This window comes from Melanotaenia boesemani, chromosome 8 (genome assembly GCF_017639745.1).
Source record: "Melanotaenia boesemani isolate fMelBoe1 chromosome 8, fMelBoe1.pri, whole genome shotgun sequence".
NCBI classification, from domain to species: domain Eukaryota; kingdom Metazoa; phylum Chordata; class Actinopteri; order Atheriniformes; family Melanotaeniidae; genus Melanotaenia; species Melanotaenia boesemani.
Window position 1 is genome coordinate 3,040,777 of NC_055689.1, and position 256,360 is coordinate 3,297,136.

General features: G+C 41.6%; 7 protein-coding genes, 4 long non-coding RNA genes and 1 pseudogene across 21 annotated transcripts in view; 5 read left to right on the forward strand and 7 right to left on the reverse strand.

The window, feature by feature from the left end:
- The window catches only part of LOC121643962, a 9,691-nt gene extending 4,365 nt beyond the window's left edge, over positions 1 to 5,326 (reverse strand). The window contains exons 1-15 of one of the 5 annotated variants that reach the window (XM_041991614.1): positions 5,116 to 5,326; positions 4,157 to 4,351; positions 3,984 to 4,063; positions 3,830 to 3,884; positions 3,537 to 3,619; positions 2,672 to 2,759; positions 2,463 to 2,597; positions 2,249 to 2,326; positions 1,972 to 2,117; positions 1,723 to 1,859; positions 1,546 to 1,639; positions 1,102 to 1,434; positions 844 to 1,024; positions 494 to 621; positions 1 to 399 (exon numbers count right to left, since the gene is read on the reverse strand). The exon at positions 1 to 399 is cut by the window's left edge and continues 2,600 nt beyond it. In XM_041991614.1, the coding sequence (XP_041847548.1) occupies positions 76 to 399; positions 494 to 621; positions 844 to 1,024; positions 1,102 to 1,434; positions 1,546 to 1,639; positions 1,723 to 1,859; positions 1,972 to 2,117; positions 2,249 to 2,326; positions 2,463 to 2,597; positions 2,672 to 2,753 (1,638 nt within the window). In that variant the 5' untranslated portion in view covers positions 2,754 to 2,759; positions 3,537 to 3,619; positions 3,830 to 3,884; ... (1 more) ...; positions 4,157 to 4,351; positions 5,116 to 5,326 and the 3' untranslated portion in view covers positions 1 to 75. Of the gene's footprint in view, positions 400 to 493; positions 622 to 843; positions 1,025 to 1,101; positions 1,435 to 1,545; positions 1,640 to 1,722; positions 1,860 to 1,971; positions 2,118 to 2,248; positions 2,327 to 2,462; positions 2,598 to 2,671; positions 2,760 to 3,012; positions 3,340 to 3,536; positions 3,620 to 3,829; positions 3,885 to 3,983; positions 4,064 to 4,156 lie in introns of those variants that run through there. The other 4 variants (XM_041991615.1, XM_041991617.1, XM_041991616.1 and 1 more) reach the window with 4 other exon arrangements.
- Positions 5,327 to 30,445: 25,119 nt separating this feature from the next.
- On the forward strand, positions 30,446 to 69,977 carry cntnap2b (contactin associated protein 2b). Its single transcript, XM_041991598.1, has 25 exons — positions 30,446 to 30,883; positions 34,389 to 34,499; positions 35,367 to 35,560; positions 41,732 to 41,879; positions 45,287 to 45,490; positions 45,587 to 45,771; positions 46,263 to 46,406; positions 47,079 to 47,337; positions 47,551 to 47,700; positions 47,859 to 48,021; positions 48,127 to 48,233; positions 48,858 to 48,977; positions 49,187 to 49,302; positions 49,509 to 49,593; positions 49,711 to 49,867; positions 50,036 to 50,163; positions 50,261 to 50,431; positions 50,739 to 50,957; positions 53,753 to 53,989; positions 54,072 to 54,305; positions 58,224 to 58,357; positions 62,014 to 62,107; positions 64,346 to 64,576; positions 64,663 to 64,737; positions 68,640 to 69,977. The coding sequence occupies exons 1-25, from the start codon at positions 30,802 to 30,804 to the stop codon at positions 68,837 to 68,839; spliced, it is 3,948 nt and encodes a 1,315-aa protein (XP_041847532.1). The 5' UTR covers positions 30,446 to 30,801; the 3' UTR covers positions 68,840 to 69,977.
- A 27,980-nt stretch (positions 69,978 to 97,957) lies between these two features.
- LOC121643966 (GATOR complex protein DEPDC5-like) lies at positions 97,958 to 114,099 on the forward strand. 2 transcript variants are annotated; one of them, XM_041991623.1, is made up of 7 exons: positions 97,958 to 98,078; positions 98,168 to 98,407; positions 109,418 to 109,581; positions 110,710 to 110,881; positions 110,961 to 111,021; positions 113,606 to 113,688; positions 113,772 to 114,099. In XM_041991623.1, exons 1-7 carry the CDS (start codon positions 97,982 to 97,984, stop codon positions 114,068 to 114,070), a joined length of 1,116 nt encoding a protein of 371 aa, XP_041847557.1. In that variant the 5' UTR covers positions 97,958 to 97,981; the 3' UTR covers positions 114,071 to 114,099. The 2 variants fall into 2 exon arrangements, with proteins under 2 accessions (XP_041847557.1, XP_041847558.1); XM_041991624.1 differs by having other exon boundaries at positions 98,168 to 98,347.
- On the reverse strand, positions 111,963 to 128,387 carry LOC121643973. Its single transcript, XR_006011203.1, has 4 exons — positions 128,376 to 128,387; positions 123,302 to 123,303; positions 113,502 to 113,510; positions 111,963 to 112,125 (listed from the first exon to the last, which is right to left on the reverse strand). It is a non-coding gene; the product is annotated as an uncharacterized LOC121643973 (long non-coding RNA).
- LOC121643963 (UPF0489 protein C5orf22 homolog) lies at positions 120,956 to 166,857 on the forward strand. Of its 2 annotated transcripts, XM_041991620.1 has the most exons (12): positions 120,956 to 121,022; positions 121,092 to 121,152; positions 121,563 to 121,810; positions 132,566 to 132,711; positions 139,742 to 139,891; positions 139,978 to 140,105; positions 141,535 to 141,827; positions 143,524 to 143,586; positions 146,247 to 146,368; positions 161,834 to 161,900; positions 166,184 to 166,323; positions 166,422 to 166,857. In XM_041991620.1, exons 4-12 carry the CDS (start codon positions 132,626 to 132,628, stop codon positions 166,570 to 166,572), a joined length of 1,200 nt encoding a protein of 399 aa, XP_041847554.1. In that variant the 5' UTR covers positions 120,956 to 121,022; positions 121,092 to 121,152; positions 121,563 to 121,810; positions 132,566 to 132,625; the 3' UTR covers positions 166,573 to 166,857. The 2 variants fall into 2 exon arrangements, with proteins under 2 accessions (XP_041847554.1, XP_041847553.1); XM_041991619.1 differs by lacking the exon at positions 120,956 to 121,022 and having other exon boundaries at positions 121,036 to 121,152.
- LOC121643974 lies at positions 155,591 to 171,310 on the reverse strand. The gene is made up of 3 exons (XR_006011204.1): positions 171,224 to 171,310; positions 164,282 to 164,285; positions 155,591 to 155,601 (listed from the first exon to the last, which is right to left on the reverse strand). It is a non-coding gene; the product is annotated as an uncharacterized LOC121643974 (long non-coding RNA).
- Positions 171,311 to 172,515: 1,205 nt separating this feature from the next.
- LOC121643968 lies at positions 172,516 to 185,564 on the forward strand. The gene is made up of 7 exons (XM_041991630.1): positions 172,516 to 172,696; positions 175,147 to 175,291; positions 175,372 to 175,467; positions 175,719 to 175,863; positions 175,934 to 176,079; positions 176,227 to 176,366; positions 185,170 to 185,564. Exons 1-7 carry the CDS (start codon positions 172,597 to 172,599, stop codon positions 185,316 to 185,318), a joined length of 921 nt encoding a protein of 306 aa, XP_041847564.1. The 5' UTR covers positions 172,516 to 172,596; the 3' UTR covers positions 185,319 to 185,564.
- Positions 185,565 to 192,983: 7,419 nt separating this feature from the next.
- Positions 192,984 to 193,991, reverse strand: LOC121643971. The gene is made up of 2 exons (XR_006011202.1): positions 193,670 to 193,991; positions 192,984 to 193,528 (listed from the first exon to the last, which is right to left on the reverse strand). It is a non-coding gene; the product is annotated as an uncharacterized LOC121643971 (long non-coding RNA).
- Positions 193,992 to 194,971: 980 nt separating this feature from the next.
- LOC121644306 lies at positions 194,972 to 202,026 on the reverse strand (annotated as a pseudogene).
- Positions 202,027 to 203,767: 1,741 nt separating this feature from the next.
- On the reverse strand, positions 203,768 to 205,006 carry LOC121643976. The gene is made up of 3 exons (XR_006011206.1): positions 204,870 to 205,006; positions 204,047 to 204,259; positions 203,768 to 203,897 (listed from the first exon to the last, which is right to left on the reverse strand). It is a non-coding gene; the product is annotated as an uncharacterized LOC121643976 (long non-coding RNA).
- Positions 205,007 to 221,164: 16,158 nt separating this feature from the next.
- Positions 221,165 to 237,280, reverse strand: tgs1 (trimethylguanosine synthase 1). Of its 2 annotated transcripts, none has more exons than XM_041991607.1 (16): positions 237,199 to 237,280; positions 235,264 to 235,461; positions 234,874 to 234,941; positions 234,565 to 234,683; positions 234,396 to 234,489; positions 233,095 to 233,181; positions 232,485 to 233,003; positions 231,283 to 231,409; positions 230,527 to 230,613; positions 227,897 to 228,053; positions 227,255 to 227,534; positions 227,023 to 227,169; positions 223,773 to 223,919; positions 222,293 to 222,509; positions 222,078 to 222,156; positions 221,165 to 221,757 (listed from the first exon to the last, which is right to left on the reverse strand). In XM_041991607.1, the coding sequence occupies exons 2-16, from the start codon at positions 235,425 to 235,427 to the stop codon at positions 221,641 to 221,643; spliced, it is 2,409 nt and encodes an 802-aa protein (XP_041847541.1). In that variant the 5' UTR covers positions 235,428 to 235,461; positions 237,199 to 237,280; the 3' UTR covers positions 221,165 to 221,640. The 2 variants fall into 2 exon arrangements, with proteins under 2 accessions (XP_041847541.1, XP_041847542.1); XM_041991608.1 differs by lacking the exon at positions 237,199 to 237,280 and adding an exon at positions 236,620 to 236,699.
- On the forward strand, positions 236,741 to 250,052 carry tmem68 (transmembrane protein 68). 4 transcript variants are annotated; one of them, XM_041991628.1, is made up of 9 exons: positions 236,741 to 236,798; positions 237,797 to 237,945; positions 239,041 to 239,214; positions 243,232 to 243,331; positions 243,422 to 243,589; positions 244,763 to 244,956; positions 245,213 to 245,273; positions 248,861 to 249,000; positions 249,546 to 250,052. In XM_041991628.1, exons 2-9 carry the CDS (start codon positions 237,886 to 237,888, stop codon positions 249,648 to 249,650), a joined length of 1,002 nt encoding a protein of 333 aa, XP_041847562.1. In that variant the 5' UTR covers positions 236,741 to 236,798; positions 237,797 to 237,885; the 3' UTR covers positions 249,651 to 250,052. The 4 variants fall into 4 exon arrangements, with proteins under 4 accessions (XP_041847562.1, XP_041847561.1, XP_041847560.1 ...); XM_041991627.1 differs by lacking the exon at positions 236,741 to 236,798 and adding an exon at positions 237,347 to 237,463 and having other exon boundaries at positions 237,775 to 237,945; XM_041991626.1 differs by lacking the exon at positions 236,741 to 236,798 and adding an exon at positions 237,347 to 237,463.
- The last annotated feature ends 6,308 nt before the right edge of the window (positions 250,053 to 256,360 follow it).

Consider the following 256,360-nt stretch of genomic DNA (forward strand, 5'->3'; position numbering starts at 1 on the left):
CCTGAACAGATGCACAGTTGTACCAAAGGATGAAGCACACAGAAAGCAACTTAGCATTGTGGCTGAGAAGGCCAACTAAAGCTTGTTCAACAACTTTGCTCTCAGCTCTTTGACTTTTGGAGTTTCTTCAGTTGTGCCTATGTCAATATTGTACACAGTTGTCTGCAAAAATGTGTACAGGCTGGACAGAGCATCATCATACTTCACACTGAAAACAAAATGAGACTTGAACAACTCATCAAAAGCACCTAAGGATGTACATGACTGACAAGGCAGAAGCTTCTTGTCCAAGACAATGTAGAAGGTGAAAACCTGTGCCTTTGAAGTCCCACTGGCAAGAACATATGGCTGACGGGTTTCTGCAGCAGTCAAGAGATGATCCTCAAGGCTATTGCATGACTGAAACACACACAAACAAATGTGCTTATAAACAATTTGTTTTTACAACTACAAAATATCTTTTTTGGACCAAGACTGTGTTGTGCAAGCAAACCTTGTGAAATTTCACTAGATGATCCATTGCCTCACCAACACTGATCTTCTTTGGCCGCTTTCTGCCAGCTGGTTGGGGAGTGAGAAGATGCAGCAACACAAGAATGGAAGCCATGTCGCTATCCCACTCTGGAGACAAAATGAATACAAATCATTTTAAAGGAAGATGCCTACAACAAAAATGGAGTAAAATTATGCAATGTACATGGATAAGTAAACATTGATATATTCAGGGTAGATGAATATATTGAAGTGCATCAGAAGCTTGCTCTTTGGAAGTTTTAAACACAATATAATCTGGATTATTTGACAACGATAAGAACTACAATGCTCTCTTGATGATGGCTGTACCTGGCTCATCAGTAGCATCAGACCTTTCATTCAGGGCAGCTTTTAACTGCTGTTTAAGGAGAACAGTCTCTTTCAGGGCCCTGGCCTCCTGGATGACTTTGTCTTTGAAACTGGTGTTCCATTTTTCAAGGAATCTTGAAGCGACATCAGCTCCAAACATCAGTGAGAAGTCTTGCAAAATCTAATTAAAAGGAAAGGACAACCACATCAAACATTTTGTTCATTTTAATGAAATAGAAGATTAGATTTAATACCTACCAGTCCTTTGACATCCAAAAAACGAGGAAACATTTGTAGGACATCAGCTGCGCGCTGTGGGTCATGAAGGATCTGCTGACGGTAGCAGAAGGTTTCTCTCATCTTCTGGAACACCAAGTCCCGATCAGTTGTGTAGTGAAGGAGAGACATGGCTTCCATACATTCGTCTCCTTTTCGCTGGTCATCCATGGTACCAAATGATCTTGATGATGTAGGACCTCCTGTGAGCACCATGTTATTCTGGGTTGTTGACACGGTTCTGGATTTACGCTGCACTGTTTTCATACGCCACTGTAGAAAGCCTTTGTTGCTCTGAATGTCATAGAAGTGTTCCTAGAAGGAGAGCAGTATAACATGTTTGAAATAAAGAGTTATTTAGTAACAGTACCTAGAGAGCATTAATTTTTGTAATGGTACTTATAACAAAGACGCAAAGGAACTTACATATCCCTTTTTGGAGTACGGGTCCTTCAGAGATGGGAACAGTGACACAATTCCAAGGGCATGGAATTCCTTTGTTGCTTTGCTAACAGCTCTCCTGCAAGAGTGAAAGTCTTGTTCATATAACAATTTCACCTAATTTAAAGCAAAACATAGTAATATTCTCTTAAAGCATCTTACCCTTCTTTTTCATGCATATGAGCCACAATAATGTTAACCATTAACCGCCGGGTAGAATCTTTTAAACTCCCAGTCTCCTCATACTCTTTTATCACAGTCATGCCAGCTGGTTTTGAGGAGAGAATTTGCTCTACATTCTAAAACAAAATAAAAAACAAAAAAAGTTCAGAACAATCTAAAACCATACCAATATCTTTTAAATTGAGTACAATATTGCATTACTGATCACTTAGGTTTTTATTAACATACATTTTTTGCAAGGATACTATTCAAAGGGGGAACAATCTGACATCCCTGATCACTTGTCTCACTGCTTAAACTGCTTGAAACAGAGACTGTATCTGTAAGGGATGGTGAAGAGGTCCTATCATCCTCTTGCTGCAGGACTGTCAAATCTGAAGATCACAAAACAGCCAGAGTATAAAAGATATTGGAACTACAATCAGCTAAAACAAGTGTAACACATGCCAGAATAGATATTTATTATTTCAAGTCAAAACCTGACATTTACATTAGCTCTACTTACCACAAGTAGTGAGGGTCACATACTCAGTCAGGTCTGAACACTCAGTAGAGATCATGGATGCTTCAGCAACTGGAAGGTCTGAAATTCACATACAACTGACTGTAGACAGACAGAATCTTATATTTTGATGTTATTATTTAATAACACTTATTTTATAAGTCACCGTCCAACCCTAAAAAAAAATTTCTGCAACAAAAGCTCTTTAATGTCCTACCTTGATCAGTGTAGATGAAAAAGCATATTTCTTTGGCTGTTGCAAGGTCTGGAAAAACATCCTCATCAACTTCCACACCCTGGTCATCTGTGACCCTCAGTGGTGTAGTCTCTGGTATCAGAAACTTCTGCTGGACTAGCCATGACAAAAACACGTCACAAAGTTATCTCCTATCCTGTTAATAGCTGAATGTTAAACATTTAGCTTACCTGCAGTGATAAACTCTGCGAAGCTAACTTCTTCCAGTTTCAGATATTTCTTTTTTCCTCCAAGTTGTGCTTTTATTAACATGTTGGCCTGACGTTAAGGGAGAAAACAGGCATTATTTTTTGGACGACTGTAATTGAATTATAAAAGTTTAGAATTAACATTATAAAAATAAAATCATTAAAAAATTAAATTACTAAAGTATTTTTAACTGAATTATCTAATGCGTCGCATCTAAAATAGATTTGATGATTTGTTGTGACTATTACAAGGTCTGAAAAGACATCCACGTAACACGGCTTAACTTTCTGACTTAGCTGTTAGCACGTTGGTCCGGACTTACTTTGACATCGAGTCCTCGCGTTTCCCCCACATTATCTCAAAAGAATTGCACGCAATTGCCTGAATAGAGTGTCTACCCAAAGAAACTAGGAAAAAGAAATTAAGAAAAAAGTAGGTGGCATGTTATCGCAACGCCATTAACGTTAGCATTCTCACAAATGTTAGCAAGAAAACTACATCAGCTTACCGAAGCTCACGAATACGCCTATACATTCAAGGAAAAATATACGGAAGAAAACGCCTCCTAGAAAGAAGTTAGCCACCGTCAAAACAACTGTAGGGACTACTTTTTACAGTCTATGGTTGGAACACATGCCGGGCTAACGGAGCACGCTTAGATGTGGTTTTAAAAAAAAAAAAAAAAAAAAAACTCGGTTAAGTTCAACTGTGCAACAGAACTCGTTTACCGAATAAAGTAACGACATGAACAAACTCATATTGTACTATCTGAAAGAACAAATATCTTCGTAAATAACAGAATATAATATTCTTAAATTAATAGAATTATGCTTTTTATCTACATACCTCACGATGAAATCTTTGATGCTGCTCACGCCATGCCACACTGAGTCTAACACTGTGGTAGAGTTAAGAGGACCCCTGAGCACCTGTGGAATAGACCCCTAAATAAAACACTTCCATGGAGTACTGTTTAACTCAAACGAAGGTCAAAGTTGGAAAATAAACTCCAAAAATCTAACACTTTAACAAATTTTTGCTTAACTCCAGATTTTTCCACTCCACAAATTTGCTGTGTATATCAATTTAAGTTGAGATAATGTCATACGTCCCTTGAAGTTTGATCCTGTTAGCCCTACCTGAAGGACAGAGAGATCAGGTAAATCCCCACTGAGGCCTTTGTAGAGTGTGCTCCTGTGTGAAGCATAATAGTTTACATAAGTGCCATACACATATTATCATTCAAACATTCATGCAGAATATTGTAATACATCTACAATATGCAGGTTTTACCTTACACCCTCTCTTGTTCCTCCACACTTTGGTTTTGCAGATAAAACAGCCATCTTATCCACGGGTCCTGGTTTTATACCCTATCAAATAAGGCAGTATATAGTTTAGAAAACATCACCAACATGTGTATAATGAGTGTGCAACAGATAGATATGTCCTTTTTTGGCACTTACCAAAGTTCTGGGCTTGTGCCACTGTTGTTCTCCCTCTGTACAGCTCAGCATAGGGGGGACCACAGGCACCTTCAGCTGAGAATAATGTGCTGACTGGAAAAGCAAGGCTACACAGTGGTTACATAAAGCTGCTCCAGCCACACATGTGCAGCTGTGATGCAGCAGCTCCACAGGACTGGAATCTCTTAGTACCACCTGTAAAAGTAAAATGTCACAGTTAGTACTTATTAATCTTGGCTTGTTTAACTGCTTAATCATTCTTTATGACACAGTCTGAGTTTTTTAATCAAGCCTACACCTTAAATAAATGACTGAGTTTAGGTAAAACACAGCTAATAACAACTGAGAGGCACAATAAGATGCATATAAAACTGATGAGAATCAGTAAGCAATAACCCAGTGGGGATCAGCTAAGTAAACTCACCTGCAGTAGGTAACGACTGTTTTCATTCTATCTATTAAAAGTTACATTAAACATGAATAACCTTAGCTGAATCCCCAGGAACATTAGGAACTCTGGGTTATAATAACATTATAACATTATAACTTCAACATGAACGCATGCAGTAACCCAGTGGGGACCAGCAAGGTAAACTTACCTGTTATTTAAACCGCTCTTTTCATTGTGAGCACATTAAAGAGTTACATTAAAATGTATGACCTTGCCCAGCCCCCAAGAACATCTGGAACACTGGGTTTCTCAAGCAACCGCTGCTGTCTTATCTATTCTAGCTTCACCATACACTCAAACTGTGAGGCTTCTCAGCTTTCTTCATGGACCTGTAACACAGCGCCCTGACGACAACTTCACCTGTGCCCTGATCTTTCTCTGAGACTGAGAGAGACGCAAAAGTAACACAGTTTTGACAACAATTAAACATACGAAACAAAAGTAAAGCTTTAATTAGCAGGTCGCCAACGTTAGCTAGCCGGCTAACATCACCACATAATATACTTACCCTCGTACTGGTGCACGTAACTGGATATATATAGACGAAAGCCTTTTTCTTGTTTGCTCTTGGAAGCAGGGGAGTGGGCATCCACGATGCGGTGTACATCGTTTATAGATATTTTTGGCAGGTTTTGGAGACATCTTGAGAAGTTCATGGTGATGCGGATGAAGCAGGAAATAAACCGGAAACTGATCTGCCGATCACTGGGAAAAACGGAAGTACGTCACGGGGCTTGTGCACAGAGCAAATAGTCTATATGTTTTTGATAATAGCTTTGGGGCATTGAGATTCATGAATTCTGCCACCCTAATAGGTAGCTGTAAGTTTAATTGATTAATGGTATATTTTTTACATATAATAGATTTAAAGTGGTGATATTCTAAAAATGTTTTGCTACTGATTCCATATTGTGAAGTGAGAATATTTTTTTTTTTTTTTGTTTTTACCCTGTCCTGTCCAGCATCCTAACATACAGAACGGTGGTCTGTGTGCCATATTTTGCTTGACAGATTTGCTCTACCAAGGAAGACGTGTTATATACATGGCTGCCCTTGATATTTTTATTATTTTTATTGTAATCTTATTTTCTTTAGTCTTATATGTCAGTGCCGAACCTGACAGGTAGATAGAGGAAGAGAGAGAGAGAAAAAAAAGGGAGAGAAGGACAGGATTAAAATGTGGAAATAACAGTTGTCTATGCTGCCCAGAACATATCACAAAAAAAACAACAACATAAACTACCACAGTACTACATGATACCGAAAGAAAGATAGAATGATGATGATATAAAAAATTACAATAGTCATCAAACGTACCTGCAGATGAACGTACCAACACACAAACATCAGCTACATCTAGTGAGAAGCGGATGGAGAGACGAGCACGTTTGTGAGCATGCACGTGTTAATATGCATGTGTGGCCATGCAACAGGGAGGAAATGTGTACCCGCAAGGGGGCCGCGATCACGCCGCACCCCGAAGCATCAGCAGGGGACGGGGGGAGCCCGAGGCCCCAAAGGCCAAGCAGATCCACAGAGTACCAAGCCCGGGACAGCCAAAGCAGACAGAGCAGCGGCCCACCCGGACCAGAGCAGAGGGGCCCCTCAGACCGGAACCCCCGGCGCGCCGGGGCAGGGGCACCGGGCAGCCCAGGGCGATGGCGAGCAGGCCCAGCGGGCGCCGGGCGCTGCAGCGCGGGCCGCACGGAGGGCAGGCGCCCCACAGGCCCAAGGGCCACCCTTCCCCCCCAGCAAAGCCCCACCCAGGAACCCGACGGGGCCCGACCGCCCCAGGCAAAACCACCATGGGCCACGCCAACCCAACACCAAGGCTCCCCAGGGACAAGAACATGTCTGCAGGCCCCCCCCCCCCCCCCCCCCCAAAAAAAAAACCCTCTTTACCCCAACCCTTACCCATTCATCCCCCCCCCTGCCCCCACCAGGGGCAGCCCAGGGAATCTAGGGCCTGGTGGGCCCCAGACCCGACCCTCTCCACATACACACACCCCGCACAGGACTCCAGGCAGGCACCGAACCTCCACCCCCCGCAGCCCCGAGTGCATCCCGGGACACGAGGGCGTAGGAAGACCCCCGCCCCCCTGCCCCCCAGCCTGAGTTGTGTGTGCATGAGTATGGGCTATTTATAATGCAATTAAAAACTGGAAGGAGCCATGAGATGGTGATGGGTCCCACTGCCGCTAAGCAGCAGGACCCCCTCAGGACTCCCTCAGTGTGTGTGAGTGTGTGTTATGTGTGTAGTGCAGTTCTGTTAAATGTGGTAGTGTCTAACATGTAAATAAAATCGGGGGGAGAGAGGTCCCAAAGGGAGGGGATGGAGGAAGGGCCACCTTGGTGGCTCCTGTCCGCATGAAGTGAGAATATTAAATGACAAGAAGTTTCCATTTTCTATTATTGTCATGGCCCATGCTCATTCTCACTCCTTGCTTCCTGATGACCATATTTGGACCACTGATTGTCACCGCTATTAGGACGGCGCAGCTGGAGGACATCAAGCCATCATCCCATCTCCATATAAACTCCACACGGACCTCTAGTCATCGCTGGATTATACTACTCATCGTGGTAACCAGTCGGGCACACTATCTTGACTCAGTCGTGTTTAAACCTTACTAATTTGTAACCATCTCTCTCCCAAGAACCTTACCTGGACCTCGTCTGCGTCACAGAGGATCCTGTCTGCCCGCTCCAGCCCGTCCTTCCAGCGAACCCTGCATATTCCACTGCACAATTCCAATAAAGTGTTCTTTGATCATTCTCCGTGCTCTTCTCTCCTTGGATCCATACACCCAGCCCCTGACAGAATAATCCAGCCAAAACATGGATCCCATGGAGCAAGCCGCATCAGCCGCCAGGAAAACTGAACCCGGAAGCGATCTACATCACGCAGTGTCTGCACAAGGACATCTCCTTGGTCAACACTCACAGGTACTCCGGTCTCTAGGAGAAGGACAACTCGCCTTACAAAAACAATTAGAAGACATCTCTAGATCTTTGTCAGCCTTGTTTAATCAGCCGTCTCAGCTCTCAATTCCCACAGCCCCTCAGCCTGTCCCTGTGCCGACTCCGACCACTCCAGTGCGGGACTTACACATTCCGGATCCCAGACCGTTCTCCGGCGAGTTGAGGAAGTGCAGAGGATTCCTTCTCCAGTGTGCTCTAATCTTCGACCAAAAACCACTCACTTACTCCTCCGACTGCTCGCAGATATCGTATATCATTGGACTGCTTACTTCCAGAGCACTTAAATGGGCGGAAGCATACCTGGAGACCACGCCCCTCCACACTCTATTTCATCAGGCTTTCACGTCCGAGTTATTAAAGGTTTTTGATGGTCCAGTTCAGGGCCGCGAGGCGGCCAAACGCCTGATGTCTCTACAGCAAGGGAACCAGAGCATGGCAGAATTTTCGGTGGAGTTCAGGACACTGGCTGCCGACTCTGGATGGAATTGTGCTGCATTAATGGACCACTTTTTGCATTGTCTAACAGATACCCTGAATGATGAACTGGCAACTCTGGACCTTCCGGCGACTCTGGACACCCTGATAGACCTGGCCACCCGTCTGGATAATCACCTCCAGGAAAGGTCCCGAAAACGCCGGAGTCCTCGCCCAGGCCTGTCTCCTATGTGGGTTCCGTCCTCTTCACCTGAACCATCTCCGGACTTCCTCTCTACATCGGCCGTCAAACCTATGCAGGTGGGTCGCACACACCTGACCCCCGACGTATTGTGGAGAAGAAGGGCATTTCCGAGCCTCCTGTCCCATTCAGCCAAAAGACCAGGCCCGTCAGTTCAGGTCGGGATTCTGACGGGCCAGACCCAGACAAAGACCCAGATCCCGGCAACGTTACCTTGTCGGATCAGTCCTTCACAGTGCAGGCCTTAATCGACTCAGGAGCAGAAGACAGTTTTCTGGACATCCGTCTGGCTGAGGAAGCCCAGATTCCTCAGATACCGCTGTCGCAGCCCATAACGGCCAAAGCCTTGGATGGTCGCACCCTCGCCCAGGTAACACACACCACTGGGGGCGGCGTGGCTCAGCAAGGTAGAGCGGTCGTCTTGTAACCCAAGGGTTGCCGGTTCGATCCTCGGCCAAGTCGAGTTCATGTCGAGGTGTCCTTGGGCAAGACGCCGAACCCCTAATTGTTCCTGATGAGTCGTGGTCGTGTGTGAATGGGTGAATGTGATGTATAATGTAAAGCGCTTTGGGTATCATCCCAGGTACAGAAAAGCACTATATAAATACAGACCATTTACCATTTCACTGCTCCCATAAAATTAAAACTCTCTGGAAACCACTCCGAATTAATCGAGTTCAAGTTAATTTCAGCCCCCGAATCCCCGCTGGTCCTCGATCACCCCTGGCTGTCTCTCCACAATCCACAAATCAAATGGACCTCCAGAACCATCGCGGGTTGGAGTGAGGAATGTCACCGGTCCTGCCTTCGATCAGCCGTACCCCCAGCCGACACAGACTCCAGCAAAGCAGAAGCCCCGGATCTGACTTCAGTCCCGACCAATTACCACGACCTGGCCGAAGTGTTTAGTAAGCTCAAAGCATCCTCTCTGCCTCCCCACAGTCCCTATGACTGCGCCATAGAGTTCCTGCCCAGTTCCCTCTTCCGAACAGTAGGCTGTACAACATCTCCAGGCCAGAGCGGGAAACCATGGAGAGATACATCCAGGAGTCCCTCGATGCCGGAATAATTTGACATTCCTCCTCCCCGTTAGCCGCTGGGGTCTTCTTCGTCACCAAGAAGGATAAATCCCTGCGTCCCTGCATTGATTACCGGGCCCTGAATAAAATCACCGTTTGCAATAAATACCCTCTCCCCCTGATCAACTCTGCTTTTGAGGCTTTACTGGATACTTACTTTACTTTACTTTACTGGACTCTACGGTCTTCACCAAACTGGACCTCCGTAATGCCTATTAACTGGTCCGTGTGAAGGAGGGCGATGAGTGGAAGACCGCCTTCAAGACCCCCCTGGGCCATTTCGAGTATCTCGTCATGGCGACGAAGGTTCAGGCGGTTTTGGCCTGGCCCACACCGGACTCCGTTAAGTCTCTGCAGCGTTTTCTGGGCTTCGCGAACTTCTACCGCCGCTTTATTAAAAACTTCAGTCTGGTGGCAGCCCCACTTACGAAATTGACTTCCCCCAAAACGCCTTTTCATTGGTCGGACAGCGCAGATTCCGCCTTTCAGGAGCTGAAGGTGCGTTTCGCCTCGGCTCCGGTCCTCACTCAGCCTGACCCTTCCCGGCAGTTCGTGGTCGAGGTGGACGCTTCTGATACTGGGGCGGGGGCGGTTCTGTCCCAGCGATCGGAACAAACGGGCGAATTACACCCATGCGCCTTCTTCTCATGGCGCCTCTCCCCGGCAGAACGCAACTACGATGTGGGGGAACGCGAGTTGCTGGCCGTGAAATTAGCGTTGGAGGAATGGCGCCACTGGCTGAAGGGAGCAGCTCAACCCTTCATCGTTTGGACAGATCACCGCAACCTAGAATACATCCAGTCAGCCAAACGGCTGAATTCCCGTCAGGCCAGGTGGGCATTATTCTTCGGACACTTTAATTTCTCTTTGACTTACAGGCCTGGGACCAGGAACGTGAAACCTGATGCTCTGTCACGCCAGTTTGGCTCCGGTGGCCCATCCCCAGATCCTGACACCATCCTGCCTGCGTCCGGTGTAGTGGCCGCCGTCACCTGGGAAGTGGAACAAAATGTCCGGGAGGCCAAGCGAGTGCATCCAGACCCAGGTACCAGCCCGCCTAACAGACTTTTTGTTCCTGACAACGTCCGCTCTCAGGTTCTTCAGTGGGGACATTCATCCCGAGTGGCCTGCCACTCTGGCCATGCACGCACAGCGGCCCTCATCAGGCGGAGGTTCTGGTGGCCGACCCTGGAAAAGGATGTCTGGGAGTTCGTGGTCGCCTGTCCAGTATGTGCCTGGGGAAAGACTTCCTCCCAGGCTCCCGCGGGACTCCTTCGGCCACTCCCCATCCTCGGGCGACCCTGTTCCCATATAGCGCTGGATTTTGTTACCGGACTCCCTCCATCCCGAGGTAACACGACCATTCTGACCATCATAGAACGGTTTTCCAAAGCAGCTCATTTTGTGGCACTGCCCAAGTTGCCCTCTGCTTTGCAAACCGCTGATATCATTTCCAATCATGTTTTCCATCTTCATGGCATTCCTGTGGACATCGTCTCTGACCGAGGGCCCCAGTTCGTGTTGAGGGTCTGGAAGGCGTTCTGCTCAGAGCTAGGGGCCTCCATCAGCCTGAGTTCGGGGTTCCACCCTCAGACCAACAGTCAGGCAGAACGCCTTAACCAGGAAGTGGAGTCCGCCCTGCGCTGCGTGGCTGCCGACAACCCCTCCGCCTGGAGTAGCCACCAGCACTGGGTGGAGTACGCTCTCAATTCTCATTTCTCCTCAGCCACGGGACTTTCCCCCTTCGAAGCCTCTCTAGGTTATCAGCCTCCTCTCTTCCCGGACCAGAAGGCTGAGCTCACTGTTCAATGTCACCTGGGTCGATGTCGCCGGCTGTGGCGGGCTACCAAGGCGGCCCTGGTGCGGACAGCGGCCAGGAACCGCTGGGGTGCAGATAGGTGCAGGGTCCCTGCGCCTTTGTACCGTCCTGGACAGCGGGTCTGGCTGTCCTCTAAAAACATCCCCCTGCGAACGGAGTCTCGCAAGCTGTCTCCCAGGTACCTCAGTCCCTTTGAGATCCTGGAGGTGCGGAGCCCTGTGGTCGTGAAGCTGCGGCTGCCCCGGTCCATGCGCATCCACCCGTGTTCCACGTCTCCCAGCTCAAGCCTGTCTCCTTCAGTCCGTTGATGGTTGAGCTGATGAATGGCAGGTCAGAGATAAACAGATCCTCACACAACGCTTGCTCTACATCTAACCATGATTCATCCAGACCGCTAGGTTTAAGCCATTTGGAGATATACTGCACCTTGTTAGCTAAGAAAACATGATTAAAGTTGGGTAGCTCCAATCCGCCTCTATCTTTAGTCTGTTGTAAAGTTTTTAGACTGATACATGATGGCTTATTTTTATGAGTGATATGGGTAAGTGCCTCCACCGTGAGAGATCATCCTCTATTGCTTTAAGTAGCTGGACATAATTTAGCTTTGTTAGTTCTGATAACCTGGGGGAAATGTTTATGCCTAGATATCTAATGTGTTGTAGTATTGGGTATGTTTTGTAGGTCACAGTTGATGGGCATAATAATAGTCTTAGACCAGTTAATAGAGTAGTCAGATATTGATGAGAATGTGTTAATAAGTGTGATTGTCTGGGGGAGAGATGTCGGTGAGTTCTGGAGGAAAAGTAATACGTCATCAGCATAAAGGCTTATCTTGTGTTCTATATTTTTGGCATGGATTCCTTTAATCTCTTTATTTTGTCTTATGGCAGCAGCTAGGGGTTCAATAAAAATAGCAAAGAGTGATGGAGAAAGGGGGCAGCCCTGTCTGGTGCCTCTCTGCAAACAGAAGCTTGGAGAGGTTTGATCATTGGTCTTCACACATGCATTTGGGTTGTTATATAATATTTTTATCCAATCTATGAAAGATGACCCAAACCCAAATTTGTTTAACGTTGCAAATAAAAATTTCCAGTTTACTCGGTCAAATGCTTTTTCTGCGTCTAAAGAAACGACTGTGGATTCCAGGTTATGTAGAGTAGAATAATCTATGATGTTAATTAATCTACGCATGTTAGTAGAGGAATGTTTACCTTTAATAAAGCCTGTTTGGTCAGGATGTATTATTGTTTTATAGAATTCTTTGAAAGTGTTATTTATCTTGTCAGGGTCGTGGCTGATGTTTCCTTCTGGATCTCTGACAGAGGAGATGGTTGATTTCTCCTTGTTTGTTTTTAACTGATTAGCCAGGAACCTTCCAGATTTGTGGCCATGCTCAAAATTCTCCAAGCGAAGTCTTTGCACCAAGAATTGCGTCTTTTTATCTATTATTTCATTAAGTTCAAGTTTAGCTTTCCTTATAGCATTTAGTGTGTGTTCTTCTGGGGAGATGTGGTAAGCGTCCTCTAAGGATTTAATTCTGAGTTCTAACTCTGAAATTCTCAAAGTTTCCTTCTTTTTCTTATAAGAAAAGGAAATTATTTTCCCTCTCATTACTGCTTTTCCTGCTTCCCAAAGAACACAGGATCTTTAAATAATGACGAATTAAATCTCCAGTTTCTAGTTGCTGGTTTATTGCTCTTACTTCTCAGAGTGAACGATACTGGTGCGTGATCACTAATGCTAATAGGATGGATTCTGATTTCTGACATGTCATTCATCAGCGAGCTGCTAGTTAAGAAATAATCTAATCTAGAATAGGAATGGTGAACTGAAGAGAAGAAGGTGTATTCTCTTAGCGTGGGATGGTGAGAGCGCCAAGCATCACAAAGACCAAAATCCTTCGTGTACTGTGTCACAGAGCGGAAAGCCCTGATATACCAGCTGTAGGTCCGACAGGGAGTACTCTATAGGAAAGAACATGCAACAGATATCCCACCAATAAATGTTTATTATAGTTCTTTATAAAAACAAGATAAAAGAGAAATAAAAAAAATGTAGAAGCCAGGCCTCAGTCAAGTCCAAGTAATGGGGTGGCCCTCTACTGGCAGCTCCTATATGTGACCGGGTCCCTCCAGTCCTGTACCAAGGGGGGGAAAGGAATCCGTGAGTCCAGTGAGTAATATTTTAACTGATCTTCTATCGTATGGCACGAGAGGCCACCAGAGGAAAACCGAAAGGAGCACTTAGCTGAGAGGAGGGAGGTTGTCGGACTCTCCCCCTCCACGGCTCCACCTGCGCGTCTCTCTCAGTCTCTCCACTGCTTCTCCGCTCTGGGGATGCAGAAAGCCAGAACACCTGTGTAGGGGACAGGCCGTGACTCAGAAGGCCGGCGGCAGGAATTACTCTGCAGGTTTTGCTGTCTGGTCAAAGTAGGGCTACTGCTGTCACGCAACAATTCACTTCAAGCCCAACAAAGAAGGGAAACATCTAATCCATGCAAAGCGGAGCCCACACAACCAAAATAAACACTTAGCTCAGAGGAGGGAGGTTGCCGCACATTCCTCCCTCCACAATTCCCACGGCGCGTCCTGTCGCACAGGCAATCCTCCGGCGTCTGTGCCCACGGCCGTCCCGTCACTCGCTCAGTCCTCACTATCCACGCTCTTGACCCCGCTGGATGTCTCCAATGCGTCCTCGACCTGGTACACGATTCCCCCTGGACCGTCGGACCCGCTGCTTCCCACACACTACTGGCGTCTGAAGCCCTGCCACACTCTTTTCTCTCTGCTCATCACACACACCTGTGACTAATTATCTCTAATGGCAGGGCTGCAGACACACACACAAGCAGTCTTATCACCCCTGGGACACCTGTTTTACAGTTTCTGAGGATTTCCAGACTCGATGAGCTCCTGTGGTACTTTTTTTTGTCCAGTATAATGTTAAAAATTACCTCCTATAATTAGTGTGTTATCTGAGTGACCATAGAGTGAGGGGAAGAGGGAGTGAAAGAAGGAGGATCATCTACATTTGGACCATATATATTTGCAATACATAACTTAACATTTTTAATAGATAATGTAACTATTATAAATCTGCCTTCTGGATCTATGATTGTATTATCTATGTCAAAATTTAACCTTCTATTAATAAGAGTTGCTACTCCTCTCTGCCTAGAATTATAACAAGCTGAATACACGTGTGGAAACTGGGTTGTTGAGAGAAGATCTATTGTTGAGTTTGATAAATGAGTCTCTTGGAGTAATATTATATCTGCTTTCATTTCTTGCAGGCGATTAAAATTTTTTAAACTCTTTTCCCTAGTGCCAGCCCCACGCACATTCCAAGTGACAAATGTGAGTTCGTTCATGAACCAACCACAGAAATGAGGCTATATGCATATTACTGAAGCGTGTGTGTGTGCATCCAACTGCATCTCCGCGTGCATGTGTATCTGCCAGCTGGTTGTGACAGGGATGTATGTGCGCTTGTGCTGTTCTGTGTGTGTTCCAGTGAATCATGAAAAGTGCTGATGTGTATATAAAATAATGACAAGTGTTACCGTTAACCGTTAAAGGGTCGGAGAGAAGAAGTGTAAAGAATGAAAAGAGCGACAGTGCCAAAGGAAAAAAGTAATTTAAAAAAACGCATCTGTGCTGAGAACAGTGTAGTGGAGACGGGCAGTGGATTTACCATCCATCCATCCATTATCTTGACCGCTTATTCCATTACGGGTCGCGAGTGAGCTGGAGCCTATCCCAGCATTTTAACAGGTGAGAGGCAGGGTACACCCTGGACAGGTCACCAGTCTGTCGCAGGGCCAACACAGATAGACAAACAACCATTCACACACACACTCACTCCTAGGGAGAATTAAGAATAACCAATTAACCTATCATGCATGTCTTTGGACGGTGGGAGGAAGCCGGAGAACCCAGAGGGAACCCACACATACACGGGGAGAACATGTAAACTCCACACAGAAAGGCCACCGGCCTCAAGGTTCGAACCCCCCCAGTCGAGATCTGAACTGGCGACCTTCTTGCTGTGAGGCTGCGGTGCTAACCACCAGTGGATTTACTGTTAACTAAATTATCTTTTATGGCAGTTTTATGGATATAACATGATCTAGTGAGAAAACAGGAAAATTAAAGCACATACCAAGTCAGTAGAGCCACAGAGTGATGTCCGGGTCGCGGTACAGCTGTCCATTAATAAATAATTTATCCACCGCGATGACAGCGCGAGCGCTTTCAGCGATAAATTTCCTCCTGATGGGAAACAGGACTCTCCGTCGGTCCAGAATCTCTCTTGGATATTGGTCGTTTACTCCGAAGTTCGTTCCCTTCAGTTCGCGGCCCTGGTTCTTCACCTGCTCCTTTTGTTTGAAGCTGACGAACTTGGCTACAATGGGTCTTGGTCTGCTGGACCCGGGTTTCCTCCCGCCGAGCCGATGGACTCTATGAAAGGAGATGTTTTTCACCGTTTCCTCCGGGAGCTTCAGGTGGGTTTTGATGAAGTTTTTCACCATGGTCTCGGGGTCCTCCTCCGTCTGCTCTGGAATCCCTGCAAATACCAGGTTCTCGCTCATGCTCCGCGCCTGCAGATCGATCACCGCTTCCTTCATCTTCTTATTTTCCTCCGAGAGACGGGTCAAGCCCTCGGTGAGGGATTTTACCGACTCTCTGAGACCGGCATTTTCTACAGCCAGAGTTTCCACCTGCTTCTGGCTGAATTCTAGTGATTCACGTAGCCCCTGGAACTCCTCGTGGAGAATTTATACCAGGCTCAAACGTGCATCAAAACTACTGAGTTTCTTATCTATAGAGATCAGAACATCCGTTGAGTCGTTCCCCGGTGACGAAATAGCTCCAGGTGAATCCTCATTTCGCTGTCTCTTGGATTTAGATGAGGTGGAGGGGGTGGAGGTGTTGTTTGGTTTCCCCATGACGATTCTGTCGTAACAACGATCTATAAAATCTGTCAGGCTGGCCAAATCCTCCCCGCTGTGCTCCAGAGTGTACCTTATAAAGACACTATATTCCTACTTTAAAGAATATTTTGATTAGGCTGGCACAAAATACAATTGAATGAAAGCATAAATGTTTGGGCTCGCCTAGTTTGAATCTGCCGTCTCCCCGGAACTACGTCACCTACAGCATTAGCGTCACTTACTTGCCACCAGCGTCACCTACCTGCAGCACCTCACCTACCTGCAGCACCTCCGTGTTATGTGGCTTTGTGAGGTGGCAGCTAGAAAAAAGATAAACAAAAAAAGAGTGCAAGGAGAGAGAAAAAGAAGAAAAAAATGAGAGGAAAATGAAAAAAAGGGGGAGTGGGTGAGAAAAAGAAACTGAACCCATAATAAATACTGTAAGTCCATTTTTGTGAACATTAGAGACTGGCAGTATTATTGTCAAACATTAAACTCTGTGACTTGAGCCCAGTGAGTCTGATTAGCATTTATATCACCTGTTAAAGTGCACAGTGTGGATACATATCTGAGGTCAGTAGAGCAGGGAGTAGTGTTATGGTCACGATGTAGCTGTCCATTGACGTAAAGTTTGTTCACCGAGATGACAGCGCAGGCTCCTCTGTCCAGGAATTTCCTCCTGATGGGGAACAAGATCTTGCGACGCTCCAGGATTTCTCTGGGAAACTGATCGCTCATGCTAAGGTCAGTCCCACGAAGCTGTCTGCCGCAACGCTTCACCTCCTCTTTGTGGAGAACGAATTTAGCAACTATCGGTCTGGGTCTGCCCTCCGGTTCCTTTTCCCATGCGGTGAACTTGATGAAAGGAGTGGTCGTCTCTGTGGACCGGTCGGGATCTGTAGCCTACGGGGGGGCTGGTGGCCTGGGTCTCGGGACCGCTGGCCTGACTCTGGCCTCTGTTCAAGTGAGGTGGCATCTGCATGATCACTCTGCATGGTCACTCCTCCCTGAACGTCTCCACACAGTCTTTGCGTCGCCGTGTGGCCGAGTTCTCCAGCATATCCACACAGGTTTCTCTGCGCGTGTTCTTGAATACAGCAGTTTCACTTATATCTATTATCATATTTTTTTTCTTTTTTTTATTATTTCTGTTCTTATTATTATTATTATTACTCTTACTCTTATTATTATTACTACTACTATTATTATTATTACTATTATTGTGATTATTATTATTGTTACTATTATCAACTAGTTGTGTAATGACCTACTGGCCAGGATGATCTTAGCTATATATGTTGCAAGTAGTATGGATTACATGGTTTTCTGTATAATGTTTTAAGTCCCCACCCGCACTCCCCACACCCTTTCTGTCCCTCTCTCTCCCCTCCCTCTTCTCTCTACTTTCTTTTCTATCTCTCTCTCTCTCTGTCCCCTCCGGTCGAGTCCAGCATTAAGAGTCTGATTTAATAAAGTTTTTCATGTCATCAAGAGGGACTTTATACATGTAGTATAAATCCCTGCTTGATAGAGTAAAATTGCCCAGCACCAGACAGCAGCCAGACAATCATTCTGTTTGCAACGATGCTGGACAAGACAGGTTAAAAAAAAAAAAAAAAAAAAAAAAAAAAGAACTTGATGAAAGGAGATGGCTTTTACCTTGTCCTCTGGAAGTTTCAAGTTGGTTCTGATAAATTTTTTAACAGCTGCCTCTGTATCTTCCACCATCTGCTCAGGGATCCCTGAAATAACTAAGTTATCTCTCATGCTACAAGCCTGAAGGTCTAAGACTAATTCTTAGTCGGCTTACTCCTTCAGTAAGGCTTTCCACCAAATCTCTGAGGGAGTTGTTCTCCGTAGCAAGAGCTTCCACCCGCTTTTGGCTATATTCCAAACTTTCTTTTGGAGATTTAAACTCACGATGAAGAACTTCCAGCAGGGAGAGCCGGGCATCGAGACAGGATAGCTTCCCGTCGATGGAGAATAAGATATCTGTCGTATCGCTGCCGGTTCACTTTAGGGGAATCTTCGGGGTGAACCCTTTTGGAGCTGGTTTTGGAACTCGTCGTCGCAGTGTTGGACATCCCCATCACGATCCGCTGGAAGCTTTCTTCAATGAAATCCGTTGGGCTCGTGAGATCTTCTTCACTGTGATCCAGAGTGACCGGGTTGGTGAGGTTTGGAATATAGACCCCCTTTTATATATATATATAAATATATATTATTGTTATTATTTTAATTCTTCTCTGTTGACTTGGGGCGTTTGTTTGTTTTCAGTAGTGCGCCATATTGATCCTGCCAAGTCTTGCGATACAGCATGCTGTGAGAGGAGCCTGCCTGATTGATGGATAAATTTTTCACACTTGATAAAGTGTGAAAGAACAGGACTTTTGCTGAAGAGTTGGGGCTTATTGATACACTGACCAATACTACACATTCAGTTTGCTACCTGACCCAGTCACCGTCTGTCTTCTTGCCGATCATCACAAGTGTGCACACTCCCCTGTCCGCTTCACGGGCGCAGTCATGTATGGTAAGCCAAAGTGGCCAAAAATTGCCACTTAAATAGCACGCTGAAAATGTGACGGAGGAAAAAACGCTGTTTTGTGCTGCATTCTATGCAGTCACTGTGAGTAAAAAGCGCCGTTTTATGGCACTTTACGCACATTAAAAACGGTGCTTTGTGCAACTAAAATGTGCATAAAAAAGCGCTGTTTTGTTGTATTATAATTATCCCAGCCCCCTTTTTGACCTGCCACTGAAACCACTGGTGCCCAATATCCATAATGATCTGTAAACATGTTTAATATTGAAGTGCAGCATGTCAGGATGAAGTCATAACTTTCTAACAGTTTTGATGCTCAGGAAATAATAAATACATTGCCCACCTAGTTGGCCTTGTTGAGGACACAGTCTGACCTCCTCTATCATGCTGTCTAAGCCATGAAGAAGCTGTTCTGCTCGCTCTGGCCCATCCGGTCGCACCTTGATCTGTTATCCACACTTCTTGTCCAGTAAGCTGGTTAAGATTTTGTGCTCGATGAAGCAGATTATACTGCTGTGTATCTCTCATGCTCTTCCCCTTTTCTTTTTGAGCAGTCAGGAAGAGCAGATTCAGCAGGGCCGCAAGAGTTGGCACTGTGGTGCGAAGCCTTCTTCCCATGAGAAGTTGGGCCGGGCTGTATCCGTTCTGTAGTGGTCCTATATGCAAGCAACAGGATCAGTAGCTTTTTTCAGGAGATCACTGTCTTTACTGCACGTTCAGCTTCACCATTACGCCATATGACTGTGCAAATGCAGCGAAGGCTGCCCCAGAAAACTGAGGTCACCAGCTGTTCAGGGATGCCATGGCGTGCAAAAATGGATTTGAAGTGGTGGATTACATCTGTTTATTTTGAGGGTGTGAGCAGAGCAATTTCCACAAATGCATAATCCACTACCAGCAGGTAGGTTTTGCTTATCAGCATAAACAAATCTGCTCTAACTTTTGCCATGGTTGGCCTGGGGGATGTCTCTCCTTACTTGTTCGTTCAGCTGCTGGCTCAGCCCAGGCCACCACACTGACTGTCGTGCACACTCCCTACATTTCACCACTCCTTGGTGACCTTCATGAAGTCTGGTGAGGACATCATTTCTCATGGTTGAAAGGATGATAAGTCCATCTCCTTTGAGCAGCAGTCCATCATGTACTGTGAGAGAAGCTCTTTCTGCCCAGTACAGTCTTATTGCTGGTTCATTATTGTAGTGTGTAGGTCATCCCTCCTTACATAGCTGCATCACACGAGCACACACACACTCTGACTGCAGCTCCTGCCTCAGGTGCTCCAGGTAGGACGTGCTTGCCGGCAGGTTTTCCAAAAGCATGTCCACGTATATATTTGTATCCTCCTGCAACTCCCTGTCGTCCAGTGATTCCTCCTTATTCACTGAAGCACGTGACCGCGTGTCTGCTGTCCACAGATACTTTCCAGAGAGAGATGGAGTAAGAACACTGCATGAAGCGCATCCTAAACCGTCGAATCCAAGGGGGAAGGGCATCCTGTTGTTGTGACCCCAGCAAGCTCAGGAGAGGTTTCTGGTCAGTCTCCATCTGGAAATGTTTTCCAATAAGAAAGTTGCGGAACCTCTCAGAGGCCCAGGTCAGGCCCAAGGCCTCTTTCTCCACTTGAGCGTATCTCTGCTCCGTCTGTGTGAGAGATCTTGATACATAGGCCACTGGACGCCACTCCTCACTCCATTTCTGGAGCAGCACACTTCCCAGGCTGTAAGAAGATGTGTCTGCTGAGACTTTGCGTCCACGGTTTGGGTCATACATGGCAAGAACTGGGGGTGATGTCAGTGCATCTTTCAGGTCCCGAAATGCTCGTGCCTGATTGACCCCCCACAGTCAATGATTCTTTTTTGAAAGAAGGTCTCTTAATGGTTTGTCTCTCTCTGCCAGCTGAGGGATGAACTTACTCAGCTGATTAACCATTCCCAGGAAGCTCCTCAGTTCTGTGACATTTGACGGCTCTTTCATTTTCCTCACTGCTTCCGTCTTGCTTGGGTCCGGGCTGATGCCATTTGCAGACACAACATGACCTAAAAAGGTCACTTCTTGCTTTGACAAATCACACTTGTCAGTGTTCAACGCGACATCCTCCTAAGCACAGCATGTAGGCGAGCGTCTGCTTGTGTTCTGCCCCAGACCAGCACGTCGTCCAGGTGGCAGACAACTCCTTCCAGGCCACCTGTAACCTCTGCTGCCACCCTGTTTTGGAAGTGTTCGGGGGCAGAGGCTATTCCAAAAGACAACCACTTGAAATACTATCTGCCAAAGGGTGTGATGAAAGTGTTATACTTAGCTGAATCTTCTGTCAGAGGTATCTGCCAAAACCCCATGTTAGCATCCAGCTTGCTGAAAGTTCTGGCTCCAGCTAGTTTGCCTAGTGTTTCCTCCACTGATGGCAGGATGTATTTTTCTCGACACACCAAAAGGTTGAGGTGCATGAGATCAACACATATGCGCACCCTATCTGTTTTCTTCTTTGGCACCACAACCATGCCTGAACACCAATCAGCTGGCTCCTCAGTTCTGCTGATCACTCCCAAGTTTTCCATGCGGGACAGTTCTTGTTTGACTTTGTCCATGAGTGGCAGTGGTATCCTTTGAGGTGTTTCGAGTGAGAATGGTTGAGCATCTGGTCTTAACTTGATTGTATATGGTTGTCACACTTTTCTGAGACCACTGCATAGCTTTGGGTAGCTTGTTTTGAGTGTCTCCAGGCTGATGCTGTCTATGCAAGCCACAAACTCCAGCTTGCAGAAAACAGGCCTCCCCAGGAGAACAGTGTGCAGGTGTCTCAGGATATATAAATCCTCCCTTGTTTCTTTATCTCCCTTCTTGAACGTTAATTCAGTAACACCCACAACCTTTCCCAGGAGAAGTTCATCAAGCGGGGCATTTGGGCAAAGAATAAGTGACATTCGGGATAGAATGAATTACAAATGAAGACCACGCTGGAGAAGGGACCTCATTTCTACATAGGTAAACAATTTTGCTAGTGTGTCTCTGGACAATATAACAACTTGGACATAAAACTTATACATATGCAAGTAGCACAAGTAGCTTGTTGCAGGTTCAAGATTCAAGATTTTAAGATTCTTTTACATTATACAAGTGCAGGACACAGGTACAACGAAATGACTTCCAGTACAACCCGTCCAAGAGTAGACACCAACAACATGTAAGCACAAACAGGATCAGGCAGACTGGGGCAGCAGCCACAGCGCGGCGCACCTATATTAGTATTAGATATAGATGGAAAAGATAACATGAGGGGAATGAGAAAAAAAGGCTAGAGAAAAAAAAGGCATCTCCATGCTGGGCCTAAGGGCCCAGTGTTGAGATACAAAAAAACACACCTCAGTACATAAAAGCACATAATTCAGACATTCACAACATAAGAAACACATGGCAGGGGGGGAGAGGGGGGAGGATGGGGGGGACTGAGCATCCATTAACATAACCTTCCAGGAGAACTTTGTAACCAGCCATCCAAGGCCAGTACAGGGAGCTGAATTAGTTAACAGCCTTTGTTTTAGTTTCAGGCCAGAGCTGTTTCGTCTGCCTTGAGTCTCTCAGTGTTCCCACTGGCGACTCTAAATTATCCAAATTTACGGGTCAATTTCCATCCAGCCGAGCCGACAACTTCTCCAAGTTGGTGTCCACCCCGCGTACGAGCTCCGGAATCGCAACCAGCTTGCCATTCTGAGCTACAATAGTCTCTAGTTTACAATTTAGCTCCTGCAACGCCAAAGTCTGATTGTTCATAGCTCGACACACACCGGCACAGAAATCCGGCAGCTTGCCAGTGGCCGCCGACAGTGTCCGAATTTTGCACTATGCCAGAAAACTGCCCGCTCCAAACAGCAGAAACCCAGTTATCATGAATCCGAATGTATAGATGTTCTCAGCATCCTCGACAGACAAAATTGACAGGCACATGACTTTCCACACTCCCCAGGAATCCATCACATATCCAGCTTGTATGTAATTGTATGGGTACCAGATGAGGCTGCTCTTTTTTTAACAGCAATGTAAGAAACTGGCTCTTTCTACTCTTCACAGTTCTCTTTCATAGCATTTGTTTTGTGTCTCACTGTGGGAACACTCTGGGCGTGACCTCATCAGAAGCTCCTATTCCACTACTCCAGCCAGGATTGGCTGGAGCATGTCTGTTAGTGCCAGGAAGGATGTATATAATGTGCTGGCACTTGACAAGCAGTTTACCTCTACCTCGGGACCTAGCTTAGCTGTCCACAGACGTGAGTGCAAGCTCGGTTGCCGGGCGATCTGTTCCGGGCTTACACAGTTTTCAAAGAGAAAATTCCTCTCACTAACCTGTTGCAAAACAGCGGTGTGAGTGGCTACCTGCTAAGGGTAGCAGTGCGCTTTGCTGTTAGCTGTCTCGAGTAGCCATACTCACAGTAGGAATACCACAACTGGCCCTACTTCTGGTAGTAATATCTTAAGTAGCAAGTGGCAACACTTTTATTTATTTTATTCATTTGTATTTGCGTGATGAAGGATTTGTACAATTTACATTTACAATTTACATAAAACTCTATTTTATTTATCTAGCTTATTGTTTTATCTATTCATGTTAACTTTTGTATTTAATAATAAATAATAATAATAAAAATTAAAGCCGCAAGCGGCATCCATCAGATCCGACCCTCCTCGGACCCGATGCCGAAGAACCCGCAAAAGAACTAAATCCTTTAAGTCCTCTCCCCAACATTGCTACAAGGAATACAAACACTTTCAACGGCAGGACAACAACATTCCCACAAACATTCCATACTTTGTATGGCTCGGACCCTAATAATAACAGTAATAACAATAATAATAATAATAATAATAATAAACATTTCAACAACAATAGGGTCCTTCCATACTTCGTATGGCTCGGACGGGGTTGGGGTCTGTTAGTTGTGGTTGGTTGGGTGTGGAGGGCGCTGATGGGTGGTTTGTCCCTAGCCAGGACCACCTCTGGGCAAACAACAGCACAGTGTGGCATGAAGAACAGGTCGGGAGGCCTCTCCATCATCAGCCCCATAGAATCATGGGCTGCAGATGGAGAGCCAACAGCTTTGGTCAGAAGAACAGTGTCGAGTCACATACAGAGCTTCCTCTGTTCCGTCACTCCTGACATGATTCAAACTACTTTACCTGGGGTGATGATGAGTGAAAGTCCAGAAACCGAAGCAGACTTTTGGACTTTCCTGTGGGGGATCTGGGTTTTTCTGGGGTCTCGAGTTGGTGTGCAATCCGTTGGGATGCTCCTCTCCGGAAGGTCGGCCTCGTGCCCGTGCTATTGCTCCGGAGTCGGATGCGACGCAGGTTGGAAACCACCTCGCCTGTGATTGGAGGACAGAGTGTGAGTGCTGAAGTTCCACTGACACTACAAGAAGAAGGGACAGGAGCTCCTGGCTTGACGAGCTTTACCTTCCTCCTCAGCGGAGATGGCGAAGCGAGGCATGATGTCCAGGCTCTGGGTGCTGTTCATCACCAGCGGGCTGGCACTGCGCTACGACTGCAAGGAACTGGAGGAAGCTCATGGCCGAAGACTGTGGAGGGCAAACAGAATGCGCCGTCTACAATAAAACAGCAAACTGAAGTTGAATGAATTCATATTATAATCAGTGATGCAGGAGTCACGGCGTTAAAATCCTGGCATTACTTTTTTCAGTAACGGTTCAGTTACTGACAGCGCGGTACTGTAAGATTAGATTCATTTTGTTGAGTGATAGGGCTGAAACTGGAGAATACCCTCAACATCAAGTAAAAAAAGGTGCGACCGGGTGGTCGAGAAGTGGGTCCCCACCTTTTATCATAGAGCGTTTGCTCCATTTATCCCGGGCCATCAGCCGGGTGACCTGCTCATATCTGACGGCTAGTTCGGTGAGAACGCTCCTTTTAACCACGAAACAAACCATCGGTTAGTTCTCTGAGAAACTTAGAAAATGTTCCAACCTGATAAATAATGTTGATGTTCACCTTTAATTGTTCAGTAGAAAACTTCACATTACCATGATTCCTCAAACAACTCCTGCAGATTTTCTCTAGGCAGAGAAGTTCTGATCCAGTCCAATTAATCGTCCCGTGTTAACTAAGAACTCCAATGGACACCGTTGCACTTTGCAGACTACAAGCTGATAGAAATATGTACAAAATTTTGGTTTTATTGTCAACTTTTATTATTTTTATGATCAATTTTGCACTGAAAGATCCATGCCTCTTTTATTTTGGTAAAGCCTCTTTCCACCCACACACGCTTTCCTCCTCACTGCTCGTCATCACTTCTCCCCGGTTAACTACCCGGCTAACAGTAAAGGAGCGGACCCACTTCTCCCTGAGAGTTTTGATCATTTTTCATTCAGAGATAAGAGACGAGAATGTTGTGAGAAATGTTCATCGTGACCAGAAACAAGGTTTTCTTCATGGTGGCTGGAAGCAGGTAGAATCAGGTGAAGCTCCTCCTGAGGAGGAGGCGGAGACGCAACCTGCAGCAGCCTGAGATCAGCGTCCATGATTTTTCTGTTAGCCATTTATTCCACCAGGTTTCCATTTCAGTCATCAGTCAGATCTAATATTCGGTTTTATTGTGAATAAAGGAACATGCGGATGGATTTGAAATCCTGTTAAAAGGAAATGTTTGAACATTTTTTAAAAAGTAATGATTATGATGATTAAAAAGTAATTATTTGTAATTATTACTTTTATAATGCTGTACCTCTGTTACTATCACAGTTATTTTTGTAATGTAAAAGTATCGTGCCCAAGAATGATTATAATTAATATAATCATCCAGGAAAGAGGGATGAACCCAGTTTAGGCTTCTACTCTGACTTACACAGTTTAATATAAGGACAAAAACAGCTGAAAGGTTAATGATGAGGTGCAGTGAGGGCTGGTTTTGGTTCTCATAATGAGGACATCAGTCTAGCTCTCACCCCTCTCTGTGTCCATCCGTCCTCTTGTCTCCACTGGCCAAGTGCTTGTGTCCATCACCAGGGGTAGGGAATCCTCTGCCCTCGCATCGCTGCCCTTCTCCTCTCTGTGGCTTCAATCCAATGACGACAAGTTCTGATTGGATGGCGTGGAGGTTGACAGGTGCTCAGTGCTGCTGTACACCTGGACACTGGGAAAAAGGAAAAGGGTCATTATTTATTTTCTTCAAAGGTGAGACACTACCACATCAAATTTAAAGCTAACAGCATGAAACTATCCAGGTTTATTCCTCACACCACCTTTACTTATTGTACTGCAAGTTGTCTGAAATTCTATCTTTAAATGAGGTATTATATTAGCAAAAATGTAGTACTTTGCATCCATTTCTGGGAAAAAGTCAGAATCCTGGAAAAATCCAGGTTCCAAGTTCTTGGAGTGTTTTGTCTCTTACAGAGGGGATTTTTCTGTATCTCCATTTATCACTGTAGAAGTTAGAAGGAGGTGAATGAGATATAAAAAATCCTGGAAACATACAGGCAGGAGCAGAACTGGAATCTCTGGAGGTGCTGCTGAAGTGGAGATTTCTGACCCACAGTAGGAGAAAAACTCTAAACTAAATGTTCTAAAACATGATTTACAGACATCAGATTCAATTAAAATGATAGAAACAACAACATCTATAAAACATGAAAGGTGTCGAGATGCAGAGATTTGTTTTCTCATACTGTCCCGTTTGTGCTTCTGGAAGGTTTGAGGTTAAGTGCAGGGATTCCCAAAACTTTTCCCTTTTTACAAGGGCTGCATCCCCAGTCCTAATTCACAGGACAGCAGAACCTTGTGACATTAGGTTGAATACTGATTCTGGTCAAGTATCAGTCCTGGTTCTGTTGGATCTCAGTGCTGCGTTTGATACTGTAAATCACAGAATCCTGTTGCACAGGCTGGAAAACTGTGTTGGACTTTCTGGAGCGGTCCTTAACTGGTTCAGGTCCTATTTAGAAGGCCGGAGTTATTTTATACGATCGGCAGCTATGAATCTGAGCGAGTGGCCATGACCTGTGGAGTCCCCCGGGGGTCAGTCCTTGGACCTCTTCTGTTCAACTTGTATATGCTCCCTTTGATAATTAATGCTATTTGACCCAAAGTTATGCAGATGATACCCAACTTTATGTGTCTCTGTCACCAGATGACTGCAGTCCAATAGACTTATTGTGTCAGTGTCTGGAGCAAATAAATTCTAAAATTAAATGAAGACAAAACTGAGATTATTCTGTTTGGTAGCAAAGAGAAGAGGGTCAGCATTGGTAAACACCTGGAGACTCGGGCTCTTAAAGTCACTGACCAAGTTCGTAACCTTGGAGTGTTGATAGACTCAGACCTGACTTTCAGCTGCCACATCAAAGCTTCACTAAGAAGCTTTTTACCAGCTCAGAAACATCAACAGAATTAAAAGTTTAGTCTCCCAGAAAGACCAAGAGAAACTCATCCATGCATTCATCTCCAGTAGGCTGGATTACTGTAATGGTCTTTTAACAGGACTTCCTAAAAAGAGCATTAAACATCTGCAGCTCATCCAGAACGCTGCTGCTAGAGTTTTAACCAGGACTAAGAGATCTGAACACATCACACCAGTTTTAAAATCTTTACACTGGTTTCCTGTCAGTCACAGAATAGATTTTAAAACCCTTCTGATCATTTACAAATCCCAGAATGGTTTAGGCCCAGAATACATCTGTGATATGTTCAGAGAATATAAACCTAGCAGAGCTCTTAGATCCAAAGACTCTGGTCAACTAGTCCAGACCAGAGTCCAGACTAAACATGGAGAAGCAGCATTTAGCTGTTATGCTGCAAACAAGTGGAACAAACTGCCAGTGGAGATTAAACTTTCCCCAAATGTAGACATTTTTAAATCCAGGTTAAAAACATTTCTTTTCTCATGCTCCTATACATGAAGGCTGCATGGAAACTTTTTTTTTTTTTAACTTATCTTGCATTTAATAATTGTAATGTAATTTATTATTTTATTGTGATTATGTGTTGATGCCTTTTACTATTTCTAAATATCTGTAATGCCTTTGTTTTATGTAAAGCACTTTGAATTGTCCTGTACATGAAATGTGCTGTACAAATAAACTGCCTTGCCTTGCCTATATCTTTTCATGGGACGACACTGTTGTCTTATGAAAAAATAAACTAAAATATTTGCAGAAATGTGAGGGTGTACTCACTTCAGTGAGATACTGTATGTAGCTGAGTAACAGGTGAACCCTAACCCTATGTCTCCAGACATCAAACAGGTCTGCCTCTTTCATCAGAAAGTCTTTTGTTTTTGTGTTTCCATGTTTGCTTCTGCTCGTTGTCTCCTGAACATACGAGGATGCCCTCACTCTTAGAAATATCAAATCAAATAATCTTTTGAAGAAAGATCCATTACTCTCTGGGGGAGTGTAGACGTTTTCAAGTGTGGCCAAAACATTATCCACCTTGCCTTGGATTATTATGTATCTACTTTAATCACCTCGAAATTTAATGAATCGGATATTATTGTTGCAACGCTTCTCTTTCTATCTTTACATGAACTGAAGAATAACTTTGAGTACCTGAACTTTGTTAGCTTTTCGTGCTCCTGTTTTTACATGTTCTTATAAGAATACCACTTGGATCTTATCCTTTCTCATTTTTGCCAGCACCCTGCTCCTCTTAACCAGGTTGCTTAGACATTTACATTTAATGAAGCTGTTTTCAAGTTAAATGACAATGTCGATCAGATATGGAAACATATGGGGTGTTTTACAATAGTGTTTCTCCACCAAAAAAACAACAATGCAGGCAACAACTGAACAAAATCAATTGTACATAGAAGAGAACAGTCCTCCGAATTCAGAGAAGAGAACTCCTCGCTGAGACCCGCTGGTGGGTTGAAGGTAGATCCTATCTAAAAGACAGGGCCCTATGTGCAAGGTAGTTAGTCTGGATAAACCAGCCCTACCATCCAAGCGTCCAACGTATTCTACTGAGAACGAAGTCGCTAGAACCAGACATCTATTAATGATACACACAAAACCTGACTCAGCCGTTGTATTTTAGTCTCTGTGACAGTTGCCTGAGATGTTTTCTAAATCTTCATAGGACCTTCATTCTGCTGGGGATATTTCACTATCCAGCATGGCTCTGTGAAAACGCTGAATCTGTTCCTAGCGCCCTGCATGACGTTGACTTCTGCCTTGCAACATCCCGTTACCTTCTGCCATGATCCCAACAGTCCTCCTAACGTGCTCCCTGGTCAGCATCACTTCTTCCGCTGTGATTCCCCGTCTCCTCAGCTCTTCTCTTGCCTCCTCAGCGCTGTTGTAGAATCCGGCTGCTGTTTCCCAGTAGATCCGCATGTTTCTATATGTGGTGTTTGAAACGGATTCCCTTCACTTTCAGGGCCTTTTAAATCCTCTTGTATTCTTTGCGTTTTTGACCACGTCTGACAAGTAATCATAATCAAAATAGTCTTGTTGGATCTTTTTCTTCCTGGTTTTTTCTCCATGCATCCTTCAAAATCAATTATTTGGTTACAAATTCCTGGAAATGAATAATGAAAGCTCTTTGGGGTTTATCTGGAGCAGGTCTCTGGGGATCAGATCTCCTCAGCTCAGTTTTTAGTCCATGTTGTCTGAGGTCAGCAGTTTGCCTCGACAACTTCTGGTACCGAATTTCCTTCCTCCTCCCCTCCTGCCACTGCAAAGATGTGGATATTGTTGGAGCGCGACTCTGTAGTTTATGTTGCAGGACTCTTTGTTGTTTCGGGCAGGAGCCCAAGGCCTCGGTCACTTCAGCCACCCACCTCTTGACTTTCTCCACCCTGGACTCGCTGCTTCCACTCGGCCCGGCAGGCTGTGTACTTCCGCCCCGCCAGTTTAAGTTTACCATTCATTTCTTGTCCAAGATGACTGAATTGTTATCTTCAAGTATAGCTGTAGGTTTTTATGTCGGTTCTGAGTTTGTTAATTGCCTTGATTATTTCTTCAGGGGCCATGTTGGACCGGGCTACTTTGGCACTGTTATCCATGGCTGTAATCATGTTTTTCCATCTCGAAGGTTTTCTTTAGTCAGTTCTGGTTTCTAGGTGTTCCTCCTCCGTCCATCTGTTAGCCTGTCTAAAACTGCTGAATTTTAAGTTAATTTCGGGGAATCTGTGCTTTAGCTGGGAGGTCGACTTCACCACGTGTCTGGTCACCTCATTAGTCAACCCGGAAGTCCGCCTTTTCTGTTTACATGTTTAGTTTATTTAATTTGGTGTGTTGTTGTGTTTCTATCTCAGCTAGAACATTGCTGGAAAAGATATTCAAATTTTTGGGATTTCTGAATAAAGATTTGATTAAATGAACAAATAGATTAAAAAAATAAAAATAATAATATTAATAGTAATAATTCTGAAAGTGACGCAGTTCAGTTAATAGTTTTCTGGCCTCAGTGTTTGTTTAAACACAGTTATTCTCAGTGACTTGTTTTAGATTGTTATTCTGCTTTTTATTTATTTATTTTTTATTTATTTCTGCTATTTATTTATCTTAACGTGTGTTGTTGAGGTCTTTAGCCCCTTAATACCTGAATCAATTTAGAGTTAGGCCTATATAAATAAAAAAAATAATAACAATAAATTAATAAAATTAAATAATAAATATTCTAAAAAATAAACTCAGGTAATAGTATATAAATTAAACAAGTAAAAAAAAACGTTTTACAAACGGAAGCGGTTTGTCGCCAGATGGAGGTGAAACTGAGCTGCGTCTTATTCTCTCCTTGTTGTATCTGAGCACCTCTCCTCCTCCTCCTCCTCCTCCTCGTGCATTGTTGTTTTAACGGACCGTACCATAACCATGAAGATGGGGGTGTATTGATTGGCGGGTTGGACCTCTCTTGTCTCCGTCCATCTGTCTTACCGGAACTTTACGCCCGGTGGTCTGGTCGCAGACTGCTGGTTACACAGGTTGGTAGTTAAACCCTTCCAGAGTGCCGTTGAGCCTGTGTTAGAACGGCGGTCCTCTCAGGGTGCAGCTGGGCGGGACAACCATCCTGTTTAGCTGCTAATAAAGAAAAGAGCGTCTCGGCTGAAGACCACCGAAACAACGGACCGATCAGCGGGGGCGACGTCTCGCGGACACCCACCTGGAGCCGCTTCCTCCCTCCGGAGTCTTTGTGTGGATTTTCTCTGAACATGTCTCGTCTCAGCGCGGTGTTATGGCTGCAGTTCGTCAGTAGCATCATCAATACCTCCAGTGCCGCATCCTCAGCATCCCGTAAGTAGGATAACACACACACACACACACACTTCCTCACTAGCAATCTGGCTAATTTGGAGGCTTTTTCTCTCGCTGGGGTCAGAGCATCTGTGTGAGCATGAGGCCAGATCAGCAGCAGTGATGGATCATGCTGTTTAGGGAGGTTTGGTTCCGTTTCTTATTACAGGATGCAGAACCTTCTGGATTTTATCAGTCCGTAGCTCTGTTGATGTTTCCTCTAATCATTATATAATACAGACAGATGACTTCATTCACACTTCCAGAAGAAAATCTGTAGGATTGTTTAAAGTCTAATTAGTCCAATTTATTATAACTGTTCATATAAACTCATTCATAAAGTAAGGAACTAGCTAAGGAAGCCAGCGGATTGGGTCAAATCTTCTGTTTCATTCAGTCCTCCATTCTGAGCTGTGGAGATGAAAACCCCCATCAGAACCAGAACAGAGAAAGAAGAACTCCATTAGAACCAGAACCAGGAAGAACGACCATCTTCCTGGACCGGTCGGGGTAGAGAGGACAGGAAAGATGGCTGACTTTAAGCCAGGGATACCTGGTGAGAAAGAAGAAGAGAAACACAAATGAATGACAACAACAACGTCAGATGTTTCTACATGGATAGTAAAGAGAGCAGAGAGGAGCCCAGTGCATCATGGGACGACCCCCAGCAGCCTTGACCTATAGCAGCAGGACTAAAGGATGAATCAGGGTCACCAAGTCAGATCTACTATAAGATTTATCAGGAAGGAAAGTTTGAAGATGATCTGAAGGTAGAGAGGAGGTCTGATATCTGAAACCAGACTGGGTGCTGGTTCCACAGAAAAGGGTCTGATAACTGAAGGTTCTGCTTGCCTTTTTTACTTTTAGAACCTCTAGGAACCACCAGTAAACCTGCAGTCTGAGAGTGAAGTGCTCTGACGGTAAAATCAGGAGCTTTGAGATCTTTAAGACCCAACAGAGCTTGGCCACTATATGTGCGGAGAAGAATTTAAACTTGTAATCTGGATTTATAAGGCAGCCAGCCTCAGTCAATGTGTGTAACATGAATGAATGTGTAAAAATGCATTATGTAGCATCATGATATGAAAATCTCCAGCCAACAGATTACCTAGTGATAGGTGAGGGTGTCAGGATTGGGTATAGAAGCATCATCCACCAAATGTTTAATGGTCATGGCTCACCACTTTGATCTAAACTTCATCAGATAACCATCAATAAGTACAGTGTATGCATGTCCTGTATTTGTTCTGGTGTCTGTTGAAATCTGTTTCTTTAGATAATTTAAGAAGGAAAAGATTGAAATTTTACTGTAGTTTTTCTGTATTGGCATTAATAAAAAGCAGCTTAGGGCTAATCTGGAGTTTTGTGCTGTACTAACATCAGGATGCTTACAGAAACAGTTGAAGGTTGATTTTCCTCAGAGATGAACCGTTGATGCTTCTTGTCCAGATTCCCTTCAGAGCAGCTAATCTGCTTCACGCTGCTTTAAAGCCCTCAGTGTGTTGTTTTGTAATGTATATGAGGAAGCTGATTGCCATGCACTGCACCTGTCACACACACAGTCTGTATGCCCAGAAGGGATTCCCCATTGACAACCCTAACTCTCACCCCTAAACCTACCCATAGCCAATAGATGCACAGTGGTTCTGTCTGAGGGGAATCATGCACATTTTTTCACTGAAGTTTATCTCCACTCCAGGAGGACGTTTATTCAAAGTTCATGGAAACCTTATTTGTACATGTAGGTAGATTTGTTCTGCAGTAACAGGAACATCCATCATACAAAAACAAAACAGTAAGCTGGACAGAAACAGACACAGAAAGAACAATATAACCAGCGCTAACAATCCTCTGGGACTTGGATGAAAAAGAATGCATAAAAAGCCATAAAAAAAATGAAAGGTCATGAACCCCCTCTTGCCTAGACCCACCCCGAGGGTCAGCATTAGATCCATGTAGTACAGAGAATGTTTGCAGACACCAGGAATCAGCAATCCTAACACGTAGCATAGTAACATGACCTGGAGAAACTCAGCTAAAAGACTCTACCAAGCCTTGATATCCAAACCAAACAGTTCAAACCCCAATAAATAATATGGGAATCTAACGGTGGATTTATACTCGTGTGGCGTCTGCGTCACCACTGTAGGCGCCACATAGCTCCGCAGAGGCTAGACGCGCACCTCTTCCAGACCTGACGAGCACCCCTGCTCTGCAGACGGTTACACGGAGGTACTCCCTTGTGATTGGTCAGTTTGGGATCACGTGTTGCCGGATATCTGGATCTTCTCGCTGAATTTGTGTGTTAAGCACCGTTTTAAAAAACAATAACCGGTGGATCAAGTTGATGAGAGGCTGATCGAATTATTTCTTCATTTTCTTCCACAACCTAATAAATACACTGAACCATACTGGACGCCATTGTTGTTTTAAAACAGAAAATACCACCGAACTGAAGTGAACCTTTAAAAGAACTCCGACCAGGTGAGTTTACCAGCCGATACCACCCCTGCTGCCACCTTCAGGTTAGGAGGAGAAACTGCAACACGACACCAAACCAAGGCCCACCCCCTACGCTCGAGTGCGCGAGCAAACTCACCAGCGTCAGCTACGCCGTAAACACAGATGCCGTGCAAGTATAAATCCACCTTAAGAAAAACTAAGATCACTTAGCTATTCCTAGGACTACTTTACTCACTTCTATGGCTACTTTACTAGTTCCTTGGACTACTTGTTCCTAGTGCTATTTTCCCATTACTAGGGCTACTTTACACATTCCTAGGACTACTTTACTCTTTCCTAGGACTAGTTCATTAATTCCTGGGACAACTTTACACATTCCTAGGACTACTTTACTCTTTCCTAGGACTAGTTCATTAATTCCTGGGACTACTTTACACATTCCTAGGACTACTTTACTCTTTCCTAGGACTAGTTCATTAATTCCTGGGACTACTTTACACATTCCTAGGGCTGATTTTCTATTACTGGGGCTACTTCGCTAGTTCTTAGGGTTTGGGTTATGGGGTCTTAGGCTACTTTGCTCATTAATAGGACTACTTTACTTATTCCAAGAACTACTCATTTCAAGGATAATAAACATTTTTCAACACTAAATTTTTCTCCAACAAGCAAGAGTTTGATCTTTTCCTGAAATTCATCCTCATGTTTTAGCTTGGAGGGTGGAAGAAGAGGGAGCTTCGGGTCAGCTGGGGTTCCAGCCTGGAGATAACACACATAATGGAAAGGTTATGAAAAGGAAACATACAGGTAGACCAGGAAAACCCTCCCTTTTCTCTTCCTTCATCCACATCAGGGATAATCAGTCATCTAATTCACAAATTACTAAATGATTTACTTGTTAACTGTCAGTTCAGCAGCATGTTACACTCCTGCTGTCAGGAAGGGAGAACCGGTCAGAACCTGATGCTCTGCTGTTGGTGTGTTTGGAGGGAAAATCAGCTGGATGACCAGAGTTAATCTGTGTTTGTGTCTCTTGGTCCAGGGAGGTGTGAGGACAGCTTAGCCACTCCTCTCCCCTACAGCTCCTTCACCAGTTCTTCCATCTTTGCTGGAGGATATGGAGCTGGTTATGCCAAACTCAACAGGAACCAAGGTATGCCTCCGTAATCCGAAGCACTGAGCAGTTCCCGCTGTTGTTTATGGATGTTTGGAAATAATCTCAGTCTCTTTCATTTCATACATTTATCAGCGTTTTCTAGTAGTTCTCTTAAGAACTGGTACTTTAGGTTAGTCGTATATTAACTAGGTGAGATCCTGCGCCTTCATCCTTTTTTTTTTTTTATAAAAGTCATCTACCACTAATTTCTTTTGTTTTTGGTAGTTTTTTTTCTCAGTTTTCTCTTTGAAGGTTTTATACCATGTAAATTGGGAGGCAAGCCTTAGTTTTAACTTGATTTACAAGCTTCTAGCATAATAAAGTTAAAACACATCATTGCACGACAGTTGTTTTTTCTGTGGCTCAATAACAAGGTTAGTTCTTATGAGGCTGATAATATTGACCTTGGTCATTTTTTATGAATTAGTTCTGCTATTGTGTGAAAATAGAAATAATTTATGCTTCTAAATAGACGACTAGTATGTTTAAAGTTTTATGCTGTGTGATGTTTCCAAACATACTGTAAATTGATATTTTTGCTTTTTTTACTGGAGTCTTTCTAAACATAACATTTGTCTTTAGGAAACATCAGTTCTTCCTGTTTCACACAATAAAAGAACTTATGTATAATAATTCCTAAGCACAAACACTGACAGTTCATTTGGAGAAGATTCATGTCTGTTTTTGGATTTAAGTTCATGAAAAATAAAACTGATCATTTGTCTTTGCTTGCGTTTGGTGATGAGAACTCTGGTTTTCCATGAATGCCACCTCACATGTTGGTTTTTCCTCCAGACATCTGCACATGGAAACTGCTGATCTGAGCTGAAAACAGCATCTTTACTCTGTTTGTGCTCTTCTTAGGTGCTGGAGGGTGGTCACCTCTTGATTCAGACCGTTACCAGTGGTTACAGGTAGACCTGGGTTCTAGGAAGCAGGTGGTTGCCATAGCGACACAGGGTCGCTACAGCAGCTCTGATTGGACCAAGCGATATCGGCTGCTGTACAGTGACACACAGAAGAACTGGAGGCCGTACTTTCAGGATGGGAACATCTGGGTAAGAAGACGTCATCAGATGCTGCAGATCTCGGGGTCTGGACTGGTTATAGGCTGGTCCTAACTTGTGGTTGGTCTCCTTTTTATTCTGGTGACTACAGTCATGACTAAGGTAACATACGTATCCCTACATCCAAACCAATGTGGTAAAATAAAAAACACTGAAAACATCGGAACTCCGAATAATGTGCTGTGAGTCCATTTAGGTGAAGGTCACATATACTTGTGTTAGGGTTTATTTTCAGCAATTTGGCTAAAACACTGCCAGGAAAACCCTGGATCGGAAACGTATGGACAGAACTTGGATTTATTTAGCTGTAGAAAGCATCTCAGACACCAAATAAAGATCTGTGTGTGTGCTCTGTTTCTGTGACTGCATGCACTGTGCACATGTATGGTGTTGAAAGTGGTCTGTAAAGGTTTCCCCGTGACCGTTTTGTTTTTTTTTTTTGCTTCAGCCATGGTGATGATCTTACATGGTCAGCAAGTACAAACTATGAGTGTCTACTTTAGACAAAGCTCCTTAGTGTTTATAAAGCAGGGATCTCCATCTCTGGTCCTCCAGGACCACCATCCTGCAGATTTTCCAGAGACATTTCCTGCTCCATCACACCTGATTCAAATGAAACTCCTCCAACAGCTTGTTGTAAAGTTCTGCACAATGACCCATTCATTTCAATCAGGTGTGTGATTTAGAGAGTAAACAGGTTAGTTCAGATACCGAGAGATGAAGAAAAGTCTCTGTCAGGAAAATGCATCATATTCAGAGATCAGCTATTAAAATGACTCTGATGATCAGTGTCAGATATCTGAAGCTGCAGGTGAACATAAAGCTGGATCTGGGCCTCCGATCACCAAGAGAAACATTTACAGTGGCTCAAAAATACATGAAGACTAATTTTCAACCAGTTTTCTTCAGTGATGAATGCTGTCATACACTTGCTGGTCCAAAAGGATGCAGATCTGGATGATCCAGATGGATGGAGGTCTGGATGATCCAGATGGATGGCGGTCTGGATGGTCCTAATGGATGGAGGTCTGGCTGATCCAGATGGATGGCCGTCTGGATGATCCAGATGGATGGTGGTCTGGATGATCCAGATGGGTGGAGGTCTGGATGGCCACCATGCGTCAACAAGGCTACCACATCAGCAAGGTGGTGGTTGACTGATGTACTGGGCTGGAATACTGGGGAGTGAGATGGTAGGACCCTTTAGAGGAGTGTCTGATAAATTTACTTTACCATTTAAAAATAATGATAAATTTTATTTGTAGAGCACTTTATTTAAACAAAGTCAGCCTACTATCACTTTAAGAACATATGAAGGGTAAAAGATCTGATGTCTCAGCAGGACCTGGAAAAACTAGTCCAGCTTCCATCTTTAGTCGGCTTGATTAATGTAACAGTGTTTTTACAGGTTCTACCTAAAACATCAGTCAGACACCTGCAGCTGATCCAGAACTCTGTTGCTCCAGTCCTCACTAAGACCAAGAAAGTGGACCACATCAGTCCAGCTCTGAGGTCTTTACACTGGCTGCCTGTTTGTCAGAGAATAGATTTTAAAGATCTGCTGCTGGTCTAGAAAGCTCTGAATGGTTTAGGACCAAAATACATCAGAGACCTCTTGACCCAGTATGAACCTACCAGAACCCTCAGGTCATCTGGTTCCAGTTTCTTATCAGTTCCAGAGTCAGAACCAGACATGGAGAAGCTGCATTCAGCTTCTATGTTCCACATGTCTGGAACAAACTCCCAGAAAGCCTCAGATCAGCTGAAACACTCAGTTTATTTACAGTAGATCCAGGTTAAAGACCCACCTGTTCTCTGCTGCATGGAACTAGTTTTTATTTAGAAATCCAGATCTGCATTTGGTTATTTTACGCTGAAATCTTAACTATATTTCGTTATCTGAGCTTTTTCCTGCTGTTTTTATGTAATCAATTTTATCTTTTTTAATCTTTGTTTTTCTTTCTTTTTTTTCTTTCCCTGCACCTTGCTGTAATGTTTGTATGTTTTATGTAAAGCACTTTGAATTGTCTTGGACATGAAATGTGCTATACAAATAAATTTGCCTTGCCTTGCCTTGCCTTATATTACAGGGAATGTCAAAGTGCTTACAGAAAAACAGGAATAAAAACGTCAATAAAATACTATTTAATAGAAGGCTTTTTTAGGGTTTTTAGGTTTTGCTTAAAAGCTTCTAAAAACTGTGGACTTCTCAGGTGGTCTGGTAGGGGTTCCACAGTCTTGGGGCAGCAGTTGAAAAGGCTCGATCACCCATGCTACGAAGCTTGGTTCTGGGAACTTGGAGGGTGTTTGTGGTTGTTGAACGGAGGGTTTGTGAGGAGGTGTAAAGGGGGGAGGAGTTCCTGTAGGTAAAGAGGGGCATGTCCATGAATGCACTGGTAGGTGAGGAGGGAGACCTTGTATTCTATCCTGAGTGGGATGGGGAGCCAGTGAAGAGTTTTCAGGATGGGGGTGATATGATCTTGCTTGCGCACCCTCATCAGGATCCTGGCTGTTCTGGATGTATTACAGCCTCTGAATGCTCTTGCCAGGGATCCCTGGATGAGACAAATGGAGGGACGAGCTTCTCTGCATCCGCCAGGGTGAGGGTTGGACAGAGTTTGGCGATGTTCTTGAGGTGGAAGAATGAGGTCTTACAGAGATGTTTGATGTAGGTGTCAAAAGTAAGGTGATGGTCCATTTTAACACCCAAGTTAGAGGCAGGTGTGGAAAGGGGGATGAAAGGGGGGAGAAGGTGATGGTGGCGGAGCAGAGCTGGTGTGCAGTGCCAAAAAGAATGGCTTCTGTTTTCGAACTGTTCAGCTGGAGGAAATTTAGCTTCATCCATGCCTCTATCTCCTCCAGGCAGGTGGTCAGTGTTGATGTTGACAGCGGAGCAGAGGAGGTGGGGTTGTTTTGAGATAGAGCTGTGTGTCATCAGCATAACATAAGAATATCCCATGTCTGCTGATGATATTGCCGAAGGGGAGCATGTAGATGGTGAAAAGGGTGGGGCCTAACAAAGAGCCCTGAGGTACACCACAGGTGACATTATGAGTATGAGATTTTTAATTTCCCAGGGCGACATGCTCAGTTCTGTTTGTGAGGTATGATATGAACCAGGATGTTGTGATCGACTGTATCAAACGCAGCTGTTGGGTCCAGAAGGATGAGTAGGGATGGGGAGCCATTATCTGCTGCCATCAAGAGGTCATTGGTGACCCTGACCAGTGCTGTTTCTGTGCTGTGGCCAGATGGAAACCAGACTGAAACTTTTCAAACAGGTTATTGTGTTTGGGGTGAGCAAGAAGCTGTGCTGCAACCATTTTTTCCAGAACTTTTGACAGAAATGGAAGATTAGAGATGGGCTGTATTTGGAGAGAACTTCTGGATCCAGGGTTGTTTTTTTCAGTAGTGGTCCAATGACCGCAGTTTTTAATTCAGAGGGGATATGGCCAGCCAAGAGGGAGTGGTTTATGATTTTGGTGATGAGTGGAGAAATGGCAGAGACGTTTGCCTTCAGCAAGGCTGAAGGAAACGGGTGGAGGGTGCAGGCAGATGGCTTCACTTTCCTGATCATGTCCTTCACCTCATCCTGTGTGGCAGCAGAGAATGAGGAAAAAGCCTGGCCAATGCCAGATGTTGGGTCAGCAGTATGGGGGGACAGGACAGCTGTGGTGGAGAGGTGTGAGCAGATGTTACTGACTTTCTGTTTGAAAAACTCTATGTGCATGTTGCACCTCTCCTCAGTGGCCTTAGAGTGAGAAGGAGGGGGTTTGACAAGGTCATTTATTGTTGAAAAAAGTTATTTAGAGTTATTGGGGCTGTTATTGATGATGGTGGAGTAAAACCTGGACTGTGCAATCCTCAAAGCTTCTGCATATGCCCGTTGGTGTTCCCTGTATACCTGTTTGTGCAGTCAGTCCAGAGGCTTTGAGCCGTCGTTCAAGGACACACCCAGCCATCTTCATTTTTCGCAGCTCACAAGTGTACCAGGGTGCTGAGCGCGTAAATGAGACGGATCTGGATGTTAGGGGGGCATGACATTCCAGAAGACTGCTCAGGGACCTGTTGTCAAAATCCACAGAGACAGCAACAGAGAGGGAGTCAGTAGGGCCAGAGGAGAGAAGTTGAAGATCCAGAGCCGGCGCATCTGAGTTAATGTTCTTCAGATTTCTGAAATGGATCTGTCGCTTTGATTTGATATGGGGAAGGAAAAGGCAGTTCCATCGCTGTGATCTGAAACACCAAGATCATAAACCTGTAGATTGCTGATGGGGGTAAGGTTAGAGATGACCAAATCGAGTGTGTGTCCTCTGGAATGTGTGGGGACATCAACATGTTGCTTTAGGTTGAGGGATTCAAGCAGCTGAAGGAAATCAACAAGAGGGGGTGTCAACGGGAATATTTAAATCTCCTAGGATTATGATATTGGCAGAGGTAGTACAGAGTGTTGTGAGGAGATCAGAAATTGGGTTTTGGGGTCGATAGATAAGGAGAACAGTCATGGGAAAAGGGGGCTTACTTTTAAATGCAAGGCACTCGCAGAAAGATGTTGCAGGCAAGGAGATGGGGGACAACCCCAGATCCTGTCGCTAGGTGAGAGCGAAGCCACCACCACGGCCGGTACTGCGAGCTGCCTCCAGGTAACTGTAGCCAGATGGATAGGCTTCATTGAGGGCAGTGTATACCTCTGGCTGGTGCCAGGTTTCTGTCAAGCACATGAAGTCCCTTCTCTTTGATGTGTTCTTCAATCAGTGTGGACTTATTGCTGATAGACTTAGTGTTAATTTCACCTGCAGCTTCTGGAGGATCCTGATGGAGAGGTTCACCTGCAGCTTCTGGAGTGTTTCCTGCCACATTACATAAAAGTTGTGTTTATGAAAGGGTTTAAAACTGTTGTGCCTCTCACTAGATTGAAGACTGATATTGAAGGAAAAAAACTTGGTTTTCAATAATCAAAATATGACATCTGCAAAAAAATTGATCTATCGCATTTGTTATTGTAAAACATGAAATATAAAATTCCCTCCATTTGGAAAAGACAGTGCATGTGTTGTGTTGGTTTAAGACAGGGCTCTCCAATGGCTTAAGTCATACCTGGCAAATAGGAGTTCTGTAATGATTGGTGATCTCTGCTCTTCACATGCATCCCTCTCAGGTGGGGTGCCACAGAGGTCTGTTCTCAGCCCTTTTCTCTTTTCATTGTATTCGCTACTTTTGGGATCAGTTATGCGAAAACATAAAGGCTGGCAAACATTACAGGATTCTTCAAACCTTCACAGATTTAGAGATCACACACTTGAAAAGAGATCACACAAGAGTTCTCTCTTCTGATCTTAGAGCATGTGGTGAGCACTACGGAGCACACCACACACTAACTGATTCTTCAGCAGAGTATCAGGTTCTTCACACTCAGGACTGAGGGGAATGGCAAAATGTTCATATCACATTTTTTTTTAATTTCATATCAGTTTTATGATGTTTGACAGTTTTCTTTTTCATACAAGTATTCTTACCAACATTATCTTCTAATAAGAAAAGAATTACTGCACTTGATTGGCTTTAAATAGCCCATTTTACTGTGATAAGGACTGCATCATGTTGTGTTTTTACATGTCCAGACAGGTAAATGCATAACCAGTTTAAAGGATGATTGCCAATAGGTTGGCAGTAATTAAGTTAAAGAATTAGAATGATAATGGTTGAACATTTTTATTGAACATAGTTTGCATCAGATATCGGGTATTTAAACTGGTAATACGCTAGGAACGAATAACACATATTTTCTGTCCTTTGTAAACCAACATACATTACACAAATTGTTAATATTGAAAAGTTACAAGTTTCCCCTCCATTCAAATAAGGCTACACATATCTTAAATGAGCAATCACTAGGGTCCAACTTCCAGAAATGACACAGCTTAAGATGGTGCATCATGCACACAAAGGGTTACACAAATAAAATTTGATTGATTGATTGAAGACACGCTTGTAGTTGAAATCTTAATTTTATCTTTTTCACTGTTATCGTACTGTTTTGTTAAATCCATCCATCCATCCATCCATCCATCCATCCATCCATCCATCCATCCATCCATCCATCCATCCATCCATCCATCCATCCATCCATCCAGTCTAAAGATTTGGACACTTGTCTTTCAGACCTTTGAGGGGAACGTAGACAGTGAGAATGTGGTACGACAGGATCTCAAACACCCCATCCTGGCCCGCTACATCCGTTTCATCCCTCTACACTGGAACAAGGAGGGACGCATCGGAGTCCGGCTGGAGGTCTACGGATGCTCATATTGTGAGTATGAATGAGGAGATTCTGGTGGAAGCAGCTGCTTCTGTTCTTTTCTGCTGAAACTGTTTGAGGTGGCGTTGCTGTCAGCCCATCTGCATCTCCACTGGCCTTTTAGGGCCAGTATGGGGTTTTGGTCTGGTTTTCACCTCCCTCCTTTTTGGTTTGAACTAAACTTTCAGCCTCTGTTCCACCTACGGGGTCATAACATGACTGGAACATTTGTCCTGGATGTTTTGAAAGAGTTTTTGGGGAGACTGGACCTGAAGGTTCCTGTAAGCTAAACCATCTCCACTGGCCTCAGGATTCGCTTTGGTGAGAGCTTTTAGTTGTGCAGAATATATGGTCACTGGAGGAAGCTAGACCGGATTCTTGCAGTCTGTTTGTTGTCATGGTGGTTCTGTCTGATGACGCTGTGCTGAAGTCAGAATTTTGTCAGGACAGAGGTTCATCTCTGATGCTTTCAAAGTGACTGGGGGTGAATTTCTAAAGATTCTTTGTCATAAACATCCTATTAGAAATCCTCACAGTGAAGAACAAGAAGTTCATAACTTGTGTTTGTTTTTATAAACGATCTGTTAATTTCCATAAAATGTAACTGTAATACAGCTAAGATTAAAAATGTGACTGTTTTAGATAAACCTGCTGACCTTTCTCTATGACTGTTACTGAAACTCTGATCAGGATGTGACCATGAAGATGGTGAAAGGCAGAACATCCCTCATGATGCCTGGCGTTTGTCATTTCTGGGTGGCTGACCAGTTTTTTAATGGTTGAGTAAGTTAACGAGACTTAGAGATGGTGGGTCGCCCACAGAGAGGAAGTTAATACATGACATAATTCTTTCTGCAGCATCTTCATCTTAAAAACTGCATGATTGATGTTAGAAGGTCTTTTTCCTTTTAATGTGATGTTCCTCATCCTGTCCTCATGTCAGTTCTTTTTACCGAAACTCCCGAAAGCTGCAGAGTAATCAGAGTATGTCTACAGATGACAGGACTCAGAGCTGTTTTGAAAGTCTGAGGTGTACTGTACAGTGTGAAGAGAAATGGTGAAAGTATAGTCCCTTGTTGTGCTCCAGTGCTGCTGACAGCACAGTGATTAACTCTCGTGCCTTAATAGTTGGCAACAAATTGGAAGTGTTTTGGGGTTTAATGTCTTGGAAATACAATGTGACCGGTAGATTGACCTTTTCACTATTTCAAAGTCCAAGAAATGTGCCCTCCCCCTTGCGGTGACCTCAGGTATTGAACGTTTTTGGTGCATCGAGCATCTGTCGTTTGCAGCAAGTAAGTACACAAACATAGCAGAATGTTGACATGTTTGTGTTCACAGCAAGTATATCCCAGCCCTGAAACTAGTTTAGAACCGCAATGTTACGAGACCTTTGGAAAAAAGACAACTTATAATTTTTGATAAATATACTTACTCTCTCTCTCTATATATATATATATATACATACTCAAAAATACTTTTGAAGAACCACATTTTTATTTCTATTTATAGGTTTTAAAATAAAGAAAAACATAAAACTTTTGCAAAAAGAGGATAGACAGACTTTCTTCTATGGGATGTAGATTTTTGTGGAAATGATGTAAAAAAAATAAATAAATAAATAAAAAAGGCCATAGTTTCCAACCTAATGACAAGAAAAATAGATAAAAACTTTTAGTGCCATTATGTTGTGGAAATTCAATGCAATTATTCCATGATAAACTGAAAAACCTGCATTTCTTCATACCCGCACGCCTGGAATTGGGAAAAGTAGCAAATAAATTAAGTTAAACCAAGCGACAGCCTCTGGCGGTGAAATGTGACGCCTATGCAGAAGTGAAAAAAATTGCAGTTCCCCCCTCATCCACTAGGGGCTCCAAAACAGAGCAAATCCCCATAGACTCCCATGTTAAAAAGACCAGCTTCACAGCAGAAATAAACATGTTTAAATCCTGGTACAAAAATCCATTTTAGGATTAATAGGTCAAGTTTACCTTCATGACAACTGTAAGGGGGGGTGAATTTTCTTCTAACACATCCCTTTAGATGTTATTTAATCTTGAAATTCGGCATAATTAGGGGCCTTTTTTGATTGACAGTTATCCAATATCCGCAAGAAGGGAGAGTGCAGCACAAACGTGGTTTTTAGCCGCTAACAGCGCGCCTTAGTTTTAGCCCGCCTACCTCGGTTAGCTGGTTAGCTACCGTTAGCTTGTTAGCTCTTAGCTACAGGCAGCTCGGCATTTGATGAGTGTCAGTTGTCCACCTCCACTCTAAATTCTAGCTGTGAGTGTGAGTTTGTCTTTCTGTTTTGGCCCTTTGATGGACTGCTCACCTGTCCAGGTGTACCTGCCTCTTGCCTGCTAGTTGCTGGGACAGGCTCCAGCTGCCCCGTGACCCTGAATTGAACAAAGCGGTGTAAAAAATGAATGAATCTATCATGAATTCCTGTTGCTGATCATCATCTCAATGTGGATTTATATGATTATCACCAGTTGATAACCATTAATTCCCTGTTAATTCACACATTAATCAGTATGTCAAGAAATTTGCCAGTTTAGACCAAAATGTATAATTTAGTTTCATGCTATTGATTTTTTTTTTTCTCTCTGTAAAACGCGCTCAAAGATGTTGGTATTGCTGTGAAAACTGAAGAGCATTGGTGGTTCGATTCCTAGCTTCCTCTATCAGCATGTCAAATTGTCTCCTACCAAAAGCAGCTGCTCTGAAAAAAGAAACCTAGCATCAGAATCCCTCCTCATTAAGAGTTTATCATTACTGATGAATGTGTACACTGAAGTAAAATCACATCAAATTCAATAAGAAGTAACTAGTAAGTAACGTCTTCTTTGATCAGCAGCATGGAACTAAATGATATACTTTGGTCTAAACTGGAAAACTTGTTGACACATTGATGAATTAATGTTCATCAACTGATGATGTGTTAAGTGAAAAGTAATCACATGAATCCACAGTGACATCAACATTAGCTCATGATGAGAAACAGGAATTTATGATAGATCCAGAGTCATACTCTTCATAGCTACGTATATGGTATGTACCATTATTTTAAAGTGTTACTCATAATTCAAACGGTTAATAGTCTCCAGCAAACACTTCTAAGTAGAAGTTAAATCTTCATCTTCAAAGAATCAGCGTAGTCTTGGATCAGTTCTAATCATCTCTCTTAAACTGGTTTAATCCAGAATAAGTTAAAACTAGAATTTATTTAAGTCAAGTCCCTGCAAGTGACTTTTATGTTAAGTAAGCTTGAATGGGCATTTTAAGATGGGACTAGTCTTAAGCCCTGTCTCTGAAACCAGTCCAGCATGTGGTGGCTCCTAATCCCAAATCTATTCATTTGGCAGAATATAAAAACCTCTTTCCTTGTTCCTTTTTTACCTTTTTCCATCTTTCAGGGGCTGATGTGATCAGTTTTGACGGCCAGGGCATCGTCTCATATCGCTTCAGAAGCAAGAAGATGAAGCTTGTGAAGGATGTCATCTCTCTGAGGTTTCGGACCATGGCCAGAGACGGTGTCCTGCTCCATGGAGAGGGACAGCAGGGAGACTACATCTCCCTGGAGCTCCACAGGGCCAGACTGCAGCTCAGCATCAACCTAGGTAGTTCTCCATAACCATCTTCCTCAGAGACAGCTGATGTGATGGACTTCCTGTCAGGAATGACCACGTTCTCCCTGCTGTGTTGCTCGTCTCCAGGCAGCAGCCAGTACGGCTCCATCAAGGGTCACACCGCCGTGACCAGTGGGAGTTTGCTGGACGATGACCACTGGCATTCAGTCGTCATTGAACGCTACCGCAGGAATGTCAACTTCAGTCTGGACCAACACACTCAGCAGTTCAGGACCAACGGAGAGTTTGACCACCTGGATCTGGACTATGAGGTAAAGTCTATTGGACATCGTCTCAGCCTGATGGACAATTTATCTTTTTTCTTTAAACCAGTTCAAATGGTGGCAAGTTCCACCAGTTGGCCACAGAATTAGCTGCAATACCACATCACAAGGTTTTTCTAGAAGGTTCCTTTCCTCAGACTCTTCCATGTGGTCTACAGGGACCAGGAGCTGAACTGCATTCCATTTAGTTTTAAATCATTTTACTTTAACTCATTTTATATATTAAACCTCTTTTTGTGGCCTGTGGGTTAAAAAAAGGCCCTTCATGGCCCCAGGTCCAAAGGACATGCAAGTCCTCCTTCAAGCAGTTTTTAACAGAGTCTAAAAACATCAGAACACAAAAAAAGCTTTGAAATGTAGTTCTGGCCTGCGTTTGTGGTATTGGTGAGCAGCATAATCAACAGATGTCATTCTTCCTCAGCAGGTGTAGTTTTCATCCCCAACCACCTCAGATTATTGCTTTGTGTGTGTGTCCTCAGATCAGTTTTGGAGGACTTCCTGTGTCTGCAAAGCAGAGCTCAGGAGGCAAAGAGAACTTTGTGGGCTGCATGGAAGGAATCACCTACAACGGGGACAACATCACCAGCCTGGTGCGCAGGAAGAAGTTGGACACCACCAGCTTCGTAAGAGCAGGCTTCTTTTCTCTTTCTAAAGCTGAGCTGCTGATATTCTTTGGATTGATTTGTCTTTGTCTGTGAAGGAAATACAACAGATTGCAGCTTTCATGTTCCTTCAGCTCTTCAGTTTGCTGTGAAGAAAAAATATCTGTTGTTGTTTTCATTATTAATTAAGAATTTCCTCAAAAGGTGAACAAACATGGACCTTCTCTGCAGGCATTGTTTGTCTTCACTGTAAGAAGAAATCCTCGTTTGGGAAACTTGGACCACAGAAAGTGGGAATATTGTGGGAATAATTGATGTCCTGTTTACCAGCTCGGGGGGCTCAGTACACAGCGTCTGTTTTATGGTCACAAGTCATATGGTGTCTGCAGCTTGAGCCTCAGAACTTAAAAGCTATTATTTATTATTATTATTATTACTTAATTGAATTGAATTGAATTAATTTGGATTGAATTAAACTGAAATAAAGATGGGACCAACTAACTTTATAACTCTGGAGAAATCACCCACCTTCAGGAGTTGGACTACACCTGATAAGGTCAAATGGGTTCACTCACAGTCTGGTTTCAATAAATGTTGAAAAATCAAATTTCACATGGAATGGGAGGTGACTGAGCAGCTGTCCACTCCACCTTCTGCTGTAATTCCTCCATCTTTGTCTCTCTTCCACTGTAGCGTAACCTGACATTCTCCTGTGCCGAGTCCAACTCCTTCCCGGTCTTCTTTAACTCCACATCCTTCTTGCGGCTGCCGGGTCAGAGTGATAGCGACACTCTGTCAGTGAGTCTGTCTTTCAGGACGTGGAACCCCAACGGGCTGCTGATGTTCACGAGGCTGGTTGACGGTTGGGTGGAGCTGGGGCTAGTGGAGGGCAAGGTCACCGTTTACATGAACGTTACACAAAAGAAGAACACGCGAATTGAAATTTCATCAGGTGAGCTCAACGTTTTGGTTTCTACACTGGTTCTGGAAACTTCCCAAATATTTCTCTGTTCCAGCTTCTGTTTTTGACATGTTGTCGTTCTCCTGAACAGGTGTAGACAGTTTGATCACCTTAATACACCTGATGCAGCATGTAGGTGCATCTGTGCTTAGGTTTGAAGAGAGGCTAAGGTCTCAGTGGGTGAAGGTCTTTTTCTCCTCACAGGTTCAGGTCTGAATGATGGCCAGTGGCACAGTGTCCATTTAAATGCTCTGGAAAACCATGCGATGCTGACAGTGGACGGAGACGAGGCATCCACGGTCCGGACAGCCATTCCCATCCAGATCCAGACAGGAGGAGCATACTATTTTGGAGGTTGTTCATAAACATAATTAAATCCATTACACAGTTTGACTGGGCTACAAATGTTTTCAGTACTTCCTCAATCAAGGTTAATGCTGGGTTCTACAGCTTTTCTTCTGTTTGCTTTACGCTGCGGCTGGATAAGGATGTTCAACCTCCTCTGTCCTCAGGTTACTTCCTGCATACTTACAGCCGGTCCCTGCAGCGGTCCTTCCAGGGCTGCATGCAGATGATCAACATCGACGACCACCTGGTGGACCTCAGGGCTGTGGAGCAAGGTCTCATTGGAACCTTTGAAAACGTCAGCCTGGATATGTGTGCCATTATTGACAGGTACAGAACGCTAAAGCACAGCAAATACAAACATGATATGAAATAAAGCACGGCAGGTCCTTCTGCAGCTCCACAGCAAATGTTATTGCTGTGTACACATGACAGGTGTGTTCCTAACCACTGTGAGCATGGCGGGCAGTGTTCCCAGACCTGGGATACTTTCAGCTGCAACTGTAGTGGAACTGGCTACACTGGAGCTACCTGCCACACATGTAAGTCTGTTCACGCTTCATAAGGGGGACACCAACCCGAAACCAAACCTGACCGGGTCAGTACCCCCTTTTATCAACCGTTCATAGAAACTGTCCTAAACTCTATACTATAAATGACTTTTAAAATATTCATATGTACAAAAAAATCTGTATTTATCAACAGTGTGGAGGTCAGTCATATCATCCCACATGTTCCATATCACCTGCTCGTTCCTGTTCATGGTCATTTACATTCAGAAACATCCTCACTGAGTATATATGGTAAGAACACTCCCGTTTAGACATCACCTGGAAACTAATTGTGTTCTTCCTCGGAGTGATGGAGAGGAAGAAAGAAAGAATGAATAAATGAATGAATGAATTAAATATCCATGCGGAAGTGGGGACTTGCTGCTGTAACACCTGTGAAAATAAAACAACTAAATTCTGTGTGGACACAGCTCTAATACTGAAGTGCTTTTTAAGTACAAGATGGTAAATTCTACAAGGAAAATCTTGTCATGGAGTAAAACACACAGATCTGTGAGTAAGAACGGTTGATAGATGAGGATCCTGACATTTAATACCGGGAGGTTCTGTCACACGTGTGTGTTTGCTGAGGTGTGTGTTGCATGTTTTTTGCAGCTCTGTATCAGCAGTCTTGTGAAGAGTACAAACATTCTGGAAAAAGTTCAGGAAGCTACTGGATCGACCCAGACGGTAGTGGGTCCATCGCCCCCTTCAGGGTCAGCTGTGACATGACAGGTGAGACAGAACGAAGGACTCTGGACTGATCCTGATTGGCCCTCAAAGGAGCTCAACATAAATCTGAGTTCTGCCTCCACAGCTGAACTGGTTTCAGTCCACAAACCGCACTGTGTTCATAATGTCGCATTTTTTAGTTGTTAGAATCTGCTAACATCCAGGAGCTGGAATCCAGATGTGACTGAAGCGGTTTTTCTCTGGTCTTTCAGAAGACCTGGTTTGGACCACACTGAGGAACAACTTGTCTCCTCAGACGTCAGTCTCTGGTGCAGACCAGGATGGGAAAGCAGCGCTGCACATCACTTACAACCTCACCGATGAACAGGTGACTTCACCTGCATCACACATCCTTCTTTTCCTTCCATGTTATGAAACACAGTCATCATGTCGACATACAATTATGTCGACATGATGACCATCCAAACAAATGCTCCCACACAGTGGTGGGTCTGATGATTAATAATGATTAAAAAAAAGATCAAATATAAAGTAGATCAGTTGGTTTAATGATGGGTAACATCTGTGCTCCAGATACAATCAGTCACCAGCAGAGCAGAAAACTGTGAACAGTATGTGGCCTACGCCTGCCGCGTGTCCCGGCTGCTGAACAGTCCAGGTGGGGTATGCTTCATTATCATCATTCTCAAAGCTGTGTGTGTATAAATATATATATATATATATATATATATATACAGAGAGAGAGAGATCAGCTGATGAAATAAAATGTTTTCAGATGGTGTTCCTTTTACCTGGTGGGTGGGAAGAGCCAATGAGAGACACTCTTACTGGGGGGGTTCAGGCCCTGGGATACAGAAGTGTGCCTGCGGTATCGACCACAACTGCACGGACCCCAAACGTTTCTGCAACTGCGACGCTGACCTGAGAAGCTGGTGAGATTTCTGTTGTCTCCAGGATCTTCAGTTTTCACTTCGATTCACTTCATTTTTTCTTCTACTCATTTATTTTGACACTTCAGTTCAGAATGTGTTAACCTTTCTGAGATGTTTACTGGGAATTCAACAAGATAAACAGATTTTATAAATCGCGTGTGTGTGCAGGAAGGAAGACTCCGGCCTGCTGGTCTATAAGGACCACCTTCCAGTCACTCAGGTTGTGGTTGGTGATGTGAACAGAGCCGGATCTGAGGCCAAACTAACAGTGGGGCCCCTCAGGTGTCAGGGGGACCGTGAGTCTTTCTGTCTGTCACATTGTAAACACATTTGTCTCTTACCGGGTCAGATTAAGATAAACATGATAGTTTACATGCTGTCTGACTTCTGAAGGGGATTACTGGAACGCCGCCTCCTTCTCCAGCCCTGCCTCCTTCCTCCACTTCCAGTCCATCCATGGAGAAACCAGCATGGACATCTCCTTCTACTTCAAGACTTCTTCCACTCATGGAGTCTTCCTAGAGAGCCTGGGGACCTCTAGCTTCCTTCACATCGAACTCAGAGGTCAGTGTCTGAAGAAGATTCAGGATACTTATCTGTTTGAGACACGAGCATCACATTTTATTTCCAGATGAAATAGAAATAGATTTTTTTAAGACGGTTGTTGTTTTTCTGTGGACATTAGGCAGGAAAACTCCTAAATGTTGAATAGTTATCTATAAATGAAAAAAGAAAAGATGTTGGTGTCTTTCTTCATTTGAAGGTAACTGTGGGAGATTACCTCTCGGCATGTGATGTCCAGGTTCATGGTCTCAGAGTCTGTTGGTAACTGAAAAGTATGTGATCATTGGTTCTGGTTCTGGTTCCACAGGAGGCTCGGTGGTCCTGTTCTCTTTCAATGTAGGCAGCGAGCGATTGGAGCTCAGCGTCCGCTCAGCACAGTCTCTGAACGATGACCAGTGGCACAGAGTGGAGGCTGAGAAGAACATCAAGGAGGCCGTTCTGCAGCTGGATGGTCAGTTCAAAGAGGTCCGACTCATGGGACAGGGACACGCCGGGTCTACAGAGTTCTACAGAGACCTGTATGTTGGTAAGAAACATGCTGCTGCAGTCATGGCAGCTCCGTGTCTGACAGAAATTCTCTGTAAGGCACATTTAATACACAACTCAGCCATTTCTGAGTTAATAGAAATGGATCTGAATCTGTTTGACAATAATTTTAATATAAGGAGGACAGGTAATCATGTCATCTGAAGAAGTCTGCTTCCTGTTTGATTCGTCCTGGTTCTGACAGCAGCTGATGCTGTTTGGTGTTATCCAGTTAGTCCCAGCACTGATCCATGGTTCCTCTGGCTCTAGTGCTGCTGGTAAAACTCTCTACCACAGACTGATAGAAGATGTGAAACATCTGGCTGCAGAAACTGAAAGATTTGTTTGCAATAAATTCTTTAGAATCCAATCAAACAAAAACAAAAACCGACCTGAAAGAGCTGCTCCATCTGACTAGTTCTCCTAACATCTCACATAATGAAATTCCTGCAGACTGTTATTGGCTTACCTCAATAAACAAGCCAACACCTTTAAGGACCTGTTACGGTTTGCTTATCTTAATGTTCCTGAGGTTGAACATGCCATCCTCTACCTGCTTCAGAGAGCTCACTCTCACCTGGACCAATCAGGCAGCACTTCGAGGATCATGTTCTTTGATTTCTCAATGGTTTTATAATTCCGTTGTTCTGGTATATTAAAAGCTCCGTAAATTCCAGATGAAACCTCCACCACCTCCTGGATTTATGACTAGCTAACAAACAGTTTGTGAGACTGAAAGGTTGCATGTCTGAGATGGTGGTCAGCAGCACTGGAGCAGGGACCAACAGAGAAGCATCTAGAAGAAAGAACAAAGCAGACTCTACTTGTGGAGGAAGATGCTTCATATCTTCTATCAGTCTGTGGTGGAAAGTTCAGTCTAAACCTTACCCCACCAGAACTAGAACAAAAAGATCCAGAAATGTTCTTCTGTTCTGGGGACTAATCTGGACCCTGGAGCTGATTGTCCAGAGAAGAATGCTGCATAAGCTGCTAGACATGATGGACAATTCTTCACAACCTCTACACAACACAGAGAGGAAACAGTGGGTTCAATCAGAGGCTTCTTCAGGTCTGCTGGGACACAAGAAGGATCAGGAGGTCGTTCCTGCTACTGACATCAGCCTCTCCACCTCTCCAAAGCCGAACCATTTCACATCTCAACTTTACAAGACCGGACTCCCAACCTGAGTCCCCATCAAGAACAGTCTTTGCAGTGAATTTGTGAACTCCAAGAAAACACCTCAAGAATCAACTCTGAATTGCATTACTTTTCGAGGAGTCCTTAAGACCTCATAGTCTAGCGGCATAAAATAAAACTGTACCAACCAAAAAGCCAAGTTCAGGACACCTTTTGATTTTATTCATCACGGAACCCAGAGCCCTACCCGCTGACTGCGCCAGAGCTTTCTGTCCGTCATTGAAGCTCATATTTTAAGTGAAAAGGAAACCAAGATACTTATAAGAGTAAGTAAACATTAATGGTGCCGACCCAAACAAGAATGTATGGCAGCTTTGCTGTATGGGATTGTTCCTAAAATGCATAATTTGTGTCTTTTCACTATTAATAGTCAGCCGTCATTTTCCACACAATGAACTATTAATATACAACATCCTCTGTAGATTGACTTCATTCTCTGCAACCAACAAAATGTCATCGGCATATAACAAAATACTCAAATTTAAGTGTTATATATCTAAACCAAGCTTAGCCTGTTTAATTTCTTGGGCTAAGTCAAAATAAAGTTGGGGAAAGAACATCCTGTTTAACGCTAAATGGTTTGGGAAACCAATCAGTTCAAAGATCGTTTAACTGAATACAAGCAACTGGACCCTTTTACAGGGATTTAACAGCCCCATAAAATTTACCCACAATACCAGAAGAGATTCATTTATATTCTAAAAGATCTCTATTTACCCAATCAAAAGGCTTTTTTTTAAAGTATAGTTGAAACAAACAATGTAAGATTTTTAACATGCCAGGCAACATTCAAAGCTCCTTCAGCTTTATTTAATTTGGCTTTATTTACATAAAGTGTGTATTGTATTGTGTATTTTAGTGTATTGTTGTGTATATTGTACTGTATTGTGGTGTGTATTGTGTATATTTTTATTGTTGTGAGAATTGTAGTGTATTGTTGTGTGCATTGTATTGTTTTTTTGTATTGTAGTGTATTGTGGTGTAATGTGGTGTGTATTGTAGTGTTTATTGTATTATTGTGCGTATTGTAGTGTATTGTGATGTGATGTGTATTGTAGTGTATTGTGGTGTTTCTTGTAGTGTATATTGTATTGTTTTGTATATTGTACTACATTGTGGTATGTATTGTGTATATTTTTCTTGTTGTATGTATTGTATCGTTTTTTGTATTGTAGTGCATTGTGTATGTTGTGCATATTGTAGTCTATTGTGGTGTAATGTAGTGTGTATTGTAGTGTATATTGTATTGGGGTGTTTATTGTATTGGTGTTTATTGTAGTGTACATTGTATTGTTTTGTGTGTTGTAGTGTATTATTTTGCATATTGTAGTGTATTTTTGTGCGTATTGTAAAATATTGTAGTGTATATTGTGTTGTGGTGTTTATTATAGTGTGTATTGTATTGTGATGTGTATCGTTGTGTTTGTGCTCTGTGATCACACTGAAGTGAAGTTGTATTCAGTAAATGGTTCGTCTTCCATGTCTTCATGTCTTCAGATCTTCAGGGCTGTTGATGTCTGACCTGTCATGAGTGTGTTTCACACATTTTTCTGTCCAGACACTAAAAACTTGTCATGTTCTTCATGTTTGTGCTGCAGGTGCTTCCAGCGGTCAGAGGGGTTTCTTGGGCTGCATTCGGGCTCTGAAGATAAACGGTGTGGTCTATGATCTGGAGGAGAGGGCAAAGGTGACTGCGGGGGTCAATCCCAGCTGTCAGGGCCACTGTAACAGCTTTGGGATGCACTGCAAGAATGGGGGAAAGTGTGTGGAGCAGTACAATGGATACTCCTGTGACTGCTCCCTCACTGCTTATGATGGACCTTTCTGCACAGTTGGTATGAAGACCAGGGGGAGGACATTTGCTTACATCAGGCTATATTAGATGGTGTTAATTCTCTGCTCTTGTGTCTGTTTCAGATGTAGGCGGTTATTTTGAGACAGGAACCCTGGTGCGTTATGACTTCCTGTCTGATGTTGGACCATCACTGCTGGGAGACGGGGGAAGCTCCTCAGGTGTTGGTGGTCCTGGTGAAGCCAACCTCACTCAGGAGGAGTTGGTCTTCAGCTTCAGCACTTACAGTTCTCCCAGCATCCTGGTCTACATCAGTTCCAGAACCCAGGACTACATGGCTGTGGTTCTGAGACACAATGGTGAGTTTATCAACATCTTCTTCCATTTTTAACCCTTAAAACTCCTCTAGATCTCCAGCACCCCAAAGCTCTATGACTTCATCATCAGCTGTTTCTCAGGAACGGTAGTGTGTAACTCTGTGAGGTAAATTATGATGGATAGCTTACCCTTTAGATCAGGGGTGCCCACACTTTTTCAGCTACCGAGCTACTTATAAGATGACCAAGTCAAAATGATCTTCCTGCAATAAAAATGCAAACATACAAAGTTATTTATTTTATATTATTAGCATTTAAATTATTATTATTTCATGCTGAATATTATTATTAATTTCCTTTTAGGATAAATAAACCGAATTTGAATTTCATCTGCAATACATATTGGTGTATCTTGCATGAATCCATGTTGCACAATACAGCTGTACATATTTTATTCTTACTCTGATGACTTGCAATGAATGACATCAGCCAAGAATGAATAGTCTGGACAGTAGCTGCTCATAGCCAGCCTCAAGCACACTTCCAAATGATCATCATTCATGGTAGAACAATATTTGGACTTAATAATCTTCATGTGGGAAAAGGCTGACTCACTGAACTAAATAATGCCGTAAGGAGGTACACTGTATTGCCAAAAGAATTGGCTCACCTGCCTTGACTCTCCTATGAATTTAATAGACATCCCATTCTTAATCAAATGAGTTCAATATGATGTTGGCCCACCCTTTGCTGCTATAATCAGCTTCAACTCTTCTGAGAAGGTTTTCCACAAGGTTTAGGGGTGTTCTTCCTCCAGAAGTACATTTGTGAGGTCAGACATTGATGTTGGATGAGAAGGCCTGACTCTCAGCCTCTGCTCTAATTCATCCCAAAGGTGTTCTAACGGGTTGAGGTCAGGACTCTGTGCAGGCCAAACAAGTTCATCCACACCAAACTCCTCATCCATGTCTTTATGGACCTCCTTTGTTCACTGGTGCACAGTCGTGTTGGAACAGGAAAGGGCCATTCCCAAACTGTTCCCACAAAGCATGGAATTTTCCAAAATCTCTTGGTATGCTGAAGCATTCAGAGCTCCTTTCTCTGGAACTAAAGGGCCAAGCCCAGCTTCTGAAAAACAAACCCCAAACCATAATCCTCTCTCCACTAAACTTTACACTTGGCACGATGCAGTCAGACCAGCGCCGTTCTCCTGGCAACCGCCATACCCAGACTCTTCCATCAGATCAGCAGATGGTGAAACACGATTCGAACACGTCTCCACTGATCCAGCGTCCAGTGGCAGTGTTCTCTACACCACTGCATCCGACGTTTTCCATTTAGGGGCTTGCCACATTTTGTGCCGACAGGAGCTCCGATAAACCCGAGGGGGAGGTTTGTGTACTTACATTAACAGCAACTGGTGTAATACTGCTAGGATTTTCTCAAGTTATTGCTCACCGGACATCGAGCTTGTGACTATAAGTTGTAGACCGTTCTACCTGCCCAGGGAATTTACCTTAGTTACCATCACTGCTGTGTATGTGCCCCCCAGTGCTAATACAAAGGAGGCTATGAGTGATCTATATCAGTGAGATGCAATCCACTCACACTGAGGGCTTTTTCATTGTTGCTGGGGATTTTAAGCAGGCCAGCATGAAGACGGTTCTCCCAAATTTCCACCAGCATATGGATTTTGCATGCCTATACCAACATCAAGGATGCATTCAGAGCAGCCCTCCGCCCCCACCTTGGCTTTTCAGACCATTCATCTATGATGCTTATTCCTGCATACAAGCCGCTAAACACTAAACAGCAGTCCTGCAGTGAAAGTTGCTCCACACCAGGAAGATAAGGCTCTCTGTTTTGACACAGCTGATGTGCGGAAGACTCTAAAGAGAGTCACGACACAGAAGGCTCCAGGCCCTGATAACATACCTGGGTGGGTGCTCAGGGAATGTGCTGACCAGCTGGCTTGTGTTCTAACGGACATTTTTAACACCTCGTTTGACCAAGCAACAGTCCCATCATGTTTTAAAACTGCTACTATCATTCTAGTGCCTAAAAAACCTCAAACCTCAAATCTCATCTCTCAACGATTACCAGCCTATCGCACTCACTACCATTATAATGAAATGCTTTGAGAGGCTGGTCAAGGAGTACATCAGCTCCAGTCTCTCTCCCACATTCGACCCCTTCCAGTTTGCCTACCGGCCGAGACGCTCCATTTAGGACACCATCTCCTTCGTTGTTCACCTGAGCCTAGCACATCTGGTGGAGAAGAACACTCATGTTTGGATGCTGTTCTTGGACTTCAGCATTTAATACCATCATTCTGCAACATTTGGTAGACAAACTAGGACTCTTGGGATTCAGCGCCCCCCTGTGCAGCTGGTTGCTGGACTTCCTCACTGACAGATCACAGTCAGAGTGGGTAGGACAGAATACCTCCAGGGTCAACACCCTCAGTACAGGCTCCCCTCAGGGCTGTGTCTTGAGCCCTCTGCTGTTCAGTTTGATGACACGACTGCGCCCCCAGGTCTGCCACCAGCCACATTGTGAAGTTCGTGGATGACACAACAGCGGTGGGCCTCATCAAGGACAGCAACGACTTGGCCTACAAAGAGGAGGTGGAGCGGCTGGTGGGCTGGTGCAGAGACAACAACCTGATCCTGAATGTGGACAAAACTAAAGAGGTTATTGTCGACTTCAGGAAAAACCACCCCAGTCACGCTCCACTCCTCATCAACAGCAAGGCTGTGGAGGTGGTCAGCAGCACAACGGTCCTGGGATGCACATCACAGACAATCTCACCTGGTCTGTAAACACAGCGTCATTGGTTAAGAGGGCAGAGGATGTACTTCCTGCCCTAGATGAGAAGAGCCCACCTGCCCCCACCCATTCTCACTACATTCTACAGAGGCACTATAGTGAGCATTTTGACAAGTTGCATCTCTGTGTGGAGTGGTGGCTGCAGAGCTTCTGACTGGAAGAATGTGAGAGCAGTGGTGAGGACAGCAGAGAGGATCATTGGGGCTTCTCTTCCCTCCATTGAGGACATTGCACAAAAGCACCGCTTGTCCCGAGCAAGAATCATCACCAGTTATTCCTCACACCCACACCATGGACTGTTCTCCCTGATGGCCTCTGGAAAGAGGTTCCGAAGCATTCAGTGCAGGACCACAAGGTTCTGTAACAGTTTTCTCCCTCAGGCCATCAGATTGTTGAACTCCTAAAAGGGAAGCTGCATCCACTCATATCTGTTTTATTTATTCTTATCTGCTTTAGTATTCTTATCTGTTTTTAGCTGTATATATTTCTTTTCAATTTTAAATTATACATGTATATATATCTGAGTCAGGTCATATGTATATGCACATCTTCTATATTCCTAAACTGTATATTGTATTTTATTTTACTTTATTTAACTGTGATGAGCCTATGCAGTGAAATTTTCTTCTGTATACACTTGTTGCATACTAGAATGACAAATAAAAGTCTAAAACATCTGTGAAACTCGGACAGTTTTCAGTCTGCTATGTGTACTGTGCGCTGTGGTTGCTCACACGTCTTCCCCATTATCTCCAGCTCTGACGCAACATTGAACCATGTCTCACTGACACCAGCACGCCGTGCTGCCAGGTCCCCTTGGAAGGCATTTTTAAACTTTACCACGTAGACTATAGAGCCAGTCAGTGTCCACTTCAGGGCATGACTGATCATTGTTTTCCAGCCCAACAAGTCAAGCACAAGAAGTACACTGCATAATCTGACAGCTGACGCTGTCCTGAAAAATATAATCTCCAGATGGAAACTGGGATTAAAAAGGCTGAACTTCTACATGCAGGTGGGGTGGACCAAAAATAGCCAAAAATGTCCTGGAGTTTAAGGGTTGAAACTGTCATATTTCTGAACAGAAAGATGTATGTAAATGTCCTTATGTATATGTGTGTGTGTTTGTAGGCACTCTCCAGATCCGCTACAGTCTCGGGGGCCTAACAGAACCTTACACCATCGACATCGACCATCGGAACCTGGCGAACGGACAGCCTCATTTTGTCAACATTACAAGGAAGATGAGAGAGATTCAACTGCAGGTCTGTTCCTCCAGCCAGTCCAATCTAACCAGAACAGGAAGGGATTTAGATTAGCATACAGACAGAAAGCAGATCATCTAAAAATGAAAAACCTCTATATTCATCAGATGGTTGAGTGCGACTGTCTCTGGAGAAGGATGGTCAGTGGTGTGTCCTTGACAGGAAACCTTGCCAGCAAGGGACAAATAGCACCAACAATGTGTTTTCCCTGCAGGCCAGCGCACAGTGGTTGAGCCGTGGGAGGAGAAGATAAATAAGAGCAGTTTATTACCACAGCAAGTTGGGAAATTTGTTTAATTGTTATTCACAAAAGTGCAGGACCATGCATATGCAGCGGCAGCACGGAAGCCAGGCTAGCCTTCCCCAGGTAGAAGGAGCTCAAGAAGGAGGAAGATTTTAAAAGGGATGCTGAAGTTGACATCTCTCCCCTCGACAAGTCAAAGGAGCTGCCTAAGTGAGCCTAAAGTTAACTTTTAGAATTAGGTTTTGTTGGACAGTGTTGCTTGTTACAATGGGCAGCTTAACAGTTTCTGTTAAAAGCCACCAGCCTCGTTGGTATAGAAGTGTGTTAACTTGGTTTCAGTCGCTTTTGTAGTCATGGTAATCGCTCACTTTCAGTGGCAGTAAAGCAGGTCTAAAAGCCGGTGGGAAGGCTTTATAAAGCGGCTTTAACTGTGACGAAAAGCCGGTGCTGTGTCCAGGCCAATTCAGTTTCCCCGTCGAGATCTGTTCCCCCTGTGAGAACCGTTCTTCCTTCTAAACACAGAGGAACCATATCTAACAGTGAATTTCCATCCACCAGATCTTTTCCCCCTGACCAGTTATGATCCAGCGGGAACTTCAGAGAGTGGTTAAAACATACTTCTGTATTTGTGTCATAGTGGTCACATATGTATACTGTTGGTAATGTGAAGTACACGGAAGTAGGCACACTGTGTTGTTCTTTGTAACAGAGTGAACACTCTATTAACTATAAGATGACATGCTTTTGTCGGTGTTGTCAAGGCTTTTTCAGATACGGTGGCTGCCGTTGTTGCAATACGTGTTTAAGAAAGTGAGACGCCAAAATGCACTACACGTTAGAATGCCATACACAGGTGAGCGCTTCAAGATGGCGGTATAGCTCTGTAACTCTCCTAGTCTGCAGTTGCAAAAACCTACCAAAATACAAATATTGCTCTCATAACATACCAAGATGACTGAGAATGAGTGGGGCTAAATCCAAGAAGACGCTAAGAGGAACCAAAAAGAATGAAAACAAAAATCCCGATGAGGAAAAGAGGAAACTGAGGATGGGCGACACAACAGCTAGCATGGAAACATCAGGTCGCGAGGGCCTAACCGCTGTTGAAGCTATTCAGCATCTAGGAAAGGAAATACAAATCCTGAAAACAGAACTCAGACAAGACTTACAGAACTTTAAGAAGAAGATGCAGTTAGCGCTTGAGCACATTGACGATTTGCAAATTCTACGAGCCCACCGGTCCATCGGCCCAAAACCTCAAGAAGAAACCATCTGAAAACGGTCCACGCATATACAACAGCACAGCTGAGGTATCCAAAGATATGATGGAAAGAGGCTTTCAACTCCAAGTGCAACAAACAGCCACCACCAGCTGGGAGAAGAAACTCACGGAGGACACGCACTGGAGCAGAAGAGATGGAAACCGCCCTGAACAAGTCTGGGAGGGGCTTAAAGATTTCCATCGCCACCAGGAAGGACTCAACCCAAAAATGAGCAATTTTAATGATATTTTGACCATCATACTTATATTTGTGAAAAGAAAAACATGACAGGCTACTTGGTAGGGGAAGCACTAAAAATACAAAGAAGTTCATTTAGATTCAATTATTTGCTGCAAGACAGATTATACTCCAAAACCCATCTCGCTTTTTTTTAAATACTTAAACAATTATCTCAAGATCAATTACTTAAATAACAAAACTTAAATACAAAATAACCTCTTCCATGAAAATGAAATGCATTTGTAATCTGTGGAGAAACAAATCAAATTTCAGCTAAAACACCATCAAAAACAAAATGGCCGATGGTTTATAATTTATTGCGTTATTATTGAACATTATCACTGAACAAGAGGCAACACAAAATTAATAAGTAAAAATAAATAAAATCGAAAGCAAATGGTAAGATGAATTACCCCTCTGACTCTTCTGCTTATCCGGGGTTGGGTTGTGGAGGCAGCAGCTAAGCAGAGAGATCCAGACTTCCCCTTCCTTTACAACTTTTTCCAGCTCCCCTGGGGGAATCCTGAAGTGTTCCCTTGGGTCTTCTCTTGGGTCATCCAGATGCATCTGGATGAACCAGATGCCTAAGCCACCTCATCTGGTTCCTTTGAATGTGGAGGAGCATCAAATCTATTCTGGTTTCCTCCTAGATGGCCAAGCCTATCTCTAAGGGCTAGCCCAGCCACCTTGTGGAGGAAACTAATTTCAGCTGCTTGTATTTGCTGCCAGTCGACAGTCTCCTGCTTCATCCTTCCCTCACTCATTAAAAAGACCCTGAGATACTTACATGAGTTTAAGTATTCTGTCCATAAAAGTTATGAACAGAATCTGTGATAAAGGGGCAGCCTTGGCGGAGTCCAACCCTCAGTGGAAACAAATCCAACTTACTGCCGGCAATAAGAACCAAGCTCTGACACTAGACATGCGGGACCAGACAGCTGTTACTTCATATTCCCAGATCACCCCCCAGAGGTGTTCCCAAGAGACACGGTTGAAGGCCTTCTCCAAATCCACAAAACACATGTAGACTGGTTGGGGCAACATTCCTCTCCTAAAACTCCAGCAACTGGTCTCTTCGCTTCCCAGATGTTTACAGACAGTTGTTAAGAGAAGAGGGGATGCTATGCAGTGCTTAACACCAACCAACTACTTTTTACGCATGCTGCTGTCTTCAGATTCAAAATGTAGCAGCTGCAGCGCAGGAGAAAGAGCAGGAAGAGCATCGCCTGGAAAGTTGGTGGATTGATTCCCGGCTTCCCTTGACTCCATGCCGGAAGTTCCTTGGGCAAGACACTGAACCCCACATTGCATCCCGATGTGTCTATTGGAGTATGAATGTGTGTGCTCGTAGAAAGCACTTATTATATTACCATAGAAGGGCTGTATGAGTGTGTGTGAATGGGTGAATGTGACATACTGTATAGTGTTAAAGTGCTTTGAGTGGTCAACATGTACCTAGAAAAGCACTATATAAGTACGTTCCATTTACCAAAATAAGATCAAAGTCAGAACACAAAATTGAACACACTGTGGAGAGCAACCCACTCAGTGGGTCACCATCCCTGTATCATGCTTCTCACCTTCAGATTAAACATGAGTTCAGACCACATCATTTGTAACTTGTAACTGTAACAGCATCTGTGAGTTAGTTTAACATTTGATCAGAGAAATCCAACATGGTGTTAAAGAAAGAAATGGTGGAGCCATTCAAGTCTTTCCTCCATCTGATTGTTAGCTTGAAGTGAATCTGGATTGTTAAACATGTCAGGAGAAAAGTGAATTTTGTGTGATGCTGCAGCAGATGAAGTGTCCTCAGGTGAAGGAAACATCACTTTTTCTCCAGCTGATAGAGCAGACACAGATTTTAATCCTTCATTGATATTTTTCTATCTTCTGTTGGTGTTCTCCAGCTCGACCACTATCCTCTATCCACACACACCCTGCCTGAGGCCTCCGACACACACTTCAACTTGGTCAAAAGCATCTTTCTTGGAAAGGTCTTTGGTAAGTATTTACAGTGTGTATGTGCGTTTTTGAGGGATACTGCGTGACTGGATTTGAAGCAAACTTGACCCCGATGAAGTCTATGTGGCTCAAATAGCGTCAGCAGATCAATTTTATATTCTGGACCAGAACGAGAACCAGTAAAGATGTGAGAACCGGAGTGATATGTTTGCTTTTTCTGGTCTTTGTGAGGACACGAGCAGCAGCTTTCTGCATTATTTGCAGTTGTCTTAGTGGATTTTATGAATACTTGTAAAAAATGGGGATGTAGGACTGAAGAGAAAGAAACCCACAAGTTAGATGTTGGAAACTTCCCCCAGTTGTATAAATTATGATGTAGAACGTGGTAGAGATTATGTAGAGCAACACATAGAAGTACATTGCCAAAAGAATTCACTCACCCATCCCAATAATGGAAATCAGGTGTTCCAATCCCTTCCATGGCCGCAGGTGTATAAAAATTAAGCACCGAGGCATGCAGACTGTTTCTGCAAACATTTGTGAAGGAATGGGTCGCTCTCAGGAGCTCAGTGAATTCCAGCATGGTACTGTGATGGGATGTCACCTGTGCAACAAGTCCAGCTGTAAAATTTCCTCATTCCTAAATATTCCACAGTCAGCTGCCAGTGGTATCACAACAAAGTGGAAGCAATTGGGAACAACAGCAACTCAGTCACGAAGTGGTAGGCACCGTAAAATGACTGAGCGGGTCGGCGGATGCTGAGGCGCATAGGGCACAAAGGTCGGCAACTTTCTGCAGAGTCGATTGCTTCAGATCTCCAAACTTCACGTGGCCTTCAGATCAGTACAAGAACAGTGTGAAAAGAGCTTCATGGATTGGGTTTCCTCAGCCGAGCAGCTGCTTTCAAGCAATTTGGGACTGTTTTTCAGAAGCTGGGCTTGGCCCTTTAGTTCCAGAGAAAGGAGCTCTGAATGCTTCAGCATACCAAGAGATTTTGGAAAATTCCAACTTTGTGGAAACAGTTTGGGAATGGCCCTTTCCTGTTCCAACACGACTGTGCACCAGTGAACAAAGGAGGTCCATAAAGACATGGATGAGGAGTTTGGTGTGGATGAACTTGTTTGGCCTGCACAGAGTCCTGACCTCAACCCGTTAGAACACCTTTGGGATGAATAAGAGCAGAGGCTGAGAGTCAGGCCTTCTCATCCAACATCAATGTCTGACCTCACAAATGCACTTCTGGAGGAAGAACACCCCTAAACCTTGTGGAAAACCTTCTCAGAAGAGTTGAAGCTGTTATAGCAGCAAAGGGTGGGCCAACATCATATTGAACTCATTTGATTAAGAATGGGATGTCTATTAAATTCATAGGAGAGTCAAGGCAGGTGAGCCAATTCTTTTGGCAATACAGTGTTCCTCCTGAATTTACTAACACTTGGACATTTGACATTTACCCAAGTGAAGGTTAGTTAAATATTTATAAGCCAGTTCTTATAAATAAGAACTGGCTTGCTTTTTCTGTTGATATAACACAGTAAAAACGGGCACATTTCAGGAACAGTTGTGAATGGTGATTAATAATGATTAATTCATTTGTAAGCTGTGAATAATCTGATTAAATTTTTAGTCATTTGTCAGTCCTAATTTTTTAATCTGTTTTTGACTCCTGTATCAACTCATTTTTACTTCAGATGTTGACATGTTGTATGAAGGATTCTAAAATTAGTGAGATTCGCCTTAAAGATGAATTTGTCAAAATGTCCCCACATACTGTCTGTTAGAGGTTTGAAGAATCCAAACACAAATCCACCGCTTGATGGAGATTTAATAACATCCTCAAATTGAAGTTACGATTACATGTTCTAAGCCATTTCCAGAAAAGGTCAGTTTAACCACTGAACTCTTCTAGATGATGAAACGTCTATTTGCTGGTTGGTGATTCTCTCTTCAACTTTACCTCTCAGGTCATTACATTCTATTTTACTGGCAGTTGAAGCAACGTCTTATCTTTTCTGGAGTTAGGCTTGTAATCCTAAAAAGCAGAATCACAACAGACCCTCAAACAACCCAAGATGTGATTTTTTTTTTCTTTTTAACCTTTCCCCCCCAAAACAGTTACGATTTTCTGTTCAAAATACGACTAATCAGAATATGAGACATATTTATGATTTGGCTCAGTCTGTCTTTAACAAGCCTGGGTCCACAAAAGGTGGCTGTTTATGGAAAACTGCTGTAGTCCAAATCAGAACCTGTCAGAACTTGTGTGTTTCCTTTAGAAACAGGACAGATCGACCCCATCCTGATTGAGCGCTACAACACGCCAGGCTTTGTGGGATGCCTGTCCAGGGTTCAGCTGAATAGTGTGGCGCCTCTGAAAGCTGCTCTGCGCTTGGGGTTGTCAGCACCAGTCAACACCCACGGGATTCTGGTGCCGTCCAACTGTGGAGCCTCGCCTCTCACCATCTCACCGCTGGCCTCTGCTAATGACCCATGGCACATAGAAGCTGGTAGACAAACACACACAGACACACAAAGTGTGAGCATAATAAATGCATACCTAAATATTCCCAAACGTTTGCTTGTTTGTTTCCAGCTGGAGCAGTTTTCCCCTTCAAAGAGGAAAAGGCCGGCAGTGATGGTGTCAATCGCAACTCTGCCATTATTGGAGGTAAATCTGCTTTAATTCTCAGCTGTTGTCAGAAGCAGTTTTTTAAAATGTTTGCCCAACAAAGACATAACAAAATATTATCATGAAGAGGTTTTACAGTCCTAGTTATCAGAAAGGTGCTCACACAGCTGCTCAGATAAAAAATGACGAGTCCCTGGATGAAGATTCAAACTTCCAAAATCCCACATGATGCTTCATCAAAGCAGAACCAAAATGATGGAAAAATCTTGTATTGATTTGTATTGATGAAATTGTGACTCTCTGTGAGGGACACAGCTAGTCAGAAAATGATGTGATCAGGGGCCTCATTTATCAAACTGTGCAAAACTACAGGTGGCGTAGGTAGGGAAAAAGGGAAATGCAGCGCACAAAAATTTTCAGATTTGTAAAAGTGTATGCATGAACGTTCTACACCTGTTTCTGTTCAAAAATCACAATCAACTCTAAAGCGGGCACACATGAGGGAATGCCTCATGTGTACCAGTTTTTTTAGTGTTTTATAATATTTCTTCCTAGTTGCTGGGTGGGCGGTACTCTAGCTGGGTGGGCGGTACTCTAGCTGGGTGGGCGGTGCAGAGGGACACAATCACGCTATTAACGAAGTGGACAAGGACTTGCTGGAAAATACAAAAATTGGTACAACTATTTTAAAAAAGCATTGTTTAAGAATAAATAAATAAAGGAAATCCTCCTCTTATGTGTTTCATTAGTGCTGCATCACTTCTAGACCTCCAGCCTCCAGTCTGGTCCCGCTCTGCTGGAATGAAAAACAAAAACTACTTTCCACACTGACTGCTACATGCTGGCAGCAGACTGGCTCCTTATTTATCTGGATGGGTTTTATAACATGAAGTTTTGTTTCACAATGACAGAATATATTTTAGTGGTTGAGGTTTTTGTTAATATCATCTCCCTTTTTCCTGAAATTCCTGTTTTTTTTCCCAAGCGTACTCGCTTAGGAGAATTAATAAAGAATGTGCGTCTTTATTCATTTCTGCAAACAGCTTTAATATATAATGTGGTGTGAAAGGTAATAGTGGATTGTGCAGAAATGCCTCACATTTCACATCATTTCCTTGATTTTATTGTGGACCGTTGGTGTCGCCGTTTTTCTAGATTTTTTGCGTACGCCTGGGTCAGAGTTGCCGTGGAGGTAGGAACATTTTCCTGTCAAGTTTGGTTTTCATAAATCCCAAAGGTTGACTTTTGGCGTACGCCGGTTTTTGTTCCTATGCAAGCCTGATAAATGAGGCCCCAGAATTGTTTTCATAAGACTGTCATTTTAAGTGCCCCTCTGGGAGTGAGTACAGTTGTAAAAGCAGATTAAAAGACCTTATTACCCTCCTGCTGTGGTCGGTGAACGTGAAACCTCACTCTTGGGGTCCTGAACCAGGAGTTGAGAGATAACAGTTACCAGATGGTGGATAAGGTATATAGAGAAGTGTCCTGAACTGGAAGTCAGTTCAAGATGTCTGTCGACCTGTTTATAACATGTGTCTGCTGACTCTATGAGCTCCTGCAATTGCAGTAAAAGAGCTGTGTGTTCTCACTGATCTGAGTGTCATTCATTGAAAGTGTTTTCCTAACACAAACCCTGTCAAGAAAAGGTCAATATTTTATTTGAACTTTTTATTGAACATTTAAATAAAAGCCATATTTTTATTGGCTTGCATTCTGAATAATATTTCTTGTCTCCTCTGAAAAATCAGTGGAGACAAGCTTTTTGCAGCAGATGTGTGTCAGTATATAACAGGATTGTAAAAAGTGTTGAATTATGGAAATGGTGCAGACGTCTCAGAAAATCGTGTACCAGATACATTTGGTTTATATTAACTTCATGCAAACTAGCATTAGAGGAGAGGAAGGAAGGAAAGAGTCTGATTTTGACGAGGTGGCCTGGATCATGTCCTTGTTTGCAGACTGGTAAGGTTCTACATTGGCAAGGTATGCTTTATCAGTCAGCTCATCAGGAGTGTGAACCACAGCAAACTATCAGCCCGATGAAGACAGAGTTGGTCTTTTTTCATGTTGCCATGTAAAACAAAATGTTGTAGGCTGCTTATGATGTTGTGGGAGAATCACAGGTTTTTTTTTTTTAAATCACAACAGGGAGTTTTGCTTGAGTTAAATTTAAGTATCAAAAAAGGCTACATGTGAGATCACCACTTTTAGTGTTGGAAAGCCTCACACAGGGCACCAACTATGTTGGGGTTGATTAGGAGTTAGTTTAGTTACTAGTTATTATGATTAAGTGTCTATGGACAATTATTAATAATCAATAAAATTAGTAGTCAAGACAAGTTTATCTGTATAGCACATTTCATGTACAAGACAAATCAAAGGGCTTTACATAAAACATTAAAAGCATTACAGCGGGGTGCAGGAAGCAATAACAAGTACATTAAAAACAAACTTGGCAGTATGTACAGATTAAAAAGTATTTGGCCTAAAATTGATCCTTGGGGAACCAAGAGAAAGCTTTCAGTGGTATTTTCACCAATGTACCATTTCTTGATAACCTCTATTTGGGCTTTTTTGTTGACAATAACGACATCTCATAGAAAACACAGGAATGATCAGACAGAGCAACATCCATCACCACAACCTGTGAAATATTTAAAGATGATTAGATCCAGACAGTGTCCTCTGTTGTGCGTTGTTTCTTTCACATGCTGAGTTAGACCAAAGTTATCAAGAACACAGTTTTGTATTAAAGCTACTGTCTGACTGGGAACTGTCTGACTGGGAACTACCTGACTGGGAACTGCATGACTGGGAACTGTCTGACTGGGAACTGCCTGACTGGGAACTGTCTGATTGGGATCTGCATGACTGGGAACTGCCTGACTGGGAAAGGAATAAAATATTGACACAAAGCTGAACTCTTATTACCATGATGTCATTTAGATGTCCCTAAATGCAATGGAGTCGGGCCACTGCAGGTTGGGTACCCTTGAAAAATCCAAATGGTTTAGTCCACATCAGCAACGTTAGGTCGGTTTAATTGAGTTGCACACAAAAAGGCAGCAAGAGGAGAAAGGCACGTATTTCTCAAAGAAAGTGAAGTCTGGATGCCAGAAAGGGGAGAGAAAGCATAGGGTAAGAAAATGAGGTGACGAGCAGCTTCTTATTAATTTCTTAGAGAAGACAAGTGATCAGTACCTGAACTAAAACAGAGTTTGAACTGATAACAGCAGCATTGCCATGTATGCAACAAAATTTTGTTTGGTTCCACCAAATCTTACTCTAAGGATTATTAAAATGTTGGCAGCCCTGAGATAAGGCTTCTGCTATTTGTAGGCAATGCTGACGTGACACTGACAAGATTGTAAGAGTCTTAAAAAAATAGTAGTATCCAACCAAATCTACAAATTACAGTCCCAGTGATTAATGAGGATCAAGGAGCCAATGCTCATAAGTTTCTTGAGTAGAAAAATAAGAATATTGGCAGAAAAATGCAAGCAGAGGGGAGAGCGAAACAGCACAGCATCAGCAGGGAACAGAAGCAGGAACAAAATATTAAATGTGGGGCACCAGAGGATATTCTGGAACTAATAATTACACATTAATATCAATCCTGATGGTCTGAGTGTGAATACAAGCCAATCTTAAACTGATTTGACATGCACACTGCAAACGATGAAGTCTGTGAATGTGAGCCCTGACCTTCACAACAAGCAGTTACCACAAAACACATATTCAGTGATCACAAACAACTTGTTTTTACAGATAACAATATTATTTATTAAAGTAAAGCATGATCAACCAATGACACTTAAATTAATATAGTGTTGTTTAATCCTACCACCCTATGTAGATTTGGTATTTTCCACTATATTAATATATTAATTAGCAGTGCAATATGCAGGTCTACTAAATGAACTTCTCATCTCTTGTTCCAGGCATCATCTCCATGGTAATCTTTACTGTTCTGTGCATCATGGTAATTGTGATCCGTCACATGTTCCGTCATAAAGGCTCATATCACACAAACGAGGCCAAAGGAGCAGAGTCAGCAGACTGCGCTGATGCAGCGATCATCGTCAATGATCCAGCCTTCACCGAAACCATTGATGAGAGTAAGAAGGAGTGGTTCATCTGAAACATCAAGACTCATCTGTAGTTGTTTTAAACATAGGGAGTGTTAGTGAGGAACCCTGAGGATGCTGGGGCTGTGAAACTTGGAGGAGAGAGGAGGTTTTAAAGCACAGGGCCGCCCTGCAGAGCCCCCCGTCATGATGTGGAATGTCTCTTTCCTTCATTTTACTGGACATAGTGACCACCTTCAGCGGACAGTGCCATAACGTTGCCATAATGCTACAGGCCTTGGATGAGTGTGTTCACTTTTAGCTCACATTTTAGATTTTTGTGACTATCACAGTTTAACTTAATTTATTTGTGAAATATTTTTCAGAAAATGTATTTATTTCTTTTCATGCATTGATATCTTCATGGCTTTGTGTGATGTTAGAATTTCATAGAAAATGATGACACTTATGGTAATAATGCTGCCAGCTCTCAGTGCGTGTAGCAGTGCCCATAAATGAGACTTTTCTATCAGATTTTATGTTGCCTTATTTTATATTTGTCAATATACTTAAGGTTGAGCTTTTAGATAACAATAAGCTTTGTGCGTATGAAGCAGCTTCTTTGTAAATGATGGACATGTAGCCATGACTCTGCACCATCTGGACTCCACAGAACTGATGGCCTCATGATCAGATCTTTGTCCATTTTTACCCTAACCTGAAAAAGCCTGATGAACATCAGAGATGGACACATGTGATCCTCTGATGGAGGAAAGATCTAACAAATATGGTCCATTCTAGCTCACATCAACAAAATATCACAGTATACCTCATGTTCTTTCTTTCTTTCTTTCTTTCTTTCTTTCTCTCTCGCTCTCTCTCTCTTTTTTTAAAAAGTTGCCCTGTCTGATGATTTTTCTGCAGAATGTTTGTTGCCAACATACTCTCACATGGCTTACTTCCTGACATTTGATTGTATTGCATTGTATTGGTTTAAATGCACCGCTGTAACAGCATGTTGTTTGATACTGAATGACACGAATGTTTCTGTTGGATGACCACTGTAGCATCACATCACCTTTTCTTTATGTTGTATGTATAAACCTTTTGCCAAGCTCTCTTTATAGCTGATTTCTCATTGTTTGTGATTTTGTCTTTGTCAAGAAAAAATATGCTTTCTGACTGCAAAACTAGTAAAAACATTAATCCAAATCTTAAACTGGCTGAGGTTTTATTTTAAAGAAAAAGCAGCTGATCTAAGCCTCCATCTTAATGATGACTTTCTGCTTTTTCTAGACTTTTTCTATCAGGTTTGCCTTATTTTATATTTGTCAATATACTTAAGGTTGAGCTTTTAGATAACAACAAGCTTTGTGCGTATGAAGCAGCTTCTTTGTAAATGATGGACATGTAGCCATGACTCTGCACCATCTGGACTCCACAGAACTGATGGTCTCATGATCAGATCTTTGTCCATTTTTACCCTAACCTGAAAAAGCCTGATGAACATCAGAGATGGACACATGTGATCCTCTGATGGAGGAAAGATCTAACAAATATGGTCCATTCTAGCTCACAGCCCTACTACCACATCAGGATCCAGTCTACCACCACCACCAGACAGTAGACTAGAACCAATGATATGGAGCTATACAGTGCTGCAAGAGCCAACCTGAAGAGAGGCATCCGATGGGCTAAGACGGACTACAGGCAGAGGATTGAGGACAACTTCAGCAGGAACAACACAAGGCAGGGGTGGCAAGGGATCCGGCATATCACCAACTACAGGCCGAAGCTCGATGCTGTCAACGGGGCCCCTTTGCTGGCAGAGGAGCTTAACCTCTTCTTTTCCCGCTTCGAGATGGAGCCACCCGAGGTAGCTGCACCACAGTCACCAGCCCTCAGCTGCCCCTCCCTCACTGTGGAGGAACATGAGGTGAGGCGCACACTGAGGGCTGTGAATCCGAGGAAGGCTGCTGGACCAGATGGCATTGCTGGACAGCTGCTGAAGGACTGCGCGGACCAGCTGGCGGGGGTCTTCACCAAGATCTTCAACCAGTCCTTACTCCAGTCCACTGTCCCAGCCTGCCTGAAGTCCTCAACCATTATCCCTCTGCCCAAAAAGTCCACAATCAGCAGCCTAAATGACTACAGACCAGTTGCTCTCACCCCGGTCATCATGAAGTGCTTTGAAAAACTGGTACGTAGTCACATTATTTCCTGCCTCCCACCTACACTGGACAGTCACCAGTTTGCATGAAGGGCAAACAGATCACCACCACTCTCCACACTGCTCTGTCACACCTGGAGCAGTCAGGTAGTTACGAGGCTGCTCTTTGTAGACTTCAGCTCCACTTTTAACACTATTCTCCCACACAGACTGAAGTCCAAACTAGAGACCCTTGGACTCTCCAATCCTCTGGATTTTGGACTTCCTGACAGGCCGCTCTCAGAGGGTTAGAGTAGGCGCCCACATGTCCACAGCCCTCAGCCTCAACACTGGCTCCCCACAGGGCTGTGTGCTGAGCACCCTGCTCTACACCCTCTACACCCATGACTGCACCTCCATTCACCCCAGCAACACCATCATCAAGTTTGCTGATGACACCACTGTGGTGGGGCTTATCTCCGGGGGGGATGAGACCGCCTGTCTGGTGTGGGGACAACAACTTGGTCCTAAACACCACCAAGACCAAGGAACTGGTAGTGGATTACAGGAGGAAGAAAACGGACATTCAGCCTCTGTACATCGGCACGGACTGTGTGGAGAGGGTGGCTGCCTTCAAGTTTCTGGGCTTTACCATCCAGCAGGACCTGAGCTGGAGCGCTAACACCACTGCTCTGGTGAAGAAGGCCCAGCAGAGAATGTACTTTCTCAGACTCTTAAAGAAGAACAACCTGGGTGAGAAACTGCTGGTGTCCTACCGCTGCTCCATTGAGAGCGTTTTAACATACTGTGTCTGTGCCTGGTTTTCCAGCTGCACAGCGGCAGACAGGAAAGCGCTCCAGAGGGCGACCGCCACAGCACAGAAGATCATTGGCCGCCCTCTCCCATCTCTAGAGGAACAATACAGTTCCCGCTGCCTCAAAAAAGCAGAAAACATTTTATGGGACTCATCCCACCCTGAATACTCTCACTTTGCACTGCTGCCTTCGGGCAGAAGATACAATTAAAGCGAGAACAAATAGACTAAAGAACAGTTTTTATCTAAGAGCCATGTAGTTTTAAATGCTGCCATAATTTGAGTCTTTTTAATACAACATTCAACTTCTCTGTGTAATATTAGGGAGCCATGAATGAATTAGTTGGATGTATGGATGTGTGTGTGTGTGTGTGTGTGTTTTTAACTTTGCACTTTTATCTCAGTGATTTATTTATTTGTTTTTATTTGATTTTATTTATTTATTTATTTACACATGCACCGAGGAGGACTGCACTCAATTTCGTTGCATAATGTACAATGACAATAAAGTTATTCTATTCCATCCCCTACTACCACACCAGGATCCAGTCTACCACCACAAAACCACCAACTTACCTTCTGTGGACCTTTTCCAACTTTTTGGTGATCTAGATTGTTAATGTAAAGATGTTTTACTTCTCATGTTGTTGATGTGTCCAATGATCACAGTAGCGTTAGAGAGAGGAACACAATCATCAGTCTAGTGTGGCCACTGGGTCCCAACAATCGTAAAAAAAATGTTGTTTAATCACGGAGGGATTGGTTTAAGATTGTAAGTCTTTGCCAGGTTTGTCTTTTTATTGATCTGTTTTAACGCTGTTAGCTGTCCGGTTTAGTGTGACTTTGTCTGGGTATTACGACAGTGAAGGTTTTTTATGTTCTACATTTCAACTGCTTCTTTCCTGTTAATTTATTTTCAAATGACTCTTTGTTTTCTATTATTCCTTTGTTAGTGTGCTCAGAGAGCAAGAAAGTAGAAGAAGCAAACAACTGAAAACATTCAGGTGGTCTCTCCTCCGGGGTGTCCGTATCTTTCAGCTGTTTGATATTTACTTCATGCCTTTCACATTTCTAACTCTTCATTTTCTCTCATGCAGCATCAGTGTGTAGAGCTGGGAGAGCACACAGCATCACTAATTCCTTTACCTGAATCATAACACTCAGACGTGTCACTTTTACACTTTCATCTTCAAAGAGGATTTTGTTTTACTTTACGGCCATCCAGAGACCTGTGCACACCTCAGGGAGTTGGAATTCATCAATAAGTCATTACCAGACATACGTGTGTTCAGAGAAAATCATTACTGAGAAAACTGTCAAAGATGTTGGGGATTTGCACTGAATGAAAAAATTAAGACAGGAAAAAAGGAAGACCTCACAGGTAAAACAAGAAAAATACATGTTTCCACTTTAAGTTGGTACAAAGACGAGACTGTAACTTTAAACCAGAAAAATGGAAATGTTTGGTTCACCTGTAAACCCATAAATAATATGAACAAAAAATAAACAGCACTGTTGACACAAAAGAATAATTAATAAAGGCAAATAAAGCAATAATCCAGCATACAACAGAAATGGCAAGGCATTAATCAAACCAAAATCAATCAGACAGGCGATATGTTTCAGAAACAAATTTATGGGTAAGAATGTTTGGTGAAGGAGGCCGTTGGTCCTCTTTCACCAAACATTCTCATGAGAATATTCTCTTAAGAAGAGTTCTGACACATTTGAACAAAGTCTGCTTTTATGTTGTTCTCTGCTGTTCTGTTCATCAAAATACAAAATGCAAGTTTATTTGTACAGTTCATTTCATATACAGGACTATTCAAAGTGCTTTGCATAAAACATTAAAAGTATTACAGATGGTGCAAAGAAAGTATCCAGAAATAGTAAAAGGCAGCAAAAAATAGCAAAATGCACAATAAAATAATAAATTACATTAAAATGATTAAAAGGAAGATAAGTTAAAAAGTTAGCGTGAGAATAAAAATGTTTTTAACCTGGATTTAAAAATGTCTACATTTGGTGAAAGTTTAATCTCCACTGGCAGTTTGTTCCACTTGTCTGAAGCATAACAGCTAAATGCTGCTTCTCCATGTTTAGTCTGGACTCTGATCCAGATTCTGCTCTGGACTCTGGTCTGGACATGCCAGTATCTTTATGAAATGTCTTGATTTTAAATAGGTCGTCGCCTGTCTTTCTGTCTTGATTTCTGACTTTGACTGTTTGAAACAAAGTGTGGCATCATCCTCTGGACACACACCAGCTGTAAGAGCTGCACCCGCCCTCTGAAATGTGTGTGTCACGTAACATAATGTTAAGCAATCATCTCCCTTCCCTCCACTGATCAGGTCTAATACACCAGCTGACCGACAGAGCTGCAGGTTCTGTGTCAGAGCTGGTTACCTAGGCAACGCGTCACAACGAAATAGTCCACTCAGCCGCTTCTCATGAAAAACTTAAAATTTTAACGGTAAAATAACAACATTAACGCATTAATAATTTATTTAATATTTTTTCTTTCGTAAGTGACCATGGTATAAGCGGGATAAGGCCCTTCGAGGTGTCCATTATCATAAATTAATGGACGACGTGGAGGTGTGAACCATCCAACGCGAAGCATTATCCCTTACAATTTTATATATAAAACGTGTTGTGGTGCAGCTATGATTCTGGACCCTTGCTGATGTAACAGGAGCGTTTCTCTTACAGCATCATCTGTATGGCTTCAAAGATGGGCACAAATAAATGTTTACAGAATTTACAGTTATGATTGTAGCCTGAAATCAATCAAACTTTATTTACAAATCACTTTTCATACAATACAATTTAGAACAAAGTGCTTTACAGATTTTAAAAAGCATCAAAATAATAGCCCATCAACCCTCATCCCACCATACACCTGCCACCCATTCTCTAACACCACATTTCACCACATATACATATACGCACATCATAGACTGCATATAAAAGATGGACGGAGCCTCCGTGACGTCACCTGTAGGTTTCTGAAGAGCTGAATTGAAGCGCATTGGGCCGTTTCCATCATTGCTAATGGAGGTAGGCGGGCTAAAGCTAAGGCGCGCTGTTAGCCGGCTAAAAACCGCGGTTGTGCTGCACGCTCCCTTCTTGCTGCTGATATTAGATAACTGTTTAAAAGTCCCATGTTGATGGTGATGGGTGAATATATGACTGTAATTGATGATCTTACATCTAGGTTGGCAAGTGCCCTAGGTAAAACAGCCCCCCCCCCCCCCCCCACCCCAAGCAGCAAAATGTTTACCGAAACTGAAGCTACATAACTCAGTTGCAAACATTTTGTAACTAATGTATAAATTATTTTCTCTTTATTAACAAACAAAACAAAGTCACTCTTAACAAACCACTACAAAAATGATAAATAGCACAAAATAAATAACATTTACTTAAAAATAAATAAGACAGTTGCATAAATACAGCACTGCAAATACAATCAGAAAAATTTTATGTCGTATCCAAACTTTACTTTATGTAATTTTGACATTATGACATGCATGCTTTTTATTGCATAATATAGGTGGTTTAATTATTATGTTTTTTAGATGCGTTAGTGTGATGGGGCCAAAGAAGATGCCTTACTTTTTAATTTATTTGCTTTTTTAACTGCATGTTATTTTAATAAGTGTATGATTTATTTATATTTTAACCGCATGTTTTATTGGGTTGTGAGATCCTTGGTTTTATGCAGTATTTTGTATTGATTTTATTGACATCCTCTGAAGCCAATCAAACCCTTAGTAACGAGCCCAATTAGGAACAGGTGTGAGTGGTTCTGAGGTGATATAGCCTAGGTGAAGCCTGCAGAGTGACACACAGCAGACGGCTGGGATTGGAAACAGTGCAAGGGAGCAGCTGAGGCCGTGAGGTGGTCAAGACCGCAAGGCGTCTCAACCGAAAGCGACTGGAACCGGGAGGCGACCGAGACCAAGAGGCGGTTGAGTCCGGTACATGGGACGTACCGCGGGATCTCAGAAGGGTGACAAGAAGGGCGGCAAAGCAGGCGACCCCCCGCACGACTTTGGAAGAGTGGCGGGCCGATCGCAAGTTGCAAGCACAACAGCTGACCCGGGATCCATGGTTCAGCTACTCAGCCCTGGGTCTCAGGAATTCCTGTCGCCCCAGAATAAGCGTAAGTACACCTACCAATCCATAATATGGATCCTAAATTAAATGCTGGCTGCAGGGAAGGGCGGGGAAATTTCCCAGTGAAACAGGGGACTGCCACAGATCATTGGAGAGCAAGGCTCTACGACAGAGAAGAGGTGTGTAGACACCGGAGGAAGTGCAGGCAAGGACCCGTCTGGACCGCTGCCAGTGGCTGTATGCAGGGATGCCTTCAGGTAACATGTTACGAACTGAGACTGGAAGATTGCTCACCTGTAGATAGGAATGAACTGTTTAAAAAACCTGTCTTTTAGTGTGGCTTTTAACTCTGCTCACCCTGATCAAAAAGAACTTGGTGGCGCCTCCCATAACATTAGCCCACTGTCCATGTCAAAATGAAAAGTTAATGCACACGCTGCCTTAGTGTTAAGTAACTTAGACATACCTCTACTTTGGGCCCAATTTTTCCTGCTTCCTACATTTGCTGTAAGCAGCACCTGACGGCTTGGATTGTCTTTTCATTTTAAACTTTTTAAATTATTTTCTTGTTGACAACACACGACAAGGTGACCTCGTCTGTATCATTACGAACCTGGATGCGCCCCCCCCTTATAACAGCCCACCACAGCAAGAGCAGCAGGTCAAGCGAGGAGGTCGTCATCACAGAATATTGTGGCTTCTTTTCATTTTTTATTATTTGTTTGTTCTAGTTATTATTTACAATGAAATTGAATCAAATTGAATGGAAATCAAATGAGCGTAAATTTTATTTATTTATTTTTTTGACGGCAGTGTGGGGCCCTTCAAACACTAGGTCGCCTATGCCTAGGGTCGGCCCTGTCTGACATCATTGGTTTTGGCTGTGGTTTATTCATGCTTGCAGTATTCTGAGGGTGTGATCTATATTGTTCTCTGTTCGTTATGATAACAGGAATTGATAAATTCTCAGTGGAAAAATGAGGTCCAAGTATAGCCTTAGGATTGCATCTAAACATTGAATCAAATCCACAGGGGCTAGGACCTGGGAGACATCAGTGTGTGCAGGCATGCTGTACACCTCAGGTTAGGACAGTAGGCAACGACCCGCTGCATTAACCCTTATGGGTAATCAGGGACTTTTTTCTCCCTTTTGGGAATTTTTCGCTCAACTTTTGGCCACCATTTTTGTTATGTTGCCCCAAATGGTATGATTTTTTGTAAGAAAGTGTTTCTTTTGAAGAACTTTGATATTCCAATTTCAATTTTATTCACAGGTCACTGGGGACAAATTTACTGTCCTTTCAGGTCATCAGAGGACAAAAAAGTGCTATTAAGAAATTATTGAAAAATATTTTTTACCACTTTTTTTTGCTCAGATGTTTTAATAATCTTCAGAACTAATCAAAAATACCAAATATTAGGTCATTTGAATTATTTTTAATCCTTTAAATGCCAATTTTCCAACACAAAGTCACTGTTTTTCATTCAACAAAAAGCAGAATTTTTTTTTTAGGTTTTTAGGTGTTGGGGACCTAATGTAAAGATCAGTGTTAGCTATACTAAAAATGAATAACAAAATCGATTTTGCTGCATTTTTAGTTTTTAGTTTTTTTTTTTTTTTTTTTTTTTTTTTTTTTTGGCAGGTTAAGATTCATGGTTTATTATCCTTTCGGGTAGTCGGAGGACAAAAAAGTCCCCTTGCAAAAACTAATATAATAATAATAATAATAATGGTTTTTACCACTTTTTTTTTTTCTTTTGCTTAGATGTTTTAATCATTTTCAGCCCCAATTAAAATTACCAAATATTAAATCATTAATTTTTTTTAACCTTTAAATGCCAGGTTTCTAACACAAAGTCACTATTTTTATGAAATAAAAAACAGAAAATGTGAGTTTTTTTCACATAATAGATTTTAGGTGGTTGAGGATTTAATGTAAAGATCAGTCTTAGCTATACTCGAAATGAATAACAAAATATATTTTGCTGCATTTTTAGTTTTTTTTTTTGGTAGTCAGATTAATGTTCTCTTAGGACAACAAATTCCCATTTACTTCCATTAATACCACACTTTTTAAATATTTCAACCATAACACAGTATAACCATGCACTCTCTAATATCATGGTTTTATTTAAAAGAAAAATAGTAAAATTAATAATTTTAACTACTCTTCATGACGTGGTGCCATTTTCCCATCATACAATGCTTGAAAGACATGTCATTTCTCAATGGTAAAACCATTATAAAAACACTAATAATTCTCCCTTTCTATGAATCTATTTTTAAACCAGCATCATATTTCTCAAATAGAACATTTATTTTGCACTTTGCAACATTTTTAAAACCACAACCAATGCTCAAAATCAAACTGTTAAACACCAAAAGTACAAAGATGGATAAAAGCTTAATTTTTTTTCAAATAAGTTTTCTCTTGACCATAACACGATGTAATCATGCATCCTCCAATTTCAGGCTTTTATTTTAGAGAAAAATTATTTCATAATTCATAATAGCAGTTTTTGGAAGGGGACTTTTTTGTCCTCCGACGACTCAAAATGATAGTAAATTAGTGTTACCCACAAGGGTTAAGGTGAAGGCCATCAGGCCCAAAGAGATGTCTCCTCTGCCAAAATATATAAAAATTGTCTATAAAACCAATACTGTGTGAAGGACATGCTGGGGACAGCCAAGTATTGAGGCTAAACAGCTGATTAAAACTCTCCCCTGTCACAGGAGGGAAATAAATGAAATAAATAAATAATATTTAAATATAAATCAAAGCATCTATACATGCATGTATAGATGCTTTTGCAGCTTCCGGGATGCACTCCAGGCGTCGGTGCCGGGTTGTGAAGTGCAGCTCTCCTCGGCGAGACCCGGCAGCAGAGCGGCGGGGCCCGCTGTGGCTCTGGATGGGCAGCGGTGACATTTCCGGTGACAGTGGTGCATCATGGGCACTGCCAGCCAGAGGAGGATGTTATATAGTGGAACATGTATAACAGTTCATGGCCAACAGGGGGCTATAGTGGGATGTGTGGTCGGTAAGCAGAGAAGAAGAAGCCAGTACGTGGTACAGTGTAAGAGACCTGTAGACTGTCCGTATGTTCGTAGTAGCCGCTGTTAATAAAGACATTTCCTAAAGTCAAGTAGCAGTTCTTCATCGACTCATCACCACGAAGATATTACATATGGCGACGAGGATAAAAACCTGAGGTCGGACTGTGAAGTACGTTGATGCTACGTAGCTTAGCTGGGAAGGTTAGCAAGCTGTGGTGTCGTGTCGGCCTGAAGAAAAGCGTGGTGCAAGTCATCAGTGCAGTATGGCTGCCACGGTGGGATCGGTGCCACCCTTCAACAGTGGATTACAATCCTGGGAGGAATACTGTGAGATTTTGGACTATTTCTTCATGGCAAATGGTGTCGATGGCGATGAGAGGAAACGGGCTGTGTTGCTGAGTAGCGTGGGCGCCCAGACTTACGCTCTGATGAGAAATCTACTCAGTCCAGACAAGCCAGGAGACCGTTCCTACACCGAGTTGGTGAGGTTGTTAAAGAACCATTTTCATCCAAAACCAAGTGAGATAGTGCAGCGGTGGAAGTTTAATACAAGACACAGAAAGCCTGACGAAAGTGTGGGTGATTATGTAGCGGAGCTGAGGAAGCTCGCTCAGGACTGCAATTTCGGTGATTCCCTGACGGTGATGTTGAAAGATCGGCTGGTATGTGGAATAAATGACGACAGGATACAACGCAGATTGTTGTCAGAGGACAATCTGACTTTTGAAAAAGCACCCAAGTTTGTGCAGGCTATGGAAGTGACAGGGGAACGGGATCTGCGAACAAGATGGAGGATGCCAGTGCAAAGCAGGGGCAGGACTCAAAAAAGTGCTACAGGTGTGGCTGAGTGAACCACTTGGCCCAAGATTGTAGGTTTGCTGCTGAAAAGTGCCACAATTGTGGTAAAGTGGGACATATCAAGAGGGTCTGCAGAATGCCCATGGAAAAACGAGAGAAAGAAAAACGGTTTAAAGGAGAGAGAGGCAAACGAGGAAAACACACGCATTTCTTGGCAGAGGAGGATGAAAGTGAAAATGAAGTGGTGGACATGTACAACATGAAGGCAAGCAAAGTGACTATGTACAACATGCATGGTGAAATGGTGATACAAAGGGAAGAACCAATCAGACAAGAGCTAAAAGTGAATGGACAAAATGTAACTTATGAAGTAGATACTGGATGTGGTTACACCATTATGTCAAAGAGAACATTTGACAAGCTGTTAGATGAAGGAAGCAAGCCCAATCTAGTCAAATGTGGGGTCCGTTTGAAAACAAATAGTGGCCACAAGGTGCCAGTGTTGGGGGCTGCTAAAGTAAAAGTGGAACACAGAGACACAGTGAAGATGCTGGCGGTTCTGGTGGTAAAAGGTTCGGGGGCCAGCCTGTTGGGTCGAGGGTGGATTAAAGCAGTCAAACTAAACTTGCAACCGGTGAATAAAATAGAAAATGGAAAAGAGGTCTTGCAGGAGCTGCTAGCAAGACACGAGACAGTGTTTAAAGCTGGGAAGGCTAACAGGCTTCACAGCAAAGATTCATGTGGCCAGTGATGCAAAACCCTGCTACTATAAACCCCGATCGGTCCCGTTTGCTATGAAAAAGAAAGTAGAGCAAGAACTAGAGAGACTATTAAAGGAGAAAATCATTGAGCCAGTGAAATTCTCTGACTGGGCAGCACCCATTGTACCAGTACTAAAACCAGACTCTAGCACAAGGATTTGTGGTGACTACAAGCTAACAGTGAACAAGGTGTCACCCATTGAACAATATCCGATTCCGAGAATGGAGGACATGATAGCATGTTTATCTGGTGGAGAGAAATATACCAAGTTAGACATGAGTCATGCATACCAGCAGATCGTACTGGATGAAGAATCCTGGAAGTATGTCACAGTGAACACACACAAAGGACTGTTCACATACACACGGTTACCATTTGGTGTGAGTTCCAGTCCAGCTATTTTTCAACACACCATGGAGAGTGTGCTGCAAGGCATCTCAAATGTAGCCGTGTATTTGGTTGATATCATTCTGACGGGAAAGGATGATAAAGAACATCTCCAGACACTGAGTCAAGTGCTGCATCGACTTGAGAAGGCTGGACTGCGTCTAAAAAGGAGCAAGTGTCAGTTTATGGAGAAGGAAGTGACATTTTTGGGGAATCGCGTGGACCAGACAGGGCTGCATCCGTTACCAGCAAAAGTGAAGGCGGTGCAGGAGGCCCCGGGCCCAAAATCAGTGACGGAGCTCAAAGCGTACTTGGGGTTGTTGAACTTTTACAATAAGTTCCTACCCAACGTGTCGACCCTGTTGGCTCCCCTGCACAAACTGCTGAGGAAGGACGAACCATGGTGCTGGGGACCGGAACAGGAGAGGGTTTTCCAGAAGTCAAAAGAACTGTTACAATCAAGCAGTGTGTTAGTACATTATGACGAAAAGAAAGAACTGATGCTTTCCTGTGATGCCTCTCCTTATGGAATGGGGGCAGTGTTGGCTCACTGCATGCCAGATGGTCAGGAGAAACCTATTGGTTTTGCATCCTGGACGCTTACTGCGTCAGAAAAGAACTACTCCCAGCTCGATAAGGAGGGGTTGGCTGTTATTTTTGGTGTACAGTATTTTCATAAGTATGTGTATGGTAGGAAGTTTATGATTATCACAGATCATAAGCCACTGATAAGCTTGTTTCATGAGATGAAAGCTGTACCGCACATGGCATCACAGAGGATAATGAGGTGGGCTGTACTGTTAAGAGCTTATGAGTATGTTATCAGGTACAGAGAGGGCAAAGAAAATGGTAATGCCGATGGCCTGAGTCGCCTGCCTCTGCCAGTGAAACCTCCTGAGTCGTCCTTATCTGAGGAACATGTATTGATGTTGGATCAGGAACAGGGCCCCTTGATGACATCGAAACAGTTACAAAAGTGGACTTCACAAGATCCTATACTCTCCAGAGTCCGTGAGTATATTCTGAGAGGGTGGCCCAGCTGTCATGACAGTGGCTTTAGTCCTTACAGACAGAGACAGCATGAGCTGAGCGTACAAGATGGCTGTGTTCTGTGGGGGGCTCGCATGGTGATACCCGAAAGAGGACGACTCTCTATGCTGGAACAGCTACATCAGTCACACCCTGGAATGAGCCGTATGAAGGGCCTGGCAAGGAGTTACATGTGGTGGCCCCACATGGACATGGACATTGAAAATAAGGTAAAGTCATGTACTGCATGCCAAGAACACAGACACACACCTCAAAGTGCTCCGCTCCACCCCTGGGAGTGGCCTGAGAAGCCCTGTTGTGGGAGACCCTGTATACACAAAGAACTTTGGAGGGGGGCCGAGATGGATTCCAGGACTAATACAGGAAATGACGGGACCTGTTTCCTACACGGTGCTGTTGGGAAATGGTAAAGTGACCCGGCGACATGTGGACCAACTTTTTAGCAGACTGGAGCCAAACCTACCTACCACGATGCCTGGGGGCATACAGGAGGAGCTCGTGACATCTTCAGCGGTGGTGGGCACTGCGTCTCAGGAAGCAAGTGTGGAGAAAAAAGACGACCACGGCACAACATTGGTGACACCACAAACAGTGACTGGTGCATCTGGGGACTCAACACAATCAGAGCTGCGCCGTTCTCAAAGGAGCCGGAGACCTCCAGCACATATGAAAGACTTTGTTTAGGGTTATATGACCATACATACATATATGTATTTGTTTTGTTGTTTGGTGAAGTAAAAAAAAAAAAACAGAATGAAACAAAACGAAATGAGGGAACGATGTTGGTAAATGTGATTCCAGTTGTTTTCAGGACATGGGAATTTTTTTTTTTTTTGGTCTTTGGTTATGATGTGTGGTTGGCGTTTGTTTGATGATGTTGTTTGGGAAGCAGGCGTGTGTTGATTGGCAGGTGTTGTACCCCCTGTAGTTTCATTTTGAGAGGGGAGGGATGTTATATAGTGGAACGTGTATAACAGTTCATGGCCAACAGGGGGCTATAGTGGGATGTATGGTCGGTAAGCAGAGAAGAAGAAGCCAGTACGTGGCACAGTGTAAGAGACCTGTAGACTGTCCGTATGTTCGTAGTAGCCGCTGTTAATAAAGACATTTCCTAAAGTCAAGTAGCAGTTCTTCATCGACTCATCACCACGAAGATATTACAGAGGAAATTCAGCCAGATCCTGTGTGTTATTTATAACCACATATATTGCTGTAAAAATGAGGACAAACAGGTGTCAGTGCACATCAATTCTCGATAAGGTTGTGGTCTCTTGGCATTCTGTTATTTTTCCTTGTCTGTCCCACCGCTGTCTGGCTGCATAAGGCCTGTAACTCTTGACCTGGATGGGCATTTTTTTGGGAGCCAACCTGCAAAGTAGGACCAGCTGGACCGTCCTTTCAACTAAAGAGGAGCTTTACCAACAGTCTTACCAAAGATACCAACAGTCTACAAAACATGTTCATGAATGTGACAGAGGGTCTTCATAAAGATCTTTTTAAGTACAACTTAAGAAGAAATATAAGAAGATTCATAAGCAGATATTGGTAAATGGGAATATTGTTTCAGAGGTATTGTAGTTTGTTCGGATGCAGCTTGGCCAATCTAAGCCATGCTGCTATGTTCTTTTGTTCTCTTTCCCAACAAGCTATACTGGTTCTGTATTTTCTAACTGGACTGTTGTGAACTTTAATATTTAATCTGCTAACTGAGGCCTGGAGAATCTAAGATGTAGATCTGGGTTGTTTTTTCTTGCATTTTTCCTAGGAAGGATCAGCTGTTTTGAATGTTTTCTACATGCGAAGGACTTGTGGGCTCGACACTTGGGATCGCTCCTCATCCATCATTTTCTGTGGAACTTGCTCGAGGAGAGGAAGATTGCTGTCCTTTTCCAGCCAAGCAACAGGCGACATTCGTGCATGTGAAATGTTGCGCTCGTTCACGTAGACGTGCAAACGGGGGCTTGCGGCACGACACAAGACTGACCATTGAGCTGAGAGCAGGCTAGACAGCGCAGTCTGCAAACACTTCCACCATGGAGGAACAGATAATGTTAGCTGTGTCTGACTTTCCCACACTTCATGCAGAGAGATGTAAAAAAAAAAAAAAAAACCAGCCGGTGGCACCAGAGTGAATTTATCCAAATGTAGGTCCTGGATTTATCTGGATCAGCCTTGAGGTTCGCCATCAAATGATGATATTCGCCATGCTGTTTCCTTGTTTGTAAAATAAGATGAACCCAGGGTTGTCTTTTTCATCAGTTCAGAGTCAACAGCAAGATTTCTGTCAGTTCTTTCATTGCTCTTCATCCTTTTGAAAATGTCAAAATTCCCTCCAGTATCATAACCAATCAAATTTCTTGGAAAAAGCAATCCGAGAGCACCCCTGCTGTCGTTGGTCGCCTCCCGTGCGTTGGGTTTCACCTGGGTGGTGATCAGTTTCACCTGTCGCTGTTGTTGATCGCTTCCCTTGTGTCTTGCTAGGGGCGGCAGTGGCTCAGGCGGTAGAGCAGGTCGTCCAATGATCGGAAGGTCGGCGGTTCGATTCCCGCTCCCGCAGTCATCTGTCGTTGTGTCCTTGGGCAAGACACTTAACCCTCCTTGCCTCCAGTGTTGGCATCGCTGGTGTATGAATGTGTGGATGAATGTTCGGTGATGGTCGGAGAGGCCGTAGGCGCAGACTGGCAGCCACGTTTCCGTCAGCCTGCCCCAGGGCAGCTGTGGCTACACACGTAGCTTACCATCACCAGGTATGAGTGAGGAGTGGATGAATAATGGATTCACAATGTAAAGCGCTTTGGGTGCCTTGAAAAGCGCTATATAAATCTAATCCATTATTATTATTATTATTCCCTTGTGTCTTGCCCATTAATTATAGTTTGGCATGTAGCCTTTCATGTAAAAGTACTAACCTAGTTCTTTTAAGATTTTATCAGTTAAAATCACCCAGTCAGTTTCAAACATAATCATAATGTGACAGTCTTTAATCTTGTTTGTGTACCATCATGTACAAATCACTGGACCAAATTACTATTTCAGTAAGCATTTATAAAATGACATTGTCAGATTAAACTGTATAAAAAAAAAAAAAAAATTATCAGCATTATTAACTGAACAGTGGGAACAGAACAGAATGAAGCAGTATAATAAATCAGGTGCATCTACATAACTGCATAGCTGAATGAAAACATGTCAGACATGAAGAACAGACCAATGTTTATTTATTTTTTTCTTAATTAAAGCACACAGTTTTTTCAAATAAATGGATCTGATTCCTCTTAGCAGCTGGCTCTGGCTATAAACGCCACTGGGCACTCTCCGGTGCACCGTCCTGGAGGACATCTTTTGTAGGTCAACGAGGTGGTGCTGACACCTTTCTAACATGTCCGAGAGTCTTGTTGTCCTCCATTCAGGTGGATACGCTTTCCACACGTCTTTGTCTTGAGTGTCCGTCTCCTCGTCGCTCATCATGCATGCAGGCGCCCGTTCCAGGTATCTGTACTCCTCATTGGTTAAGATGAGCGAGCAGCAGATCGGCGTGCATTTAAAAGCTTTAACAGAAAACATTAGATATTACTCTAAATGGAGAACGACATTTATAGGTCAATGAGAACACTTGTATGTATACATAAAATAATGAACATAATAAAACATTTTTACTGCCTCTGCACTGCCAGAAACTTCATCTTTATGCACAGTTCATACAACACATTTCAGTTGTTGTATCCAGAGATAAAACTGCTGACTACAACACTGTAATGTGATACAAAAGTAAATCAGAAATCTGATGCATTCTAAAGGAACTTAAAAATAAATAAATCTATAAGTGATTCAACTCACTTCGGTTGTTGACAGCTTTGGCCCTCCAATCCTCTTCCACTTTGTCTTCACACAAAAAGTGACACATTAATATGTGAAAGATCTTTTCAACAAATTGTCTTTCTTTGGAGAGATAAGCATTATTTTTAGAAGTAACCTTAAACCAGTTTTAGAGTCATAACTTACTTCTGATCAAAGAGGCATCATGTTCCTCTTCATCTGTAACCGGAGTTGTGCTCAGACGTGAACCTGCAGATTACATCACAGAAACACAACAAAGCAACATGAAACAGGACAAATACAAAATCTGCTCTGAACATTTGTGGGTGACTATGTAAAATCAAAGTGCCATTATTTTTGTATCTGAGTCAATTAAAGATGGACTAAGATGGACTTAATAAATAATAAATGATAAATAAAGATGGACTTTATTTATCATTTACTGAAATGTGTTGTATGAACATCACATCGTTAGTCTATGATCTGATGCATATATAACTACTAAAGCTGCATAGAAAATACATGTCTTCTAATCACGGTACCTGGTCCTTAATATTAAACTCTAGATCCTCCACAAATTCTTCTAAATTTTCTATTGTGGAAAGAACTACAGTATTTGGTACACCACTCCCCAAAAGCTTGGCGATAATTGAAGCACACATGTCTTTGCTGTGTGTGGACACTGAAGGACCAGCTTCAACATTTGGGGAATGAGATGAAGTAGATGGCATGTCATCATTTAATAACTGAGAACTGTCATCTTCACAGTCACAAATGGAAGGGTCCTCGCAAGGCATGCAGGGGTCAAGTGAAGAGTGGATCTTAATGAGATGTCTTCTAAATCCAGAAGAACTAGAGAACTGCAAGCAACAACCTGCCTGAGCACGTTTCAGTCTTAGACTTTTCCCTGCATACATTCCATGAATTACTTTGAGGTGCCTGAATAAATGCAAAACTGTACCAAAAGAAGCAGCACACAGAAAGCAGCTTAACATAGTAGCTGATTAAGCTAACTACAGCTTGTTCAACAGCTTTGCTCTCAGCTCTTTGACTTTTGGAGTTTGTCAGTTGTACCTATGTCAATATTCTACACAGTTGTCTGCACAAATGTGTAAAGACTGGACAGAGCATCCTCATACGTCACACTGAAAACAAAATGTGACTTGAACAGCTCATTAAAAGCTCCTCAAGACGTACATGAATACATGGCAGAAGCTTCTTATCCAAGACGATGTAGAAGGTGAAAATCTGTGACTTTGAAGTCCCAATGGCGAGAAGATATGGCTGACACGTTTCTGTAGAGGTTATCCTCAAGGCTATGGCATGACTGCAACACACAAAAAAGTCTTTATAAACCATTTGTTTATACATCCAAAGTTTTTTTTTGTTTTTTTAGGATTGCATCATGTTGACAAACCTTGTGAAATTTCACCAGTTGATCTGTTGCTTCTCCAGCACTGATCTTCTTGGGCCGCTTTCTACCAGCTGGTTGTGGAGTGAGAAGATGCAGCAAGACAAGAATGGAAGCCATGTCCCCACTCCTGGGACAAAAAAAAAAAAAAAAAAATTTCCAAGCCAAGATATCTACAACATTTAAACAATAAGATTATTTTATGCACATGGATAAGTAAAGATAAATGTATTCATGGTGCATTAAAATATTGATAAGAAATAGTGATGAACTAGATTTAAGCTAAAAGGCATATTAAGTTTTTTTGTTTGTTTTTGTGAGTGCAGACATAAGCAGTCAGCTGAAAAGGATTTGAAAAGGAAAACTGCTTTAAAGAAGTAATCATTAAAAAACACTGAAATCTGGAGTATTTAACTACCATAATAATTATATTACAGTTTGAATGACGACTGTACCTGGCTCCTCAGCAGTGTCAGACCTCTCATTTAGGGCAGCCTTTAGTTGTTGTTTTTGGAGGACAGTCTCTTTAAGTGTCCTGGCCTCCTGGATGACTTTCTTTGAAACTGACGTTCCATTTTTCAAGGAATCTGGAGGCAACATCAGTTCCAAACATCAGCAAGAAGTCTTGCAAAATCTAATGAAAAAGAAAAAGGACAACCACAAACATTTTAGTTTCTTTAATAAAATAAATCAATCAAAATTTAATACTTACCAGTCCTTTGACACCCAAGAAACGAAGAAACATTAGACAGGAGAACTTACATAACCCTTTTAAGGGATCTTTAAGGGTCCTTCAGAGATGGGAACAGTGACACCATTCCAAGGGCACGGAATTCCTTTGTTGCTTTACTAACAACTCTCCTGCAAGAGTTAAAGTGGTGTTCATCTAATAATTTTAGATCATTTCAAACAAAAAGTAGTATTTTCTTGAAGCATCTTACCCTTCTTTTTCATGCATGTGAGCCACAATAATGTTAACCATTAACCGCCTGTTGGAATCTTTCAAAGTCCCAGTCATCTTATACTCTTTAATCACAGAAATACCAGCTGCTTTTGAAGAGAGAATTTTCTCCACATTCTAAAAAAACAACATATTTTAAAAGACAAACAAAAATTAAAAAAGTTGATAACAGTTTTCTTTAAAAAACAATTACATTTTTTGCAAGGATATCATTCAAAGGATCTATCTGACATCCCAGATCACTCGTCTCACTGCTTCAGCTGCTTCAACTGCTTGAGACAGACACTATATCCGTCAGGGTTGGGCAAGAGGTCCTTTCACCTTCTTGCTTCAGGACAGTCAAATCTGAAGATCACAAAAACACCAGAGTATGAAAGACATAAAATACTGAAATCTCTTAAAGTATCAAAAACTTGGATGGATAGTCACTACCTCAATCAAAATGGGACATTTACCTATAGCTCTACTTACCCCAAGTAGTGAGGGTCACATATTCTGTCAGGCCCGAACAGTCAGTTGACTTAATGGATGCTTCAGCAGACAAAAGGTCTGAAGTACAAACACATACAACTTAATTTAGACTGATAAAATCTTACATTTTGAGCCTGTTATCCTTAGCATATAATCAGACATTTATTTTGTATTATAAGGTCAAAATCTAAATGACTCAAAACGTTTCTGCAACAAAAGTTCTTTAATGTCCTACCATGATCAGTGTAGATGAAAAAACACATTTGTTTGGCTGTTGCAAGCTCTAAAAAAAACCTCCTCATCAACCTCAACACCCTGGTCACCTGTGACTCTTAGTGGTGTCGTCTCTGGTATCAGAAACTTCTGCTGGACTTTAACATCCCAGAAACACGTTGCAAAGTTATTGTACTGTCCTCATTACTGGCTTAATAATAAACACACAACTCACCTGCAGTGAGGAACTCTGCAAAGCAAACTTCTTCCAGCTTCAGATACTTCGTCTTCCCTCCAAGTTGCACTTTTATTAACATTTTGGCCTGACATTAGGGGGGAAATAGGTATTCTTTTAAAACACTACTGTGACTGAATGGTGAATTATTTCAAGAGTTACAACACCATTAAACTTTCCGGGTTAGCTGTTAGCTTGTGGGTCAGGACTGAATTTATCACTCCGGGTTCTCCATTTTACACTCTCGATCAACTGGCATATGGTTACCTTAATGGATTAAACTATACCCTAACCATTAAAAGAAAGAAAATACAAAAAAAACAACAAAGCAAAACAAAACTGCAACCTACCGCATCACTATTAACGTTAGCATTCCTAAACTTACCGGAGCTGATTAGCTTTATGTCTTTACAAAAATAAAAACCATGTTTATATTTTAAGGACTACTTTTTTGAAGTCCCTGCATCTTTCTTATTACTTTTTTGCTGTTAAGATCTAGTATTTAGTAGATTTTGTGTTTTTAAGACTGATTTAAGCTTTTAAATGAGTTTTTCTGTGAGCCTGATTTTGTTCCATGAATTATTGTCCTATTGGGAGTCTTGTCCTTGTGATGGCCTCATTATATCATGTCATACATTTTTTTTTCTCATGTCGTATTTCAAAAGGCTTTAACTTGTTAAACTGCAAGTAGATTTGGTTTAGTTACTGAATACAAGAGTGAGATCAATTAAACCACAACAGTGTTAAGATTTGCAAGGGCCCCAGACCATTTATGTACTGGAAAAGTTGGCCCCAGGATAAAAAGGTTTAGAACGCCTGCCTAAGACAAGGTGATTTGTCCTATAGAGGAACTGAATGTGGACCATATTAAATAAATGATAATGCAATATTTTCTATCATGACAATTTCAAGTAATTACCTAACTCGTCTCATTTGTCCATTCCAAGGAAGCTGGAGCCTATCCCAGCATTTTAACAGGTGAGAGGCAGGTACACCTGGACAGGTCACGAGTCCATCGCAGGGCCAACACAGAAAGAGACAAACAACCATTACACACACACACACACACTCACTCCGAAGGAGAATTTAGTGACCAATTACTGTACTTATAAGCTTATCATAACAGGGCTCCAGACTCACATTTAGCATTGGTTGCACTGGTGAGCTCAACTTTTTAATTTGGGTACACCAAAAAAAATAAAATATAATAAATATAATATAATAATTATAAAAAATAATATAATATAATGAAAAAAATGTACATTGTTCTCAGTTTAGCTTATTATTTTTTTTATTTATAATAAATTGTATAATAATTTATTTTTATGAACATTCTCAAAACCTGTTATAATATTTTCTGTTGTCAAATTATCACTTTGTACTGCCAATCCATTCATTTGTTTAATACCAAAGTTTCTAGTTGCCTGATGTAGTGGAGGGGCTTAATTAATAATGCTCTGCATGTTTGACATTTTTGCTGCTTCACAAGCAAAATGTTCTGTTCATTGTATGTATAAGACCAGTGCCATTTAATAAGACTGTTACACTTCTGAACTCTTTTTCTTTCCTGGCTCCCCATGAGCCGGCTAAAATCAACAACAGCCAACCATTTATAGACCAGTTCTTCCTTACATTGGTATGCTTGCGACTTGATCTTCCGTTTGAACTGTTGGCTTAACTGACTGGGTGTGCCGAGGCAACAATGAGACGTTACTTTTGGAAGTGGATCGGCATCATGTATGCAAAGATGGACTTTCTAGTGAGATGACCAGACCCAGAGACCATCATTATGACCTTGTCTCCAGAATTCATGGAAAAGTTTCCTTGTCTAACGTTGATTATTGATTGTTTTGAATTATTCTTAAGTATGCCAGGAAATTTTAAAACACACCAACAAACCTAATTATAAGAAGCACTACAGTCAAGGTGCTGATGTCATGTAGTCCTCTAGGCACCATAACGTCATTGTTATGGGGTAGCAGGGTGTCAGATGTCTCCTTGTGCAGCAGTCTGGTTTCATAAGTCCAACAACACACCGGCCAGGTGACCAGATCTTAGCCGATCAGGACTTCCCTCTGGAAGATGATTTGTGGCCTTATGCAGAACTTCTAATCCCCTCTTTCACCAAAGGAAAAAACACAACTGTCGGCTAAAGATGTAGAAACTTCAAGGAAGAAATCCTCGATCGGGATTTATGTTGAGCGGGTCATTGGATGAAGAACAGATATGTGGTTCTTCACGGGACACTTCAAGGGATGAGGCAGATGAGGCTGATCTTGCAAGTATTGATCGTCTCCTGACTGTCTGTGCTATGGTGGTAAATTTAGGACCAGCATTGTGTTCAAGGGATAGACTGCATGTGAAACACCCTGCAGGAAAATGCTAAACAAATTGATTCATTGTTACTTTCCATGACTGCTTTATGTATTCTGATGCTTTATGTTAAGATTATAAAAATAAACAGATATAAAAGCCTCCTTTGAAAATTTTTGACTGCATGAAAATCACATTGTACTTATGAATATGAAGCAAATTAAGGAGGTAGGATGAGATGTAATTTAGAAATGTAAAAATGTATCCTGTTATTAAGAAATGCAAATAAAAAAACAAATAAGTTAACTATTTACATTTTTTTAAGTTTGTAGTTAAAGTGACATTTTCTTTTTGCAGCCTTTACAGTACCATCTGTTTTTGGGTACAGTCTTGCTTTTTGGTTGTGCACACATCAGATGAATCCATCCTTTGTATGGGCACTGTAGACCATCACACCCAGTCATGGTCTCACTTCCATCCCATGGCTGGTTACAGTATCAATAAGAGATGCCTGTTGGTGGTTTGGTTGTTTTAGTAAAGTTCTCAGTGGCTCTTGTAAGCAGCTTCTTCACAATGTGTTGCCTCCAAAATGCTTCGAGTTTGGAAAGCAAAGTGTTATAGAACTGATCAACCCGAAGTAAGTGGCAGGAGATGGTTCCATCACAAAGTTTTACTAAGAGAAAACACTGATACACCCAATACACCTCCATTTGTAGTGGCACCTGTGTATTAAAGGAATGTTCATTTTATCTCCACAACTGAGGTTCCATGGTGTTGGCAGAGTTGTAGCAGGTGTTCTCCCTTGGTCGCTTGATTCCTCTCTCGAATCTCCCGTAGAGGTTAACATCCTTCATACACGTATATATATGGTGCAGTAGTGCTCACACAAAAACACACTGCAGACATACTATACTTGAACTAGCTGCATGGTCCTCTCTTCCTCTCACACGGCTGAACTCTACAGCTCATCATACAGAGCTCCACAAACTGAAGTAAGAGGTTCCACTCTCTTTATTAACTCAGTCACAGAACACAGAACTTTAGCGCAGAGATCGTCTACAGTGACACACATCACACTCTAACACCCCCACTCGATGGTGTCACTCATCTCACATTTGTACATCATATGCCAAACAAATATGAGCGGAACTTCTCATTTCTTGCTCTAGTAGCAGGCTTAACCACCAACCAGGCCAGAAATCTGTGTGTATTGATGGACTCAGACCTGAACTTTGAGAAACACATTAAGTGAATCACAAAATCTGCCTACTATCACCTTAAGAACATATGAAGGGTAAAAGATCTGATGTCTCACCAGGACCTGGAAAAACCATCTTTAGTCGGTTTGATTATTGTAACAGTGTCTTTACAGGTTCTACCTAAAACATCAGTCAGACACCTGCAGCTGATTCAGAACTCTGCTGCTCCAGTCCTCACTAAGACCAAGAAAGTGGACCACATCAGTCCAGCTCTGAGGTCTTTACACTGGCTGCCTGTTCGTCAGAGGATAGACTTTAAAGTTCTGCTGCTGGTCTAGAAAGCTCTGAATGGTTTAGGACCAAAATACATCAGAGACCTCTTGACCCAGTATGAAACTACCAGAACCCTCAGGTCATCTGGATCCAGGTTCTTATCAGTTTCCAGAGTCAGAACCAGACATGGAGAAGCTGCATTCAGCTTCTATGCTCCACATGTCTGGAATAAACTTCCAGAAAGCCTCAGATCAGCTGAAACACTCAGTTTATTTAAATCCAGGTTAAAGACCCACCTGTTCTCTGCTGCATGGAACTAGTTTTTATTTAAAAGTCAAAATCTACATCTGGTTCTTTTAAGCTGGAATCATGTTTTAATATAGTCTTTAATTAATTAATTGTCTTTTCTTTTATTGCTTTCTGCACCCTGCTGTAATATTTTATGTAAAGCACTTTTAATTGTCTCGTACATGAAATGTGCTATACAAATAAATTTGTATCTGTCCTCTGGGTCGTTAGCCCAGTCTGCGTCAGAATAACCCATCAGTTCCAACTTAGGGTCAACCTTCTTGTAACACATCTCAAAGTCTTTAGTTCCCTTCAGGTATCTGTTCACATGTTTCACAGCAGTCATATGTTTTTCTCTGGGGTCTGACAAACACCGTGATAGTTTGCTCACAATCCAACTAATATCTGGTCCAGTACAGGTCGTGATGTAGATGAGGCTGCCTAACATTTCTCTGTACTTTTTCTGAGCCGTTTGGCCTCCCTCTGGAGTGAGGTCACATTTAAACTAACTGGGTGTGACTTTACTTTTGCTGTCTGACATACCAAATCTTATGAGGGGCCGTTTGAGACATTATTCAGTATTACCCTCTCACAGACACATGTGAAATTGAAGTCATTCACACATTATACTGAAACCTCTCATATATCATACTGAAATCATTCACAGATTAAAGTAAAACCTCTCATACACTATACTGAAACTGCCTCTTATATGCTATACTGAAATCATTCACATACTATAATGAAATTTCTGAAATCGCATTTCACTAATATGTATGAAAGGAATTCTACTAGTGTGTGTGAGAGCGAATTTCACTTGTATGTATGAAAGTAGTTGAAAAAAAGGAGCGCGTTTTGTTTTAAAACTGAAGAAGAAGAAGGAGGAGACTACGGTGACAAGAGAGTTTATAAAGATTTATGCTGTACAGATGTCTGCTCAGCAGCCTGGAAGCCATCTAAGTTACTGCCTTACTGAATACATTACTGGCCTCAGCAGAGACGATTAGAAACCTGTCTAACGCAACAGCCGGACAACCAACAGTAGCAGAGGACACACTAACTAGTTACCTAGCATCGCTCTTTCCATCCCACCAGCAAAACCATGTGTTGGCCGTTTCTTCCAGTTTAGGACTGAACATACTCGTGTCAGATAACACTTGTTGTAATGTCCATTTATCTGATCATCCTTCTTCTCCAAATACAGACTTAGTTTTTGAAGGTGAGAGGAAATGAAGAGGATGTTGCAAGTTTTTTTTTCTTGTGCTCTACGGTGTATTGAGTCATTGCAAATTGAAAACACAGATGTTGGCCATGAAAGGCTGTATAGATTGTTGGACGACCATACACGGACTCTATCTACATTTATTGCAGCCCTGTCCACGTATGATCAGGAGGACCATGGAAATACCAGTAACCTAATAGAATCATTGTATGGATCTTTTAGAAATTTGCTGCAAGAATATGATGCCAGGCAGAGACCCATGGATGGCGATGATAATTTGACACCACCAACAACACTGACAGGACGTCCTGGTCAGCCTCGTTATAGCATTGCCGCAGAGCAGATATCTCACTGCGTGTCTGTTGGGATGACATGGCAAAGAATCGCAACGTGCTTTGGAATAAATCAAAGAACCTATATAGGCACAGACAAGCTCTGGGACTAGCGCCATTAAGATATGCACAGCACTGTGAATCACATCATGGGGAACACGCCAAACGCAGGTGAAGAGTATGTTTTGGGCAGCCTGACATCACGTGGATTGAGGGTTCAATGCTGGAGGGTCAGACAGAGTTTGCAAAGAGAGGATCCGATTGGGCGGTCGTTCAGACGACGACATACTGCACACAGAAGAGTGTACAGTGTTCAGGCTCCCAACCAATTGTGGTAAGATGATAGTGATGATGACCTTTTTGAATGGCTTGTAATATGCTTCCTTGTTAACACTAGAACCACAAATAGGTCGTTTTTACTTCATTTGCATTTTAAACAATTAAGTTTGTCAAACTACATGTCTTTTCCTAAAATTACAATATTTGTCATCCAGTAAACTTTAAGATGTCTGTGATAAAAAATAAAGGGCTGAATGATCACATATATCTAGACAAGCTGAGGGGTTCATATTGATTATGAGGAAAACAATGTAAAACGCGGCAATCAGCTGTGACACTGCAGCATCAGTGTTGCTAGGTAACCGGTTCATGGTACCAACAAATGAACCAGAGACTGAAATATGACAGATTCAGTGGATTTTATTCAGTTAACTTTTTATTTCAGAAATAGAAAAGTCAAATAAATGACCGATTTCACTAAATTGGTGCAGGCCGCAATAAAAATAATTATGAAAGCCCTAAAACCTTGATTTAGCCACCTATTTGTCAATGCCTGAGTCATAAAATTGCTAGATATAGGAAATACTATATAAATGTCATCTTTGTTTGTTGACTAAAATGTCAGGGAAGGGAAGGCACACTGATATTCTGCACATATCTTACTACTACTACAGTGCTTTTATTATGATAAATTCTAAAATACATAATGATACAAACTAATTTTCCACATGTGTTTCCTAACGCAAAGTCAAACTTTTCCTTGAACAGTTGGTATGACACATGTAAGGGTAACTTAGTGCAGTTAACACACATGTTTGAGAAAGGCCAGTATCTTCTGCAGTTTTGACTGCCCTTCCTCTATGGAGGACGTAAAGTGACACAATGAATTAATTAAATATATCATTCAGTAATTACTTAAATGTGTCTTTAAATAATTAAAATGATAATGAAATACATAAATGTGTTATTAAATGTATCATTAATTAATTAAAATAGAAATTAATATACATAAAACATATGTAATTATTTTACTATTTAATTAATGATTTATCTATTTAATTAATTATTTCACTATTTAATTAATTATTTATCTATTTTATTAATTATTTCACTATTTGATTAATTATTTTATGGTCCGTGTCGCATCATGAATTTATTTTATCTGTCAGCCTAGCCCATCAAACTCAGTGGGCGGGGCTAACCAGCGCATGTAGCGAGGAAAGCAGAGAATATGTTGAAGTTGTTGGAGTCATTTAGTCACTTTTCGAACAAAATATTGACCACAGAGCGATTGGAAGTTTAAAAGTACTCCACGCTTCTCTGGTACCATGATACAACAAGCAGAACACACAGGGACCGGGACGTTTGGAGTTTGACCCGGCGGCAGTTCTGGAGAACCAAGTAGAAGTTCTGTTTAGAGCTTCCACGATCAAACCCGCTGCTTCTCTCAGCAGCTCCTTCACGTCACATACTGCCCAGTATTCTGCGTTAATAGAAGTTTGTTCTATGGGTTTCTTTAATAGAGAATCTGAACCAACATAGAGGAATAACACCACCCAATGTATTGGAATGTGTTCACTATCTCTGCATTGATCCATTATCTGGAGCATATTTGATTGGACTTGGGGAAAGGGCAACCAATCAGGTGTCAGGAACCGCCCACTGAGTTTGATGGGCTAGACTGACAGATAAAATAAATTAATGATTATGGCAGTGGCAGAGCGTCATGAATTTATTCCCCAGCGTAGTATTCATACATTGCTTTCAAATTCAGAGTCCTTTAGTTTGTTACACCAGACCATCAAGGGAGTTGCAGTCCAAGGGGATGCTTTGAATATTTTTAAGGAGCGATTTTTCACTCATTATAGATGGAAGTGGTGGTTTATTTGGTTTTGTTCTAGTTCCTTCCATTTTGCATGGTAACCGGGGTCAGAGACAGATCAGGGAGTGCATCTGGGCTGCCCTGCAGTAACCCTCCACACAGGGCAAAGACACCCCACCCTTATCTCTAGAAAGCTGCAATGTCTGAAGCCTGACCCTGGGCCTTTTTTTTAACCAGATAAAGGAGGTGATCATTCTGTTCCATACACTGAATTGTTTAGAGAGTATTACAACAGGCAGCGATTGAAACAAGAAGAGCAGCATCATCTTAATAATTCCAGTTCGGTCACACACACATAGGCAGGAAAGACCAACGATCCAGGTCAGTTCTGATATCATCTGTTATGGGAATGTAATTGTAACTGTAAATCTTTGGGTATTTGTACCTCTAAATACATAATACTGTTTGCCTTCCACTAAAACTTATTACTTCTACTACTACTACTTCTGGAAATGTCTTCATCTGGTTTATAATTAAAGGTAAGAGTTTGAGTTCTCTATAAATTTAATTTGTAGCTGGAGTAAAACCCAAATTTTCTAAGCAAAGAAACTTCGAGAGGCTTTATTTTGGCTTGGTAAGAGTCACAAGGACATTGTCCACATACAGGCAAATCTCATATTCTGTATTATTAATCCAAGCTTCGGTGATATCTTTGTCTGGTTGCCTGAGCCATTGGTTCTACAAAGAGGACAGAGTGGGAGAGAGCAGCTTTTTGTTCATGTGAGAAATCTTTTGTCTCTAATCTGCAGCAGATGTTGTTCAGCTCATTTGCCTTCACTTCCTCATTAGTTACATGAATACAGGGAGGGAGGAGCAGACGCTCCTCACCAGCCTCCCTCTGAGGTGTGAGGCCTCACCTGATCTTCAGGCTGAGCCCGGCCACCTTCTGAAGGAAGCTCATTTCAGCTGCTTGTCTCCACCATCTCATTCTTTCGGTCTCTTCCCCAAATTCAGAGGTGAGGGTTGGGACGAAGATAGACCAGCGAAAGGTTGATGAAGCCCCCATCGTTCATCCATCCTACCGTCAGCACAACCAAATTCCTGATACTTAAACTCCTCTGTCTGAGACCGGGACTCATTCCAACCTGGAGAAACACATACTGAGGAAATGTGAGGTGATGTTAACCTGGACTTAGGAAGAACCCTGTTAAATGCATTTCATGTGTTTTTTTTCATAGAAAATGCTTGATGAAGGTTTGGTGGCTCATGCTTCAGGAGACGCTATGCGTACTTTTGTCTATGGCTTCTACTTCTATGGGATCGTAGGAGAAAAGGATGGTAAGTTTGCTTTTTGTAGTTTATCTGTACAGTGACTTATCTGTACAGAAACCAAACCTTTGTTGTCCCGTCTGGTCTTTCTGCTGCAGGTCTGACCTCCCAGCTTATGACCACGGCGGCTGGAGGCTGGTCAGCTGCAGCTCTTGAAGACTTTGCCCTTTTCCAGAGGAAATGGTTTGAGGTGGCCTTTGTGTTGGAGGAGCGGCGCCCCTGCGACCTTCCAGCCTTTCTCCTACCCTGGCTACCCAGCCGGCCAGCCTCCTACGCAAGTAGGCACAGCTCCTTCAGCCGCAGCTTTGGAGGACGCAGCCAGGCCGCCGCACTGCTAGGTATACCCAGCCCGATGCTCCCAGCCCACACTGCAGAGGAGCCCCTCATCCAGTCTGATGCAAATCCCATCTGGGTCTACTTTAAGGGATGGTCTGGGCCTGGTTTTTAAGTGTCACACAGGGCAGAGAGGGTGTGTCTTGTCAGGTCCTTCAAGCTTCCATAAAAGTACAGCTGGCTCATTGTTTTTAGTTTAGACTCATCTTCACCTACAGCTACCAGGACAACAGTGAGTCCTGTAAGAGGACTTTCATGTAAACCCATGTATGTCATCAGGGACGTTTTCCTCGTTTCTGGCCTCTAGCCTGGTTGTGTTTCCTCATATGGGATGAGTTTTGTTAGAAAAACTTTAAAATTACAAGTTAGTTGTTTTTTTAGTTATTAGACATTCTGTAATTGGTTATTAGAGCACTAAAACGTCTTCTCCCAAAAGATGCTATAAAAATATTACAGATTAATATTCTTTACCACTTTTGTGCTCAAATCACTAAATTTATTTCACTCCTAAACAAAACTACCAAATGTGTAATTATTTAGATTATTTTAACCTTTAAAGCACAAGATTACATGATGTCACTGGTTTTATGTAAAAAATACACATAAAAAGTTATTTTCCATGCAAGACATGTAACGGATGTTTACACACACACACACACACGCACACACACACACACACACACACACACACAACAATTAAAACTTTTAATCGCAATTAATCTCATTGTTACGTGCCAAATATCTCTTTCCTTTAAAAGAAGGCCTACAGCTATAAAAAGAAAATACAGTAAGTTTTGGTTTACTAACATCAGGGGTCTCCAACCTGCGACTCTGGAGCTGCAAGTGTCTCTCTGGACCTTATACAATGGCTCTAACTACATGGCTAAAATATTTTTTTAAATCTATCTTTCCTGTCATTTGGTTGGAAACCAGGGACTTTTTTTTTCTTTTACATCATTTTCCACAAATATCTACATCCCTTAGAAAAAAGTCTGTTTATCCTCTTTTTTTTTATAAAGTTTTGTGTTTTTCTTTATTTTAAAACCTTAAAAATGGAAATAAAAATGATCAAAAATAACAAACATCCTATGGTGGCTCTTCATTAAAATATATATTAAGTTTCCTTTTTGAAAAGTCTGGTAACATTTGCGTCTCTAAAGGAGTTTTATTTAGCCGGCTGAGGGAAAAACGGCTCTTTGGATTGGAAAGGCTGCAGACCCCTGCACTAAACACATAAACAGGTTTAGCAGCAGTTTTCTCTTTAAACACCAACAGTTTAAATGTTTCTTCATATATATTTATAAAACCACATATTTATGATAAAGAAGGCCAAAATGTTCAGGATTTACTAATTAAAAGGTAAAAAGTCAGCAGGATGGATTTAAAGCTGTGAAGCTGCTTCCTTCTAAACACAGAAGGAACAATATGTGATGAATATCAGCATCAGGTGAACAGACAGAAAGCAGGATGAGAATCTCACAGCTTCTAGATGGTGAGGAGAGAGAAATATTCACAATATGCACAATAACTTCCATCCATGTGTAGCAGAGTAAATTTTCTACATAAATTTAATAATCATTTAATTTTATGAACGTTCTCAAAACCTGTTGATATTCTTTATTGTGAAGTTATCGTTGTCCTGTAGAAAACATTTGCTTGTTTGGTACTGTTGCCAAGGTTCCTGGTTGGCTGTTGTAGTGAGAGGGACTTAATTAACGATGCACCGCAGCAGCATGTGTGACGTTTTGCAGCTTCGCGGCAAAAGCTGGAAAACCATTGTGCGGGTAAGACGTGTTGAAATGCTGTCTCTCCCTTTGTTAAGCCAACTACTTGAAAAGCAGCTTGTTTTGGTTTAAACTCCTTAAAAAAGTTATTAAATAACTGCCGATCTGTGTTTTGAGTTGTTTTTTTTTGGAATTAAGTTTCATTAATGTTATTAAATCTGTCGGGGATTTTCCCTCGCTGCTTTCTCGCCTGCTGTAGGACACGGGGAGAGACCATGTTGCTGTCTGACCGTGTTGCTGTCTGTGTCTGACTGCCCCTCCTGCTATCCGCAGGTGTGTGTGTTATAGAACTGTTATTTTTTAAATGTTAGCCTACTTGTTGTATTGTGGACTGCACTTTAACTGGAACTAAATATTTGCGTGGATAGTTAAAAGGTTAATAGGGATCTTCAGCTGATCCAAAAATACTAATTATCATTGTATATTAAAAGGGAAAATAAGTACACAAACTACATTTCTTTTCGTATAACATTTTGATTTATTTCCATATTGATATTTGTTTATGATGGATTATTTAATATTGTTTAAAGTGAACTGACAACTTGAAAGTCACTCTTTTTTTATTGTAGTTTATTTGTATAAAAAAAAAGCTGAAAAACCATTGTGCGGGAAACGGGGAGAGACCGTGTTGCTGTCTGTGTCTGACTGCCCCTCCTGCTATCCGCAGGTGCATGTTTACAATAAATGTGCAGATCCTGATCCCTACTGTGGCATCATCATTTGTCAGCAACCATTCAAGAGCCGCTACACATGCACCTTCAGTGCTTCATTATCCAGGTTTCTGGATATAATTTCTCTAAACTTTCATTCCTAGCTTGACTGTTTAGCTTCACCTCTGCACCTGCAGCCTCCGCTACCGGGAGTTAAGGGGTTAACATCTGGTTTCCGGGTGTAACGTCAGGTCTGTAGATGTAACTATAAACATGTGTGGTATCCCCAGAAAGTCCAGAATCTCAGCTACCAGCTCAGTAAAACCATTTCTATCACCACTAAACACAGTTAAGTTAACAAACAATTAAAAAAGCAGCTACACAAAGTCCAAACACACATGTAAACACAGATGATGTCTCCCCATGAACACGAACAAACGACTCTTCTTCTGAAAGCTCACATCTCACAGATTCCACAGCTGGAAGTTTCATCTCGCTATGACCAAGATTCACCGAACCAGGCGTTTGTAAAAGTCAGAAAACATGTCTTACCTTTGCTGTCTGGCATAAATTAAAACTGCATTTATTAAAAAATAATAATACATAAATAAAAAGTTTCTCATGGTCTTTTGGGAGCAGTTTCCCGTCCAAAAATCAGGATGTTCTGTCATCTGGATCATGGATTTAGACAAAGAGAAACGTCGGTTCTTCTTCTGTCTTAAGTTCCAGACAGAAAACGTCTCTTCACTTTAATAAACCTGCTCTCTCCTGATTACCTGATTACAGCAGGGAAGGGAGACATGGACGCCATGTTTCTGTGGTCAAAATCAGTGAGCAAAAAAAAAAAAAAAAAAAAAAGCTTGCGATTAAAAAAATGAATGGCGTAAATTAATCGTTGCGTTAATGCGTGATTAACGTGTTTACGTGCCCAGCACTAATATATATTAGTCTATCTTACATATATGTGTGCGCGTGTGTGTCCATATTTGTTTCTATGTCTTTATACATAAATATGTGAAAAATAGCTTATTTTGTGTTGTTTCAGAAAACGGTGACACTACATGACCAGACTGGCGTGTAAACGGTTAAGTTAATTTAAATAATAACCTTTTTTTTTTTTTTTTGCAAAGATATTTTTTAAAGTTTTGTCCCAAATAAATGTGAGTTATACAACGCTGACACGAGGTTTGTAAATATACAGTCAACTCAAGTTGAGAACAATAAACCTGTCTGTGTACAGTAGAAGGACAAAAAGAAAGAACACAAAAAAAAGAACCTATCCCACTCACCCACTCGCCTATCGAGCCAGACATGTACATGAAAGGATCAACAGAACAAATAGTCAAATGTACTTCATTCCTGGAGCAAAATAAGCAACAGCTGGAAGTCCGGTTTGAATCTGGGAAGGTAGAAACGAAAGACGAAACAATACGCACACATATAAATTAGCTTGTCAAATAAATTATGAACCCACACACCGGCCAAAAGGCACCAGAGTAAGGGCCAATTTATACTCTTGGTATTGCTGATATAAAGACAGTAAAATGTGGATAAGGGATCCAGTCCCTAGCTAGTTCGAAGGTTATGGAAGTATTTCAGAAATGGTCCCCATACTTTTTTAAACTTTTCTTTGGAATTGCACATTGAGTAATGTATTTTTTCTAGGTCTTAAACAAGACGTAACATCTGTCAGCCACTGAGTGAGGGTGGGCGGAGCAGGGCCCCCCCCCCACCTCATCAATACTGCAGGTCTGGCCAAGAGAAAAGCAAAAGACATAGTTGGGGGTTTAGCTGAGGTCAAAAATTGTGTTCCGTATGTCCTCAGACAGTGTGAGATTCAGATCCTGCTCCCATGCACTTTGAATGTTAAGTGGGGCCTGTCTTATACCTAGCAGTTTATTGTAGACAATGGAGATTAGACCCTTGCATGGTGGTTGTAGATTGAGAAGTGCATCAGCAAAGCTCTTATCAGGCCTCTGAGGGAAGTTTGGTATCTGACAGCAGAGGAAATGTCTTACCAGTAGATACCTGAAAAAGTGAGACTTTGGGAGACTAAACTTTTCAGACAGCTGTTCAAATGATGCAAGACTAGTATCAGTAAAAAGATCACCGAAACGCTCAATACCCCGTCTCTCCATTCCTGAAATGTTGAGCCCAGTAAGGAGGGTTCAAAGAGATGGTTGACAGAAATGGGGCTCGAGTGTCTCCTGAACTGAACCCACTCTCAACATGTACCAGACAACTGGATTGTCTTTGAATTTATTTGGTGGGAGAGGGAGTGGAGATCCAAGAAGTGCTGGAATGGAAAAATTTTTAGCAGGTGGCGGATGAGTTGAGGCCAAATCAAATTTGGTTTGAAGCTCCACTCGAGTTTTGTACAAGTCAGGGTTTTTAACTTCAGCATATTGTTTATCTATTTCCTTAATTTGGTTGGCCAATTCTAATCGTTCTCTGTGGGCCTTTTTTCATACTAAGATGGCGGCGCGGACAGCTGCAGCGGCTTCACGCTCTCCCGACAAAGAGATGTTTTCGTGTTTTTTGTCGTGTAAGTCGCAGTGTTTTTGTAAGTCTTCGTCATGTCTACCTGTCCTGAGGCGCACCTACTGTCGTGAGTTTTTGATCGACATCAGCAAAACCATAAATTTGGACTTAAACTCTGCACACAAAGAGGAGCTACGCGCCTGTGGTCTGCCCCGGACCCCCACACCACCACCGACCCCCTGCCCTGCACCTCGCCCAGAGTGGAGGCGTCACAAACGGCGTGAGCGCAGACAAAAGCGGGGTAAGCGCGGAGGCATCCGAGCCAGGCTAGCAGCAAACCCACACAAGCCAGCTATTCCCTCCATCACGCTGGCGAACGTACGCTCTTTGGACAACAAACTGGATCACATACGACTATTACGGACTACTCAGAGGACAGTGAGAGAGTGTTGTGTTTACGTGTTTACGGAATCATGGCTCGGCAACAACGTGGCGGACCACGCCATCCAGCTCGAGGGTCTAACATGTTACCGGGCGGACAGAGCACTCGCCGAAGAAGGTAAAACCCGTGGCGGCGGTCTGTGTGTTTACATCAATGACGCATGGTGCCGTGACGCTGTTGTGGTCTGTAAATACTGCTCACTGTTAGTGGAGTTTATGATCATTGTAGGAGCCACTATGTAAATGGAAAGATGTTTGTCCACAGGGTGGCAGTGTTTACAATGTGTGTCATCTTCATAAGGGGAACGCACCTGTGAGTAATGGAGGTTGTCGGTGAGAAGGTGAACGCACACAGTTTTGACCGCATGTATGCGCGAATGGATGGGTTTGAGTACTTGTAAGGAAATAAGAACAATGTGGTAAGAATAAATATAATTCAAACGGCATATGGAACGTGATTTTCCTTGTAGTATGAAGGCACACACGTAGCAACGGCGCGTCAATACAGGTGCCTGACATGGCAACACTCCAGGGGCTTTAAGTAAGTCTTAGCCTCTATAATCATTAAGTGTCGGCCGTTTTACCTCCCGCGGGAATATTCAGCCATACTAATGACAGCAGTCTACGTGCCTCCCAGCCCCAACAATAACAACAGGAGAGAGGCAATGAATGAACTGTATCCACACATCAGTGAGCAGCAGACAGCCCACCCAGATGCATTTCTCATCTTGGCTGGGGATTTCAATCACGCAGACCCAAAGAGTGTGTTTCCTAAAATATACAAACACTTTGACTTTCCAACACGTGGGAATAACACTTTGGACCAAGTTTATTCCACTCAGAAGGGGGCTTACAAGGCCCATCCCCTCCCCCACATCGGAGCCTCAGACCACCTCACTGTCATGCTAATGCCTGCACACAGACCACTGGTTAAAGTCACCAAACCAGTTTGCAAGCAGGTACGGGTGTGGCCAGAGGGGTCTTCAGAGGCACTAAAGGACTGCTTCTATAGCACAGACTGGAATGTTTTTAGACAGGCCGCCACTAACGATAACAACACAGACATTCAGGAGTACTCAGACACAGTCACAGCCTACATCACCAAGTGTATTGAGGATGTAAGACCATCTCTGTGCGGGCCAATCAGAAGCCATGGCTGACAGGAGAGGTCCACAGGCTCCTGAAGGCTCGGAACGCTGCCTTCAAAGCAGGAGACGAGGTGGGCCTGAGGACAGCCAGGGACAACCTGTCCCGTGGCATCAGAGAGGCTAAAAGGCAGTACTCCAGGGAAATATCACACCGTTTCAGCGACAGCAGAGACACACGGAGCCTGTGGAGGGGAATACAGACCATTACGGACTACAAACCCCCACCACAGACCTGTGATGGCAACATCTCGCTGCTGAACGAGCTGAACAACTTCTTTGCTCGCTTTGAGGCACACAACAGCACGCCTGCACAGAAGACACCACCCCCTCCTGGCGACCAGGTGCTGACGCTAACCCCGGACAGGGTGAGGAGAGCACACAGCAGGACCAACGCTTCGCAAAGCTCATGGTCCAGACAACATACCTGGCCGCGTGCTGAGGGACTGTGCAGCAGAACTCACAGATGTCTTCACAGACATCTTCAACACCTCGTTGAGTCAGGGTGTTGTTCCCACGTGCCTCAAAGCCACCACCATCATCCCTGTCCCGAAGAAGTCCTCACCCTCCTGTTTTAATGACTACCGCCCGGTTGCACTCACCCCCATCCTCATGAAGTGCTTCGAGCGGCTAGTCATGGAACATATCAAATCTGTCCTCCCTCCCTCCTTGGACCCCTTCCAGTTTGCATATCGGCCCAACCGCTCGACCGATGATGCCATCTCCACTGCCCTGCACTCTACCCTCACTCACCTGGACTCAAAAAACTCATACGCCAGAATGCTGTTTATTGATTTCAGCTCAGCCTTCAACACAATCATCCCCCAACAGCTCATTCCCAAACTGGACAGGCTGGGGCTGAACACCTCGCTGTGCAACTGGCTGTTGGACTTCCTGACCGGGCGACCACAGGCAGTACGGGTCGGCAGCAACACATCCAGGACCATTATTCTGAACACGGGGGTCCCTCAAGGATGTGTGCTGAGCCCCCTCCTCTTCACCCTGCTGACCCATGACTGCACCCCACTGCACAGCTCAAACCTCTTCATCAAGTTTGCGGACGACACGACTGTTGTGGGTCTCATCAGTAACGGGGATGAGACAAACTACCGGAGCAAGGTGAACCGCTTGGCCTCGTGGTGCACACACAACAATCTCTCTCTGAACGTTGAGAAGACAAAAGAGATTGTTGTGGACTTCAGGAGAGTCCACCCCCAACATGCTCCTCTGACCATCAACAGTGCTGCTGTGGAGAGGGTGAGCAGCACTAAATTCTTGGGTGTACACATCTCAGAGGACCTCTCCTGGACCAACAACACAACAGCACTGACCAAGAAAGCCCATCAACGCCTCTACTTCCTCTGCAAGCTGAGAAGAGCTAGAGCCCCGGCCCCCATCATGCAGACTTTCTACAGAGACACTGTGGAGAGCATCCTGTCCAGCTCTATCACAGTGTGGTACGTCTCCTGCACCGCGTCCTGCCGAAAGACCCTCCAGCGCATTGTGAGAACAGCTGAGAAGATCATCGGTGCCCCTCTCCCCTCCCTCTACGACATCTACTGCACCCGCCTCACCCGCAAAGCTCTCGGCATCGCTGGTGACCCCACCCACCCGTCACACAGCCTCTTCAGTCTGCTGCCTTCAGGGAGGAGACTGCGGAGTCTCAGCGCCAGGACCAGCAGACTGAAGGACAGCTTCTTCCACCAGGCTGTCAGGATGTTGAACTCTCTCCCTGCCCTGCTCACAAAACCTCCAGACTCTGAACTGTTCATGGACACTTAACTCCCAGTACATAAGCTAAACCCCAGTATATAAGCTAAACCTGCACAACTGCCATGCCATTTGCACTACTGTATTCATTTTGCACTATCTGGTTTTCTTTACCCAATATGTTGCTGCTACTTGTGCCTTTTTCATTATTTATATTTTCTTGCTTTTATTCCTTTTATATAGCATAATATAGTTTCTTATATATTGTATAGCAAAGCAGAGACCTTTTCTTTTACTTAAAAGATGTATGTTAAATGTTTATTGTCTGCACCTTGGGTCTGTGTGAAAAGCAATTTCGATCCTCTGTATGTCTTCTACATACTGCAGAATTGACAAATAAAGTGACTTTGACTTTGACTTTGACTTCATATTTACAGTGTAGGGAATTGTTTGCCCTCTAAGGCACGCCTTAAGAGTATCTCAGCCTACTAGACTGGGTGTATCCGGAGACATGTTTATCTGAAAGAAAAAGGATGTGTTCTTTCATAAATGTCACAAAATCATCATCTGACAGGAGAGTTGAATTAAAACGGCAGTTTTTTTTTATTTGAGGAAGGTCAGGTAGCGTCAGAGATAATACAACAGGGACATGGCCTGATATTACTATGCCCTGATAAACACAGAATCGCCCCAGTGCTAACAATTCATTAGCAATGAGAATGTAATCAATCCTAGTGAAGGTACGGAGGTTCCCCTCATTTTTCCAGGCAAATTATTTAAAAGAAGCACTGATTTACCCCTAATTAAAGACACATCATGAAGAGCCCAACACATCAATTTACCTTTTTCCATCCCAACCTTAGTTTTAATAAATTCATCATTTCTCACATGTCCCCAACAACATCATCATCATCTCTGCAGGTGATCTGGAACTCTGGTCCCTGAGGGTCTCTACCTGCAGGTTTTTTTAATGCTTCCCTATTCTGACACACCTGATTCAGTGAAATGGATCCATCAGCTTGTCAGGTCCTACACAGGAACCTGAGCCAGGTGTGTTGAAGTAGGGAAACACTAAAACCTTCAGGACAGAGGCCTTCAGGACCAGAGTTTGAGATCCCTGGTGAAGTGTGACACAGATACAGGACTCAGCCCTCCTCTCAGTAGCCTGTAGATCTGCATCGATGGTGGTGTGTCGTGTTCTGCATGCAGCGTCCGTAGATGGAGATGAATTCTGCCACATCGCTGATCGATGTGATCAAAATTCTCCACGACCCGATCCATGCATGTGATCTGGTGAGCGAGTGGCTGATCCAGTGATGGTAAAGTGGTGTTTCGGTGCATGCTGTGGTGTTAGCGGCTGTGGTGTGCATCGTCCTCCCCTGTTGCTCTGCTTACGTTTTCAGCTGAAAGTACTCTCCCAGCTCTGCAGGCTGCACCGGGGCCTGTTTCCTGTTTCCGCTTTCAAGCTTTAAATGTCTGGAAGTGCTTCCATTCTTAAAACGTCGGCTTTGCAATGTTCATCTTAACCAGTTTTAGTTATTCTGTCTCTACCTTGTTTTTATTTGTGTTATTTATACCAGGACAGCTTTTACCTCAAACAACTAACACTGACTGCAGCCAAAAATGCTTCTTTAGCTCTTCTTTGCAAGTTAGTAATGAATAAAATGAGAAACTTTCATTTCTGTTTGTCAGCTTTGTTTATCCATCACTGATTCACAACTAAGTCATCTCAAGGCACCTTTACAGAGACAGTCCAGTTAAATCCAGCTCATTGTAGTCCAGTTAAATCCAGCTCATTGTAGTCCAGTTAAATCCAGCTCATTGTAGTCCAGTTAAATCCAGCTCATTGTAGTCCAGTTAAAACAAATATATGATCCACTATAGTCCAGTTTATAATAACTGTGTTAAACTAGTTCATAAAAATGACAGAGCTAAGAAAACTTCCATCAGAACCAGGTCCTGGAAGGAAAACCTCCATCAGAGCCAGAACTAGGAAGGACAACCATCTTTCTGGACCGGTTGGGGGTGGAGAGGACAGGAAAGAGGGTCAACCAGCAGCAGACCTCTAATCCAGGGATTCCTGCTGAGAAAGAAGAAGAGAAACACGAATGAACAACAACAACATGAAGAATTAAGAAAGCAGAGAGGAGCCCAGTGCATCATGGGACGTCCCCCAGCAGAGAGGAGCCCAGTGCATCATGGGACGTCCCCCAGCAACCTCGGCCTCTAGCAGCAGGACTACAGGATGGATCAGGGTCACCAAGCCAGACCTGCTATAAGATTTATCTGGAAGGAAAGTTAGAAGGTGGTCTGGAGGTAGAGAGGGGGTCTGATACCTGAAACCAGACTGGTAGCCGGTTCCACAGAGAGGTCTGATAACTGGAGGTTCTGCTTCCTGGAACCAAAATCTGATAATTTAAGAATTTAAAATTCTGTCCTGGATTTAGCAGCAATCTGATGAAGAGGAGATAAAACTGTTATTGGATTCAATTTTATAACACATGCAGGCTTCTGATGGTAGACTGGACTAGATTAGACTAGACTAGGTTAGACTAGACTAGATTAGACTAGGTTAGATTATTCATCCCTCTTGGGGAATTGTGGTGTAGCAGACAGCTGTATGTTTTATACACAGAACCAAAATAGAAAAACACACTCTTTTATATCAACACACATACAAACCAAAGATAATAGAGCCAGGGAGAAAACCAGACATTACAAATACTGTAGAAAAGTGTGAAGGTAAGATCCACCAGGCCCCATCACGCCTCTTCTTCTGTCTCCCCCGTCTGTCTGTCCTCCAGCTGCTACAGTCCCGGAGCAGAAGACGGTCACCCTGGACGTCAACAACCGCAGTGACCGCACCGAATGGTGCAGCTGTTATTACCATGGCAACTTCTCTCTGAACGCTGCCTTCGAGATCAAGCTGCACTGGATGGCCGTGACTGCTGCAGTGCTCTTTGAGATGGTTTGTTAAAAAACAAACAAGGTTTGCTAGTTTTACATGTCTAAAGCCTTTCATCAGCCTCTACATGCCCGTCTTGATATTTTTTTTATTTTTTTATTTTTTTATTTAAGGCTCCATCACAAGTCTTCAGTTGCTGCTTTGTTCCTCTGACGTGGCTGTAAATATTTCTAACCCGCTGTATGGAAAGTCCCATATTGTCCATTTGAACTTAGTCAAACAGATATTTGGACATTATTTCTGTTCATCTGCTGGTTGAGTGGGAATGAAAATAGCTTTTAGTTAATAATAATTGTTGCTCAGACGTGGCAGCAGTGGAAGTCCAGGGTGGAATATTCGGTTCAAGCTGTATTAACTAATTACACATTATAATCATGTTTTTCTCACATGCTGTTTTTATTTGTCATTGTTTATTAATTTATCTGTTTATTTATTTAGGACCAATTATTTCTTATTAAAAGCCTACTGCAATGTTAGTGTAGCTCAGGATAGAAATAGTGTTTTATTTGGTTTTAATGCTATTTCATTATATAGTTTTATTGTTTTTTTTTTCTTTTGTTAATTCAGTTTGATCCTTTATTATTCTTTTTATTTAGTTTCTAATTTATTTTATTTCTATTTTAATTAAATTTAGTCTGTTTTATTGATTTATTTAATTCTTTTTTATGAAAAAATTATTTTCATTTTATTTTTTTATTTTAATCAATTTTATTTATTATTAATTTAATTTAATTCAATTACTCTTATTTCATTTTGTTGTGTTTTACATATTTGTATTGGTTTAATATTTTTTATTCTTTTGTTATATTTTTGTGTTTTTTATTTAATTTGGTTTAAATATTGTTTTATTTCTTTGTTTATTGATGTTATTTTTATTGTTTTTGGCTGTGTTAATTAATGATTATTAAGAGAGAAATTTACAGTAGCGTTTTTGAGACAAATATTTCCACAGCTCTTGGATCGGCTGCTGTAAACGACGACGTGATTTTAAGTCTCAGCTTCATAGAAAACAACCATGTAGCAGCTGATGTGGACGTTTGGTTGATCCGATGTTTAGTTTGTGTTACATTCAACCAGCTTCACAAACTGAGACCAACAACAGATTCCCACACTGATGGTGATGTGTCTCAGGTCCAAGGATGGCACCGGAAAGCGGCGTCCTGCGGCTTCCTGCTGGTTCCGGTGCTGGAGGTTCCCTTCGCGTTGACGTCCTATCTGTACGGAGACCCGCTCAGAGCTCAGCTCTTCATCCCTCTCAACATCCAGTGTTTGCTGAAGAACAGCAACGACAACCTGTTTGAAGGTTGAGTCTTTCTCTACAGCGGATGCTGTCTGTGTGTGTCGGACTCTGTCCTGACTTCTGTTTCCATGTCGTCCAGCAGGATTTGAACCAGAAACCTACTGGGACAGGATGCAGCTTTTCCAGGAGGCCATACTTTACAGGTTCTTGCTGTTTGATTTTCTGAATGCATCCTCAGTTTACTGCTAAACTAACTGCTTTAGAAGCTTTAGACAACTTTTCAAACCTTTTATTATTGTAACAAAAGACTAGAAAATCTGCAGTTTTACAGTTTAATGTAAAATTATATTAAAGATTGTAGGCTTATAAGGGCCTTAAATTTATTACCACTCCCTTCTCCAACATTTCTCCATCTCCCACAGGATGTATTAAAATACTAAAGAATTTCTTTATACATTGACTTCACCACAAAATCCTCATTTTTATCCAACTTCAGTCTAAAAGGTCCCATATTATCCATTTATTCAACAATTTCATATGGGTGTCAGACGTCCACCAACATTATTTTAAAGTGTATGACCCCGAATTCAGCCTTGGTCCTTCATGTCAACCATTTCCAAAGTGGCTCTAGTGAGCTCTGCTGAGGACGGGCTGTTTCTGTGTCTTAACCTTTAAATGTTTGTGAGTGGTGTCTGGCCAGAGGATCTGGCTTACGCTGGTGCCGGGGGGACCTCACCCGTTTAAGCACACATTCACTAAAAAGTGGAGCAAGCAAGTGAGAGAGATTACATAATTGTCTCATTTTTTGGTCTCATACACAGGCTATAAGGACTTTAAGAAAACCTTTAGAAAGTGACTTTTGCGTAATATGGGACCTTTAAAAGTATCAGCCAGCATCATTTTGGTATCATTTCATTTGTAAAGGAAAATGTGATTGAATACCAGCCAGCTGAAGTCACATGACCACTTTCAGGGATATTTAGTGTGGAAATAACGTTCTGAATCTGTCAGCAGAGGTTGCTTCTAGAGAAAGTCCTGCTTCATATAAAAAGGACCCGACGTGCAGCAAACTGCACCAGACAGGAGTGTCTACCAGAACTTTCAGGTTCAGCTGTGATGAAGAGGTTCAGGACGTCCAGGATGGCGTCCTCCTGACGAGGCTGCTGTGGAATGAGCAGAGCTGCAGGAGTGGCAGCAGAAAGGAGGTTTTCTGCAGTTAGACCAAGACTTGTGGACAAAGCTCTGGTGTCCAGAAAGGCAACAAAGACACACCTCTCCAAGAAGAAGATGAGAACAGACTGGACTTTCTTCTTCTCTGGACGTAGAAGAAGTGGACAGCAGAAGACTGACGGAACGTTGGGACATCTGGGAAATGGATTGCATCTGGAGACTGTACGTGTGTGGGGCTGATTCTCATCAGTTCTGACCTTAAACACTCCCAGGAACCTGGCTCCTGGAAGTGTTTAGTGTCCAGTTAAATCCAGAACCTCCTCCAGAGATCCAGGAGAAATCCAGAGACAGTCTGTGTGTCTCCACCATGATGCTGCACCATGTCGAGGTGGATTAAAGATCATCACAGCGACACTTTAGATCTGCAGCCTGGAAACTCCACAGATCTAAATCCAGTCAGCGCAATTCCCAGAAGACCCACAGAAACACACAAACTGGGACCAACTGGAGGCAGAACGGACCTCCATCAGTCAGGACCTCAGTTACAAGTTGATATGTAGTTTACAGATTACAGAAAGTCTGAAAAAGAGTCAACGCTGGAAGAAGAAAAAGGACTTTTTAGACAAATTATTATTTATTTATTTGATCTTTGAAAAAGATAATTACATAGATAAATAATTAAATAGATAATCACCCACCGTCCACTTTATCAGCTCCACCTGTTCAATATCCAACCAGCCAATCACACGGCAGCATGTAGTCATGTAGACGTGGTGAAAACGACCTGCTGAAGTTCAACCTGAGCAGCAGAATGAGGAAGAAAGAGGATTTCAGAGACTTTGAACGTGGCGTGGTTGTTGGTCTGAGTATTTACTGGGATTTCCATCCACAACCATCTCCAGGGTTTCCAGAGATGGTCTGAAGAAGAGAAAATATCCAGAGCAGCAGTTGTCTGGACCAGGATGCAGCAGAAGACACACCGGGTGCCTCCTGCCAGCTAAGAACAGGAAACTGAGGCTACAATTCACACACACTCACCAACACTGGACAATAGAAGATGGAGAAACGTTGCTGGTCTGATGAGTCTCCATTTCAGCTCCACATTCAGATGCTCGGATCAGAATCTGCTGGAAACATCATGAAAACATGGATCCATCCTGCCTTGGATCAACGCTTCAGGCTGCTGTTGGTGTAATGGTGGGGGGAGATTTTCTTGGCCCACTTTGGGCCCCTTAGTACCAACGTGGCCTGGTTTAACCAGCACAGCCTACCTGAGTATTGTTGCTGACCATGTCCATCCCTTTATGGACACAGTGGAGCATCTTCTGATGCTACTTCCAGCAGGATAATGCACCATGTCACAAAGCTCAGATCATCTCCACCTGCTTTCTAGAACATGATGATGAGTTCACTGGACTCCAACGGCCTCCACAGCCACCAGATCTCAGTCCAGTAGAGCAGCTTTGGGATGTGGTGGAACGGGAGATTCTCATCATGGATGCAGCCGACAAACCTGCAGCAACTGTGTGATGCTGTCATGTCAGTGAAGGTGGTCCTGATGAAGGTTTTAAATTCTGTTTTCAGTCCAGTTCTTTGGTTTCTTTCTTGTTTCTCCAGGTTCGGTTTCATCCACGATAAGTTTTCTGCGTCCACCTTTAATTTCCCCACAGAGAGCAAACCTCAGTACATCCATGTTACAGGTTCGTCTCACCAGTGTGTTTAAAGTAAACCTCCAGTAGTTTACTGGGAACTGACCAGTTTCCCTGCCTCTCTTGCCTGCCAGGCACCGTGTTCCTGCAGCTGCCGTACTCCAAGAGGAAGTATTCCAGCGGGCAGCAGCGCCGCCGCAGAAACTCCACCACCTCCAACAGCCAGGGCCCCTTCGGTGGCGAGGAGAGGGTGGGCTACTACTGGGCCTACAACACCATGCTGACCAAAGCCTGGAGGACGGGCGTGCTGGGGGACGAGAGGGTGGCCGACCGTCTGCTCAGAGACTTCACCGACTTCTGCTCCAACAAGGACAACAGACTGCTGAACTTCTGGGACGGCTGCCATGACAAAATGAACGCCAGCGCGCCCTGAAAACGACTTCCTGTTTTTATTTATCCTGTTGTTTTACATAATCATGGCGGCTGTCGGTGAGCAGCTGATCGGCTTTTCTCTCGTTACATGTGTTAATGTTTCAGCTGACAAGGAGGAAACTAGTGGTTCATGGTTCACGGACAGAAATTATCACCATGGAGACGGTCGGTGAGATGATGTATATGAATTCTGAATTATGATCTTGAACATGGTAGAGATGATTTGGAGCAACATATAGAAGTACATTACATGCTGTGTTTACTGACCCTTGGACATCTGACGTTTACCCAAGGCAGGTCAGTTTACAGTAAATATTTGTAGCATCGGCTCGTTCTGGTGATACGATGAAGTAAAAACGGGCAGATTTCAGGCATTTTTCAGACCCCTGCACTAAACACATAAACAGGTTTAGCAGCAGTTTTCTCTTTAAACAGCAACAGTTAAAATATTTCTTCATATATATTTATACAATCAAATATTTATGAGACAGAAGGATGAAATGTTCAGGATTTACTAACTAAAAGCTAAAAAGTCAGCAGGATGAATTTAAAGCTGTGAAGCTGCTTCCTTCTAAACACAGAAGGAACAATATGTGATGAACATCAGCATCAGGTGAACAGACAGAAAGCAGGATGAGAATCTCACAGCTTCTAGATGGTGAGGAGAGAGAAATATTCACAATATGCACAATAACTTCCATCCATGCAAGGCAAGGCAGATTTATTTGTATAGCACATTTCATGCACAAGACAATTCAAGGTGCTTTACATCAAACATTACAGCACGGTGCAGGAAGTGATACAGGTGCATTAAAAAACCAAAAGAAATGCAATTAATAAAATAAACACAGAAGGAAGATGCTAAAATAAAATGGAGAAAATGAAAGAAATAAAGTTCCAGTGTGGGGAAAGACAATATTAAAACATGATTCCAGTTTAACAGAACCAGATCCAGATCTGGACTCTAAATAAAAACTAGTTCCATGCAGCAGAGAACAGGTGGGTCTTTAACCTGGATTTAAATAAACTGAGTGTTTCAGCTGATCTGAGGCTTTCTGGGAGTTTGTTCCAGACATGTGGAGCATAGAAGCTGAATGCAGCTTCTCCATGTCTGGTTCTGACTCTGGAACTGATAAGAAACTGGATCCAGATAACCTGAGGGTTCTGGTTGTTTCATACTGGGTCAAGAGGTCTCTGATGTATTTTGGTCCTAAACCATTCAGAGCTTTATAGACCAGCAGCAGAACTTTAAAGTCTATCGGATCGGCAGCCAGTGTAAAGACCTCAGAGCTGGACTGATGTGGTCCACTTTCTTGGTCTTAGTGAGGACTGGAGCAGCAGAGTTCTGGATCAGCTGCAGGTGTCTGACTGATGTTTTAGGTAGAACCTGTAAAAACACTGTTACAATAATCAAACCGACTAAAGATGGAAGCTGGACTAGTTTTTCCAGGTCCTGCTGAGACATCAGATCTTTTACCCTTCATATGTTCTTAAGCTGATAGTAGGCTGACTTTGTAATTCCCTTAATGTGTTTCTAAGGTTAAGGTCTGAGTCCATCAGTACACCCAGATTCCTGGCCTGGTTGGTGGTTTTTAGGTCTGAGTCCATCAGTACACATAGATTTCTGGCCTGGTTGGTGGTTTTTAGGTCTGAGTCCATCAGTACACCCAGATTTCTGGCCTGGTTGGTGGTTTTTAGGTGTATAGACTGAAGCTCTGTGGTGACCTTTAATCGTTTCTCTTTGGCTCCAAAAACCATCACCTCAGTTTTGTTATTGTTTAACTGAAGAAAGTTCAGACACATCCAGTCATTAATCTCTTCAATGCATTTACCAAGAGCCTGCATGGGGCCTCGGTCTTCTGGTGACATTGTAAAATATATCTGTGTGTCATCTGCGTAGCTATGGTAACTAGTTTTGTTTTTCTTTATAACCTGTGCCAGTGGGAGCATGTAGATGTTAAACAGAAGAGGCCCCAGGATGGAACCTTGGGGAACTCCACATGTAATTCTTGTCTGTTCAGATGTAAAAATACCCATCGAAACAAAGTACTTCCTGTTCTCTAAATAGGATTTAAACCAGTGTAGAGAAGTGCCAGAGAGGCCCACCCTGTCACGAATGGTGGGCGGCGGAGGAGGTGAGGACCCAATTGCAGGCAGTCAGGCAGGAGGCAGAATCGGTGCAGGGGAAAAAGGTTTATTTTAAGGATCCAAAACAGAAAAACATAAACCAGAGGGAACAGGAAATGGTGAAATGATGATGAATGGTGAGGCTCCGACCAGGAACAACAGAAAACCAGGGGTACTTATACACAGAGGGAGTAACAAGACACAGATGAAGTGGATGATTAATCAGACCAGGTGAACTAACAAGGCAGGAACAGAAAACCACAGAACACAAGGGAAAACTAACTAAACATAACCAGAAACCCAAAAACATGAACATAAAGTCCATAACCGTGACACACCCAGTTCTCCAGTCATTAAAGCAATATATAATTTCTCTAACCTTTCATTCTTAGCTTGACTGTTTAGCTTCACATCTACACCTGCAGCCTCCGCTACCGGGAGTTAAGGGGTTAACATTAGAGATGGGATTTATGGCTCTTTGAAGGGAGCCGAATCTTGAGGAGCCGTTCCTTTCAAAGAGCCATTCAAAAGACTGGCTCGTTCTCACAATACCTTATAAACTTCACAATATATAAGAATGACAAACAATCAAAATATGTACCTATATAAAATTAATTATACAAGATTAAAAAATTATCAGAAAAATAGATAAAAATGGATAAACCTGAGCAGTCAGTGCAAATTCTAGTAAATGTTTTGGACAGAACTCACAGCATTTGTTTCTGAATAATACTCTCTGCCCATAGATGCTTCACATGAATGGAGCGTGTTGGACATCAGACTTTTATGATGTCACAAATGTTATTTATTGTATTTTTATTTTACTCAACTGTACCACTTCTTATTTACTTATTTATTCATTTATTTATTCATTCAGTCATTTTTAGCTGGAAGGGGGGGGGGGGGGGGGGATTGGGCTTGGCGTGTGTGTGTATACGTGTGTGCGTGTGACTGTGTGAAAGATTTCATTGAGTGTTTTTATTCTTATGTTTTTAATCATGTAAAGAACTTTGTGTTACCTATGGCATGAAAAGCGCTTTATAAATAAAGTTTGATTTGATTTTAAAAAATTTGAAAAATTTGTATATACATTTGTATATAAAAAGAATGGTTCACAAATGAATGGCTCACAGCTGTGAATCGGTTCCCATCGTTCATTTAAAAGAGTCGTTCAAAAGAATCGATTCGTTCATGAACGTCAAATCTCTAGTTAACATCCGGTTTTACAGGTGTAATGTCAGGTCTGTAAATGTAAATGTAACGTGTGGTATCCACAGAACATCCAAAATCTCAGCTAACTGCTCAGTAAAACCATTTCTATCACCAACAAACACAGTTAAGACAACAAATAATTAAAGACCAGGTTCACAAAGTAGAGAGGAGGACCTGCCCTGCTGGGGTGTGTGGGACACTAGTGTTGTTAATGTTGGAAAGTAGTCCTTTTTAGGGGTTTTCTTTCTTCATTAGCCAATGTGAACATAGCGACTTTAGAAAGCAAAAAATAGCATTTCTCTCATTGCCTTTATGAAAATGCAGAGAGCAAACATCATACACTGTAAGATGGGCGGAGCCTTCGTGACATCACCCGTAGGTTTCTAAAGAGCTGAACTGAAGCTCCTTGGGCGGTTCCTACCATCGCCATCTTGGTAGTATCGTGTGTGTTGTCATTCCCAGAAAATCCAAAAATGGGCAAAGAGGTGGAGCTGAGAGGGGGCTGTGAAGGTGGGGGTGGATGATTGACACCCATCAAACGCGAGCTGCCTGTAGCTAAGAGCTAACCAATAATTTATATTGTTATTTCATATTTTATTTTTACCTACTTTTTATTATAGTTTCTTTTTGCATTTTTACTGTAACTTGTAGGCCTTCATATTTCCATCTGTCAAGAATCTATCTATCTATCTATCTATCTATCTATCTATCTATCTATCTATCTATCTATCTATCTATCTATCTATCTATCTATCTATCTGATGCAGCAGTGGCGAGGTCAGAGAACAGAGGAAAAGTTTGAATCTAGAACCATAGACATGACTTTCCCCTCATAGAGATAAAAAGACAAGAACCTTATGAATAATGTTCATCATAGCCAGAAACAATGTTTTTTTTCTTTTCTTTTTTTAATGGTGGCTGTAAGCAGTTAGAATCAAGAGACAAGAGACTGTCTCTCTTGAGGAGGAAACGGAGACACAGCTTCCAGCAGCCTGAGGTTAGTGTTGATGATTTTATTGTAAGTAATTTATTCCATTAGGTTGATGGAATGTACATGCAGATGGATTTGAAATTCTGTCAAAGGGAACATAAAAAGTAATGTAGTTACTTTTCTGAGTAATTAATTACCTTTATAATGCCGTAAGTCTGTTACTAACATTGTTACTTTTTCCAGGAAGCAACCAGTAACTATAATTTTTAATTTTTTTAAAGTAATGTGCCCACTAAAGGTGTTAATAAAATGTTAGTCTGTTTAAGAAGGGACAAATCATTGGCATGCATTGATGTTTTATGTAGGCAGTCAGATGTGTTGGAGCAGGGACACTTTGAAAACCTGCAGGACTGCAGCCCTCGTGGGACCGAAGTGAGTAGCCCTGCTGATGGGTATTTTTCTATCATAAAATAAGACACAAAGAACTCAGAGTGAAGTCAGCTTCATTGCGATGGGGAGAGACGGTGGTTCAGCACTCAGAGAGTGTCTGGTGTCAACTTCGAAGTCTCAACACCAGTGCAGCCTCTTTATTGAGCAGCTATCACACTTCAGTAGAGCAAACAAAGTTCTCGCAAAGTTCAAACAGGGAAACACATCAGCATACAACACTTTATGACCCTTATCACACAGAGCTGTGACCACCACATCCTGTCCTCTGCAGGGTGGGTGAGACCGCAAATCTTTACCCATCCTTAAGGGAGGAACTTTAAACTGTTAACTCCTGCTTTCTCTAATACCTGCTGTAGATTGTTGGTGTTGTATTGAGACCAGTTTCCCTTTCGAGAGCTGTTCCCACTCCAACTCCACTAAAGCCCTGCCTCTAACAATACGGGAAAGAAGTGTGTTTTCCAAAAAGAACTTTCTTCATGTACAAATACTGTAATTTACAAAAGACACATTTATAATTAGTCACATTTCAATAAATAAATATTATTAAATAAAAATATTAAACAAAATTTATTAATAATGTCAAAAGAACTTTTACAATTATTTGCTCACTTGTTACCTCTTGTTAAATAAAAATGGAAATTTTCAAACTTCTGAGCGATTCATGTTTTTTTCTAAATATGTTTTACAGTCAGCTGCTACTATTTCTTTTGTACTATATTAAATTAGATTTTACTTTGAGATCTTAAACAATAAAGAAAGAAAGTAAAAAACAACAAGAAAACTAACTGTTAAACTGTTAAACTCTTGTTATAGTGCTAGTAAATCAGGATCACAGCCAGGGGCGTTGTTAGACATAAGGCTCTACTGAGGCACAGGCCCCCACTAAGTCACATTTTTTATTGTAAAGAGCTGCTGTGTTTATGAAATGAGGAATGTTATGTTCCTTCTACTTCCACTTGCTAACCCGACTGTTACGCTGCATCCATTGAAGTGCTGCTGAAGCTGAAATACCAAACAACAACAACAACAACAACAATAATAATAATAATAATAATATGGTTGTAATAGACTTTATGAAAAACGATCCCCTTTGTGTGTTTTGTCAACTAGAGAGTAAAACATAAAAATAGAGAATTTATAATGTAATTAAATATATAAATGAATGAGGATTCAACTTATTAGATTGTTGTGGTGAATCCAGTCAGATAATGTCATGTTGATCTCTCTCACATGAATTTGGAGGGTTAATTTGAAAAATAAGCATAATAAAAGTTAGATAATCAGATTTTACTCGTATTTATTAACATTTACAGAAAAATATGATTGTTAGCGATAGTTTTAAACGTGTTCCCACTAAAACTGAATGTATTCTTCAGTAAATGTCCACTCAGCCATGTTTTGTGTAGTACTTCTTGCCTTACTGAGAACTTGTTGTACACCGTGTCTCAGAACATGCAGGTTGAGTATTTTCTGGTGGATGGTACCAACCTCAAAACTTTATAGTTGATGCTTTGATTTAAGGTATAAGCTAACTAGTTATCATTATTATAAAATAGTGCTTTTTTAAGATAACACAGGTTATTATAAGACATCTCATGTGCACTGAAAACAGGTCATAATAACTCGATTCTGTTATTAATCATTCTTTATGGCTGTAAAGTTTAATGTTTCTGTTTAATACGGTTTTTGTTTGATTTGATCAGTTGTGTAAAATTATGGGAGATCACTTGGTGTTAACATTACAGTTTTATTTTTTATTGTTTTTTACATCTGTTGTATTCAGTTTTTCACATGACACAATGACAGTGGTATCTTCTCGAGGAAACGGCATTATTTGAACGTGCAAATCAGTCTGATAACTGTCGTCTGTCCTTGTTTTCATCTTGTTCCTCACTGCTGGAAGCTTAACTCCTGAGGTTAGACCAGGGGACGGTTGTACTGGGGCATGACGACAGCATGAGTCAGAAACACACAATTATTCTTTGTTGACAGTTGAAGCTGCTTTTGTGACAGAGTTTGTAATTTTTGGAGACTTTGTGTAACCCATATGAAAATTCCTCTTAAAGGTCATGTTAGATATCCCTATTGAGTTTTCCTGGTTGTCTATGAAGGCACCATTTGGTCACATGACCTCTGTTCAGCCAGTTCCACTTCCTGGTAGTTTCCATACAAGCCATCTGTGTTACTCCACCAACAGATGTGTGGGAGTATGGGAATGGGAAGGCTGCAACAGGTGAGTCTTGTCCAAATGCTTTCCATTTGCATGGTTGATTATTGTTTAAAACTACGTCGTACGTTGTAGACGCTGCAAACTCACAGCTGACACCAGGGCTCTCGTGTGGGATGGATTTTTAAGAGGATTGGTGAGTCTGTTTGGTTTGCTACATGCTGTTAGCATTAGCATGCTTGTGCCTTGGCCCACTAGCATAATGCTAGTGTAGCATTATACTACATTAGCTTTGCTTTGAATAAGTTATGTTCATTGTTAGGCTAGAGCCTTTTATAAAGCCATGTTGGCCTAGCATGTATTTTAAACTTACTTTTGGTTTTATTAGTATTTCTGTCAATGCACTTTGATGTCAAATGGTGCAACATTTTTTTGAATTGTATTTGTTTTTTTTTGTATGCACATTGAAATGACTTTCAATGTTTGATGGTCGATGGTTTATGATTCAAAGAAATTTAATTATTTAATAGGTGTACACCAAGATAAAACTAGCTAGTGGTTATGAACTTTGAATGATTGAATGTTGGCCTTGTTTGTCTGATGCAGGCCAGGTGTGCCCTGTTGGGTACAGATCCTTCTGGATGGCGAGCTAGACTCAAGAGTTTGAGCCCTGCAACACACAACAACCTTCTGCAGTCTGGTAGGAGGCTGTTTGAAAGCCAGCCCACTCCCATCTTTTTGTCCTGCTCACCGCTCACATTTACACTGGTTGAAGAGCGCGCATATGGACATTTATTCAATTTTCATGGACTTTGTTTATTATTTGACAACTCATACATACTGCATTGTGAAAGGTGAACAGAATGATTGTAACCTAACTTGGTGATGATGATGGAACAATTTCAGCTGGGTTGAGTTTGCATACTGGCTCATTATATGTTGTGAATCATTTGGAAGAGTTAACTCTTGAAATTGAACCTTGTGAACTTGTTTTTCACACCCTTTATTCTGCAGATTGTAAATATTGTACATACTGTTACTTTTTTTTGGGTTCCACCGTATTATGATATAAATTCACTGAAAGACAAAATTCTGCCTGTGTGATTGCTGTACCTGCACCTCCCTGAGCTGACATCTAGAAACTTCTGATTCTAGCCTAGACATTATTTCCTTTTTCCATAACAAATCTTAAAACATGCTACATTTGATTTTTGGGTTTTTAAAGCTGTAAGCCATAATCATCACAATTATAACAAATAAATGTGTCTAAAACTGAAATAAATTAAGTTTTGCTAAATATTCAAACTTTGAGTTTCACCTGTATTTACATAAAGTTAAGAGACAGGGTGGGGGTGCTTTGAGTGGGTGTGTGTGTGTTGAGTGAGACAGACAGAGTATGTGTGTGTTTTAATTGTTTTATGTTATTTACAAAATGCAAATGTTTTTATTATGCAAAGCACTTTGTGTTAATCATGGATGAGAAGTGCTTTATAAATAAATATGATTAATTAATACTGTTTTTACATTAATGTCATTCAGTTAAATCAATAGAAGAAATTTAATTATGAATTAAAAAATATATTTTACATTTTTATTAAATACTGACTTTTTGAAGTAATTATATATTTTTGATTCATTATGTATTTCTTTTCAGTTATTAACTAGTTAAAATGTGTCCCTAAATATTTGAAATTAATAAAATGATTTGATTATGAATGAATCAGATAATAGACACAGATACAGTCAAACTCCAGTAATGTCTGGAAAAACTTTTAATTGTATTTCAATTGAAAACTAGAGAAAGAAATGGAAAATAGCCCAAAACTGAGCAGAGCTAAATAGTCATTTTTAAGTCCTTTAACCAGCAGCTGTTCTCTGATTGAAAGTCTACAACATGTTCAGAACCTCTAACCTGTCAATGTTTTCCTCCACACGCTTCATTAACAGGCGTTAATGTCTGACGGTAAGCCAGGACGGGATCCGCCAGCAGCAGCTTCGCCTGTTTCTTTTTCAGTCTGCTCATGCTGGTCGCTTCTTTGACCTAAAGTCCCCAGATGGGCCTGAAAACTTGTAAATATGCTGTAATTAAATGATCAACACTGATTTGACTCTGAGATGTCCATCAGATTAATCGGTGTTCCAGAAACCACGCACAACGTTCCACGTTGTTTGGAACGCAAACTGTGTGCGTTCATTTTTTTAATGCCTTCATTTTTTGTAATGAATTCATTGTAATTAACGTGTTAAAGTCCCACCATAGTTTATTTCTGTTGTTTGAAAGTTTCCAAAGGCAGCTGCATGATGACCAGACAGACATTTCTCTTGTTTTCTGGAGTGGACAGCACGTCTGGGGATCTAATAAGAGTTCATTTCCCTGTGTGATCTTCCCTTTAAATCACTTCCCAACCACCGACTCATCTGGTTGGTCGTTAGCACTCCTTTACACCTTCGCTGACAAGTATTAACAGCACCAGGTTTCTCCTAGTTGTGCTTTCCATTCGTGCAGCAGGCAGTGGTGGCTGGTGAAAAAAATTCTTGGTGGGGCTGATGTGCTGCTAAATTTCCCTGCCTACTCCAGTATAATCATTCAAATTAACAGTCAGAAAATGGCTTAAATTCCACAATAATAATTTAATTTTCTTCTCAAAATCACAGATAAAGTATATTAACAATTCACATAGGAATTTAGGCTTTAGAAAGGAACAGTATCAAAAACAAAACAAAAAACAAAATTCAGGTACAGCTATGATATCAACTGAACCTACACAAATCAACAATGTGTGTGCACGGGTGTGTGTGTGTGAGAGAGAGAGACAGACAGACAGACAGACAGACAGAGAGAAGATGAATGGGGTGGAGAGTTATTATTTGTACAAGAACTTTGCTCGTCTGTCTTTATGTGTGGCAAATTTCTCATTGACCCTGTTGTTGAAGTCAGGAATGTCTCTCGTCAGTTTTTTCTCTATGGAGAGCATGGCCAGAGCATTGAGCCGATCTTGTGCCATGGTGTTTCTAAGGAAAGTCTTTATCCTGTTTAAAGTAGAGAAGCACCTCTCTGACTCTGATGTTGTCATCGGCGTGGTGATGAGGATGTTTAGAAGACTTACACTTTCAGTGAATGTGTCTTGAAGATTGTTTTCCATCAAAACCTGATAGAGAGCCAATGCACCACTGCAACTCTGAAACTCCTCATTTTCATAGATCAAGGACAGGTTTTTTTTTTTTTGTTATTTAATAAAGGGACAATGCATATTGATTACAGAGGCCTGGGGGACAAATCCCATACCTGTAAATATGCAGGATTATAGCCAGTGCTAATTTCCATCCTTTGTCCCATTGCTGGAGAAAAAAATCCAGCAACACCACAGCTTATAAAAACAACGAACGCAAAATACACAGTATAAAATACAAACGCTTTGTCACATCTTAAAAACTCATCCATACACCACCACCCTCAGATCATAGGTCTCTCACAAACTTATAGCACATACATTCACAACACAGTCCATTCATACACCACATCTAGCAAACTACATTTACAATTCCATTTACAGTACATATACAAAACAGAAAAACAGCATTACCATTAAACTCCATTCTGGTTAGTAATTGTGTGGACAAATTTGATTGTCTAAGAGCCATGATTTGAGTTGTGCTGAAAATGAGCTGAGAGTGGGCAGCTCACGTATTGCTCCTGGGATAGTATTCCAAGTTTGAGTAGCTCGAAAGGAGAAAACATTCTGTCCAAAAGTGCTTTTTCTGGAAGGAATTGTACAGTCACCTCTGGAACCTGCTCTTGTAGATCTAATTTCATGTTTTTTTACAAACTCTTGCAGAACTGTAGGAGCCAACCCGTGCAGAATTTTATACACAAGTGTGCAGTCTGCCAGTTTGATCATATTATCATATCCTAATATGTTATGTTGTTTTAGAATTAGACAATGATGATATGACTTTGGTTTTTTGTCTAAAATTTTGAGGGCCTGTTTATAAACCGTTTCAACAGGTTTCAGAGTGGTCTTACATGCTGAAGCCCAACTTGTCATACAGTACATCATATGAGGGACGATCATCGCATTAAAGTAAAGTTTAGAAGCATCCAGTGTTAAATTAGCTCTAATATGTCTAAAATTTGACAGATTAAATTTCATTTTGTTCACTACTTTTTTAACATGCTGTTTGAAATTAAGTTTTGAATCAATCATTACTCCAAGATATTTAAATTCATTAACCGTTTCAATTATTGTTCCGTTTATCAATACAGGGGGATTATTATCATAAACTGCCTTCTTAGAAAAGAACATACAGACCGTTTTAGATACATTCAATACTAGCTGTTGCCTCTGTAACCATTCTGAAACCTTGTTCATGGCAGATGTTAGTTCCTGAGCTGCAAGAGTTTTATTTTTTGCATGGACATAAATAATTGCATCATCTGCATATAACTGACACTGTACATTAGATGGGCAACTGTGTGGAAAGTCATTAATGTAGAGACAAAATAATAATGGAGATAGAGCTGAGCCTTGAGGAAGGCCAAGCTGGTTTTCACAGGTTGCAGATGCTGAGTTATTCACTCTAACAAATTGTCTTCTATGTGTTAAGTATGATTTCATCCATTGCACAGTGCTTGGGGATAAGTTAAAATAAGGTAATTTATCCAGCAGAATTTGACAATTTACCGTATCAAACGCTTTCTTGAGGTCAAGGAACACTGCTCCAATAACACCTCCTCTGTCAATGTTCAGTTTTAATTTTTCCAAAAGAAAGCATACGGCTGTTTCTGTAGAGTAGTGTTTTCTGAAGCCAAATTGCATTTCATGTAGATGAGGCGAGTTATAGTTCAAATGTCCTGTAAGTTGTTCTGTTACACACTTTTCCAGTATTTTAGATACTGTGGGCAGGATGCTTATGGGTCTGTAGTTACTTATTTCGGTAGGGTCTCCAGATTTGAAGACCGGTGTGATTGCTGATATCTTCCAAAAATCTGGGAAAGTACTTGAATTTATTGATTCATTTATAATACGGGTAATAGGTGATATGAGAGAATGTTTATGAGTTTTAATAAACATTGTGCTCAGTCCAAATGCATCATTGGCTTTTGAATTTTTTAAGCCACTGATTATCCTTTTGATCTGTGCTTGTGGTACGGGGTTCAGTTCAAATGCTGGTTCGTTGATTGTGTCAGGCATTTTAGTAGGGCTATCTACGCAAGGAGCTTTCTCCGGTGTCACATTCTTAACAGAATTCAGGAAACCTGTATTGAAAGCATTTGCCATTATAGATGGATCACTGGACAGTTCATTGTTTACTTTTATTTCACTGACGTTATTTGATGCAATATGTCCTGTGAGTTTCCTTATATGTGTCCATACTTCTTTTATATTACATTTGGCATTTTTTATAGCGTTAATAAAGAAATTTGCCTTGCCATATCTGATTTCAGCAGTAGCTTTATTTCTAAGTGAAACAAAAATTTGTCTATCTATAGTTAATTTGGTTTTCATGAATGTCTTAAGTGCGCGATCGCGCTGTTTCATTAGTGCCCAAATTCCTTCGTTTAACCAAGGAAGATGTTTTTTATGGGGTCTAACATTAATTTTTCTCTGAAATGCATGCATTGTCTCTTGAATTACCTTAGTAAATACTTTACAGTTTTCGTCTAATTGGTCATATGATAAGTGCTCATCCCAATTTATTTCATTCATTGCTTTTTCTAAATTGTTCATTTCACTTTGGGGAATTTTTAACTGTTCTGCTGGTTTAATAAAAGGACGAACATGTCTGTTTTTTGATAATTTTCTTGCCAAAAGAATTAGATTATGGTCTGACAGCCCAGTGATCATGTTATAGGTTTTATAAATTCTGTCCTGTTTATTAGAAAAAGCTAGATCGATACATGTTTCTGTAGTTTTACTTATCCTAGTTGGCCCTTGTATAAGTTGTGTTAAGTCATGACTATTTGCAATAGATTTGAGCTTTTTGCAATTTGCTTTATCAAGCCAATTTATGTTAAAATCGCCAAGTAAAATGATTTCCCTTTTCCAGTTTCACTCTTTAAGAATGGCCTCTAATTCCTCATAAAATATATTTAAACTTGATGGGGGCCTATATATTCCAATCAGTGTGAGGGACATTTGTGCAGAGAGGCTTATATTAATCCCAAGACATTCTAAATTATTAGGGGACGTCCAATTTATTTGGTTACATTTCAGGTGTTCCCTTATGTAAAACATCACACCACCGCCTCTACCCTCTGGCCTGTCTCGTCTGAAAAAGTTATATCCTGGAACATTCAACCCTGCCGTTGGAGTATTTGAATGTAACCAAGATTCAGTTAGGCACAAAAAATCTATATTTGATTCACTCAAGAAATGTTGAATTTGGTCGCATTTAGGTATAAGGCTTCGGATGTTTATGTGACCTCCTAGCAACCCTTTAGGTTTAGATTTAGGGCACCACAGTATTCGGGCATGATTTAGGGTCTGGAAAAACTTGTGCTTGTTTTTTCTAAAGATCACCTTCTTTTTCATTAAGTATGTGCTTTTCACAGTAGATTTACTGACCAGTGGAGCTGTTTGTATTAGCCTCTTCTGTTTGACCATGTCAGTGGGCCTATTTGCAGAGCTTTTAAACACAGGTGGGCTTGTTGTTACTGGTCCCCTGTGCACTGTTGTATTGGCAGTTGCTATTCCATTAATGGGTCCCGTTTTACCTGTTGCTAGCCCACGGTGCACAGGAGCATGAGGGACCGCCGCTGTGTCAGGTGGTGGTAGGTACAGTCCAGGCAGCGGAGGTGGTGGGCCTGGCAGGTGTAATCCAGACAAAGGAGGTGGTAGGCCTGGCAGGTGTAATCCAGGCAGAGGAGGTGGTGGGCCTGGCAGGTGTAATCCAGACAAAGGAGGTGGTAGGCCTGGCAGGTGTAATCCAAGCAGAGGAGGTGGTGGGCCTGGCAGGTGTAATCCAAGCAGAGGAGGTGGTGGGCCTGGCAGGTGTAGTCCATGCAAAGGAGGTGGTGGGCCTGGCAGGTGCAATCCAGTCAGCAGAGGTGGTAACCTTGGCAAGTGTAGTCCAGGCAGAGGAGGTGGTGGGCCTGGCTGGTGCAATCCAGTCAGCAGAGGTGGTGGGCCTGGCTGGTGTTGTCCAGGCAGCAGAGGTGAAGGGCCTGGCGGGTTCAGTCCAAGCAATGGAGGTAGTAGGCCCGACAGGTTTTGCTGTAGTGTTAGCCAGGTAAGCTGCTGCTGTTGTGCCCCAACCAGATGGTTTGTGTGAGGCAAACAAGGCCCAGGATTAACTTCAATATCACCAGCCAAAATGAGTAGTATAACTAAGTTAGTCATGCCCAGAGATGATGTGCTCAATTGTTCATTTTTACCTGGGGGAAATCTTGCGTTGCCATAATCCAAAAGTCTTGAGAACAAAAGAAGTTGGCTCCTCTTAGCTGGATATAAAGTAAAATTTTTCGTTTTCCTTGGACATGTCAAACTTAGGAGAAGATAGAAGCATATAAATGCAGAGAACAGACAAGTTGATAGCGGAATCCGAGGTCTTTTGATGTTTTTTTTTGTCTTTTTAGGCAAACACACAGCACCTGCTGAGCCGTGTGGCTGCACCCCGGCGGCCATCTTGAGTGCCATGTTCCAGTTCTGTCTTAAGTCTGGCCTTATCCAATGAGGGATAGGCTTCCACTGTGGCTTCCAGTGCTGAATCTGGGAACTTTCTGCTGTGTTGCTGGAACAAGTCTCCTTGCAACAGAGTGGTGCTGATGAGGTGCTTGGTGAATGAAAACCTCTCCTTGGCATGGCTCATAATGGTGTCACATACCTATGCAATGACATGTAATTTTTAAAAATATTGTATATTATGACAATATACATTTCAGTCAGGATTACTATATCAAATAGCCAGCATCTTCATTAGATTTGATCTGATGATCTGGTTCAAATCAGAACAAGCAGCAAGTGCTCACCTCCAGTGCCAAATGGTGTTGCGTGCCTTCTCCCAGTGTCCTCCGTTTCTTTGTGGGTGGCTCCTGAACCTGTCTTCTGTACTCCTCATCCTCCACCAGATTAGGAACAGCCTCCCTGATCCAATACAGGAATTTTGTAAGTTCTGAAAACTGGCGAGGGATATATTAATCAAACCCAAGGCTGTGTTACTATGGAAGCGTGTAGCTGTCACCCAAATAAAAAAAAATTCTGACCTTATCACGTTATAACGTGATACTTTATTGTAAAAACGTATCACGTTAAAACGTGATAAGTTTATTATAAGAACATAGCCTGTACTGTATGCAGATGTTGTTACGACCTATATTGGAGCAAAATACAGTTTATGGAAAATATACTCATCAAGCAGAAACATGTCAGTTCTTTTTGACAATGATTAATTGTTCTACTCTGGTTTATTGTTGTACAGAAATGTGGGACAGTTATGAGAAACACGGTGCGTCACCTGCCTGCGCACAGTGAGATGGTGTGTGCATGTGTCTGAGTGGCAATAGAGTGTGTGCGCTGCTTTTAGTTAATAATATGTTGTCTCCTGACAATAAAAATGAAAATTATAAAGGCTTTATGCACCGCTGGGACTGGGAGAAATAAGTTGCCGACACAAAGACGTGGTCCTGTCTACTTAAAGGGTCCAACGTCAACAAGTGTCCTCCAAGCTTCATCAAATCTCTCCAATGAAGTAAAACTTAATCCCATGTAGTAAATTAGGAATTTCTCTGGAAATAATAAACCAGGTCTGCACCAGCCTCTTAGTGACTCATTATTTGAGTCAGGTGTGCTGCAGTATGGACATACTGAAAACCTGCAGGACACTGGCTCAAGAGGTCCCAAGTTGGGGATGCCTGCTCTGTGGCAATTCATACCGTGTCACTGTGCGCAGGCAGGTGACCTACGTGTTTCTCATAACTGTCCCACATTTCTGTACAACAATAAACCAGAGTAGAACAATTAATCATTGTCAAAAAGAACTGAAATGTTTCTGCTTGATGAGTATATTTTCCATAAAATCTATTTTGCTCCAATAAAGGTCGTAGCAACATCTGCATTCAGTACAGGCTATGTTCTTATAATAAACTTATCACGTTATAACGTGATACGTTTTACGTTTTTACAATAAACTTATCACGTTTTTTTTATTTGGGTGACAGCTCCATGCTTCCGTAGTGTTACAATTACTGGCAATTATATTTCATCTAAACATCACATTATATTTTCATTGAAACATCATAGATACACTACATATTAACATAGCTACTGGGCTGGTCTTGTGTTCCTTTGCCAAACTGCTAAAGCTTTGAGCTACATTCTCTGTATAAAATGCTCTAAAGATGATTATTATTAATGCATTTAGCCTACCTGATAGCTTGCATGCTGTGAATGAACCTCTGGGTGGCTCCTGTGATGTAGACAGCATCGATGTTTCTCTTCTGCAGCTGGTTATATAGCATGTCTACGTGTGGCATGATCTTATGAAACAATGCAAGGAAAAAACAAAAAGCTTCATCTTCCAGCATCCTCACATAGCCGCCGGCTTCTCTCTTTGTAGGGCCATCAAATTCTTCTCTGTTCCGGATGGTCTGAAAACACTTCACCAGGTCACCCTTGTGCTCGTACACGGTGTTAACACCAAGACTGTTGAACTTCCAACGTGTTGACGATGCACTTGGAAGTCGATGCGCCACCACCTCATCCAGCACTGCGGTTCTCTTGCTCGATTTTGTGAAAAAAGAAGCAAATCCCCCCATGTCGGAAAAAAAGTGACTGATCTGAGGGATGTGAGAGGTTGCTTGTTGCATTACCAGGTTTAACTGATGGGCATAACAGTGAACGTAGTGAGCGTTTGAATAGATGTCCTGGATCTTACGCTGCACTCCTCCAGTGGCACCCCTCATTACTGAAGCCCCATCATAGGCCTGGGCGACCAACTTTTTTTCTTGTCCCTCGGGAAGGATGGTGCGCAGCCTCTCCACTAAGGCGCTAGCTATTGCATCCGCACAGGCGTTGGGTAGCTTGATGAATTAAAAAAAATGCTCTTGTATGTTGTTGCGTTGGTCGATGTGTCTCAGCACCAGGACTAGCTGACAGTGTGTGGAAATGTCAGTAGTTTCATCAGCTTGGATAGCTAAAAAGTTTGCTGTCTTTACCTCATCCACGATCCGTTCTTGCAGAACTGCCAGCATACAGTCCAGCAGCTCATTCTGAACCGTCTTTGAAGTGCCTTTAAATACAGTCGCACTTTCAAGGTGTTCCCTCAAGTCCCGATCTATGGATGCCATTAAGTCCACCAGACCTCGGAAAATTCTGGGATTGTCTGAAGTAACACTTTCATCATGTCCCCGCATTGATAGTTCAAAAGCACCACAAAATTTCACACAGTGGATGATCTTAGATAAAATATGACTGTTTTTATCCACCTCTTCATTGTGCCTTCTGACAGCGATGCAATGCCCTTCGTCCAGCTGTGCCGCTATGCTTATCTTTCCAACCACAGCTAGCTTTATGCAGTTTTCCATGTGAACTTTTGATCTTTCATGCTTCTTAATGCGTTCTGAGAGGTGCTTTAAGTCAGTCTGTCCAGAATCTGTCCACGTCAAATCACACTTGTCACTTTTAAAAATTATGCAGGGGTAACAAAAAAGCGCATTAGATATTCCACAGCCTGTTAGCCAAGATTTACGCTGGAACCAATTTCTGTTAAAGGTCCTGTTATAGGCCTTTCCTTGCTCCTTGGTTGGCTGGGTGATGGCTATTTCGGGCTTGTCGGGTCCCAGCTCCTTAAGATATATTTTTTCTACCATCGTCCTTCTCGCAAAAGGGTAGTTTAAAAGGGATCTCACCGAATTTGGTTGAAGCTGCCCCTCAACTGTGGTTAACAGCGCCATTATCACTTCGGCTGAGTAACCTGTGACCTCATCCCTTTTGTGGCATTTCCTGAGGGGCTGAATTTTCAGCGCCCCCAAATCCTAAAATTACGCGACGCTAATTGGCTGAATTTTTTTGTTTTTGCCCCAGTAACAGTACACAGTTGGCTATTTCGCTACAATCGGGGGCGCTTTTCACTAGCGCCCAGGAAGAATTGTATTAATAGACCAAAACGTTACTAATCTGGGATGTCAGGGGAAATTGACTGTTGAATGAGAGTCAGCTGGTGGAAATGATGTTTATATAGTTTAGATTGTATGTAGGAACACACTATTAAATAAAAATGACATTGATAATATACATTTTGTTAAAAAATATAAATATATAAAATATATACAAATATATTTTTCCCGTTCCACATCTGGGAGGGCGGTGCCCCAGCGCCCCCTATGGGCCAGCCGCCTCTGGCAGCAGGTCAGACGGGATCATTTTTATTTAAAGTCGGCTCTTTTTTGACTGGATGTAAAAGTTTAACACCCCCACCTCACGGGTCTGAACAGCCTGATAGGATCTTCTTTTGTATTTACTTTTTATTATTGTTATTGAATCTTCTTTGCATGTGGTTTATGGTGTCAGATTAGTGTAAAGAATATGTTTTCAACTTTTGATAGTTTGGTCATTTTACTTTGGGAAAATTTTATAACTTGTATGTAAAATAGTTTTAAATGATTTTCTTAGGTTGTGTGTCCAATCTACCGGGCCATTGCGTCCAGACATCTTCCACTTCAGAATATCCAGATGGTTCATTTGGACTCTCACCCTGACCTGCTCGTCCCCGTCAACATGCCTGCTGACACGGTCTTTGACAAAGAGAAACTCTTCAGGTATGATTATTGTCAAGCATCCAGCACCATGACAGTCAGTAGATCAATGCAGAAGAAAACTTAGATGTTCTTTTCAATGGCAAGTTCATTTTTTTGTTGTGTGATTCAGGTGCTTCTGAATGGCATCATTTCTGTCTGTATCAGAGCTTTAAAATCTGACCCAGATAAATGGGAACTGTTTTTGGAAAGTGTCATACATACATGACTCTAGCTGCTTCCAAATGTGTTAACATGCATTAGAACATTTGCAGTTTGAACACATGAAACTGCACAAATTTTAATATTGTGTGCACATATTTGCCTCCAACCTCCCGCATGTGATCATTTTCAGGTGCAGAGAGTCTGCTGTTCTGACAGATTGTAAAATGATGTGTGCACCATTAAAGTGCAGAACAGGTTGCATTTCTGCACAGATCAGCTTGTGTGCATGCGCAGACGCCACAGTTCCACAAAAATACTATGTTTAGGTGTGAGTGGAAAGCTGGGACATCAGGCTTCTAGTTTAATTTGCTTCTACAGTTATTTTAAAGTGGGATAGACAATTTCTGCAGAGGCAGATTCTACACAGCCTGTCCAAAGAACAGTCCCAGTCTAATATTTTATGGAACCTCCTTCGTCGGTGATTCCAGCAGCATTCTCTGTGGCATCTTCCAGATGAGCTCAGTGATGTTGACAGGTTTTCAGTCCCAGGACACACAGGTGGTGTTTGAGTGGGTCCCTGGGAAATTCAGTGGGTTCTCAATTAATAAAAAAGTATTTATTTCTATCTCTTCTATTCTTCTGTTTCTTAAATTGCAGTGTTAAACTACTTTGATTTTAAGATAATATAATTAATGGACATATTCATGTATGTTTATGAAATGAAAGAAATACAGGTCACACACCAATAACAAACACCACCGTAACTGTTACTGATGCTCTGTTATGAACACGGATCAATCGTACTATATAACAATTCTGAATATCACTCTTCCTGTAACTGATGCAAACTTTTTTTAAATTAGTATTATTTACACAAACCAAGTTAAATGTGTTAGTGACACAGTTTGCACTCTGACTGTTGGCCTTTTATTTTATTTCTTTGTGTCCTGTGCCAGTGGTTGTTAAACATGGGGCCGCGACCCATGTTTGGGCCTTCAGCGCCACCAAGAGGGCCGCAAAACAGCGTTGGGTTTTTCACCTGTGGGCTGTGAGGGCCGCAGGACTGCGTAAAGCTCAATTTATAACCGCGTGGCATCTGAGAATGGTGGGGTTGGCACAGCTGGTGCCGGTGAAATGTACTCTCACACTCCAGCATATGGTTCCGGCATTTGTGTTGCAGTTTCTCTTCTACAATGACCACACAAATTCAGCAATAAGCTCCAGAAAACTGCAAGTATGGAATCACAAAGTGACCACAAGTCACAAGGGAGTACTTCCACGTAACCGCAGTGCAGGCATGTCCGGTCTAGAACAGCGTTAGAACAAGAACACAAGAACAATCCTATTTATAAAGTGCAGTTTAATCTGAGGTAACAAGGCAGAGCCGAGGGGTGTTAGTTAACTCTCGCCATCACTGAAGCCCTGAAGACTTTAACTGTATCCCAGTTCAGGGTCTACACCTTTCGGAGTGCACAGACTACGTAGGCTATGGAGTGTCCTACTAGCCAGTGCACTTCGACGTCACTTAGCCTTCGTGAAATGAGACAGCATAGCTAGCCGACGGGAATTCCCCATGGCAACAACGTGGACAGAAAACCAAATGTTAATGTTAACAGTGTTATTATTAACAATGTAAATGAATCATGTAATTATTTAATAATAATAAATAATGCAAATAATAAATGTGTTTGATAAAATTATTATAGAATATAGTATTATAGAATGTTGTAATTAAACAAATGTATAATAATTATAATTATTATGTCAAATTAAATTAATTTTAGGATAATTATACCAAAAAATTATTATCATAGTAACTTACTATTATATTAACATAATAAATTATTGCTGGATAACATCTGAATAACATAAACCTCTGAAATTCTACAGTTCTGCGTATCATAGGACACTTTAGTGAATGTTAACACCGACCGTGTTGGTTCTGTCTTTCCTTTTTTTTAATAATGTTTAAAAGAAATCAGCTATCTGAGGCTGTCTGTTGTTTTTCAGCTGGTCCAAACTCTTCACGAACCCCTTAAAAATCCAGTAACACCAAATGTTACACCATTTTACTGCCACCGTTTAACAAACATGTTTTTTAATGCTTTGGTTTTGTCACATTTTTACTAAAGTGAGGTAAGCGAAAAGGTACTCTTCGGAGCTTTGTTGCTCGTTTGCGGTCGTCTTGTGCTAAAAGAAGGATCCACCACCAGCAGGCCACTCGGGCGGCGGGTCTGTCGGGTGGAGGCAGAGGCGAACAGCGCTTGGCGCGCCGCTATGTGGCCAACCAACCTGCACTTTGAAATGTGTAGACCCTGAATCAGGACATCACCTTCAACACAAAAGCAGCATCTAGCAACCAAACATCCAACTCTTGTGGTTAAACCGTTTTAATAATTAATAATATTTAATAATTTAAAAACGAAAAAAAAAAAACAAAGAAAAAAAACACAAACATATGAGCTTAAGATGCAGCTGTCATGGCTGGCAACTCTAAAAATATATTAAAGTTTATTTAGTCAATAAGTAGTTTAAATAAATGTTTTGTATTTAGATATCTAAAAAACTAAATTAGTGCATTTTTATTTATTTAATCAGAACTTTTTGTTATTTTGAATGTATTTTATAACTGAATCATTTTATAGATCAAATTTCCATCTTTTTCCATCAGGTTATTTTTGTTGCTGTACTGAAATCTAATATTTATTCTAATATCTTGTTCTTGTTGGAGCATGATTTTATTCCATGAATTATTAGCCTTTTGAGCATCTTGTTGGATGTTACAACATACATGTGATTCTTAAACATCTTTGTGATGGTTTCATTGTGTCATGACATATTTTTTAGATATTTTTCATAATTTCATATTTTAAAGGGGTTTAGCTGTTAAACTGCAAGTGGATTTGGTTTAGTTCTTGATTATAAATTAAACCAAGACTGGGATCAGTTAGACCAATAAAAACCAATATCTGAATGGCCCCCAAACGTCTTTGTACTGGAAAAGTTGGGGCCCATTGTGGAAAAGGTGAAGAACCCCTGTCCTACGCCACTCACCTCTCCTGCTTCCTCCGTGTCACGCTGTTCTGATCTAACCCTTGGGCTACGGTCAAACATTCAGTCCAGATTTGAAGATGTGGTTTTTTTCATTAGGAGCTGGTCTAATGTGGCCGAGGATCCCAAGAAATTAGTGGAACCACCTTTTAGACATCTGGCACATAGCAGGGTTGTTTATTTAGACGTTGACAAAACTTTAGAGAAGTTCTTTCTGACAACAGCTCTATTGTCGGCCAGAAACCGACCAATCAGAGGACAAGGCGGCCACAGACTCCTCCTCCAGAGTCTGAAAGCTCCAGCATGAGCTGGTCTCTGCTGTGAGGACATTGGGCCACACATGTGTCCATTAATGGGATTCTCTGCTTTCAAATTGTTACGGCTGTCGGTTTCCCCGTCAGGGAAACTGATTGCCCGATTGCCTACAGCCGGACCGGATTGTGATTGGTCCCAGATACCGACTGGGATCCGCCCTCCCTGTGTCCGGATTGGTCCAGACGTCTCCTGCTTCTGGACTGCTTCTCCAATCCAGTGGGAGGAGCTCATACAAGAAGGCACCAGTCACACTGATCGGGCGACTGTGGACAGTGGGACACAGTTTGCCAGCCTGGGAGTGATTTCTGACTTGTGTGATGATTGAGGACTTCTGCTTGGACTTTTGTGTAGATACCAATTGGGAGTTTAACTATAGGCATTTGTGTTGATTTACCTTCCTTGTTTGAGTTGAAGTGACAGTTTGGTTAAGAGGAATAACTTTGGTTTTGGTTTTGTTTGTGATTCCGCCTTTGAGCGTGATACCTGTTTTTGGGACATTTTTTGTTTGTGTTTTGGATAACTGTCTTTGGAACACCTTTTGTGTTTCCGATTTTCTTTTGATATTTATCCTTTACCCCGTTTGTGAGGACACCTTTTGTTGGTTTAGTTTGGTTTATCTCTTGTAGTCGGCACCGGGTTATGTTTATTTGTTTGAGAACCTGGATTTAGTTTTGTTTGTTTCAAATAAACTGTGTTATACTTTTTAAATCCTGTGTCCGACTCCCTGTGTTCCGTCCTTTGTAACCCTAGACAATTGAGGATATAACACAAATACTGTGTTAATCCCTTCACAGTGCAGAAATGTCTCCTCATGATGTCTGTTTTCACTCGTGGATACTAATTTACTCTCACACTTATCACTCCTGTTAAGAAATGTTGACGTTCCTGTGAAACGCCACGGTTGAGTCAGTGTAGGGGAAACACTAACATTTCTTTAGCTAGTGATTATAAACACTAATTGTTGTTTACTATGTATTGTTTTTCATGGGGAAAATGGGGTACGTCCCAAGGACGCATCGATAGTGAGTTTACTGTGTCCTTTCAGATTTTAATGCATCAGTGATGCAGGACCTAGGTACCTAGCAACATCACTGTAAGCTACTGCTATATCACAACATTTATTTCCATCCAGAGTTTCATTATTTTTTCTTTGAGATCTTGTAGTGATAATGGGAGAGTCGGTCCTCCATCATATCCCAAAGAGTCTCCATGGGGTTCAGGTTTGGACTCTGGCTAATCTATGCATGAAAATGACGTCTCATACTCCCCGAACCCCTCTTTCACAATCTGAGCCCCGTTAATCCTTGGACCGTCATCTGGAATATGGCCGTGCCATCAGGGAAGATGGAATGACCTGCTCGTTCAATATATTCAGGTAGAAGTTAGAAGTCAGAGTATAAACAAAGTAAAACATTGTCATGTTGGCTGTTTAGCAGCTTATTAGCTCCCACATTAGCAGCTAATGCTAATGCGCCGGCATGTTTGACAACGATTAGATGTTTTGAAAATAACAGGAAGTTATGTCACTAAGTACATAGTAATAAATTTAATAATTCATTCATTCTCTGTACCGCTTGTTCCATTACGGGTCGCGGGTTAGCTGGAGCCTATCCCAACATTAACAGGTGAGAGGCAGGTACACCTGGACAGGTCACCAGTCCATCGCAGGGCCAACACATAGGGGCCAAACAACCATTCACACACACACACACACACACACACACTCCTAGGGAGAATTTAGAGTCATCAATTAACCTAACATGCATGACGGTGGGAAGAAGCCGGAGAACCCGAACCCACGCATACACGGGTAGAACATACAAACTCCACACAGAAAGGCCACCGCCCTCGAGGTTCAAACCTCCCCCCAGCCAAGATTCGAACCAGCGACCTTCTTGCTGTGAGGCTACGGTGCTGATGTGGATGTGTCAGATCAGATCTTATTCGTCCCCAGCAGCAAGACAGAGGGACCAGCAGTAAAAGCCACAAAAGAAATTATACAGAAAACAAAGCTGTTGTGATGTATACGTAAAAGAGAAAATTAAGGAATAAAAAAGTGACATATTTTCATTATTTACAATATGTACAATAATAATAATTTATGCTGTCTTTTTATTGTGTGTTTGTTGTTTTGGTCTACTGGGAGCAGTAATACAGTCGAACTGCTGCAGGGAGGAAAGATCTGTGATAACGCTCCTTCACATGTTTGGGGTGAAGAAGTCTGTCTCTGAAGGAGTTCTGCAGTGCTGTATGAGCTGTTCTCAACATGGATGACAGCTTATGCATCATCTGCTTTTCTCCCACCACCTCTGCTGGGTCCTAGGGGCATGCCACTTTCTTCCTCTCACAGCAGACATGCTACTGCTCCATAAAAAATGGTTGATGCCACCAGTGTCAAAAATCTGATCAGATCTGATTATTACAGTAATCTGATCACTTGGTTATCAGATTTTAATGGTCATGTAAACAGACTCGGAGACTCGCTGCAGTTTGGTCAGTGCTGGAAGCAGGATGGTTTTATTTGTGAGGGACTGTACATTCCCCCGTAATGGTATGCAGAGTCTTAACCTTCTTCTTGCCTGCCAGCATTTTACTTTAGCTCTGCAGCCCCCTTTCTTCCTCCTCGTCCTTCTTCTGAGATATCTGGATGCTCTGCAAAGGATATCCATGTTTGGTGTAGCACTACCGGCTAATCCAAAGTAGAAACAACAGATCTGTGACTGTGCTGGTGATCGTTGGAAGAAAAGCCCATCTCAGAATTTGAGTGTGCACACTCAGTGTGAAGCTTTGAAAGTTAAAAACACACACCAACAGTTTTATTACATCTGTCTTCCTGAACTAAATTATCGTATCTCAACTAGCCCAATTTGAGCCTAAAAATAGAAATAAAAACTGATTTAAAACTGTTCAAAGCTTTTAACCTGTCCTGTCCAGCATCATGACAGCAGAGTAATGGTTTGTCTGCCGTTTTGTGGATTTAGGGATTATTTTAGTGAAGTCATAGAAAAACATGCTGGTATGAAGCAAATGTGAACCCGTGGATGTCCGAGGTCTGGGAGTATTGTTTTTTATTTATGCCCTACAAGTGCATTCTGGCATTTTCCAACATTGTAAATTAAACTTCGTTCTTAATGTTTTGCCTGTTAAAATAAATATATATTTCATCTGTATTTTCCTTTTCTTTCCAAACAAGCTTCTGCCGCGTCACATGTGTTTGGTCATTTTATGAAGCAGACTAGATTGACGGTGGGAACGATTTTCTGCTGTGGCGATGCACCCGCCATCTTTTTGTATGTGAAAATGACCACATCTGTGGGGTTGATGGTAAAAATGTCTGTGATAAAATAACGAATGTTGTGTAACTGTTACCGAGCCCATTCGCTATGTGTGTATTTCAACATTAGAACAGGACGACTTGTCCTCCTCATACCCAGCATGCTTTGTGCCACTGTGTCCTTCACGCATACAGGCTTGATGTTGTTGCTGAAGTCAGACTGGATTGTGTTGAATCATATTCTTTCAGTGAACTGAGTATAGAAAACTGGATAATGCCCATGGTGTATGCTGGTCATGTGTCCGGTGTGGCATGGCTGCATCCATACTGGTCCCAGCAAATCAGAGAAGGAGAACACAAGATGACTGTAGGCAGAGACTCCTCTACCACCACCATCAGGTAAGACACTAAAACACAGAAAGGGGATAACATGACTGACTTGGTTCTCTGGTGTGTATCTCAGTCATCTTTCTGTTGATCTGCAGGCTGACTTCTACAGATAATTATTTCCTCAGTGATGGTCTGTATGTTGGTGAAGACCAGCTGGAGAGCTCAAAGCCTCTGAGACTGAACGTGGTCAGAGTCAATCCGGTCAAACCAAGTCACATTACAGGTTCCAGAACTCTAACACAAAATGTTATTGGTTAGCAGACAATCAGAGAGTGGGAGAGAGACGGATGATGGAAAAGTGACCAATCAGAGTTTACAACAAAACAGCCACAGGCAGTGCAAACACAATGAGCTAAATGATATCACCATTTTGTGGAACGTGCCCAAGTACCGGCTGGTAAACACGGACTAAAGATCTACACAGTGTGTGATGTCATGCTATACTCCAGATGATTCTACACCTCTAGTTCTTCAATAGCCATTTTTTTTATTTTAATTCAGTCTAGAAATGATGAATTTTCTCTTATTGCCCCTTGAAGTTTTATTATTTCTATCTTTTGATGTCAACATAACAAAATAATATAGAAACAAAGTAACCAAGAAGTTACATCCCAAGTAAATCTCCTCTGCTGTATAAAGAATAAATAAGTCCTACATATGAACTGAATTTCTCTCAGGACCTCTATCTGGACTTGGGAGGCTTCCTTCTGGAAACTTCAGTTTAAAAATGGTTTTGACCATTTCTTTTCAACCTGAAAAGAGAATTTAGAGACCCAGGAAAACATCTAGGTAGCTTTAACTTGAAGCTGTCCTTTGGCAGAATAGCTGCTGTTTGACACATTATGACTACATTATGGAATTAAATACGCTTTGTTCTACAGACCACTGAACACTGACCACGAAAGGCATCAACCTCACGTTTTAACAGAGAAACAGTCAGCCATCCGTATAATTTAACCCTCAGTAAATGGAGCCGTCACATTGTTTTACGTCCAGCCAGTCGTAAAGGATTATAAGAACACAATAACATTTAACGTCACTGTTGCTTTAGATAAATGTTACCGTCATTTAACTTTACTTTGTGGTACAAAGCTGCTCTTTATCCAGCAGGTGGTGAAACATGTTGGATGTATTTACTTTGCTTTGCCGGCTTCACAATGACACATCGTTCATTCTTCTAGAGTTTTTTCTAGAGTCAGGTACAAAGAGAGAACTGTTAAAACTTGCACTTTAGTGTGAAATTGGCACAATATGACCAAACCTTTTAAAATAAGTTGAACTTCTTTTTATTTTTGTCTGAAATAGGACTGCAATACTAACTGAAGCTTCATTTTCTGAGGCAGAAACAGTAACATGGCTATAATTTATATTTCCATCTGTGATAAATAACATTAACGGGGTTCAACAAGCTGCTGCTGTATTGTTGATATTGTTGAGTTTTTTCCTGCTTAGCTGTGATGCAGAACTAGATGACTTCACTAGTCTAACATTGGCTGTACAGTTGTTGAAAAAAAGGGGGGCCTGCAGAAAATGTTTGGGAACCACTGCTGTAGAGAAATGTTCTTTTTAGTGTTCTGCAGCATGTCTTTTATGTATGTATATAATCCTATTTTAACCTTCCTTTTGCTTTTATATCTGATATTTAATACCAGGGCAAAGCACTGAGAAGGACACAGAGGGATGTTTTGCCAAGAGACCTCGGACGGAGAGGAGTAAGGATGGAGAAACCAGTCATACCCAGTCCCACTCAGCAACCACTGACCCACTGCAGCCAGCAGGGGGCAGCAGCAGCAATGGGATGTTAGATGGTGATGATGGTGAAGGATCCACCAGTTATGTTGTTGAGAGAATAACTTCATTTCTGGATGAAAACGACCCATACATCCTGGACATTGATATGGATTTCTTCTCCTGTAAAAACCCCTTTAAGGAATTATACACAGAGGTACCTTTTCAGCATGTATTCGATTGTAATGTTCTTTATTTGATCAGGTTCCAACACCTACATGGCAGCAAATTCATTTTCCCGTCACCTGTGTCAGTTGTCATAAATAATGGGCTCATTTTTCTGGCAGTGTTGTACAAACCTGCTAAGGAAATGGAAGCTGTGTGGCCCCAACCAAAATCTCCATTTTACCTGCAAAAGTTGAATCTGATATATTCAGATATTCTGCATGAAGGTAATGTCAGCTAAATATAACGAAGGTTAAGGACATTAAGAAAACAAAAACATGCATTTATAATATGAAAACTACACACTTGACCCCCAGAGGTTTGACACCTTGAGGGATTACTCCAGTATCTTAACTTTTCCTAGGACTGTTCCTAGGAATGTTCCCAGAAATGTCTCAAGGAATGTTTCTAGGCCCGTCCCGGGACTGTTTCCCAGGATTGTTCTAAGACTATTTAAGACTAAATTGTTCCTAAGAATGCTCCCCTCTGGATATCTCTAATAGTGTTCCCAGGATCTGTTGGAGCCTCTCTCCCAGTTTGGGGGTCACGGCCCCAAGTTGTCTGACACCACTGTTGTCTTCACTCCCCTCATTTTCTTATCATTCTCCTTCAGTTCTTGGTATTTTCACAGCTTCTCATCTTCCAGTGATGGATCAGTTTATCAGTCTGGAACTGAAAGTCCAACAGGATAGTTAATGGTGCCTCCCAACTTGACCTGGTACTTCAGACAGGGTTCTAATTATGGGGGGCTAAGAGGAGCTTGGCTCCCCTGAAAACGTTCACCTGTGACTCTGAGGGGGGCGCTCTAAAATAGTCCACTTTAAGATTATATTTTATTTTCCATGAGGTTCCTGATTTCTCTTGAATGAAAAGAACAATAATAATTTTTCTGTGTTGGACTTTTTCCATTCAATACATAAAATTTTCCGACGACTCGGGTTGATTTTATTTCATCACTGTGGAAGGATTATTTGTTGTGTGCTATGAGTCATCCAGATGGCAACCACTGTATGTGTTGCTTTTTGTGGATGATCAAAGAACTTTCCATCCCCATATGACAGTATTCTGATTGGATCAGCTGCATAAAGCAGTAGCAGGATGTTATTGACTGTGCTGCAGTGCATTAATGTATGTGTGTGTGTGTGTGTGTGTGTGTGTGTGTGTGTGTGTGTGTGTCAGCTTATATCTAAACAGTCCTCTTTATCATCCTGTTCACATTAAGACATTAGACCAAGACCACACCCAACACATGACAAGTTACTGAGACATTTCCGTTTTATGTTCTAGTATGTATGACGATTGCATGATTCTTCTTAAATTCCAGGTGCATAATAATCTGGCTGTGGAATGTTTCACCACCTGCAGAATTTTGTCTTGTTTATTTTTAACACTCAGATAATTTGCCTCTAATTTCCCTGAGTCATGAAATTATACAATGGTTTACAGTTCCAAATAGTGAGAGTGATCTCTAAAAAAGCTGTAAATATATTTTAGAAGGGTCAGTGCAGATTTTGTGAGTATGAACATATATGCAGGACCCTGTCTTTTTTATTTGTGTCTCCAGTTTGGCCAGTATTCAGGCAGACTGAGGTTTGAAGTGATAACTGTATATACTGTATGTCCATATATAACCATGTTCCAGTTACTTTATCTTTAATTGACATAAGCTCTTTGTTGTCTCTGTTCAGGAGGAATACTCCCTCTTGAAGGAGCTGTACAACTTCAGAGAACCCGGCCTGAATGCCAATAAGGTTAAACACTTTGTTCATTTTCCTCATTAACTGTGACCTACAAAACATACCTAACACTACAACACAGTCTGGAAACATTAGATATTTAGACATAAACATTTCTCTCAGGTTATCAGAACTAACAAAGCTAAATTATGTCCAGCTACTTAAAGCAATAGAGGATGATCTCTCACGGTGGAGGCGCTTACCCATATCGCTCATGGGGAGGGTTGCCACAGTTAAAATGATGGTTCTATCTAAAGTAAACTACCTGTTTATCTAAATTTCTATGGAAAAACAAGCCATCACGTATCAGTCTAAAAACTTTACAGCAGACTAAAGATAGAGGTGGATTGGAGCTACCCAACTTTAATCACTTTTTCTTGCTAACAAGCTGCAGTTTATCTCCAAATGGCTTAAACCTAGCGGTCTGGATGAACCATGGTTAGATGTAGAGCAAGCATTGTGTGAGGATCTGGTTATCTCTGACCTGCCATTCATCAGCTCAGCCACACTTAATCAAAAAACAACGGCCGATATAGGCCATTTTGAAAAGATCGTAGGGCCAGCCAATAAATTGGTTGGGCCCGAGAGGGGAATACATTTAAATACGTAAAGGAATTTGGGCAGCACATTCATTTTAATACAGTTGACTTTCCCTGCTAAGGATAGGTGAAGTAATTTCCATTTCTTTAGGTCTAATTTGTTTTTTTCAATTAGTCGGCAAAGGTTTTTTTGGCTAAGTTGCCGCATATCTCTTGTAATATTGATGACCAAGTATTTCAAGCCATTTTTGGACGTTTTAAATAGTAGATTTATGTTATTTTGTATTTGAAGAACCAGTTTATTTTTAAGGGTAACATTCACTTTTATTGATATTAAGTTTGTATTCAGAAAAAGCACCGAATTTCCTCAAGGTGTGGATTGTAAGTGGAGCATTCAGAACAGGGTCCGATACATATATTAATTAATCATCTGCATACAGAGACAATCTATGCTCCATTCCTGCCCAATTGGTGATAAGGTGTTGATTGTGATAGATAAGAGCACTAAAGTCAAGGCAAATAGCAGTGGGCTGATTGGGCAGCCCTGGCGAGTACCACTTGACAACTTGAAATATTGTGTGTTTCCCATTTGTAATCACAGAGGCTTTAGGTGAGGTATTGAAGAGTTTGATCCACGCAATAAAATTAGGGCCATAACCAAATTTCTTCAAACATGCAAATAATTATCCCCATTCTACCCTGTCAAAATGCTTTGTCTGCGTCAAGTGCGATAACAACCTTGGGTACCCCACCAGACACAGGAGAGTAAATTACATTTAAAAGTCGGCAGATGTTTATAAATGGCGCCCTGGTATGAAGCCTGTTTGGTCAGCAGAGATTAAGCAGCAGGGTATAGCAGAATTTTTTAATCTTGATGTCCCAAGCTATTATCAATTTCAAATATGCAACTAAAATAATTCACAATTCATCATAGAACTTATTATACAGGACAAAGGATGTCTGCCTCCTCAAAGAATCAGTTAGCTGAATTTCACTCCCTCTGGTCCCCCGTGATTAGCTCCATGACCTTGTGTAGTTGGAGGGTTGTGACCTCATGGCTTTAGGGGTTGGATATTTGCGGGGGTTGCCTGATGGCTGCAGGTCCTTGGTGGTTTCCGGTGGTGGGCATCTGGGCTGTTCTGCAGTGGGGGCGGCTCTGTGTCTGGCCTTTTCGGGGGCTATGGGAGGTCTGAGGTTGAGGCCCCCTTCGTGGCGGTTGGGCATGACCACAGGTCATTGGCCCTGGGCCAGGTGGGCGTACTGTTCTGTGGGTTGGTGTGGGTTCATAGACCAGTTCATAGAGTAGTCAGATATTCATGGGAATTTGTTAATGAGTGTGATTGTCCGGATGGAGAGATGTGGGTGAGTTCTGAAGGAAAACTTAAGATTTTTTTTTTTTTTTTAATCGTTTTGTTAATTTCAAGTTTGGCTTTCCTTATATCATTCAGTGTATCATATACTGGGGAGACATGGTAAGCGTCCTCTAAGGATTTAATTCTGAGTTCTAACTCTGAGATTCTCAAAGTTTCCTTCTTTTTCTTATGAGAAGAAAGGGAAATTATTTTCCCTCTCAGGATCTTTAAGTAATGACGTATTAAATCTCCAGTTTCTAGTTGCTGGTTTATTGCTCTTACTTCTCAGAGTGAATGATACTGGTGCGTGATCACTAATGCTAATAGGATGGATTCTGATTTCTGACATGTCATTCATCAGCGAGCTGCTAGTTAAGAAATAATCTAATCTAGAATAGGAATGGTGAACTGAAGAGAAGAAGGTGTATTCTCTTAGTGTGGGATGGTGAGAGCGCCAAGCATCACAAAGACCAAAATCCTTCATGTTTAACAGTTTCTGAGGATTACTGTGTTTATCTGTGCTTCAACCAGTCAAAGCTCTCTTGGATGAGGACGGTCTGCCAAGGCAAGTTGTTGTAATATGAGGGTGTTATAGTGGTGTGCGTACAAATCCATAAAACATAGACTGCAGACAACCCTGGTAACTAACTGTGTATGGCTGAGCTTCTTTTTCTACTTTAAATGATCTCTGGAAATTTTTGGGGGCATCGTTAAGATTTTTCAGTGACTGCGATTTCCTGCTTCCTCGGCTGTATTTATTAAAATCTAACATGTTTGTTTAAAGGAGGAGCTCGATGAATGTGTCGACCGTCGTATTCATCAGTTAGAAGACCTGGAAGGAGCATTTGCTGATCTCCTGGAGGATGATGGAGAAGAGACAGTTAAACACTGGGCCAGCAAACCAGGGTAAACCTTTTTATACCTTTATTTTATTTATAACAATGTAGATCATTTAAAAAAGGAGAGAAAATGGACTCAAACACAATTACAAACCTATAAATGATTTTTGTGCATAATTCTGAGTATTTGTGTGTGTTCAAAAGCAATGTAAATATTCCAACTAAATTAAATGCCCAGAATCATTCATTCACTCATTCACCCACCACTGGTCCTTCTCCAGCACAGGGCTGGAGTTACTGGCTCTCATTAATAAATATCTTCTTATGACTCTTTACATGAGAAGTTTTCTACAAAAACCCCTCCTTCGGATTCATGAACCTGTTTGTAGATCGCAGGATAGTTTGCATCTTTCCTCTTAGATTGGTGAGTACCACTGTCTTGTAAGTTGAACGGACAGACCAGCCCTACTTTGCATAGTTAAAAAGCTTAAGATACGCCAATAAGAGGTCATGACTTAAAGGCCGTTTGCAGACAGACAGAGGTGAGGCAGATTTGGAAAAATAACAAACAGAATGACAAAATGATGAATGAGAACAAAAAATAACAACGAAAATGTGCAATGAAGCCTGAAAGTGTTCACTGGATCATAAATAATCACCCTACATAATAATGAGCTTCAATATAAAAACACTGTAGAATAAAACTTTATTACAGAGGACGTTACACAGTTTGTAAATATACTGTTTTTCATTTTAAGATGCGGTTCACCTACGGAACGAGTGCAGCATCTGATAATGTGTTATTAACCAGGAAATAACCTTGATTTCTTGATAAAAGTCATTATTATAATGAAAACAGTTGTAGTAAATTTGAATTAGTTTTAATTATTAATTTTTTAATTATTAAAAATGTTTTTTTTTACCACATTCATCAGGTGGATCTGGGAGTCACAGGTGACTTTTATGGAGTGATGAGGGAACGAATCTGGCATGTGTGCAGCCTTTTGCCCTAAAGGGTGTTAGGATGGTCAGCAATAGAACTAGATCCATCTTGACTGACTTGTTCATGAATGAACGAAATGCATGAAAAATAGTTTCATTTTCCCTTGGAAGGAAGTTATAATGTTTGGATCTGCAACGTCAGTATTTATCTTAAATAACAGAATGCTTTGTATTTCACCAAAAGTTATTTAAAAATCTGACAAACACATGACTAGTTTTATTTTTGTTTTTTAATGAACAGAACAGCACAAAACAACACAAGTGTGGATTTTGTTAGAACATGTCGCCTTCCAGATGTTCGTTAGTGCTCCTGAGTTTTTGTCAAGAAATGAAGATTTTGGTAAATGCTACAATTTTCGGATAATGTTCGTAAGTAAGGTTTAAGGACAAATGTGTTCATAAGAATGGTTGGAGAACGAGGCCCATTGTGTCCTGACATCGTTCTCAGACTCCTCCAGCCCACACAAACATTCTTCAGTTGTTCTTCCATCTTTCTCCTGTAGAAACTCTGATCTTCCTTCTCAGTTCTCTCTGCACCGACTTTATCAGCTTCGTCTCCTGACATAAAAGCCCTCCTTTTGTCTTTCAGGAGAACTTTAATGTCAGAAGGAATCCATGGTTTGTTTTTTGCAAAAGGTTTTACTGTCTCAGTGGGAATGGCAGAGTCAAAAATTGATATAGTCTGTGACACAGCTGGTCCTCCATTGTGGTCACAGAACACATCCCAGGGGGGATTGGTTGGTACGTGTCCTTAATGTTTTATTTCCTCTGGTGTGGCTGAATGACGAGGGAGATGCTTGGTTAGGGTCCTCCTGTCATTAGGTGGAGGGTATGTGGTTGTACACTGTTATCGCAATAACATGTAAATATGTAAATATGCAGAGAAATTGTGTTGTGGTTGGCTACCATAAACACAATTATTCTACAGATAAGTGATTGTTCTTAGAGCTGAACAGACACAAAATCATACAAAGATACAATAACTGTATCAAGCCATCAAGCATGTTAATAATTTTTATGATTTACAGATGAAACAAGAAAAATTGATTATCCAGCAAACCTTGATTCATTTCAATAATTCCCTTGTTAACTGTATTGTAATTGATGTTTTACACTATAAAAATTTTTTGAAAGAGCAAAATAATCTAAATCTATTGTGCATGTCATGTATTTGTGTAATGTCATTAAGACATTAAGTTTATCATGAAACTCAAGTTTTCTCTTCAAGAAGTTCACATTAGAGATTTGATACAAACTAATGACAGTTTCATGCAGATTATAGTTCAAACTTTACTTGTTTTCATTAAAGACCTAAAAGATAAAATGTAATGTGCTCTATAAGAATAATTTGCTGTGATGACTGGACAAATGAGGTATTGTAAAGACTTGAAAGAGCAACTTGTTTTGGACGTTCTCCAGGGAGGCAACTAAATCCATCCATCCATCCATTTTCTGCCCCTTATCCAGAGTCGGGTCGTGGGGGCAGCTGCCTAAGCAGGGAAACCCAGACTTCCCTCTCCCCGGCCACATTCACCAGCTAATCCGGAGGGATCCCGAGGCGTTCCCGGGCCAGCCGAGAGATGTAGTCCGTCCAGCGTATCCTGGGTCTTCCCCGGGGCCTCTTTCCAGTGGGACGTGCCTGGAACACTTCACCAGGGAGGCACCCTAACCAGATGCCTGAGCCACCTCATCTGGCTCCTCTCGATGTGGAGGAGCAGCGACTTTACTCTGAGTCCCTCCCAGATCACCGAGCTTCTCACCCTATCTCTAAGGGAGAGCCCGGCCACCCTGCAGAGAAAACTCATTTTGGCCGCTTGTATTCGCAATCTTGTTCTTTCGGTCACTACCCACAGCTCATGACCATAGGTGAGGGTAGGAATGTAGATCGACTGGTAAATTGAGAGCTTTGCCTTTTGGCTCAGCTCCTTCTTTACCACGACAGACCGATGCAGAGTCCGCATCACTGCAGACGCTGCACCAATCCACCTGTCCATCTCCCGCTCCATCCTTCCCTCACTCGTGAACAAGACCCTGAGATACTTTCACTTGGGGAAGGATCCTGTTGCAGACCCGGAGAGAGCACTACACCCTTTTCCGGCTGAGGACCATGGTCTCTGATTTGAAGGTACTGATTCTCATCCGCTACACACTCGGCTGCGACTTGCTCCAGTGAGACCCGATGAAACCAACAGAACCACATCATCCACAAAGAGCAGAGCAGAATGGAAGAGGGTCCAGCCCCTCTCAAGGACAGTGGTTCCAGAGCCCAAGCTGTGCGTCGAGGTGAGTCCAACTATATCTTGCCGGAACCGCTCAGCCTCGCGCACCAGCTCAGGCTCCTTCCCTGCCAGAGAGGTGACATTCCTCGTCCCTAGAGCTAGCTTCCGCAGCTGAGGATCACACCGCTTGGGTCCCTCCTCTGGCAGCTGCCCAGCTCACACTGCACCGAACCCTATGACCCCTCCTGCAGGTGGTAAGCCCATGGGAGGGGGGACCCATGCCATCCTTTCGGGCTGAGCCTGACCGGGACCCATGGGCAAAGGCCTGGCCACCAAGCTCTCACCTCCGTGCCCCACCTCCAGGCCTGGCTCCAGAGGAGGGCCCCGGTGACCCACGTCCGGGCAAGGGAAAACCCTGGTCCTTGCTTTGTCATCATCATAGGGGTGATTTGAGCCGCACTTCGTCTGGTCCCTCCCCTAGACACCTGTTTGCCATGGGTGACCATACCAGGGGCATGAGCCCCCGACAACATAGCCGCTAGGATCATCAGGACGCACAAACTCCTCAACCACGATAAGGTGGCGGCTCAGGGAGGAGGCAACTAAATCTACCACTCCCAAACTATATTGTGGGTTTCCGAGAACTTGAAATGAGTGACCACACAAGGTCAACTCGAAAGCAGCACAAAACTTTACACAATCAATAATTTTGGATAAAACATGCCGGTTTTTATCCAACTCCTCATTGACTTCCTCACTGCCAGCCTATGACCACCATCCAGCTGCTAGTGATGTTCTGCCGTTCTAATACAGCTAGCTTCACCGTGCTATCCATGTGTGCTCAGGTGTTCTTATGTTTCTTTATTTTTTTCAGACAGATCTTTCATATCCCGTACTCCTGTAACGGCCCAGGCCGGATCTGTTCCAGTAGTTTTATAATGCATACACAAAACAAAACGAAGCATTAGCTTGTGTGCAACCAACTAGCCAAGCCTACATGTGTACCAGTTATCGGAAAACCTCTCTTGTTCTGCTTTTGCGGTTGTTTGATAGCAAGGTCAAGTTTATCTTGTCCTAACTCTTTTACCCAAAGTTTCTCCATGAAAGTTTTCCTCTCAAATGGATCTTGAATGATCTCATGGACTCATGGAGTTGTCATTTTGTGTAGAACAATGATGTCTGTTGAAAGTAGTGTAACCCGCCTAAAAGTGGGTTAAAGTAATGATTTATGTCCTTTTCTTATCATTATTTCTTTTAATTTCATGATTGTGAATACTTGTGTGTTTTTATTTTGAAAACCGGGACTTTATTTGGTAAAACCGGAAGTAATGCGAAAAGATACCTGCAGTAGCTTAACATCGAAAATGCGCAAACGAGACTCTGGTGTTGTTTCCCTCGTGGAAACAGGAGAGTGAGAGAAAAAGAAGTTGGAGAGTCTCCGAAGAGCCACCTTAACTGTTCCAGACTCCTCTGTAGAAACCCCCATTGGTCAGGTCTTTTCATATTGGTTGAAAAAAAACTTGACGAAGCTTCAGTCCTTGTGTCGACGAGATTAACCAGCGAGCAGTAGATGGCGAGCCTCCCAGCAGAACTCTGATCATCATCGCCACATCCTTCAGCTGAGGTTGTGGTAGGATTGTGCCAATCCCAAGAATTGACACCAACAGGAGCCACACTGAATACACTCTTGACTTGACTATTTTACCCTGACTTATCTGACTTGAACTTTGGATCCATAACGAACAATTCTAACCAAAACCTTTGGAAGGACAATTTATTTTATTTTATTGTTAAAGGGCCCATAGGCATTATTATTTGTGCACTGTTCAAATAATTTTAGAACTAAAAGTTGTTTTTCGTAACCTATGCTGGTGTCCCTTGATTATTACTTTTACTCATAGCTCCTACGAACCTAGTGGCAACGTGTACATACTCAGAAGTGGGTTACACGGTAAAACGTGGCGAGCCAGCCAGGAGCTTGAGTAGGTAATAATCCAGTTTGACTGTTGTATTTTTTTTGCCAAAATGGATGTTATTGAAAAAGAAGGCATTAAGGTTCCCAATACCATCATTGTGTCAGGTTTGACAGATACTGATGTAGATGAGGACATTCATGACTTTTTAAAGCGATTTGGGTCTATTAACAGAATAGTCAAGGTTTCAGATCAAACCTCAGAGTTGCATGAAAAAATCCTTGTAGAGTATTCATCTGGTGCTGCTGTGGAGACACTTGAGAAAGATTTACCCCTTGATAGACAAAGTGATACAGATAAAGATGTTGTCTTTCACATTGAAGCCTTAGCCAGTGTATACTCAAGTGGCAAGAGTACTGATCTCACTAAGACATTTCTGTCTGATCTTCGCAATATTGCAAAACTCAGTGGCAAATCCTTTGAACATCTCTTACATGATGAGCTAACAAGAATCACTGGACTTATTAAAGAGCAAGAGGAGTCTGACACACATCAGGACGTAGTCGTGGCACCTGTTGAAACAGCCATAGGTCCTGTCTCCCCTGATGCCACTAAAACAGACTCAGTCATTACTGAGCAGAACCCCATTCTTGACCTCCATAGCTCTACTCTGACACCCCTGGCAAATGATATGCCTACCCAAATAAGGCCAGTATCTTCTTTTTTGCCTTCTGCCGAACATCTTAACCCACCTGAAGTACAGCGTGTGGTAGTCGAACACATAGTTAAAAGTTCAGACCTCTCTTCCCAGATACACGCACCAGCCAAACTTAGACCATTTTCCGGCAAAGTCCCTTGCCCAAACTTTGAGGTCGACTATGATACCTGGAGAAACAATGTTGAATGCCACTTGGCTGATCCTACTGTTTCCAGTGCACAGCTGGTAAGACGCATTGTTGATAGTTTACTTCCTCCAGCTGCAACTGTAGTCAAGTCACTAGGTCCCCATGCAAATCCAAAAGCTTTCTTGGACCTGCTCGACTCAGCCTATGCTACAGTGGAAGATGGAGATGAACTTTATGCCCAGTTCCTAAATGTTAATCAGAACTCAGGCGAAAAACCTTCTAACTATCTTCAAAGATTGCAAACCTTTTTGAACCGGATCGTAAAAATGGGAACCATTTCACCACAAGATTCAGACAAGCAGCTCTTAAAGCAGTTTTGTAGAGGCTGCTGGAACAATGTACTAATTAACAACCTCCAGCTTGAACATCGAAAAGATAAACCACCTACTTTTCCAGAGCTTTTACTCCTTTTACGTACAGAAGAGGACAAACAAACTGCTAAAGCCAACAGGATGAAACAACATTTGGGATCCCAACAACCAAAAGTCCGAGCTGCAGCGCATGCACATGAGGCATATCTTGGAGATGCCTATGATCCACCTCAGTCTTTTTCTGCCCAACCTCCCGCTGTGCAACAGCTTCAGAAGCAAATTGTGGAACTCCAGGCTCAGATTGCTGCCCTCTCAAGTCCTACCCAACAGCTGTCTGTTGCAAGCAAACCCTCGAAGAAAAAGGAAAAAGACAAACAAAAAGAGAGACCTATTTACAAAAAGACACCAACCCCTAAACTTTCCTCAGAAGCCACACCTGTAACGGCTAAACCAACGCCAAAGCCATGGTACTGCTTTCGGTGTGGCGAGGACGGCCATATTGCCGCAAGTTGTAATGATGCTCCCAATCCCACATTAGTGTCTACAAAAAGAACTCTGCTAAAAGAGAAACAACAAGCATGGGAAAAAGAAAATCCAACACCAGACAAGCATTTAAACTAGACAGTGTTTCCATTGAGGGGCAAATGGAGACAAACAAACCTGAAGGTCCCACCGCTGAACCAAAAGCAAGAGCAAAGTTAAAAGAGCACAAAGTAACAAAAACCAGAACCTTACCCAAAGGGCTAGTTGGTAGCAAAAGTACAGCTAACATCAAAGCTAATGGGCATGAGTGCAATTCATTACTTGATACTGGGTCTCAGGTAACAACCATGTCATTGTCTTTCTATAATCGTTACCTCTCAGATCAGACCATTCACCCAGTTGCTGACTTACTAGAGATCGAAGGGGCAAACGGTCAGTCAGTGCCATACCTGGGGTATGTTAAAGTCACACTCCAGTTCCCAAGGGAGTTCATTGACAGTGAGCCTGAAATCGAAACGCTTGCCCTCATAGTTCCAGATGTAAGGTCCAACAGTCTCACCCCATTGTTAGTTGGGGCTAACACTCTCGACCCACTGTACCAACAGTTCTGTGATGACACTACATCTCAAAATAGTGCTTACTGTGGCTATCACCAAGTTCTGAGAACCTTACAAATCAGACACAAGCAAAGTTTAGATGGCAGACTAGGTTTTGTCAATCTAAAAAACACTGAACCAAGTGTAATCCCTGCTGGTGAAAAAGTAATGCTAGAAGGTTATGCACATTTTGACAATATAAACAATGAAACATGTGTCTTACTGGAGCAACCTACCATGTCATACTTACCTGGGGGAATTTTTGTGGAATGTTGCCTCCTTAACATTCCAAGAGAGTCCCCTTACAAAATACCTTTAGTAGTAAGGAATGAAACTGATCGAGACATTTACCTACCTGTTAGGTGTATCATTGGTGAACTCAGTGCTGTTAAAGAAATAGTGTCAACTCAAAACACTGCTAGTTGTAGTAGCCAACAACAGTCCACTAACCAGACAATCAACCCGCCAAGTTCAAACCTCAGTTTTGACTTTGGTGACTCACTTCCCGAGGAGTGGAAAACTCGCATGACAGACAAGTTAAACACTTTCTCCGACATATTCTCACATCACGATCTCGACTATGGACATGCAACAAAAGTGAAACATTCGATCAACTTAAAGGATGAGACTCCTTTCAAACAACGCCCACGTCCCATTCATCCTCAAGATTATGATGCAGTGAGGCGTCACCTGCAGTCTCTTCTTGAGGCTGGCATCGTTCGTGAATCACAATCACCTTTTGCATCGCCTATAGTTGTAGTCAAGAAGAAGAATGGTGATGTCAGATTATGTGTAGACTACCGGAGATTAAACATGCAAACGATCAAGGATGCGTATGCATTACCGAACCTTGAGGAGTCCTTCTCAGCCCTGAGCGGTTCTCAATGGTTTTCAGTAATGGACCTGAAGAGTGGGTACTACCAAATAGAGATGACTGAGAGCGACAAAGCAAAGACAGCATTCGTGTGCCCTCTAGGTTTTTGGGAGTGGAATCGTATGCCTCAGGGAATCACAAACGCGCCGAGCACTTTTCAGCGCTTAATGGAAAAGTGCATGGGGGACATCAACCTGCGCGAAGTACTTGTGTTCCTAGATGACATTATTGTCTTTTCAAGAACCCTGGAGGAACATGAAACCCGTCTCATGAACGTTCTTTCCCGCTTGAGAGAGAACGGTTTAAAGTTATCACCAGAGAAGTGCCGTTTCTTTCAAACATCAGTCCGTTACTTGGGCCATATTGTATCGCGAAATGGAGTTGAGACAGATCCCCAGAAGACGGAAGCTCTTAAGACCTGGCCAAGACCTCAGACCTTAAAAGACCTTAGGTCATTTCTTGGGTTCTCTGGGTACTATCGCAGATTCGTGGAGGGATATTCTAAAATAGTAAAGCCCTTAACCAACCTCACAGCTGGCTACCCTCCTGTGCATAAAGGCGCTAAAATCCCCAAAGTAGCTGCCAAGTACCATAATCCCAAAGAACCTTTCGGAGAAAGGTGGACCCAAAACTGCCAAGAAGCTTTTGACCTGATCATTGAAAAACTAACATCAGCGCCAGTCTTGGGGTTCGCGAATCCCAGATTGCCTTATGTGGTTCATACGGACGCGAGCACAACAGGACTTGGCGCAGCTTTATATCAAGAGCAGGATGGCCAGACCCGCGTCATTGCGTATGCAAGTCGGGGTCTCTCACAGTGTGAAGCCCGCTATCCAGCCCATAAGCTGGAATTTCTAGCCTTAAAATGGGCTATCACAGAAAAATTTCATGACTACTTATATGGAAATGCTTTCACAGTCATCACTGATAACAACCCGTTGCGGTATGTTCTAACCAAAGCCAAACTAGATGCTACTAGTTACCGCTGGTTAGCAGCCTTGTCTACGTTCTCGTTTGACATCAAATATCGTGCAGGCAAGCAAAACCAGGATGCCGATGGCCTGTCAAGGAGACCACATGGCGAACTAACTAGTGACAGTGCATCTCAAGAGGAGAGCCAAAGAATACATGAGTTCACCTCACACCATCTTGCACCGGTGAACGTTGTCCAAGCTGCATGTCAACTCCACACTGTTTTCCAAAATGAACCTGAACTGTTCCCATGTTGCATTGAGTCACTCGCTGTGCATCCAGATGCTATTCCCTCAGTGTTTTCAGATGATGAAACTCTTAGTGGTCTTTCCACCATCCCTAAGTACAGTGAAGCTGAGATAGCTGAGTTACAGCGAGCAGATCCAGCTATCAGTGTAATCATACAGTTGTGTGAGTCACACGAACCAGCCCCTGCTGGTGTTAACCGCTCTGAACTCCAGCTGATGCTCAAAGAAATGAGTCGATTTGAAATGAGAGACACTCTGCTGTATCGGAAAAGACAGTGTGAAAACAAAACAGTTTACCAGCTTGTCCTACCCAAACCCCTGAGAAATCCTGTACTTCATAGCCTACATGATGAAATGGGCCATTTAGGAGCCGAAAGGACCCTTGAGCTAACCAGATCTCGCTTTTATTGGCCAAAGATGTCTCATGATGTGGAGTCCAAGATCAAAAGCTGTCCGAGGTGCGTTAAAAGGAAGAGTCAACCTGACAAAGCCGCACCATTAGTCAACATACAGACCAGCCGCCCGATGGAACTCGTCTGTATGGACTTTTTGTCCATTGAACCTGACAGCAATAATTTCAAGGACATTCTGGTCATAACTGATCACTTCACGAAATATGCAACCGCCATTCCAACAAGGAATCAAAAAGCCTTAACTGTGGCCAAATGCCTATGGGAGCAGTTTTTTGTCCATTACGGATTCCCCGAGCGTCTTCATAGTGACCAGGGCCGCGACTTTGAGTCACAAGTCATCAAGGAGTTGTGCACCTTGGTCGGCATAAGGAAAGTGAGAACAAGCCCCTACCATCCTCGCGGCAATCCCGTCGAGCGGTATAACCGTACGTTGCTTGGTATGTTGGGTACGCTCAAGGACAAAGAAAAAACTAGGTGGCACGAGTTTGTCCGACCTCTCACTCATGCGTATAACTGCACAAGGAGTGACGTCACTGGGTTTTCACCCTATCAGTTAATGTTTGGACGCCAACCTAGACTACCCATAGACATTGCATTCGGTCTACCAGTCAAGAAAGGTCCAGACATGTCTCACTCACAGTATGTGAGAAACCTTAAAACATACTTGGAAGAAAGTTATCAGTTAGCATCTGCTAATGCTAAGAAAATCGCGGACAAGAACAAGCGCCGATTCGACATGCGAGTAAGAGAGTCAACACTTGACATAGGTGACAGAGTCCTAGTGCGCAATCTCCGTTTTCGTGGCAAGCATAAACTCGCCGATCGGTGGGAGTCCACCATTTATGTTGTCCGAAAGAAAGCTGGAGATATGCCTGTGTATACAGTCAGTCCTAAGGGTCAGGAAGGACCATTGCGCACACTCCACCGTGATTTATTACTTCCTTGTGGATTGCTATCAGAGGAGGACGAGGAGATAACAAAACCAAAACAAGCCTCAAAACCCAAAACAAGGCGAAACTCCATCTCTCCAGAGGAAAATTCCCCTGATTCTGATGATGATGATGACTATAGTCCAAGTTACTATCAGACAACAATCGAAACAACCATGAGGATTATCCAACCAAACAATGGACATTCAGATGCAAACACTACAAATGTTGAGTTATCTGAAAATATATCCAAGAACTTACCACCTGAAATCCTGGATCAACCTGTGGGAAAACAAAATACAAACCTGGATGGACACTTACCGGATGTGACACACAATGAACTGGAACCTGAAAATGGGAAAGAAAATGAAACCACTGAAATGGAACATGACATAACAGACGATTCTTCTCAACCCAAAACCTCAGAGAGAGTTGAAGAGTCTACTGAAAAGAGTCAGACCCCCGGAATGGACGAAACTGAACAAGATGCCAGAGACTCAGATCTAGCTGATCCTGATAACCCTAACAATCATACTGCAGACCAAATTCGCAGATCTGAACGGTTGAGAAAACCACCTGTTAAGTTTTCATACCCACAGCTTGGTAAACCCTTGATTTCATTTGCACAAACTATACTTGATGGGTTTAACAAAGCTCTAGTGGAAACTTTTGAAGGTGCCCCTACCCTTGTAAGCACATGAAGGGACTCATGTTAATTAAGAGGGGGAGGGTGTAACCCGCCTAAAAGTGGGTTAAAGTAATGATTTATGTCCTTTTCTTATCATTATTTCTTTTAATTTCATGGTTGTGAATACTTGTGTGTTTTTATTTTGAAAACCGGGACTTTATTTGGTAAAACCGGAAGTAATGCGAAAAGATACCTGCAGTAGCTTAACATCGAAAATGCGCAAACGAGACTCTGGTGTTGTTTCCCTCGTGGAAACAGGAGAGTGAGAGAAAAAGAAGTTGGAGAGTCTCCGAAGAGCCACCTTAACTGTTCCAGACTCCTCTGTAGGAACCCCCATTGGTCAGGTCTTTTCATATTGGTTGAAAAAAAACTTGACGAAGCTTCAGTCCTTGTGTCGACGAGATTAACCAGCGAGCAGTAGATGGCGAGCCTCCCAGCAGAACTCTGATCATCATCGCCACATCCTTCAGCTGAGGTTGTGGTAGGATTGTGCCAATCCCAAGAATTGACACCAACAGGAGCCACACTGAATACACTCTTGACTTGACTATTTTACCCTGACTTATCTGACTTGAACTTTGGATCCATAACGAACAATTCTAACCAAAACCTTTGGAAGGACAATTTATTTTATTTTATTGTTAAAGGGCCCATAGGCATTATTATTTGTGCACTGTTCAAATAATTTTAGAACTAAAAGTTGTTTTTCGTAACCTATGCTGGTGTCCCTTGATTATTACTTTTACTCATAGCTCCTACGAACCTAGTGGCGACGTGTACATACTCAGAAGTGGGTTACAGTAGTCCAACTGCCTTAATTTAGGTGTAGTTTGACAGTGTTGCAAGGGGCGATAAAATTGTCACCCCTCATGGAATAATTTTGACAATGCTGATAGGATTAATTTGCATAAAACATTTGGCAATCTGATTATGTTATTGGCTAATCTGCTAAAAAAAAGAAAAGAAAAAAAACTCTGCCTGCTCTGGGTGATTTTCCATCACCCCAGAACTAAACTTGAGAGTATTGACAATAGACTTGCAGGAAAAAAAAAAACAATTTTACACAGCAGTTTGTATTTTTAAACATTTAAACAAACATTTTACACATGTTACTATCAATATTTTTATCACATAAATTAAAAAATTTGACATTTTTGTAAAACTCTTCTGAATTATGCTTTCTGTTGGGAGGGTGGCACCCTGGTGCCCTCTACTGGCCAGCTACCGCTGGTTAAAACCATGCCAGTGGCAGAAGGAACTCATCAACTCATCTGCTATAATGTGAGGCACTTTTAACTAGAAAATACTGCAATCTACTTCAGGTGAGTTGAGCTTTAGTAAAACAACTCTGCTTTATATGACAATTAAAAGTTTATTCTAAAGGATGAGAAGTCCAAGTAGCGATAGACCTTTTTTGGCTTCATACTTCATACATACACATTGTGGTTTCTCTTCATTATCCACCATTGACTATTACCTGCTCAGGCCTAGGACAAGATAGGCCTCATCATTTTTTGTCTTTTTTTTTTTTTTTTGGTAGTTGAAATGTCTATTGTTGATTCATCATCGTTTGCCCATTGGTACTTTCACAAATCTGGCCATGTTTTCTATGTAGATTTGACCCTGATGACCTGAGGGATCCGGTTGGTTCTTAACGAACCAGTAGATCCTGAATGTATTTTGGCCCTAAACCATTCAGGTCTTTGTAAACTAACAGCAAGATTTTGAAGTCAATTCTTTGACAGACAGGAAGCCAGTGTAAAAAAATCTGAGAACTGGACTTATATGAGCTATGTTCCTGGTCTTAGTGAGGACTGGAGTTCTAGGATCTACTTTCCTGGTCTTAGTCAGGACTGGAGTTCTAGGATCTACTTTCCTGGTCTTAGTGAGGACTGGAGTTCTAGGATCTACTTTCCTGGTCTTAGTGAGGACTGGAGTTCTAGGATCTACTTTCCTGGTCTTAGTGAGGACTGGAGTTCTAGGATCTACTTTCCTGGTCTTAGTGAGGACTGGAGTTCTAGGATCTACTTTCCTGGTCTTAGTGAGGACTGGAGTTCTAGGATCTACTTTCCTGGTCTTAGTGAGGACTGGAGCAGCAGCGTTCTGGACTAACTGCAGCTGTCTGATGGACTTTATAGGGAGAGCTGTGAGGACAGCATTACAGTAGTCCAGTTTACTAAAGATAAATGTATGGACCAGTTTTTCTAAATCCTGCTGAGTCATCAGTCCTTTAATGTCCGTATGTTTAACGCTTCCACTGCTGGTCACTTTTCATCACTATTCCTCACAGATTGGAAGAAGGATAAACTCCAGGCGTCGTTCCAGATTTTAAAGGACTTCTGGCATCAATATAAAAAAAACTTTGAGATATGTAAGAAGAAAATATCGGTCTATTATATCAAATAGTGAAAAGCCTTGGATTTAAAACAGTGGATTGTGCTCTTAATGTTCCTCAGACTGTTGGTATTGATCCCTTAATTGAGGCATGTGAAAGCTTTCTAAATGTCTTTGTAGATAAGATCCTGATAGGCTCAGATACCATCCTCTGTCTTCGAGCCATCAGTCTTTGTCCCCTGTTCTTCTCCTTTTCACCAGTTTGAACCAGTGTCTTTGTCTTTTCTTTGTGAGATTGTTGGTCATCTGAAGCCTTCGGGTTCCCCTACATATGCTCTCTCACCACGATTATTCAAGGAGCTTATTTCCACTGTAGGGCCCTCGGTTCTTGCTGTTATTCACAGCATCATGTCCTCATGTCTGGTTCCTAAAGATTGTAAACATGCTATATTCCAAACTCTGCTAAAAAAAAAAAAAAAACAGCCTGGATCCCACCATTCTGTGTCATTTCCCACCAATTTCCAAACTTCCTTTCATTTAAAAAATCTTAGAGGATTGTTTATACACAGATAAGATTTTTTAGAGGTAAATAAAGTTTTTGATGTCTGTCATTCTGGTTTTAAGTCTCTTCATAGCAGCGAGTCGGCTTTACTGAGGATTTTAATGATCTTCTATTAGCTACAGATTCTGGTGACCATGTGATCGTGGTTTTATTGGATTTAACAGCAGCCTTCGACACGGTGGATCACAACATTTTAATGACACATCTGGAGCATTGTGTTGGCATTTGTGATTTGTGGTTCTGCCCTGGAATGGCTTAGGTCCTACCAGTCTAAGAGGACATTCTCTGTCAAACTGGACCATCTCCAGTCATCCCCTGCTCCTCTGTCATGTAGGGCCCCCCAGGGGTCCATTTTTGGGCTTTTGCTCTTTCCATTATACCTCCTACCCCTTGGGTCAGTTATTAGGAAGCTTTCCATCTGTATGCTGATGATAATCAGGTCTATGTCCCCCTTAAACGCAAGGACTCTTACTCCCTAGAAAAACTTTTAATCTGTCTCAATGAAGCCTGGATGACCTCAAATTTTCTTCATTTTAATGAAAGAAAGACAGAAGTTGTGGTTTTTAGTCTTGGTGCCGATGAGTCCTCTCGTGTCACAAATCTGGGTGTAAAAATGGACAGTAATTTTAATCTGGACAGGCAGATCGATGCAGCGGTCAAATCTAGGATAGAGGGTGTACCTATGTAAAAGTGAATAACAGCAATCCAATTGGGTTGAAACAAATGCATGGATTACCATCTCAGATGAAGGAAAACCAGACCTGTGAACTTCTAAATAAAGTGTAAATTTATGATGGGGTGGGAGGGTGTATTGGTGTATTCCTTTGGGGTCTGTGGTTGCTGACAATCAAAGGCAGCAGACAAATGTCTGTCAGATGTGATGAAGCTCACCTTCATCTGATTGGTCAAGCTTCATCCGGTGTTGGATGCCTATGGAGAGATGTCACTGGTAACTTCTTGATGAAACAGGTCAGAGTTTGATCACTTTAGCTGGCCCATCTGACCAACATAAGCACTACACTGACATAATCACGGTTTCATCATACCTTTTTTTGTTTTGTTTTTCTTTTTTTTCTTTTCCAGCATGTCTTCGTTATCCCAACTGGTTTCTATTATGAAGGCAAAAAATCCCAGTCCTGACTACGAAATGGTAAGAAAAATATTCCGTATGTCATTAATTATTAGACAAGGACACCTTGTGTTGATGTTACTGTTAACCCTCAGCTGTATTTTCCGCTAACACAAGCCCTGTTTCCACCAACGGTTGCGCCGCAGGGCATTAGACCAATCTAACCAATCTGATCCAAAAGGGTGGAGCCTGACACACTGCAGCCCATTGATTGGTTGGAAAAAAGTCACTTCCCATGCAACCTGGCATAAAAACAAAGCAGAAATGGCTCCTTGTTTAGAGCAATAGATTTTCTTTTTGTTAATTGAATCTCCATTTAAAATGGCGTTACGAAGCACCACCAAGAGGAAAGAACACAAACTGGTGGATGACCGCCATTCTTCTCGTTTGGTTTTGCGTCATGTTTTGGTTAAACCTTAAGGAAGGCGCAGCGCTATAATGGTGTCATGCTATCTGAAGCATCCATCACCTGATACTCTGCCTCTCAGTTAGGGTTACAGTGGCTGGGGAAACGCATCGAGAATAGAGTTTACAAACCATAGCCGCACGCTTACTGCCCCGACCCACACTCGTTGGTAGAAACAAGGCTGTACCAAACCAGCCCTCCAGAGGGTCCAGATATAACATAGAAGATATTAATAGAACATAGAAGATAGTAATAGAACATAGAAGATAGTAATATTTTAATAAGAGTATTTGTAATTCCTAATTTGTCCATGTAAGGTTTAATTTTTTTATGTTTAAATGTAAAACATTTCCAAGGCAGTGGGTGAACTTGTTCTATTTTTTCTATCTTTCTAACTTAATAGATGTGACTTGAGTTTGTATGATGAGTGAGTCAGTTAAGGCGGTCAGGATTACTACACACACGGAAATCAATCGATCAATAATTCAAAGTTTATTTCTGTAGCACCTTACAACAACACCAAAGCTGACCAAGGTGCTTAACATCATGAAACATATAAATAAAAATACACATTAAAATAAAAGGAAATATAGTAGAAGGGCAGTGTGGCTCAGTGGGTAGAGTGGTTGTCTGGTAGCCTGAAGGTTGCCAGTTCGATCCTCAGCCTGTCGAGCTCGTGTCGAGGTGTCCCTGAGCAAGACACCGAACCCCAACTTGCTCCTGATGGGTCGTGGTTGAGCGCCTTGCATGGCAGCTTCCACCATCAATAGGTGAGTGTGATGTAAGATGTAAAGCGCTTTGTGTAGCGTTTCCTTTATTTCAATAAAAGCGCTTGTAAATACAGGCCATTTACCATTTACAAAGTGGTAAAAGCACAAAATCGATTAAAACTAATATAACGTACAGGTATGTACATTTAAAATAACTTCTAGATCTGGAAAAGTTACTCTGAGCATAATGTAAAATACTGGATATTTCACTTCCAGATACCTGGGATTAAAAGTTTGGTGCCTTTATAAATTCATTGCGATCTGGACGCTGTAATGCATGTGGAAATGAATAACTGAAACAAAACTTATTTTTCTCCAGAAATTTCAGGTTGTTTTCTAAAATAATAGTTAATACAGTGTAAACATGTTTGATAATGTACTTGTACTTCTATGTACTAAAACAAAGTGAAAAATTTGGAGTTTTAATTTTTTATAGGTTGTTATGCTGTTATTTTACTACCGATTGGAGATTAAGCATATTGTATTTTAACTAAATGAGAAACATTATTGTGTTTTGTGTTGAGTGACACAAAATCATAATAAAAAAATAAACTGTGTCATGTCCGAATGACCATAGGTAGCAGGCTTGTACAAAAATCAGAATTTTAAGAATTTAATTCTGTTCGTTTAATAAATTTAAATTTGAATTGACTCCACCCCACAGGATGTTGAACTGAATTTGAATTGGAATTACAGAATTGTAATTGAATTCATTGCAATTCAGAGAAATTCATTCCTATCACATATCAGTGGGAATGTGATACTGAAAGTTTAATCAAACAAACGTGCTCCAACAAATGAATGAGGAAGTTTGGATGGGGGAGAAATGGTCATCTACAATAGGAGAAGAGCTGCAACTACAAGATGGCCTGTTGTGGTGTTTTATTACTTTTTGGACATGTCTGCACCGGATGCGTGGGCAGGGCGCAGCATCGATGCCAGAATCACCCGGCATGCGTTCATTAATAAGCTGCAATAAATCAGTATATATGATGCTTTTCTTCTAATTGTTCCTTCTCAAATAATTGATAAAAAATAGAAATTCATAAAAAGAAAATAAATTGTTGTTAGTTGATAAGTGAACGTTGTAAGCTAGCAAGTATTTAACATTTTCTATTTGAAATACAAGTAAAAACCCAAAGTGCTCCCACATGGTAATCAACTAATTTTTTCTTTATCGATTTAAAAAAAAATATTCAAAGAGAAAAAAACGGGTCTCTTCAAACGCCCCTTCGTCATTTTTATGCTGCCGGCATGGTTCTAGGGGGTATTAGAATGTTGGCAGTTCTAGTGTTAAAGGAAATTCCTGGATTCAGACTGGATTCGGATTATCCCCAAAATCAGTTGTTCCTTATTCCATTTCAGTTATTTCCTGAAAATTTTATTAAAATCTGTCTATTATTCTTTTAGTTATGTTGCTGAAAGACAGACAAATGTATGCCGGCGAAAACATAACCTCCTTCTCTTTTGTTGAGTGTGTTTGTGGATCAGCTGAGAAGGAGGAAACAAGCGCTTCATGGTTCACACCTTCACATATTTACCTCAAAGTGTTGTTGTTTATACATGTTTATACTTCAGTATGCAGGGGTGGGTCTAGAAAAGTTCTGGTGGGGGGCCAGGCAGGAGCACTGACCAGGAAAAAGGGGGCACAGATCAGAAAGTATCTGCTGTTGGTTGGGAAACCTTCTAAGTCTAAAAACATTCCTTTTAATTTTGTAATTATTGATGAAAATACTCAAACAACAAGCTCACAATGTGTTGCTATATGTTGAACTAATAGATCTGCTATTTTCTTGTGTGACATGTTTGTATGATGAAGTAGGACATCAGTTCATAAAAAAAAGGTGAAATATAGAAATAAAAGTTTCTGCCCAACAGCAGGTAAGTAACACGGCAGCATTTCATCCCTGTTGATGGGAAAGTCTCGGCTAAAGCTGTCAGTCTGGTAAAGGATCTGGTTATTATGTAAAAGCATTAAGGTTAACTTGTTTTATGAATTACTTGTTATAACCTGTCAGCCTTGATTCCACTTTTTAATACGTATTATTGACCTAAATTAATTTGTTAAAAGACTAATACTTTTTTAATTTGACTAAAACTATCAAACTTAGAAACAGCTAAAAATGTGTCTAAAGATAATAAACATTTTCATCCTGAAGACTAAAACTGAGATGCCTGCTAAAAACAACACTGGTAGATATGATGCAGAACAACATAAAGAAGTACATGCTGCGTTTATTGACCCTTGGTCACTTAACAGTAAATATTTGTAGCACCGGCTCGTTCTGTTGATACGATGAAGTAAAAACGGGCAGATTTCAGGCAGAGTTGTGAATGGTGATTAAAAATGATTGATTGCTTTGTAAGCTGTGATTAATCTGATAGAAAAATGTAATCATTTGACAGCCCTAGTTTTCAAACATTCATGTAAAGCTGGAGAAACACTGACCGTTCTTAATATCCTCTGAGCAGCTGTTCCAGCGACACTTCACATGGCATGGTGTTTGGCGTCAGTTCTTACAGCTGCTTTATTGAACCTATCATTGCATGATGTGTTAGCCGACCTTGGAACAGCTTGTGGATGCTGTTGGACAATGAATAGTGTCTAACTTTATACATCATCTGGATTTTTTTGAGGTAGACTAAATCATGGAAATTTAAAAATATTTAGTTTGAGAAACAGTAAATTAGAGATGTGACTACATGCTGTTTTGTTTGTAATTCTTATTGCTCATTTCTGTGATATAAATAATGGCTGAAAATTAGTTTTGTAAGTATTCCCCATACTTTAACACAATACATGAAGTATGGGAGTATGAAGGAATGATACAGTGTGTACAGAGATTTACTATTAATGTAATCCTTTACCTTGTACAGTATCGCAGCAGATATAACAATTTATATCAGATTGTACTGAACGTGGAACCTGAACTAATGAGTTTGACCTCCCTGTATTGAAATAAACTGCAGAGTTCATAGATGTGAATCATGCTCGGGGTCTCTGACTTGTTTAAATGTCGCTCATGTACAAGATCTGAACTGTCAGAGACAGATTGAATGTCTGCCTTTGTCCCGTCTCAGACCGCTTTCTTTCCTTTAATCCTGCCACAAACCATCTTCTCTCTCAGGTTCACCAGGCAGGGTTAACCTGCGACTCAGTTGAGCTTCCTCATCACATCAGCTCTGACGAGGAGATCGACAGATTAATTTTAGCTGTTCAGCGGTTCCTGGATGCTCTGCCCCCCCCCACACTGGTGACCATATCCAGGTGAATGGACCAGATCTGAAATCAGATCTCAGCATCTGGACCTGTACTGTCTGGTAACCAGGATGTCTCAGACTTTAAGACTTTGTTTGTGTTCACAGGTCCAGTCTGGATGAGTACTGCCCTGCCAAACAGGTGGATTCAATCCAGAGCAAAGTTCTGGCCATTCTGGGTGACCTGTATGGAGAACTGGACCTGCATAAAGATTATGAAACCAATAACATAGACACTAAGGACGGTCCGAAAATATAAATATTCAGTAACTCCTATTTACATGTGTGTAAGCTTTCATCAACACTGACATTAAACATTGTGTGCAGTGAAATGCAGTTTTGATCGGACCAAAGAAGAGGTCTCAGTTAACTCTGGTGTGGTGCGCCGGCAATGTGAAGGCCAACGGACCTTCCAGTGAACCATGAGGAAGAAAGTAGTTCGACATGGTGGATATTTGGCTGCCTGCCTTGCTGGCTCATACCAGACAGATTCTGGTGAATTGGTGTTGTATACTGCAAATAAAGCTCAACTGAATTAAATTTATTAGGGGTGAGTGTATCAATACTCTGGAGTCGATACTTCAATATCTGCCATTCAAAGTTATTGGATAATATACTTCTTGAATTTTAATACACCTCAGAGCTTTAGGCAATCAAATTTGATGTGAAATCTTAAATTTAATTGTAATCTAATTTTATCATTTTTAAAAGATTTAATTTAATCTTTTTCATATATGATTTGCTCAAAATTTATTAGGCATTTAAATTAGTAGTAAATTAGTTTCATTCGTGAATTTATATTGTCCTTGTAATAGAGATATTAATACACACTGTGCAATCATGATTTTTCCTTTAAGGGAGAAAGGCTATCGATAGATTAAGATGTATCATAACCTAATGGTATCATATCCCATGGGCGTAGCGTCCCCCGTGTACCCGCATCTCTGTCCTCTGTCCCCCGCACTTTTTACAGCCATTACAACCGCTTAATTAAATTTTGTAGAAACACATTTTAAAGCTAAGGCGGCAAACAAACACCGTGTCTGAACAGAGACGGGCTGTCTTTGGTGTGATTCACTTCTTCAGACAAGTTCAGCAAACCAGTCAAGAGGCATAAAACTTTAGAAAGTTCCTTCCAAACAAACGGTGAAAGATGAGTAATGCTGTTGGATGAAGATACTGTTTAGCTAAAACAGAGACGTTCTATATTGTATATTATATATTGTATTATGAGGACTTTAAAAGATGACGGATAGATGTCAGTTTAGTTAGCTAAGCTAGCTAGTTAAGGTAGAGGTGGTAGTATCTACTCCCTGACATTTACTTTAATAACTTTTTGGATAAATTGTACTCTTGAGAGTTGTTTTGTTGTAAAACAATCTTTACTTTTACTTAAGTAATATTATTCTAAAGTAACAACAGGCTGCTCTTACTCAAGTAACGTTACTGTTTTGGCTACTCTAAGATTACTCACTTCTAGGTAGAAAATAAGAATATAAATGTATTTGTGTTCCTTTTACTGTTATATTTATAAAGATTTAATTTATTTAGTGGTAACTAAAGTTTAAAGTACATGAATTTGCTGATTACTGATTATTATTTTAAAAGAATGATTACATTAGTGTTATTTGATGAATAAATCAGACGTTAGGCTACACAATACTTCAGTTTTTTCACTAAATTTACTACATTTTCACTACATTTTTACTCTTACTCAAGTAAATAATTGGATGAGTTCTCTTTACTTCTATGCAAATAATATTGCTCAATATTAAATAAGAAATAAAATAAACAATACCCTTACTTGAATTTTTGGCTAATCTACCTTTTAGGAATAAACCCAACCCTCAATCTCTGCACAGAACTTGTGCTCACTGTTGTTTTGCACATATTTTTAAATAATAAATAAATAACAATAGAAAGAGCAGAGTGAGGGAGGAGAAAGTGGGCCAGAGGTCAACAGCAGGGATGAAGGGTCTTCACAGCAGGTGAAGAGAAATTATAACTAAAGTCCGTAGAATAATGGCTGAGAGAAAATATCGGTAGCATTAAAAGAGATTTTGAGGTTAAATTTGACAACAGTTTCACTACTACTACTGTATTCCTAATTCTAGTTCAAAATGTTGCTTTCCACATATTTTTTTATATTTATTTCCACAATAGAAAGAGCAGGGTGAGAGAGAAGACGGTGGCCCAGAGGATAACAGGGATGATTATGCAGGGTCCCAGGTGAGAAAAGAATATAACTAGCTGAGAAAAAGTATGGATAACATGACTGACTTTGTGATTAGTTTCCACAGCTATGTCACCACTACTATTCTTAAATCTATTTATAAATTTGCTTTGCGTGTTTATATTGGACTGGTGACCTGTCCAGAGTGTACCTGCCTCTTACCTGTTCAATGCTGGGATAGGCTCCAGCTTACCCGCAACCTGTAATGGACAGCACAGAGAATTAATGAATGTTTATATTATTGCAGGAGAAATTATAACTGGCTAAGGAAATATATTTAGGGTAAGAGTGACTCTAAGATGAGCATTTGCACTGCTATTTCAGAACTACTCTTATTTATACTAATGTTTTTGTCTATGTTGCAGCAGGCAGCACAGGTCATGTGTCAGGGGAGAGACCAGGCTGCAGCACTGACAGGCAGGGAGAGGCTTCAGACAGAGATACAGCACAGCATGGACCTTCTGTGGACACTTTAAAACCACATCAGCCAGATCCTAAGACCATCGTGTCTCAGAGATTGGCAGACAAAACTAAGATTTCAGGAACAATGGTATCAGGACTTCCCTTGGCTTCATTTCATCCCAGGTGTTGAAGGAGCATTGTGCTTTTACTGTCGCAAAGCATTTGAAAAAACATCACAGCTTGCAAAAAACAGAGAGAATACATTCATTTCCACTGGTTTTAAAACTGGAAGAAAGGCCATGAAAGGTTTGCATTACATGCTCGATCAGAATGTAACAAAATAGCTTTAACAATGCAAATCTACGAGACCAGATCAGTAGCTGTGCAACTGTCTAATGTACAGGCATCACAGCAAGAGGAGGCACGGATCTGTCTGTTAGAAACAGTCCGTGCTGTGCAGTTCTTCACGAGGCAGCGTCTAGCTCTAAGAGGGCATGATGACAGTGAAGGAAATTTTGCACAGCTATTGAAATGGTTGAGTTCCAAATTGATTGTACATGTCCCCAAGTTCAAAATGAGATCCGGAATTTATTGAGCCACTCAATAATTCTTGAAATTGCAGATAATGTCAGGTCACTTCCGCGACTACAGTTTTCTGTGATTATGGATGGAACACAAGACGTGTCAGGAAAAGAGCAGGAGGCAGTGTGTGAGAGATACGTTGATCATGATGAAGAATTTGTTGGCACGTATGAAGTGTCTGAGCACAGGAGATCACCTTGCAAAGGTTATTATGGATGTACTGCTCCATCTGAATTTGTCAATCACTGGGTTGAGAGGGCAAGCCTATGATGGTGCTGCAAACATGGCAGGGGCACAGGCTGCTATCAGGAAGCATCAACCTCTGGCTCCTTATGTACATTGAGGGGCCCATTGTGTGAACCTAATCACACAACATGCCTACACAGCCTCTTCTGTTGTCCCTGACTCTTTGCAGTGGGCTCATGAACTGGGACTGTTTGGCCAGTTAATGAAACTGAAGTCCATTTTTCAGGATATTGCAAAACAAGAGAGAGTGTGGGCCAGCACAGTTCATCAGACCCTTATATCCCACAAGGTGGACTGTACGTACAGGTACAGTCCCAGTGGCAAGATGTGGTAAACTCGTAGAGACTTATCAAAAACGACTTGCAGCTGTGATCGCCGCAAAAGGTGGCTCTACAAAGTACTGACATTGGGGGGGTGAATACATATGCACATGGCAATTTTCAGTTTTTTATTTTTGAAATGTCTTTTTTGTATTTATATTTCTCATTTCACTTCAAAACTTGGATTATTTTGTGCAGATCCATCAAATAAAATTCTGATTTGTGAAAAATATTCAAATTAGAGGTTGCAATGTAACAAATTCGGTAAAAGGCCAAGGGGGTGGATACTTTTGCAAGGCACTGTACCTGTCTGTGATAGGCCAGTATTTTCTCTATCATGTTTTATAAGGAAGCCTAAAGATAAGGAACATGTACATATATGTAGCTGTACCTCTCACCTAAGTGAAGCACCCAAAGGGGATTCTGTGCCTCTCATTAGCCACAAAGAATTTCTGAGCAATTTGACTCCTATTTAGTTTGTCCAGTTTATCTTTGTGGATATGACCGCACCACCGTTGGGCCAACACTGTGCCATTGTGCTTCGGAGCCAGGTTTTTAACCTCTGAAGACCAGTGAAGTTTCTTTCAGCCTCAGCGGAGGAGGCAGGTACAGTAAGAAGTAATCACACAAGTATTTGTACTTGTTCAAAGACACCCCTCACTTCTGTTGACATACCTCGCAGGATGATAGCAGCCTGACTGCTTGACTGGAAGTCATACTTGGACTTGAACATTTTGCACTTGAAGAGAAGGTCTGGACACTTCTGAGTATTGCAGCAAAACATCATTATCTGCCACTCCTGTTAAGAGTACTTTTTTGAGTTTCCTCATCATCAGCAGTCCTTCATTTTTTAAACGTTCTGTTAATTGCAACTCAGTGTCCAGAACCTTGAAAACTTCTGTTCTGAAGTAGTTGACTGAGGAAGGAGGTACATGAGCAACAGCCTCACCAGCCAGGTGTTTGGGAGGGTTTCAAACCCGAATTTTAGTTGGAGACAGGTTGAGGTTTTCATGCATTTCTGATGCTTTGGTGTTGATACTTTGAAATCTCAGGTGATTTTTTTTTTTCAGCTATGCTCTCTTTGATGCGCGTGACAGCAGCAAGCATACCATCAACTGTCTGTGAACTTTCATTAGATGTTGCAGCCTCTGAGACCTTTCAGAAGAGGTGTATATATACTGATAGATCATGTGACACTTAGATTGGACACAGGTGAACTTTGTTTCACTCATAGTGTGACTTCTGAAGGTAATTGGTTGGACCAGAGCATTTTAGGGCCTTCATAACAAAGGGGGTGAATACTTGTGCACATGGCAATTTTCAGTTTTTTATTTTTGAAATGTCTTTTTTGTATTTATATTTCTCATTTCACCTCAAAACTTGTACTATTTTGTGCAGATCCATCAAATAAAATTCTGATTTGTGAAAAATATTCAAATTAGAGGTTGCAATGTAACAAATTCGGTAAAAGGCCAAGGGGGTGAATACTTTTGCAAGGCACTGTATGTATATTTCATTAATTTTTTAATTTGTATAGGTATAGCCCCCACACAAACATTAACATCAATTGTTATTTTATTTTGATTATATTATTGTTTCTACTTGGGTTTAAAATGAAATCTAGAGCTGATGATATTATTTTGTAACATAGTTAATTAGGAGAGCCTGCAGCATTTGATTCCCTTAGTTCAAAAGGAAAATACTGACACTGATGTTTAAAGATGTAGTTATATGTAATTTCAAAGAGACTATTTGTTTATTACTCATTTATTTGCAGACATTATTCGACTACTGTTTTAGTCAGCAGGCACTGGTCATACCATTTTTCTTAACTGATTAATTTTGCACATCATCGTTGATGATAAAATAAATGATAAAATAGCATCATCTTAATGCTGATATATTTATTGTTGTGTCACTTTCACTTGTTGCTTCTTGCCATTAAATTATGTGGCTTATTACCCTGTTACCTTGTCACTTTCATTTCATTTTGGTGCTGATTTTTTTAAACAGGAAAAGTGTTTTACAGAACTTTTTGTTTTCAGTGTTTTCATTTGGCACTTAATAACCTGGCTACTCACCCTGTAGATGCTCCAGGGTCATTCTATGTAAACTCAACCAGAGTTTGGCAGCTTTAGATTTTAAATTTTGACTTTAAAGTGATATACTATCAAAATCTAAAGAACTAAAGTTGGTTCCCTGGTGCTGTGCTGTTTGTGGTTATGTGGTTCTTTAGCTGCTAAGGATAGATGCAACTGAATGTGAGAGGATGATAAATCACTCAATAGACCTCTAAACAATTTGTCCCCTCACTTCTAAAATGATGGCTACGCCCCTGTCATATCCACAGGAAAAAGTTGCCTAATGTAATTTAAATGGGCGGGACGCTTGTGGCTACAGACAAACTCTGCATAACGCAGGTTTCCAAAGCGCAAGTGAAGGCATCACTGTTTCCGCCCTGCTTTCCTCTGACATCTCAACAGCTCTGCAGCTCACCAGAATGAAGGACAACCATCTGGGTCGAGTTTTCATCATCGCCGCGTGTTCGTTGGTCTACGTGGCCGTTTTGGTCGTTAACGGGTTGACCGGAGCAGGAAAAGGTAAGTTCACGGCCCCGGTGGTCCGAGAGCCGGAACCAGTCCGGTCTGTTTACTGGAACCAGAAAACACGTCGCTTTGCCCAAGCGGAATCAGACACGAGGCTTCCAGACACCCTGGGTTCTGTACTGGACACACCGGGTTCTGTACTGGACACACTGGGTTCTGTACTGGTCACACCGGGTTCTGTTACTGGACACACTGGGTTCTGTACTGGACACACCGGGTTCTGTACTGGACACACTGGGTTCTGTACTGGTCACACCGGGTTCTGTACTGGACACACCGGGTTCTGTACTGGACACACTGGGTTCTGTACTGGTCACACTGGGTTCTGTACTGGACACACCGGGTTCTGTACTGGTCACACCGGGTTCTGTACTGGTCACACCGGGTTCTGTTACTGGATACACCGGGTTCTGTACTGGTCACACTGGGTTCTGTACTGGTCACACCGGGTTCTGTTACTGGACACACTGGGTTCTGTACTGGTCACACCGGGTTCTGTTACTGGACACACTGGGTTCTGTACTGGTCACACTGGGTTCTGTACTGGTCACACTGGGTTCTGTTACTGGACACACTGGGTTCTGTACTGGATACACCGGGTTCTGTACTGGTCACACTGGGTTCTGTACTGGTCACACCGGGTTCTGTACTGGACACGAAGCTGCTCCCACTGAACCACAGGTCGTTTCTTTTTGTTTACTAGAACAACGAGAAGCTGTTTTGTGCTGATTCTGCAGGTTGTGTTTGTTTCTGTAACGGGAAGGAAGAGTTAGCCATAAAATGGAGGGATACAGTCATTGTTACTGATAACGTAGTTTCCCCGGATCTTCTGGAAAAGTTGGAATGGCGACATGTAAATGCCAGGGTGTGTCCCACATCTGGATGGAAGTTTTTCTTTCTTTAGTGTGTTTCTGACTGCGTTTTTTCTATTAACCCTTTAATTTCCTAACCATGAAACAATAAGAAAAGTTCCTTTTTTAATGTCTTTACTTGACCCTTTAACAAAAGTGTTACAATTTTATTTTTTTATTAATTTTTTTTTTGGCGGGGGGGTATTTACCATTTATTACCATACATTTATACTCCTGGTATCATAGAGGGCAGAAGACAAGTATGATCCAATATTTTGAGCAAAGTTAGTCCTCAGCCTCCACCTCTAGCCTGTACGTCTCCTGAGACGTCCTCGGCCTCCACCTCTAGCCTGTACGTCTCCTGAGACGTCCTCGGCCTCCACCCCTAGCCTGTACGTCTCCTGAGACGTCCTCGGCCTCCACCCCTAGCCTGTACGTCTCCTGAGACGTCCTCGGCCTCCACCCCTAGCCTGTACGTCTCCTGAGACGTCCTCGGCCTCCACCCCTAGCCTGTACGTCTCCTGAGACGTCCTCGGCCTCCACCCCTAGCCTGTACGTCTCCTGAGACGTCCTCGGCTTCCACCTCAACAAGGCTGCAGGTCCAGATGGTTTCAGCTCCAGGGTTCTGAAAACCTGCTCAGAACTACAATGTTGGATTCTTCAGCACCTTTTTCAACATCAGTCAGAAAAGATTTTCAGCGCTATAGAAAATATCCTGTCCTGTTCCAGTACCTAAAAGACCCAACCATCTGAACCAAATGACTACAGGCCAGTTGTCGTAACATCTCCCCTCATGAAAGTTCCTCAGAGACTGTTGTTGGCTCTCCTCAGTCAGCAAGTCGACACCTTCAGGACCCATTACAGTTAACACTCAATCAGTTGTTAACTCCAGGTGGAACAGGAGTAAACGAAGCGCTGTTTACATCCTGGGAGAAGAGGTGGAGGAAAACAAGTACCTCGAAGTTCAGCTAGACCGGGGGTCTGCAACCTTTACAATCCAAAGAGCGATTTTTCCCTCAGCCCAGCGAAATAAAGCTTAAGAGACCTTTTGAAACAAGACAACTTATCATTTTATCTACTATAGGAAATATATTTTCAACCACATTTTTATTTTTATTATTAGGTTTTAAAATAAAGAAAAACATGAAACTTTCTTTTATGGGATGTAGATATTTGTGAAAAATTATGTAAAAATAAATGAAGTCCATAGTTTCCAACCTAATGACAAGAAAAACAGAAAAAAATAAATGACTGGTACTTTTAGTGTCATGCTGTAGAAATCTATTGCAAATATTCTGTGAAAAAAAAGAAAAATTGCTAAAAACCTGCATTTCTTTATTATATCTATATTTAATTCTTTAACATTATTAGCCATGTATTAAGAGCCGTTGTGGAAGGTCCAGAGAACCACTTGTGGCTCCGGAGCCACAGGTTGCACACCCCTGAGCTAGACACCAGACTAGACTGGAAATGCAACAGAAGCATCTAGAGAAAAGAACAGAGCAGACTCTGTCGTGCCGCTGGGTCAGACCCACGACATGCTAACTAGCTCAGCGCTGGGTGTCAATAATGCTGAATATTTCTGACTCCTAGGTCCTTTCCACTCCAGTACCGGTAATGTCTCAGCCCGGTATGAGACGGATATCACTCCAGCTGGTTGGACCTTCTCTATCTGGGGTGTTATCTACACCTGGCTGACCCTGATGGTCATTTTCATCACTTCATTTGTCTGCAGAGGGTAAGTCAGCTTTAACAGTCATGCTAAATCTGAACTGCAGCATCCTGCAGGATGAAACTGATAGCTGTTTCTGTGAATAGATCCTGGGCTCAGTGTCTGCTGCCGTACGCCTTCTATTTCTGCTGGCTGCTCAGCATGACCACCAACATGACTTGGCTCCTGCTGTGGGATAGGGAGTAAGTCCTTTGCTTCTGCACAGGGAACACTGACTGGTAAACTGGACAGATTACTGGTGACCTGGAGTAAAATGAGAAACATCACACTAACATTCTGTATCTGGAGGGGAGGCAGGGAAGACAGTTAACATGAAATGTGTAATTGTGTTTTACTGTTTTTGTTTGAGGAAAAATAAATAATAAAAATAAACATACACAGCAGTAACACAAAATCTTTGTATCTTTATCCTAATGTTTTCTCTGGTTTTCAGGTTGATGCTGGCCGCTCTGGTTGTGTTGATCTGCATTGTGATTTCCAACTATGGTGCTTTGTTCTTCTGTTGCTTTGCAACAGATTATTATGGGATGTGGTTGCAGACGTATCACAGTAAAACTCTGGCCTGTCTCAGGATTCTGGTAGGTTGGTGTGCGGTCAAACATGAACTTTGTCCCGTCTGAATAACAGCATGCTGTGTGGTTGTATCAGGTCCAGAACGGATTGACGGTCTATGCTACATGGACATCTATTGCCTCTCTGATCAACTTCTGTGTGGTTCTTCATCTGTGGGGGGTTGAGAAGAGCACGGCGGCCACGGCGTGTCTGTGTATCCTGTTTGCAGAGGTGGTGGGATGGTAAGCTTTGCTGTTATTACTTTACATCATTACTCTGACCCCTCTGTCATTGTTTGGGATTTCTTTCTTTTAGGACATTTTAAGAAATTGCAGCAAATTCTTTTCTTCAGTCCTTTGATGTTTGCTTTGCTGTGTCTCTTTGTTCAGGTTCATTCTAGAAAACTGGGTTCTGGACCGCTGGACCAGAAACATTCTGACTGTCTACCCTGTGGTGATCGTTGCTCTGGTCGGAATCCTCTACAAACATTTTAACCCAGCTGATCCCACCCCAAATTCTGTCTTTACTGGTGAGTTTAACATCATGAACACACACCGACCGTCCACTTTATCAGGTCCACCTTCTAGTACCGGGTTGGACCCCCTCTTTCCTCCAGAACTGCCTTAATTCTTCATGGCATAGATTCAACAAAGGTTTGGAAACATTCTTTTGAAATTTTGGAGGCAGCTGCTCCCGCGACCCGACTCCAGAGAAGTGGCAGAAAATGGAGCGGCCTCGCTCCTGGCACAGCGTGGTTACTCCCCTCACTTTTAATTGTAAACACACAGACAGTCACGAGCGGGGAAGGTGAGGGCAATGGCTTCTTTTCATACCCGTTTCCTGTGCCCTGTGACCGCGGGGGCTCTGGCTGGGGCCTTCCTCTGCCGCCCTCGGGGTGGATCCGGGGTAGTCTTTTGTGGGGAGACTTGGATTCGTGGGAATATACCAATATTTATATATGTATGTATGTATGTATATATACGCACACATACTTTTATATATGTGTGTTATGTTTTTTTTTTTGTTTGTTTTTATTACGTTTTTTGTTAAATGGAAAAGACTGAATTAAATAAATGGTAAGAAAAATTGTAAAAGCTGGAAATATCAGATTGTTCTGCACACTCAATTCAAAACATCAAACGTTTGGACTTCCGGTGACGCCATGAGAGGAGAAGCAGCCTGATTTTTCTGCTCTGGAGGAACACTCTAAAACTAGCCGAAATCTAACAGAATCGCACATATTTCCTTATAAATTTGCGTTATGCAACATTAAAAATGTCTACTCTTAAAAAAGAAGTTGAAAAGAAAAGTAGAGCTACTAAAAAAGAAGAAACTCGTGTCGAAGCTGCCATGGACGTGAGCGAACCTAAAAAAGACGATATGGCGACACTGCTCACAGAGATACAACAACTGAGAAAGGAACACACCGATGCCTCCAACAACACAAAAGCTGCACTGTCCAGGGTAGAAACATCCCTAAGTGATGTACTTGAGCGAACGACTAAACTTGAACAGCAAATCGACGATACTAATCACAGGGTGAGCGATGTGGAAGACCAACTACTCCGCCATGACCGCGTTATACGCTATCTGTTTCAAAGAGAAGCCAAAATCTCAGCTAAATGTGAGGACCTCGAATCAAGAGCAAGGCGCAATAACCTGCGCATTTATGGGATACAAGAGGGAAAGGAGAAAAATTACATGATTCTCTTCATAACCGACATGTTACGCACTTCACTCAAACTACCACAGGATATGGATCTCTGCGTGGAGAGGGCACACCGGTCATTGACTACGAAACCTAAAGACTTGGCGCCACCACGATCAATCATTGTAAGGTTTTCTAACTACAGAGTGAAAGAAAAAGTAATCCAAATGGCCTGGAAAAGTCGTGATATTACGTACCAAGGCCAGAAGGTATATTTTGACCAGGACTACACTGCGGACATACAGAGAAAACGTAAACAAGTGCGAGATGTGATTAAGCAACTTAAAGTGAAGAACGTGAGAGCTGTATCGCCTTTCCCTGCTCAGCTGAAAATTTACCTGGATTCTGGAGTGAAGACATTCTCTACTCTTGCAAGAGCGGCGCCAACTCTTGAGGAGATGGGAATACACATCAAGGTGAATGAGCGTGAGAACTGCCGTGACGAACTGTTGCGCAACACCTGGACTACAGCGTCCGGAGAAGCTGGAGAAACAGCGCTGTGCGTCGCAGACATGCAGCCACTCATACGAGGTGATAAATAAAGTAAAACTTTTAAGAAGTAAGTAGACAGATATAACCAAACTGTGCGTATGACATAGATGCTAAGATATGTGTACAAGGCTAGTACAAATACATATGTATCATTCTTGACGTTAAAAGGGGACTTCCTCCTGCAATGGGAGAAACCAAGATGACTTTTTTGTTGGGTTTCATTTGCTTTATTTTGGTTTTTGCACAGGCAACCCCGGGAGCAAATTTTTGCTGTCCAACAGTTGCTACTACACGGAGTGTGTCTGAGGAAGGGTTTTTGTCACGCCCCTTCGTTTCCATAGTGACCATCCTTAAGGTGGTTTGTTTGTTTACTTCATTGTTTGGAAGTCTGTTTAATGCTCTGTTCGAGTGTGTTCTACGGGCAAAAATTATTTTGATTATTCTAATACATGTGCAGTCACACCTTGAGAGGTACATGCTATGCAATAGTTATATTGTCTGCAAAGTAACCATTATGAGAAAGGTACTCCTTAACAAGCTTGTAACATAAATATGGAAAAATTAACAATTGTTACATACAATGTCCACGGCTTAAATCATCCTATAAAAAGGAGTAAGATTCTTAGCCAGCTAAAGAAAATGCATTGCTCCCTTGCTTTATTACAAGAAACACATTTAAATGAGTTAGAACATAAAAAACTAAGAAGGGAATGGGTAAACCAAACATACAGTGCATCATTTGGAAATAAAGAGGTGTAGCCATTATGATTAATAAGTCACTGGCTTTCTGCAAAGAAAAAGTCATTCAGGATAAAATGGGGAGATATGTGCTGGTGGTGGGTCGTCTATGGGAAGAGGAAATATCTATTATGAACCTGTATGCTCCTAATGAGTGTGACGAAAACTTCTTTAAAGAAATAGCAAATGTAATTGCAGAAAATGCTAAAGGGATAATATTAGTTGGAGGAGATTTTAATGCAGTTCAGGACGGTAAAATAGACAGGACACCAGCAGAAGGAGGGGCACAAACTAGGAAAACTAAAATACTCAATAATATGATAACAGAACTTGGACTGGGGGATCCGTGGAGGTTTCGAAACCCAAGTATGAAAGACTTTACCTTTTTCTCAAATGTCCATAATAGTTATTCAAGGATAGACTTTTTCTGCATCTCTCAACAACATATGCATAAAGTGATTGATTGTCGTATAGAAACAATTACACTTAGTGACCATGCCCCTGTTGTCCTACACTTAGACTTATGTAAGGACACTTTCTTTAAATACTGGAGACTAAATGTATCACTACTTACTAATGCAGTAGTGGTCCAGGAATTAAAACAAAGTCTGATAGAATACTTTGAGATAAACGATAATGGAAATGTCACCCCGCCTATTTTGTGGAGTGGAGCTAAAGCAGTATTAAGAGGGAAAATTATACAGATATCATCCAGACTAAAGAAACTGCGCCTGGAAGACCAAACAAGACTTGAAAACAAAATAAAATTATTAGAAATTGAACATAAACAAACAGGAGCAAATGACATATTGGCAGAATTAAAAGAGGTTAGGAAAGAGTTAGATAAGATTCTCACCTACAAAACGGAGGGGGCTTTGAGATTCTCTAAACAGAAATATTATGAGATGGGTAATAGAGCCAGTCGTCTGTTGGCTTTCCAGCTTCGAAAAGCACAATCTGACAGAACAGTACATAAAATAATTGATCCCATACTTAAAACAACTCTATATCACCCCAAAGAAATAGCCAAAGCTTTTGCATCTTTTTATAGAAACTTGTATGAGGAGCCAAATCCAATGAATGATGGACTAAAAAATCAAATGGGTACATTTCTCACAAGTTTGGGTTTGCCCGTTCTGTCTGAAGAAGAAGCATCTGGTATGATTTCAAATATAACAGAGACTTAAATACGAGAGGCAGTTAAAAAACTTAAAAACAATAAATCCCCAGGGACTGACGGGCTCCCTGGGGAATTTTATAAATGCTTCATAGAAATCCTACTACCGATATTGACTAGAGTCTTTAACTACACACTTAAAAAGGGTGAACTGCCGAGTTCTTGGTCAGAGGCCATCATTTCAGTTATCTATAAAGAAGGGAAAGATGCAACCCTCTGTGAAGGATATAGACCAATTAGCTTGTTATGCACAGACCTAAAACTTTTAACCAGTATTTTAGCCAAAAGGATACAGAAACACATTACAAAACTCATTCACCCGGATCAGACAGGATTTATTCCAAACCGGCATAGTGCTAATAATATAAGGAGAACTTTGAATGTTATTACCCAGGCCAAAAGAAATAAACACGACTCCATGTTAATTAGTTTTGATGCTCAGAAAGCATTTGATACAGTTAATTGGCATTTTTTTATATAATACATTGTTAACTATGGGCTTTCATCCACAATTTGTTGAATGGATTAAGATAATATATACAAATCCTAAATCACGTGTCAGGGTTAATGGATGTTGTTCTGAGTTCTTTTATCTTGAGAGAGGTGTTCGTCAGGGTGACTGCCTTAGTCCCTTACTCTTCGCTATAAATATTGAACCTTTGGCAGCATCAATCAGGATGAATAATGACATTAAAGGTATTAGGGATAAAAATAAGAAGGAACACAAGATTTCACTTTTTGCGGATGACATTCTCACATACATTAGTAACCCTGCTACATCTGTACCTTCACTTATAGAAACTTTAAAAGAATATGGAAAACTCTCTGGCTATCAAATTAATCAATCAAAATCAGAAGCATTGTTATTAAATGGCAGTTTACCCACGGATTTTCCTGGTAGATTTAAACTTCGAATGACTAATCAGGGATTCAGATATCTGGGAATTATTGTGACCCCTCTGACATCACAGCTGTTTAAAGCTAACTATGGGAAGTTAATGGATGAGTTTAAAAAAGATCTTGCAAGATGGGAAATCCTACCTCTTTCACTTACAGGAAGAATAGAGACTATAAGAATGAACATTCTACCGAGATTGCTCTTTCTTTTCCAATCCTTACCTATTAAAATCCCCATGTCCACATTCACAATACTTAACAAATGGCTCTCAAAATTTATTTGGCAAAACAAACGCCCGAGAATTAGATTAAAATCTCTTATATGTCCTAAAGAGCTGGGGGGACTGAATATACCAAACTTGAAAAATTACTACTGGGCTGCTCAACTTAGGTCAATGATCGCATGGATTCGCCAGGATGAAGATGCAATTTGGTATAAGATGGAACAGGGTGATTGCCAAGAAATATTCCTTGATACTCTACCATTTGTAAACCAAGAAATATGGTCCAAGAATAAAATTAATAATGAGTGGGTTAAAACTACTCTATCAATTTGGTTAATAATCAGAAAGACACTGAAACTCCCCAGCTCTTTATGTAGAATAATTCAAATTAATCACAATGCTGAATTTCTTCCCGCCTCTGGATTCAATAATTGGATTGAAAACGGCTTAATTCTATTGGGTCAGATGTTTGAAGATGGATATCTAATGTCTTTTCAGCAACTTCAACAAAAATATAATATCCCAACTCACGACTTCTTTAAATATCTGCAAGTGAGACATTATTTACATAAACATAAGAACTGGAACACTTTACAGAGGCCACCCTCTAACATGGAGCAATTTTTTCTCTCAGTAATAAAGGGGACGATAACTACTAGGTACGTATCTCATATTTATAAAATACTACAAGAGGAAGCGACAGAACATACAAAAGACATTAAGGAGAAATGGGAATTAGAAATGAATGCAATAATTAAGGATGAAGAATGGGAACGGTTGTTTCAGGAGGGTCACAAAATATCAAGCAGTCCAACATTAAGGGAATTTGAGTGGAAAACTAAAATAAGATTCTTTAGGACCCCTTTTGTCACATCTAAGTTTGGTAGGACCTCTGCTAAATGTTGGGGGGGCTGTGGCTCTATAGGGGACCATACTCATATATTTTGGGATTGCCCAAAATTACTGAACTATTGGAAAGACATACAAAGTGAAATTCTTACATGTCTGGGTATTAAAATTCCTTTAGAGCCATCTCTTATTATATTAGGAATTTTCCAAGACAAATTCCGAACTAACTGCCATTTTCATCTCTTGAAGATTTTACTTGTACTTGCTAAGAAAATGATTACGGTCTCCTGGCTGAAATCGCAGCCCCCCACAATCTCTCAATGGAAGAATAAGGTGAAGGAAGTGTATTATGGAGCAAATTACAGCAAGATTGCAAATGAAAACTGATTCGTTTATGAATAAATGGTCCCCCATTCAAACATATTTTTCAAATTGATGAAGTCTTCATGCAGTATTATTGTTACGCTGGCTAATGCTTCATTTGTTTCCTTTTCTCATACTGTATGGACAAATAATAGTTTATTGTGTACATGGCTGTATCTGTACCGTAAGCATGATTATGATATTACATTTGTCAAATGTGATTTGCACTGAGGATTCTGAATAAAAACAAGTTCCAAAAAAAAAAACATCAAACGTTTTAACTGCACATGTGAGACACTGACTTGCACAAAAAAGAGGAAAATAAAGTGTGAATAACGTTTGAATGAAATCATTGTGACTTACATTCCACCTTATCACACACAGAGTTTCACTCGTTACGTCAATGCAGGCACAGTTTGAACAAACTTTATGTATAACTTTGTATGTAGTTGGTTTACTCTCTTCTGGTCTTTTACCTTCAATCTGTTTTATGTGCTCACTGGTTATGTTGTTTTAACCTAAATTATACAGCATAACCCTGAACAGAGTCTTCAAGGCTGGTTTTCTAAAATTTACAAGCTCCGTTACCCTCCTCCTTTATCCGGGCTTGGGACCGGCAAAGTGACCCAAATGAGACACTTTGGCAGAGTTACTTGGGTTTTTTTTGTTTTGTTTTGTTTTGTTTTGTTTTGTTGTTGTTGGTTCTTTTTGTTTTTATATATATATATATATATATAAATATATATATATAAATAACAAAAGAGGGAAATTCTTTTGGGATGCTGGTTTTGGAAATATAAATTGGCATTAAAAGTGGCTTGTTCCTTTTAAATTCTGTATCTCAAACAAAATCAGAGAATTACACTTAAAGACAAACATTTACCCATCTAACACATAGAGAAATTGTTGGTAGCCTTCAGTTAATGAAAGAAAAACTCACAATGTTCACAGGAATAACCTGAATCTGACAAAAGAAATAATAAATAAAAATTCTCTAAAATTTAACCAGTGAAAGTCAGACGTTGCTTTTCAACCATGTTTCAACAGAATTATTTAAAAAAATTAACTTATGAAACAGGCCTGAAAAAAATGATGGTCCCCCTAGAAAAGACTGAAAATAATGTGACCAAAGGGTCATGTTAATCCAAGGTGTGTCCACTAATTAGCATCATAGGTGTCTACAAGCTTGTAACCAGTCAGTGGGCCTATATATAGGCTACAGGTGGCCACTGTGCTGTTTGCTGACATGCTGTGTACCACACTCAACATGGACCAGTGGAAGCAAAGAAATAGTTGTCTCAGGAGGTTAGAAAGAAAATCATAGACCAGCATGTTAAAGGTAAAGGCTATAAGACCATCTCCAAGCAGCTTGATGTTCCTGTGACTGCAGCTGCACATATTATTCAGAAATGTAAGATCCATGGGACTGTAGCCAACCTCCCTGCTGTTAGGTTGGACTGAAGTTTGTTGCTTCTATCTGCTGGATCTTTGTCTCCTCTTCCTGTTTTCTGCTTTTCTTTTTACGTCTCTCCATTACTGTCCTTTTTGTTCCTGTTCCCTCCCGTCAGGTCCAGCAATCCGAATTAAATAAGATAAAACAATATATGTAAATAAAGAAATAAAAAATGAGATCAAGAGGGGCCTTATATCCATAAACCTCTCCTTGCAAAAGCAAATTGGTTCAGCACAACACAGCAAGACCATCATTCTGCTGTTACCGTGCTGGACAGGACAAGTTAAAAAGAAATAAAAAGTTAAAAAAGACATTTTGCTCCATATTGACATGACAGCATCACACAGCTGCTGCAGGTTTGTCGGCTGCATCCATGATGAGAATCTCCCGTTCCACCACATCCCAAAGCTGCGCTACTGGCCTGAGATCTGGTGATCAGCTGTTTGACCTCTGATCAGATTTGTGTTTACAACACAAATATTTTGTCAGGAGCGAAGGCTTGAGGCTGAGGTGAGGACCCAGATGCAGGCAGATGAGGCAGTAAGCAGACAAATGTGATAACCCAGGGTTTAATTCCAAAGAAAAAGGAAAACTGATACAGACTGGAACATGGGGAACAACAGTGATCTGGCACGGAGGAACTGAAACCAAAGGCTTAAATACACTGACTTGACAAATAATGTGTGTATGTACAAAAAACGTTTGTTTTAAAATATTTTTTTTTTTACCAGATTTAGACCAGATTTTTCCTAATTGTGTCAAACCTGTGACACACAAATCCCAGTCGAGACTTTTTCATTTAAATTTTGTGGTGGCATCGAAACTGCAAGTGGAATTAGACACTGAAAGTCATGACACAGCGATTGTGACATGTGTGCCTAATGCGTTCTGCACTGGCACCCAAATGAACTAAATACTTAGAGTTTCATTATTTAAGTGTTGTAGGTTATATAGTAGTAGTTTATGTAAACCCTGTACACATTATTATTACTATATTATTTTCATCATTCTTCATTGTTGCTATAAAACATGTTACGATGGTTATTATTACTGCATCCATCCCTTACAAACATGTATTGTTGGTTAAGGTGATACATGCTGAGTATGTCATTATAATATGATGTATATGGTGTTGCCTAGTACTAATAATGAATGTGGTATATATAGTGACTGATGTTTGTTATAATAGAGAATAGGGAGGGATAAAAAACTTGAACTCAGATGATCTTATATGTAAAAACTGGTTTTCTTAAATTGTAACAAACTTGCAAAAATAAGTTATTATAATAAATAAATAATGGGGACATATAATAATAAATAATAAGGACATAAAGATAAACTGACAGATTAGTTAAGCAGTTTAATTTAAATTGTGGTGCTGAAGCAGAAAGTGTATCATGATGATGTGATTTTACTCTCTGGTCTTGTCAGTCATACTGCTGGTGTTGGCGTGCATCCTCATGGTTTCCCGGCTGTGTACAGTCATCTGGAGGAACAGGTGGAGGCCTCTCCACTCACCGGGTTCAACCAGACGGATAGTGTCACCTCTCGACGGCAGTACGTTCAAGATCCTTTCCTAAGGAAACCTGAAGCCACTGGTGCCTTCAGGAGTAACTCCAGTTTTAAAATCAGCCTTTGCTCATCCTGAATTTCCATAGCATGAATAAGAATTGTGGGAAAAAGCAGAAGATCTTCTCTTTATAAACAGCTGAAACACTTTCTATAAGATCTTAACTGTATACAACTTTAAAATTTAATTCTATCTTTGTTTCAAGTTCTTCTTTTTCCAAAGCCATGTATCGAATTAAAATGTATTGTTTACATTAGTTACAGATTTAATATCTTTCTTTAGTCAAATTACTGCATACCATTGACGTATTATGAGTTTAATGTTAAGTGTTATTTTTGGTAAGATTTGATTTGCTAATCAAAGTTTTCTGTTCGTGTATAAAACAAAGAATCTTCAGAAACATAAATGAGAACTGAGTTTTTGTCTTTGGACCTTTTTGACCCTGTACTTTAAAATAATGTTTTGGTTTCTTTTTGTTGCCTCTGTTGTCAGTAACTAGTCATTTTCCAGTGAAACCCAGCGGTTTTCTGATTTCTAAAACCTATCATGTGCGAGACTGTAGAGTTATAGTCTTTCTTAGCAAAATCAAGAAACAGATGAAAACATAGAGAAATATGTCATGGCCCTTAGATTATTAGCCAGAACCTGTAATTCTGGGGACATTCATTAATTAGAAACCATGTAGTGTGTTACAAACAGTCAGGCACTGAGAGGGAGGTTGCTCAGGGAAGACTGAGGCTGGACAAATGCCTGAAGCTATGCAGAGCCTGGAACTGTCAAAATAGACCGGTAAGACTTTAAGGACAGATAGAGGAAGTACATACAGTGACACACACACACACAACAAAGAAACCAAAAGACATGACATTTGCTGTCGGTTTGTTGGAAATCACGAGCAAAAGAAATGCAAAAGAAAAATGTCCAGCTTTTGGCAAGAAGTGTGGCAAACAAAACCACTTTGGGACACGATGCAGGTCAAAAACACAAAGTCAGATATAAGTCTTTACATGTGGTCTCAGAACAAAACAATGAAAGCTGGAACACACAGAAAGTTCTTCTCAAGTACAAGACAAGCTTTACAGATTAGAGTTTCAATGGGCCAGGCTTTGGGAGGGGGACCATTTCATAGAAATAGGCCAAAGCATTCAACTGCTGAAACTGGCAAAATGCAGGCTGACAGTTCAAAGTCAAAGTCACTTTATTTGTCAGTTTTGCAGTATGTACAAGACATACAGAGGATCCAGATTTAACTTTCACTCAGACCCAGGGTGCAGACAATAAACATTTAACATGCATCTTTAAGTAAAAAACAGGTCTCTGCTATGCTATACTATATATATATATATATATATATATATATATATATATATATATATATATATATAAATAAAAAAGACTATATTATGCTATATACAATGCATACTCTTACCTGGGATAAAATAAAATATTTAGATAAAAAGAAAATTTCTTGGTAAATCATGTATTCCATTATGCACCTGTTGATTATAGAAATTAAAGTAAAAGCAACAGACAGAGGATAAAGGAGAAATGGAATTCATGATGAAGGAAAAGGAGGATGACCTTGATCTGAATACGGAGTTCTATCCTCCCCCAGCAGGTTCCCAGCCACCTACATAGGTGGAGGTCACAGCAGCCCAAGTTTTACAACCTCCTGCATCTGAACCTCCTCCGTTAGATAGATGAACATAGCTGCCAAATAGATCCTATAGCAATGCTTAAATTTCTTTTTACAATGGTCACAAAAGTCAGTAAAAATAAACTGCAGCTGTGGAAAGAAGAGGTAAAATATTTAGGCCACATTCTAAGTGCTGAAGACAAACACATTGGCCTTGAAAGGAAACAAGCCGTCTTAAAAGCTCCACAGCCGGCTACTAAAAAACAGGTGTTGTTTTCATTATGCTGAACTCAATAAGCCACTGACTGCTCTTTTCTATGATGAACCCAAAGCAATGACATTTAAATTAAAATGGACTCCAGAAGCTGAAGAAGCCTTTACGCATCTCAAACCTGTTCTGACTGGTAGCACAGTACTGGCTCTTCCAGACTACAAAAAAAAAGTTTATTCAGACTGTTGACTCTAAAGATGGACACATGACTTCAGTATTGTTGCAGTCTTACGGAGACAAATTAGGACCAGTAGCTTTAACTGAAGCCTGTAAATTAGCAAAAGGACAAACAGTGACCATCTATACTGACAGCCAATATGCTTTTCCACTATCCATGTTTTTGTACAACAATGGAAAAATAGAGGAATGATGACATCTACTGGGAAGCTGGTCCATCATGCAAATTTATTATTGGCAATAAAACTTCCAAAACAACTTCCTATTTGTTGTTTCTAAGAAAAATGCTCTTAGAAACAACAATCAACCTACAAGTGCTAAAAGAAATGCAACAAGCATCCCCAAGAAAATGTGGACAGAAAAAGGCTGTACACAGCAGGATGACATCTATAAATGACCTGAGGGGAAATATTTCCTCCCCCCAAAACATAAAAAAATATTGAGCAATACTGAGCCATGGGCCATGCCATGTCTCAATGATAATAATAGAATAATGTCCTCCATCCTTAGTTCTATTTGATTAGATGTGATTGAGTTTAACCAATGTAAAAGGAGTAATACAACCAGATATGATGATGGTTTCTACAAAAGGAGGACAGAGAGGACAGGGTGGATGGCAAAACAGCAAGAGAAAGACTGGAGCAGGACAAAGGTGTTACACTTGTGGAAATTTGGGACACTGGTTATGAGATTGTCATGGTTTAGAGCAAGCAGCAAGTGAAGGAAGACACAGGAAGTGATGAAGGGCTGAGGAAAGTAGAAGAAGATTTTAAACTTCTTACAGCAAATAAGGACCCACAAATAACATTGTTGGTTTCAGGCCAGCCAGTAACTTTCCTGTAAGATTCAGGAGCAACACATACAGCAATAAACAGAACACTTAAAGACATGAAGTTCTTATATATCTTTGTTTTAGTTCGCTGTGCTAATGGAAATCTGCAAAAGGAGAAACTGACGCAGTCACTCAAAGTAACTGATCCTAACACTAGAAAATACATGTAGACTTTGTAGTATTTTCACCCAACTGTCCCATAAATCTTCTGGGACAAGATTTCATGTTCCACTAAAGAATAGGCATGGGCTGAGTCTTGGTGCTGTTCTTTGTCCTCATTTATGTTGTTTCTATAGCTTTTGCAAATCTCACAGTTCTTAGGGAAGCAGTGGAGAATAACCACACCATGGGAGAAACCTGTGGAGCTGGCTGGCTGCGGGCTCCTGGCAGCAAATCTTTTAATCCTAATTAAAATAATATTTCTGCTCTTTATTCAGTTTGTTTCATATATCACACCTTGTCTTGGCAGTATGATTACTAAGATGGTGTCTGGATCAGTAACCAAACCACTGCTCCATGAACATCGAGACATTTACCTGCAACTCCTGAAAAGTGACGGCAACAACTTTGATGACGCTGAAGATTCTTTTTACACTTTCAGATTACAAACTTATGAAAATGAATCCAACTTAGGTCCGTTGTCTGTCACCAGCTGTTCAGGGATGCCATGGTGTGCAAAAATGGAATTGAAGTGGTGGGTTACGTCCGTTTATTTTGAGGGTGTGAGCAGAGCAATTTCCACAAATGCATAATCCACTACCAGCAGGTAGGTTTTGCTTATCAGCATAAACAAATCTGCTCTAACTTTTGCCATGGTTGGCCTGGGGGATGTCTCTCCTTACTTGTTCGTTCAGCTGCTGGCTCAGCCCAGGCCACCACACTGACTGTCGTGCACACTCCCTACATTTCACCACTCCTTGGTGACCTTCATGAAGTCTGGTGAGGACATCATTTCTCATGGTTGAAAGGATGATAAGTCCATCTCCTTTGAGCAGCAGTCCATCATGTACTGTGGGAGAAGCTCGTTCTGCCCAGTACAGTCTTATTGCTGGTTCATTATTGTAGTGTGTAGGCCATCCCTCCTTACATAGCTGCATCACACGAGCACACACACACTCTGACTGCAGCTCCTGCCTCAGGTGCTCCAGGTAGGACAAGCTTGCCGGCAGGTTTTCCAAAAGCATGTCCACGTATATATTTGTATCCTCCTGCAACTCCCTGTTGTCCAGTGATTCCTCCTTATTCACTGAAGCACGTGACCGCGTGTCTGCTGTCCACAGATACTTTCCAGAGAGAGATGGAGTAAGAACACTGCATGAAGCGCATCCTAAACCGTCGAATCCAAGGGGGAAGGGCATCCTGTTGTTGTGACCCCAGCAAGCTCAGGAGAGGTTTCTGGTCAGTCTCCATCTGGAAATGTTTTCCAATGAGAAAGTTGCGGAACCTCTCAGAGGCCCAGGTCAGGCCCAAGGCCTCTTTCTCCACTTGAGCATATCTCTGCTCCGTCTGTGTGAGAGATCTTGATACATAGGCCACTGGACGCCACTCCTCACTCCATTTCTGGAGCAGCACACTTCCCAGGCTGTAAGAAGATGTGTCTGCTGAGACTTTGCGTCCACGGTTCGGGTCATACATGGCAAGAACTGGGGGTGATGTCAGTGCATCTTTCAGGTCCCGAAATGCTCATGCCTGATCGACCCCCCACAGTCAATGATTCTTTTTTGAAAGAAGGTCTCTTAATGGTTTGTCTCTCTCTGCCAGCTGAGGGATGAACTTACTCAGCTGATTAACCATTCCCAGGAAGCTCCTCAGTTCTGTGACATTTGATGGCTCTTTCATTTTCCTCACCGCTTCCGTCTTGCTTGGGTCCGGGCTGATGCCATTTGCAGACACAACATGACCTAAAAAGGTCACTTCTTGCTTTGACAAATCACACTTGTCAGTGTTCAACGCGACATCCTCCTAAGCACAGCATGTAGGCGAGCGTCTGCTTGTGTTCTGCCCCAGACCAGCACGTCGTCCAGGTGGCAGACAACTCCTTCCAGGCCACCTGTAACCTCTGCTGCCACCCTGTTTTGGAAGTGTTCGGGGGCAGAGGCTATTCCAAAAGACAACCGCTTGAAATACTATCTGCCACAGGGTGTGATGAAAGTGTTATACTTAGCTGAATCTTCTGTCAGAGGTATCTGCCAAAACCCCATGTTAGCATCCAGCTTGCTGAAAGTTCTGGCTCCAGCTAGTCTGCCTAGTGTTTCCTCCACTGATGGCAGGATGTATTTTTCTCGACACACCAAAAGGTTGAGGTGCATGAGATCAACACATATGCGCACCCTTTCTGTTTTCTTCTTTGGCACCACAACCATGCCTGAACACCAATCAGCTGGCTCCTCAGTTCTGCTGATCACTCCCAAGTTTTCCATGCGGGACAGTTCTTGTTTGACTTTGTCCATGAGTGGCAGTGGTATCCTTTGAGGTGTTTCGAGTGAGAATGGTTGAGCATCTGGTCTTAACTTGATTGTATATGGTTGTCACACTTTTCTGAGACCACTGCATAGCTTTGGGTAGCTTGTTTTGAGTGTCTCCAGGCTGATGCTGTCTATGCAAGCCACAAACTCCAGCTTGCAGAAAACAGGCCTCCCCAGGAGAGCAGTGTGCAGGTGTCTCAGGATATATAAATCCTCCCTTGTTTCTTTATCTCCCTTCTTGAACGTTAATTCAGTAACACCCACAACCTTTCCCAGGAGAAGTTCATCAAGCGGGGCATTTGGGCAAAGAATAAGTGACATTCGGGATAGAATGAATTACAAATGAAGACCACGCTGGAGAAGGGACCTCATTTCTACATAGGTAAACAATTTTGCTAGTGTGTCTCTGGACAATATAACAACTTGGACATAAAACTTATACATATGCAAGTAGCATAAGTAGCTTGTTGCAGGTTCAAGATTCAAGATTTTAAGATTCTTTTACTTGTCATTATACAAGTGCAGGACACAGGTACAACGAAATGACTTCCAGTACAACCCGTCCAAGAGTAGACACCAACAACATGTAAGCACAAACAGGATCAGGCAGACTGGGGCAGCAGCCACAGCGCGGCGCACCTATATTAGTATTAGATATAGATGGAAAAGATAACATGAGGGGAATGAGAAAAAAAGGCTAGAGAAAAAAAAGGCATCTCCATGCTGGGCCTAAGGGCCCAGTGTTGAGATACAAAAAAACACACCTCAGTACATAAAAGCACATAATTCAGACATTCACAACATAAGAAACACATGGCAGGGGGGGAGAGGGGTCTCCCATCGCGGCCAAGTGTGGACGCAGCTGAACATGAGCGCATCCAGTCGACCCGCCGCCCGGGACTGGAGGGAGGGGGGGAAGGATTGACCAAGGCAGTGAATCATCGGGGGAGGTGTGTCTGTAGCAAGGTTATTATAGTTAACGAAAACTAACGAAAAAACGAAAACTAAAATTAAAAAAACATTCTCGTTAACTGAAATAAAAATAAAAACGAGAGTTTTTAAAAAAATGAAAACTAACTGAATCTGTATTGTGTGTTTACAAAACGAATTAAAACGAACTAAAATTAAAGCAAAAATGTCCTTCATTTTCGTTTTTTGTAAATTTATTTCATACATAAGGCCTCGGGGTTGATATGGAATCTATTTACTTCGCTCTGCCGGATTTACGCCAGGTGTCTGCGTCGTACGGCCGTGACGTCACGTGTCAACAGCGTGTCCGCCCGCGCTGCTAGCGTGATGCTACGGAGAAAGTTAGGAGAAAGCGAGGAGAGTCCTATTTGGGATTTCTTTCGTTATGACCATGTCAAAGATAAAGTGTCTTGTAGAAGAAGCAGGTGGTTCAATATGTGGAAGGAAAAACCAGGAATCTGAAAATCCATTTGAAAAGCTGCACATGGACCAGGTAGCCTTACTGCCCCCCCTCCACGGATTGATAAGTTTAAGCCAGGCCAAGCAGCATGGGGAGGGAAGACATAGACATAATAAGGGATAGACGCCGCATCAACCGCTACTGCTACTAGCCCTGACGAGCCGTAGCACCGCCATCTTGGACCGGTACCCTCTCTAATGACTGGCGCAATAAAGTGTCTGCGCATGAAATCAATTTTAACTAAATACTTAACTGATGTTCAAGCTTTTTTTTCCGTTTTGGTCCAAATTTCGTACATGTAATTATGATACAGAACAAAGGATTTAGCCTATTTAATATTAGTTACCGCTAATGTAAAATTCTGGTAGATAAAGTATGTGTGTGTGTGTATAAAAACCTATATAAAATTATAAACACACCCACACAGAAATATATATATATATATATATATATATATATATTATATACATACACATATATATATACATATATATAGATATAGATGTAGCAAAGTCAACCACATTATTAGGAGACAATATACGATTAGACTTTTAAGATATACATATAACAATTTCTGAATACATCATATTTCTACATAAAACATAATAGATATAAGAAAATGAAAATGTATACAATTCAAATGTGAACTATCAGTTTAATTCATATATATGTAATTTATCTGTATCTATTTCTATATTTATCTATTGTATCTCTATATCTACTGTATCTGTCTATCTCTATATATACACACATATACATTTTAAATAAAAGAAAAACATGAATACATCAGCATATCAATATCAATCATATATGTACATAGGATGTAAGATGTATGATTAGAAAAACGGAAAACATACAAATCATATACAGCGTATCAATATCATTCATACAAATGTAGATTAAAGATCTATACCAGAGAAATGGAAAATGTATACAACAGTCATGCAGAGAACTGATTTACTACACAGAGAAAAAGAGAAGCTTTTAAGGCTGTACAAAGCACATGGAGAATAAAATGTAATGTATATTCTCAAGTTAACATATGAACACATCATCCTCATCTCAAACCATATTTACAAATGTACAAAGTATCGCACAGAGGTTTTAGAGCTAAAACCCCTGAAAGAGGACTGTTTTGCTCATTTTTTTCCTTGTGCTACCTTTTTGCAGTTCAAGGGTGGTCAGTTTGGCACCGTGGTGGAGCCTTATGTTGAGAAACACAGACACAACCAATGACAACAAGCTGGAATGATGGCTGTCAATCCCAAACTGTGTCTCCTCAATGTGCTCCCCAAGCAGAAAAACGTCGTCCGTTCCAATCTCTTCCCGGACTATGTGTGTGACTGTTGACACCTTTGGAGCTTGCTTTGTTGAAGCCTGGCGAATGACCCTTTCTGCAGCTCTTAGCACCTTAAAATCATAATAATATTGATAATATTACAATATACTTATATAATGCTCTACGCCGTGCTAAAAGACACTTTGAATAATAAAGAAAATAAATAACAAAGCAACTTCAATGTGCAAAGAAAAAACAACAAACAAACAAACCTTCACTGTGCCATGTGATGGAATTACTAAGCCGCCGTTGTTTTTCAGTGGTAGCTCTCATCAAATGATGATGGTACAGCATCTCTGACCAAGCTTGCACGGCACACATCACAGGACAGCTTTCGGAGAATCTGCCGGACTACAAACCCTGCTATGTAGACCAGAGCATTTTCCACCAGACCATCAAACCGAGTGGGAAGATAGCTGTGGTCACACTAGATAGCCGAAATGTTGGCGAATGGAGATGGGTGCTCCTCTGTAGTTTCTGCTGTGGACATCTCTACAGCAGAGAGGGACACTGTGTCATCTTGAGCAGCCACATTGCCGGTCTCACTCGGTGAGACACCGCACCAGACCATTAGACGGCGGAAGAACTGGCGTGTAGATGGATTGTTATTCCAACCGCCTTGTATTGAAAACAAACACACAATACATAATTACTCCCAAGACATAACATAAAGATTTTAATAAAGTATCTTTACTTATTTATTGTAATCGGAATTTATCGTAATCAAAGTAACATCAGGCCAACCTGCTGCTCTGATGGAGTTAAATAGGAGCTCCAAGTGGCCCTGGCTGAACCTGTAGGTAAGCACATACCGCTGTACTTGGAGCAATTCAGGAATCATCAGCATCAGAGTGTCAATATTGATGACAAATCCAATGACAGACAGGTACCTACATAAGAAAACAGTATCATTACTCTGATGACTGGAAAACAAGACACCCAAAAAAGCACCACAAAATTTAATTCATTCAAAGTGGTGAAACTTCTGTTACATCCAGGCAACAATGAAACTGCAGAACCTGGAGAACAAGAACACGTGCAACAAGTACAATTGTGACACTATAATGTACTTGATTTTGTGTAATACACACCATTTAGAAGCACCTGGGCTGAAATACACTAAGTACAAGACAATTCTAACAAGCACAAAACTGCATATTGAAAAGCATTTTAACAAACGATGATGATGTGAGCAGACATACCATCCTTCTGACATCTGCATAACGTTGATCTTGTGTTATACAAACCATTTAGAAGCATTCAGGACCTGAAACACACTGAACACAGGACAAATTCCAACAAATAAATCTGAACACTGAAAAACATTACAAACCAGTATCATGTTAACACACACACCCTTACCTTATTAGACACTTATCTGACTGATTACAAAACATTATGAACAGAGACAAACCTGAGGAAAAAACATGGTAACATTGACATAATATCAAGCTGATATAGAGAATGCAGCATCTTAGGAACTCGATGCACAAGGGAACAGTGCGACATGGAGCTCATGTCATGCCCTGCTTTGCCATAAAGTCGAGCTGAAGGTCTGAAATTATATTAGCAAAAATTGGCAAATCCCCTTTAGATAATAACTAAAGAGTTTAAGACTGTGAAAAAGGTAAAAAAAATAAATAAATAAATAAAAACATCTGCATGAATTTTAAAGAGCTAATTGTGTTTTCCTGAGTAAAATTCAAGCCTCTCTTTGAGCTCTTCATTAATGAGGTTCTTTTCCCTCAAATCCTCCAAAAGAGACTTTACTGCCCTATTTGCCCTCTTTTCTCTGGCCACGGCGTCTTTTTGTCTCTCGCCAGGCTTTCCATCCTTGCTTGAGTTTCCTCAAGTCTTCTCTTAAGAGCAGTGGGAGAAGCAGGCAGAGCGTAACTGTGATCCTACAGGGATGAATGAACATGGTTTGAGTGATATTTAACTCCACACACATCACATTGACACCACAAGTGTATGGCCCACATTATTTCTTATAGTCTTCACCTGTGAAAGTCATTGCCAATACTGTGTGTGTGTGTGTGTGTGTGTGTGTGTGTGTGTGTGTGTGTGTGTGTGTGTGTGTGTGTGTGTGTGTGTGTGTGTGTGTGTGTGGGTGTGTGCCAGGAATGCATGTTTAAATAGTATTTAATTGTGAATGAATGGGTTTATTTGTGAGTGGCAGCAGGACCATAATATGTGATATGCTGCCGTTATATCTCCAGGGCCATGACGACATGATGTAAACAGTAAAATACTCACCTCATCAGGCTGAGGTTGTGGTTGAGAGGTTTCAGTTGTTGGCTCATCCTGAAAGGCCACAGACACGTTCTCGTCAGCTCTTCTGGACGTATTTGTTGTCCTAAGCTTTTCCAGCTAAAAGGAAGAAGCATAATAGTTAAAAAGAATATCTCACCCTGCCCGGTGATTTACATTTATAAATCAGTTATACACCTACTTTTTGGAGATGAACTGGGAATAAGAAGATGGATGGAATAACACCGTCTCTGAGTCGGACAATCTGACCTGTCCTATCAAAGTCTCCTGGCTTAAAATGCTCGGTACAAAGCACAGAGAAAACACTGACAGTGAATCCTTCCCTCCTCAAAGCCACTTCCCATTTCTTCCTCAAGTTTCTGTCTTTGGGAAACCTAACAAATGAAAACGGGAAACTAGGGACACTGCACAATAACATTTCACAAATATGGTCAAGCTTATTTGTTTCCTTCTAACATCTTACAATATTTCTTTAACAAAACTACTATTGTGATGCAAAACTATAATGAACCAACCCTGTTAAACTTGTGATTAAACCTATTTGGAAACTTTTCAGATATTCAGTTGTCTGCATTTTCAAGTAAATGGGGTGGGACTGAGTCATGAAGAGTGGCTTACTGATGGTGAAATATATGTGAATAACACAGGCTGTGAAACCAGTGCTTGTCAATATGATATACTAGTAATATTGGTTAAATTTCTACAGTTGTGTCAGTTGTAATCTAAGGCATTGCTATGATTTATGTGGTCTCAGTTGATACCACGTGAACATCGGCACTAAACATAGCCTACCAAGCTAGCTACGATTTCACTGATGGGCATAAATACAGCACAGTAATGTTCAATTCACACTATATGACCAATAGTAGTATTCAAACTTACTTGTAAAAAGTAATCCCACGTGCCCTGTTTTCGACGGTCCACAAATTCGAACAGGAATATGCTGCACAATACTCTGGCTGCGTACTATCTGATTAGCTACTGGTCCAATATGGCGGCCGCATTTCTCGCGCTCCAATAGTTAATGCGGCGTCTATCCTTTATTATGTCTATGGTCACAGACACACTGTCAGTTACACACACACAAAGTCTCGCACACGCACACACATACGCAAACAGACCTACACACACAGTCAAACGCAAAATCTTGAAAAGCTGAATTTTAGAGGCTTAAATTAGTTTTTGTTTACAGTGTTGGACAGCAGGTTATGTATGTTTAGTATAGAAGGAAAGGCAGTTTATTTGTACAGCACATTTCATGTACAGGACAATTCAAAGTGCTTTACATAAAACAAAAGCATGAAATGAATGAAATGAAATGAATGAATGAAATGAAATGAAATGAAATGAAAAATACTTTATTAATCCCAAAGGGAAATTCAATATTGTAGTAGTAGTAATTTTTTAGTAAAACAATCACATTAATTAATTAAGGGCTTTGTTCTTCAGCCTGATAGCTGCTGGAAGGAAGGATCTTCTGTATCTCTCTGTCTTGCATCGGACTTGAACAAGCCTCCCACTGAACACACTCTGTTGTTTCGTCATGGCGTTGTGTAGAGGGTGTGAAGGATCTTCCATTATCTTCGTCAGCTTGTACAGAATTCTTTTTTTGATGATCAACTCCAGCGGCTCCAGAGTTACTCCAAGCACAGAACCGGCTTTCTTGATCAGTTTGTTAATTCTTTTCAAGTCTCTGGTTCTGATGCCGCTGCCCCAGCAGATTGCTGCAAAGCTGATTGCACTTTCAACAACAGACCTGTAGAACATTTGCAACATTTTGGTGCAGACGTTAAAAGATCTCAGCTTCCTTAAGAAGTAGAGTCTGCTCTGACCTTTCTTGTAAATGTACTCAGTGTTGCTTTTCCACTCAAGTCTGTTGTCCAGCTGAACTCCAAGGTACTTGTATTCCTCCACCACCTCCACCTCCTCTCCCATGATGGAAACACTTCTATGTGTGTTCTTGTTCCTCCTGAAGTCAACAATCATCTCCTTTGTTTTCTTGGTATTCAAGATGAGATGATTGTCACCGCACCATTTCACAAACTGACCGACCAGTTCTCTGTACTCTGCTTCTTGTCCATCACTGATACACCCAACAACTGCTGAGTCATCAGAGTATTTCTGCAGATGACAGAACTCAGAGTTGTACTGGAAGTCTGAGGTGTACAGCGTGAATAGAAATGGTGAAAGTACAGTCCCTTGTGGTGTTCCAGTGCAGCTGACCACCATCTCAGACACACAACCTTTCAGTCTCACAAACTGTGGTCTGTTTGTGAGGTAGTCGTAAATCCAGGTGGTTGTGGAGGGATCCACCTGGAATTTCTGCAGCTTCTCACACAGCAGAGCAGGCTGAATCGTATTAAAAGCACTTGAGAAATCAAAGAACATGACCCTCAAAGTGCTGCCTGACTGGTCCAGATGAGAGTGGGCTCTCTGAAGCAGGTATATGATGGCATCTTCAACCCCAAGCCCATTACGGTATGCAAACTGTAATGGGTCCTGAAAGGTGTTCACCTGCTTGCTGAGGTGAGCCAGTAAGAGTCTCTCCAGGACTTTCATGACGTGAGATGTCAGGGCGACTGGTCTGTAGTCTTTTGGTTCAGCTGGTTGTTGTTTTTTAGGCACTGGAACAAGGCAGGATGTTTTCCACAGCACCGGGATTCTTTTCTGGCTCAGGCTGGTGTTGAACAGGTGCTGGAGAATCGGACATCACAGATATTAAGAAATAATAAAAGGCAGCAGCACATAGCAAGAATCACAATAAAATAATAAATTACATTAAAATGATTAAAAGCAAGACAAGTTAAAAAGTTTCCATGTAGATTTCATGTATAGGTGCATGAGAAAAGAAATGTTTTTAACCTGGATTTAAAAATGTCTACATTTGGTGAAAGTTTAATCTCCACTGGCAGTTTGTTCGACTTGTTTGCAGCATAACAGCTAAATGCTGCTTCTCCATGTTTAGTCTGGACTCTGGTCTGGACTCTGGCCTGGACTAGTTGACCAGAGTCTTTGGATCTAAGAGCTCTGCTAGGTTTATATTCTCTGAACATATCACAGATGTATTCTGGGCCTAAACCATTCTGGGATTTGTAAATGATCAGAAGGGTTTTAAAATCTATTCTGTGACTGACTGGAAGCCAGTGTAAAGATGTTAAAACTGGTGTGATGTGTTCAGATCTCTTAGTCCTGGTTAAAACTCTAGCAGCAGCGTTCTGGATGAGCTGCAGATGTTTGATGCTCTTTTTAGGAAGTCCTGTTAAAAGACCAGTAATCCAGCCAGGAGATGGATTCATGGATGATTTTCTCCTGGTCTTTCTGGGAAACTAAACTTTTAATTCTAAAAAGAAAAGCACATCAGCATCCAGCTGATAGAGGAGTATCTTAACCAGCTGCTGGCTCTGTGTTCTACCAGACACGTTAGATTCAGTGTGTAAAATATTTACAGTTTTATCATGTCCAGTATAACATGTGAGGTCTTGTACTGTTAAACAGATGCAGTGATTTGTACTAAAGCTGCTGCACCTTTAGTTCAATTCTTTATGTAGTTAATGGTGAATTGTTTCATCTGAATGAATGAAACCTCTGGTCTAGAGTTTGTTGGGTTTTTCAGGTTGTTCATGATGAGTCAGATTTATCTTCTTTAGACTCCTGGCTGCCAAGGTCTGTGAAACTAATGAATCGTGATCCTGTATTTACTTAAAATGACTACAAAAAAAAAAAAAAAAAAATTAATTCACTGCACTAGCACTACATGACAGCACCTAGGTCCAACTGGACTCAAAAGTGGTCTGACACTTAATTATGACGTCCCATCTTGTTTGAATTCATGCTTGTGTTGTTCTTGCTCTCAAATGTAAGTCGCTTTGGATAAAAGCGTCTGCTAAATGACTGTAGAATAGAATAGAATAGTAGAATTGTCTCTTGAATGGATTCATGTTATGTTGATGTGTGTCTTTAGTACGCTGATTATGTTTATTTTTACCTAGCACACTATCTCAGAAGTAGCATTGCACACATTTTTTTTTTTTTATTTAAGGCTTCTGTCTTATGGGCTGTTGTCTTTAATTTGTCGTTGGCTGTTCATGTTTCCTCCTGATACAGTTTTTAAAAAGTGTATCTTAAGTTTTTATTATACAGTGCTTATTCTGATTATTTTGAATTTTGCACTTGGCTAATACTCTAATTTCGAAAAAACAAACAAAAAACTAAAACTAACACTAAAACTAATAAAAGCTAAACTAAAACTAAGCATTTTTTAAAAAACGAAAACTAATAAAAAGTAGAAAATTTGCTCTAAAAACTAATTAAAACTAACTGAATTTGAAAATAAAAAGTCAAAACGTAATAAAAACTAAAACTAATAAAAAATCCAAAACTATTATAACCTTGGTCTGTAGTGGTGTATGTGAGTGTGGTGTGTGCATGTGTGCAGTAAGTGAGCCTGTGAACTTTCTCCCAGTTCCTTTCTCCAGTCTCTGCCACCAGATGATAGTGGGGCGTCCTTGGGAGCTGATCCAGGAAAAGTCCACCGCCCAAGAGGAGAGTGGGGGGAGGGTGGGGGGGACTGAGCATCCATCAACATAACCTTCCAGGAGAACTTTGTAACCAGCCATCCAAGGCCAGTACAGGGAGCCGAATCAGATAACAGCCTGTGTTTAAGTTTCAGGCCAGAGCTGTTTCGTCTGCCTTGAGTCTCTCAGTGTTCCCACTGGTGACTCTAAATCATCCAAATTTATGGGTCAATTTCCATCCAGCCGAGCCGACAACTTCTCCAAATTGGTGTCCACCCCGCATACGAGCTCCGGAATCGCAACCAGCTTGCCATTCTGAGCTAGAAGATAACATGAGGGGGAATAAGATGAGGCTAGGCTAGCCTCCAGTTTACAATTTAGCTCCTGCAACGCCAAAGTCTGATTGTTCATAGCTCGACACACACCGGCACAGAAATCCGGCAGCTTGCCAGTGGCCGCCAACAGTGTCTGAATTTTGCACTATGCCAGAAAACTGCCCGCTCCAAACAGCAGAAACCCAGTTATCATGAATCCGAATGTGTAGATGTTCTCAGCATCCTCGACAGACAAAATTGACAGGCACATGACTTTCCACACTCCCCAGAAATCCATCACATATCCAGCCGAAAACGTTCCACCAGGACAAGCAGGCTCCTCTACGCCTGTTTTCCGGTTCAAATAAATTTGGTCGATTGCATTTAGGGACCAGCTGATTAAATCCATGGTTCTAGATTCTAGATTCAAAACAGAAATGCAAAGAGAGGTTTAGAGATGACAGGACAAGTAGCAGGGCAGAGTGGAGAGGAGGGCGAGAGAAGAAAAAGCGTCTGCCTTCGTCGAGGGCCGGAAGTAGAAAAAAGTTCCAGAAGTATCTCTTGAACTGGGATCTTTTCTGCACTGCAGATATTAAAAAAAGAAGAAGTAATAGAAAAAAAAGAATGAGGGTTCAGAAGCATAGTGCATACAAACTTTTAAAAACAACTCAGACTTTTTGCTATCGGTGATCATAATCAATGAACCCAAAATATGTCATATTAATACAAAGATCAGGGGTCAGTAAAATAAGGAAAGATAGACAAGCTCTGGCTCTTTTGTGATTATATGCTTAAATAAATATACAACCAGCATCACATATCATGCTGTAAAATGACACTTTGAAACATGAGCTATCTTATCAAGCTATCAGCACTTGTTTCAAAAAGTTGTGGAGCTGAAAATTAAAAATAATATCAGCAAACTTTGAACCACAAACATAATGTAGAATGACATTTAACAGCAATGTATTATGATGAATTTAGTTTGACTACAGAACAATAAACAATTAAAAAAAAGAATATGATCAGCAATATAACAACATTAAAAACAAGTAAAAAGATGCAGATATGGATTAGTAATAGGCAAATGTTTGACTCAACCAACTGGAAACATGAACTGAAGTATACGTAGTATATGTAAATTTTAGGTCCGTGGTCATTTCCATGACCAATTATAACATTTAACTGGTAATCTGACTATTCATTATTTTGCTGGTGAAATGTTCTTATTTGAGCCTTTAAGAGTGAACTCCTGTGATCAGGTTACGTCTGTGAGCCACCATAATGATCAACCTCAATTAAAAGTAAACTAGTTTGATGATACTGGAAAACTTGAGTTAAACTCAAGCTGAATGTACAAAATAATAATAACAGCCTGATAAAAGACAAAAAACAAGCCATTTGTTTATATTCATGTATCTTTCATTATTATGGGAGTGCTCCTCACCTTCGACTCTCCAAACTAGCCATTATAGCTAGATTGAGGTCCTCATCCTCAGAAAAGTCATCAGACAGACAAGTAAGTGTTAAATATGAAGAGTAGTCTTCATCATGACTCCTAGCGCTTGGGTTGTTGTCACTACTCGCAGAGTTGCCACCATCATAGCCGCTTGTGACTGCTCCACCATCATTTATTGCATAGTGTCTTTCACCATGGCTACTTGTGCTGGCTGGTCATCTCTACTTGTACAGTTCCCTCGCCCGCCATCATGACCACTTGTTCCTGCACTGTGGCCACGATTGTCACAGTTTCCATCATTTAACTCCATTACTCTTTTTCTTTTAACAGCACTGCTAACAGTGGGGTTACTTCCATAGCCATCATCATAGTGGCTTCTAGTGCCAGGATTACCATCTTCATTGTGACTTCTTGAGCTTGTAACAGCTCTTGTGGTGATACGGCTGCTTGGGCTTGTGTGGTTGTGTGAAGCATCAACTTCAAAAAGGTCATCATCACTATCATTAGCAGTTGTAGCAATGGCTGAGGTTGATTCAGGAGGGATATGAGTAGACTCTTTTTTTCACATTTAGTCTTTTAAAGAGAAAGTAAGAAGACCAAAAATTTTAAACAAAAGTAAACATTGTGTAACCGAGCCCAATAACTTAGGACCCATGTGAATGTATAACTGCAGATGGTGGTCAAAGAGAGACAGAGACTAAAAGAACTAAGTTTAACCAAATTTATTTACAACAAACAAATGTATCACTAAAAGAACGATTAAGTTTAATTCTAAAAATGTATGGAAAGAAAAAGAAACTATTAGGACAATGTGCTCACCAAGTTAGCAAATGCCAGGGGGCTGACTGGCCGCGGGTGCACGCGGTGAGAGGCCGCAGTTGTCTATGGAACAGAGTACTACGCTCCGTGTAAGACACACACACACACACACACATCCAGCAAACGATAAGGACAACAAAAGCATGCAAAATAAGTGAGGGGTGTGCAAAAATACCACGTCACGCAAGGAGTGAGAGACTCTATCACCAAACCCTCCACCTTCCCGGGCAGCCACGCTCGGACCAGACCCTGCAGCAAAAAGGAGCACAATATTAAAATAAAATCACATAGTGTTTTAAAGGAGAGAAGGGCTCTAAAAATAAAAAAAAGACTAATTGAAAGAAAATAAGACAAATATGAAATGCAGCGCTAGGTACTAGACCTAAGAAAAACACAATATAACTTAAATTGAACCAAAAATAGACCCAAATAGAAACAGCAGTGGCCTACGGCTTCTAAAAACAAAAAAAAACTTGGTGTGGTCCTTCCACCAGTAGACACCACCCAAGAGGTAACAGAGGCTGTATCAGACAGCGTCAGGCTAACGGCAGCAACAGTGACAGAGCCGAAACAATGAAGCAGCAGGAGCACAGCTTACCTGTACCTGGCTATTGGGGCGCTTAAATGCTACGGTGTGTTAATGGGGAATGTGGAAGTACAACTGGGGAGCGGGGCTCAGCTTTGTACGGTGGCTGGCAGAGGACAAACAACTGAACAACAATTAAATTACTGTAAACAACCATGTTAAAAAGCAGTACTTGTGTAAAAAAAATTTTGTATTATCCTTGTTCTGATTGCAATTAAATCATTCTTGTCGTTTAATAGGTGTTGCAATACTACATGTGATAATATTTATATAATTTCTTAAGACAATTACACTGTTTCAAGGATAATTACTTACATAGTTAAGAAAATAATGTTACTTACTAGAAGGGTCTTTGATGGTCTAACATATAGGGCTTTTGTTTCATAAACCTTGTGGATTAGCATGCCATTCAGCTCCTGACTTTCCTGGAGCTTAGGAGACACCAACTTATTTCCACAAGCCATGAGAAACTGGAGGCTACAAAAAAGATAGATGTAATGCAGCAACATATACGTTTTACAGAAGCCTACATGGTCTTTTTTTTAATGGGGATTTGAGGCGGAACTGTAGATTTGATCACAAATACATTATATGTTTTTTTATGTTGTAAAAAAATGGACATAAACCTAACATCTTCTGGAAGGTGGTGACCAAAGCCTTCCCTGATGCATTTTATAACAGTCTGGTAGTCCCAAGCCTTGTGGAATTCAAAAGCACTAAGAATATGTCTGTGTGCGTGCAACCATTGTTTTGGCCCTTGTTTACAAACTATATCCCATGTAGGGTTGGGAAGCAGTATTATGTCCTTGTTGAAATGGTCGTGCTGCTGATCCCTGGCTCTGAAACACATGAAAACAACCAGTTCATGTTAAGTCAGGGACCACTAACAGAATGTCACACAAAACCCACAACTTCAGAAGAGCAACCTGATAAGTTAAAAACATTCACTGCATGGACACTTAAAATGCTTTTGACACGAAGGAAGTTCCTGAGAGAATTAAACAATTTTACAGCTGTAATTACAGCTATTTGGATAACATTGTTTTTCTTGATATTACTTTAAAAAAAAGAGAAGGTCAGGATTTGTTTATTCTAATGTAATTAGTCATTCTTAAGACAGGTAGGAACAGCATGAATATTATATTATATTATATTATATTATATTATATTATATTATATTATATTATATTATATTATGAGAATTTAGGGGACGAAGTTCGAAGCGAAAGACCTCGACAATGAAACTGCGCTCGACATATCAACGGAATGATCTGTTCATACAGTACACGATAATAACATCTCTTTCCACTCCACAAGTAGGACCAATAAACTCAGGAGAAGTACTAAAATCACCGTGTCCAGATAAGTTCATGTTTGTACAGGTCTGAATGTGGAAATGTAATTAGCAGCAGTAGTACATTAAGAGCCTAAAAAGTAAATAATATTTACCTTTTTCTCCTCATGCCTGATGTCCACTTAGTGAAGCAATGCTGTGCTTGATAACGAGGTTCACATTCTCTCCTTAATGGAAAAGATCTGGAAGAAACGGCCAACACATGGTTTTGTTGGTGGGATGGAAAGAGCGATGCTAGGTAACTAGTTAGTGTGTCCTCTGCTACTGTTGGTTGTCCGGCTTATGTGTTAGACAGGTTTCTAATCGTCTCTGCTGAGGCCAGTAATGTATTCAGTAAGGCAGTAACTTAGATGGCTTCCAGGCTGCTGAGCAGACATCTGTACAGCATAAATCTTTATAAAATCTCTTGTAACCATAGTCTCCTCCTTCTTCTTCTTCAGTTTTAAAACAAAACACGCTCCTTTTTTTCAGCTACGTGACTTCCGTTTTAACTGAAATGACTTCCTTTTCAAGTGAAATTCGCTCTCACACACACTAGTAGAATTCCTTTCATACATATTAGTGAAATGCAATTTCAGACATTTCATTATATTATGTGAATGATTTCTGTAAAGTGTTTAAGAGCATTTCAGTATAGTGTATGAGAGGTTTTACTTTAATGTGTGAATGACTTCAGTATGATATATGAGAGGTTTCAGTATAATGTGTGTGCAGAATTATTAGGCAAATGAGTATTTTGATCACATCATCCTCTTTACGCATGTTGTTCTACTCCAACCGGTACAGGCTTGAAAGCCTACTACCAATTAAGCATATCAGGTGATGTGCATCTCTGTAATGAGAAGGGGTGTGGTCTAATGACATCAACACCCTATATCAGGTGTGCATAATTATTAGGCAACTTCCATTCCTTTGGCAAAATGGGTCAGAAGAGAGATTTGACAGACTCTGAAAAGTGAAAAATAGTGAGATGTCTTGCAGAGGGATTCAGCACTCTTAAAATTGCCAAGCTTTTGAGGCATGATCATCAAACAATCAAGCATTTCATTTAAAATAGTCAACAGGGTCGCAAGAAGCGTGTTGAAAAAACAAGGCGCAAAATAACTGCCCATGAACTGAGGAAAATCAAGCGTGAAGCTGCCAAGATGTCATTGGCCACCAGTTTTGCCATATTTCAGAGCTGCAACATCACTGGAATGCCAAGAAGCACAAGGTGTGCAATACTCAGGGACATGGCCAAGGTAAGGAAGGCTGAAAAACGACCACCACTGAACAAGACACACAAGATAAAACGTCAAGACTGGGCCAAGAAATATCATAAGACTGATTTTTCTAAGGTTTTATGGACTGATGAAATGAGAGTGAGTCTTGATGGGCCAGATGGATGGGCCCGTGGCTGGATCAGTACAGGGCAGAGAGCTCCACTCCGACTCAGACGCCAGCAAGGTGGAGGTGGGATACTGGTATGGGCTGGTATCATCAAAGATGAGCTTGTGGGGAATTTTCGGGTTGAGGATGGAGTCAAGCTCAACTCCCAGTCCTACTGCCAGTTTCTGGAAGACACCTTCTTCAAGCAGTGGTACAGGAAGAAGTCAGCATCGTTCAAGAAAAACATGATGTTCATGCAGGACAATGCTCCATCACACGCATCCAAGTACTCCACTGTGTGGCTGGCCAGAAAAGGTCTAAAAGAAGAAAAAATAATGACATGGCCTCCTTGTTCACCTGATCTTAACTCCATAGAGAACCTGTGGTCCCTCACCAAATGTGAGATCTACAAGGAGCGAAAACAGTACACCTCTCTGAACAGTGTCTGGGAGGCTGTGGTTGCTGCTGCACGCAATGTTGATCGTGAACAGATCAAGACACTGACAGAATCTATGGATGGCAGGCTTTTGAGTGTCCTCGCAAAGAAAGGTGGTTATATTGGTCACTGATTTGTTTTTGTTTTGTTTTTGGATGCCAGAAGTGTATATTTGTAAATTTTGAGTTGTTATATTGGTTTCCCTGGTGAAAATAAATAAGTGAAATGGGTATATATTTGGTTTTTGTTAAGTTGCCTAATAATTATGCACAGTAATAGTCACCTGCACACACAGATATCCTCCTAAGATACTAAAACTAAAAAGAGCCCCACTCCAACTTCCAAAAATATTCAGCTTTGATATTTATGAGTCTTTTGTGTTCATTGCGAACATAGTTGTTGTTCTATAATAAAATTAATCCTCAAAAATACAACTTGCCTAATAATTCTGCACAGCCTGTAATGTGTGAATGACTTCAATTTCATGTGTCTGTTAGAGGGTAATTCATAAAATCATAAAATCTACCCAAGATTCTTTCAGTGTATCCAGACTGGTTCATTTAAACAGTACTAGTCATTTGACTGAAGTCAATACCAATGAAATGAGAGAGTTGTCCTAAATCTTTCATCTTAAACTGCTCTCTCAGCTTCTCCTTTACTTCCTTTAAATGTTTCTCACTACTTGCAGCCACGGCTATATCATCTACCCATACCAGCAAGATTACTTTCTCTTCATCTGATAGTTTTGTATAAATACAGTTGTCCGCTTGACTCTGTGTAAACCCATTTTTAGTTAGGGAGTTGTGAAGCATGACATTCCAGTTTCTTCCAGACTGTTTTAAACCATAAATAGACTTGTTCAATCTGCACACGAGTTCCTCACCTTTTTCAGAACTCATATGGAAACCCTATGGCTGTTCCATGCATATCTCATAGTCAATAGGTGCATGTAAGTATGCCATTGTATTGTGTTGCTAGTTGCATCAGTACCCTTAGTGATGTCAGGTTTGCCACCGGTGAAAAGGTCTCAGAAAAGTCCAGTCTTTCAATCTGAGTATACCCCTTTGCCAGGTACCTTGCCTTGTAAATCTCATTTCCTTTTTCATCCTCCTTGTGAGTGAAAACCCACCTTCCCCCACTGTTTGTCTACCTCTGGTAACTGTACTAGAGAAAAAGTGTTGTTTTCCTTGAATGAGGTCATCTCATCTACCATAGCCTTTTTCCATTTGCAGCTTTTGCTGCAAGTTCTTCTTCTGAGAGCCGAGCGTATTCTTCTCTGTACAAATCTCTCGGTGGTGGTGGCAGCTTCACAGTTGGTTGGGTAACCCGCTGGTATCTAAACACATCAGCTGGCTCTCTGAAAAGAGAAAGTGCCACTGGCGCAGTATTGTCCTTTGCCAAACGTTTTGAAATGTGCGTTGTTCCTCATCTGTGGATTTACAGATAGTGCTTGTTTTCCTGGCATTGGTAGCAACACGGGCAGCTGACTCCTTATTATAAAACTTGATGTTTCTTACTTCTGCTGGCTCCACCTTTGTTGTGAAAAAGTTGTCCCACTCCCAAGGTTTACTGGTGCAGGTCATGGTGGTAATGCCCAGCCAAGCTGCAGCCTCTATTTTAAAAAAGCACTGCAGCAACGTGTGAGCATGATGCACCAAGTCTAGAGAAGAAAGGGGACAATAAGAAAAATATAATAATAGTATATTTTCAACAACATCACTGTGTGGTGGGCAAATAAGCCACCTTAGCATGTTTATATATCCATAGGCATTACTTGTGCATTATTATTTTTATAAATATAAATTGAATGCTCCTTTATTTGATAAAGTGAAATATAGAAACAATTTCATCAAAAGGAACTGATGTTGGATGCAGAGTAGTAAGCACCATGGTCAGGAGATGCAGACAGAGAGCAGCAATATCTGTCTCTACGGCGTTCATCTGCACGGACATATCCGTGTTTGGAAGTTCCAGAATCAGCAGTCCTGTGTTGAATGGAGTGGCTACACTCGCGCTTCAGCTGAGAAACCTCAAGTCTGTAACTTTATTTTCTTCTCGGTAGCGTAAACTCCCGTCTTTGAAGGCTGTGGATGAAGGCGGGCTACAGTTGAGGTTTTCTTTAATAGATCAAAACGGCAGGACAGCATTGGTACAGTTTAGCGCCTCGTGTTCTCTCTCTTTCAAAATCACTCACAACAACAACGCTCTCTGTCTTCCCCCCTGAAACAAGTGGTGGGTAGGAACCAAAAATACCTGAGCAATAATCACGCTCACACAAACAATAATTTAGGTTACAGCACCTTAGAACTGCACTTGATGAGAGGCTGACTTTTGAAGCCCATGTGGATTCACTTTGTAAGAAGGTTCATCAGGGAATCTATTTTTATTGAAAGCTTTGTGTTTTTAATGTGGATTTTACTTTAATGAGGATCTTTTATTCTTGTTTTATTGAGTTCTTATTAACTTTTAACTTTATCTGCTGGTTTGATCTTTCAGCATGTAAAAACAGACACAAACTGTTGGGGATTGTCAATGTGTTCAGCAAATAGCTGCACAGCCTTGAATAACTATATAAAATAAAAATAAATACATATTTTTAAAAAGTGTCACCACTCATTGGAGGACTCTGGGTAAGACGCGTTGCAACACTGTCTCTCTCTTTATTAAGCTAACTATGAAAACTTGCTTGTTTTAACTAAATAACTACTGATCTGTTTTTGAGTCTCTTAGTGAGTTTTCAGTTGGCAAAAACATCCGTTAATGTGTCGGGAAATACGGACATTTTATTTTCTTCTATATTATTTTTATTTATTTCCGTATTACTCTTGTTGATGTTTAGTTTATTTAATATTGTTTAAAGTATCCTGATGACTTGAAAGTCTCTCTTTTTTTATTTTATTGTAGCTTATTTATTCATTTTTTTTAAGCTGGAAAACCATTGTAAGGTAGACGGGGAGAGACCGAGCCGCTGTCTGCATTTTAACTGTACCTCGTGCTATCTGCAGAATAAATGTGCAGATCCTGATTCCTGGTGGGACGTCATTATTTATTATATCAGCAGCTCATTTTAATACATTTTAAAAATTGTCTTTTGATCATTACAAATATACAACAAAAGTTATTTAAGTTATTGTCAACAATAATGAGGTTTAGAAAAATCTTTGTCCTTATTTAAAGCACAAATGTAAAGAACAAATATAAAAAATGTTTTCAAATATAAGCTTCTAGCTTCACTAAACTGAATGAAACTAAACATTTCAGACTTTGAAACAGCTCATGAGGTTGTGCTGCCTCTGGCAAATGATCCTGTCTGGATTTACGTTTCAGCTTTTTCTTCATATTTATCTACTTGGACTTTTTTAAAATAATATTAGTAGTTTTGTCAACCACGTTTATTCATTTTCATGGGTTTTCTCCAGGACAGCCTCCAGGTGCAGCTTAAACACACAGAGTGAGTTCGATGGAGGCCAGTCTGGTTCACCGGCAAGGTTTGTCAGCAAGTTTATTCTCACTCTAATACTTCACCAGAAACAGATGCACCTCTTTCAGTTTTTCTAGAGCTGTGAAGTGTTGGGTTTTTTTAGTTGTTAAAAATAACTTCTTAGCCACCGCTGAACTGGGGGAGACTTGATCCCGGTCAGTTAAGGTGGCGTCAGACGGGGGGCTGCAGCGGATGAAACCTGTTCAGCTCTCATCCAGATTTCTGCTTCATGTTGCCCAGGCTCCGTGAATAACTCTCACATTAGTGAGGATAATAGATAACAACCATATACGTAAATTCCAACATATTCCATGTTTTACAATTGATTCCAGTTTATGTGATTCTCGTCTGTTGTTCTTCGCCGTACCAGATGTCTAATGTGCACCAGGTAGGGGGATGAACACAGAATACGCAGACAGACATTCGGAGATAATTAAAGTCCTTCACTTCCACCTGTGTGATATTTTTGTCCCAATTACAACAATTATTGTCGCACTTTAGAGCACTGCATAATATTCCTTGTGTACTCAGCTTCTTGTCCATCACTAATACGCCTCACAACTGCAGTCATCACTTCTGCAGATGACAGGACTCAGAGCTGTGTTGGAAGTGTGACGTATAAAGTGTGAAGAGAAATGGTGAGAGTACAGGCCCTTGTGGTGCTCCAGTGCTGCTGACCACCATCTCAGACACACAACCTTTCAGTCTCACAAACTGTGGTCTGTTTGTTAGGTAGTCATAAATTCAGGTGGTTGTGGAGGTATGGAGGCCGTGGAAATTATGGAGCTTCTCACATAATAACAGGGCAGCTGAAATGTATTAAAAACACTTGATAAAACAAAGAACATGATCCTCAAAGTGCTGCCTGATTGATCCAGATGAGAGTGAGCTCTCTGAAGCAGGTAGATGATGGCATCTTCAACCCCAAGCCCATTACAATATGCAAACAATGGGTCCTGAAAGGTGTAACTCATTGCTTATTGAAGAGAACCTATGACAGCCTCTCAAGGACTTTCATAATATGACATGTTAGAGCAACTGGTCTGTAGTCTTTTGGTTCAGATGGTTGGGATTTTCTAAGTACTGGAACAAGGCAGGAACTCAGCAAAGGAACTCTTTTTTGACTCAAACCCAACATGTTCTGTCATATTATAAAAATGTGTAAGTATAAATGTGCAGGAATGCAGGTTGTGGTGTTCATAGTTGTCTTTAAAACTTTATAGATATTTAAAGAACACAGACTAATAATAAATATTTTATTCATCCCAATTTAGAGGTTTTGTCTTTGCATTTATCCTAAATTAATTGCAGCCACGTCCCTTCGTTGCCAGCCAGGTGACTTGACACCAGTGTTGTGCATGAACAAGTTAAAATGAACATGTTCGTTGAAAAGATTAATTTTTGTGTGAATGATGAACGGAACACAACACATTTGTAAACAAAGACCATGAACGTGAACTTGTGAAGTCCTGTAACAGTCACTGCCTACATTTGGACCACAGCTATACCCACTTCACACTAAGTTACCCACCATGCATTGCACACTTTAGCACAACTAACCAGCAACTCCTCAGTCACATGCTTTGAGTGTTTATGATTACTTACGGGACTATTACGTACTGTCTGCAGAGAATTCCAACAGTTAAACTCTAACATTTCTATGCAAGGTATGTCTGCCTGCAGACAAAAAGGCTTCTAATTTGAGGAGACATGTAGAGTTGAAGCATCTGTCCAGTTCGAGAGGATATCTGCAAGTCCTCGGCATTAAAAAAAAAAAAAAAAAAAAGCCATTAGGGAAGGGCAAGACCCCCTGCCAACAGCCCCAAACAACCCATCACACTGGTGCAGGGGTGTAGCACAAAAATCTGGGCCCTTTGTACAAACATCTCTGTGGGCCCCCAAGTGGACTTGATCAATAGTTCTCATGCATACTTTTCCTGTGTTATGAGACTAATGTAATAAATATGATCATAGTTTAACCTCTAAATGGTAAACTGGCTTCTCTAGCCATTTTCCTGGTTCATCTGGCAGACACTCTTCTGCATTGCTCAGCCTTTCACTGTCTTCCTTTTCCTCCTCTTTCCTCTCCTCAACCTGCTCACTACCTTCAGAGTGGAGAACGAGACTCTTAGTCAGGCTGTGAACAGTAGGCCAACCCCACAGGAGAAGGATGCTCCTGGAGCAGAAGTTGAGAAGTGGTACTGATTCAATATATATGATTGTTAAGCATTAAACCATTTGTCAGGCTACACCAACAAACACATGAGTCATGTGATGGGTATTTTTCTATCATAAAATAAGACACATAGAACTCAGAGTGAAGTCAGCTTCATCGCGATGGGGAGAGACGGTGGTTCAGCACTCAGAGAGTGTCTGGTGTCAACTCCGAAGTCTCAACCCCAGCGCAGCCTCTTTATTGAGCAGATTTCGCACTTCAGAAGAGCAAGCAAAGTTCAAGCAAAGTTCAAACAGGGAAACACATCAGCATACATCACTTCGTGACCCTTATCGCACAGAGCAGTGACCGCCACATCCTGTCCTCTGCAGAGCAGGTGAGACCGCAAATCATTACCCATCCTTAAGGGAGAAACTTTAAACTGTCAACTTCTGCTTACTCTAACATCATGTTTTATATTACCTCCTATCTGACTATGAACTTCTACTCTGTACCCTAAAACATCTGGCTGGGCAGATTATTATTTTATTGTGATTATATGTTGATGCCTTTTACTATTTCTAAATATCTGTAATGCCTTTATGTAAAGCACTTTGAATTGTCCTGTACATGAAATGTGCTATATAAATAAACAGCCTTGCCTTGCCTAAATAAAATAATTCAGTTATAATTACAAGACAGCCCTTTTCCCCTTTTTCCAGGTTAGATATTTTTTATAAGGTACTGACTCAAAGCACCAACAGCAGGAGTTTTAATAAGAATCAGACTCTGACTTATTGATCAGTCATTGTTTCATTTTATTCATTCATGGTAGATCATTTGTTATCAACTTTACAGACTTCAGAGTCTGGTGCATTCAGTTTCTCAGAAACACAATGTCAGCAGCATCCTCACAAATGACAAAGAATCCGTTGATATCAGATATGTCATGACTGATCACTGGGAAAGGACTAAATATGGACAGTAAGTGGACCTGTTTTTATCACGAGGTCTGAAACATCAAACTATTTAACAACTTTGATGAATTTCTGATAGTAATACATGTGTGTTGTCCCCAAATGAATCCTAACATGTTCCCAAAGACACCTGCTGCTGATATCAGCTCAGACTGTTAGTCCAGGTGCTGCTCACCTGCTAACTAATGAATAAGAAGCTGCTGCCCCTCACTTCATTTTGTTATCCTGTGTTTTTTTCTCTCACTTTTATGATATCCAGACTTCACTTTTTTTGGGAAATACATGACTTTCTCCTCTGGCTGTCTCGCTGCTCGCTCTGTGTAACTCAGTTAGACAGACCAGTGTGGGTGTGGACTAAACCATTTTAAGAGGGGTGATAGGGCCTCATAGAACATTCATCATTATTGTTAATGCTAAATTAATTATCTCTGCACCTTAACTCAGACAAACTGACTTTGATTATCATATTAATTAATTAGACATTTTAAAATGGAAAATAAAAAAAAAATCCTTCCAGGATTTTCAAGGGCCCCCACCCTGCAGCGGGCCCTGGCTAAATGGTACCCTTTACCCCCCCAGTCCGACGCCGCTGTTCAGGGGTTTAACATCCCAGCAACAGGTTAGCTGGTTAGTTACAGGTTTCTCAAGTTCAGTCTTTCATTCTCACTTCTAACATAAAACAACTGAACTCCTCATTAACTACACAGGGTGAAATAACTGAACGTGGATCACTGACCCAACCAACATATTTGGTCTGTCAGCATTTTTCTACCATACCACCTCCCTGGTTCTGTTGATAGCTGCAGCTTTGTCTGTTTTAGGTGAAAATATGTTTGTATTCTTCATGCAGCTCAGTCAGCAGTCTTTGATCCTCTGATTTTGCTTTTTGTGTCGTTCATTTTATCAGGTTTTATTTAATCCATTGTTGTGACATTCATAATACACATTTCTGTGGATGTCATTGCCCAGTACCCTCCTGGAGCTGAGAAACCCCACTTCACAACTTTGTGTTCCAGCCCAGGGCATCGAGCGACAGCTGTGTTTTGCTTTACGGTACCGTACCATACACCAGCAACTGGATATAAACACACTGACCATTTTGGATGTGCACCATGGCTGATTTAACAGAGAAAAACAAGAGAACATTATTGAAGGAAGCTTGGAAAGTGTGAAAGTGGCAGAACGAGAGAAAAGACAAGAGTCATCATCAGACTGGCTCCTACTGATGGAGAGAGCTCAGAGAAGAGACAGGATGCAGACAGAATTAGCTGAATAAACCTTTGTTAGGGGGGCGCCAAAGTGAGAAAATCCTCCAGAGTTCTGTAGTGTTGGTTTAATTTCTTCTTGTTCTTTTTTCTCCTGGCCAGATCCTTACCACAAATAGCCTTTAGCTGCTCCATTAATTAGATTTTTTCTTTTCTTTTATGTTTGTTAAGTACTCTGAGGATCCCTTCTTTGCAGCATGTTCGACTGTATGTAAACGTAGTCAGATGTTAAATCATTCATACCATTTCCCACATAAGTCCTGTATCCTTATGGCAGCACTGTGTCCATAAATCCTCATTCTGCTAACGTTCCAACAGATTTCTTCTTTCTTCTATTTACGTTCGTACATGGTTGGAGGTACATGGCTGATTGTGTTGTGAAACTGTTTGCTAGATGTAATAGCACAAGTATGTGATGTGTTGGCTAGAGGCTGCCATTTCTCCACATGTATAGCAAGAAACTATGTGATGTCTAGTGTCCAATATGAAGTGTAATAAACTGCTGTGAAATGTGTAAATAATGCACACAATATTTCTAAGTGCTTATTGTGCATTCCAGTTGTCCTCTGAACTCATTTTCTGAAGGAAATTTTGCCAGAAAATGACATTCTGCTTTCCTTTTTCTTTCTAGTTATGTGGACAACCAGTTTTCTTTTCACACAGACACAAGCCTCTCTGTGTTTCTAAGATTTCATTTAATAAAGATGTGTGCAAAACCATAGTAACCCCCTGGGTTGAGGCCCATGTCCAACTCAAACAACACTGTCTTGTGTTGTTCACATTGAAGCTGTTGCTTTGGCAACAAGATAATCAACCTGTGGAGGAGTAAACCTCAAACGGCTGCTGTCTGTTTAGAACATAATGATTAAACTGATTCTCCAAACTTGGTAACAGCTCTGTCTGACAGGCTGCTACAATGACATTTTTTCACAGCCATTGTGTAGTTAATGATGTAAACTCAGAAGTTATTAAGAAAATTATTAGTCAGGGTTATGAGGAAAAACTGTTCTATGTCTTTATCACCATTGGACAGGCCTGGAGTTAAATCCACAGGGTCTGTCATAGTCATAGCACATTTGAAGTGTGTTGGAATTCAATGCCCCATGTGTATATGAGGTTAATGCTATTTGAGTTATTTCACTATTTTAAAAATGTCTTGTTGCCCTGTCCTGGCGCATGTAAATTGCTGTGTTAACTGTTTTTCCATGTGTTAACATCTTTTGCCAACTCAATTTTGCAATGGCTGTTACTGTTAAATATATAGGATGTTTTATAGACTCTTTGGTACTGGATAGAGCTGTGGTAGTGGAAGTTATATACATCTACCCAAGTGTCTTTTATAATAAGACACACAAGGTCTGAAATTTAGCACTTGAAATTTCACTTTAATCTTTCCTTGTGACTGAAGGGGTTAACTACTGTTACTTTAGGGAAGAGACTCCGGAAGTTTGACTTAACTAAGAGTTGGAGAGCTCTAATGAGGTTCTTTGTTTTGGTTGTAACCTCAGGGTGGTCACAATAGTACTGTCGTATCCATACCGTCACTATTCGTTTTTTTTTTTTCTTCTTCTTCTTTTTTTCCCCCCCTCCCCAACCTTTTTTTTTTTTTTCCTTTTCTCCCATTTTCTCCCACCCCCTCTTTCCCTCTCTTACAGTACACAATGTAATAATTCGGTACCAAACCACTGTGCCATTACAGATAGCTAGAGCTATAAAGACAAGTTGTGGAGTGTGCCTAATTTCCTGGAACACCAAGGGCATGAATAACGCAATTAAAATTGGTAAGGTCTTGACTCAGTTACAGCATCTTAAAGGAGATGTGATGTTTCTGCAGGAAACACACCTCAGAACATCTGATACCACACGTATTAAAAGGGCGTGGATGAGTCATTTATTCCACTCAAAATTTACTGAAAAGGCTAGAGGAGCAGCCATCATCATTCACAAAAGGATCCTGTTTGAACCGACAAATGTAATTTTGGATACTGAAGGCCGCTATGTCATAGTCTCGGACACACTCCAGAATGTACCAATAGTCTTAATCTCGGTCTACGCACCAACCTGGGATGATGATGAGTTTTTCATAAGGCTGTTTGCAAAAATCCCAAATGCTGACAATCACCGCATCATCATGGGTGGAGATTTCAATCTAGTGCAGGATGCGACTCTTGACAAATCCTTTCCCTCACAGACATTATGACCCAAAGCATTGAACGCAATAAATTTGTACATATCACAGTTGGGAATTTCTGACTCCTGGAGGTTTAAAAACCCCCACGGTAGAGCCTACTTGTTTTTTTCCCATGTACACCATACATTCTCCCGAACTGACTTCTTTCTACTTGATAATAATCTCCTACACTATATGCGTGTGACTATCATCCAATAACTATCTCTGACCATGCTCCCACCACAGCTGACCTAAACCTCCTACGGAGTTCAATTTTACGCTCGCCATGGAGGTTCAGCTCACACTCACTGTCCGACAATAAGTTTAAAGATTTTATTGTGTCGCAGATCCGCTCCTACATAGAGCTTAATGACACCCCTGATGTGGCATCCTGTGGGAAGCGCTCAAAGCAACTATTCGCGGACAGGTGATATCTTACGTTTCTTTAATGAAAAGGGCTGAACGGGCTAGGCTGACTGAAATTGCAGAGGAACTCCTGAAACTGGATGGAACCTACTCCACCCACCCATCCCCCACCTTATACAAGAGAAGACTTCTGCTTCACTCTGAACATGACCTGCTTATGACTCACATAGTGGAGAAACAGGGCTTTTTTGAACAGGGAGATAAGGCAGGGAGACTCCTAGCACAGCAGGCCAGCGCGACTAGTGCGTCCAGATTGATCCCCCGGATTAAGTTACCTGATGGCAGCCACACCTCTGATCCAGTGGCTATCAATGAGTGTTTTGTTGACTTTTACACCACACTGTATACCTCTGAATGTGCTCCAGTTGCTGCAGTGTCTCCCAACCCCCTGGATCAGATAACATACCCGCAGACTGACGCGAACTCTGCTAAAGACTCGGTTGAAGACCCATCTATTCAGCTTAGCTTTTAGTTGATATTCAGTTATTTAAGTCTTAATTAGTTTCGTAATATTTGGTTTTATTACTTCTGACGTTTTATACACTGAGTGCTCTTTTACTGCCTTTTATTGTTTCTGGATTCTTCCAGTGTTTCCTCTACGGGGGTCCGTCTGTACTGGGGGTGGTGTCCGGCTGTGGCTGATCGATGCGGTGGGACGTACGTCTTGGCGGTGGGGGCTGGTGTTTCAGCCAGGTCTCCCCGGGCCGCCGTGCTCCTGTGTCCCTGCAGTTGCAGAAACTTAGCAGAATACTGTCCCACCCTTGGTGCAGATGGATCCCCTTCTGATGAGGTTTCCTCATTTGTCCATCTGCACCTGGCATCATGTACTTTGAATTTGAAGGAGTGTTTGTGCGTGTATGGGGGGTGGGGGGTGAGGGTGATTGGACGGGAATGTTTTTAAATGTAAGGCGCTTTGAGCCACAATCTTGTACGAAAGGCGCTTTATAAATAAAGTTTTGATTGATTGATTGATTGATTGATTGATTGATTAAAGAACTAGGTAGACCAATTTCTCTATTGGAGGTCCAAAAAGCAATTAATGCTATGCAGAACAGGAAATACCCTGGCCCTGATGGGTTTACAGTCGAGTTTTTTAAGACATACTCAATGCTACTAGCCCCTATCCTTGTAAGAATGTTCAATGATTCCTTCACTGAAGGCCATCTACCAGCGTCCCTGTACGAGGCGTCCATTTCATTGCTGCTCAAGAAAAACAGAGATCCCACCACTTGTGGCAGTTACAGACCGGTTTCGCTCTTAAATGTAGATTGTAAGATTCTGGCCAAAGTTCTTGCTCTTCGTCTACAAAAGGTGATGCCCTCAATAATTTCACTGGATCAGACAGGCTTTATATCAGGGAGACACACTTTTTTAATACCAGAAGGCTGTTGAATATCATATTCACACCTGCATCCAACACCCCTGAAATCGTAGTGTCACTCGACGCGGAGAAAGCCTTTGATCGAGTGGAGTGGGGCTTCTTATTCTTTGTCTTAGACAAGTTTGGTTTCGATCCTAATTTTATCTCCTGGGTTAAACTTTTATATGCAATGCCATCTGCTTCTGTAAACAGTAATGGCGTTCATTCAGCATACTTCCCTCTCAAACGCGACACACATCAGGGCTGTCCACTCTCACCGCTGTTGTTCAACTTAGCCATTGAGCCACTGGCCATCTGGCTTAGTAACCAGAATAATTTTGAGGGCATCACACGCTATGGCCAGGTCCACAAACTCTCTTTATATGCCGACAACCTCTTGTTATTCATTTCTAACCCCATATCGTCTCTCCCTCCAATCCTGTCAATTTTGGACCAATTTGGGCGTTTGTCAGAATATAAGCTGAACATTCAAAAAAGTGAACTATTCTTTGTTAATGACTTGGCTAAATCGCTTCCACAATCCACATTCCCCTTTAAAATAGCTGAAGAGGGATTTAAATATCTGGGGGTGTTCATTACCAGTTCCTTTAAGGAACTTTTCCTGAAGAATTTCCAGCCATTATTAGATAAATGCAAGTCAGACCTGTCCAGATGGGATGCCCTCCCTCTGTCCCTGGTAGGCCGAGTTAATCTTGTCAAAATGGTTGTCCTCCCTAAATCTTTTCCAACATGTCCCATTGTATCTCAATAAATCCTTTTTTTCCAACCTCGATCAACAATTTAACTCTTTCATCTGGCATAACGAACCAGCCCGTGTTAGGAAACACGTTCTTCAACTTCCCAAATCTGAAGGTGGACTAGCATTACCGAATTTCCTACACTACTTCTGGGCTTGCAACATTAACAAACTGCAATACTGGCTCCTTGGGGAAGGAGTAGCTACCTGTCCGCCCTGGGTGCACATTGAGGCTTTATCCTATCCCTGCTCTCTACACTCGATGGTTTGCTCGCAGCTCCCCATAAGTCCCCATACTGTCTCACCACATCCAATCGTCACTAACACAATTAAAATTTGGATCCAGTTTAGGAAGCATTACGGCTTACACAGAGCTTCAATTTTCGCCCCCGTTTTGAACAATCATGCATTTCTCCCCTCCTGCTCCGACCCTACTTTTCGTATATGGTCAAATAAAGGCCTTAGAATACTCGATGATCTATTTGACCAAGGTGTTTTTGTATTCTTTGCATTCCTGTCACTCAAATACAACTGCCCCAATAGCCATTTTTTCCGGTACCTTCAAATGAGACACTTTATTCAAAAGCAGTTCCCCCACTTCCCGAACCGCCCTCTCGAAGCTGAAATAGACCAGTTTTTGTCCCTTAACTTACAACAAAAACGACTGATATCTGTCATTTATAATAAGATTGCGCTTCTGAATCCACTCTCCACGGCACTACTGAAAAGTACATGGGAGAAAGATCTGGGAATAGATATATCCGACATCCAGTGGAAGGATATTCTAAAACTGGTCCACTCCTCATCAATCTGTGCCAGGCACGGTCTATTGCAGTGGAAGATACTCCATAGAGCCCACTTTACCAATGCTAAGATATTTCCTAGTTGTAGTGATGCCTGTAACCGCTGTAAACAATCACCAGCTGACCATGTATACATGTTCTGGCTGTGCCCGAGGCTGACTGGCTTTTGGTCTGACGTTTTCCAAACGCTTAAACTGGCTTTCAAAACGGATTTAGAACGGAATCCCCTGACTGATCTTTTCGGTCTCACCCCAACCAAAAAGCTTCCCACCACCACACAACGTGTCATTGCTTTCAGCACGTTGCTTGCTAGACGCCTTATTCTCCTGAAATGGAAACAGGTTTCCCCACCGACTCACAGCAGTTGGATTCGAGAAATTCTACAATGTCTACAATTAGAGAAGTTGAGGTTTTCACAGAAGGGATCTTTGGTATCATTCCATAAAACCTGGGACCCAATATATTGCATATATTAGCAATAGTCTGACTGTGGTACCTGACGATGCTGAAGATGCTTCTTTTTTTTGGATCTACTTGTCCTTTTACTACTACAATATATCACTGTGATTGGTTTTACTGCACTTTTATTTTTTCCATCACTGTACATTACTATGTTTCAGATTGGTTACTACACCTGGAAGGGGTTGATGGGAGGGATGTTGGGAGAGATGTTGGGAGGGATGTTGGGATGAGTCCCGGTTGGGCTGTCCATGACAATGTTATTTCCTCTTACTTTTTTTTTTCTTTTCTTTTCAAAGAAAAAGCAGATACTCTGATACAAAGTGAAATGAATGTAAAGTAACATTGTCTGCAGAAACTCAATAAAGAAATTGGAAAAAAAAAAAAAAGTTTATTGCTGCGTCCTGCAAACATGAAAGCGATCAATAAAGAAAGAAACGCATCAGGTTAAGAAGCGTTTTCTCTGTAGACATGGACGGCGCATCACACAAATAGACAGAACCCATCCTTTTGCCTCACTAGTGACTGTGGAAGTCACTACATATGTAATAGAGAAACTAGCTGGATCCCCCTACACTGACCCAAACTTGAACAGCGAGAAAATGACAAAGAAACAAGTTTGTCTCAGTTTACAAAAAAACTCAAACTGTGTATGGTCTTGAAGCAGTCATGGTTAAGGATGTTTGAAACCAGAAATCTTTAAATCATTCTGAGCTCAGATCAAATCACTGCACAGTGTCAAAGCCTTTATTTTTAAAAATTGGTTAAAATGAGTTATTTTACATCAAAGTTTACAGTTGTGTCAAGTTTAAAGATTAGATGTGAGACCTGGGAATTGCTCCACCTCTGACTGCTGCTTCTGTTGTGTAAATAAGCCACACTGTGGTTCTGGGATCTGTGGTCAGACCCCAGAACGCAGGCTTGCAGTCAGAAACCAGGCCGGTCCCTCCGAAGTCTCCCAGCCGACAGGGATGTTCTGGACGGGGTTGGTCAGGCTTCTTTGAATGGACGGGATGTAAGAAATCCCACACAGACTGAATCAGATTACTGACACATTACTGCCCTCATACACCACCAGAAGCAAGCTGCAGCATCAATCCAGAACACTGAGCTGCTCAGGTTCTACATGTTGAGTCAGGACCTCACAAAGATAACATTACAGAGAAATACAGTAAAAACTATTTATATAAATCCACATCTGTTCCAGACTTATGAGCAGTCTGTCTTGATCAAGCTGCCAAAGTATGCAGTGACAGTCTTCAGCTTGTTGTTGAGGAAGTTCTGCTCCACCTCCACCTTTCCTCCTGGACCCGCCAGAGAGACGATCTGTGACAAACATGGAGGACAGGTCTGAGTGGTGCTGCTTCAAGCTGCAGTTCAATAAAGTTTGTTCAGCTCCAGAAATTAACCAGATGTGCAGTGATCCATCATAAAAGTAAGTTAATTCTTCAAACTGAGAAACTCAGCTGAGCCAGTCACTGACACGCTGGTTTATATTAATGCATGATGATGATAATGATGCAGCTGTGGGGAAAGAATTCAACAGGCCAACGTACCGTCCGTCTCCAGACTAAAAACAGCGGCTGCTGCAGAGCAGAGCAACTCACAATGATGTGTAACAAAAAAAATCTCTGGATAAAACACACCTGATCTGTGTCAGCATTCCGAGGCAGGAAGAAGACGATGTTATCTGAGATCTTCTTTGCTAGGCAGAAAATCTTAAATGTGTCAGGAGTTAAGGAGGACAAGAAAGGTTAACTTCAGGTTATCTTTTTGTCTTATAGGACAGGAAATATTTCATTCCTGTCATGTGAGAGGCCAGAGGACACTTAGATTAAACATCTGCTTTACAGAAGGATATCCATCAGGCTTCATCATGGTCCTGATGTCAAACACGTCAGCAGTCAGGTAGTCTGGTCCTCCCCATGGAGGAGACAGGAAAACCACGTCTCCACGGAGATGGGACGCCAGCTGAAGGAAGTCGCCCTGCACAAAGTCGATTCTGTGTGTGACGCCATAAACCGCAGCGTTGTGCCGAGCCATGTCTAACTTCACGGAATCTATGTCCACGGCCAAGACTGAGTCCACAACGAGACAGGGGACAGGAGATAGGAAGCAGGAGACAGTGATATGGGGCAGGAAACGGGCCAGGAGATAGGAAGCAGGAGACAGATGTTTAATACTTTGAATTTGAACATTTCAAGGTATGTTCAAAGTGGGGGAACTATGAAACATTATTTGACATTAAAATCAGAGTAAAGTCACCTCTGAGGTTTGGAAGAAAACAACAAATTTTTCTTTTCAGGATTTTTAGGGAAAGTCTAAAATCAGTTCCCTGATGGATGATTAAATAAACTCTGCTGGTTAGCCTCCAGCCAGTATCTGCATACAGCTCATAAACTTCCTCATCTCAGGTCAAGACATTTCTGAAAACATCATTCAGGAGCAAACTGATGATGAAAATGATGACGAGGCTTTCTTCGGGTAAAACCACCTGTGCATATATTTTATTCATATTCATTGATTTCTATGTCCTGCTATGTGCCTCATACAGTTCTTGACATAATAGTAGGCCTGCACAATGGTGCAGTGGCTAGCATCGCAGCCTCATAGCAAGAAGGCTGCTGGTTCAAGCCTGTCCAAAGTAACCTAATGTTACCCAAATCTAAATTCTACCTAGGACTGAGTGTGAGTGGTTGTTTGTGTCTCTGTGTTGGTCCTGTGATTGACTGGCGACCTGTCCTGCTACCCCGCGATTTTACTAAGTGGCATGGAAATGAATGAATGAACATGGTAACATAATATAATCATGATCCTATAAAATAGCTCATAATACAATAATTGGAATAATAATTTGTGATCATGAATTCTGTTAGTGAAAAACTTTCTCCAGACTGTGGAGAGCTGTGTGGAGCTTTAAACACAAGCAGGAACATCTGCTGTGAGCTCCTTCAAGATCAACTCCAACTTCCAGAACTCTGCAGCTCCTCAACTGACTGAGGAATTCCTTCTTTCATGCCAGACTGGATCATTAGTGGCCACAGAAAGGCTCTGTTACAGGAATATTTCATCTCTGAATATTAAATATTCTCATATTCAAATGAGGGGTGTACAGTCTAGGATCTAAACTTCCAACAACTTTACAAAAATGAGAAAAATAAAAAGTAGATTACAATGAGCTGGGCTTATTGTTTACAGGACCAGAGGAGCAGATGCATCAGAAACCCCATCCTGTGTTGTTCCGGTCACTCTACCACTAAACATAGAACATGACATCCAAGAGGAAAGAAACTGCAGAGATACCGTCAGAATGAGAAAATGGAGGTGCAGAAAACTCAAACCTCTCTTTCCTGTGAGGGCGAACTGGATGGCGTTCCCTCCCACTCCACAGAAGGCGTCGATCACCAGCTGAGAGTCAGGAAAGCTGTTCTCCACCCGGAGGGCAATGTGCTGGGCGATCCTCTCCGGAGTCACAGAGAACCAGCCCTCTGAAACAGTTCCAGATTTCAGAGAAATAGATGTGTACTTCAGGGCGTGACGGCATCAGTTGTTTTTATTATACATGTTGTTACTCGCTGTAAAAGTAATTGCCCCCAGGGGAAAATAAAGATTCTTGAACTGGAACTTAAAAACTCTGTGGTGCTCTTGAAGCTAACTGACTGGGTTTGTTGCTCTGGAAACTGTTGATGCAGAAAATTACGTTTTTCTTTATTTACAGAAATGTCCACCAGCTTTTCTTTTGCTTGTTTGTTCCTCGTGTTATTAAAGTAAACCATCAACACAACAAGATGCAGATGCATCAATAAATAAAATCTCTATCAGTTGATTTCAAGTTTCAGCTGCGAGCCGGATCTGCTGGACAGACCTGGTCAACCTAAATGAGTCGTCAGGATGAACTGGGCCTTTAGATGCATCATGTTTTATGTAAGCTGACACTGTTAGACTCTCTCCTGGATATCTGCTGGGTGTTGTTAGGTACAGAGTTAATCCAATATCACCTTTTACATACTCCCACCTCTTTCAGAAATATCACATCAACTTCCAGTGCTATGCAGATGACACCCAGCTCTACCTCTCCTCTGGAGTCAGAGCATTCAGCCGCTCTGCTCCCCCAGTTATGGAATCCACTTCCTACTGACCTCAGCAAAACCGACTCATCTCTGCTTTTAAAATCAAACTTTGACTAGAACAATGTTTCCCAAACTTTTTCTGCTGAGTCCCCTTTTCATAGTCAACAATAAAGTTAATTTGCCTATTGGCACTTTACCGAATTTGTTTTGCTAGCAATGCAAAAACTATAAGTTTCATTTAGCTGCCCTGCCCCCCCCCCCCGTTTTAAGAACCACTGGACCAAGAAACATTCTAAATGTTTCTAGGTCCTGACCTGGAATTTAAAACTGAGGTGTGGGAAGAATCCAGTAAATTATTAAACCGTTAGAGAAAAATAATGTAAGACCTGTCCCAGGTTCTAGTGGAACTGGGTGGAAAACTTCCAACCCACTGGACTACGAACAGTAATCGGCTGTTCGCGGTCCTGTGGGTTGAACAGTAAATCTGTAGTTAGCTACATGCTAGTTAGCATGTCTGCCTCAGTAACTGCTGATTCTGCTGCATGAAGCCATTTTTTACTTAGTTGAACTGTGTTGATCATGTGACGTTGTTGACTTGGCTGTCTCTGACCACTACTGTGTGTTTTTTAACATCACCGGTTTTATTCAGCGGGAGACCTCGGTGCGAACTGTGAGGAAGCGCTATCTAACCTCTGAAGTGGCTGCAAATTTTATCAAGGTTTTAGATAAATGTCCTCCTGTGATTTTACCTGCACCCTGTGATTTTATTGTTGAACACTTAAAACAGTAAACTGAAGACAAGCCTCGACTCTGTTACTCCACTCACTACAAAAAAGATTTACCCAAAACTTATATCTCCCTGGAGGAATGAGGAGGTCAAAAAACTCAAAAGAAATTGCAGGGCGGCAAAAAGGAGATGGAGGAAAAATAAAATGACAATAAATTATCAGCTATTTTGTGAGCAACTTAAAATTTACAATAACGCACTAAGGAACTCAAGAAACATATACTTCGCAAAAATAATCAGTAACAATAAAAATAATCCCAAGGTTCTTTTTTCCACCATAGATCGCCTATGTAACCCTGACTTTAACAACTCCCAGCGAACCCCCACGGACTCTCTCTGTGAGCAGTTTGCAGACCACTTCAGAGGTAAAATCAGTGCCATCAGATGTGGTATTTTATCCAACCAGAACACGAACACATCTGAGTGCTTGGTTTTACCTGAGGAAACACTGGACAGTTTTGTTCTGGTTAATGCTGAGATCCTTGATAAAGTTTTCTCCACAGTAAAACCCACCACATGTCTTTTAGACCCAATTCCCACTTCACTTTTTAAATCATTTTATGGATTTTTTAAAGACGAGCTTTTATGCATGATAAATTGCTCTCTTCAGATGGGCGTTTTCCCTGCAGCCTTTAAAACGGCGGTGGTGAAGCCCCTTCTGAAGAAGAGCAATTTGGATTGTAATGATTTTAATAACTATAGACCTGTATCCAACTTACCATTTTTAAGTAAAATTTTCGAAAAACTGGTTTTTATTCAGCTTAATGATTTTTTAAATAGTAGAAATATCCTTGAGATATATCAGTCTGGATTTAGGGTGAACCACAGCACAGAGACTGCTCTCCTGAAGGTTTTAAATGATTTTAGGATTAACCGTGACTCACAGAACCTCTCAGTCTTGGTGCTACTGGATCTTAGCGCAGCCTTTGACACAGTAGACCACACTATTCTTTTAAACAGACTGAAACACCCGGTGGGCCTCTGGTGCTGTTCACAACTGGTTCACTTCCTATCTCACAGACAGAACTTACATGGTAAGTTTGGATACATGCTCCTCTAAGATCCATAAAATGACATGTGGTGTGCCTCAAGGGTCAGTTTTAGGCCCTGTTCTTTTTAATTTGTATATGCTCCCTCTTGGCAGCGTCATCAGGAGGCATGGAGTAAACTTCCACAGTTATGCTGATGATACTCAGTTGTACATCTCCATGTCTCCTGATGACACGAGACCAATGGATGCCCTTTTCAACTGTATTTTAGATATCAAATCCTGGCTCTATGTGCTACATTTATGTATGAAAAGTGCTCTATAAATAAAGACTGATTGATTGATTGATCAATCTGATAAACATTTTTGAGGTGTGCATCTATGAGACGAAGAAAAAAGGATGACAGGGCCAGTTCACCACCTCCGTCTGGATAGAAGTAATAAAACAGGAATGGGACTCGGTGGCAGAGGTAGAGAATCCCTGCACTAGAATGCACTTTATCCGCAGTGTAAGTATTTATATCAGCTGTGAATTCTTATTTTCTTTAAATATTGAGATGTTCTTATATCTTTTATATAGTTTATATCTTCATTTTTTAAACTTTTTTTTATGTGTTATGTTATTTTTCTACATTCTTATTTGTGTGTGCTTAGCCGAGAGATTCCTCAAAAAGGCTGAGGTTGGAGGTCAGCATGTGAGGGATGTTTCCTTTCAACTCAGATGTGGGCGGAGTTTGTAAACTGACCTCTGTCCAGCCTGACCCCTTCGTCGAAGCGAGAGAAGAGTCTGTAGCGCTGAGCCCAGTATTTGGCCAGTTCAGAGTCAGCTGCCATCTCTGCTGGGACCTGCTGTTTCTTCCTTCTCCTACTCTTCTTCTTTGGTTTCTTTGACCCTGGAGACATTGCTCAGCGTCAGAGGGCACCAGCTTTTTGCTGAACAGTCCCATTCTTTAATAATGATGTGATGGCCTCTCTTACCCTCAGGAGTGTCAGACAGGAGGAAGTCTGGTATCTGCAGACATGGCAACTTTCTACCAGGTTCCTCCTCCCTCTCACCTTCCACACATCTGGAGTTGATGGCAGTGCTGCAGCTGGGGTTCATAACTGTTGTGTCTAAACTGGACCCAGAGTCTGAACCATCTTCTTCCTCCTTTATTTTCCCTTCATCTCCGGACATTTCTCCCACAGATTCTGGCTGGTTCAGCTCCAACGGACTCATCTGTTTCTCCCTCTGAAGCTTCTTAAGAAAATTCTGGACCTGAAAACAAACACAGTCCTCATTTATCAATGCTCTACGTCATAAACAAACTCATCTGTTTTTTTTTATTTCTGACAGCTCATGAGGACGCCTAAGTCCCATCTGGCATCTGCCCCGTCTTCTTCTGTGGTGTCCCGTTGCAGACGTCATGCTCATTCAACAACGATGAAACTGACTGTAACTAAACACCTCTCTCATCACCAATCAGGTTACTTTCAAAAAGACTTTTATCATTATTATTATTATGAATAAAAGGTTATGATTGTTTTATATTATTTATTTATTTATAAAACTAAACATTTGTTTATCTCGTCTTTTTTCATGTGGACTACCTGAACTATGAACACACACATAGAAGGTACCTTGTGGAGGGAGGTCCTGATCTGAGGCTGCGTGACGTCTCCACCCGTCTCAGAGAACCTGGTGTGTTTATTGATGGTGCAGACCGGTCTCCGAGTCCCCTGCTGCTTCTGACGCTTTGGACCTGAACTGCCTTTGAAGACAAACATGCTGTCAAACCTGAAAGAGGGAAAAAACAAATATAACTTCATCTATGTGGAAGAAAGGAGAAGTCCCATCCAGGAGCAGGTTCAGCAGTTAGGGAGGAGCCCCCTAGTGTTCTGGAGGTCTCAGACAGTCTGTTTGGAGGATACTGGATCTGTTGCTGGTCTGTATGATGTTACACTATAGGTGTGTATTCCTGTTGAGACGTACATCCACATGTTGGACTTTCATTTTAACCTAATACCTACATTTTTCCCATTAACCCTTAAAACTCCACTAGCTCTCCAGCGCCCCCCATGTCTATCGCTTCTATCATTAACAGCATCTAAGGAACGGTTGTGTCTCTCTGGGTGGTAAACTGTGATGGATAGTTTACCCTTTAGATCTTCTCTGAAAGTGTTCCAGGCATTTCTATCCCGTCCAGGAGGTTTCCAATCCAGCCACTGAATGTAGTTTTATTCAGAGACTCTATCTGGTAAATCCACAATGATCCATGATAACAGCATTATTTATCACATTTCATCATAAAAACATCACCATCACTACTATGTTGCTAAGAGACCTCTATTTAGACCCGGACATGATGATGAAGCCACTTCCTGTCAGACTTTCCACAAATCAAAGAGCTTAAATTGACGGTAACGTCCAATCAGGAGCAGCCAAAGATCAACCAGTGAGCAGAAAGTTCTATGGTTCTGTCCGAATGTGCACCCTACTCCCTACATAGTGCCCTATAGGAGTCACGCCATTTTGTCGTAGTGTCCGAATGTACAGAGAGAAAAATGTATGCCACTCAAAATTACCCACAATGCATCTTGAAAAGTAGTGAGCATTGATGGTCACTAGACGGGTCAATATAGACCACAATGCATTGCAGACAGAACACCGTGGGGTGTTACACGTGTGTGCCGAGTTTCTCCTGAAAGCCAAGACTTGAGAGAACGATGAGATGAGAAAAGGTTTGGTCACTGTTGATCTGTGTGTTATTTCTACAAAGTTCTGTTAGTAATAAATTCTGCTTTCTTCTTCTGGTCGGCCTTTATGCTGCTGTAAAAACAATATTCCATCCATTATCTTGACCGCTTATTCCATTTCGGGTCGCGGGTGAGCTGGAGTCTATCCCAGCATTTTTACAGGTGAGAGGCAGGTACACCATGGACAGGTCACCAGTCTGTCGCAGGGCCAACACAGAAAGAGACAAACAACCATTCACACGCACACTCTCTCCTAGGGAGAATTTAGAATAACCAATTAACCTATCATGCATGTCTTTGGACGGTGGGAGGAAGCCGGAGAACCCGGAGGGAACCCACACATACACGGGGAGAACATGCAAACTCCACACAGAAAGGCCACCGCCCTCAAGGTTCGAACCTCCCCCAGCCAAGATTCGAACCGGCGACCTTCTTGCTGTGAGGCTGCGGTGCTAACCACCACACCACCGTGCGGCCTAAAAACAATAATAATAAATAAAAAACAAACAGGAAAACTTAGGAAAAATGTCTTGGAGTTTTATGGGTTAATAAGTTGGACTGACAACATGTTTTTCTCCTAGTTTCTTTTGTTGTGTGTGTAAAAATGGGAATGATGGCTTCCATCATTAGGACAGTGAAGTCGCTGAGCATGGTGGCCATTTATCAACAAGGTGTCTAATAACCCAAATCTCAGGTGAGACAACCAGCAGCATGAAAAACTACTTCAGCAGAACTCCACCCATCATGAGGACTCCTCAGAAGACAAGACAGACAGGTGACGTTTCCAGCTCAGAACAAAAGAATAAGGAGAACAGTTCACTGGTCTAAACGCAACGATTCACTTTGTCTGCTGGAGGCAGTGACTGGTCTGGACTTGTCTGTAGACTTGTGGGTCTTACAGGTCAGTCACAACTAAGGGGAAAAGAGACACAGGAGGAACTTCATGAACAAACACATCAAATCTGTCTCATATGGTTCATTTTACATGTTCTTATTTGGAGTTTATCGCTATGGAAACCAACTGGATTCAGCCTCCCATCACCTTCCTGCTGCCTTCAATATAGTTTTCCAGTCATGGAAATTAACTTGTGGGATATGTCCTGAGACCATAAGAGTTATTGCCAGGATTCTTCTCCCCCCATCAGACACACCCCTATCTCCTTTTGTTCCCCTGATATTTCTGTGGGTGATTACCCCTTTACCCTTTACCTGTCCCAGTATTTAACCTAACATTAACGTGTGAGCAGCCAAAACCCAGACTAGAACCATGTAGTACATCTTCAACATATTCTGGTCCTGGTTCTGGCCTGAAAACCGGCTAACATGGCAGGTCTGGATAGAAATCTCAGTTTTCTGATGTTCAGCTCATGGATAATGTTTCCCAGCTAAGTGAAACATAGCTGGTTATTTTTTTCTTTTCCAGTCTCTCTGTGGAACTATAAACAGCAGCAGACCATAAATGTGGACAAACGGAGCAAACAGAAGAAAACTTTCTGAAACTGGACCAGACTTACTGAGGCTTCAGGCTGCGTTTGAGTCCCAGTTCAGACCAAACTTCCTCAGGAGTAGGCTGTGGACTCTCTTCCACGTCCAGCTCATGACTGCAGGAAAACACAAAGGTGCTTCAAGATTCACAGAGAACAAATTTAAACAATACAAGAGAACATTTAGAAGACAGTAACGAGAAGAGCCTGTCACATCTAAAGATCTTCATGTATCTGTGTGGGTTTAGATGATCCTGGATCTTCACCAGATGGGATTTCGGAAACAGAAGTTTATAAAATCTTTTGTGCAGCAGGGCCCCATGTTTAGAAGCTGCAGCTCCTCAGAGCAGCCGGATCAGCAGTTTGAGTCCCGGCCTGGGACCCTTTGCTGCATGTCATTCCCCGCTCTCTTTGACCCCCTTTCCTGTAAAGGTACAGTTGAATAAAGGCCACTTTACAAATAATTAAAGGCCACTAGGTCCCAAAAATCCTTAAAAATAAATAAATAAAAATTATATGTACACACATACATTCATTAATTTCCAAATCACTGCAAACGCTGCACCAGTTTGCCTGTAAATCCTTCCCTCACTCCTGAACGAGACCCAGAGGTACTTAAACTCCTCCACTTAGGGCAGAACCTCACTACCGACCCAGAGAGGACTCGCTACCCTTTTCCGGCTCAGGACACTCAAGAAGGGCTGGACCCAAAAAACTTTGAGCAGAAGGAAGAAATTCTCTGCAGAGATTTACCACACTTGTCAACATTTAGCTGGATAAATTTACCTGTGTTTGACTTTAACATGTCCTCTTGGATGTTCTTCATCATCCTCATCATCTTCACCATTGCTTTCTGATGTCTTATTTCTTGAAGTAGATGGTTTGTTGGGGATGTTGGCAGCCTGCTGAGAATCTGAGTCAAAACAAAGCAGCACAGTTGACCCAACAGTACTCAGCCTTCATCAGGACATCATCATCCTCAGTACATCACGAACAGGGGATGACATCATTCAGAAGTCAGAGTGGAGGTGTGTTCAGTAAACGTCTCACTGCTGCTGTCCTTCCTAGAATTTAGTTTTCATCCTGCATGGAATTTTCATGGAAGCATCCTGGATGGACTGGGATGGGATACCAGTACACGGAGTAGGAACTAAACCTACATACTAACCCTTTACCAGGTGTGATGGCCACACATTTTCAGCTCTTCTAGTTTTAAATACCACCACGACACCATTTTGTTAAACTTATTTAGCATCGTTGAAACACATTAGTTTTATTTTCAGAGCATATTTAGTTTAGTTTATATGTTCAGTTTGAGCATTTTATGGGTAAATAAAATCCACATTTTTTCTGAAACCACCTATGTCTTTATGCCCTGACCAGGTCGTCCCTCCAGACAGCTGGAACCATCCAGCCTCGGCTCTGCCTCACAGGCTGCTGATGGACCTCCAACCTGTACAGGTGGGTGTGTGGGGTCCTCTGACCTACACAAGCTTAACAATGAGATTTTATAATGAACTCGGACAAAATGAAGCAGCTCAGCGCTGCATCGGTGTGTGCCACCACACAGCAAGCTGGCATCACTGCATCAGCGCAGTGAAATCAGTTCTACGCTCCACCTGACCAGCACCCAGCAGCAAACATGCATCAGTACCTCCATCAGCAGGAAAACCAGACGGAAGTGAAGACTTTCTGTTATTGTCTGTAAAAACATTGATTATCCTTCACTACACTGAGAACATCATGGAGGAGGTCAGTGGTTTCACAAGAGAGCGACAGTAAAGCTTTCAGAGCTGACAGAAACAGGAAGTGGAGTTACACTTCCTGTTTCTGTCAGCTCTTCCTTCATCCTGGTTTCTCACAATCTGAGGACATGTGAGCCAGATTTCTGATTTCCTCTAATGTTGAATATGTGCTGTCATTACTAGACCATCTTTCCTGTTTTCATATGATGTTGTCATGGTAACGCCAACAGGAACACACCTTACCTGATTGTTTAGTGGTGTTCTGCTGCGAGGTGGCTGCAGGTCTCTGGCGATCACTCCCACCATCAGATGGATTTTCAGAAGCACACAACTTCGCCTCTGAAAGCTCAGCCACACCTCCACCCAGTCTGCCTCCATCCACTCCACCTCCACCCAGTCTGCCTCCATGTGAGCCGCTCCAGTCGGCCTCTAATGTGCAGCTCCATCCAATCAGATCACTCAGAACCTCGACTTCCTGTTCTCTCTCAGATTCACTATTTCCCTCCATCTCTTCCTCTGAGGGGATTTGTGTGTCTGTTTCTCCTCCACCTGTGTTTCCAGTACAGTCAGACTGGTCAGCAGTCCACCCCTGTGCTGACCAATAAGAGTACAGCTCCCAGTATAAATAGTAGGTCTCTGTAGCATGTTTGTCCCAGACAACCTTTGTTTCCGGGTCATCCCAAGGAGCAGTGGTTCCTCCAGCTTCAGTCTCTGGATGCTTCTCCACCCAGCTGCTCCACAGCAAAGATTCTCCACGTTCAGCTTTAGTGCGGATAAACAATGGATATTAGCAGCTGGAACATGGAACTAAACCGAACAACTGGCCAGCAAGCAGCTCCACAGCTCTCCTTACCCCAGTAGGATTCCCAGCCAGCATCTCTGCTCTGTTCAGCAGCATCGGCTTCATCAGAATCTTCCTCCTCACTTCCTTCATCGGTGGCTAGAAACACACACACACACTCCTGTACATCAGGCTGGTTCTCAAAGTTCTCATTATCAAAGAAAGATCTTCAAAAGAAGGCGACCTGGAGGGATCCAAACCAGATTCCCCCCTCAGGATGAGCAGCAGCTCTGCTACCAGCTGCTCATCCCTTCTCTAAGCCTGAGTGAAGCTTCTGGTTCTACCCTGACCCTGCTGGTTCTACTCTGACCCTGCTGGTTCTACCCTGACCCTGCTGGTTCCACCCTGACCCTGCTGGTTCTACTCTGACCCTGCTGGTTCTACCCTGACCCTGCTGGTTCCACCCTGACCCTGCTGGTTCTACTCTGACCCTGCTGGTTCTACCCTGACCCTGCTGGTTACACCCTGACCCTGCTGGTTCTACCCTGACCCTGCTGGTTCTACCCTGACCCTGCTGGTTCTACCCTGACCCTGCTGGTTCCACCCTGACCCTGCTGGTTCCACCCTGACCCTGCTGGTTCTACCCTGACCCTGCTGGTTCTACCCTGACTCTGCTGGTTCTACCCTGACCCTGCTGGTTCTACCCTGACCCTGCTGGTTCTACCCTGACCCTGCTGGTTCCACCCTGACCCTGCTGGTTCTACCCTGACCCTGCTGGTTCCACCCTGACCCTGCTGGTTCCACCCTGACCCTGCTGGTTCTACCCTGACCCTGCTGGTTCTACCCTGACTCTGCTGGTTCTACATTGACCCTGCTGGTTCTACCCTGACCCTGCTGGTTCCACCCTGACCCTGCTGGTTCCACCCTGACCCTGCTGGTTCTACCCTGACCCTGCTGGTTCCACCCTGACCCTGCTGGTTCTACCCTGACCCTGCTGGTTCTACCCCGACCCTGCTGGTTACACCCCGACCCTGCTGGTTCTACCCTGACCCTGCTGGTTCTACCCTGACCCTGCTGGTTCTACCCTGACCCTGCTGGTTCCACCCTGACCCTGCTGGTTCCACCCTGACCCTGCTGGTTCTACCCTGACCCTGCTGGTTCCACCCTGACCCTGCTGGTTCTACCCTGACTCTGCTGGTTCTACCCCGACCCTGCTGGTTCTACCCTGACTCTGCTGGTTCTACCCTGACTCTGCTGGTTCTACCCTGACCCTGCTGGTTCTACCCTGACCCTGCTGGTTCTGGATTAACCCTCATGTGCATGGTCACTGGTCTTGTTTGTTCTTCTGATGGACAGATGAACTGTCCAGTTACCTTTGCTGAAGAACTGTGGGTTATTTTCCTCCTCTTCTTCTTCTTCAGGTTGTTCTTCCCAGTATGTCTCCCACTTCCTGTCAGTCTTCCTTCTCTGTAATGAAAGAAATTAGCTGGAAATGTTTCCATCAATTCACTGATCAATAACTCACCAACCAACCTGGCTCACCTCTCTCTTCTGCCCAGAAGAGCTGATGAAGGCCAAAGGCAGACCCATGCTGACCATCAGCTGTGCCTCCTCATCTAGAACCTCCTCCTCCTCCTCCTCCTCCTCCTCATCACCCGTTTCTGTCAGCGGAGGAAAAAATTATTTCAGAATGGCTCCTGGATTAATTTTGTTTTTAAACTTTCTACATAAAACAAGGGTCACAGATCTCTCCAGAGTCGGCTGGGAATTTGAAAAACAAACACCATCCAGGATCAATGGGACTGTGGTCATTACCAATGCTGTCTGACTGGTAAACATGGTGAAACCTACCTTGGACTTCAGTGTATAATGAGTCCGAGGGAAGCAGTCTGTTGTCAGAGCGATACAGATCTCTGTCCCTGTTGAGAGGAAACAGGGGTCAGAGCTGGAGTGTAAAACGTCAACAACACAGCTTTCCTCAAAGGTTAGGGAATGACTGGAAGGTTGTTTGTAATGTCAGTTTCAAGGTACAGAAACCATCAGTCCAGATTTACTTCCAGATGATTCTGAATGAAGACCTGAAGTCCAACTGTGCCAAGTCTGTACAAAATAATATTTATATTTTATCTGGCTCAATAATGTCTGCAAACTGCAGATGAATATATAGACATATATACTGAGAGAAAGACAACACAGATGTAGCGGAAAACACATGATTATAAGATGGGGGGGAGGTCTCACTGAACGAAGGCTCTGGAGCAACAACAATGGATGTTGTCCTCTACTTCCGGTGTCTGGATCCCGGTTTTCCTCCTGCTGAAGATTATTTCTGCCAGCACGTTCACTGTGCTCCTCTCCAGCATCATGACGGCTGTAAATTCAACCTCGCGTCTCTGCAGCAGCATGGATTCCCTCCACAAACGCAGCAACTTCCGGGTTCTCGAGAAAGGGAAACATTACAGTTTCCGCTCATGTCTTTTCAGGATAAAAGCAATACTTTCATTAGACCAAATCTAAAACTGTAGTGGCAGTTATTAGAAATCTGCTGCATCTGGTTATTTTGTTAATGTAACAGATAAAAGCTGTTAACGATGTCACGTGGTTCAAGAAACGCAAAACTTTCGGTTTTCACGATTATTTTAGGCTTTACGTTGAAGTGTCAAACCGGAAATGCAACTGTTATTTATTTATTTATTTATTTATTTTGCGCAGAATAAGGCGACTGTTTATATATATATATATATATATATATATATATATATATATATATATATATATATATATATATAAAAAATTTTCATGTCATTGAGTTGGCTCTATGGGCTCCCCCCCCCCCCCCCCCTTAAGCTGATTTATCCAAAATCCCAGCGCCACTTCAATAACCGATTTTGATCAACAGAGGGCGCTCACATCTCAACTGTAGTTAAATAATTAATGAATGTGTGTGGTGGTGGAGCTTTGATTAGTCTAAATCATTCTTATTTCACCTTGATGTCATGCCACTTGTCCCGTTTTTTACGTACTGGTGTACTGGAGTAAAGGTATACAAAAGGCATATTACTAAAGAGGTGTGGTAGACCACGAATGTCATCCATATATATATATATATATATATATATATATATATATATATATATATATATATATATATATATATATATATATATATAATGTGTGTGTGTGCGTGTGTATACATGTAACAAAATCCACTTAGTTACTGAAAGTTTTAGTTTATATTTTAGTTTTACTCTTTAGTTTTTAGTTGTAGTTTATATTCTAAATATTTGAGATTCAGTTTTTAATAACTTGATGTGATAATCCATTTTATTTACATCTCTCTCTCTCTCTCTCTCTATCTATCTATCTATCTATCTATCTATCTATCTATCTATCTATCTATCTATCTATATGGCAATATGCTAAATATTTGGGATATATTTATGGTAATGAAAGATTTAAGTTATGGTATCTTGTTTTGATTGTTTTATAATATTTGGTCTTATTCTTTACTTGCTTGAACTGGATCAAATATATTGGATAGTCAAATATTGGATATTCAAATACGTACAAGGTGTCCTGTTTTTGTTATATATTTACACATTTCCAAATGAAAAGACGTTTCCGGAGGACAGCTGTCTGTCTTCGGTGTTTTCCGGAGGAACGCTGGCTCTTTTCGGCGGAACGCTCTCTCTCTCTTCTATGGTTTCCGGGGACGGCAGCCTCTCTGACACTGGGTCCACACCATTTACTGCCCCGGCAACCGAGCAGCTGGCCGGGTAGGTGGAGTTTTCCCTCGATTTAAACGGGCCGTCGGCATGAACGTCCCTTTAACAAACAAATCAGAGCGGGTTTGTAGATAAACTTGGTGAATTTCTAACTTGATAAAATAATACTGATGTCTGGCCTATAAGTTCAGTAGATAACTGCGCATTAAAATGACTCCTCAATCAACTTCTTTTCCTTTCCTTCTGTTTCTGTTCAGCTGCTCTAAGCATCAAAGTTGCATCCTAATCCAACTCCTTTACACTACATTTTCTTTATTTGTTAAGAGGCCTATAATGGACACTGATGCACTTTACAGACTACAGCCTGAAAAAAAGTTTTTGCAAAATTATTACTATATTATTAACTTATTAACATTTTATGATCAAATTTGCTCTAAAAGATCCATGCTACCTTTGTTTTGGTAAAGCCACTTTTCATCCGAAAACATTTCTAATCCATGTAAACGGTAAACTCGCCCGCCATCACTTCTCGCAGGTTCATCGCCCGGCTGACAAAAAGGAGCGGACTCATTGATTGTGTCACACTGAAAACATTCCGGGTTAGCAACAGTACAGATGTTAGCTGTCAGATTTTTGTGTTGTGGTAATGAAACACGCATTATACCGCGGTGTGTTTTCATTTCTCTTTTAACGGAGTGAAACATTATCGCATCAAGGTACCGTTTTATGATTTTTATCTCTGTATTTTTTAAGTTTCTGTGGTTTTCGTGACCTTAGCTGCTGCCGCCTACACACCGTCAACTGTCAGATTTTTAGACTCTGTTAATGAAACCTCAGTGAAGTCAGTGGGATAAATACTGGGCTTCTGGTTCCTTATTGTTATGGCTGTTTCTTTGTCCTCTTTACGTGTAGACTGAAGAAGAATCCTGCGTTACATCGCTGTCAGTGAATTATGTGTAAAGGGCTGGATGTTGTGAATCTCGTGTTATGGATCTGAACCTGTATTTATTCTTGGTGAGATGCTTAGTGGGTGCTCTCCTCTTCACCAGTTGGCCTGCGTGCGGCAGCAGATGTTCTGGTGGGATCTTTCCCTCGGATACTGGCTCTTTGCCTGATCCTGAAATCCCAGCAGAGCAGGATGGCTGATACTGGGAACCAGTCATGTCTGATGGGAGCTGAGGACATAGTCTCCCTCTTGGTATGGTCCCATTTCCTACCTACTTACATCTCTACATTTCAGCTCTATTTGCTATGTTTGATGGAAATATACTACATAGTAATGCCCCCTGCTGAGGTTTACTGAGGAAGATACAACTTATTTTGTGACTTTATGTGACAGATTTCCAGGCTGAGTATTTTATGTCTGACTGGACGTAGTTTCTGGTACAGAATGCTTTATCTTTAGATGGATGATTGGCTGCATGTTGCAAACCTTTCCCTCCAATTATCACAATCCTCTGGTACATAAGCTGTGTCCATGTTTGAGAACAGCTCCCATCCCCTCCAGCACTGCGGAGCTCCTTCAGAGACAGACTTCTTCACCCCAAACATGTGAAGGAGCGATATCGCAGATCCTTCCTTCCTGCAGCAGTGTGACAGTGTAACCAGCACTGCTCCCAGTAGACCAAAAACACAAATGCACGATAAAAAAAAACTGCATAAATTATTATTGTACATCTAGTAAATAATGAACAAATTTCAATTTTTTATTCCTTAATTCTTTTCATTTATGTAAATATCTTAACAAAAACTCTGTTTTATCTATCTATTTTTTTACTGCTGGTCCGTCTGTCCCGATGCTGTTGCACGAGACTTTCCCTGCTGGGGACAAATAAAAGTCTTGTCTTATCTTACAGATTCCTGTATGTACATTGTGAAGTATTTTATGTTCAGCAGCTGATGTTACAAATACCTGATGTGGTGCTACTTGACTGTGCTGGTCTGAGTTATTGAGACCTGTTAAATTTTAATATCTTCAGCAGTAAATGCTGTGAAATGAATCCAGGATATTAAACACCATTTACAAACGGGCTTAAATAAAAAATGCAAACACACAAACATATTTGGTTTGAGAGCCTTGCACCTGTCTGCAGGTAGTTCCTGCTCCTTGTCTGAATTGGATGATTTGCTCTCATTTCTAAACGTATTCTAAATTCTCTTTTGCCCATGACAGCAGACGCTTTGACCATCTCTGTATGTCCCACGTAGAACTGAGACTCTGTAGATCTATCTCCTGAAAGCATGCTGCACTAGATCAGAGGACCAGCTTATTGAGCTGCGCTCTGGTCCACAGGTGTGCTGGTTTCACGTGTGGGAAGAATGGGCGGGCCTTGGTCAGGTGGAGGACTATCTCAGTGTTTTGGAGTACCTGTTGTGGGTCTTCACCCCTCTAGCTGTCGTCTTCATCCTGCCATTCCTCATCGTTATCCTGCTGTACCTCTCGATACTCTTCCTCCACGTCTATAAGGTATGGAAACAGTCTTTCTGTATTATCCAGCGTATAAACAGGGAACTATATGTAGCAAATAGCTGATATCAGTTGTTTTAAGGCAGCGTTACAGGAAATAACAGCAGGTTCCAGATTCTGATACTTATCTATTCCTTACTATTGACAGTTTCAAGCAAAGGTCCTTCAAATAGAACACCTGGAAGGTTTCAGCTGAACACAGAAGCCACTTCTACTGACAATAAAATCATGTTTTTAACATGATCTGAAGTTAGCATTGTGTGTTCCTGGTGGCTGACCACAGAAGGCAGTAGCTCTGGGAACCTGGTAGGGTCAGGATACGGGCTAAACTAGGAGGTAACGGAGGGAATTCTTGGCACACGGCACATCTGGCTGTACAGAGGAGTTCATGATCCACTCACAGGTCCTGTAGCTGCAGAACATGCCCAGGTCATCATCCCTCCACCCCCGTGCTCACCGCTTCCAGGAGGTGTTTTTGCTGATATGCTGCGTTTGGTTTTTTATTCATTCTGACCGAACTTCTCTACTTTGGTCCGGCCTGATTAAAGGACATTGTTCCAGAGGTCTTGTGGTTTGTGCCTCATCTGAAGGCTACATTACAGGAAGCATCTGGGATCTGTCTCACGAACAAGTGGCCTTCCTGTAATCCCACTGACATGCTACATGTTAATGATTCCTGTGGTCATTAAATACATAGATCCATATTTCTCTCACTTTGTACATCACGTACCAACTCAGTAGATACCAGGCTCACCGGTTCTTTATGACTGATATTAAACACGTAGTCACGGAGACCTCCCCTTTTCCATCAGACTGCATACGGGCAGGTTAGTTCCACGTTAAAATATTTATTAAAATATTTATATAAATAGTTATTGTTCGAAATTGAAAAAAAGGAGTTTATCACCAGAACTGACATTTAAACGTTGTCGGCTCCTCAGTAAAGGCCTCAGCACAACCTCACCTCTATGATCTGATACGGACTTTTTTCCCTTTTACCTAATTTATGAACATATTGTGCCCAAACAATACACAAAGTCATCAACCCCCCAGAAACGTAAGATTTAATTACAATGAAACCACCAAATGTCACTTTCTCCATTTAGTACAATGACAAATATATTAGATGAAATGCAGCAAAACCAGTTTCATGCTTGCATCAATACTTTTGTATCATGAAATTCAAACTGCCATTTCTCAGGTTATTGTCACATCTACAGTAGAACAAATAACATTATAAAACTATTTACCTCATAAATGTCTGGTTTGTTAAACATCAAGCAGCAAGTTATCAAATCATTCTTTATTTAAATAGCGCTTTCACATAGCAGGAGGGACCCAAAGTGATGCACAAGTAAAATAATACAAAATAAAACATCAAAACAACAAAAAAAAATAAAGATTTAAAGAGAAAAGATTGTAAAAAGCCTGGCCTAATGATCGGGCTCGCTGGAGTTTAAAGCCAGTGTAAAAAGATGAGTTTTTAAAAGAGATTTAAATTCATACAAGGTTCTGGCAGACCTGACAGAAAGAGGAAGACCATCCCAGAGTTTAGGGAAAAACTCGGTCTCCCAAGTCATGAGTCGAGACCTTTGGACTACCAACCGCTGCTGTTCTGATCTCAGAGCTCTACAGAGCTAGTTGGTGAGAGCAGAAACTGTTGCCAATGATCCGGATGAGAAGGTTGCTGTGATACCTGATCAGTAGTCTCAGACTGACTCTTCATCCATCCTTCTGTTTCTATTACAGCAGGTGAGGCAAAGTCTTCGTCACAGATCATACAGACTGTATCCTGGATGTGCGATCACACCAGCGTGATCGGATCATGTGACGTCTTCACAGTTACATGAAACCAGCTCACCTGCAGCTGCTGCTGGTTCACATCTGAAACTCTCCCAGTTTGGCTTGTTGACGGACCATGAAAACCACAGATATGATGGTTTTCATTCGGTGACACAATAATATTTATACATAAAGATTGTGCAGAGTGCTCTATGTGTATCCTGTGACCGGGTTTGATGGACAGGGGTTGTTTTCTTAGAGCTGGATCTGCCACAACCTGCTGTCTTCAAAGTTTATCACCACACAGGTGACAGGGAGTCAGGTAAACCAGGTGCTTCAATGTAGTTAACAGTCCTGAGGACTAAGTGCAGATTAGCTCAGTGTGGGTTGAAAGACTGGATCTGGCTACAAATGGATGGATTTTAAAGGTTTTGTTGCAACTTCCAAGCAGATTTAGTAAAAGCACCATATATGTACATCATGTCTAATTTACTGATGTAGAACAGAATATTTTTACACTAAGCTTCTTCTCCTTCTTCTTCTTCTGCACTGCTACTGCTAGCAAAACAAGGACACATTTGTGAAAGTACCAATGAGCAAACAATAATAATAATAATAATAATACATTTTATTTGTTGGCGCCTTTCTAGACACTCAAGGTCACCTTACAGGATAAAACACAAAAGTAAAACAAATCAATAAATACATTCATAAATTAACGGATACATAAAAAATAATAAAAGCAGTGTGAAATATTACAGCGAGTATGCCAGTTTGAACAGATATGTTTTGAGTTTGGATTTGAACAGTTGTATTGAATCAGAGGTACGGAGGTCTGGGGGGAGGGAGATCCAGAGATGAGGAGCAGAGCAGCTGAAAGCTCTGCTCCCCATGGTAACAAGGCGGGCTGGGGGGACGATGAGGTGGATGGAGGAGGAGGATCTGAGGGAACGGACTGGTATGGAGACATGGAGGAGATCAGAAAGGTAGGGAGGAGCGAGGTTATGGATGGCCTTGTAGGTGAACAGCAGGATTTTGTAGTGGATGCCAGTGGAGCTGCTGCAGAACAGGGGTAATGTGATGGGTGGAGGCGGTTCTTGTGATGACCTGGGCTGCTGCATTCTGAACCAGTTGAAGTCTATTTTTTGGGGAAGACCGAACAGAAGGGGGTTACAGTAGTCGAGACGGGAGGTGACAAGACTGTGAACGAGTATGGCGGCGGTGTGAGGGGTGAGGGAGGGGCGGAGGCGGTTGATATTGCGAAGGTGAAAATATGCTGACCGGGTTATGTTATTGATATGTGATGTAAAAGACAGAGTGCTGTCAAGGATGACACCCAGACTCTTTACCTGAGGGGAGGGGGAAATGGAAGAATCATCAATGGGAATGGAGAAACTGTCAGATTTGGAGAGAGTGGATTTGGTGCCTACTAGTAAAATTTCTGTTTTGCTGCTGTTTAGTTTAAGAAAATTTGAGGTGAACCAGGATTTAATCTCTTGAAGACAATCTGTGAGGGAAGATGGTGGGAGGGCAGAGTTAGGCTTGGTGGAGAGGTAGAGCTGGGTGTCATCCGCATAGCAATGAAAATGTATGTGGTGTTTTCTAAAAATATAACCGAGGGGGAGGAGGTAGATGAGGAACAGCAGGGGCCCAAGGACAGAGCCCTGGGGCACACCATTGGTGACTGGGAATGACTGGGAGGTAAATGTTTTCAACTGGATGAACTGAGTGCGGCCGGAGAGGTGTGATTTGAACCAGCTGAGGGGGGTGTGAGTGATGCAGATGGAGGAGAGTCTATCCAGAAGGATGGAGTGGGAAATGGTGTCAAAGGCCACACTCAGATCAAGGAGGATGAGAATAGATAAGAGACCGGAGTCAGCTGCCAGGAGGAGGTCATTAGTGATTTTAAGTAATGCGGATTCGGTGCTATGGAGTGGACGGAAACCAGATTGAAAATGCTCATACAGATTGTTGTGGGATCAACAACAGAGATTTCACCTACAAAAAAAAGACAGCAAAATATGACGAGGCACATCTGTCTCTAGGCATGACCAGGTGATGGTCATGCGTAGGGACATTGTTGGGGGGGCCCTGCAGAAAAAGTTGGGAGCCACTGATACAACACAAGCCATGTTTTGCAGACACAATAAAACAAGAGCTTCTTTTGTCAGATGTATATGAACCACGATTCATACAAGCAACAAGACTAATATTTAGCCGCCTTCCTTCTGTCAGAGGAAGAACCAGCTGAGGGAAGCGTACTGCAACAACCTGTGGGACGGAGCCAGGAAGACATTGGCTACTCTGTGGGATGGTCACGGAGCCATTTGGCATGGTAAGACTAAATGCTCCCTCATGCTGTACACTCATCAGCCATAACATTATGACCGCCCACCTCATATTAATAAAGTACCTCATGTACCAGGCTATGAGATCCATGGGATGGAGAAGATCCCTAACAAAGGACCAGCTCTGATAGTCTACTATCATGGAGCCATTCCAATAGACTACTACTACTTCTTGGCCAATGTTATCATCCAGAAAGGACGTACCTGCCACTCTGTAGCTGACCACTTCCTCTTCAAGATCCCCGGTACCCACACTGTTTAACACATGCATAAACACAAGATCACACACTGTCTTTTTTCTAGTACTTCCTTAAGCACATAAAAGTATTTTAACTAACTGCAACATGAACTAAACTGTACAAGTTCTTATTTATGAAGGTAGGAAACAAAATCAGCTCAAGTAGTTCAAGTTAATTATGATCAAAATTCTATAACATATGCTGAGGTTCACATCTACTCCTGCATCTGTGTGATACGCAGTCATCTTGCACCTCATCAGCTCCACCTGTTAAACCTGCTGTTAACACAAATATCTAGCCAGCCATCTAGCCATGTAGACATGGTGAAGACGACGTCCTGAGCATCAGAAATAGAAGAAAGGGGATTTAAGGGACTTTGAACGTGGCATGGTTGTTGGCCTCAGTATTTACTGCGATTTTCACACACAACCATCTCTAGGTTAGCTGTGAATGATCTGACGAAAAGAAAATATCCAGTGAGCAGCAGTAGTCTGGACCAGAACGTCTTGTTGATGTCAGAGGTCAGAGGAGAATGGACAGACTGGTTAGAGATGATAGAAAGACAACAGGAAGTCCAATCAGCACTGGTTCCACCCAAGGTCTGTGGAACAGCATCTCTGAACACACAACACGTCCAACCTGGAAGCAGATGGGCTACAGCAGCAGAAGACACACCGGGTGCCTCCTGCCAGCTAAGAACAGGAAACTGAGGCTACAATTCACACAGACTCACCAACTCTGGACAATAGAAGATGGAGAAACGTTGCTGGTCTGATGAGTCTCCATTTCAGCTCCATATTCAAATGCTCGGCTCAGAATCTGCTGGAAACATCGTGAAAACATGGATCCATCCTGCCTTGGATCAACGCTTCAGGCTGCTGCTGGTGTAATGGCGTGGTTGGTAATATAATGGTGTAACCACAGCAACTGACCACGTCCATCCCTTCATGTTCACAGCGTAGCATCTAGTGAAATCAGGCTACATACTCCTGGCTTTACCTTTGATGTTTTTAGATGTAAATGTATGTACGTATTTCAGTGAATGCAGATACGACCTAAACGGTTTGGGTTTAGGTAGCTGTGTGAGTAATGTCTTCCTCCCTTTTCCAGTGTCACCTTCGTCTCTTTTTTTTAGCTGCAGCATCTTCTAGCTCCGTCTGAACCTTCCTGTTCTTCCAGGTTTCAAACTGCTGTTGGAGGTGTTCAGTGTGATCCATGGCCCTCAGGAGGAGTGTGTGCGGGCTCTGAGGAATGGCCACCTGTTGGGAATTTCTCCAGGTGGAGTCCGTGAAGCTCTGTTCAGTGATGAGACCTACCCTCTTCTGTGGGGAAAACGAAAAGGCTTTGCTCAGGTTGCCATTGACTCTCAAGTGGTGCGTTCAGTTTCTAGAACATCAGATCACATTAAAATGTGGGTTTTGTACCTGCGGATAAAATTCATATATGTAACCATCCTCCGTGTCCAGTCATGTAAAATCTGTTCCTCTGATCATTTAACGCACTCTGACTTTGGTGAATTTAAGACTGGATTCAGTTTCATAAGCTTCAGTTTTCATCTCCATGGTTAAAGTGTGCAGTAGAGGGGTTTTATCTTTACTTTTCATCCTCCTCTTCTCGTTTTTCTTCCAGCCAGTAATTCCAATGTTTACTCAGAACGTACGGGAAGGCTTCCGATCTCTGGGAACACTGAGTAAGTCGACTCATAAAGAATGCTCTTATATTCATTTCATATACTAAAATAAAAAATAAAATGATGGTTGCACAGGAATACTAATGCTACCAAAGAGGAAAATTTATTTTCAGACAAAAAACATCCTCCTCTACATAAACTGGGGAAGTCACCATTATAAATGTTCTTCCTACGATTACCAGAGAAATAACAATAATTATGCATTAATTCATTTCCCAACAGTATAAATGTGTAAAACCACATGTACTTATAGGTCTTTTTTTATTAATATCATTTGATGCCAACGTAACAAAATAATATAACAAAGTAAACTAAGTCTCCTCTGCTCTGTGAAGAATAAATAAATCCTACACATTAACTCAGAGAAAACGGGAGGAAAGGCTGCAGGACCTCCACCTCCAGACTTCTCTCTGCAAAAACATCTCTTTAGAAAGCAGGAACAACATCCAGCTCTGACTTCTTTTAGCAGAATAGCTGCTGTGTGACATAAATGATACTGGAACAGTGGAAATAAAGAAACTAGACCACACATCTGGAATTAAATTCGCTTTCTTCTACAGACCATTGCACATTGACCAATGAAAGGCATGTTGGAACAGAGAAACTATCTCTCACTGCCAAAATTTTAAATTTAAATTTACATTAATAATTTGATTAATAAAAGAAAAGGGAGCTGATGTTAAGTTGGACAGTCACCTCCTGCCTGTACTACACTTTTTCTTTTTCATTATTGGGATTTATATATATATATATATATATATATATATATATATATATATATATATATATATATATATGTATATATATATATATATATATATATATATATATATATGTATATATATATATATATATATATATATATATATATGTATATATATATATATATATATATATATATATATATATATATATATATATATATATATATATATATATATGTATGTATATATATATATATATATATATATATATATGTATGTATATATATATATATATATATATATATATATGTATATATATATATATATATATATATATATATATATATATATATATATATATATATATATATGTATGTATATATATGTATATATATATATATATATATATATATATATATATATGTATATATATATATATATATATATATATATATATATATATATATATATATGTATGTATATATATGTATATATATATATATATATATATATATATATATATATGTATATATATATATATATATATATATATATATATGTATATATATATATATATATGTATATATATATATATATATATATATACATATATATATATATATATATATATATATATATATAAGAGCATTAAATATGTTGTACAAAGTACTAAAAAGACGTTAAAAGGAGATGTGTTTTGTTGGTTTCTACAGCTGTTGTTTCCTCTTCCTCTTCTTCTGCTTATTATTTAAGCTGAACTCCCTGAAGCTGCTGTATGAAGGCTGTTACTCCGTGAGAAGCGAGAACTTTTTCTTGTTCATGAGTGGAAGGGGAAGTTCTCGACACATCGGCCGACCAGAACTTTACTTTTGTGGGGCTCCGAGAAGTATTGTGGGATTGGTCGGACGTGTGAGGTGGGCGTTGTTAACGTGGAAAAGAATGAAGCAGCAAGCTGTGGCTTTCGCATTTCCCCTGACGGTTTAACGGATCATTTCAATTAACAGCTGATCGAGGTCGTAAGAAGCTACTTAAATGTAAACAACATGTGGGTTTTAAAGACACGTGCACAACCCGTCCTGCCACGGATGAAGTTTATGTTAAATATGAAATAATCCGGTCAGCTGTTCCTTGCACACAAAACAGGCAGTAAACCCGCCCCGTCGCAGACGAAGCGTCTAGTGGCGAGTGAAATAACCAGACCAATACAAACTTTTTCTTGTTCTTGCGGCCTTGAGAGCAAGAACAAAGTTCTCTCTTCTCGTGGAGTATGCAACAAGCTTGCGTCTGTTCAGGTTGAGTCGTGTGTTGGGAAACGCTAGAACCTGCAGGATGGTAGATCTCAGGACTGGAGACTGTCCAACTGATGTAGACTGTCCTATTTAGGCCTATTTGTGGAAAAATATGTAATGTTTGAGTTACATAAACTTGAAATAATGATCAAGAAACTGCAAGATGCTGAGGATCTAGACCCCCTCCAGTTTGCCTACTATTTAGAAGTTGAAGACATTTAGTTAATCTTTATTTAACCAGGAAATGATCCATTGAGATTAAAAATCTCTTTTACAAGGATGTCCTGGCTGTCCAAGATGAAGCAGCAGTACAGACAAAATCCAGAGTACAAACAAATGTAAGACATTTAAAGTTATGCAAAAAATCACCAATATTTACAAACACTACAAGCATAAAATCTAAAGACATTATGTACAACGAGAAACTAAAAACTCATCTCACTGCTGCATCCTGCGAATATTTAAAGAAGAGAGTCCAGTGAGTGAATATAAAGTACAATGGTGAGTCCCAAAAACTGTAACCGGAACTGTAAACTGTACCTAAGAGCAGCATGGTAAAGAGGACCCAATCTGGGCAAGGTTGAGGACATGCAGATCTATAGATTGTATCGCTGTAATCCAGCTGAGATAAAAATAAGCTGGTTATGAGACTCTTTCGCGAGGACACAGAAAAGCAGGATTTCAATCTATAGAAAAAACTCAGTGAATTTTTACTTTTTTGTCAGATGTGACATATGATGTTTAAAGGATAAGTTCTTATCAAGCCAGATGTATCTACTACCTCTAAAGTAGTACCATCCAGTGTTTTAATGAGAGGCAAAGCAGCCACAGTGCTCTGGGTAAACATGACTTTAGTTTTCTTTGCATTAAGGACTAATTTAGCATTATAGAGGACTTGCTGCAAGGAAATGAAATCTGCCTGAAGATTAGAACAAACTGTCTCTAAAGAGGGAGCAAAGGAATACAAAATTGCATCATCGGCATACGTATGGTGCAGAGAGAAGTTTAACTGATCACAGATATTATTAATGTAAATCAATAAAAGTAAAGGCCCTAAAATAGATCCTTGTGGGATCTATTTTATGGGTGGTTCTGTGCATGCTGCACCGGGCATATACCTACCAGGATGTGCCTGGTTCTTATTTGAGGATCATGTTCTTTGATTTCTCCTGCTCTTTTAACAACATAAGGCCTCCCATACTGAGAAACAAACTTATGATTAGGGGGGTCGCCCTCCCTGACATCCTGGATTATGGACTCTCTGACATCCAGACCTCAGTACGTCAGGGATCAGAAGCTGGAGTGGTCTTTACAGCCACAGCATACAGGAAGGGACAGAGACGCCTTTTCTTCCTCAGCTGGCAGCTCAGCCAGACGTTCTGTCATACAGTGATTGCAGGTGTGCTGTTCTAACTAACTAACTAACTAACTAACTAACTAGCTAACTAACGAACTGTGTAGACGATATCATTTAAAAAGTGTTTGCCAGTTTAAAACTTATTGTGACCTTGATTATAAGCTGAATTCTTTCTTATCTGCGTACTAATCACTATAAATGTTGAGGATTCTCTTCTTCTGTGGTATGTGTCTCCAGGATTGTTCCGCTGGCTCTATGAAAGATTCCGTCTTCCTGTTGCTCCAGTTTATGGAGGATTTCCTGTTAAATTTCGGACCTTCCTTGGTGATCCAATTCCTTATGATCCAAACCTAAGTGCTACAGAACTGGCAGAGAGAGTAAGTCTTTCTTTTGTTCTGAGACCTGGTGGGTCTCCTGGTCTTTGGAGACCTGGTGGGTCTCAAGATTGTCGGAGACCTGGTGGGTCTCCTGGTCTTTAGAGACCTGGTGGGTCTCAAGATTGTCGGAGACCTGGTGGGTCTCCTGGTCTTTAGAGACCTGGTGGGTCTTCTGGTCTTTGGAGACCTGGTGGGTCTCAAGATTGTCGGAGACCTGGTGGGTCTCCTGGTCTTTTGAGACCTGGTGGGTCTCCTGACCGTCGGAGACCTGGTGAGTTTTTCATAAAAAATGTGAGCAATGGGAGGCCTGGGCCCCAGTAGAGCTCTATGTCTAGCAACGGCCCTGCATCCGATAGTCCATGACAGGCTGACTCCAGTTTCTCCTGTCCTGAACTTTGATACATCTGCAGGATTTTATTGTTCACATGTTCCAAGTCTTCATTTATACAAAAAAGAAAAAGTCATCAGAGGTGTTTTTCCTTAAGCGTGCGGCCCTTCATCCTGAACGGCACTCTGCCTCTCCAACCATGCTTTTTGTTTCATAGGTGCAGCAGGCCGTCCAGTCTCTGATAGACAAGCACCAGCAGATCCCGGGCAGCATCCTGAGAGCCTTGTTAGAGAGATTTCACAGCAAAGACAAAGACCATTAACACCAGCAGCACATGAGACAAACGTCCATTTTGTGACCAAACATGGTGTCTGATTGGCTGAGATGGGCCCGGCACGCAGAGATATTCACTGCCCTGAAACATTACAGACTGATGGAGCTTCCCTCTACATACAGGTTTTATTTTGCACATGTCATTTAGTTTATATAGGCTGTGATTTTCATCTTTGTATTCTCAGTCCCGAGCTCTACTACCTGAAGTTAGATAAGACTTAAGTTGTCACACCTCAGAGGAGAGAAAGAAAAGATTTGCACAAACTGTTCTCATGCCATCAAATGTGATCAGTTACTGTCGTGATCCAGAGAAAAAGTGATTTACTTTATTTATGTAAAATAAGCTCAAGGGATTCTTAATAAATTTGGTTTATTATGATTTAAAGCAACATCTCTTTGAATCTGGACATATTTAGCAGTATTTTCTCCGTACACCTTCACCAGTGAATTAGGAGCAAACAGTGGAGCTTGGCAGCATTTTACCAAATGATTATCTGAAGAATTACGACAGCTATACAGAAAGATTAATAATACACTGTTTCTCAACATTGTATTTTTTTTATTTATTGATGGATGAATTAAAGAGAATAAGGGTTTGGAGGTGGAGACTGTTTGTAACCATAACTTTACAAAAGTATACAAAACGACCATAAAGAGTTAAAAGGCAAACAGTGTAGCAGATAAAATATAAATGCTAAAAGGTGCCATCTGTGAAATCTGTCATTAAATGACTTCTGACATGTTCAGAAAAGACAGGACCTACTTTTTCAGTTCTGACATGTTCTGTATCAGGACAATAAAAAAAAAAAAACTTAATCTGATTCTTTGCCTGGCCTTAGAATGAGCAGAAAGAAGAAAGTTGAGTCAGTTTGCAGCTCTGCAGCCTTTAGGACTGTTAACACGGAGCCAAGGAGGAAAAACATCACCTCACTCAGATTAATGGGTTCACATGTTTGGGCAAAACTTGGCAACAAGGTGTTAAGGAGAGCCATTTAATCTGAATCAGGTGTGTTGAGGCAGGAAACATCTAAAACCTCCAGGACTGTGACCCACAAGCTGGACCTGGACAGTTGATCTGTTCTCGCTGCTGGACCAACCATCAGCCTCCTACTTTACATGGATGACATCGAACTGTAAGCCAGGACTGAACCAGGCATCAACTCACTGATCCACCTTCTCAGGATATCAGACTTAAATGATGGATGTGGCTGAATGGTACAGGTATATATATCCCTCATTTGAGCAGACACATGAAATAAAATTGCACTTCCAGATGCAGACTGATAAACTGGTGATGGATAACCTACTGGACATCATGGTGGTAGAGTAGCTGCAGAAGGAGACGGCAGTGATGGATGTAGACGACAGAAACACCAGGAAGGAGGAAGATGAGAAGATGAAGCAAGTGAAGACATGATTAAACTGAAACAGGGTGCGCTCTGTTTTTTTTATTTTATTTTTTTTAAGTATTGATAGATGTTGCCACTGTTAACATTAAATGTTGTGACGGCCTCAGTGGGTGGAGGCAGACTGATGGAGGGATGGTTCAACTTATCAGTGAAGAAATAAAAAATTTTGCTTTCTTCTAAAATTAATTCTAAATTCAGACTTTAGCTGCACTTTAGAAAATGTTCCAACCTGTCTGTGCATGTAGTTTGTTATTGACTTGGACAGAAGGATAATTAGTAAAATACTAAAACCAGCAGTTCCCACAACCTCCCTCAACGTGGAGGCTGTTATCGATTTCAGGCAGCTGGCAAACAGGATCATGAACCACTATTCATCAACCCAGCTGCTGTGAAGATGGCCAGCAGTGGGAAGGATCTGGGAGTTCCTGATGATGATGACCTCACTTCAACCACTAACACCTCTGCAGTCCTCAAAAAGGCTCGGCAGCCACTCCACCACCTTCTACCGAGGCACTGCTGAAAGCATCCTGACCTGTGGCTTTACCACCTGGTTTGGTGCTGCAGTGCACAGGACAAGAAGCAGCTTAGCAGACTGGTCAAGACAGCCAGTAAAATCCTTGGTGCCCCATCCCCTGCCTGGTGGAGCTATACCAGCAGTGCTGCATCAGTAGGGCCACCTCTATCGTTGAGGACCCGTCCATCCTTCCCACCACATCGTCCCCCTCATGCCATCAAAGATGCAGCAGCTGCAAGACTAGCAGGAAGCTGAACAGCTTTCCCCAGTATGTAGGACTTATTAATGGACTGTCCCCACACTCAGCCTTGACACCTGTCAAGTTATGAGACGTAATGCAAGGGAGAGACTGGACTGTTTTATTTTACTTAATTATTTTTTATTTTATCTGATTTTATTTCTATTAGTCTAATGTGATGCTCATATTTTATTGTTATATTGACAATAATATTGATTTCTCTATTGCACTTCAGTCTCTAATCGTGATACGAAATTTCATTCTCTTGTGCGTAAACACAATGAAAATGACAATGAAGAATTCTTGATTTAAGTCCACGTTCTCCGGAGCTCCGAGCCTCCTCCAGGTCGTCATCAAGCTTCAGGTGTTTCATTAAACTCCAGCAGGGGATTGGTGGAATAGCTGCCCTGAGACTAAATCTGCTCCAGCTCAAATCTTTGTTAATGCCTCATGTTTTCTGTCTTTTTCTGGCCTTGCTTTGAGCTGAGGAGCATTGTCTCTCCAGCAGATTTAACTGTAATAATTATTATGATGAATTATTTATTGTCATTTTACTGCTGTGTTCTTCTGTGAAGCACTTTGGTCTAAATCAGTCATTTTTAAATGTCCTATAAATAAATGTGATTGCCTACAACCAGTCTTTAATGTTTTCATTTGTTAGACTTGATGTAACAGACAGTCTGCTGCTGCATCAACCCCTTAATGCCTGAATTTACTTACAATTGTATAGAAAAAATAAATACAGGAAAAAAATTACAAAATTAAAAGATGGGAATAAAATACAGTTATCAAATAATAATAATAAATACAATTAAATGATCAATAATATAAAAATAAAAACATAAATGAAAGTAAATGAATATGAATAAATCAATAAAAAAATTAAAAAGACTGGAAGCAGTTTGTTGGAAATCTGCGACTACAGACATCAAACTGAGTTTATTTTCATTCACTTAAACATGAAACAAAGAACGCATCAGACCCAACGAGAACTAAACCAACACCCCAAGACCTTCGGCCCACGCTGGCGTGGAGCGTGGTGGCACGAACCTCGGCTGGAACGCCGTTCCTGGAGCTCTGACACAGATGCAGGTGAAGGCTCCAGAGCTGGACCAGCAACTGATGAAGACTGTGGCTCAGGAGACGAAGGGCTGTTGGAGTGTTTACTTTCATCTGCAGTCTCAGAGGCAAACGTCACAGAGGAAGCACAGAAGAGGCAAAACAGCTGGAAGTGATGTTCAGATTTACACCCCAAACCAACCAGAATGACTGAATCTGATTATGTAGACGAGCTTAACTGGAACGTACTCAGAAAGTTTGGATATTTAGCTTTCAGGTGAAATTTACAAGAAATGTCAAAGGTTGATGCTGCTCTGATATTATATCACAAATTTATGACATTTAAGTTGAATCATGCAATGGTAATTTCTTCATCTATCTATAGAAACTAAATCTACCAACAGTGGTGTGTAGACCCCAGCATGAAATAGGTTTTAATGTGTTAGGTCTGGTCTTGGTCTGATGATGTCTGAACAGGATGATGAAGAGGACTGCTTGGAAACAAGCTGGCACTGAACCAGAACATTTAGTGCTCCATTCATGGTTCAGTCTCTTCTTTTGCCTTGTGGTTAGTCATCTTGTTAAAGAACACCATGCTGTAGAAGAAATACTTAACAGTTGTACATTTTTGTTTGTTTGTTGGCCACACACAACAGAAACAGCCAGAGATAAGTACAAAAACTATTTCCTCATATCTTTTTTTTTCATGATGCTCGGGTCTTATTCGCTATTGTTGACAGGATAACAAATCCTCTTGTGTCAGTAGCAGCTGGGGCCTCATTTATCAGGCTTGCATAGGAACAAAAACCGGCGTACGCCATATATAGTCAACTTTTGGGATTTATGAAAACCAAACTTGACAGGAAAAATGTTCCTACCTCCACGGCCATTCTGACCCAGGCGTACGAAAAAAATCTAGAAAAATGGGAATTGGCGACACCAACGGTCCAGAATAAATTCAAGGAAATGATGTGAAATGTGAGAGATTTCTGCACAATCCACTATTACCTCTCACACCACATGTTACATATTAAAGCTGTTTGCAGAAATGAATAAAGACACACATTCTTTATTAATTCCCCTAAGAGCACGAAAAAAAGGCGAAAAAAAACAAAACAGGAAAAACGGAGATGATATTAAAAAGAACTTCAACCACTAAAATATGTTCTGTCGTTGTGAAACAAAACTTCATGTTATAAAATCCATCCAGATAAATAAGGAGCCAGTCTGCTGCCAGCATGTAGCAGCCAGTGTGGAAAGTAACTTTGGTCCTTCAGTCCAGCAGAGCGGGACCAGACTGGAGGCTGGAGGTCTACAAGTGATGCTACACTAACGAAACACACAAGAGGAGGATTTCCGTTATTTATTTATTCTTACACATTTTTTAATAGCGTGACCATGTCCCTCTGCATCGCCCACCCAGCTGTAACACCGCCCACCCAACAGGAGCACCGCCCACCCAACAGGAGCACCCAGCAACTAGAAAGAAAAATTATTTAACACTAAATAAACTGCTACCAGTCTCAGATGTATCTGTACATATTTATTTTATAAATTAAAACCAATGACTAAATTACCGGCATCATTACTGTCATTTAGCAGACGATTTTCTCCAAAGCAAATCGCCCATGTAAGATTTGAACTTCGGTCTCCCACATGGCAGACAGACGTCCTACCGACTGAGATATCCATCCACATGTTCTGATCTCTTCCTTCTGACACAGTGATGCCAGCATCTGACACCAGTAATGCTCACATACTGCCCATCAATTAAACATTTTTACGTTTGTCAACGTGGTCCATCAGGATTTCTGTCTCACACCCGAAAAATCCCACTTCTTCCCTCCTTTTCCCTCCCAAGCCATCATGCAAATGATGTGATGAATATGTATTCCAGGTGTTCACTTGACCAATTATAGCCACCATGTGGGCGTGGGAAGGCGTTCCCTCACGTGCACCCGTTTTAGAGTTGATTCTGATTTCTAAATGGAAACAGGTGTAGGACGTGCGTGCACACGCTTTGACAAATCTGAAAGCTGAAGTGTGCAGCATTTGCTTTTTGCGCCACCTTTAGTTTGCTTTGCAAAACACAGTTTTATAAATGAGGCCCCTGATCTTTATTCAACCAAGGCTGCATTGAGTTTGCCAAATTCTTGACAGAAAAAATATCAGAGAAGCAGTCGGTTCATCAACAGCAGGTTCCACAGACATACTGTGTCCATTGAAAACCAGTTTAAGCATCATGACACAGTTTAATCCCTTTAACAGCACAGATCAGGGCACATCTTATGTTAGCTGTACTCCTCCTCTTGCTGCTTGTACATCCACAGTTTTCTTCAAGATGGTCTCAAAGACTCTGAAGCCAGATCTGGTCCAGATTAGGAACATTTCTATAATTTCGGGTGTCTTCCCAGAACCTCTTAAAACAGCTGTAATCAAGTCTCTGCTAAAAAGGGACAATCTAGACAGGACACAACTATAGGCTGATATCAAATCTTTATCTAAGATCATCGAAAGAGCCGTTTTTCATCAACTAAATGACTTTTAACACAAAAACAACTGCTACAATGTCAGGTTTTAGACAGCACCACAGTACTGAGATGCTCTGACCAAAATCATTTATGACATATGTTTGAATACAGACCATCGGCGTCACCAGACCCCATTTACTGGGACACGTGCCCCAGTATAAATGAGCTGTGCCCCAGTATAAATGCGATTAATTTTCGACAATAAATATTTATCATACATTTATTCAGATAATTCAGATGGGAGAATATTTATATTTCAACTCAAACGCGTAGCCAGAGCGTTAACTCCAAATAGAGGAAACAGTTCAGGGGCACATTGTGTCTCTGCACGTCACCGTGCACGAGCAGCAGGTGAACCACACACACATCACACAGCACAGTTTGAGGTCTCGTAAGGTCACAAAAACAGTCAATTTTATATTATTTTAATAAATAAACCAAATGACCTTTTACTAACTGAAACATGGATATCAGGAAATTCTTCACCTGAAGCAGAGACAGGGAAGCAGCAAGGAGAGATGAGAAAGAGGGAGGTCAGATCAGTTGTAGGTTGGATATTCAACAGATATTTACACTGGAGCGACTAGCGTCTCGTTTAGGGACCATCAACAAATGACAGGCTTTCCGTCAAACAGAAATTCTCATAAAGGACATAAAACAATATTTTCATACTAAAGAAAAGTGGACTTCTGATGTAAACAGAGAGAAATAACACATATTTTGTTTTTCATACATTCATTAATTGAGATTTCAATAATTCCTTAAGAGAGAGAGAAAAAAATCCAATAGCTTCTAAATCAAGTGACCCAGTCACTTCAAACCAAAGCTGAATTTAAACAGATGATCATCCAAACAAGACACAACTCTTCCTGGTTTTATTAAAGCTGAATCACAGACAAGTCAAGTTAGAGAAACACATTAATGGAATCACAAAGTCAGCCTACTATC

Coding starts and splice junctions, on each gene's coding strand:
- cntnap2b (XM_041991598.1), top strand. CDS start 30,802: ATGTCTCGTCTCAGCGCGGTGTTATGGCTGCAGTTCGTCAGTAGCATC. Junction 35,561..41,731: donor TTCAGGATGGGAACATCTGG/GTAAGAAGACGT, acceptor CTTGTCTTTCAG/ACCTTTGAGGGGAACGTAGA. Junction 53,990..54,071: donor TGGACCTTTCTGCACAGTTG/GTATGAAGACCA, acceptor TGTCTGTTTCAG/ATGTAGGCGGTTATTTTGAG.
- LOC121643966 (XM_041991623.1), top strand. CDS start 97,982: ATGCTTGATGAAGGTTTGGTGGCTCATGCTTCAGGAGACGCTATGCGT. Junction 109,582..110,709: donor CTGCAGTGCTCTTTGAGATG/GTTTGTTAAAAA, acceptor GATGTGTCTCAG/GTCCAAGGATGGCACCGGAA. Junction 111,022..113,605: donor CAGGAGGCCATACTTTACAG/GTTCTTGCTGTT, acceptor TTGTTTCTCCAG/GTTCGGTTTCATCCACGATA.
- LOC121643963 (XM_041991620.1), top strand. CDS start 132,626: ATGGTTCATTTGGACTCTCACCCTGACCTGCTCGTCCCCGTCAACATG. Junction 140,106..141,534: donor CAAACCAAGTCACATTACAG/GTTCCAGAACTC, acceptor ATTTAATACCAG/GGCAAAGCACTGAGAAGGAC. Junction 141,828..143,523: donor TTAAGGAATTATACACAGAG/GTACCTTTTCAG, acceptor GTCTCTGTTCAG/GAGGAATACTCCCTCTTGAA.
- LOC121643968 (XM_041991630.1), top strand. CDS start 172,597: ATGAAGGACAACCATCTGGGTCGAGTTTTCATCATCGCCGCGTGTTCG. Junction 172,697..175,146: donor GTTGACCGGAGCAGGAAAAG/GTAAGTTCACGG, acceptor TCTGACTCCTAG/GTCCTTTCCACTCCAGTACC. Junction 176,080..176,226: donor TTTGCAGAGGTGGTGGGATG/GTAAGCTTTGCT, acceptor CTCTTTGTTCAG/GTTCATTCTAGAAAACTGGG.
- tgs1 (XM_041991607.1), bottom strand. CDS start 235,427: ATGCTGCTGCAGAGACGCGAGGTTGAATTTACAGCCGTCATGATGCTG. Junction 234,490..234,564: donor CTTCTGGGCAGAAGAGAGAG/GTGAGCCAGGTT, acceptor CTTTCATTACAG/AGAAGGAAGACTGACAGGAA. Junction 228,054..230,526: donor AAACGCAGCCTGAAGCCTCA/GTAAGTCTGGTC, acceptor TCCCTCTTTCAG/GTTTGACAGCATGTTTGTCT.
- tmem68 (XM_041991628.1), top strand. CDS start 237,886: ATGGCTGATACTGGGAACCAGTCATGTCTGATGGGAGCTGAGGACATA. Junction 244,957..245,212: donor TTGCCATTGACTCTCAAGTG/GTGCGTTCAGTT, acceptor TTTTTCTTCCAG/CCAGTAATTCCAATGTTTAC. Junction 245,274..248,860: donor CCGATCTCTGGGAACACTGA/GTAAGTCGACTC, acceptor ATGTGTCTCCAG/GATTGTTCCGCTGGCTCTAT.